General features: G+C 44.8%; 3 protein-coding genes and 1 long non-coding RNA gene across 4 annotated transcripts; 2 read left to right on the top strand and 2 right to left on the bottom strand.

The window, feature by feature from the left end:
- Positions 1–10973: 10973 nt before the first annotated feature.
- LOC144738383 (uncharacterized) lies at positions 10974–106033 on the bottom strand. Its single transcript, XM_078621422.1, is given in 6 exon segments — positions 10974–11001; positions 11561–12054; positions 89015–89602; positions 94224–94595; positions 94598–94814; positions 105804–106033. Coding segments are annotated over 6 exon segments (1929 nt in total).
- Positions 106034–109286: 3253 nt separating this feature from the next.
- Positions 109287–130982, top strand: LOC144738382 (uncharacterized). The gene is made up of 3 exons (XM_078621421.1): positions 109287–109325; positions 118006–118581; positions 130926–130982. Exons 1-3 carry the CDS (start codon positions 109287–109289, stop codon positions 130980–130982), a joined length of 672 nt encoding a protein of 223 aa, XP_078477547.1.
- Positions 130983–143394: 12412 nt separating this feature from the next.
- Positions 143395–190584, bottom strand: LOC144738381 (uncharacterized). The gene is made up of 4 exons (XM_078621419.1): positions 190166–190584; positions 173798–173936; positions 164846–165097; positions 143395–144204 (listed from the first exon to the last, which is right to left on the bottom strand). Exons 1-4 carry the CDS (start codon positions 190582–190584, stop codon positions 143395–143397), a joined length of 1620 nt encoding a protein of 539 aa, XP_078477545.1.
- A 39178-nt stretch (positions 190585–229762) lies between these two features.
- LOC144738370 (uncharacterized) lies at positions 229763–237107 on the top strand. The gene is made up of 3 exons (XR_013589241.1): positions 229763–230226; positions 232793–232957; positions 233683–237107. It is a non-coding gene; the product is annotated as an uncharacterized LOC144738370 (long non-coding RNA).
- The last annotated feature ends 6686 nt before the right edge of the window (positions 237108–243793 follow it).

The following is a 243793-nucleotide window of genomic DNA, read 5'->3' as shown; positions in this document are numbered from 1 at the left end:
AGCAGTAGAAATAGGTACGCCACAATCGAGCAGCAAGGTGTGTGTGGTAGGTTAAAGTTTGGGTACTCCTTCCTCTTCTAAAACATCTGCCCAATGTGGAAGAGTAGACCAAAATATCGTCTAAAGGGACTTTCTAGAACTCGGTCTTGTAGACATTACTCCTGCCACCAGAGGTATTAAAAAGCAATTGCAGAATTGTGCCACCACTCAAAAATCTAAATTTTTTGACAGAATATTCAAAAAATGCTGCTGCTCACGATACAGGCTGCCGCTGGATAACCAGGGTTTGAAACCTGGCACCCGCCAGTGATCAAAGCGGGTTCTCTAGTCTAGCAAGTTAAGGATCTCAGCCCAGTTGGCATTGACTCTGTAGTGGCAAAGCATTTGCTGCTGGCAGAAAAGAAGATCTGTGGTGTACGGCAGTCCTGTCGTCAGCAAGCCAGGATGTGCACGAGGAGGATCTCGAGGAAATGTCACAGAGGGGCCCACCAGAACCCGCTAGTAGGTTCCAGAAAGGGGCGTGGCTGGGGTGGAGCGAGTCCACGTGACAGTGTAAGAGGGGCCCCTGTGGGGCACCTTGGGGCTGTGTTTGGAATGTGAACCCCGTTGTGCTGCTGTAGTCCATCGTCGCCATTCTTCTCATCGTCATCTCCGTCTCCACCATCTCGGGGCGCCGCTAGTCAGGCAGCCTACCGTCTGTCCTGGCTGAGTAGCGTCGCCGATAATAGATGGACGAAGTATTAAGTGTTAATCCCGATGGTGCTCGTTAATAAATAAATACCTCCAAGTCTTATCGTCTCCGAGTTAGTCACTACATCTGCACAAAATAACCCATCACATGCTGTAATGTGGTACTACACTTAATTTGGATAATTTCCATCTATAAGAAGAACATTGTTTCGACCAACGTTACTCCTACTTAAAGAACAGGTGGGAAAGTCCTGCTTTGTACTATGCGGACCAGAGGGCACTTGCAGTGTACTCAGAATTAGCTCTGTGATATCAGCTTCAGTGGGCCATTTTCCAACACTAGGCTTGCAATGGTCTGCTAGAGACACTAATGGATAATTGGTTCCATGGCAGGATGGCGACATCCCAACCCGGGTTAAAATTTGGGAAAAATTCGAACATGCGGGTTTATGAATCACATACGTTGCAGTTGTATTATCACTCCAGTGGTTTTTCGGCATGTAGGTAGGGTAGATGTGAAGTATAATAACATTGTGTACCCCGTCCTTTTTAACGACAAAGTAAATATTCAGAGTGGATGTACATCCACTATCGTTACTATACACATACAAATATGTATGTGGATAGTAAGCTTGTGTACAGTACCACGTCGTTGTCCACTCATTGACATGCTAATTTTTTTCTCTGCCCCCTCCCTCTCTCCGCCCCCACCCCCCTCTCTCTATTTAAGGCCTCGTCACAGAGACGTTCTCTCTCTGTGTGCCGATGTGTGTTCTCTCTCTATGTATCTTTGCGATATCTGTCTGCTTATATGTCTGTCTATAGTTTTCTGGTTAGATTTTTGTTGCTATTTCTTTTATACCTGATGATGATTGCTTGTGTTGCAATCGAAACGTCGTAGTATGCTATTATTTAATTTATTATTTTATCTTTATATGTGACTTTACCGAAAGAACCGAAGAATAATTCCTGCAGTCACGAAAGCTCCAAAATTAAGATTAAATATAAAACACACCCATTGCATGGAATTGTTCAAGTGTCCAACAATGTCATTACGAACAACGTGAGATCGTCAAATCTGGGGGGAGCATTAAGGATCGCAGCGTTGATAGATCAGTGTCTCTCACACAGACACTCAACCAGAAGCATGTCGACACACACACAAAGACCAAAAAAACCCATATAGCCTTCGTGAGACTTTTGGAACAAGTGCTGTTAGCAAGCACAAAACCTTTGTTCACGACTTGGCCTATCAAGGATTTTGCGTTCAATTGTAATATTTTTTTACATTTACAATCCACATATCAATCAACATAGTTTATCTAATCTGCCCATTGTAATTAAATCTTAATATGTATGTACATCCCACTGCATAATTGTAAGCTTCCGTTTGAATAAAGATCTACATCTCCATGCATAAGTCCGTGCTACCTGTGAATTTGCTAATATTCACCCGACAATGTCCTCTAAACTGCTGCAAGTTTGGAGGATTAAACAACGACTTACAGTCTGAAGAATCAAAATGATGTTGTCCAGTTTAATTTGGACTAAGAGGTGCAAATTTATACTCTACTGACTTTGTTTTATAAATACATTTAAGGACACTCGTGATGAGCGGGGTGCTTCTAGAAAACGAGGTTGTTTTGTTATATTTTTTGTCAAAAACTTTGAACAATCATCCGAATGGTTTAGCGTGGATTATAATAAAGTTACGCAAAAAAAAAAACAATTGTCACCTTTTGGTCTGTAACATACGACCATCGGTGTGTATATACACCAGTGTGTTTGTGTTCAATATTTTGCACGTGTTTAATATTTTGGACGTGTTTTTACGGTAATTCCATTGACTATTGAGGGGTTACCAGCCCCTCGCACCCGTCCAGAGACCTCGTGGGCCACTGTGGTGGCTACGAGCCTTCCCTCCGGGACATTGCTCACATCCACCACAGTGTTACCGTCCGGCACCGTAAATGAAGGAAGGGGGTTGTTTTTGCAAAACTTTACTCGTGGCAGGGGAATGGCAAAAAATAGGGAGTGCCTCCTTCTAATCAACAAAAAACGAATTAAGGGGGCGTGGGAGCGTGGCGTAAGGTGTGGAAAGCTGTAAGTCACAGGTATCATTCGAATTGGGTCAATGACACCAGCACACAAATGGTGGGGTCGTTTGGAATGATGTTGCATTAATGAAATATGAATTTCTCGACGTTTTATTTCATGATCTTTATATTAAATTTTTGTTTTTAGAATTTACAATCTGCATATCTAGCAACAGAGCTTCGCTAATCTTGCCATTGAGCTTAAGCCTGAATACATATATAGTCATCTCACCCATAATTCACATTCATTTGCTAATATTCACCCTGCAATATGCTGCAAAATGCTGCCAGTTTAAATGCGTTACGAGGGAAATGCAGACTGAAGAATTAAAATTGTGATTTGGACTTTGAGGTGCAAGTTTATACCGTGCTGACTTTGTTTTATAAATATATTGAAGTTCTTGTGTTGATATGAGCGCGTCAGAACAATCAAGGTGATTTGTTTAATTTAATCCACGCAAATTATTACGATTGCTGTCATACACTTTTAATGATAATCGACATGGTATTGCCTGTAAGCGTGTGTGTGTTTACACTGCTGTGTAAGTACACTTGACTTTGACTCGTGTGTGTACGTGTTTGTTGTAAGCATTGTACAGTTAACGGACGCTCAGATAACTTTCAAAAATCAGATTTTTATTAATCTGCAAAAAATATTGACGTTAATATTGCTGTGCATGCACACTCGCGCGTGTGTAGAGGTAGTTTAGTGGTTAGCGCACAGCTCAATTCTCGCTCACGTTAAATTCATGCTCACGGCCAACACCAGCGACGATTATCTGAACAGTATGTAATTTAATGTTGGGTTTGTCGATGGCAGCATATAGAACGGGGTAGACCCGTGTGATGTAAGGGGAAAAAGTTTAGCTGGAAGCATATTATATTATTTGCGACAGAGAATTGTAATGTATTACTTACTGTTAGTAGCTCAGCTTATTGGAGAGTATATTTAGTATACTGATGATACTATGTAGTTTATACTTTAGTTTTTTACGTGGTTGTTTAGTTACTGCAGCTACATACTATTAACATTCCTTCCCTTTATTAATGCTACCCCTATCCCCTCCCTTTGATGCTGCTAATCCTGCATAATTGCACGGGCATAATATGACTTTGAAACCCCCCGCCCACCTCCTACGCATTTCACAAGTAGTACTAATCACATATCTGCATATGCTAAATTCCTCTTGATTTGCAAATTTATTTGTAAAGGCGCTCTTCCCCTTACAACCCAGCTTAAATATACGCTCCAAGCGTGGTGGTGTTTCATTCAGACGCTGTCTCCCCGGCAGACCTGGTCTTCACCTGAGGACGGCTGTGTGCGTTGTGGCCGAAACGTCGTGAGAATTAATTTATTATGTTTTATTTTTATTATTTCCCTTATACGTAACTTTACCGAAAGAACCAAGAAGATGATTAATCGATATTTACGTGTTTGATTTGAGAATATTTTATAACTGTTGCATTCCTGAAAGTGATATAAATTTCCTAGTTTGTTAACCGTTTGACCAAGCGAATTGATAAAAACATTTAATGCGAGTTTTACTGTTAATATTCTTGCAAATCAATACAGACCTGATTTGTTTTTAAACGTTATTGCTACCATATCCTTCATTTAAAAAACACGGACGAGTAGAGATGCACACGCGAGTGTGCATCCAAACACTGCTGCATTTAAAAAGCGGAGTGCATACACACACGAGTGTACATATACAGGGTGTACATACAGACATACAACGCAGTGTACATACACAGCAGTGTATGCACACAAGGATTGCGTTCCACTGCGAACACGCACGATTGTACATACATATGCACACACATACGTGTACGTACACACTCGAGTGCTCATCTGGTTGTGGTGTTTCCTATGTTGTGGTTTATGGTATACTTAAACGCAGAAGTACAAAATGTGCAGTTCACACCTATGCACCCTTAGCTCATTGATCGTGATGATGATGAATAACAAATTACTAGATCTAACAACTGAAACAATAAATATGCTCATCGAGTTTTGATTTGGATTGTGTGGTTAAATACTGTAAATAGCTATTCAAATTCATTGAGATTGCACATTCAGCAAATTCTAATGCTGCCACATTGCGATTCTAATAATTATAGTGCAATTCTAATCCCTCACCCCCAGTTCGCATTTCCGTCCCTAGGTTCGCATATATATACATATGACATCCATACATACGAGTATCATGGGATTATTATGTAGGAGGTCATAGAATGAATCTAACTCATTTGCCTTGCTTTTATTCCTCGACAGATATTCATCTTCGGTGGATGCATGAGCAACCACCACTCCCCACGGTAGCCTGGGGCTGAGAGCTTTCCACACCTTACGCCCCTCTCCCACGCCCCCTTGATTCGTTTTTTTCTCAGAAGAAGATCCCCCTGTTGTTTGGCATTCCCCAGCCACGAGTAAAGTTCTGTAAAAACAACCCCCTACCTCATCAGCGGTAAAGATCGGTAACGCTGTGGTCAATGTGAGCAATGTCCGAGAGGGAAGGCTCATAGACATTACAGAGGCCCACGAGGTCTCCGGACTGTTGCGAGGGGCTGGTAACCCCTCCACATTCAATGCACTTACCGTGAGAACACGTGGTAAATAAAAACACACACATCACTGTACATACACATCAGTGTAAATACACACTGCTATAGACTGATAATGGTTATAATAATAAACAACACTTACAAACTATACCATCCAGATGGGTATCCAGAGCAATTGTAACCATTTTAATTGATCGAATAAAACAAATAACCTTCGTTGTTTAGACACACCATCAACAAGAGTCCTTTAAAATATCCATAAAATCAAGTCAACGCGCTATAAAGCATGCACCTCTTAGAATATCTCCATCAGGATTGCAACATGTTTTATTTATTTTCACAGATAAAGTCGATAAATTGATCACAGTTTACAGGCCATTGTAAATGTGCAAACTAACAACATGCACATACTTATTCAAGGAGATGCCCATCCCTATTCAAACTGAAGCGAACGATGATTCAGCATATTCCTACTTAGGCTTAAGCACAATGGCCACATGAGCTTAGGTATGTTGCTAGATATGAGGAGCTTTAGTACCGTGAATAGCAATTGAATGCAAATAAGTTAATGAAGAAAATGCAAATGATTCTAGCGAGATTTCATAAATGGGAAGAATAATCCGAACCAGTGTGCCGTAGCAATGGCAAGCAAATGGAAGTATGAACGTGAAAAAGACTTCATGCAAATAAACGAAGCCCATGACTTCAAAATGTACACTCGTGTGTGTATGCGCACTTGTATGCATGTGCACCCGTGTGTGTATGTGTAATGTAGTAACTCGGCGGGAGACGACTTCACGGGTAACACACTCTTTATTTTATCAAACTCGTTCACAGGTGACTAACACCTACTTTGTATCTCGGGTGACAAACACCCACTTAGTATCTCGGGTGACAAACACCCACTTAGTATCTCGGGTGACAAACACCCACTTAGCTACTTGGCGACTAACGCCCACTGAGCTACTCGGATGACCAACATCCACTTAGTATCTCGGGTGACAAACACCCACTTAGCTACTCGGCGACTAACGCCACTGAGCTACTCGGATGACCAACATCCACTTAGCTACTCGGCGACTAACGCCACTGAGCTACTCGGGACACTCCCTGCCCGGGGTATCCGTCTCGACTGTGGGTCCCCAGCCCGACCCACGGGGGCGTCGGACCCCGGGTCCCACGGCCTCGCCTCCGAGCCACACAGGGCCCCGGTCCCCACAAGGACGGCGGGACTAGGGGTCTCGGGGCACTAGGTCTTCAGCTCCGTCTTCGGGTCTTCAACTGGGTAACTCTCCCCGAGTGCTCTCGCGCGTCCCCCTTTATACCCCACCTGCGGACGTCGCTGCGAGCACCCACTTATTCGACCAATCGCTGGGCGCTGGCTACGATCCTGTTTTCCCACATCTCATCGTGCCTCACCACCCACGCCGCGCCGCCCCGTCATCTGTCACTCCCGGCGCGCGCGTCCACACCACGCCCACAACGCGTGCCCAACCCCGCACCCCGCGCCGCCCCGTGATCCATCACTGTCACAGTCGGCGCACGTCAACACCACCACTACATCACCCCCTACCACATAGCTCGCAGCCGACCCGGCTGCTATAAAAATATACAAACCGCCCTGTGTGCCCCGTAACACAACACAACAACAAGAACAACAACTAACGTAACAACACAACACGACGCGAACACTACCATCCGCAACCATCAACCAATGCCACCGCGACAATAGAACAATATATACAAACCGGCGAGTGACAATAGCAATGTGTATGCAGAAAGGAAAATAAATGGAATTTTTTTTTTTTTTTTCTTTCGACTCGTGCAGTGTCCCCTTCTTTCCGAGCGTCCCTACAACGGGACATTACCCCGGCAGAGGGGAACACCGGGCGAGCTCGGTGTAGAGAAAAAACGTCTTCATGAAAATTGTTGAGCCCTAGCCCGAGTCCGCCTTGCCGGTCCGTCGTACGGCACCAGACGCGGTTGAACGTCCGGTGGTGCCGGCGGTTCAGGAAGACATCGGCCAGGCATCGAGGACCCGTGCGTGCCCCGGGGTTCAGGTTTCCGACGGTCAGCAGCCGTCAAGCCCGAGGCACCGGGTTTTGTTGGGATGACTTGTGGCCCTGGTCGTCGTCCCGACGTGGTCCTGTGGCGCGCTGACGCGGGGCCCGGCACCCGGCTGCGACGTGACCCCGAAGGCCGCAGTTGTAGCAGACGACGGACGTCGTAGGTTTCGGTTGCTCCAGCTTGCGGGGTGAACGTGTGGGCGAACGACCTCCCGTTCTCCACTCCCCCGGACGCGATGCAGCGAAGGCCTGCTCCTGATCCGCAGCTGGCTGAGGTTCGGCGATCGTGGCGGCCAGTGCCGCGTTCCCCGCCCATTTGCAGACGACCCCCGGCTTGCGTTTGAGGACCTCGTACGCGTGAATGCTCGTGGCGATCGCCAGGGAGCAGATATCCATCTCGTCCGCCACATTGATGGGGACCCCCAACTCGTGGGCCAACGCCAGCAGCTGCTCCGTCACCATGGCGTCCTTCCCCTCCTTATCCATGCGGGGAAAAGCTGCGTCCGCCAAGGCGAGTAGTGCCGTGCGATAGGCGAGCGTCGTTTCTCCAGCCACCTTCCGCCGATCGTAGAACTGGTGGCGACACGTGGAGGGCGGCCCGAACACCTTCGCCATCAGGTGTAGTGCGGCCTGGAGCGTAGAGCGGGACGACCTTGCAGCAGATGTGAAGGCTGCAAGCGCGTCGTCGTCAAGCATTGCTGGCAACGCACGCAGGGCAGTGGTGTCGGACCACCCCGACATCTCCTGATGAGCGAGGAACCTTCGTTGGAAGGCTCCCCAGTCGCCCCCATCCGCCTTGAACGCCGACAGCGCGGGCAATCTTTGCTGGAGGACCCGATCGTCGTCGACGTCGGAGAGATTTTCCCGCGCTCCGCTGTAGTTGTGTAAAATTTCGGCTCGGTTGTCAGGCGCAAAATGGAGAGCTCCGGCCCGCGCTGATGACGTGGGCTGCGCTGAGCGGAGGTGTCCGGCCACGTGGCGTCCGTCTTTCCCGCCAATCGGTGGCGGCCCCCCAAAAACGGCGGCAACTTCCAGACTTTTGGCGCGAAGCGCCTTTTGGCGGGATTCCTCCAACGTCGCTTCCTCCACCAACCCCGCAGCCGTTTTTCCGCTCGCCGGAACGGAGATGTCGGCCAAGACAGCGGCGGCGGCGAGTAGCAACTCCGCCAACCGGGAGTGCGCGTCTTGGAGGCTGGTGTCGGAGGCAAGCGGAGCGTCGGCCATCACCGCGAAGTGCTGCATCGGCGGCAACTCCTCGTCCTCTCCTCCCGAGGTTGGTGTCCCCGGTACGCCGTCGTCGTCCCGACCTCGCTCGTGGGTACGGGTAGTCTTCCTCGTGTCCATACTTCTTGAAGACAGGTTTACTTCTGACGCCAGTTGTAATGTAGTAACTCGGCGGGAGACGACTTCACGGGTAACACACTCTTTATTTTATCAAACTCGTTCACAGGTGACTAACACCTACTTTGTATCTCGGGTGACAAACACCCACTTAGTATCTCGGGTGACAAACACCCACTTAGTATCTCGGGTGACAAACACCCACTTAGCTACTTGGCGACTAACGCCCACTGAGCTACTCGGATGACCAACATCCACTTAGTATCTCGGGTGACAAACACCCACTTAGCTACTCGGCGACTAACGCCACTGAGCTACTCGGATGACCAACATCCACTTAGCTACTCGGCGACTAACGCCACTGAGCTACTCGGGACACTCCCTGCCCGGGGTATCCGTCTCGACTGTGGGTCCCCAGCCCGACCCACGGGGGCATCGGACCCCGGGTCCCACAGCCTCGCCTCCGAGCCACACAGGGCCCCGGTCCCCACAAGGACGGCGGGACTAGGGGTCTCGGGGCACTAGGTCTTCAGCTCCGTCTTCGGGTCTTCAACTGGGTAACTCTCCCCGAGTGCTCTCGCGCGTCCCCCTTTATACCCCACCTGCGGACGTCGCTGCGAGCACCCACTTATTCGACCAATCGCTGGGCGCTGGCTACGATCCTGTTTTCCCACATCTCATCGTGCCTCACCACCCACGCCGCGCCGCCCCGTCATCTGTCACTCCCGGCGCGCGCGTCCACACCACGCCCACAACGCGTGCCCAACCCCGCACCCCGCGCCGCCCCGTGATCCATCACTGTCACAGTCGGCGCACGTCAACACCACCACTACATATGTATGAAGCAGTGTGTATGCACATTCGTGAATGTTTCGACAGCGCTGTGTATGTCCACTCGTGTGTGGGTGTGTGGACATGGGGTGTATATGTGTACTCGTGTGTGATTATGTATTGGAACAAACAAATTATTTTTATATTTTGTCGTACAACGAATTTAGGGGCAATGTGGTAGGAATGCGCCAACACAACAGGGAACTACAGGGATGAGACTCCCCGCTCGTGGTGCTAAATGAATGAAAACAACGTCACTGAGCAGACAGAGCCCCGCCCCTACAGCTCGAGTGTGACGTAGTGAGTGTGACCAGCGGACTGCCACGATGCTGCCAGGTAAGGGTAAACTTGTGTGATAGAGATGCTTCACCTGAAACTCGCCTCCACACGTGTTCGCTATGAACATTGTAGCAATAAGGGACGATCAGTCATCTTTAACATAGCAGGTCTTTATTGTTCTGCAAGTATATTAACGTTAAAACTCGTAGATACACTTGCACACTCGTGTGTGAATGCACACCGCTGTATATACAGTCGTGTTTGGATGCACACTCGTGTTCGTATGTCTTCTCGTCAGTCGTTTTTTAAGGAAAGATATGGTTTAACACGTAGGCTTTCGCGACCAATGTTATTCATAATCAACGTTTTTGGGTTTAGATCGCGTTATTTATAAATGTGTCGTAACCCTCCACCACCCGACACGGCCAATCAGTAAAAATGTGTCACGTTGACAAAAGTCGTACTCAAATTGTAAATGTTGTGGCTTCAACACACCGGTGGGCTAAAGCAGTGAACTATTTGTCTTTTGTCAACGTGACACATTTTTACTGATTGGCCGTGTCGGGTGGTGGATGGTTACGACACGTTTATAAATAACGCGATCTAAACCCAAAAACGTTGATTATGAAAGATATGGTAGCAATAACGTACGATCAGCCATCTTTAAAAACAAATCAGGTCTTTATTAATCTGCAAGAAAACTCACGTTGATACTCGTATCGAAATCTTTATTAATACGCATGCTCAAACAGTTAAAATATATTCTTAAAATCAAACACGTAAACGTCGATTTCCCCTTTGACGTCCTTTTCGCTTGAAGCCATTCGTCCAAAGTATAAAATTGTTGTGAGAAGATGACAACACACCTTCTACAATAAACAGCACACATTTAACAGCCCCGATGATCCAACGACGAGAAGAGGCTATGTATCTATCGAAGTATAAAATAGTTGTCATTCTGAAATCAGTGAACTCTTCTGGAACTTCAAAGGAAGACATTCATCTGAACACATTATAGAGCATTCACAACATCACTCTCCCTTGAAGTCCTAGAAATCACTGACATATATATAAGAGACACGAATATGACTCTCCAGCCACTCCACTACATCAAGCCATCTCTCAGGATGCAACTGCATGGGGTCGAAAGAGGAATTTCGTTTAGGACTCATGACAACATTTTTACTCTTTGCTTGATGATGCCTTTGAAGTGTTGCTGACCGTGAAAATGCTTCCAACACACAGAACAATCAAACGGTTTTGTTGAAATAATTACACTAGCTTGGAGTAGTGCTGGAAATCACTGATATAATCAATTGCACCTAATACATTGATCTAACAGAGACACAAACGTGCACATTCCAGGACTCATTACTTTGATTATCCAGCCACTCCAGCAGCCATTTCTCATTATCAACCTGCATGGGATCAAAAAAGGAATTGGCGTCAGGGCTCAGTACATCCAGCCATCTCGCAGGATCCAACTGCATGGGGTCGAAAGAGGAATTGTCGTCAGGACTCATTACATCCACTACATCCACGCATCTCTCAGGATCCACCTGCATAGGTTCTAAAGATGCATTTTTTTCAGGACTCATTGCAGCACTTTGTATTTCACCTTTTGATTTCACTTCCCTATCATTGCGGATCTTCTCATGCTTGTTTCGGGGTGATGACCGTGTCCTTTCCAACGTAGAACACTTGAATGGCTTCTCGCCCGTGTGTGTTTTCTGGTGACTGTGAAGATTTGATTTCCATGCAAATGCCTTACCACACACAGAGCAATTGAACGGCTTCTCGCCCGTGTGTGTTTTATGGTGACTGTGAAGATGTGATTTCTGTGCAAATGTCTTCTTACACACAGCACAATTGAATGGCTTCTCACCCGAGTGTGTTTTCTGGTGACTGTGAAGATTTGATTTCTGTGAAAATGACTTCTCACAAACAGAGCAATTGAACGGCTTCTCGCCCGTGTGTGTTTTCTGGTGACTGTTAAGAGTTGATTTCCGTGAAAATGACTTCCCACACACAGAGCAATTGAACGGCTTCTCGCCCGTGTGTGTTTTCTGGTGACGGTTAAGAGTTGATTTCAGTGAAAATGACTTCCCACACACAGAGCACTTGAACGGCTTCTCGCCCGTGTGTGTTTTCTGGTGACTGTGAAGATATGCTTTACGTGCAAACGCCTTCACACACGCAGAGAAATTGAAATGCTTCTTAACCGTGTGTGCGTGGCGCTGTGGAGAGTTTATCTGCTCCATGTGACTGATTCTTCAGAGCAGAGGAACAGTCGCGGGTGTTGTTGAGAGTTAAAGGTACCCTTTAAGCTGCGTGGATGTCTGGCTCAAATCGCCAAAAAGCAAACTCTCACTACCGTCTAACCGAGACAGTAACGTCTCGTAAGTCTTACGACACACGATTACCAGTGTATCCACTAACAAAGTCACTTACTTGTTGATGCACGGCGTATCGATGTCCCTGTAACCCGTCTGAAGAGATCGCCACAAACTCTCCCAGTCGCCACGCAATCGTGCTCGCCAAGGCTGGGTCTAGCAGAAGGGTAATCTGCAGAGCGAGGAGTCGAGCGTCTTTCCTCAGTGAAATTCCTCTCCAAATGGTCTTGAGGTCTGATTTGAAGCTCCTTATAACTCCCCTCTAGCATCCAAATCCTTTGTTCTCGTCTTGGCCTATCATGGACCTTGCATTAAATTTATTTTTTTACATTAACAAACTGCATATCAAACAACATAGCTTAGCTAATCTGGCCATTGTTATTAAACCTTAATATGTATGTGCATCTCACTGCATAATTGTATGCATAATTCAGTGCTTCCTGTGAATTTGCTAATATTCACCCGGCTATGTCCTGTAAACTGCTGCAGGTTTAGAATATTTAACAGCGACATACAGTTCGAAATATAGAAATGAAGATGTCGAGTTTGATTTGGACTAAGAGGTGCAAGTTTATACTGTGATGAACCTGTTTAATAAACATATTTAAGGACACTCGTGTTGAACATGGTGCTTCTAGCAAACAAGTGTGTTATATTATAATTTACGTCATAAACTTTAAATAATCATCTGAATGGTTTAGCTTGTAAGCGTGGTCTTTAATAAAGTAATGCAACAAGAACAATCAACCACCTTTTAGTCTGTAACATACGACCTTCGGTGTGTATATACACCAGTGTGTTTGTGTTCAATATTTTGCACGTGTTTAATATTTTGGACGTGTTTTTACGGTAATTCCATTGAATATTGAGGGGTTACCAGCCTCTCGCACCCGTCCAAATACCTCGTAGGCAGCTGTAGTGGCTACGAGCCTTCACTCCGGGACATTGCTCACATCCACCACAGCGTTACCGTCTGACACGGTCAATGAAGGAAGGGGGTTGTTTTTGCAAAACTTTACTCGTGGCAGGGGAATGGCAAAAAACAGGGAGTGCCTCCTTCTGATAAACAAAAAACGAATGAAGGGGGCGTGGGAGCGTGGCGTAAGGTGTGGAAAGCTGTAAGTCACAGGTATTATTCGAATTGGGTCAATGACACCAGCACACAAATGGTGGGGTCGTTTGGAATGATGTTGCATTGATGAAATATGAATTTCTCGACGTTGTATTTCATGATCTTTAAATTAAATTTTTGTTTTTAGAATTTACAATCTGCATATCTAGCAACAGAGCTTCGCTAATCTTGCCATTGAGCTTAAGCCTGAATACGTAAATTCATCTCACCGCATAATTTGCATTCATTTGCTACTATATTCACCCTGCAATATGCTGCAAAATGCTGCCAGTTCAAATGCGTTACCAGGGAAATGCAGACTGAAGTATTAAAATTGTGATTTTGGACATTGAGGTGCAAGTTTATACCGTGCTGACGTTGTTTTATAAATATATTGAAGTTCTTGTGTTGATATGAGCACGTCAGAACAATCAATGTGATTTGTTTAATTTAATCCACTCAAATTATTACGATTGCTGTCATACACTTTTAATGATAATCGACATGGTATTGCCTGTAAGCGTGTGTGTATTTACACTGCTGTGTAAGTACACTTGACTTTGACTCGTGTGTACGTGTTTGTTGTAAGCATTGTACAGTTAACGGACGCTCAGATAACTTAAAAAAATCAGATTTTTATCAATCTGCAAAAAAATATTGACGTTAATATTGCTGTGCATGCACACTCGCGTGTGTGCAGAGGTAGTGTAGTGGTTAGCGCACAGCTCAATTTTCGCTCACGTTAAATTCATGCTCACGGCCAACACCAGCGACGATTATCTGAACAGTATGTAATTTAATGTTGGGTTTGTCGATGGCAGCATATATAACGGGGTAGACCCGTGTGATGTAAGGGAAAAAAGTTTAGCTGGAATGTATTACTTACTGTTAGTAGCTCAGCTTATTGGAGAGTATATTTAGTATACTGATGATACTATGTAGTTTATACTTTAGTTTTTTACGTGGTTGTTTAGTTACTGCAGCTACATACTATTAACATTCCTTCCCTTTATTAATGCTAACCCTATCCCCTCCCTTTGATGCTGCTTATCCTGCATAATTGCACGGGCATAATATGACTTTGAAACCCCCCGCCCACCTCCTACGCATTTCACAAGTAGTACTAATCACATATCTGCATATGCTAAATTCCTCTTGATTTGCAAATTAATTTGTAAAGGCGCTCTTCCCCTTACAACCCAGCTTAAATATACGCTCCAAGCGTGGTGGTGTTGCTAGATATGCGGATAGTTAATGTAAAAATTAACAATTGAATGCAAAGTCCATAATAGGCCAAGTCGAGAACAAAGGATTTTGATGCTAGAGCGAAGTTATAAGGGGCTTAAAATCAGACCTCAAAGTCATTTCGAGAGGGATTTTGCTGAGGATAGACGCTCGACTCACCGCTCTGCAGATAACCCTTCTTCCACGAGACCAGCCTGAAACAAGCATGAGAAGATCCGCAATGATAGGGAAGTGAAATCAAAAGGTGAAAAACGAAAGTCCTGAAAAAAATCCATCTTTCGAACCTATGCATGGTGGATCCTGAGAGATGCGTGGATGTAGTGGATGTAATGAGTCCTGACGACAATTCCTCTTTAGACCCCATGCGGGTTGATAATGAGAAATGGCTGCTGGAGTTGCTGGATAATCAAAGTATTGAGTACTTCTGTTAAAGTCCTGGAATGTGCACGTTTGTGTCTCTGTTAGATCAATGTATTAGGTGCAATTGAAATTCATTTTTTGACCCCGTGCAGTTCTATCCTGAGAGATGGCTTTACGTAGTGGAATGGCTGGAGAGTCATATTCGTGATTTCTAGGACTTCAAGCTAGAGTGATGTTGTGAATGCCCTATAATGTGTTCAGATGAATGTCTTCCTGATAAGTTCCAAAGTGTTCACTCATTTCAGAATGACAACAATTTTATACTTTGGACGAATGGCTTCAGTCGAAAAGGACGTCAAAGGGGAAATCGACGTTGACGTGTTTGATTTTAAGAATATATTTTAACTGCTGAATTCCTATTGGGAAATAATTTGCCTAGTTCCTTTCCTGTTTGAGCATGATTATTAATAAAGATTTCGATACGAGTATTAACGTCAACTTTCTTGCAGATTAATAAAGACCTGATTTGTTTTTAAAGATGACTGATCGTACGTTATTGCTACCATATCCTTCCTTAAAAAAAACACGGACGAGTAGACATACACACACGAGTGTGCATCCAAACACGACTGTATATACAGCGGTGTGCATTCACACACGAGTGTGCATGTGTTTCTACGAGTTTTAACGTTACTTTACTTGCAGAACAATAAAGACCTGCTATGTTAAAGATGACTGATCGTCCCTTATTGCTACAATGTTCATAGCGAACACGTGTGGAGGCGAGTTTCAGGTGAAGCATCTCCATCACACAAGTTTACCCTTTCCTGGCAGCATCGTGGCAGTCCGCTGGTCACACTCACTACGTCACACTCACGAGCTGTAGGGGCGGGGCTCTGTCTGCTCAGTGGCGCTGTTTTCATTCATTTAGCACCACGAGCGGGGAGTCTCAACCCTGTAGTTCCCTGTTGTGGTGGCGCATTCCTACCACGTTGTCCCTATATTATTTGTACGACACAATATAAAAATAATTTGTTTGTTTCAATACATAATCATACACGAGTACACATATACACCCCATGTACACACACCCACACACGAGTGGACATACACAGCTCTGTAGAAACTTACACGAATGTGCATACACACTGCTTCATTCATACACACACAGGTGCACATGCATACAAGTGCGCATACACACACGAGTGTACATACACAGCAGTGTACCTGCAAAGGGATTGCGTTCTACTACACGAACAAATGTGCGCACAAATTATTGTACATACCTATACACACACATTCACGCATGTGCATACCCACATCAACGAGTGTAAATAAACACACGAGTGGACATACACAGAAGTACAGATCCATGTACATACAAACAGTAGTATTTTTTTTCACGAGCCCCCTGTTGTTTGGAATTACCCAGCCACGAGTAAAGTTCTGTAAATCCAATCCGCTACCTCATCGGCGGTGCCGGACGTTAACGCTGCGGTGGATGTGAGCAATGTCCTGGAGGGAAGGCTCGTAGCCACCACAGAGGCCCACGAGGTCTCTGGACGGGTGCGAGGCGCTGGTAACCTCTCCATATTCAATGCAATTATCATTTTAAAAAACATCCAAAATATTAAACACATACACACGAGTTTAACATGTAGGATTTCGGGACCAATAGCATCCATAACATATGTTGTTAGGTTAGATCGCTGACGTATATAAATGTGTCTTTAAAATAAAACATTAAATAAATGCATGGCGACAAAGGAAAGCGTACTTCAGTAGAAATTACCGTTGGTAGGGCTATTTTAATAAATACGATAGACAGGAAAGACACGTTCAAAGGGCTCGCATAATGCACACACTTAATGGACATTGCCTCAGTAATCCCACGCCCCCCCCCAACATTGTTCAAGAACGCAGCTGCGTCGTCAACACATCTATAAGAAACTAAACAGTGAGACTTCCCAAATCTGGCTGTCGACTGATGAAGCTAGTTTTAATTACAGGAGAAACGTCGTACTCAGATTGTAAATGTTGTGGCTTGGCTCTCCAACACACCGGTGTGCTGTACTAGTGACAAATTTGCATGTTCTGTTTACGTGACAACCCTAACTAGTTGACTTTGTCGGGTGGTGGCGGGTTTCAACGACACATTTATATATTTAAGCTATCTAACCCAAAAAAACCTTTAATATGGACATTATAATAAACCACGCTTACAAGCTAAACCATTCAGATCATTATTTAAAGTTCATGGCAGAAATTATAATATATAACACTCGTTTTCTAGAAGCACCCCGCTCAACACGATTGTCATTAAATATATTTATAAAACAAAGTCAGTACAGTATAAACTTGCACATTTTATTCCAAATCAAGCGCGAAATCACCAATTTTGATATTTCAGACTGTATGTCGCTTTATAATCCTCTAAACTTGCAGCAGTTTAGAGGACATTGGGGGGTGAATATTAGCAAATTAACACGAAGCACGGAATTATGCATGGAGATGCACATCCTTATTCAAACGGAAGTGTACAATTTTGCAGTGAGATGTACATACGTATTATGTTGCTAGATATGCGGATTGTTAATGTAAAATTAGCAATTGAATGCAAGGTCCATAATAGGCCAAGTCGAGAACAAAGGATTTGAATGCGAGAGCGAAGTTATAAGGGGCTTAAAATCAGACCTCAAGATCATTTCGAGAGGGATTTTGCTGAGGATAGACGCTAGACTCCCCGCTCTGCAGATAACCCTTCTTCCACGAGACCCAGCCTGGCGAGCACGATTGCTTGGCGACTGGTTGGCGACTTCGCTTCGGGAGAGTTCGTGGCGATCTCTTCAGACGGGTTACAGGGACATCGATACGCCGTGCATCAACAAGTAAGTGTCTTTGTTAGTGGATAAACTGGTAATCGCGTGTGTAGTCCGACTTCCGAGACGTTACTGTGTCTCCGTTAGACGTTGGTAAAAAGTTAGCTTCTTGACGATTTGAGCCAGACATGCACGCAGCTTAGAGGGTGCATTTTACTCTAAAAAACACCCACTACTGTCACTGAAGAATCAGTCACATGGAGCAGATAACCTTTCCACAGCGCCACACACACACGAGTGAGAAGCCATTCAATTGCTCTGTGTGTGGGAAGGCATTTTCACTGAAACAAAATCTTCAAAGTCACCAAAAAACACACACGAGCGAGAAGCCGTTCAATTGCTCTGTGTGCGGGAAGGCATTTGCACTGAAATCAGATCCTCCCAGGCACCAGAAAACACACTCGGATGAAAAGTCATTAAATTGCTTTACGGGGGAGAAGACATTTTCACGGTCATCACCCCGAAACAAGCATCACAATATCCGCAATGATAGAGAAGTGAAATTCAAAGTGCTGAAAAAAATGCATCTTTCAAACGTAGGCAGGTGGATCCTGAGAGATGGTTGAATGTAGCGGATGTAATGAGTCCTGACGACAATTCCTCTTTCGACCCCATGCAGTTGGATCCTGAGAGATGGCTAGATGTAGTGGATATAATCAGCGCTGACGATAATTCCACTTTCGACCCCATGAAGTTGGATCCGGAGAGATGGCTGGATGTAGTGGAGTGGCTGAAGACTCAAACGTATTGAGTACATCTGTTAACTGTTGCCCTGTGTATATTCGTGTCTCTTAGATATATTTTTTCAGTGATTTCCAGTACTCCGAGCTAGAGTGATGTGAATGCTCTATAATGTGTTCAGATGAAAGTCTTCCTTTTAAGTTCCAGAAGTGCTCACTTATTTCAGGATGGCAACAATTTTATACTTCGATAGATACATTGCTTCGTCTGGTAGTTGGATCATCGGGGCTGTTAAATGGCTGGTGCTTATGCTGGGAGGTGGTTTGTGTTGCAATCTTCTCACAGCAAATTATGTGAGCTTGCTGTCTTATTTATTCCAGATTTTGTCACGTTAAGGTGGTGCTTCGTAGTCCTATCGGATTACTTGTTGATGTGGTGTGATGCGCACTGGTTGTGAGGTGGTTCAATTCCTGTTTTTACTCTCGTTGTGAAGTGGTCTTGTTGAGCTAAAGTTGGAGAAAGACTGTGATCATAACTTTGCTCATTATGAGAAAAAGCATTTTCCTCATTGTTTAATAAAAACTACAGCAGATTATCGGTTTCAGGATGTACGTGGATTTCAGGTTCGTTGTTCCTGTGTTTGATGGCTTTGACTTAAGGATGAATAGCTTCAATCGATAAGGATGTCATGGGGGAATGATAAATCCACGTTTGCGTGTTTGATTTTGAGAAGATTTTAAACTATTACATTACTGAAAATAAAATAATTTGTCTCGTTCTTTAACTGTTTGACCAAACGAATATTAATAAAGATTTCGATACAAGTTTCAGCATCAATATTCTTGCAGATTAATAAAAACCTGATTTGTTTTTTAAAAAATGACTGATCGTACGTTATTGCTACAATATCCTTCCTTAAAAAAACACTGACGAGTAGACATGCACACACGAGTGTGCATCCAAGCACCACTATATATATACAGCTGTGTGCATACACACATGAGTGTGCATATACAGGGGTGTACATACAGACATACAATGCAGTGTACACATACACGCGAGTGTGCATGCACAGCATTATTAACGTTCATAATTTTTTTGCAGATGAATAAAAATCTGATTTTTTAAAAGTTATTTTGATACTTCAGACTAGACTTGAAGCTTTCGTGACTGCAAGGATTCATATTCTTAGGTTTTTTCGGTAAAGTCACGTAGGTAAAACATTAAAATTAATAAAAGTAAAATAAAATAAACATCACGACGTTTCGGAGGCAACACAAGCTTCCGTCTTCAGGTGGAACCGTCACAGCCACGACAGCTGTATCAAGTAAATGAGAGATTACAAGAGCTACCACTCCGTTTATATATAATGGTTGGAGAGGGGGGGGGGAAGCGGCAAGTACATCACACTTTTTATTCCGCTTCCCCCCCCCCCCTCTCCAACCATTATATATACGGAGTGGTAGCTCCTGCAATCTCTCATTTACTTGATACCGCTGTCGTGGCTGTGACGGTTCCACCTGAAGACGGAAGCTTGTGTTGCATCCGAAACGTCGTGATTTTTATTTTATTTTTATTTTACTTTTATTAATTTCAATGTTTTACCTACGTGACTTTACCGAAAAAACCTAAGAATAAGAGGCAGGGGGGTTTAAGAAACTGAACTATTTGTTTCAACTACTGTGGCAGAAGGTGAAGAGAGGGGCAGTGGTGCAGTGGAGTAGAAGGGCAGTGGAGCATTGGACCTGAGGAGAAGTGGGACAGTGGAGCAGAGGGGGCAGTGCGGCAAAGGGGCAGAGGGAAAGAGGTCAATGGGGCAGTGGGGAAGTGGAGTAGAGTGGCAGTGTTGTGCAGGAGGCGATTCACCTGAATATATTTTCCCACCACTATTTGTATTTTCTCTGAAGAAGGACCATTTCCCAAAACGTCTCTCATATGTTTGTCCTTGTGTAATGACAGGGTTACACCTGTTGACATGACAAAGTGACACCTGCTGTCCTGGGAAGACCACGCCGAGTGATCGGCTCTGCGTGCAGCCACTAGAGGTGTTATTGCCGAGAGTTATATTCAGTGAGAGGAAGAACCAGTGTTGGCCTGTATTGTGCCCACTGTGAGAAATAAAGAAGAAGTACCCTCTATGTGACGTGTCGTGGAAGTCGCTCATTACACTTGTACTGCCACACACACAGCTGGGACACCTCACATCCGAGCCAAGGCACATTTACCCAACACAGACAGCACTTGCAAGCAATTCAACGTTATGTTGTGTCATCATGGGTTTATTTCACAAAGTTTTTATAGTACCAGCAACAACAATGGTATTGAATCTTATTCTTTACAAGAGTGGCCCTGGGGCTTGCCACGTGGCAGGTTTCGTCAATTGTCTGTACAAGACCCCTCTAGCTCTCTCATCCTGGGTCAGCTTCCCCTTCCATGTCCTGGAAACCATGGCAAGGTCACCCCATGAGGACTGCCTGGATGAAAACCAGCATGGAAGGGGCCCAGGATGGGGACGGCTATGTTTTTTGGCTAGTCCCGTGTGTGTTTGTTGTGTGAGGTGTCTTGATAGCAGTCGTTCCCCACTGTAGTCCTGGCATCTGCTGCTCAGATTCCTTCCACAGCTGTGGTCCCAGTGGCCCCGTCTCTCCGGGGAACCATGTGGTGTGTGTGTGTGACGTGTATCACAGGGTGTGTGGGTGGGTGGCATGTATCACGGGGTGGGTGGGTAGTCTGGTGATAGTGGTTATGGTTGGCAGCGATCCACGACCACAACAACCACCCCTACTGTGTGGTGGACATGCCACCACACAGCAGCACGCGGCGGAAGAGTGAGGTGATCGCTCTCGCCACGCGAGCAAGGCCCCCTCGCTTCCTCTTCTTTCCCTGCATCACCACCTCCACCTCCTGCACCTCCTCCACCTCCTGCTTTGTCTCGTCCTCCATCTCCTCCTCTGTCTCGTCCTCCACCACCATCTTCTCTCCATTCTCTGTCTTCTCTATTCTTTCCTCTTGTTCCTCCTCAACCTCCTCGTCCTCCACCACCTCCACCTTCTCCTCTTCCTGTTCCACCTCTGTCTTCTTCTCTATCTTCTCTGCTTGGAAGCACTCTTCTCCAAAGCTTGGAGCAATCAGGCCCTGCACAGGAATATCAGAGGTGGATGCGGGGGCGGTGGTGATGGCAGCGGTGGTGGTGGCGGTAGCGGTCGTGGCGGCGCCAGCGGTGGTGGTGGTGGTTACTGCGGTGGTTGTGGTGGCAGAAGTGGTGGCGGTGGCAGTGGCGGTGGCAGTGGTGGTGGCGGTGGCGGTAGTGGCGGTGGTGGTGGCAGTGATGGCAGTGGATGCGGTGGCGGCAGCAGCGGTTGCGGTGGTGGTTACTGCGGTGGTGGTGGTGGCGGTGGTGGCGGCGGCAGCGGTGGCGGTGGTCGTGGTGGAGGCGGTGGTGGTGGCGGCGGTGGCGTTGGCGATGGTGGCGTTGGCAGGGGAGGTTGTAGCGGTGGTGGCAGTGGTGGTGGCAGTGGTGACGGCGGTGGTGGCGGTGGTGGTGGCAGTGGTGGCGGTGATGGCGGTGGTGGCGGTGGTAGTAATGCTGACGAGGCGCTGCTCCTGCTCAAGGCGCTTATCCTCCTCGACGCGTTTCACGTTGGCGAGACACTCCTCCTCCTCCAGATTCTTCTCCTCAGGACACTTCATCTCGAGATGATGCTTCTCATCAATGAAGTACTTCACTTGAATGATGCGCTTCTTGAGGAGATAGTCTCGGAAGTACTTTTCCTCTGTGCGACACTTCGCCCTGGCAATGCGCTGCACCTCAAAGAGGCGCTCCTCTTCCATGGTGCATCTTTCTTTGCCAAGGTTCTTTTCCTGGAGATGCTTCACCCCGCTGACGTCTTTCAACTCCCCAATTATCCTCTGATCAAGCAAAGATAAGCAAAGGAACATTCAGACATGCCCATGCAAGCAAACATTCATACCCACAGGCACGCAAACGTGGACGTGCACATGAACCCAAACAAAAAAACATACTCACACATGTAGGTACAGATGCAGCCACCCACATTCAGTCATTCAAACTTGCTTAGTACACACAGACATAATTCATGTGACTGCCTGATATCATTCTGTCTTCATTGGTAATAAATGGCCACTTCAAGTGCCTGCATGAGTGGGACGGTGAAGAGATGCGGTGATGGTGTCGGGACATGATGTTGTGATATGGAGAGGAGAAGTAGTGGAATGTTCTCGAGAGATGGTGTATTGTGAAGGTATAGAGGCATGATGAGGCTCTAATATGGTGTATTGAATTGGTGGTCGTGTAGTATGATGAGAAAGGTGATGGGGAGAATTGGTGTCGTAATATTTTGGTGTGATGGTGTGGTGACATGGTGTGCTAGTTTTCGAGACAATGTCGTGTGTTTTAACTCTACAGACCCCATACACATCGTGCTCTCTTTAAGCCCCGCCCCCTCTCCCAATACTTTACATTCATTGGCTACCACATTCTGATAAGCTCCTCCCCCCTTAACTTGTATTTAAGAACTTGCATCTTGGAATCCCTGCCTCACTTGATACAGCAAATTCAGCTGTGACGGTCCCACCTGGGATGGAGAGTTGTGTTGCCTCCGAAACGTCGTGATTTTTTATTATTTTATTTTAATTAATTTTTATTTAATTTTATACCTACGTGACTTTACCGAAATAACTAAGAGTATGAATCCTTGCAGTGACGAAAGCTTCAAATCTAGAACCCATACACACCTTTGGGGAGCGATTCTTGTAACTTTGGCCTGGGAAAGGGTCCACCTTATCCATAACGTCCCCACGTGGTCGACTGGCTCGCCGACTCCCGGGCTATGAAGAACAGAAAATGCATTCCAAGGACGAGTAATGAATTAGAGAACGAAGGACATGGAGTTTCACAGAACTAATTTTGAGATCCCAGTAATTACCTCTTACCACACAACAGGACCTGCTATTGAGAAATAGTCATCACACGGAATTTCAACTTTACAAGTCATGTTTTTGTCGGCATTTTGAGACCGTAAATTACGTAAGCTTGAGACCCGAGTTTGAACAAAGATGGCAGAAACTCAAATCTAAACCCATCCTCTTTGCCACACTCGATCATTACGTCTTCCCATTACCACCAAGCCATGTCTACGAAAAGTAATTAATCAAGGAGACTCCTCCTCCGCATATAATCCATGTGATGCAGGTATCTGGGACTTACCCTCATAGTCATCCAAGATCTCAGCCCACGTGATTTGTCCGTCCATGTTGTTGGGAAGGAGTAGATTTTGTTTGAAGTTGGATGGCCTGCGGAGGTTGGAACAATGTTCAGATTTAGCAACCTTTTGAATCACTCATCCTCCTAATTAATACATATTTGACCACTCATTGTACCAATCCAATCACTATCATGACTATACTCTTAGGTTTATTTTCGGTAAAGACACGTAGGTAAAAATAGATAATAAATAATAAGAATAATAGCAATAATAATAGAAATAAAATAATAACTCACGACATTTCGGAGGCAACACAAGCTTCCTTCATCAGGTGTAAAAAGGCACCGCAAAATAACTGTCGTTAGGTGTAAAAAGGCAAAATAACTACAGTTATTTTACAGTTATTCTACAGTTATTTTGCTGTGCCTTTTTACACCTGATGAAGGAAGCTTGTGTTGCCTCCGAAACGTCGTGAGTTCTTTTTTATTTATATCATTATAAATATTGTAAAAGTTAATTATTTAGTTATATTATTATAAATATTGTAAACGCTTTTTATTTATTTATTTCCCCCTACGTGACTTTTCCCGAAAAAAACCTAAGAGTATGAATCCTTGCAGTCATGAAAGCTTCAAATCTAAAACACTATCGTGACTTTTTTGTTGTTGCTGCTAATCCTACATAATGCACGGGCATAATATGACTTTGAGACCCCCCCCCCCCACCTCCTACGAATTTCACAAGTAGTGACTAATCCCATATCTGCATTTTCAATAAATATGTTAAATTCATCTGTTTATATGCAAATTCCTTTGTCAATGCGCCCTTCCCCCTCTAACCCAGCTTAAATATATGCTGCCAAGCTTGGTGGTGTTCTTTTCGACAGCCCTGTTCTTCACCTGAGGACGGCTGCTTGCGTTGTGGCCGAAACGTCGTGAGAATTGTATTTTATTATGTTTTATTTTATCATTTTATTATTTCCCTTCTACGTGACTTTACCGAAAGAACCAAGAAGACTATCGTGACTGTTGCTTTAAAAGCCTACTCACTCGCTTGTTTGCCCACTCATGTGTGCGCCCGATCACTCACTCATCCACCCACACGAACATGTTTACTTCAACTGCCTATTCCATTAAACATAATCACCAGACTTAACAATGATATTTCACCTCTAATCTCGACATGCATGTTCATGTACAGCCCATTTGTATTAATCGACTGCTTGATAAAAGACCCATATGCCTTGTGGGTCATTAGGGTCATATGACCATACTTAAATAATTTGTTATTACTGCCACATGTTATTCATATTCTATGAGATTTAAACGGGTTAGTTATGCTCGTTTTAAATTCTGACTCGCCTGGGGTCTAAACAACGACAGTAACAGCAACATTTCAGGGCATGTCAAGTAACCGATCTAACCTCGTTGAGGATTCGCTCTCAAAAAGCTTCTTCTGCTCCTCCCTCGTGTGCATTCCTCTCGACTGTGGGCGGAGGCGTGGCTGTGACGTAACAGAGGTGACGTCACTAGCGCGAAGCTGATCCTGGCTGGCGCATCACGTGGTGCAGTGCTGGATAGCGGGGTTTTGTGATTATTTTCACAAGTTAAGCTGACGATATTAATCTTAGATGCCCCACAACACTGAAGTACGTTATGCTAATGACAGAAAAGCGTTCGATTCTAATTCCTTTGTTTCCACTCCAAACGCTTGGAATTATTAACAATATTCGGAATATTAGTCTCATATTTTACAAGTGTATTGAAGTCATAGGGTTAGGTTATTTGCATGAAGTATTTTTCAAGTTCATACTTCCATTTGCTTGCCATTGCTACGGCACACTGGTTCGGATTATTCTTCCCATTTATGAAATCTCGCTAGAATCATTTGCATTTTCTTCATGAACTTTAATCCACCACACACACCTTGCTGCTCGATTGTGGCATACCCATTTCTACTGCTAGATGGACAGAGGCAGGGGGGTTTAAGAAACTCAACTATTTGTTTCAACTGCTGTGGCAGAAGGGGAGCAGAGGTGCAGTGGAGCAGAAGGGCAGTGGAGCATTGGACCTGAGGAAACGTGGGACAGTGGAGCAGAGGGGGCAGTGCGGAAAAGGGGCAGAGGGAAAGAGGTAATTGGGGCAGTGGTGTAGAGTGGCAGTGTTGTGCAGGAGGCGATTCACCTGAATATATTTTCCCACCACTATTTTTATTTGCTCTGAAGAAGGGCCATTTTCCAAAACGTCTCTCAAATGTGTGTCCTTGTGTAATGACAGGATTACACCTGTTGACATTACAAAGTGACACGTGCTGTCTATCCTGAGAGATGGCTTTACGTAGTGGAATGGCTGGAGAGTCATATTCGTGATTTCTAGGACTTCAAGCTAGAGTGATGTTGTGAATGCCCTATAATGTGTTCAGATGAATGTCTTCCTGATAAGTTCCAAAGTGTTCACTCATTTCAGAATGACAACAATTTTATACTTTGGACGAATGGCTTCAGTCGAAAAGGACGTCAAAGGGGAAATCGACGTTGACGTGTTTGATTTTAAGAATATATTTTAACTGCTGAATTCCTATTGGGAAATAATTTGCCTAGTTCCTTTCCTGTTTGAGCATGATTATTAATAAAGATTTCGATACGAGTATTAACGTCAACTTTCTTGCAGATTAATAAAGACCTGATTTGTTTTTAAAGATGACTGATCGTACGTTATTGCTACCATATCCTTCCTTAAAAAAAACACGGACGAGTAGACATACACACACGAGTGTGCATCCAAACACGACTGTATATACAGCGGTGTGCATTCACACACGAGTGTGCATGTGTTTCTACGAGTTTTAACGTTACTTTACTTGCAGAACAATAAAGACCTGCTATGTTAAAGATGACTGATCGTCCCTTATTGCTACAATGTTCATAGCGAACACGTGTGGAGGCGAGTTTCAGGTGAAGCATCTCCATCACACAAGTTTACCCTTTCCTGGCAGCATCGTGGCAGTCCGCTGGTCACACTCACTACGTCACACTCACGAGCTGTAGGGGCGGGGCTCTGTCTGCTCAGTGGCGCTGTTTTCATTCATTTAGCACCACGAGCGGGGAGTCTCAACCCTGTAGTTCCCTGTTGTGGTGGCGCATTCCTACCACGTTGTCCCTATATTATTTGTACGACACAATATAAAAATAATTTGTTTGTTTCAATACATAATCATACACGAGTACACATATACACCCCATGTACACACACCCACACACGAGTGGACATACACAGCTCTGTAGAAACTTACACGAATGTGCATACACACTGCTTCATTCATACACACACAGGTGCACATGCATACAAGTGCGCATACACACACGAGTGTACATACACAGCAGTGTACCTGCAAAGGGATTGCGTTCTACTACACGAACAAATGTGCGCACAAATTATTGTACATACCTATACACACACATTCACGCATGTGCATACCCACATCAACGAGTGTAAATAAACACACGAGTGGACATACACAGAAGTACAGATCCATGTACATACAAACAGTAGTATTTTTTTTCACGAGCCCCCTGTTGTTTGGAATTACCCAGCCACGAGTAAAGTTCTGTAAATCCAATCCGCTACCTCATCGGCGGTGCCGGACGTTAACGCTGCGGTGGATGTGAGCAATGTCCTGGAGGGAAGGCTCGTAGCCACCACAGAGGCCCACGAGGTCTCTGGACGGGTGCGAGGCGCTGGTAACCTCTCCATATTCAATGCAATTATCATTTTAAAAAACATCCAAAATATTAAACACATACACACGAGTTTAACATGTAGGATTTCGGGACCAATAGCATCCATAACATATGTTGTTAGGTTAGATCGCTGACGTATATAAATGTGTCTTTAAAATAAAACATTAAATAAATGCATGGCGACAAAGGAAAGCGTACTTCAGTAGAAATTACCGTTGGTAGGGCTATTTTAATAAATACGATAGACAGGAAAGACACGTTCAAAGGGCTCGCATAATGCACACACTTAATGGACATTGCCTCAGTAATCCCACGCCCCCCCCCAACATTGTTCAAGAACGCAGCTGCGTCGTCAACACATCTATAAGAAACTAAACAGTGAGACTTCCCAAATCTGGCTGTCGACTGATGAAGCTAGTTTTAATTACAGGAGAAACGTCGTACTCAGATTGTAAATGTTGTGGCTTGGCTCTCCAACACACCGGTGTGCTGTACTAGTGACAAATTTGCATGTTCTGTTTACGTGACAACCCTAACTAGTTGACTTTGTCGGGTGGTGGCGGGTTTCAACGACACATTTATATATTTAAGCTATCTAACCCAAAAAAACCTTTAATATGGACATTATAATAAACCACGCTTACAAGCTAAACCATTCAGATCATTATTTAAAGTTCATGGCAGAAATTATAATATATAACACTCGTTTTCTAGAAGCACCCCGCTCAACACGATTGTCATTAAATATATTTATAAAACAAAGTCAGTACAGTATAAACTTGCACATTTTATTCCAAATCAAGCGCGAAATCACCAATTTTGATATTTCAGACTGTATGTCGCTTTATAATCCTCTAAACTTGCAGCAGTTTAGAGGACATTGGGGGGTGAATATTAGCAAATTAACACGAAGCACGGAATTATGCATGGAGATGCACATCCTTATTCAAACGGAAGTGTACAATTTTGCAGTGAGATGTACATACGTATTATGTTGCTAGATATGCGGATTGTTAATGTAAAATTAGCAATTGAATGCAAGGTCCATAATAGGCCAAGTCGAGAAAAAAGGATTTGAATGCGAGAGCGAAGTTATAAGGGGCTTAAAATCAGACCTCAAGATCATTTCGAGAGGGATTTTGCTGAGGATAGACGCTAGACTCCCCGCTCTGCAGATAACCCTTCTTCCACGAGACCCAGCCTGGCGAGCACGATTGCTTGGCGACTGGTTGGCGACTTCGCTTCGGGAGAGTTCGTGGCGATCTCTTCAGACGGGTTACAGGGACATCGATACGCCGTGCATCAACAAGTAAGTGTCTTTGTTAGTGGATAAACTGGTAATCGCGTGTGTAGTCCGACTTCCGAGACGTTACTGTGTCTCCGTTAGACGTTGGTAAAAAGTTAGCTTCTTGACGATTTGAGCCAGACATGCACGCAGCTTAGAGGGTGCATTTTACTCTAAAAAACACCCACTACTGTCACTGAAGAATCAGTCACATGGAGCAGATAACCTTTCCACAGCGCCACACACACACGAGTGAGAAGCCATTCAATTGCTCTGTGTGTGGGAAGGCATTTTCACTGAAACAAAATCTTCAAAGTCACCAAAAAACACACACGAGCGAGAAGCCGTTCAATTGCTCTGTGTGCGGGAAGGCATTTGCACTGAAATCAGATCCTCCCAGGCACCAGAAAACACACTCGGATGAAAAGTCATTAAATTGCTTTACGGGGGAGAAGACATTTTCACGGTCATCACCCCGAAACAAGCATCACAATATCCGCAATGATAGAGAAGTGAAATTCAAAGTGCTGAAAAAAATGCATCTTTCAAACGTAGGCAGGTGGATCCTGAGAGATGGTTGAATGTAGCGGATGTAATGAGTCCTGACGACAATTCCTCTTTCGACCCCATGCAGTTGGATCCTGAGAGATGGCTAGATGTAGTGGATATAATCAGCGCTGACGATAATTCCACTTTCGACCCCATGAAGTTGGATCCGGAGAGATGGCTGGATGTAGTGGAGTGGCTGAAGACTCAAACGTATTGAGTACATCTGTTAACTGTTGCCCTGTGTATATTCGTGTCTCTTAGATATATTTTTTCAGTGATTTCCAGTACTCCGAGCTAGAGTGATGTGAATGCTCTATAATGTGTTCAGATGAAAGTCTTCCTTTTAAGTTCCAGAAGTGCTCACTTATTTCAGGATGGCAACAATTTTATACTTCGATAGATACATTGCTTCGTCTGGTAGTTGGATCATCGGGGCTGTTAAATGGCTGGTGCTTATGCTGGGAGGTGGTTTGTGTTGCAATCTTCTCACAGCAAATTATGTGAGCTTGCTGTCTTATTTATTCCAGATTTTGTCACGTTAAGGTGGTGCTTCGTAGTCCTATCGGATTACTTGTTGATGTGGTGTGATGCGCACTGGTTGTGAGGTGGTTCAATTCCTGTTTTTACTCTCGTTGTGAAGTGGTCTTGTTGAGCTAAAGTTGGAGAAAGACTGTGATCATAACTTTGCTCATTATGAGAAAAAGCATTTTCCTCATTGTTTAATAAAAACTACAGCAGATTATCGGTTTCAGGATGTACGTGGATTTCAGGTTCGTTGTTCCTGTGTTTGATGGCTTTGACTTAAGGATGAATAGCTTCAATCGATAAGGATGTCATGGGGGAATGATAAATCCACGTTTGCGTGTTTGATTTTGAGAAGATTTTAAACTATTACATTACTGAAAATAAAATAATTTGTCTCGTTCTTTAACTGTTTGACCAAACGAATATTAATAAAGATTTCGATACAAGTTTCAGCATCAATATTCTTGCAGATTAATAAAAACCTGATTTGTTTTTTAAAAAATGACTGATCGTACGTTATTGCTACAATATCCTTCCTTAAAAAAACACTGACGAGTAGACATGCACACACGAGTGTGCATCCAAGCACCACTATATATATACAGCTGTGTGCATACACACATGAGTGTGCATATACAGGGGTGTACATACAGACATACAATGCAGTGTACACATACACGCGAGTGTGCATGCACAGCATTATTAACGTTCATAATTTTTTTGCAGATGAATAAAAATCTGATTTTTTAAAAGTTATTTTGATACTTCAGACTAGACTTGAAGCTTTCGTGACTGCAAGGATTCATATTCTTAGGTTTTTTCGGTAAAGTCACGTAGGTAAAACATTAAAATTAATAAAAGTAAAATAAAATAAACATCACGACGTTTCGGAGGCAACACAAGCTTCCGTCTTCAGGTGGAACCGTCACAGCCACGACAGCTGTATCAAGTAAATGAGAGATTACAAGAGCTACCACTCCGTTTATATATAATGGTTGGAGAGGGGGGGGGGAAGCGGCAAGTACATCACACTTTTTATTCCGCTTCCCCCCCCCCTCTCCAACCATTATATATACGGAGTGGTAGCTCCTGCAATCTCTCATTTACTTGATACCGCTGTCGTGGCTGTGACGGTTCCACCTGAAGACGGAAGCTTGTGTTGCATCCGAAACGTCGTGATTTTTATTTTATTTTTATTTTACTTTTATTAATTTCAATGTTTTACCTACGTGACTTTACCGAAAAAACCTAAGAATAAGAGGCAGGGGGGTTTAAGAAACTGAACTATTTGTTTCAACTACTGTGGCAGAAGGTGAAGAGAGGGGCAGTGGTGCAGTGGAGTAGAAGGGCAGTGGAGCATTGGACCTGAGGAGAAGTGGGACAGTGGAGCAGAGGGGGCAGTGCGGCAAAGGGGCAGAGGGAAAGAGGTCAATGGGGCAGTGGGGAAGTGGAGTAGAGTGGCAGTGTTGTGCAGGAGGCGATTCACCTGAATATATTTTCCCACCACTATTTGTATTTTCTCTGAAGAAGGACCATTTCCCAAAACGTCTCTCATATGTTTGTCCTTGTGTAATGACAGGGTTACACCTGTTGACATGACAAAGTGACACCTGCTGTCCTGGGAAGACCACGCCGAGTGATCGGCTCTGCGTGCAGCCACTAGAGGTGTTATTGCCGAGAGTTATATTCAGTGAGAGGAAGAACCAGTGTTGGCCTGTATTGTGCCCACTGTGAGAAATAAAGAAGAAGTACCCTCTATGTGACGTGTCGTGGAAGTCGCTCATTACACTTGTACTGCCACACACACAGCTGGGACACCTCACATCCGAGCCAAGGCACATTTACCCAACACAGACAGCACTTGCAAGCAATTCAACGTTATGTTGTGTCATCATGGGTTTATTTCACAAAGTTTTTATAGTACCAGCAACAACAATGGTATTGAATCTTATTCTTTACAAGAGTGGCCCTGGGGCTTGCCACGTGGCAGGTTTCGTCAATTGTCTGTACAAGACCCCTCTAGCTCTCTCATCCTGGGTCAGCTTCCCCTTCCATGTCCTGGAAACCATGGCAAGGTCACCCCATGAGGACTGCCTGGATGAAAACCAGCATGGAAGGGGCCCAGGATGGGGACGGCTATGTTTTTTGGCTAGTCCCGTGTGTGTTTGTTGTGTGAGGTGTCTTGATAGCAGTCGTTCCCCACTGTAGTCCTGGCATCTGCTGCTCAGATTCCTTCCACAGCTGTGGTCCCAGTGGCCCCGTCTCTCCGGGGAACCATGTGGTGTGTGTGTGTGACGTGTATCACAGGGTGTGTGGGTGGGTGGCATGTATCACGGGGTGGGTGGGTAGTCTGGTGATAGTGGTTATGGTTGGCAGCGATCCACGACCACAACAACCACCCCTACTGTGTGGTGGACATGCCACCACACAGCAGCACGCGGCGGAAGAGTGAGGTGATCGCTCTCGCCACGCGAGCAAGGCCCCCTCGCTTCCTCTTCTTTCCCTGCATCACCACCTCCACCACCTGCACCTCCTCCACCTCCTGCTTTGTCTCGTCCTCCATCTCCTCCTCTGTCTCGTCCTCCACCACCATCTTCTCTCCATTCTCTGTCTTCTCTATTCTTTCCTCTTGTTCCTCCTCAACCTCCTCGTCCTCCACCACCTCCACCTTCTCCTCTTCCTGTTCCACCTCTGTCTTCTTCTCTATCTTCTCTGCTTGGAAGCACTCTTCTCCAAAGCTTGGAGCAATCAGGCCCTGCACAGGAATATCAGAGGTGGATGCGGGGGCGGTGGTGATGGCAGCGGTGGTGGTGGCGGTAGCGGTCGTGGCGGCGCCAGCGGTGGTGGTGGTGGTTACTGCGGTGGTTGTGGTGGCAGAAGTGGTGGCGGTGGCAGTGGCGGTGGCAGTGGTGGTGGCGGTGGCGGTAGTGGCGGTGGTGGTGGCAGTGATGGCAGTGGATGCGGTGGCGGCAGCAGCGGTTGCGGTGGTGGTTACTGCGGTGGTGGTGGTGGCGGTGGTGGCGGCGGCAGCGGTGGCGGTGGTGGTGGTGGAGGCGGTGGTGGTGGCGGCGGTGGCGTTGGCGATGGTGGCGTTGGCAGGGGAGGTTGTAGCGGTGGTGGCAGTGGTGGTGGCAGTGGTGACGGCGGTGGTGGCGGTGGTGGTGGCAGTGGTGGCGGTGATGGCGGTGGTGGCGGTGGTAGTAATGCTGACGAGGCGCTGCTCCTGCTCAAGGCGCTTATCCTCCTCGACGCGTTTCACGTTGGCGAGACACTCCTCCTCCTCCAGATTCTTCTCCTCAGGACACTTCATCTCGAGATGATGCTTCTCATCAATGAAGTACTTCACTTGAATGATGCGCTTCTTGAGGAGATAGTCTCGGAAGTACTTTTCCTCTGTGCGACACTTCGCCCTGGCAATGCGCTGCACCTCAAAGAGGCGCTCCTCTTCCATGGTGCATCTTTCTTTGCCAAGGTTCTTTTCCTGGAGATGCTTCACCCCGCTGACGTCTTTCAACTCCCCAATTATCCTCTGATCAAGCAAAGATAAGCAAAGGAACATTCAGACATGCCCATGCAAGCAAACATTCATACCCACAGGCACGCAAACGTGGACGTGCACATGAACCCAAACAAAAAAACATACTCACACATGTAGGTACAGATGCAGCCACCCACATTCAGTCATTCAAACTTGCTTAGTACACACAGACATAATTCATGTGACTGCCTGATATCATTCTGTCTTCATTGGTAATAAATGGCCACTTCAAGTGCCTGCATGAGTGGGACGGTGAAGAGATGCGGTGATGGTGTCGGGACATGATGTTGTGATATGGAGAGGAGAAGTAGTGGAATGTTCTCGAGAGATGGTGTATTGTGAAGGTATAGAGGCATGATGAGGCTCTAATATGGTGTATTGAATTGGTGGTCGTGTAGTATGATGAGAAAGGTGATGGGGAGAATTGGTGTCGTAATATTTTGGTGTGATGGTGTGGTGACATGGTGTGCTAGTTTTCGAGACAATGTCGTGTGTTTTAACTCTACAGACCCCATACACATCGTGCTCTCTTTAAGCCCCGCCCCCTCTCCCAATACTTTACATTCATTGGCTACCACATTCTGATAAGCTCCTCCCCCCTTAACTTGTATTTAAGAACTTGCATCTTGGAATCCCTGCCTCACTTGATACAGCAAATTCAGCTGTGACGGTCCCACCTGGGATGGAGAGTTGTGTTGCCTCCGAAACGTCGTGATTTTTTATTATTTTATTTTTATTAATTTTTATTTAATTTTATACCTACGTGACTTTACCGAAATAACTAAGAGTATGAATCCTTGCAGTGACGAAAGCTTCAAATCTAGAACCCATACACACCTTTGGGGAGCGATTCTTGTAACTTTGGCCTGGGAAAGGGTCCACCTTATCCATAACGTCCCCACGTGGTCGACTGGCTCGCCGACTCCCGGGCTATGAAGAACAGAAAATGCATTCCAAGGACGAGTAATGAATTAGAGAACGAAGGACATGGAGTTTCACAGAACTAATTTTGAGATCCCAGTAATTACCTCTTACCACACAACAGGACCTGCTATTGAGAAATAGTCATCACACGGCATTTCAACTTTACAAGTCATGTTTTTGTCGGCATTTTGAGACCGTAAATTACGTAAGCTTGAGACCCGAGTTTGAACAAAGATGGCAGAAACTCAAATCTAAACCCATCCTCTTTGCCACACTCGATCATTACGTCTTCCCATTACCACCAAGCCATGTCTACGAAAAGTAATTAATCAAGGAGACTCCTCCTCCGCATATAATCCATGTGATGCAGGTATCTGGGACTTACCCTCATAGTCATCCAAGATCTCAGCCCACGTGATTTGTCCGTCCATGTTGTTGGGAAGGAGTAGATTTTGTTTGAAGTTGGATGGCCTGCGGAGGTTGGAACAATGTTCAGATTTAGCAACCTTTTGAATCACTCATCCTCCTAATTAATACATATTTGACCACTCATTGTACCAATCCAATCACTATCATGACTATACTCTTAGGTTTATTTTCGGTAAAGACACGTAGGTAAAAATAGATAATAAATAATAAGAATAATAGCAATAATAATAGAAATAAAATAATAACTCACGACATTTCGGAGGCAACACAAGCTTCCTTCATCAGGTGTAAAAAGGCACCGCAAAATAACTGTAGTTAGGTGTAAAAAGGCAAAATAACTACAGTTATTTTACAGTTATTCTACAGTTATTTTGCTGTGCCTTTTTACACCTGATGAAGGAAGCTTGTGTTGCCTCCGAAACGTCGTGAGTTCTTTTTTATTTATATCATTATAAATATTGTAAAAGTTAATTATTTAGTTATATTATTATAAATATTGTAAACGCTTTTTATTTATTTATTTCCCCCTACGTGACTTTTCCCGAAAAAAACCTAAGAGTATGAATCCTTGCAGTCATGAAAGCTTCAAATCTAAAACACTATCGTGACTTTTTTGTTGTTGCTGCTAATCCTACATAATGCACGGGCATAATATGACTTTGAGACCCCCCCCCCCACCTCCTACGAATTTCACAAGTAGTGACTAATCCCATATCTGCATTTTCAATAAATATGTTAAATTCATCTGTTTATATGCAAATTCCTTTGTCAATGCGCCCTTCCCCCTCTAACCCAGCTTAAATATATGCTGCCAAGCTTGGTGGTGTTCTTTTCGACAGCCCTGTTCTTCACCTGAGGACGGCTGCTTGCGTTGTGGCCGAAACGTCGTGAGAATTGTATTTTATTATGTTTTATTTTATCATTTTATTATTTCCCTTCTACGTGACTTTACCGAAAGAACCAAGAAGACTATCGTGACTGTTGCTTTAAAAGCCTACTCACTCGCTTGTTTGCCCACTCATGTGTGCGCCCGATCACTCACTCATCCACCCACACGAACATGTTTACTTCAACTGCCTATTCCATTAAACATAATCACCAGACTTAACAATGATATTTCACCTCTAATCTCGACATGCATGTTCATGTACAGCCCATTTGTATTAATCGACTGCTTGATAAAAGACCCATATGCCTTGTGGGTCATTAGGGTCATATGACCATACTTAAATAATTTGTTATTACTGCCACATGTTATTCATATTCTATGAGATTTAAACGGGTTAGTTATGCTCGTTTTAAATTCTGACTCGCCTGGGGTCTAAACAACGACAGTAACAGCAACATTTCAGGGCATGTCAAGTAACCCATCTAACCTCGTTGAGGATTCGCTCTCAAAAAGCTTCTTCTGCTCCTCCCTCGTGTGCATTCCTCTCGACTGTGGGCGGAGGCGTGGCTGTGACGTAACAGAGGTGACGTCACTAGCGCGAAGCTGATCCTGGCTGGCGCATCACGTGGTGCAGTGCTGGATAGCGGGGTTTTGTGATTATTTTCACAAGTTAAGCTGACGATATTAATCTTAGATGCCCCACAACACTGAAGTACGTTATGCTAATGACAGAAAAGCGTTCGATTCTAATTCCTTTGTTTCCACTCCAAACGCTTGGAATTATTAACAATATTCGGAATATTAGTCTCATATTTTACAAGTGTATTGAAGTCATAGGGTTAGGTTATTTGCATGAAGTATTTTTCAAGTTCATACTTCCATTTGCTTGCCATTGCTACGGCACACTGGTTCGGATTATTCTTCCCATTTATGAAATCTCGCTAGAATCATTTGCATTTTCTTCATGAACTTTAATCCACCACACACACCTTGCTGCTCGATTGTGGCATACCCATTTCTACTGCTAGATGGACAGAGGCAGGGGGGTTTAAGAAACTCAACTATTTGTTTCAACTGCTGTGGCAGAAGGGGAGCAGAGGTGCAGTGGAGCAGAAGGGCAGTGGAGCATTGGACCTGAGGAAACGTGGGACAGTGGAGCAGAGGGGGCAGTGCGGAAAAGGGGCAGAGGGAAAGAGGTAATTGGGGCAGTGGTGTAGAGTGGCAGTGTTGTGCAGGAGGCGATTCACCTGAATATATTTTCCCACCACTATTTTTATTTGCTCTGAAGAAGGGCCATTTTCCAAAACGTCTCTCAAATGTGTGTCCTTGTGTAATGACAGGATTACACCTGTTGACATTACAAAGTGACACGTGCTGTCTATCCTGAGAGATGGCTTTACGTAGTGGAATGGCTGGAGAGTCATATTCGTGATTTCTAGGACTTCAAGCTAGAGTGATGTTGTGAATGCCCTATAATGTGTTCAGATGAATGTCTTCCTGATAAGTTCCAAAGTGTTCACTCATTTCAGAATGACAACAATTTTATACTTTGGACGAATGGCTTCAGTCGAAAAGGACGTCAAAGGGGAAATCGACGTTGACGTGTTTGATTTTAAGAATATATTTTAACTGCTGAATTCCTATTGGGAAATAATTTGCCTAGTTCCTTTCCTGTTTGAGCATGATTATTAATAAAGATTTCGATACGAGTATTAACGTCAACTTTCTTGCAGATTAATAAAGACCTGATTTGTTTTTAAAGATGACTGATCGTACGTTATTGCTACCATATCCTTCCTTAAAAAAAACACGGACGAGTAGACATACACACACGAGTGTGCATCCAAACACGACTGTATATACAGCGGTGTGCATTCACACACGAGTGTGCATGTGTTTCTACGAGTTTTAACGTTACTTTACTTGCAGAACAATAAAGACCTGCTATGTTAAAGATGACTGATCGTCCCTTATTGCTACAATGTTCATAGCGAACACGTGTGGAGGCGAGTTTCAGGTGAAGCATCTCCATCACACAAGTTTACCCTTTCCTGGCAGCATCGTGGCAGTCCGCTGGTCACACTCACTACGTCACACTCACGAGCTGTAGGGGCGGGGCTCTGTCTGCTCAGTGGCGCTGTTTTCATTCATTTAGCACCACGAGCGGGGAGTCTCAACCCTGTAGTTCCCTGTTGTGGTGGCGCATTCCTACCACGTTGTCCCTATATTATTTGTACGACACAATATAAAAATAATTTGTTTGTTTCAATACATAATCATACACGAGTACACATATACACCCCATGTACACACACCCACACACGAGTGGACATACACAGCTCTGTAGAAACTTACACGAATGTGCATACACACTGCTTCATTCATACACACACAGGTGCACATGCATACAAGTGCGCATACACACACGAGTGTACATACACAGCAGTGTACCTGCAAAGGGATTGCGTTCTACTACACGAACAAATGTGCGCACAAATTATTGTACATACCTATACACACACATTCACGCATGTGCATACCCACATCAACGAGTGTAAATAAACACACGAGTGGACATACACAGAAGTACAGATCCATGTACATACAAACAGTAGTATTTTTTTTCACGAGCCCCCTGTTGTTTGGAATTACCCAGCCACGAGTAAAGTTCTGTAAATCCAATCCGCTACCTCATCGGCGGTGCCGGACGTTAACGCTGCGGTGGATGTGAGCAATGTCCTGGAGGGAAGGCTCGTAGCCACCACAGAGGCCCACGAGGTCTCTGGACGGGTGCGAGGCGCTGGTAACCTCTCCATATTCAATGCAATTATCATTTTAAAAAACATCCAAAATATTAAACACATACACACGAGTTTAACATGTAGGATTTCGGGACCAATAGCATCCATAACATATGTTGTTAGGTTAGATCGCTGACGTATATAAATGTGTCTTTAAAATAAAACATTAAATAAATGCATGGCGACAAAGGAAAGCGTACTTCAGTAGAAATTACCGTTGGTAGGGCTATTTTAATAAATACGATAGACAGGAAAGACACGTTCAAAGGGCTCGCATAATGCACACACTTAATGGACATTGCCTCAGTAATCCCACGCCCCCCCCCAACATTGTTCAAGAACGCAGCTGCGTCGTCAACACATCTATAAGAAACTAAACAGTGAGACTTCCCAAATCTGGCTGTCGACTGATGAAGCTAGTTTTAATTACAGGAGAAACGTCGTACTCAGATTGTAAATGTTGTGGCTTGGCTCTCCAACACACCGGTGTGCTGTACTAGTGACAAATTTGCATGTTCTGTTTACGTGACAACCCTAACTAGTTGACTTTGTCGGGTGGTGGCGGGTTTCAACGACACATTTATATATTTAAGCTATCTAACCCAAAAAAACCTTTAATATGGACATTATAATAAACCACGCTTACAAGCTAAACCATTCAGATCATTATTTAAAGTTCATGGCAGAAATTATAATATATAACACTCGTTTTCTAGAAGCACCCCGCTCAACACGATTGTCATTAAATATATTTATAAAACAAAGTCAGTACAGTATAAACTTGCACATTTTATTCCAAATCAAGCGCGAAATCACCAATTTTGATATTTCAGACTGTATGTCGCTTTATAATCCTCTAAACTTGCAGCAGTTTAGAGGACATTGGGGGTGAATATTAGCAAATTAACACGAAGCACGGAATTATGCATGGAGATGCACATCCTTATTCAAACGGAAGTGTACAATTTTGCAGTGAGATGTACATACGTATTATGTTGCTAGATATGCGGATTGTTAATGTAAAATTAGCAATTGAATGCAAGGTCCATAATAGGCCAAGTCGAGAAAAAAGGATTTGAATGCGAGAGCGAAGTTATAAGGGGCTTAAAATCAGACCTCAAGATCATTTCGAGAGGGATTTTGCTGAGGATAGACGCTAGACTCCCCGCTCTGCAGATAACCCTTCTTCCACGAGACCCAGCCTGGCGAGCACGATTGCTTGGCGACTGGTTGGCGACTTCGCTTCGGGAGAGTTCGTGGCGATCTCTTCAGACGGGTTACAGGGACATCGATACGCCGTGCATCAACAAGTAAGTGTCTTTGTTAGTGGATAAACTGGTAATCGCGTGTGTAGTCCGACTTCCGAGACGTTACTGTGTCTCCGTTAGACGTTGGTAAAAAGTTAGCTTCTTGACGATTTGAGCCAGACATGCACGCAGCTTAGAGGGTGCATTTTACTCTAAAAAACACCCACTACTGTCACTGAAGAATCAGTCACATGGAGCAGATAACCTTTCCACAGCGCCACACACACACGAGTGAGAAGCCATTCAATTGCTCTGTGTGTGGGAAGGCATTTTCACTGAAACAAAATCTTCAAAGTCACCAAAAAACACACACGAGCGAGAAGCCGTTCAATTGCTCTGTGTGCGGGAAGGCATTTGCACTGAAATCAGATCCTCCCAGGCACCAGAAAACACACTCGGATGAAAAGTCATTAAATTGCTTTACGGGGGAGAAGACATTTTCACGGTCATCACCCCGAAACAAGCATCACAATATCCGCAATGATAGAGAAGTGAAATTCAAAGTGCTGAAAAAAATGCATCTTTCAAACGTAGGCAGGTGGATCCTGAGAGATGGTTGAATGTAGCGGATGTAATGAGTCCTGACGACAATTCCTCTTTCGACCCCATGCAGTTGGATCCTGAGAGATGGCTAGATGTAGTGGATATAATCAGCGCTGACGATAATTCCACTTTCGACCCCATGAAGTTGGATCCGGAGAGATGGCTGGATGTAGTGGAGTGGCTGAAGACTCAAACGTATTGAGTACATCTGTTAACTGTTGCCCTGTGTATATTCGTGTCTCTTAGATATATTTTTTCAGTGATTTCCAGTACTCCGAGCTAGAGTGATGTGAATGCTCTATAATGTGTTCAGATGAAAGTCTTCCTTTTAAGTTCCAGAAGTGCTCACTTATTTCAGGATGGCAACAATTTTATACTTCGATAGATACATTGCTTCGTCTGGTAGTTGGATCATCGGGGCTGTTAAATGGCTGGTGCTTATGCTGGGAGGTGGTTTGTGTTGCAATCTTCTCACAGCAAATTATGTGAGCTTGCTGTCTTATTTATTCCAGATTTTGTCACGTTAAGGTGGTGCTTCGTAGTCCTATCGGATTACTTGTTGATGTGGTGTGATGCGCACTGGTTGTGAGGTGGTTCAATTCCTGTTTTTACTCTCGTTGTGAAGTGGTCTTGTTGAGCTAAAGTTGGAGAAAGACTGTGATCATAACTTTGCTCATTATGAGAAAAAGCATTTTCCTCATTGTTTAATAAAAACTACAGCAGATTATCGGTTTCAGGATGTACGTGGATTTCAGGTTCGTTGTTCCTGTGTTTGATGGCTTTGACTTAAGGATGAATAGCTTCAATCGATAAGGATGTCATGGGGGAATGATAAATCCACGTTTGCGTGTTTGATTTTGAGAAGATTTTAAACTATTACATTACTGAAAATAAAATAATTTGTCTCGTTCTTTAACTGTTTGACCAAACGAATATTAATAAAGATTTCGATACAAGTTTCAGCATCAATATTCTTGCAGATTAATAAAAACCTGATTTGTTTTTTAAAAAATGACTGATCGTACGTTATTGCTACAATATCCTTCCTTAAAAAAACACTGACGAGTAGACATGCACACACGAGTGTGCATCCAAGCACCACTATATATATACAGCTGTGTGCATACACACATGAGTGTGCATATACAGGGGTGTACATACAGACATACAATGCAGTGTACACATACACGCGAGTGTGCATGCACAGCATTATTAACGTTCATAATTTTTTTGCAGATGAATAAAAATCTGATTTTTTAAAAGTTATTTTGATACTTCAGACTAGACTTGAAGCTTTCGTGACTGCAAGGATTCATATTCTTAGGTTTTTTCGGTAAAGTCACGTAGGTAAAACATTAAAATTAATAAAAGTAAAATAAAATAAACATCACGACGTTTCGGAGGCAACACAAGCTTCCGTCTTCAGGTGGAACCGTCACAGCCACGACAGCTGTATCAAGTAAATGAGAGATTACAAGAGCTACCACTCCGTTTATATATAATGGTTGGAGAGGGGGGGGGGAAGCGGCAAGTACATCACACTTTTTATTCCGCTTCCCCCCCCCCCCTCTCCAACCATTATATATACGGAGTGGTAGCTCCTGCAATCTCTCATTTACTTGATACCGCTGTCGTGGCTGTGACGGTTCCACCTGAAGACGGAAGCTTGTGTTGCATCCGAAACGTCGTGATTTTTATTTTATTTTTATTTTACTTTTATTAATTTCAATGTTTTACCTACGTGACTTTACCGAAAAAACCTAAGAATAAGAGGCAGGGGGGTTTAAGAAACTGAACTATTTGTTTCAACTACTGTGGCAGAAGGTGAAGAGAGGGGCAGTGGTGCAGTGGAGTAGAAGGGCAGTGGAGCATTGGACCTGAGGAGAAGTGGGACAGTGGAGCAGAGGGGGCAGTGCGGCAAAGGGGCAGAGGGAAAGAGGTCAATGGGGCAGTGGGGAAGTGGAGTAGAGTGGCAGTGTTGTGCAGGAGGCGATTCACCTGAATATATTTTCCCACCACTATTTGTATTTTCTCTGAAGAAGGACCATTTCCCAAAACGTCTCTCATATGTTTGTCCTTGTGTAATGACAGGGTTACACCTGTTGACATGACAAAGTGACACCTGCTGTCCTGGGAAGACCACGCCGAGTGATCGGCTCTGCGTGCAGCCACTAGAGGTGTTATTGCCGAGAGTTATATTCAGTGAGAGGAAGAACCAGTGTTGGCCTGTATTGTGCCCACTGTGAGAAATAAAGAAGAAGTACCCTCTATGTGACGTGTCGTGGAAGTCGCTCATTACACTTGTACTGCCACACACACAGCTGGGACACCTCACATCCGAGCCAAGGCACATTTACCCAACACAGACAGCACTTGCAAGCAATTCAACGTTATGTTGTGTCATCATGGGTTTATTTCACAAAGTTTTTATAGTACCAGCAACAACAATGGTATTGAATCTTATTCTTTACAAGAGTGGCCCTGGGGCTTGCCACGTGGCAGGTTTCGTCAATTGTCTGTACAAGACCCCTCTAGCTCTCTCATCCTGGGTCAGCTTCCCCTTCCATGTCCTGGAAACCATGGCAAGGTCACCCCATGAGGACTGCCTGGATGAAAACCAGCATGGAAGGGGCCCAGGATGGGGACGGCTATGTTTTTTGGCTAGTCCCGTGTGTGTTTGTTGTGTGAGGTGTCTTGATAGCAGTCGTTCCCCACTGTAGTCCTGGCATCTGCTGCTCAGATTCCTTCCACAGCTGTGGTCCCAGTGGCCCCGTCTCTCCGGGGAACCATGTGGTGTGTGTGTGTGACGTGTATCACAGGGTGTGTGGGTGGGTGGCATGTATCACGGGGTGGGTGGGTAGTCTGGTGATAGTGGTTATGGTTGGCAGCGATCCACGACCACAACAACCACCCCTACTGTGTGGTGGACATGCCACCACACAGCAGCACGCGGCGGAAGAGTGAGGTGATCGCTCTCGCCACGCGAGCAAGGCCCCCTCGCTTCCTCTTCTTTCCCTGCATCACCACCTCCACCACCTGCACCTCCTCCACCTCCTGCTTTGTCTCGTCCTCCATCTCCTCCTCTGTCTCGTCCTCCACCACCATCTTCTCTCCATTCTCTGTCTTCTCTATTCTTTCCTCTTGTTCCTCCTCAACCTCCTCGTCCTCCACCACCTCCACCTTCTCCTCTTCCTGTTCCACCTCTGTCTTCTTCTCTATCTTCTCTGCTTGGAAGCACTCTTCTCCAAAGCTTGGAGCAATCAGGCCCTGCACAGGAATATCAGAGGTGGATGCGGGGGCGGTGGTGATGGCAGCGGTGGTGGTGGCGGTAGCGGTCGTGGCGGCGCCAGCGGTGGTGGTGGTGGTTACTGCGGTGGTTGTGGTGGCAGAAGTGGTGGCGGTGGCAGTGGCGGTGGCAGTGGCGGTGGCGGTAGTGGCGGTGGTGGTGGCAGTGATGGCAGTGGATGCGGTGGCGGCAGCAGCGGTTGCGGTGGTGGTTACTGCGGTGGTGGTGGTGGCGGTGGTGGCGGCGGCAGCGGTGGCGGTGGTGGTGGTGGAGGCGGTGGTGGTGGCGGCGGTGGCGTTGGCGATGGTGGCGTTGGCAGGGGAGGTTGTAGCGGTGGTGGCAGTGGTGGTGGCAGTGGTGACGGCGGTGGTGGCGGTGGTGGTGGCAGTGGTGGCGGTGATGGCGGTGGTGGCGGTGGTAGTAATGCTGACGAGGCGCTGCTCCTGCTCAAGGCGCTTATCCTCCTCGACGCGTTTCACGTTGGCGAGACACTCCTCCTCCTCCAGATTCTTCTCCTCAGGACACTTCATCTCGAGATGATGCTTCTCATCAATGAAGTACTTCACTTGAATGATGCGCTTCTTGAGGAGATAGTCTCGGAAGTACTTTTCCTCTGTGCGACACTTCGCCCTGGCAATGCGCTGCACCTCAAAGAGGCGCTCCTCTTCCATGGTGCATCTTTCTTTGCCAAGGTTCTTTTCCTGGAGATGCTTCACCCCGCTGACGTCTTTCAACTCCCCAATTATCCTCTGATCAAGCAAAGATAAGCAAAGGAACATTCAGACATGCCCATGCAAGCAAACATTCATACCCACAGGCACGCAAACGTGGACGTGCACATGAACCCAAACAAAAAAACATACTCACACATGTAGGTACAGATGCAGCCACCCACATTCAGTCATTCAAACTTGCTTAGTACACACAGACATAATTCATGTGACTGCCTGATATCATTCTGTCTTCATTGGTAATAAATGGCCACTTCAAGTGCCTGCATGAGTGGGACGGTGAAGAGATGCGGTGATGGTGTCGGGACATGATGTTGTGATATGGAGAGGAGAAGTAGTGGAATGTTCTCGAGAGATGGTGTATTGTGAAGGTATAGAGGCATGATGAGGCTCTAATATGGTGTATTGAATTGGTGGTCGTGTAGTATGATGAGAAAGGTGATGGGGAGAATTGGTGTCGTAATATTTTGGTGTGATGGTGTGGTGACATGGTGTGCTAGTTTTCGAGACAATGTCGTGTGTTTTAACTCTACAGACCCCATACACATCGTGCTCTCTTTAAGCCCCGCCCCCTCTCCCAATACTTTACATTCATTGGCTACCACATTCTGATAAGCTCCTCCCCCCTTAACTTGTATTTAAGAACTTGCATCTTGGAATCCCTGCCTCACTTGATACAGCAAATTCAGCTGTGACGGTCCCACCTGGGATGGAGAGTTGTGTTGCCTCCGAAACGTCGTGATTTTTTATTATTTTATTTTTATTAATTTTTATTTAATTTTATACCTACGTGACTTTACCGAAATAACTAAGAGTATGAATCCTTGCAGTGACGAAAGCTTCAAATCTAGAACCCATACACACCTTTGGGGAGCGATTCTTGTAACTTTGGCCTGGGAAAGGGTCCACCTTATCCATAACGTCCCCACGTGGTCGACTGGCTCGCCGACTCCCGGGCTATGAAGAACAGAAAATGCATTCCAAGGACGAGTAATGAATTAGAGAACGAAGGACATGGAGTTTCACAGAACTAATTTTGAGATCCCAGTAATTACCTCTTACCACACAACAGGACCTGCTATTGAGAAATAGTCATCACACGGCATTTCAACTTTACAAGTCATGTTTTTGTCGGCATTTTGAGACCGTAAATTACGTAAGCTTGAGACCCGAGTTTGAACAAAGATGGCAGAAACTCAAATCTAAACCCATCCTCTTTGCCACACTCGATCATTACGTCTTCCCATTACCACCAAGCCATGTCTACGAAAAGTAATTAATCAAGGAGACTCCTCCTCCGCATATAATCCATGTGATGCAGGTATCTGGGACTTACCCTCATAGTCATCCAAGATCTCAGCCCACGTGATTTGTCCGTCCATGTTGTTGGGAAGGAGTAGATTTTGTTTGAAGTTGGATGGCCTGCGGAGGTTGGAACAATGTTCAGATTTAGCAACCTTTTGAATCACTCATCCTCCTAATTAATACATATTTGACCACTCATTGTACCAATCCAATCACTATCATGACTATACTCTTAGGTTTATTTTCGGTAAAGACACGTAGGTAAAAATAGATAATAAATAATAAGAATAATAGCAATAATAATAGAAATAAAATAATAACTCACGACATTTCGGAGGCAACACAAGCTTCCTTCATCAGGTGTAAAAAGGCACCGCAAAATAACTGTCGTTAGGTGTAAAAAGGCAAAATAACTACAGTTATTTTACAGTTATTCTACAGTTATTTTGCTGTGCCTTTTTACACCTGATGAAGGAAGCTTGTGTTGCCTCCGAAACGTCGTGAGTTCTTTTTTATTTATATCATTATAAATATTGTAAAAGTTAATTATTTAGTTATATTATTATAAATATTGTAAACGCTTTTTATTTATTTATTTCCCCCTACGTGACTTTTCCCGAAAAAAACCTAAGAGTATGAATCCTTGCAGTCATGAAAGCTTCAAATCTAAAACACTATCGTGACTTTTTTGTTGTTGCTGCTAATCCTACATAATGCACGGGCATAATATGACTTTGAGACCCCCCCCCCCCCACCTCCTACGAATTTCACAAGTAGTGACTAATCCCATATCTGCATTTTCAATAAATATGTTAAATTCATCTGTTTATATGCAAATTCCTTTGTCAATGCGCCCTTCCCCCTCTAACCCAGCTTAAATATATGCTGCCAAGCTTGGTGGTGTTCTTTTCGACAGCCCTGTTCTTCACCTGAGGACGGCTGCTTGCGTTGTGGCCGAAACGTCGTGAGAATTGTATTTTATTATGTTTTATTTTATCATTTTATTATTTCCCTTCTACGTGACTTTACCGAAAGAACCAAGAAGACTATCGTGACTGTTGCTTTAAAAGCCTACTCACTCGCTTGTTTGCCCACTCATGTGTGCGCCCGATCACTCACTCATCCACCCACACGAACATGTTTACTTCAACTGCCTATTCCATTAAACATAATCACCAGACTTAACAATGATATTTCACCTCTAATCTCGACATGCATGTTCATGTACAGCCCATTTGTATTAATCGACTGCTTGATAAAAGACCCATATGCCTTGTGGGTCATTAGGGTCATATGACCATACTTAAATAATTTGTTATTACTGCCACATGTTATTCATATTCTATGAGATTTAAACGGGTTAGTTATGCTCGTTTTAAATTCTGACTCGCCTGGGGTCTAAACAACGACAGTAACAGCAACATTTCAGGGCATGTCAAGTAACCCATCTAACCTCGTTGAGGATTCGCTCTCAAAAAGCTTCTTCTGCTCCTCCCTCGTGTGCATTCCTCTCGACTGTGGGCGGAGGCGTGGCTGTGACGTAACAGAGGTGACGTCACTAGCGCGAAGCTGATCCTGGCTGGCGCATCACGTGGTGCAGTGCTGGATAGCGGGGTTTTGTGATTATTTTCACAAGTTAAGCTGACGATATTAATCTTAGATGCCCCACAACACTGAAGTACGTTATGCTAATGACAGAAAAGCGTTCGATTCTAATTCCTTTGTTTCCACTCCAAACGCTTGGAATTATTAACAATATTCGGAATATTAGTCTCATATTTTACAAGTGTATTGAAGGTATAGGGTTAGGTTATTTGCATGAAGTATTTTTCAAGTTCATACTTCCATTTGCTTGCCATTGCTACGGCACACTGGTTCGGATTATTCTTCCCATTTATGAAATCTCGCTAGAATCATTTGCATTTTCTTCATGAACTTTAATCCACCACACACACCTTGCTGCTCGATTGTGGCATACCCATTTCTACTGCTAGATGGACAGAGGCAGGGGGGTTTAAGAAACTCAACTATTTGTTTCAACTGCTGTGGCAGAAGGGGAGCAGAGGTGCAGTGGAGCAGAAGGGCAGTGGAGCATTGGACCTGAGGAAACGTGGGACAGTGGAGCAGAGGGGGCAGTGCGGAAAAGGGGCAGAGGGAAAGAGGTAATTGGGGCAGTGGTGTAGAGTGGCAGTGTTGTGCAGGAGGCGATTCACCTGAATATATTTTCCCACCACTATTTTTATTTGCTCTGAAGAAGGGCCATTTTCCAAAACGTCTCTCAAATGTGTGTCCTTGTGTAATGACAGGATTACACCTGTTGACATTACAAAGTGACACGTGCTGTCTATCCTGAGAGATGGCTTTACGTAGTGGAATGGCTGGAGAGTCATATTCGTGATTTCTAGGACTTCAAGCTAGAGTGATGTTGTGAATGCCCTATAATGTGTTCAGATGAATGTCTTCCTGATAAGTTCCAAAGTGTTCACTCATTTCAGAATGACAACAATTTTATACTTTGGACGAATGGCTTCAGTCGAAAAGGACGTCAAAGGGGAAATCGACGTTGACGTGTTTGATTTTAAGAATATATTTTAACTGCTGAATTCCAATTGGGAAATAATTTGCCTAGTTCCTTTCCTGTTTGAGCATGATTATTAATAAAGATTTCGATACGAGTATTAACGTCAACTTTCTTGCAGATTAATAAAGACCTGATTTGTTTTTAAAGATGACTGATCGTACGTTATTGCTACCATATCCTTCCTTAAAAAAAACACGGACGAGTAGACATACACACACGAGTGTGCATCCAAACACGACTGTATATACAGCGGTGTGCATTCACACACGAGTGTGCATGTGTTTCTACGAGTTTTAACGTTACTTTACTTGCAGAACAATAAAGACCTGCTATGTTAAAGATGACTGATCGTCCCTTATTGCTACAATGTTCATAGCGAACACGTGTGGAGGCGAGTTTCAGGTGAAGCATCTCCATCACACAAGTTTACCCTTTCCTGGCAGCATCGTGGCAGTCCGCTGGTCACACTCACTACGTCACACTCACGAGCTGTAGGGGCGGGGCTCTGTCTGCTCAGTGGCGCTGTTTTCATTCATTTAGCACCACGAGCGGGGAGTCTCAACCCTGTAGTTCCCTGTTGTGGTGGCGCATTCCTACCACGTTGTCCCTATATTATTTGTACGACACAATATAAAAATAATTTGTTTGTTTCAATACATAATCATACACGAGTACACATATACACCCCATGTACACACACCCACACACGAGTGGACATACACAGCTCTGTAGAAACTTACACGAATGTGCATACACACTGCTTCATTCATACACACACAGGTGCACATGCATACAAGTGCGCATACACACACGAGTGTACATACACAGCAGTGTACCTGCAAAGGGATTGCGTTCTACTACACGAACAAATGTGCGCACAAATTATTGTACATACCTATACACACACATTCACGCATGTGCATACCCACATCAACGAGTGTAAATAAACACACGAGTGGACATACACAGAAGTACAGATCCATGTACATACAAACAGTAGTATTTTTTTTCACGAGCCCCCTGTTGTTTGGAATTACCCAGCCACGAGTAAAGTTCTGTAAATCCAATCCGCTACCTCATCGGCGGTGCCGGACGTTAACGCTGCGGTGGATGTGAGCAATGTCCTGGAGGGAAGGCTCGTAGCCACCACAGAGGCCCACGAGGTCTCTGGACGGGTGCGAGGCGCTGGTAACCTCTCCATATTCAATGCAATTATCATTTTAAAAAACATCCAAAATATTAAACACATACACACGAGTTTAACATGTAGGATTTCGGGACCAATAGCATCCATAACATATGTTGTTAGGTTAGATCGCTGACGTATATAAATGTGTCTTTAAAATAAAACATTAAATAAATGCATGGCGACAAAGGAAAGCGTACTTCAGTAGAAATTACCGTTGGTAGGGCTATTTTAATAAATACGATAGACAGGAAAGACACGTTCAAAGGGCTCGCATAATGCACACACTTAATGGACATTGCCTCAGTAATCCCACGCCCCCCCCCAACATTGTTCAAGAACGCAGCTGCGTCGTCAACACATCTATAAGAAACTAAACAGTGAGACTTCCCAAATCTGGCTGTCGACTGATGAAGCTAGTTTTAATTACAGGAGAAACGTCGTACTCAGATTGTAAATGTTGTGGCTTGGCTCTCCAACACACCGGTGTGCTGTACTAGTGACAAATTTGCATGTTCTGTTTACGTGACAACCCTAACTAGTTGACTTTGTCGGGTGGTGGCGGGTTTCAACGACACATTTATATATTTAAGCTATCTAACCCAAAAAAACCTTTAATATGGACATTATAATAAACCACGCTTACAAGCTAAACCATTCAGATCATTATTTAAAGTTCATGGCAGAAATTATAATATATAACACTCGTTTTCTAGAAGCACCCCGCTCAACACGATTGTCATTAAATATATTTATAAAACAAAGTCAGTACAGTATAAACTTGCACATTTTATTCCAAATCAAGCGCGAAATCACCAATTTTGATATTTCAGACTGTATGTCGCTTTATAATCCTCTAAACTTGCAGCAGTTTAGAGGACATTGGGGGTGAATATTAGCAAATTAACACGAAGCACGGAATTATGCATGGAGATGCACATCCTTATTCAAACGGAAGTGTACAATTTTGCAGTGAGATGTACATACGTATTATGTTGCTAGATATGCGGATTGTTAATGTAAAATTAGCAATTGAATGCAAGGTCCATAATAGGCCAAGTCGAGAAAAAAGGATTTGAATGCGAGAGCGAAGTTATAAGGGGCTTAAAATCAGACCTCAAGATCATTTCGAGAGGGATTTTGCTGAGGATAGACGCTAGACTCCCCGCTCTGCAGATAACCCTTCTTCCACGAGACCCAGCCTGGCGAGCACGATTGCTTGGCGACTGGTTGGCGACTTCGCTTCGGGAGAGTTCGTGGCGATCTCTTCAGACGGGTTACAGGGACATCGATACGCCGTGCATCAACAAGTAAGTGTCTTTGTTAGTGGATAAACTGGTAATCGCGTGTGTAGTCCGACTTCCGAGACGTTACTGTGTCTCCGTTAGACGTTGGTAAAAAGTTAGCTTCTTGACGATTTGAGCCAGACATGCACGCAGCTTAGAGGGTGCATTTTACTCTAAAAAACACCCACTACTGTCACTGAAGAATCAGTCACATGGAGCAGATAACCTTTCCACAGCGCCACACACACACGAGTGAGAAGCCATTCAATTGCTCTGTGTGTGGGAAGGCATTTTCACTGAAACAAAATCTTCAAAGTCACCAAAAAACACACACGAGCGAGAAGCCGTTCAATTGCTCTGTGTGCGGGAAGGCATTTGCACTGAAATCAGATCCTCCCAGGCACCAGAAAACACACTCGGATGAAAAGTCATTAAATTGCTTTACGGGGGAGAAGACATTTTCACGGTCATCACCCCGAAACAAGCATCACAATATCCGCAATGATAGAGAAGTGAAATTCAAAGTGCTGAAAAAAATGCATCTTTCAAACGTAGGCAGGTGGATCCTGAGAGATGGTTGAATGTAGCGGATGTAATGAGTCCTGACGACAATTCCTCTTTCGACCCCATGCAGTTGGATCCTGAGAGATGGCTAGATGTAGTGGATATAATCAGCGCTGACGATAATTCCACTTTCGACCCCATGAAGTTGGATCCGGAGAGATGGCTGGATGTAGTGGAGTGGCTGAAGACTCAAACGTATTGAGTACATCTGTTAACTGTTGCCCTGTGTATATTCGTGTCTCTTAGATATATTTTTTCAGTGATTTCCAGTACTCCGAGCTAGAGTGATGTGAATGCTCTATAATGTGTTCAGATGAAAGTCTTCCTTTTAAGTTCCAGAAGTGCTCACTTATTTCAGGATGGCAACAATTTTATACTTCGATAGATACATTGCTTCGTCTGGTAGTTGGATCATCGGGGCTGTTAAATGGCTGGTGCTTATGCTGGGAGGTGGTTTGTGTTGCAATCTTCTCACAGCAAATTATGTGAGCTTGCTGTCTTATTTATTCCAGATTTTGTCACGTTAAGGTGGTGCTTCGTAGTCCTATCGGATTACTTGTTGATGTGGTGTGATGCGCACTGGTTGTGAGGTGGTTCAATTCCTGTTTTTACTCTCGTTGTGAAGTGGTCTTGTTGAGCTAAAGTTGGAGAAAGACTGTGATCATAACTTTGCTCATTATGAGAAAAAGCATTTTCCTCATTGTTTAATAAAAACTACAGCAGATTATCGGTTTCAGGATGTACGTGGATTTCAGGTTCGTTGTTCCTGTGTTTGATGGCTTTGACTTAAGGATGAATAGCTTCAATCGATAAGGATGTCATGGGGGAATGATAAATCCACGTTTGCGTGTTTGATTTTGAGAAGATTTTAAACTATTACATTACTGAAAATAAAATAATTTGTCTCGTTCTTTAACTGTTTGACCAAACGAATATTAATAAAGATTTCGATACAAGTTTCAGCATCAATATTCTTGCAGATTAATAAAAACCTGATTTGTTTTTTAAAAAATGACTGATCGTACGTTATTGCTACAATATCCTTCCTTAAAAAAACACTGACGAGTAGACATGCACACACGAGTGTGCATCCAAGCACCACTATATATATACAGCTGTGTGCATACACACATGAGTGTGCATATACAGGGGTGTACATACAGACATACAATGCAGTGTACACATACACGCGAGTGTGCATGCACAGCATTATTAACGTTCATAATTTTTTTGCAGATGAATAAAAATCTGATTTTTTAAAAGTTATTTTGATACTTCAGACTAGACTTGAAGCTTTCGTGACTGCAAGGATTCATATTCTTAGGTTTTTTCGGTAAAGTCACGTAGGTAAAACATTAAAATTAATAAAAGTAAAATAAAATAAACATCACGACGTTTCGGAGGCAACACAAGCTTCCGTCTTCAGGTGGAACCGTCACAGCCACGACAGCTGTATCAAGTAAATGAGAGATTACAAGAGCTACCACTCCGTTTATATATAATGGTTGGAGAGGGGGGGGGGAAGCGGCAAGTACATCACACTTTTTATTCCGCTTCCCCCCCCCCCTCTCCAACCATTATATATACGGAGTGGTAGCTCCTGCAATCTCTCATTTACTTGATACCGCTGTCGTGGCTGTGACGGTTCCACCTGAAGACGGAAGCTTGTGTTGCATCCGAAACGTCGTGATTTTTATTTTATTTTTATTTTACTTTTATTAATTTCAATGTTTTACCTACGTGACTTTACCGAAAAAACCTAAGAATAAGAGGCAGGGGGGTTTAAGAAACTGAACTATTTGTTTCAACTACTGTGGCAGAAGGTGAAGAGAGGGGCAGTGGTGCAGTGGAGTAGAAGGGCAGTGGAGCATTGGACCTGAGGAGAAGTGGGACAGTGGAGCAGAGGGGGCAGTGCGGCAAAGGGGCAGAGGGAAAGAGGTCAATGGGGCAGTGGGGAAGTGGAGTAGAGTGGCAGTGTTGTGCAGGAGGCGATTCACCTGAATATATTTTCCCACCACTATTTGTATTTTCTCTGAAGAAGGACCATTTCCCAAAACGTCTCTCATATGTGTGTCCTTGTGTAATGACAGGGTTACACCTGTTGACATGACAAAGTGACACCTGCTGTCCTGGGAAGACCACGCCGAGTGATCGGCTCTGCGTGCAGCCACTAGAGGTGTTATTGCCGAGAGTTATATTCAGTGAGAGGAAGAACCAGTGTTGGCCTGTATTGTGCCCACTGTGAGAAATAAAGAAGAAGTACCCTCTATGTGACGTGTCGTGGAAGTCGCTCATTACACTTGTACTGCCACACACACAGCTGGGACACCTCACATCCGAGCCAAGGCACATTTACCCAACACAGACAGCACTTGCAAGCAATTCAACGTTATGTTGTGTCATCATGGGTTTATTTCACAAAGTTTTTATAGTACCAGCAACAACAATGGTATTGAATCTTATTCTTTACAAGAGTGGCCCTGGGGCTTGCCACGTGGCAGGTTTCGTCAATTGTCTGTACAAGACCCCTCTAGCTCTCTCATCCTGGGTCAGCTTCCCCTTCCATGTCCTGGAAACCATGGCAAGGTCACCCCATGAGGACTGCCTGGATGAAAACCAGCATGGAAGGGGCCCAGGATGGGGACGGCTATGTTTTTTGGCTAGTCCCGTGTGTGTTTGTTGTGTGAGGTGTCTTGATAGCAGTCGTTCCCCACTGTAGTCCTGGCATCTGCTGCTCAGATTCCTTCCACAGCTGTGGTCCCAGTGGCCCCGTCTCTCCGGGGAACCATGTGGTGTGTGTGTGTGACGTGTATCACAGGGTGTGTGGGTGGGTGGCATGTATCACGGGGTGGGTGGGTAGTCTGGTGATAGTGGTTATGGTTGGCAGCGATCCACGACCACAACAACCACCCCTACTGTGTGGTGGACATGCCACCACACAGCAGCACGCGGCGGAAGAGTGAGGTGATCGCTCTCGCCACGCGAGCAAGGCCCCCTCGCTTCCTCTTCTTTCCCTGCATCACCACCTCCACCACCTGCACCTCCTCCACCTCCTGCTTTGTCTCGTCCTCCATCTCCTCCTCTGTCTCGTCCTCCACCACCATCTTCTCTCCATTCTCTGTCTTCTCTATTCTTTCCTCTTGTTCCTCCTCAACCTCCTCGTCCTCCACCACCTCCACCTTCTCCTCTTCCTGTTCCACCTCTGTCTTCTTCTCTATCTTCTCTGCTTGGAAGCACTCTTCTCCAAAGCTTGGAGCAATCAGGCCCTGCACAGGAATATCAGAGGTGGATGCGGGGGCGGTGGTGATGGCAGCGGTGGTGGTGGCGGTAGCGGTCGTGGCGGCGCCAGCGGTGGTGGTGGTGGTTACTGCGGTGGTTGTGGTGGCAGAAGTGGTGGCGGTGGCAGTGGCGGTGGCAGTGGCGGTGGCGGTAGTGGCGGTGGTGGTGGCAGTGATGGCAGTGGATGCGGTGGCGGCAGCAGCGGTTGCGGTGGTGGTTACTGCGGTGGTGGTGGTGGCGGTGGTGGCGGCGGCAGCGGTGGCGGTGGTGGTGGTGGAGGCGGTGGTGGTGGCGGCGGTGGCGTTGGCGATGGTGGCGTTGGCAGGGGAGGTTGTAGCGGTGGTGGCAGTGGTGGTGGCAGTGGTGACGGCGGTGGTGGCGGTGGTGGTGGCAGTGGTGGCGGTGATGGCGGTGGTGGCGGTGGTAGTAATGCTGACGAGGCGCTGCTCCTGCTCAAGGCGCTTATCCTCCTCGACGCGTTTCACGTTGGCGAGACACTCCTCCTCCTCCAGATTCTTCTCCTCAGGACACTTCATCTCGAGATGATGCTTCTCATCAATGAAGTACTTCACTTGAATGATGCGCTTCTTGAGGAGATAGTCTCGGAAGTACTTTTCCTCTGTGCGACACTTCGCCCTGGCAATGCGCTGCACCTCAAAGAGGCGCTCCTCTTCCATGGTGCATCTTTCTTTGCCAAGGTTCTTTTCCTGGAGATGCTTCACCCCGCTGACGTCTTTCAACTCCCCAATTATCCTCTGATCAAGCAAAGATAAGCAAAGGAACATTCAGACATGCCCATGCAAGCAAACATTCATACCCACAGGCACGCAAACGTGGACGTGCACATGAACCCAAACAAAAAAACATACTCACACATGTAGGTACAGATGCAGCCACCCACATTCAGTCATTCAAACTTGCTTAGTACACACAGACATAATTCATGTGACTGCCTGATATCATTCTGTCTTCATTGGTAATAAATGGCCACTTCAAGTGCCTGCATGAGTGGGACGGTGAAGAGATGCGGTGATGGTGTCGGGACATGATGTTGTGATATGGAGAGGAGAAGTAGTGGAATGTTCTCGAGAGATGGTGTATTGTGAAGGTATAGAGGCATGATGAGGCTCTAATATGGTGTATTGAATTGGTGGTCGTGTAGTATGATGAGAAAGGTGATGGGGAGAATTGGTGTCGTAATATTTTGGTGTGATGGTGTGGTGACATGGTGTGCTAGTTTTCGAGACAATGTCGTGTGTTTTAACTCTACAGACCCCATACACATCGTGCTCTCTTTAAGCCCCGCCCCCTCTCCCAATACTTTACATTCATTGGCTACCACATTCTGATAAGCTCCTCCCCCCTTAACTTGTATTTAAGAACTTGCATCTTGGAATCCCTGCCTCACTTGATACAGCAAATTCAGCTGTGACGGTCCCACCTGGGATGGAGAGTTGTGTTGCCTCCGAAACGTCGTGATTTTTTATTATTTTATTTTTATTAATTTTTATTTAATTTTATACCTACGTGACTTTACCGAAATAACTAAGAGTATGAATCCTTGCAGTGACGAAAGCTTCAAATCTAGAACCCATACACACCTTTGGGGAGCGATTCTTGTAACTTTGGCCTGGGAAAGGGTCCACCTTATCCATAACGTCCCCACGTGGTCGACTGGCTCGCCGACTCCCGGGCTATGAAGAACAGAAAATGCATTCCAAGGACGAGTAATGAATTAGAGAACGAAGGACATGGAGTTTCACAGAACTAATTTTGAGATCCCAGTAATTACCTCTTACCACACAACAGGACCTGCTATTGAGAAATAGTCATCACACGGCATTTCAACTTTACAAGTCATGTTTTTGTCGGCATTTTGAGACCGTAAATTACGTAAGCTTGAGACCCGAGTTTGAACAAAGATGGCAGAAACTCAAATCTAAACCCATCCTCTTTGCCACACTCGATCATTACGTCTTCCCATTACCACCAAGCCATGTCTACGAAAAGTAATTAATCAAGGAGACTCCTCCTCCGCATATAATCCATGTGATGCAGGTATCTGGGACTTACCCTCATAGTCATCCAAGATCTCAGCCCACGTGATTTGTCCGTCCATGTTGTTGGGAAGGAGTAGATTTTGTTTGAAGTTGGATGGCCTGCGGAGGTTGGAACAATGTTCAGATTTAGCAACCTTTTGAATCACTCATCCTCCTAATTAATACATATTTGACCACTCATTGTACCAATCCAATCACTATCATGACTATACTCTTAGGTTTATTTTCGGTAAAGACACGTAGGTAAAAATAGATAATAAATAATAAGAATAATAGCAATAATAATAGAAATAAAATAATAACTCACGACATTTCGGAGGCAACACAAGCTTCCTTCATCAGGTGTAAAAAGGCACCGCAAAATAACTGTCGTTAGGTGTAAAAAGGCAAAATAACTACAGTTATTTTACAGTTATTCTACAGTTATTTTGCTGTGCCTTTTTACACCTGATGAAGGAAGCTTGTGTTGCCTCCGAAACGTCGTGAGTTCTTTTTTATTTATATCATTATAAATATTGTAAAAGTTAATTATTTAGTTATATTATTATAAATATTGTAAACGCTTTTTATTTATTTATTTCCCCCTACGTGACTTTTCCCGAAAAAAACCTAAGAGTATGAATCCTTGCAGTCATGAAAGCTTCAAATCTAAAACACTATCGTGACTTTTTTGTTGTTGCTGCTAATCCTACATAATGCACGGGCATAATATGACTTTGAGACCCCCCCCCCCCACCTCCTACGAATTTCACAAGTAGTGACTAATCCCATATCTGCATTTTCAATAAATATGTTAAATTCATCTGTTTATATGCAAATTCCTTTGTCAATGCGCCCTTCCCCCTCTAACCCAGCTTAAATATATGCTGCCAAGCTTGGTGGTGTTCTTTTCGACAGCCCTGTTCTTCACCTGAGGACGGCTGCTTGCGTTGTGGCCGAAACGTCGTGAGAATTGTATTTTATTATGTTTTATTTTATCATTTTATTATTTCCCTTCTACGTGACTTTACCGAAAGAACCAAGAAGACTATCGTGACTGTTGCTTTAAAAGCCTACTCACTCGCTTGTTTGCCCACTCATGTGTGCGCCCGATCACTCACTCATCCACCCACACGAACATGTTTACTTCAACTGCCTATTCCATTAAACATAATCACCAGACTTAACAATGATATTTCACCTCTAATCTCGACATGCATGTTCATGTACAGCCCATTTGTATTAATCGACTGCTTGATAAAAGACCCATATGCCTTGTGGGTCATTAGGGTCATATGACCATACTTAAATAATTTGTTATTACTGCCACATGTTATTCATATTCTATGAGATTTAAACGGGTTAGTTATGCTCGTTTTAAATTCTGACTCGCCTGGGGTCTAAACAACGACAGTAACAGCAACATTTCAGGGCATGTCAAGTAACCCATCTAACCTCGTTGAGGATTCGCTCTCAAAAAGCTTCTTCTGCTCCTCCCTCGTGTGCATTCCTCTCGACTGTGGGCGGAGGCGTGGCTGTGACGTAACAGAGGTGACGTCACTAGCGCGAAGCTGATCCTGGCTGGCGCATCACGTGGTGCAGTGCTGGATAGCGGGGTTTTGTGATTATTTTCACAAGTTAAGCTGACGATATTAATCTTAGATGCCCCACAACACTGAAGTACGTTATGCTAATGACAGAAAAGCGTTCGATTCTAATTCCTTTGTTTCCACTCCAAACGCTTGGAATTATTAACAATATTCGGAATATTAGTCTCATATTTTACAAGTGTATTGAAGTCATAGGGTTAGGTTATTTGCATGAAGTATTTTTCAAGTTCATACTTCCATTTGCTTGCCATTGCTACGGCACACTGGTTCGGATTATTCTTCCCATTTATGAAATCTCGCTAGAATCATTTGCATTTTCTTCATGAACTTTAATCCACCACACACACCTTGCTGCTCGATTGTGGCATACCCATTTCTACTGCTAGATGGACAGAGGCAGGGGGGTTTAAGAAACTCAACTATTTGTTTCAACTGCTGTGGCAGAAGGGGAGCAGAGGTGCAGTGGAGCAGAAGGGCAGTGGAGCATTGGACCTGAGGAAACGTGGGACAGTGGAGCAGAGGGGGCAGTGCGGAAAAGGGGCAGAGGGAAAGAGGTAATTGGGGCAGTGGTGTAGAGTGGCAGTGTTGTGCAGGAGGCGATTCACCTGAATATATTTTCCCACCACTATTTTTATTTGCTCTGAAGAAGGGCCATTTTCCAAAACGTCTCTCAAATGTGTGTCCTTGTGTAATGACAGGATTACACCTGTTGACATTACAAAGTGACACGTGCTGTCTATCCTGAGAGATGGCTTTACGTAGTGGAATGGCTGGAGAGTCATATTCGTGATTTCTAGGACTTCAAGCTAGAGTGATGTTGTGAATGCCCTATAATGTGTTCAGATGAATGTCTTCCTGATAAGTTCCAAAGTGTTCACTCATTTCAGAATGACAACAATTTTATACTTTGGACGAATGGCTTCAGTCGAAAAGGACGTCAAAGGGGAAATCGACGTTGACGTGTTTGATTTTAAGAATATATTTTAACTGCTGAATTCCTATTGGGAAATAATTTGCCTAGTTCCTTTCCTGTTTGAGCATGATTATTAATAAAGATTTCGATACGAGTATTAACGTCAACTTTCTTGCAGATTAATAAAGACCTGATTTGTTTTTAAAGATGACTGATCGTACGTTATTGCTACCATATCCTTCCTTAAAAAAAACACGGACGAGTAGACATACACACACGAGTGTGCATCCAAACACGACTGTATATACAGCGGTGTGCATTCACACACGAGTGTGCATGTGTTTCTACGAGTTTTAACGTTACTTTACTTGCAGAACAATAAAGACCTGCTATGTTAAAGATGACTGATCGTCCCTTATTGCTACAATGTTCATAGCGAACACGTGTGGAGGCGAGTTTCAGGTGAAGCATCTCCATCACACAAGTTTACCCTTTCCTGGCAGCATCGTGGCAGTCCGCTGGTCACACTCACTACGTCACACTCACGAGCTGTAGGGGCGGGGCTCTGTCTGCTCAGTGGCGCTGTTTTCATTCATTTAGCACCACGAGCGGGGAGTCTCAACCCTGTAGTTCCCTGTTGTGGTGGCGCATTCCTACCACGTTGTCCCTATATTATTTGTACGACACAATATAAAAATAATTTGTTTGTTTCAATACATAATCATACACGAGTACACATATACACCCCATGTACACACACCCACACACGAGTGGACATACACAGCTCTGTAGAAACTTACACGAATGTGCATACACACTGCTTCATTCATACACACACAGGTGCACATGCATACAAGTGCGCATACACACACGAGTGTACATACACAGCAGTGTACCTGCAAAGGGATTGCGTTCTACTACACGAACAAATGTGCGCACAAATTATTGTACATACCTATACACACACATTCACGCATGTGCATACCCACATCAACGAGTGTAAATAAACACACGAGTGGACATACACAGAAGTACAGATCCATGTACATACAAACAGTAGTATTTTTTTTCACGAGCCCCCTGTTGTTTGGAATTACCCAGCCACGAGTAAAGTTCTGTAAATCCAATCCGCTACCTCATCGGCGGTGCCGGACGTTAACGCTGCGGTGGATGTGAGCAATGTCCTGGAGGGAAGGCTCGTAGCCACCACAGAGGCCCACGAGGTCTCTGGACGGGTGCGAGGCGCTGGTAACCTCTCCATATTCAATGCAATTATCATTTTAAAAAACATCCAAAATATTAAACACATACACACGAGTTTAACATGTAGGATTTCGGGACCAATAGCATCCATAACATATGTTGTTAGGTTAGATCGCTGACGTATATAAATGTGTCTTTAAAATAAAACATTAAATAAATGCATGGCGACAAAGGAAAGCGTACTTCAGTAGAAATTACCGTTGGTAGGGCTATTTTAATAAATACGATAGACAGGAAAGACACGTTCAAAGGGCTCGCATAATGCACACACTTAATGGACATTGCCTCAGTAATCCCACGCCCCCCCCCAACATTGTTCAAGAACGCAGCTGCGTCGTCAACACATCTATAAGAAACTAAACAGTGAGACTTCCCAAATCTGGCTGTCGACTGATGAAGCTAGTTTTAATTACAGGAGAAACGTCGTACTCAGATTGTAAATGTTGTGGCTTGGCTCTCCAACACACCGGTGTGCTGTACTAGTGACAAATTTGCATGTTCTGTTTACGTGACAACCCTAACTAGTTGACTTTGTCGGGTGGTGGCGGGTTTCAACGACACATTTATATATTTAAGCTATCTAACCCAAAAAAACCTTTAATATGGACATTATAATAAACCACGCTTACAAGCTAAACCATTCAGATCATTATTTAAAGTTCATGGCAGAAATTATAATATATAACACTCGTTTTCTAGAAGCACCCCGCTCAACACGATTGTCATTAAATATATTTATAAAACAAAGTCAGTACAGTATAAACTTGCACATTTTATTCCAAATCAAGCGCGAAATCACCAATTTTGATATTTCAGACTGTATGTCGCTTTATAATCCTCTAAACTTGCAGCAGTTTAGAGGACATTGGGGGTGAATATTAGCAAATTAACACGAAGCACGGAATTATGCATGGAGATGCACATCCTTATTCAAACGGAAGTGTACAATTTTGCAGTGAGATGTACATACGTATTATGTTGCTAGATATGCGGATTGTTAATGTAAAATTAGCAATTGAATGCAAGGTCCATAATAGGCCAAGTCGAGAAAAAAGGATTTGAATGCGAGAGCGAAGTTATAAGGGGCTTAAAATCAGACCTCAAGATCATTTCGAGAGGGATTTTGCTGAGGATAGACGCTAGACTCCCCGCTCTGCAGATAACCCTTCTTCCACGAGACCCAGCCTGGCGAGCACGATTGCTTGGCGACTGGTTGGCGACTTCGCTTCGGGAGAGTTCGTGGCGATCTCTTCAGACGGGTTACAGGGACATCGATACGCCGTGCATCAACAAGTAAGTGTCTTTGTTAGTGGATAAACTGGTAATCGCGTGTGTAGTCCGACTTCCGAGACGTTACTGTGTCTCCGTTAGACGTTGGTAAAAAGTTAGCTTCTTGACGATTTGAGCCAGACATGCACGCAGCTTAGAGGGTGCATTTTACTCTAAAAAACACCCACTACTGTCACTGAAGAATCAGTCACATGGAGCAGATAACCTTTCCACAGCGCCACACACACACGAGTGAGAAGCCATTCAATTGCTCTGTGTGTGGGAAGGCATTTTCACTGAAACAAAATCTTCAAAGTCACCAAAAAACACACACGAGCGAGAAGCCGTTCAATTGCTCTGTGTGCGGGAAGGCATTTGCACTGAAATCAGATCCTCCCAGGCACCAGAAAACACACTCGGATGAAAAGTCATTAAATTGCTTTACGGGGGAGAAGACATTTTCACGGTCATCACCCCGAAACAAGCATCACAATATCCGCAATGATAGAGAAGTGAAATTCAAAGTGCTGAAAAAAATGCATCTTTCAAACGTAGGCAGGTGGATCCTGAGAGATGGTTGAATGTAGCGGATGTAATGAGTCCTGACGACAATTCCTCTTTCGACCCCATGCAGTTGGATCCTGAGAGATGGCTAGATGTAGTGGATATAATCAGCGCTGACGATAATTCCACTTTCGACCCCATGAAGTTGGATCCGGAGAGATGGCTGGATGTAGTGGAGTGGCTGAAGACTCAAACGTATTGAGTACATCTGTTAACTGTTGCCCTGTGTATATTCGTGTCTCTTAGATATATTTTTTCAGTGATTTCCAGTACTCCGAGCTAGAGTGATGTGAATGCTCTATAATGTGTTCAGATGAAAGTCTTCCTTTTAAGTTCCAGAAGTGCTCACTTATTTCAGGATGGCAACAATTTTATACTTCGATAGATACATTGCTTCGTCTGGTAGTTGGATCATCGGGGCTGTTAAATGGCTGGTGCTTATGCTGGGAGGTGGTTTGTGTTGCAATCTTCTCACAGCAAATTATGTGAGCTTGCTGTCTTATTTATTCCAGATTTTGTCACGTTAAGGTGGTGCTTCGTAGTCCTATCGGATTACTTGTTGATGTGGTGTGATGCGCACTGGTTGTGAGGTGGTTCAATTCCTGTTTTTACTCTCGTTGTGAAGTGGTCTTGTTGAGCTAAAGTTGGAGAAAGACTGTGATCATAACTTTGCTCATTATGAGAAAAAGCATTTTCCTCATTGTTTAATAAAAACTACAGCAGATTATCGGTTTCAGGATGTACGTGGATTTCAGGTTCGTTGTTCCTGTGTTTGATGGCTTTGACTTAAGGATGAATAGCTTCAATCGATAAGGATGTCATGGGGGAATGATAAATCCACGTTTGCGTGTTTGATTTTGAGAAGATTTTAAACTATTACATTACTGAAAATAAAATAATTTGTCTCGTTCTTTAACTGTTTGACCAAACGAATATTAATAAAGATTTCGATACAAGTTTCAGCATCAATATTCTTGCAGATTAATAAAAACCTGATTTGTTTTTTAAAAAATGACTGATCGTACGTTATTGCTACAATATCCTTCCTTAAAAAAACACTGACGAGTAGACATGCACACACGAGTGTGCATCCAAGCACCACTATATATATATACAGCTGTGTGCATACACACATGAGTGTGCATATACAGGGGTGTACATACAGACATACAATGCAGTGTACACATACACGCGAGTGTGCATGCACAGCATTATTAACGTTCATAATTTTTTTGCAGATGAATAAAAATCTGATTTTTTAAAAGTTATTTTGATACTTCAGACTAGACTTGAAGCTTTCGTGACTGCAAGGATTCATATTCTTAGGTTTTTTCGGTAAAGTCACGTAGGTAAAACATTAAAATTAATAAAAGTAAAATAAAATAAACATCACGACGTTTCGGAGGCAACACAAGCTTCCGTCTTCAGGTGGAACCGTCACAGCCACGACAGCTGTATCAAGTAAATGAGAGATTACAAGAGCTACCACTCCGTTTATATATAATGGTTGGAGAGGGGGGGGGGAAGCGGCAAGTACATCACACTTTTTATTCCGCTTCCCCCCCCCCCTCTCCAACCATTATATATACGGAGTGGTAGCTCCTGCAATCTCTCATTTACTTGATACCGCTGTCGTGGCTGTGACGGTTCCACCTGAAGACGGAAGCTTGTGTTGCATCCGAAACGTCGTGATTTTTATTTTATTTTTATTTTACTTTTATTAATTTCAATGTTTTACCTACGTGACTTTACCGAAAAAACCTAAGAATAAGAGGCAGGGGGGTTTAAGAAACTGAACTATTTGTTTCAACTACTGTGGCAGAAGGTGAAGAGAGGGGCAGTGGTGCAGTGGAGTAGAAGGGCAGTGGAGCATTGGACCTGAGGAGAAGTGGGACAGTGGAGCAGAGGGGGCAGTGCGGCAAAGGGGCAGAGGGAAAGAGGTCAATGGGGCAGTGGGGAAGTGGAGTAGAGTGGCAGTGTTGTGCAGGAGGCGATTCACCTGAATATATTTTCCCACCACTATTTGTATTTTCTCTGAAGAAGGACCATTTCCCAAAACGTCTCTCATATGTTTGTCCTTGTGTAATGACAGGGTTACACCTGTTGACATGACAAAGTGACACCTGCTGTCCTGGGAAGACCACGCCGAGTGATCGGCTCTGCGTGCAGCCACTAGAGGTGTTATTGCCGAGAGTTATATTCAGTGAGAGGAAGAACCAGTGTTGGCCTGTATTGTGCCCACTGTGAGAAATAAAGAAGAAGTACCCTCTATGTGACGTGTCGTGGAAGTCGCTCATTACACTTGTACTGCCACACACACAGCTGGGACACCTCACATCCGAGCCAAGGCACATTTACCCAACACAGACAGCACTTGCAAGCAATTCAACGTTATGTTGTGTCATCATGGGTTTATTTCACAAAGTTTTTATAGTACCAGCAACAACAATGGTATTGAATCTTATTCTTTACAAGAGTGGCCCTGGGGCTTGCCACGTGGCAGGTTTCGTCAATTGTCTGTACAAGACCCCTCTAGCTCTCTCATCCTGGGTCAGCTTCCCCTTCCATGTCCTGGAAACCATGGCAAGGTCACCCCATGAGGACTGCCTGGATGAAAACCAGCATGGAAGGGGCCCAGGATGGGGACGGCTATGTTTTTTGGCTAGTCCCGTGTGTGTTTGTTGTGTGAGGTGTCTTGATAGCAGTCGTTCCCCACTGTAGTCCTGGCATCTGCTGCTCAGATTCCTTCCACAGCTGTGGTCCCAGTGGCCCCGTCTCTCCGGGGAACCATGTGGTGTGTGTGTGTGACGTGTATCACAGGGTGTGTGGGTGGGTGGCATGTATCACGGGGTGGGTGGGTAGTCTGGTGATAGTGGTTATGGTTGGCAGCGATCCACGACCACAACAACCACCCCTACTGTGTGGTGGACATGCCACCACACAGCAGCACGCGGCGGAAGAGTGAGGTGATCGCTCTCGCCACGCGAGCAAGGCCCCCTCGCTTCCTCTTCTTTCCCTGCATCACCACCTCCACCACCTGCACCTCCTCCACCTCCTGCTTTGTCTCGTCCTCCATCTCCTCCTCTGTCTCGTCCTCCACCACCATCTTCTCTCCATTCTCTGTCTTCTCTATTCTTTCCTCTTGTTCCTCCTCAACCTCCTCGTCCTCCACCACCTCCACCTTCTCCTCTTCCTGTTCCACCTCTGTCTTCTTCTCTATCTTCTCTGCTTGGAAGCACTCTTCTCCAAAGCTTGGAGCAATCAGGCCCTGCACAGGAATATCAGAGGTGGATGCGGGGGCGGTGGTGATGGCAGCGGTGGTGGTGGCGGTAGCGGTCGTGGCGGCGCCAGCGGTGGTGGTGGTGGTTACTGCGGTGGTTGTGGTGGCAGAAGTGGTGGCGGTGGCAGTGGCGGTGGCAGTGGCGGTGGCGGTAGTGGCGGTGGTGGTGGCAGTGATGGCAGTGGATGCGGTGGCGGCAGCAGCGGTTGCGGTGGTGGTTACTGCGGTGGTGGTGGTGGCGGTGGTGGCGGCGGCAGCGGTGGCGGTGGTGGTGGTGGAGGCGGTGGTGGTGGCGGCGGTGGCGTTGGCGATGGTGGCGTTGGCAGGGGAGGTTGTAGCGGTGGTGGCAGTGGTGGTGGCAGTGGTGACGGCGGTGGTGGCGGTGGTGGTGGCAGTGGTGGCGGTGATGGCGGTGGTGGCGGTGGTAGTAATGCTGACGAGGCGCTGCTCCTGCTCAAGGCGCTTATCCTCCTCGACGCGTTTCACGTTGGCGAGACACTCCTCCTCCTCCAGATTCTTCTCCTCAGGACACTTCATCTCGAGATGATGCTTCTCATCAATGAAGTACTTCACTTGAATGATGCGCTTCTTGAGGAGATAGTCTCGGAAGTACTTTTCCTCTGTGCGACACTTCGCCCTGGCAATGCGCTGCACCTCAAAGAGGCGCTCCTCTTCCATGGTGCATCTTTCTTTGCCAAGGTTCTTTTCCTGGAGATGCTTCACCCCGCTGACGTCTTTCAACTCCCCAATTATCCTCTGATCAAGCAAAGATAAGCAAAGGAACATTCAGACATGCCCATGCAAGCAAACATTCATACCCACAGGCACGCAAACGTGGACGTGCACATGAACCCAAACAAAAAAACATACTCACACATGTAGGTACAGATGCAGCCACCCACATTCAGTCATTCAAACTTGCTTAGTACACACAGACATAATTCATGTGACTGCCTGATATCATTCTGTCTTCATTGGTAATAAATGGCCACTTCAAGTGCCTGCATGAGTGGGACGGTGAAGAGATGCGGTGATGGTGTCGGGACATGATGTTGTGATATGGAGAGGAGAAGTAGTGGAATGTTCTCGAGAGATGGTGTATTGTGAAGGTATAGAGGCATGATGAGGCTCTAATATGGTGTATTGAATTGGTGGTCGTGTAGTATGATGAGAAAGGTGATGGGGAGAATTGGTGTCGTAATATTTTGGTGTGATGGTGTGGTGACATGGTGTGCTAGTTTTCGAGACAATGTCGTGTGTTTTAACTCTACAGACCCCATACACATCGTGCTCTCTTTAAGCCCCGCCCCCTCTCCCAATACTTTACATTCATTGGCTACCACATTCTGATAAGCTCCTCCCCCCTTAACTTGTATTTAAGAACTTGCATCTTGGAATCCCTGCCTCACTTGATACAGCAAATTCAGCTGTGACGGTCCCACCTGGGATGGAGACTTGTGTTGCCTCCGAAACGTCGTGATTCCGAAATAACTAAGAGTATGAATCCTTGCAGTCACGAAAGCTTCAAATCTAGAACCCATACACACCTTTGGGGAGCGATTCTTGTAACTTTGGCCTGGGAAAGGGTCCACCTTATCCATAACGTCCCCCCACGTGGTCGACTGGCACGCCGACTCCCGGGCTATGAAGAACAGAAAATTCATTCCAAGGACGAGTAATGAATTAGAGAACGAAGGACATGGAGTTTCACAGAACTAATTTTGAGATCCCAGCAATTACCTCTTACCACCAACAGGACCTGCTATTGAGAAATATTCATCACATGGCAGTAAAACTTTACAAGTCATGTTTTTGTCGGCATTTTGAGACCGTAAATTACATAAGCTTGAGACCCCAGTTTGAACAAAGATGGCAGAAACTCAAATCTAAACCCATCCTCTTTGCCACACTCGATCATTACGTCTTCCCATTACCACCAAGCCATGTCTACGAAAAATCATTTATCAAGGAGCCTCCTCCTCCGCATATAATTTATGTGATGCAGGTATCTGGGACTTACCCTCATAGTTATCCAAGATCTCAGCCCACGTGATTTGTCCGTCCATGTTGTTGGGAAGGAGTAGATTTTGTTTGAAGTTGGATGGCCTGTGGAGGTTGGAACAACGCTCAGATTTAGCAACCTTTTGAATCACTCATCCTCTTAATTAATACATATTTGAACACTCATTGTACCAATCTAATCACTATCGTGACTATACTCTTGGGTTTTTTTTTTGTAAAGTCACGTAGGTAAAAATAGATAAATAATAAAAATAAATAACAAACATTTATCGAAATAATAATAGAAATAAAATATCACGACGTTTCGGAGGCAACACAAGCTTCCTTCATCAGGTGTAAAAAGGCACAGCTAAGTAGCTGACTTAACAATGATATTTCACCTCTAATCCAGACATGCATGTTCATGTACAGCCCATTTGTATTAATCGACTGCTTGATAAATGACCCATATGCATTGTAGGTCATTAGGGTCATATGACCATACTTAAATGATTTGTTATAATACGAGCATGACGTCGTAGGTCACTTGATGTCAGAGGTACCACCCATGTGGCTGTGACACCACAGATTGGAGGCAACTATGGCAGCGTCTAGGGTCTGAACTTAAAGGCAGATTCCTCCCCAATTGTTGAATAACATTCAGTACATATAATGTAGGGCACAATTGTACCAGCAATCAGAACACAATAATTGTAGACATGTTATTAATATTCTATGAGATTTAAACGGATTAGTTATACTCGTTTTAAATGCTGACTCGCTTGGGGTCTAAACAACGACAGTAACAGCAACATTTCAGGGAATGCCAAGTATCCTAACAGTTCTACATTGAATTTTTATTTAAAGCATTCGTGACTGCAGGGATTCATATTATTGGTTCTTTCGGTGAAGTCACATAGAAGGGAAACAATAAAATAATATGAATATAAAACAATACAATTATCACGACGTTTCGACTGCAACACAAGCAATCATCGTTAGGTGTGAAATCCACAGCAAAATTGCTGAAAATTGAATTATGAACATATAAAAATAATGAAGCTTTAGTTTGTAGTCGAAATGTAAAATAAAAAGAAACCACATTCATCGTCAACAGGGTCGCTCACCTCGTTGAGGATTCGCTCTCAAAAGGTTTCTTCTGCTGCTCCCTCGTGTGCATTCCTCTCGACTGTGGGTGGAGGCGTGGCTGTGACGTAACAGAGGTGACGTCACTAGCGCGAGGCTCCGCCCCCCACGATCCCGGCTGGCGCATCACGTGGTGCAGTGCTGGTTGTGCGCGGGACCGGAAACAGTTTTTTATGTAGTTTATACTTTAGTTTTCTACGTGGTTGTTTAGTAACTGCAGCTACATATCATTAACATTCCTTTCCTTTGTTAATGCTACTTCCTGCACCCCCCTTGGTGCTGCTGATCCTGCATAATGCATGGGCATAATATGACTTTGAAACCCCCCTGCCCACCTCCTACGCATTTCCCATGAATATGCTAAATTCCTCTTCATATGCACATTCCTTTGTTAAGGCTCTCTTCTTCTTCCACCTCCAACTCAGCTTATATATAAGCCCCTAGCTTGGCATTGTCTCATTCTTCACCTGAAGACGGCTGCTTGCGTTGTAGCCGAAACGTCGTGAGAATTATTTTATTTTATTATGTTTTATTTTTATTATTTTTTTACTTCCCTTCTACGTTACTTTACCGAAAGAACCAAGAAGATGAATCCCTGCAGTCACGAAAGCTTTAAATCGAAATTTAACCCTCACCCCCAGTTCGCATTTCCGTCCCTAGGTTCGCATATATATATACATATGACATCCATACATACGAGTATCATGGGATTATTATGTAGGAGGTCATAGAATGAATCTAACTCATTTGCCTTGCTTTCATCCCTCGACTGATATTCATCTTCGGTGGATGCATGAGCAACGACCACTCCTCGTCTCCCGTTGATTGGGAGGTGTGCCCACGGTAGCCTGGGGCTTAGAGCTTTCCACACCTTACGCCACGCTCCCACGCCCCCTTGATTCGTTTTTTTTCTCAGAAGAAGAGCCCCCTGTTGTTTGGAATTCCCCAGCCACAAGTAAAGTTCTGTAAAAACAATCTGCTACCTCATCGGCGGTGCCGGACGTTAACGCTGCAGTGGATGTGAGCAATGTCCTGGAGGGAATATTCTTAGGTTTTTTCGGTAAAGTCACGTAGGTAAAACATTAAAATTAATGAAAGTAAAATAAAAATAAAAATCACGACGTTTCGGAGGCAACACAAGTCTCCGTCATCAGGTGGGACCGTCACAGCCAGATTTGCTGCATCAAGTGAGGCAATGATTCAAGATGTAATCCCTTAAGAGCAAGTTGAGGGGGGAGGAGAGGGGGGGCGGAGCTCATCAGAATGTGGTAGCCAATGAATGGAACGTATCGGGAGGGAGGGGGGCGGGGCTCAAAAGAATGCACAACGTGGTACAGGTCGGCGGCTTGGACGTTGTGCATTCTGTAAACTAATATTAATATATCGGCCATAACTGTGAAATACCATCTAAAATATCACAATGTTGATCGTGGTATACTTAAGTTAAGAGGTGCATGTGTTGACGTGGTTTAATGAAAATATTTAAGGACCACTGTGTGTCTAGACAACGAAAGTGAATTGTTATATTTGATCAATTTAAATGGTTAGAATTGCTATGGATACCCATCTGGATGGTGTAGTTTGTAAGTGTTGTTTATCATTATAACCATTATTAGTCTATAGCAGAAAGTCTCGTGTGTTTTTACACTGCTGTGTATGTACAGTGCTTTGTGTACGTATGTGTTTTAATTTTCCACGTGTTTTCACGGTAATTGCATTGAATGTGGAGCAGTTACCTATCGGATTACTTGTTGATGTGGTGTGATGTGCAGTGGTTGTGAGGTGGTTCAATTCCTGATTTTACTCTCGTAGTTAAGTGGTCTTGTGGAGCCAAAGTTTGAGAAAGACTGTGATCATATCTTTGCTCAATATTAAAAAATATATATTTCATTTTCCTCATTGTTTAATAATTACTGCAGATGATCGGTTCCAGGATGTATACGTGGATTTCATGTTCGTTGTTCCTGTGTTTGATGGCTTTCACTTCTGGATGGATAGCTTCTATCGATAAGGACGTCAATGGGGAATGACAAATAGACGTTTACGTGTTTGATTTTGAGAAGATTTTTTAACTATTGAATTCCTGAAAGTAAAATAATTGTCTCGTTCCTTAACTGTTTGACCAAAAAAAGATTGATTAATATTTTGATACGAGTGTTAACATCAATATTCTTGCAGATTAATAAAGACCTGATTTGTTTTTAAAGATAACTGATCGTTCGTTATATCCTTCCTTAAAAAGAACATGGACGAGTAGACATGCACACACGAGTGTGCTTCCAAACACGACTGTATACATATATATATACAGCAGCGTGCATTCACACACTAGTTGTAATATACAGGGGTGTACATACAGACAAAGCAGTAGACGTACACACACGAATGCTTCTCTTGTTGTAGTGTTTCTACTGTTATGGTTTATCGTATACGTAAAGTTATCTAATAGTTTGTTAACTGTACAATGCTTATATCACACACATGTCCACACACACACGAGCCAAAGACAAGTGAACATACACAGCAATGCAAATGCACACAGCCTTACAAGCTATACCATTTAGATGAGTATTAAAAGTTGATGACAGTAATTGTGATCTTGATTTGAAGCTGTCGTGACTGCAGGAATCCATACCCTTGGTTCTTTCGGCAAAGTCACGTAGATAGAAAAATTATCAAATAAAACAAAAAATAATGAATCGCGGAAAATATAATCCAGCTGGATAATTTTAATAATATATCACAACGAAACCTCGTGATATATATGTTTTTGTTAAATTTTTTATGTTTCTACCTACGTGACTTTACCTAAAGAACCAAAGAGTATGGATCCCTCCAGTCATGAAAACTTCAAATCTAGATTGAGTGTAGTAAAGTAATCAGTTTTGTTTATTTGCTTCCATTTGTTTACTTCTGATACGGCACACTGGTTCGGATTATTCTTCCCATTTATGATATATCTCTAGAATCATTTGCATTATCTTCATTAACTTCCTTGCATTCAATTGTTTTTCTCGGAAGTAACGCTCCTCATATCTAGCAACATACCTAAACGGCCAAACCATACACAGCAAGGCATCGGTGTCTGTTTGTGGAGCCGGCCACGCCGGAGCGGTTATATGCGGGGTGTGAACACATGATTATACATACCTATACACGCACATGCACGCATGTACATATCCACATCAAAGAGTGTAAATAAACACACGAGTGGACATACACAGCAGTACATATCCATGGACATACACACAGTAGCAGACTCGGATAGCTGGGTTTTGTTATTATTTTCACAAGTTAAACTGACGATATGAATCTTAGATGCCCCACAACACTGAACGTTATGCGAATGACACAAACGCATGCGATTCTAATTCCACTCCAAACGCTTGGCCTCATGTTTAATGCGTGTTGTGAAGTTATTATTTTAGTTTATTTGCATGAAGTATGTTTAAAGATCATACTTCCATTTGTTTGTCTTTGCTACGGCACACTGGTTTGGATTATTCATCCCATTAATGAAATCTCTCTAGAATCATTTGCATTTTCTTCATAAACTTCCTTGCATTCAATTGTTATTCTTGAAAGTAATGCTCTCCATATCTAGCAACACACCTAAGCTCATGTAGACATTGTGCTTAAACCTAAATATTAATGTGCATTTCACTGCATTATTGCTGGCTTCTGTTTGAATACAGATGGGCATAATTATGTGCATGTTGTTTGTTTGCATATTTATAATGGTCTGTAAACTGCTATCAATTTATCGGACTTACCTCTGAAATACATCCATAATAGAGGTGTTTGGGTTAGATTGCATAAATATATAAATGTGTCGTTCAAACCCGCCACCACCCGACACATCCAACTAGTAAGGGTTGTCACCTAAACAAAACATGCCAATTCGTCACTAGTACAGCACACCGGTGTGTTGGAGAGCCAAGCCACAACCTTTACAATCTGAGTACGACGATTCGGCAGTAATTACAACTAGCTTGATCAGGCGACAGCCAGATTTGTGAAGTCTTACTGTTTCGTTCCTTATATTGAAGCGAAAATGTGTTGACCACGCAGCTGCGCTCTTGCACAATGTGGGGGGGGGGGGGGTTACTGTAGCAATGTACATTAAGCGTGTGCATTATGTGAACCCTTTGGACTTGTTCTTCCTGTCTATTGTGTTTATTACTTCAGGACGAATGGCTTCAATCGATAAGGACGTCAATTGGGAATGATTTATCGATGTTTACGTGTTTTATTTGAGAAGATTTTATAACTGTTGAATTCCTGAAAGTGAAATGATTTTCCAAGTTTCTAAACCGTTTGACCAAGCGAATTGATGAAAAAATGTAATGCGAGTTTTAATGTCAATATTCTTGCAAATCAATAAAGACCTGATTGGTTTTTTAAAAAACACAGACGAGTAGACATGCACACGCGAGTGTGCATCCAAACACTGCTGCATTTATAAATCGGAGTGCATGCCGACAAAGGGCAGCGGACTTCAATAGAGCGCAGCTGCGTGGTCAACATATCAATGCTTCTATATAAGGAACGAAACAGTGAGACTTCCCAAATCTGACTGTCGACTGATGAAGCTAGTTTTAATTACAGGAGAAACGTCGTACTCAGATTGTAAATGTTGTGGCTTGGCTCTCCAACACACCGGTGTGCTGTACTAGTGACAAATATGCATGTTCTGTTTACGTGACAACCCTTACTATTTAGCTTTGTCAGGTGGTGGCGGGTTTCAACGACACATTTGTATATTTAAGCGATCTAACCCAAAAAACCTTTAATATGGACATTATAATAAACCACTTACAAGCTAAACCATTCAGATGATTATTCAAAGTTCATGGCAGAGTTTTTAATATAAAACACTCGTTTTCTAGAAGCACCCCGCTCAACACGATTGTCATTAAATATATTTATAAAACAAAGTCAGTACAGTATAAACTTGCACATTTTATTCCAAATCAAGCTTGAGATCACCAATTTTTATATTTCAGACCGTATGTCGCTTTATAATCCTCTAAACTTGCAGCAGTTTAGAAGACATTGGGGAGTGAATATTTTCAAATTAACACGAAGCACGGAATTATGCATGGAGATGCACTTCCTTATTCAAACGGAAGTGTACAATTATGCAGTGAGATGTACATACGTATTATGTTGCTAGATATGCGAATTGTTAATGTAAAAATTAACAATTGAATGCAAAGTCCATGATAGGCCAAGTCGAGAACAAAGGATTTGGATGCTAGAGCGAAGTTATAAGGGGCTTAAAATCAGACCTCAAGGTCATTTCGAGAGGGATTTTGCTGAGGATAGACGCTCGACTCCTAGCTCTGCAGATCACCCTTCTTCCACGAGACCCAGCCTGGCGAGAACGATTGCTTGGCGACTGGTTGGCGACTTCGCTTCGGGAGAGTTCGTGGCGATCTCTTCAGACGGGTTACAGGGACATCGATACGCGGTGCATCAACAAGTAAGTGTCTTTGTTAGTGGATAAACTGGTAATCGCGTGTGTAGTCCGACTTACGAGACGTTACTGTGTCTCGGTTAGACGTTGGTAAGAGTTTGCTTCTTGGCGATTTGAGCCAGACATCCACGCAGCTTAAAGGGTGCATTTTACTCTAAAAAACACCCGCAACTGTCACTGAAGAATCAGTCACATGGAGCAGATAACCTTTACACAGCGCCACACACACACGGGTGAGAAGCCATTCAATTGCTCTGTTTGTGTGAAGGCATTTTCACTGAAACAAAATCTTCACACTCATCAGAACACACACACGGGCGTGAAGCCATTCAATTGCTCTGTGTGTTTGAAGTCATTTGCACAGAAATCAACTCTTAACACTCACCAGAATACACACACGGGCATGAAGCCATTCAAGTGCTCTGTGTGTGGGAAGGCATTTGCACGGAAATCACATCTTCATCGTCACCAGAATACACACATGGGCGTGAAGCCGTTCAATTGCGCTGTGTGCGGGAAGGCATTTGCAAGGAAGTCAGATCTTCACACGGTCATCACCCCGAAACAAGCATGAGAAGATCCGCAATGATAGGGAAGTGAAATCAAAAGGTGAAAAACAAAATGCTGCATTGAGTCCTGAAAAAAATCCCTCTTTCGAACCATAGCATGGTGGAACCTGAGAGATGCGTGGATGTAGTGGATGTAATGAGTCCTGACGACAATTCCTCTTTAGACCCCATGCGGGTTGATAATGAGAAATGGCTGCTGGAGTTGCTGGATAATCAAAGTATTGAGTACTTCTGTTAAAGTCCTAGAATGTGCACGTTTGCGTCTCTGTTAGATCAATTTATTAGGTGCAATTGATTATATCAATGATTTCCAGCACTACTCCAATCTAGTGTAATTATTTTAACAAAACCGTTTGATTGCTCTGTGTGTTGGAAGCATTTTCACGATCAGCAACACTTCACAGGCATCATCAGTTCAGATGAATGTCTTCCTTTTAAGTTCCAGAAGTGTTCACTGATTTCAGAATGACAACAATTTTATACTTTGAACGAATGGCTTCAGTCGAAAAGGACGTCAAAGGGGAAATCGACGTTTACGTGTTTGATTTTAAGAATATCCTTTAACTGTTGAATTCCTATTGGGAAATAATTTGCCTAGTTCCTTTCCTGTTTGAGCATGCGTATTAATAAAGATTTCGATACGAGTATTAACGTCAACTTTCTTGCAGATTAATAAAGACCTGATTTGTTTTTAAAGATGACTGATCGTACGTTATTGCTACCATATCCTTCCTTTAAAAAAACACGGACGAGTAGACATACACACACGAGTGTGCATCCAAACACGACTGTATATACAGCGGTGTGCATTCACACACGCGTGTGCATGTGTTTGTACGAGTTTTAACGTTAATATACTTGCAGAACAATAAAGACCTGCTATGTTAAAGATGACTGATCGTCCCTTATTGCTACAATGTTCATAGCGAACACGTGTGGAGGCGAGTTTCAGGTGAAGCATCTCCATCACACAAGTTTACCCTTACCTGGCAGCATCGTGGCAGTCCGCTGGTCACACTCACTACGTCACACTCACGAACTGTAGGGGCGGGGCTCCAGAGGTGTGGACTCGAGTCATGTGACTTGGACTCGAGTCAGACTCGAGTCATGAATTTGATGACTTGCGACTCGACTTGGACTTGCATAACAATGACTTTGTCCCACCTCTGCGGGGCTCTGTCTGCTCAGTGGCGCTGTTTTCATTCATTTAGCACCACGAGCGGGGAGTCTCATCCCTGTAGTTCCCTGTTGAGGTGGCGCATTCCTACCACGTTGTCCCTATATTAGTTGTACGACACAAAATAAAAATAATTTGTTTGTTCCAATACATAATCATACACGAGTACACATATACACCCCATGTACACACACCCACACACGAGTGGACATACACAGCGCTGTAGAAACATACACGAATGTGCATACACACTGCTTCATACATACACACACGGGTGCACATGCATACAAGTGCGCATACACACACGAGTGTACATAGACAGCAGTTCACGTACAAAGGGATTGCGTTCTACTACACGAACAAATGTGCGAACAAATGATTGTACATACCTATACACACACATTCACGCATGTACATATCCACATCAACGAGTGTAAATAAACACACGAGTGGACATACACAGAAGTACAGATCCATGTACACGACCCCCTGTTGTTTGGAATTACCCAGCCACGAGCAAAGTTCTGAAAAAAAGAATCCGCTACCTAATCCGCGGTGCCGGACGGTAACGCTGCAGTGGATGTGAGCAATGTCCTGGAGGGAAGGCTCGTAGCCACCACAGAGGCCCACGAGGTCTCTGGACGGGTGCGAGGCGCTGGTAACCTCTCCATATTCAATAAAATGACCATAAAAAACACGACCAAAATATAAACACATACACACGAGTTTAACATGTAGGATTTCGGGCCCAATATCATCCATAATAGAGGTTATTAGGTTAGATCGCGGAAGTATATAAATGCGTCTTTAAAATAAAACATTAAATAAATGCATGGCGACAAAGGGCAGCGTACTTCAGTAGAGATTACCGTTGGTAGGGCTATTTTAATAAACACAATAGACAGGAAGGACACGTTCAAAGGGCTCGCATAATGCACACGCTTAATGTACATTGGCTCAGTAATCCCACGCTCCCCCCCCCCCCCCCCACATTGTGCAAGAGCGCAGCTGCGTGGTCAACACATCTATGCTTCTATGTAAGGAACGAAACAGTGAGACTTCCCAAATCTGGCTGTCGACTGATGAAGCTAGTTTTAATAACAGGCGAAACGTCGTACTCAGATTGTAAATATTGTGGATTGGCTCTCCAACACACCGGTGTGCTGTACTAGTGAAACATTTGCATGTTCTGTTTACGTGACAATCCTTAATAGTTGGCTTTGTCGGGTGGTGGCGGGTTTCTAACCCAAAAAACCTTTAATATGGACATGATAATAAACCACTCTTACAAGCTAAACCATTCAGATGATCATTCAAAGTTGATGGCAGAAATTATAATATAAAACACTCGTTTCTAGAAGCACCCCGCTCAACACGATTGTCTTTAAATATATTTATTAAACAAAGTCAGTACAGTATAAACTTGCACATCTTATTCCAAATCAAGCTCGAGATCACCAATTTTGATACTTCAGACTGTATGTTGCTTTATAATCCTCTAAACTTGCAGCAGTTTAGAGGACATTGGGGGGTGAATATTAGCAAATTACACGAAGCACGGAATTATGCATGGAGATGCATATACTTATTCAAACGGAGGTGTACAATTATGCAGTGAGATGTACATACATATTATGTTGCTGGATATGCGGATTGTTAACGTAAAACTTAACAATTGAAGTCCATGATAGGCTAAGTCGAAAACAAAGGATTTGGATGCGAGAGCGAAGATATAAGGGGCTTAAAATCAGACCTCAAGGTCATTTCGAGAGGGATTTTGCTGAGGATAGACGCTCGACTCCTCGCTCTGCAGATCACCCTTCTTCCACGAGACCCAGCCTGGCGAGCACGATTGCTTGGCGACTTGTTGGCGACTTCGCTTCGGGAGAGTTCGTGGCGATCTATTCAGACAGGTTACATGGACATCGATACGCTGTGCATCCACAAGTAAGTGTCTTTGTTAGTAGATAAACTGGTAATCGCGTGTGTAGTCCGACTTACTGTGTATCGGTTAGACGTTGGTAAGAGTTTGCTTCTTGGCGATTTAAGCCAGACATCCACGCACCTTAGAGGGTGCTTTAACTCTCAACAACACCCGCGACAGTTTCTCTGCTCTGAAGAATCAGTCACATGGAGCAGAAAAACTCTCCACAGCGCCACACAAACACTGGCAAGAAGCGGTTCAATTGCTCTCTTTGTGGGAAGGCATTTTCACTGAAACAAAATCTTCACACTCACCAGAACACACACACGGGCGAAAAGCCGTTCAATTGCTCTGTGTGTGGAAAGGCATTTGCAGATTCATCAACTCTTCGCAATCACAAGAAAACACACTCGGGTGAGAAGCCATTCAATTGCGCTGTGTGCTGGAAAGCATTTGCACAGAAATCAACTCTTCACACTCACCAGAACACACACACGGGCGAGAAGCCGTTCAATTGCTCTGTGTGTGGGAAGGCATTTGCAGATTCATCAACTCTTCGCAATCACCAGAAAACACACACGGGCGAGAAGCCGTTCAATTGCTCTGTGTGCGGGAAGGTATTTGCACAGAAATCAACTCTTCACACTCACCAGAAAACACACACAGGTGAGAAGCCATTCAAGTGCTCTCTTTGTGGGAAGGCATTCTCAATTAAACAAAATCTTCACACTCACCATAACACACACACGGGCGAAAAGCCATTCAATTGCTCTGTGTGTGGGAAGGCATTTGCAGATTCATCAAATCTTCGCAATCACCAGAAAACACACTCGGGTAAGAAGCCATTCAATTGCTCTGTGTGTGGGAAGGCATTTTCACGGAAATCAGATCTTCACAGTCACCAGAAAGCACACGCGGGCGTAAAACCGTTCAAGTGCTCTGTGTGTGGGAAGGCATTTTCACGGAAATAAAATCTTCATAGTCACCAGGAAATACTGTTATTAATTATGTCGTGGTGTTTTGTGATTTCCGTGTCTTGAGTGTTGAGGTTTGTTCTAGACTTCGTCACGTTAAGGTGGTGCTTTGTAGTCCTATCGGATTACTTGTTGATATGGTGTGATGTGCAGTGGTTGTGAGGTGGTTCAATTCCTGATTTTACTCTAGTGGTTAAGTGGTCTTGTTGAGCTGAAGTTGGAGAAAGTCTGTGACCACAACTTTGTTCAATATTTTGAAAATGTTCTTTAATTTTCATGATTGTGTAATAAATTAATTAACTTCAAATAATAAGTTTCAGAGTGTGTGTGGATTGCACGTTCGTTGTTCCTGTGTTTGATGGCTTGGACTTCTGGACGAATGGCTTCAGTGGAAAAGGACTTCAAAGGGGAAATCGACGTTTCCTTGTTTGATTTTAAGAATATCTTTTAACTGTTGAATTCCTATTGGGAAATAATTGGCCTAGTTCCTTTCCTGTTTGAGCCTGCGTATTTATAAAGATTTCGATACGAGTATTAACGTGAGTTTTCTTGCAGATTAATAAAGACCTGATTCGTTTTTTAAAGATGACTGATCGTACGTTATTGCTACCATATCCTTCCCTAAAAACACGGACGAGTAGACATACACACACGAGAGTGCATCCAAACACGACTGTATATACAGCGGTGTGCATTCACACACGAGTGTGCATGTGTTTGTACGAGTTTTAACGTTAATATACTTGCAGAACAATAAAGACCTGCTATGTTAAAGATGACTGATCGTCCCTTATTGCTACAATGTTCATAGCGAACACGTGTGGAGGCGAGTTTCAGGTGAAGCATCTCCGTCACACAAGTTTACCCTTACCTGGCAGCATCGTGGCAGTCCGCTGGTCACACTCACTACGTCACACTCGAGCTGTAGGGGCGGGGCTCTGTCTGCTCAGTGGCGCTGTTTTCATTCATTTAGCACCACGAGCGGGGAGTCTCATTCCTATCACATTGCCCCTAAATTCTTTGTACGACACAATATTTAAAAAAATGGTTTGTTCCAATACATAATCATACACGAGTACACATATACACCCCATGTCCACACACCCACACACGAGTGGACATACACAGCGCTGTCGAAACATTCACGAATGTGCATACACACTGCTTCATACATATGTAATGTAGTAACTCGGCGGGAGACGACTTCACGGGTAACACACTCTTTATTTTACCAAACTCGTTCACAGGTGACTAACACCTACTTTGTATCTCGGGTGACAAACACCCACTTAGTATCTCGGGTGACAAACACCCACTTAGCTACCCTGGCGACTAACGCCCACTGAGCTACTCGGGTGACCAACACCCACTTAGCTACTCGGCGACTAACGCCCACTGAGCTACTCGGGTGACCAACACCCACTTAGCTACTCGGCGACTAACGCCCACTGAGCTACTCGGGTGACCAACACCCACTTAGCTACTCGGCGACTAACGCCCCTGAGCTACTCGGGTGACCAACACCCACTTAGCTACCCTGGCGACTAACGCCACTGAGCTACTCGGGACACTCCCTGCCCGGGGTGTCCGTCTTGACTGTGGGTCCCCAGCCCGACCCACGTGGGCGTCGGACCCTGGGTCCCAGTCTCGCCTCCGAGCCACACAGGGCCCCGGTCCCCACAAGGACGGCGGGACTAGGGGTCTCGGGGCACTAGGTCTTCAGCTCCGTCTTCTGGTCTTCAACTGGGTAACTTCTCCCCGAGTGCTCTCGCGCGTCCCCCTTTATACCCCACCTGCGGACGTCGCTGCGAGCACCCATCCTATTCGACCAATCACTGGGCGCTGGCTACGATCCTGTTTTCCCACATCTCAGCGTGCCTCAGCACCCACGCCGCGCCGCCCCGTCATCTGTCACTCCCGGCGCGCGCGTCCACACCACGCCCACAACGCGTGCCCAACCCCGCACCTCGCGCCGCCCCGTGATCCATCACTGTCACAGTCGGCACACGTCAACACCACCACTACACATACACACACGGGTGCACATGCACACAAGTGCGCATACACACACGAGTGTACACATTGAAGTCATGGGCTTAGTTTATTTGCATGAAGTCTTGTTCAAGTTCATACTTCCATTTGCTTGCCATTGCTACGGCACACTGGTTCGGATTATTCTTCCCATTTATGAAATCTCGCTAGACTCATTTGCATTTTCTTCATTAACTTATTTGCATTCAATTGCTATTCACGGTACTAAAGCTCCTCATATCTAGCAACATACCTAAGCTCATGTGGCCATTGTGCTTAAGCCCAAGTAGGAATATGCTGAATCATCGTTCGCTTCAGTTTGAATAGTGATGGGCATCTCCTTGAATAAGTATGTGCATGTTTACACTATGAGATCTCTTTTACCAGTGGCAAAATATAATGGTAGGTTTTTACCCTTTTAACTGGTACAAAACTGACACCTTTATTAAAGGCATCATGTTTGCAATGACAAACATGATGCCTTGAATAAAGGTGTCAGTTTTGTACCAGTTAAAAGGGTAAAAACCTACCATTATATGTGCATGTTGTTAGTTTGCACGTTTACAATTGCCTGTAAACTGTGATCAATTTATCGGCTTTATCTGTGAAAATAAATATAAAATGTTGCAATGCTGATGGAGATATTCTAAGAGGTGCATGCTTTATAGCGCGGTGACTTGATTTTATGGATATTTTTAAGGACTCTTGTTGATGGTGCGTCTAAACAACGATGGTTATTTGTTATATTCGATCAATTAAAATGGTTACAATTGCTCTGGATACCCATCTGGATGGTATAGTTTGTAAGTGTTGTTTATTGTTATAACCATTATCAGTCTATAGCAGTGTGTATTTACACTGATGTGTATGTACAGTGATGTGTGTGTTTTTATTTACCACGTGTTCTCACGGTAAGTGCATTGAATGTGGAGGGGTTACCAGCCCCTCGCAACAGTCCAGAGACCTCGTGGGCCTCTGTGATGTCTATGAGCCTTCCCTCTCGGACATTGCTCACATTGACCACAGCGTTACCGATCTTTACCGCTGATGAGGTAGGGGGTTGTTTTTTACATAACTTTACTCGTGGGCAGCGGAATGCCAAACAACAGGAAGCGTGGCTCTTCTTCTGAACAAAATAATGAAGGAGCATGGGATCGTGGCGGTGAGCTGTAGGAAGCTGTATGCCCCACGCGTGGAATGGTGATTGTTCCTGCCTGCACTGAAGGTGAACATCAGTGTAGGAATGCAGGCAAGGCTGATTAGTCATATGCCTTTCATAATATCCCATATTAGAACCATACTGCTCGAATGAATACGAACTGCGGGCTGCGGGATTTGAATTGCATTATAATCACTCGTATCACATTGCGGTCGTTATTAGATTCACACAATCCACTGCTGGATCTGCCTCCTCAATGGATTCGAGAGTAGGATGGCGACAGCGCCGCAGCTGGCTGCAGTCCCGGATCGCTCTCACAATTTATCAACCGTAACTACACCTCGTACCTTACCCACTTCTTTACTCACCACGGCTCTTCTTACTTTCATCTTCCATCATCTAATTTATTTTATTATTTTCATTATTACTTTGGCGTCGCCCGAGTTTTGGGTGGCGGCAGATCCCTGCACCCAACCCCGCCAGCCTCCGTGTTCACTGCACACGCCCCGCGGCGCTACAACAGCTGACAAATGCCGGCTGCTGCAGTGTCACACAACCCGCTTAAACTGCCGAATCGCACAGAAGATTGTATGATAATAAATAGTATAAACGTGTAATGTTTAATATAATGTATAAGGTAATATATAGTATCGTAATTGTATAGTGAATATACAGCAGTGTGGTATACAGTATAGGGTGGTTAGAATAATACATACTGTAATATTATAATGTATAGTCTAAGGTGGTGTATAGTAATACAGTATATATTTTAATGTTGGGTTTGTCTATGGCAGTATATAGTACGGGGTAGATTCGTGTGATGTAAGAGAAAAAAGTGTAGCTGGAGGCATATTCTATATTTTAGTTTTTTACGTGGTGGTTTAGTTACTGCCGCTCCATACTATTAACATTCCTTCCCTTTGATGCTGCTAATCCTGCATAATGCACGGGCATAATATGACTTTGAAACCCCCCGTCCACCTCCTACGCATTCCCATAAATATGCTAAATTCCTCTTGATATGAAAATTCATTTGTCAAGGCGCTCTACCCCCTCCAACCCAGCTTAAATATACGCTGCCAAACCTGGTGGTGTTCATTCAGACGCTGTCTTTCCGACAGACCTGTTCTTCACCTGAGGCTGGCTGCTTGCGTTGTGGCCAAAACGTCGTGAGAATAATTTTATTTTGTTTGATTTTTATTATTTTATTATTTCCCTTCTACGTGACTTTACCGAAAGAACCAAGAAGATAATTCAGCGTTCTTCTGTTTAACCAGTGAAAATGATCACAAAACCTATTACACAGCTGTGCGTATGAACATGCGCAGTGTAGTTGTAGTGTACTGGTAGTGTAGTGGTAGTGTAGTGGTAGTGAAGTATTGGAAAATGACGGCAGGAAACTCCTTGACGGGAACACACTTCTTTTATTAAATCTTGACTTGTAACGATACAACGCGTGGCCTCTCTTCTTCACAATGCGGTCACCATACAACGGTACAACTCGTGACCTCTTCTCTCCGCCCTACGCTTCTCTTGACTCTCTTAGATTCTGTGCTGCTGGCTCTCTGTGCCTCGTGTAGACTCCGCGCCTCGGCTACACTCTTCTCTCGTCTCGTGTAGACTCTGCGCCTCTGCTACACTCTCCACTCGCCTCGTGTAGACTTTGCATCTCTCTCTGGCTACACCGTATGCATACTCAGCTCGTGTAGACCGTTCTCTCTCTCTGGCTACACCGTATGCATACTCGGCTCGTGTAGACCTTTCTCTCTCTCTGGCTACACACTATACATCACTCAGCTCGTGTAGACCGTTCTCTCTCTCTGGCTACACACTATACATTACTCAGCTCGTGTAGACCGTTCTCTCTCTCTGGCTACACACTATACATTACTCAGCTCGTGTAGACCGTTCTCTCTCTCTGGCTACACACTATACATTACTCAGCTCGTGTAGACCGTTCTCTCTCTCTGGCTACACACTTATACCTTACTCTCCTCTACTCTCCATTACTCTCCTCTCCGGGCTCTATCTCTGCACCTTCGTCTTCATTCTTAGATGGTTCCACTTCTGCCCCCCTACTCCTCTGTGCATCACCTTATATATCTCTTCTTCCCGGGAGACGGAGCGGATGCGGACCTCAACGTCGGCACCGCTCCTCAGTTACCCAATCACCACGCGCTATCTCTACGATCCGTTTCCGCCCAGCGCGTGTTTCCACTCCCCGACCAATCACACCGCGCTGCCACCCGATCACTCCCTCTCAGCGCGTCACCGGCACACAGCCAATCAGCAGCACTACCCCCACCCGCGCACTGACGCCTGCTCCTCCCCGTCAGCGCGCGTCACCACACACACACCCGTACATACGCGCTGGCACACGACGTATACACCCAGCGCGTATCACCACTACAGTAGCATAGTTGTAGCGTAGTGGTAGCGTAGTGGTAGTGTAGTGGTTAGCACGCAGCTCAATTCTCGCTCACGTTAAATTCTTGCTCAACATCAGCGACGATTATCTGAACCGGTCGTGGGCCTCAATGAGGCTGCCTCTGACACCTCCCTACGGTGGAAAGGAGCCAGGAGGCGCCGTCTCGCTTCCTCTCCCCTGACGACGACGGTGTCAGGCCGGCGGTGGCCCACGACGCTCGGCGTCGAGCTTCACCTTGAAGTCGGCTTTCTAGGGAATGTGGCCCAACAGTGGGTGGCAGACGCCACGCAAGGCTACAAGTGCCTTCTGGGTGTGCGAGTGTTCGGGAACACGTAGGCTCAGGTGTGAATGTCGGGATGAAGGGGTCATCCTGCGGTGTATCGCGTGCGAATCGGGTGGTCCCAGAGAGACGCAGGGTGGGTGATCTAAAATATTCTAAACAAACCAACCCCTCTTGAAATGACTCAGTTTTGGCCGATTAAAAAATATATTTGTGGCGGCGATAAATTGAGCCTGCAAAAGTTGGCATATCCCCGCTCTAACCCCACAGTCCTGCCGAGCTGCTACTTACAGCTGGAAGATTTCAGGAATTCAACATTTAAAGAATCAATACGTCAAAATAATCATAGTCTGTATATATGTATATACGAATCCATTGCGAGGGCAGATCCAGCAGTGGATAGTGTCATTCTAATACGAATACAATGTGATACTAATGATTATAATGCAATTTAAATCCCGCAGCTCGCATATCTGGTACCATTATAGATACATACAAAATGTATGTATTCGAGCCTAGTGTAATTCAAATACAGGATATTATGAAAGGCATATGACTAATCAGCGTTGCCTGCATTTCTACACTTATGTTCACCTTCAGTGCAGGCAGGAACAACCTCCACTCCACGCCTGGGGCATACAGCTTCCCACAGCTCCCCGTCACGGTCCCATGCTCCTTCATTATTTTGTTCAGAAGAAGAGCCACTCTCCCTGTTGTTTGGCATTCCCCTGTCACGAGTAAACTTCTGTAAAGATAATCCCCTACATCATCGTCGGTGCCGGACAGTAACGCCGTGGTGGATGTGAGCAATGTCCTGGAGGGATGGCTCGTAGCCACCACAGAGGCCCACGACGTCTCTGGACAGGTGCGAGGGGCTGGTAACCTCTCCACATTCAATGCATTTACCATGAAAACACGCGCAAAATATATACATGCATACATACACACAGCACTGTATATGCACAGCAGTGTAAATACACAAGAGACCTTATGCTATCGACTGAAATGTAATAATGGTTGCGTTACAATATAATAAACAACGCGTACAAACTATACCATCCAGATGGGTAAAAAACAGCAATGGTGACACTTGTTAACTGATCGAATATAACAAATAACCTTCGTTGTCTAGACACATCAACAAGAGTCCTTAAAAATATCCATTAAACCAAGTCACCCCGCTATAAAGCATGCACCTCTTAGTATAAGTATATCTCCATCAGCATTGCAACATTTTATACTTATTTTCACAGATAAAGCCGATAAATTGATCACAGTTTACAGGCCATTGTAAATATGCAAACCAACAACATGCACATGATTATTCAAGGAGATGTCCATCCCTATTCAAACGGAAGCGAACAATGATTCAGCATATTCCTATTTAGGCTTAAGCACAATGGCCACATGAGCTTAGGTATGTTGCTAGATATGAGGAGCTTTAGTACCGTGAATAGCAATTGAATGCAAATAAGTTCATGAAGAAAATTATTCTAGCGAGATTTCATAAATGGGAAGAATAATCCGATCCAGTGTGCCGTAGCAATGGCAAGCAAATGGAAGTATGAAGTTGAAAAAGACTTCATGCAAATAAACTAAACCTATAACTTCAATACACTCATTAAATATGAGGCCGATATTCGTAATATTGTTAATAATTCCAAAGCGTTTGGAGTGGAAACAGAGAAGGAATTAGAATCGCACTCTTTTATGTAATTAGCATAACGTACTTCAGTGTTGTGGGGCATCTAAGATTTATATCGTTAGCTTAACTTGTGAAAATAATCACAAAACCCCGCTATCCAAGTATACTACTGTTTGTATGTACATGGATCTGTACTTCTGTGTATGTCCACTCGTGTGTTTATTTACACTCGTTGATGTGGATATGTACATGCGTGAATGTGTGTGTACAGGTATGTATACAAGCATTTGTTCGTGTAGTAGAACGCAATCCCTTTGTACGTAAACTGCTGTGTATGCACACTCGTGTGTGTATGCGCACTTGTATGCATGTGCACCCGTGTGTGTATGTATTATGGGGAGCGGTAGTGTAGCGGTAAGCGCGCTGCGCTATGAATCTGGCGACCTGGGACTTTGCATTCAATTGTTAATTTTTACATTAACAATCCGCATATCTAGCAACATAATACGTATGTACATCTCACTGCATAATTGTACACTTCCGTTTGAATAAGGATGTGCATCTCCCTGCATAATTCCGTGCTTCGTGTTAATTTGCTAATATTCACTCCCCAATGTCCTCTAAACTGCTGCAAGTTTAGAGGATTATAAAGCGACATACAGTCTGAAATATAAAAATTGGTGATCTCGAGCTTGATTTGGAATAAGATGTGCAAGTTTATACTGTACTGACATTGTTTCAAAAATATATTTAAGGACAATCGTGTTGAGCGGGGTGCTTCTAGAAAACGAGTGTTTTATATTAAAAACGCTGCCATGAACTTTGAATAATCATCTGAATGGTTTAGCTTGTAAGTGGTTTATTATAATGTCCATATTAAAGGTGTTTTGGGTTAGATCGCTTAAATATACAAATGTGTCGTTGAAACCCGCCACCACCCGACAAAGCTAAATAGTAAGGGTTGTCACGTAAACAGAACATGCACATTTGTCACTAGTACAGCACACCGGTGTGTAGGAGAGCCAAGCCACAACATTTACAATCTGAGTACGACGTTTCGCCTGTAATTAAAACTAGCCTCATCAGTCGACAGTCAGCTTTGGGAAGTCTCATGTGTTGACCACGCAGCTGCGCTCTATTGAAGTACGCTGCCCTTTGTCGGCATACTTCAGCGATCTAACCTAATAACACTGCTGTGTATGTACACTCGTGTGTGTATGCGCACTTGTATGCATGTGCGCCCGTGTGTGTATGTATGAAGAAGTGTGTATGCACATTCGTGTATGTTTCTACAGCGCTGTGTATGTCCACTCGTGTGTGGGTCTGTGTACATGGGAGTGTATATGTGTACTCGTGTATGATTTTGCATATTGGAACAAACAAATTATTTTTATATTGGGTCGTACAAAGAATTGAGGGGCAACGTGGTAGGAATGCGCCAACACAACAGGGAACTACAGGGATGAGACTCCCCACTCGTGGTGCTAAATGAATGAAAACAGCGCCACTGAGCAGACAGAGCCCCGCCCCTACAGCTCGTGAGTGTGACGTAGTGAGTGTGACCAGCGGACTGCCACGATGCTGCCAGGTAAGGGTAAACTTGTGTGATGGAGATGCTTCACCTGAAACTCGCCTCCACACGTGTTCGCTATGAACATTGTAGCAATAAGGGACGATCAGTCATTTTTAACATAGCAGGTCTTTATTGTTCTGCAAGTATATTAACGTTAAAACTCGTAGAAATACATGCACACTCGTGTGTGAATGCACACCGCTGTATATACAGTCGTGTTTGGATGCACACTCGTGTGTGTATGTCTACTCGTCCGTGTTTTTTTAAAAAGAAAACTATGGGAGCAATAACGTACGATCAGTCATCTTTAAAAACAGGTCTTTATTAATCTGGAAAAAAACTCACGTTAATACTCGTATCGAAATCTTTATTAATACGAATGCTCAAACAGGAAAGGTACTAGGCAAATTATTTCCCAAAAGGAATTCAACAGTTAAAATATATTCTTAAAATCAAACACGTAAACGTCGATTTCCCCTTTGACGTCCTTTCGACTGAAGCCATTCGTCCAAAGTATAAAATTGTTGTCATTCTGAAATCAGTGAACACTTCTGGAACTTTAAAGGAAGACATTCATCTGAACACATTATAGAGCATTCACAACATCACTCCAGCTTGAAGTCCTAGAAATCACCGAAAAAAATATATAAGAGACACGAATATGACTCTCCAGCCACTCCACTACATCAAGCCATCTCTCAGGATGCAACTGCATGGGGTCGAAAGAGGAATTTCGTTAAGGACTCATGATGCCTGTGAAGTGTTGCTGACCGTGAAAGTGCTTCCAACACACAGAGCAATCAAACGGTTGTGTTAAAATAATAACACTAGCTTGGAGTAGTGCTGGAAATCACTGATATAATTAATTGCACGTAATAAATTGATCTAACAGAGACACAAACGTGCACAATCCAGGACTTTAACAGAAGTACTCATTACTTTGATTATCCAGCAACTCCAACAGCCATTTCTCATTATCAACCCGCATGGGGTCTAAAGAGGAATTGTCGTCAGGACTCATTACATCCACTACATCCACGCATCTCTCAGGATCCACCATGCATAGGTTCGAAAGATGGATTTTTTCAGGACTAATTGCAGCATTTTGTTTTTCACCTTTTGATTTCACTTTCCTATCATTGCGGATCTTCTCATGCTTGTTTCGACTTCCTTGCAAATGCCTTCCCGCACACAGCGCAATTGAATGGCTTTTCACCCGTGTGTGTTTTCTGGTGACTGTGAAGAGTTGATTTCCGTGAAAATGCCTTCCCACACACAGAACAATTGAATGGCTTTTCGCCCGTGTGTGTGTTATGGTGAGTGTGAAGATTTTGTTTAATTGAGAATGCCTTCCCACAAAGAGAGCACTTGAATGGCTTTTCACCTGTGTGTGTTTTCTGGTGAGTGTGAAGAGTTGATTTCTGTGCAAATGCCTTCCCACACACAGAGCAATTGAACGGCTTCTCACCCGTGTGTGTTTTTTGGTGATTGCGAAGAGTTGATGAATCTGCAAATGCCTTTCCACACACAGAGCAATTGAACGGCTTTTCGCCCGTGTGTGTTTTCTGGTGAGTGTGAAGAGTTGATTTCTGTGCAAATGCCTTCCCACACACAGAGCAATTGAACGGCTTCTCGCCCGTGTGTGTGTTCTGGTGAGTGTGAAGAGTTGATTTCTGTGCAAATGCCTTTCCACACACAGAGCAATTGAACGGCTTTTCGCCCGTGTGTGTGTTCTGGTGAGTGTGAAGATTTTGTTTCAGTGCAAATGCCTTCCCACAAAGAGAGCAATTGAACCGCTTCTTGCCAGTGTGTGCGTGCCGCTGTGGAGAGTTATTCTGCTCCATGTGACTGATTCTTTAGAGCAGAGTAACAGTCGCGGGTGTTGTTGAGAGTTAAAGGCAACCTCCAAGCTGCGTGGATGTCTGGCTTAAATCGCCAAGAAGCAAACTCTTACCAACGTCTAACTGAGACACAGTAACGTCTCCTAAGTCGGACTACACAAGCGATTACCAGTTTATCCACTAACAAAGACACCTACTTGTGGATGCACGGCGTATCGATGTCCCTGTAACCCGTCTGAAGAGATCGCCACGAACTCTCCCGAAGCGAAGTCGCCAAGCAATCGTGCTCGCCAGGCTGGTCTCGTGGAAGAAGGGTTATCTGCAGAGCGAGGAGTCGAGCGTCTATCCTCAGCAAAATCCCTCTCGAAATGACCTTGAGGTCTGATTTTAAGCCCCTTATAACTTCGCTCTCGCATTCAAATCCTTTGTTTTCGACTTAGCCTATCATGGACTTTGCATTCAATTGTTAATTTTTACATTAACAATCCGCATATCTAGCAACATAGCTTAGCTAATCTTTCCATTATAATTTAACCTTAATACATATGCATATCTCCCTGCATAATTGTACACTTCCGTTTGAATAAGGATGTGCATCTCCATGCATAATTCCGTGCTTCGTGTTAATTTGCTAATATTCACCCCCCAATGTCCTCGAAACTGCTGCAAGTTTAGAGGATTATAAAGCGACATACAGTCTGAAGTATCAAAATTGGTGATCTCGAGCTTGATTTGGAATGAGATGTGCAAGTTTATACTTTACTGACTTTGTTTTATAAATATATTTAAGGACAATCGTGTTGAGCGGGGTTCTTCTAGAAACGAGTGTTTTATATTAAACATTCTGCCATGAACTTTGAATAATCAACTGAATGGTTTAGCTTGTAAGCGTGGTTTATTATAATGTCCATATTAAAGGTTTTTTGGGTTAGATCGCTTAAATATATAAATGTGTCGTTGAAACCCGCCACCACCCGACACAGCCAACTATTAAGGATTGTCACGTAAACAGAACATGCAAATGTTTCACTAGTACAGCACACCGGTGTGTTGGAGAGCCAAGCCACAGCATTTACATTCTGAGTACGACGTTTCGCCTGTAATTAAAACTAGCTTCATCAGTCGACAATCAGATTTGGGAAGTCTCACTGTTTCCTTCCTTATATAGAAGCATAGATATGTTGACCATGCAGCTGCGCTCTTGAACAATGTGGGGGGGGGGGGGAGCGTGTGATTACTGAGGCAATGTATATTAAGCGTGTGCATTATGCGAGCCCTTTGAACGTGTCTCTCCTGTCTATCGTATTTATTAAAATAGCCCTACCAACGGTAATTTCTACTGAAGTACGCTTTCCTTTGTCGCCATGCATTTATTTAATGTTTTATTTTAAAGACGCATTTATATACTTCCGCGATCTAACCTAATAACCTATATTATGGATGATATTGGTCCCGAAATCCTACGTGTTAAACTCGTGTGTATGTGTTTAATATTTCGGATGTTTTTTTAATGATAATTGCATTGAATATGGAGAGGTTACCAGCGCCTCGCACCCGTCCAGAGACCTCGTGGGCCTCTGTGGTGGCTACGAGCCTTCCCTCCAGGACATTGCTCACATCCACCGCAGCGTTAACGTCCGGCACCGCCGATGAGGTAGCGGATTGTTTTTACAGAACTTTACTCGTGGCTGGGGAATGCCAAACAACAGGGGGCTCTTCTTCTGAGAAAAAAACGAATCAAGGGGGCGTGGGAGCGTGGCATAAGGTGTGGAAAGCTCTCAGCCCCAGGCTACCGTGGGCACACCTCCCAATCAACGGGAGGCGAGGAGTGGTGGTTGCTCATGCATCCACCGAAGATGAATATCAGTCGAGGGATGAAAGCAAGGCAAATGAGTTCGATTCATTCTATGACGTCCTACATAATAATCCTATGATACTCGTATGTATGGATGTCATATGTATATATGCGAACCTAGGGACGGATATGCGAACTGGGGGTGAGGGATTAGAATTTCACTATAATTATTAGAATCACATTGTTGCCGCATTAGAATTTGCTGAATGTGCAATCTCAATTAATTTGAATAGCTATTTATAGTATTTATTAACTATTAATCAAAACTCGTTGAGCATATTTGTGGTTCCATTTGTACCGTGTACATTCGTTTCTCTGTGAGATCAAATAACATGTTATTCATCATCATGATCAATGGGCAAAGGGCTCGTAGGTGTGAACTGCACATTTTGTACTTCTGCGTTCATGTATACCACATACCATAACGTAGGAAATACCACAACAACACGAGCACTCGCGTGTGTACTAACACGTATGTGTGTGTATAAGTATGCCGGTACAATCGTGCATGTTCGCAGTGGAACGCAATCCTAGTGTACGTATACTGCTGTGTATGCACACTCGTGTGTGCATGTCTACTCGTCCGTGTTTTTTTATAAGGAAGGATATGGTAGCAATAACGTTCGATCAGTCATGTTTAAAAATAAATCAGGTCTTTATTAATTTGCAAGAATATTAACATTAAAACTCGCATTACATTTTTATCAATTCGCTTGGTCAAACAGTTAAGAAACTAGGACAATTATTTCACTTTCAGGAATTCAACAGTTATAAAATATTCTCAAATCAAACACGTAAACATCGATAAATAATTCCCAATTGACGTCCTTATCGATGGAAGCCATTCGTCCTTAAGTCCAAGCCACCAAATGAAGTAACAACGAATATGTACATGGATCTGTACTTCTGTGTATGTCCACTCGTGTATTTATTTACACTCGTTGATGTGGATATGTACATGCGTGAATGTGTGTATTGGTATGTACAATCATGTGTTCACACATTTGTTCGTGTTGTAGAACGCAATCGCTTTGTACGTGCACTGCTGTATTTGTGCACTCGTGTGTGTATGCTCACTTGTATGCATGTGCACCCGTGTGTGTATGTATGAAGCAGTGTGTATGCACATTCGTGAATGTTTCGACAGCGCTGTGTATGTCCACTCGTCTGTGGGTGTGTGGACATGGGGTGTATATGTGTACTCGTGTGTGATTATGTATTGGAACAAACAAATTATTTTTATATTTTGTCGTACAAAGAATTGAGGGGCAACGTGGTAGGAATGCGCCACCACAACAGGGAACTACAGGGATGAGACTCCCCGCTCGTGGTGCTAAATGAATGAAAACAGCGCCACTGAGCAGACAGAGCCCCGCCCCTACAGCTCGTGAGTGTGACGTAGTGAGTGTGACCAGCGGACTGCCACGATGCTGCCAGGTAAGGGTAAACTTGTGTGATGGAGATGCTTCACCTGAAACTCGCCTCCACACGTGTTCGCTATGAACATTGTAGCAATAAGGGACGATCAGTCATCTTTAACATAGCAGGTTTTTATTGTTCTGCAAGTATATGAACGTTAAAACTCGTAGAAACACATGCACACTCGTGTGTGAATGCACACTCGTGTGTGTATGTCTACTCGTCCGTGTTATTTTAAAGGAAAGATATGGTCGCAATAACGTACGATCAGTCATCTTTAAAAACAAATCAGGTCCTTATTAATCTGCAAGAAAACTCACGTTAATACTCGTATCGAAATCTTTATTAATACGCATGCTCAAACAGTTAAAATATATTCTTAAAATCAAACACGTAAACGTCGATTTCCCCTTTGACGTCCTTTTCGCTTGAAGCCATTCGTCCATAGTTTAAAATTGTTGTGAGAAGATGACAACACATGCCACCTTCTACAATAAACAGCACACATTTAACAGCCCCGATGATCCAACGACGAGACGAAGCAATGTATCTATCGAAGTATAAAATTGTTGTCATTCTGAAATCAGTGAACACTTCTGGAACTTAAAAGGAAGACATTCATCTGAACACATTATAGAGCATGCACAACATCACTCTAGCTTGAAGTCCTAGAAATCACCGAAAAAATATATAAGAGACACGAATATGACTCTCCAGCCACTCCACTACATCAAGCCATCTCTCAGGATGCAACTGCATGGGGTCGAAAGAGGAATTTCGTTTAGGACTCATGACAACATTTTTACTCTTTGCTTGATGATGCCTGTGAAGTGTTGCTGACCGTGAAAATGCTTCCAACACACAGAACAATCAAACGGTTTTGTTGAAATAATTACACTAGCTTGGAGTAGTGCTGGAAATCACTGATATAATCAATTGCACCTAATAAATTGATCCAACAGAGACACAAACGTGCACATTCCAGGACTTTAACAGAAGTACTCATTACTTTGATTATCCAGCCACTCCAGCAGCCATTTCTCATTATCAACCCGCATGGGGTCGAAATAGGAATTGTCGTCAGGACTCATTACATCCACTACATCAACGCATCTCTCAGGATCCACCTGCATAGGTTCGAAAGATTCATTTTTTTCAGGACTAATTGCAGCACTTTGTATTTCACCTTTTGATTTCACTTCCCTTTCATTGCTGATCTTCTCATGCTTGTTTCGGGGTGATGACCGTGTGAAGATCTGACTTCCTTGCAAATGCCTTCCCGCACACAGCGCAATTGAATGGCTTCTCGCCCGTGTGTGTTTCTTGGTGACTGTTAAGAGTTGATTTCTGTGAAAATGACTTCCCACACTCAGAGCACTTGAATGGCTTCTCGCCCGTGTGTGTTTTCTGGTGACGGTTAAGAGTTGATTTCCGTGAAAATGACTTCCCACACACAGAGCACTTGAATGGCTTCTCGCCCGTGTGTGTTTTCTGGTGACTGTTAAGAGTTGATTTCCCTGAAAATGACTTCCCACACACAGAGCAATTGAACGGCTTCTCGCCCGTGTGTGTTTTCTGGTGATTGCGACGAGTTGATAAATCTGCAAATGCCTTCCCACACACAGAGCACTTGAACGGCTTCTCGCCCCCGTGTGTGTTTTATGGTGACTGTTAAGAGTTGATTTTCGTGAAAATGACTTCCCACACACAGAGCAATTGAACGGCTTCTCGCCCGTGTGTGTTTTCTGGTGACGGTTAAGAGTTGATTTCAGTGAAAATGACTTCCCACACGCAGAGAAATTGAATGGCTTCTTAACCGTGTGTGCGTGGCGCTGTGGAGAGTTTATCTGCTCCATGTGACTGATTCTTCAGAGCAGAGGAACAGTCGCGGGTGTTGTTGAGAGTTAAAGGTACCCTTTAAGCTGCGTGGATGTCTGGCTCAAATCGCCAAAAAGCAAACTCTCACTACCGTCTAACCGAGACACAGTAACGTCTCGTAAGTCGGACGACACACGATTACCAGTGTATCCACTAACAAAGTCACTTACTTGTTGATGCACGGCGTATCGATGTCCCTGTAACCCGTCTGAAGAGATCGCCACAAACTCTCCCAGTCGCCACGCAATCGTGCTCGCCAAGGCTGGGTCTAGCAGAAGGGTAATCTGCAGAGCGAGGGTCTTTCCTCAGTGAAATTCCTCTCCAAATGGTCTTGAGGTCTGATTTTAAGCTCCTTATAACTCGGCTCTAGCATCCAAATCCTTTGTTCTCGTCTTGGCCTATCATGGACCTTGCATTAATTTTTTTTTTTACATTAACAAACTGCATATCAAACAACATAGCTAATCTGGCCATTGTTATTAAACCTTAATATGTATGTGCATCTCACTGCATAATTGTATGCATAATTCAGTGCTTCCTGTGAATTTGCTAATATTCACCCGGCTATGTCCTGTAAACTGCTGCAGGTTTAGAAGATTTAACAACGACATACAGTTCGAAATATAGAAATGAAGATGTCGAGTTTGATTTGGACTAAGAGGTGCAAGTTTATACTGTGATGAACCTGTTTAATAAACATATTTAAGGACACTCGTGTTGAACATGGTGCTTCTAGCAAATAAGTGTGTTATATTATAATTTACGTCATAAACTTTAAATAATCATCTGAATGGTTTAGCTTGTAAGCGTGGTCTTTAATAAAGTAATGCAACAAGAACAATCAACCACCTTTTAGTCTGTAACATACGACCTTCGGTGTGTATATACACCAGTGTGTTTGTGTTCAATATTGTGCACGTGTTTAATATTTTGGACGTGTTTTTACGGTAATTCCATTGAATATTGAGGGGTTACCAGCCTCTCGCACCCGTCCAAATACCTCGTGGGCAGCTGTGGTGGCTACGAGCCTTCCCTCCGGGACATTGCTCACATCCACCACAGCGTTACCGTCTGACACGGTCAATGAAGGAAGGGGGTTGTTTTTGCAAAACTTTACTCGTGGCAGGGGAATGGCAAAAAACAGGGAGTGCCTCCTTCTGATAAACAAAAAACGAATGAAGGGGGCGTGGGAGCGTGGCGTAAGGTGTGGAAAGCTGTAAGTCACAGGTATCATTCGAATTGGGTCAATGACACCAGCACACAAATGGTGGGGTCGTTTGGAATTATGTTGCATTGATGAAATATGAATTTCTCGACGTTGTATTTCATGATCTTTAAATTAAATTTTTGTTTTTAGAATTTACAATCTGCATATCTAGCAACAGAGCTTCGCTAATCTTGCCATTGAGCTTAAGCCTGAATACGTATATTCATCTCACCGCATAATTTGCATTCATTTGCTACTATATTCACCCTGCAATATGCTGCAAAATGCTGCCAGTTCAAATGCGTTACCAGGGAAATGCAGACTGAAGAATTAAAATTGTGATTTGGACTTTGAGGTGCAAGTTTATACCGTGCTGACTTTGTTTTATAAATATATTGAAGTACTTGTGTTGATATGAGCGCTACAGAACAATCAAGGTAATTTGTTTAATTTAATCCACGCAAATTATTACGATTGCTGTCATACACTTTTAATGATAATCGACATGGTATTGCCTGTAAGCGTGTGTGTATTTACACTGCTGTGTAAGTACACTTGACTTTGACTCGTGTGTGTACGTGTTTGTTGTAAGCATTGTAGAGTTAGCGGATGCTCAGATAGTTCAAAAAAATCAGATTTTTATAAACCTGCAAAAAATATTGACGTTAATATTGCTGTGCATGCACACTCGCGCGTGTGTAGAGGTAGTGTAGTGGTTAGCGCACAGCTCAATTCTCGCTCACGTTAAATTCATGCTCACGGCCAACACCAGCGACGATTATCTGAACAGTATGTAATTTAATGTTGGGTTTGTCGATGGCAGCATATAGAACGGGGTAGACCCATGTGATGTAAGGGAAAAAAGTTTAGCTGGAATGTATTACTTACTGTTAGTAGCTCAGCTTATTGGAGAGTATATTTAGTATACTGATGATACTATGTAGTTTATACTTTAGTTTTTTACGTGGTTGTTTAGTTACTGCAGCTACATACTATTAACATTCCTTCCCTTTATTAATGCTAACCCTATCCCCTCCCTTTGATGCTGCTTATCCTGCATAATTGCACGGGCATAATATGACTTTGAAACCCCCCGCCCACCTCCTACGCATTTCACAAGTAGTACTAATCACATATCTGCATATGCTAAATTCCTCTTGATTTGCAAATTAATTTGTAAAGGCGCTCTTCCCCTTACAACCCAGCTTAAATATACGCTCCAAGCGTGGTGGTGTTGCTAGATATGCGGATAGTTAATGTAAAAATTAACAATTGAATGCAAAGTCCATAATAGGCCAAGTCGAGAACAAAGGATTTTGATGCTAGAGCGAAGTTATAAGGGGCTTAAAATCAGACCTCAAAGTCATTTCGAGAGGGATTTTGCTGAGGATAGACGCTCGACTCACCGCTCTGCAGATAACCCTTCTTCCACGAGACCAGCCTGGCGAGCACGATTGCTTGGCGACTGGTTGGCGACTTCACTTCGGGAGAGTTCGTGGCAATCTCTTCAGACGGGTTACAGGGACATCGATACGCCGTGCATCAACAAGTAAGTATCTTTGTTAGTGGATAAACTGGTAATCGCGTGTGTAGTCCGACTTACTGTGTCGCGGTTAGACGTTAGTGAGAGTTGCTTTTTGGCGATTTGAGCCAGACATCCACGCAGCTTAGAGGGTGCATTTAACTCTCAACAACGCCCGCGACTGTTACTCTGCTCTGAAGAATCAGTCACATGGAGCAGAAAAACTCTCCACAGCGGCACACAAACACTGGCAAGAAGCGGTTCAATTGCTCTCTTTGTGGGAAGGCATTTTCACTGAAACAAAATCTTCACACTCACCAGAACACACACACGGGTGAAAAGCCGTTCAATTGTTCTGTGTGTGGGAAGGCATTTGCAGATTCATCAACTCTTCGCAATCACCAGAAAACACACACGGGCATGAAGCCGTTCAATTGTTCTGTGTGTAGGAAGGCATTTGCAGATTCATCAACTCTTCGCAATCACCAGAAAACACACACGGGCATGAAGCCGTTCAATTGTTCTGTGTGTAGGAAGGCATTTTCACTGAAACAACATCTTCATCGTCACCAGAAAACACACACGGGCATGAAGCCGTTCAATTGTTCTGTGTGTAGGAAGGCATTTTCACTGAAACAACATCTTCATCGTCACCAGAAAACACACACGGGCATGAAGCCGTTCAATTGTTCTGTGTGTAGGAAGGCATTTTCACTGAAACAACATCGTCATCGTCACCAGAAAACACACACAGGCGTGAAGCCGTTCAATTGTTCTGTGTGTAGGAAGTCATTTTCACAGAAATCACATATTCATCGTCACCAGAAAACACACACGGGCGAGAAGCCATTCAATTGCGCTGTGTGCGGGAAGGCATTTGCAAGGAAGTCAGATCTTCACACGGTCATCACCCCGAAACAAGCATGAGAAGATCCGCAATGATAGGGAAGTGAAATCAAAAGGTGAAAAACGAAAGTCCTGAAAAAAATCCATCTTTCGAACCTATGCATGGTGGATCCTGAGAGATGCGTGGATGTAGTGGATGTAATGAGTCCTGACGACAATTCCTCTTTAGACCCCATGCGGGTTGATAATGAGAAATGGCTGCTGGAGTTGCTGGATAATCAAAGTATTGAGTACTTCTGTTAAAGTCCTGGAATGTGCACGTTTGTGTCTCTGTTAGATCAATGTATTAGGTGCAATTGAAATTCATTTTTTGACCCCGTGCAGTTCTATCCTGAGAGATGGCTTTACGTAGTGGAATGGCTGGAGAGTCATATTCGTGATTTCTAGGACTTCAAGCTAGAGTGATGTTGTGAATGCCCTATAATGTGTTCAGATGAATGTCTTCCTGATAAGTTCCAAAGTGTTCACTCATTTCAGAATGACAACAATTTTATACTTTGGACGAATGGCTTCAGTCGAAAAGGACGTCAAAGGGGAAATCGACGTTGACGTGTTTGATTTTAAGAATATATTTTAACTGCTGAATTCCTATTGGGAAATAATTTGCCTAGTTCCTTTCCTGTTTGAGCATGATTATTAATAAAGATTTCGATACGAGTATTAACGTCAACTTTCTTGCAGATTAATAAAGACCTGATTTGTTTTTAAAGATGACTGATCGTACGTTATTGCTACCATATCCTTCCTTAAAAAAAACACGGACGAGTAGACATACACACACGAGTGTGCATCCAAACACGACTGTATATACAGCGGTGTGCATTCACACACGAGTGTGCATGTGTTTCTACGAGTTTTAACGTTACTTTACTTGCAGAACAATAAAGACCTGCTATGTTAAAGATGACTGATCGTCCCTTATTGCTACAATGTTCATAGCGAACACGTGTGGAGGCGAGTTGCAGGTGAAGCATCTCCATCACACAAGTTTACCCTTACCTGGCAGCATCGTGGCAGTCCGCTGGTCACACTCACTACGTCACACTCACGAGCTGTAGGGGCGGGGCTCTGTCTGCTCAGTGGCGCTGTTTTAATTCAATTAGCACCACGAGCGGGGAGTCTCATCCCTGTAGTTCCCTGTTGAGGTGGCGCATTCCTACCACGTTGCCCCTATATTATTTGTACGACACAAAATAAAAATAATTTGTTTGTTCCAATACATAATCATACACGAGTACACATATACACCCCATGTACACACACCCACACACGAGTGGACATACACAGCGCTGTAGAAACTTACACGAATGTGCATATACACTGCTTCATACATACACACACAGGTGCACATGCATACAAGTGCGCATACACACACGAGTGTACATACACAGCAGTGTACCTGCAAAGGGATTGCGTTCTACTACACGAACAAATGTGCGCACAAATTATTGTACATACCTATACACACACATTCACGCATGTGCATACCCACATCAACGAGTGTAAATAAACACACGAGTGGACATACACAGAAGTACAGATCCATGTACATACAAACAGTAGTATTTTTTTTCACGAGCCACCTGTTGTTTGGAATTACCCAGCCACGAGTAAAGTTCTGTAAATCCAATCCGCTACCTCATCGGCGGTGCCGGACGTTAACGCTGCGGTGGATGTGAGCAATGTCCTGGAGGGAAGGCTCGTAGCCACCACAGAGGCCCACGAGGTCTCTGGACGGGTGCGAGGCGCTGGTAACCTCTCCATATTCAATGCAATTATCATTTTAAAAAACATCCAAAATATTAAACACATACACACGAGTTTAACATGTAGGATTTCGGGACCAATAGCATCCATAACATATGTTGTTAGGTTAGATCGCTGACGTATATAAATGTGTCTTTAAAATAAAACATTAAATAAATGCATGGCGACAAAGGAAAGCGTACTTCAGTATAAATTACCGTTGGTAGGGCTATTTTAATAAATACGATAGACAGGAAAGACACGTTCAAAGGGCTCGCAATAATGCACACACTTAATGGACATTGCCTCAGTAATCCCACGCCCCCCCCAACATTGTTCAAGAACGCAGCTGCGTCGTCAACACATCTATGCTTATATATAAGAAACTAAACAGTGAGACTTCCCAAATCTGGCTGTCGACTGATGAAGCTAGTTTTAATTACAGGAGAAACGTCGTACTCAGATTGTAAATGTTGTGGCTTGGCTCTCCAACACACCGGTGTGCTGTACTAGTGACAAATTTGCATGTTCTGTTTACGTGACAACCCTAACTAGTTGACTTTGTCGGGTGGTGGCGGGTTTCAACGACACATTTATATATTTAAGCTATCTAACCCAAAAAAACCTTTAATATGGACATTATAATAAACCACGCTTACAAGCTAAACCATTCAGATCATTATTTAAAATTCATGGCAGAAATTATAATATATAACACTCGTTTTCTAGAAGCACCCCGCTCAACACGATTGTCATTAAATATATTTATAAAACAAAGTCAGTACAGTATAAACTTGCACATTTTATTCCAAATCAAGCGCGAAATCACCAATTTTGATATTTCAGACTGTATGTCGCTTTATAATCCTCTAAACTTGCAGCAGTTTCGAGGACATTGGGGGGTGAATATTAGCAAATTAACACGAAGCACGGAATTATGCATGGAGATGCACATCCTTATTCAAACGGAAGTGTACAATTTTGCAGTGAGATGTACATACGTATTATGTTGCTAGATATGCGGATTGTTAATGTAAAATTAGCAATTGAATGCAAAGTCCATAATAGGCCAAGTCGAGAACAAAGGATTTGAATGCGAGAGCGAAGTTATAAGGGGCTTAAAATCAGACCTCAAGATCATTTCGAGAGGGATTTTGCTGAGGATAGACGCTAGACTCCCCGCTCTGCAGATAACCCTTCTTCCACGAGACCCAGCCTGGCGAGCACGATTGCTTGGCGACTGGTTGGCGACTTCGCTTCGGGAGAGTTCGTGGCGATCTCTTCAGACGGGTTACAGGGACATCGATACGCCGTGCATCAACAAGTAAGTGTCTTTGTTAGTGGATAGACTGGTAATCGCGTGTGTAGTCCGACTTCCGAGACGTTACTGTGTCTCGGTTAGACGTTGGTAAAAAGTTAGCTTCTTGACGATTTGAGCCAGACATGCACGCAGCTTAGAGGGTGCATTTTACTCTAAAAAACACCCACTACTGTCACTGAAGAATCAGTCACATGGAGCAGATAACCTTTCCACAGCGCCACACACACACGAGTGAGAAGCCATTCAATTGCTCTGTGTGTGGGAAGGCATTTTCACTGAAACAAAATCTTCAAAGTCACCAAAAAACACACACGAGCGAGAAGCCGTTCAATTGCTCTGTGTGCGGGAAGGCATTTGCACTGAAATCAGATCCTCCCAGGCACCAGAAAACACACTCGGATGAAAAGTCATTAAATTGCTTTACGGGGGAGAAGACATTTTCACGGTCATCACCCCGAAACAAGCATCACAATATCCGCAATGATAGAGAAGTGAAATTCAAAGTGCTGAAAAAAATGCATCTTTCAAACGTAGGCAGGTGGATCCTGAGAGATGGTTGAATGTAGCGGATGTAATGAGTCCTGACGACAATTCCTCTTTCGACCCCATGCAGTTGGATCCTGAGAGATGGCTAGATGTAGTGGATATAATCAGCGCTGACGATAATTCCACTTTCGACCCCATGAAGTTGGATCCGGAGAGATGGCTGGATGTAGTGGAGTGGCTGAAGACTCAAACGTATTGAGTACATCTGTTAACTGTTGCCCTGTGTATATTCGTGTCTCTTAGATATATTTTTTCAGTGATTTCCAGTACTCCGAGCTAGAGTGATGTGAATGCTCTATAATGTGTTCAGATGAAAGTCTTCCTTTTAAGTTCCAGAAGTGCTCACTTATTTCAGGATGGCAACAATTTTATAATTCGATAGATACATTGCTTCGTCTGGTAGTTGGATCATCGGGGCTGTTAAATGGCTGGTGCTTATGCTGGGAGGTGGTTTGTGTTGCAATCTTCTCACAGCAAATTATGTGAGCTTGCTGTCTTATTTATTCCAGACTTTGTCACATTAAGGTGGTGCTTCGTAGTCCTATCGGATTACTTGTTGATGTGGTGTGATGCGCACTGGTTGTGAGGTGGTTCAATTCCTGATTTTACTCTCGTTGTGAAGTGGTCTTGTTGAGCTAAAGTTGGAGAAAGACTGTGATCATAACTTTGCTCATTATGAGAAAAAGCATTTTCCTCATTGTTTAATAAAAACTACAGCAGATTATCGGTTTCAGGATGTACGTGGATTTCAGGTTCGTTGTTCCTGTGTTTGATGGCTTTGACTTAAGGATGAATAGCTTCAATCGATAAGGATGTCAATGGGGAATGATAAATCCACGTTTGCGTGTTTGATTTTGAGAAGATTTTAAACTATTACATTACTGAAAATAAAATAATTTGTCTCGTTCTTTAACTGTTTGACCAAACGAATATTAATAAAGATTTCGATACAAGTTTTAGCATCAATATTCTTGCAGATTAATAAAAACCTGATTTGTTTTTAAAAAAATGACTGATCGTACGTTATTGCTACAATATCCTTCCTTAAAAAAACACTGACGAGTAGACATGCACACACGAGTGTGCATCCAAGCACCACTATATATATACAGCGGTGTGCATACACACATGAGTGTGCATATACAGGGGTGTACATACAGACATACAATGCAGTGTACACATACACGCGAGTGTGCATGCACAGCATTATTAACGTTCATAATTTTTTTGCAGATGAATAAAAATCTGATTTTTTAAAAGTTATTTTGATACTTCAGACTAGACTTGAAGCTTTCGTGACTGCAAGGATTCATATTCTTAGGTTTTTTCGGTAAAGTCACGTAGGTAAAACATTAAAATTAATAAAAGTAAAATAAAATAAACATCACGACGTTTCGGAGGCAACACAAGCTTCCGTCTTCAGGTGGAACCGTCACAGCCACGACAGCTTTATCAAGTAAATGAGAGATTGCAGGAGCTACCACTCCGTTTATATATAATGGTTGGAGAGGGGGGGGGGGGGGAAGCGGCAAGTACATCACACTTTTTATTCCGCTTCCCCCCCCCCTCTCCAACCATTATATAAACGGAGTGGTAGCTCCTGCAATCTCTCATTTACTTGATACCGCTGTCGTGGCTGTGACGGTTCCACCTGAAGACGGAAGCTTGTGTTGCCTCCGAAACGTCGTGATTTTTATTTTATTTTTATTTTACTTTTATTAATTTTAATGTTTTACCTACGTGACTTTACCGAAAAAACCTAAGAATAAGAGGCAGGGGGGTTTAAGAAACTCAATTATTTGTTTCAACTACTGTGGCAGAAGGTGAAGAGAGGGGCAGTGGTGCAGTGGAGTAGAAGGGCAGTGGAGCATTGGACCTGAGGAGAAGTGGGACAGTGGAGCAGAGGGGGCAGTGCGGCAAAGGGGCAGAGGGAAAGAGGTCATTGGGTCAGTGGAGTAGAGTGGCAGTGTTGTGCAGGAGGCGATTCATCTGAATATATTTTCCCACCACTATTTGTATTTTCTCTGAAGAAGGACCATTTCCCAAAACGTCTCTCATATGTTTGTCCTTGTGTAATGACAGGGTTACACCTGTTGACATGACAAAGTGACACCTGCTGTCCTGGGAAGACCACGCCGAGTGATCGGCTCTGCGTGCAGCCACTAGAGATGTTATTGCCGAGAGTTATATTCAGTGAGAGGAAGAACCAGTGTTGGCCTGTATTGTGCCCACTGTGAGAAATAAAGAAGAAGTACCCTCTATGTGACGTGTCGTGGAAGTCGCTCATTACACTTGTACTGCCACACACACAGCTGGGACACCTCACATCCGAGCCAAGGCACATTTACCCAACACAGACAGCATTTGCAAGCAATTCAACGTTATGTTGTGTCATCATGGGTTTATTTCACAAAGTTTTTATAGTACCAGCAACAACAATGGTATTGAATCTTATTCTTTACAAGAGTGGCCCTGGGGCTTGCCACGTGGCAGGTTTCGTCAATTGTCTGTACAAGACTCCTCTAGCTCTCTCATCCTGGGTCAGCTTCCCCTTCCATGTCCTGGAAACCATGGCAAGGTCACCCCATGAGGACTGCCTGGATGAAAACCAGCATGGAAGGGGCCCAGGATGGGGACGGCTATGTTTTTTGGCTAGTCCCGTGTGTGTTTGTTGTGTGAGGTGTCTTGATAGCAGTCGTTCCCCACTGTAGTCCTGGCATCTGCTGCTCAGATTCCTTCCACAGCTGTGGTCCCAGTGGCACCGTCTCTCCGGGGAACCATGTGGTGTGTGTGTGACGTGTATCACAGGGTGTGTGGGTGGGTGGGTGGCATGTATCACGGGGTGGGTGGGTAGTCTGGTGATAGTGGTTATGGTTGGCAGCGATCCACGACCACAACAACCACCCCTACTGTGTGGTGGACATGCCACCACACAGCAGCACGCGGCGGAAGAGTGAGGTGATCGCTCTCGCCACGCGAGCAAGGCCCCCTCGCTTCCTCTTCTTTCCCTGCATCACCACCTCCACCACCTGCACCTCCTCCACCTCCTGCTTTGTCTCGTCCTCCATCTCCTCCTCTTCATCCTCCACCACCATCTTTTCTCCATTCTCTGTCTTCTCCATTCTCTCCTCCTGTTCCTCCTCAAGCTCCTCCACCACCTTCTCCTCTTCCTGTTCCACCTCTGTCTTGTTCTCCATCTTCTCTGCTTTGAAGCACTCTTCTCCAAAGCTTGGAGCAATCGGGCCCTGCACAGGAGTGGCAGAAGTGGATGCGGTGGCGGTAGCCGTGGTGGCGGTGATGGCGGTGAATGCAGTGGCGGCGGCAGCGGTGGCAGTGGTGGTGGTGGCGGTGATGGCGGTGGATGCGGTGGCGGCGGTGGTGGTGGTGGTGGCGGTGGCAGTGGTGGTGGCGGCGGTCGTGACGATGGTGGTGATGGCGGCGGCAGTGGTGGCGGTGGTGGCCGTGGTGGTGGTGATGGAGGTGGTGGAGGTGGTGGCGGTGGTGGCAGTGGTGGTGGCGGTGGTGGCCGTGGTGGAGGTGATGGCGGTGGTGGTGGCGGCGGTGGTGGTGGTGGTGGCGACGGTGGTGGCAGTGGCGGCGGTGTTGGCGGTCGTGACGGTGGTGGCGGTGGCAATGGCAGTGGTGGCGGCGGGTTTTGTGGCAGTGGCGACAACGGCGTCGGTGTCAGTGGTGGCGGTGGTGGCGGTGGTGGCGAGGCGCTGCTCCTGCTCAAGGCGCTTCTCCTCCTCGACGCGTTTCACGTTGGCGAGACACTTCTCCTCCTCCTCCTCCAGATTGTTCTCCTCAGGACACTTCATCTCGAGATGATGCTTGTCATCAATGAAGTACTTCACTTGAATGAGGCGCTTCTTGAGGAGATAGTCTCGGAAGTACTTCTCCTCTGTGCGACACTTCGCCCTGGCAATGCGCTGCACCTCAAAGTGGCGCTCCTCTTCCATGGTGCATCTTTCTTTGCCAAGGTTCTTTTCCTGGAGATGCTTCACCCCGCTGACGTCCTTCAACTCCACAATTATCCTCTGATCAAGCAAAGATAAGCAAAGGAACATTCAGACATGCACATGCAAGCAGACATTCATACCCACAGGCATGCAAACGTGGACGTGCACATGAACCCAAACAAAAAAACAAACTCACACATGTAGGTACAGATGCAGCCATCCACATTCAGTCATTCAAACTTGCTTAGTGCACACAGACATAATTCATGTGACTGCCTGATATCATTCTGTCTTCATTGGTAACAAATGGCCACTTCAAGTGCCTGCATGAGTGGGACGGTGAAGAGATGCGGTGATGGTGTCGGGACATGATGTTGTGATATGGAGAGGAGAAGTAGTGGAATGTTCTCGAGAGATGGTGTATTGTGAAGGTATAGAGGCATGATGAGGCTCTAATATGGTGTATTGAATTGGTGGTCGTGTAGTGTGATGAGAAATGTGATGGTGAGAGTTGGTGTCGTGATATTTTGGTGTGGATGGTGTGGTGACATGGTGTGCTAGTTTTCGAGACAATGTCGTGTGTTTTAACCCTACAGACCCCATACACATCGTGCTCTCTTTTAGCCCCGCCCCCCCTCCCAATACGTTCCATTCATTGGCTACCACATTCTGATAAGCTCCTCCCCCCTCCTTAACTTGTATTTAAGACGGTCCCACCTGGGATGGAGACTTGTGTTGCCTCCGAAACGTCGTGATTTTAATTTTTTTATTTTTATTAATTTTTATTTTATTTTATACCTACGTGACTTTACCGAAATAACTAAGAGTATGAATCTTTGCAGTCACGAAAGCTTCAAATCTAGAACCCATACACACCTTTGGGGAGCGATTCTTGTAACTTTGGCCTGGGAAAGGGTCCACCTTATCCATAACGTCCCCCCACGTGGTCGACTGGCACGCCGACTCCCGGGCTATGAAGAACAGAAAATTCATTCCAAGGACGAGTAATGAATTAGAGAACGAAGGACATGGAGTTTCACAGAACTAATTTTGAGATCCCAGCAATTACCTCTTACCACCAACAGGACCTGCTATTGAGAAATATTCATCACATGGCAGTAAAACTTTACAAGTCATGTTTTTGTCGGCATTTTGAGACCGTAAATTACATAAGCTTGAGACCCCAGTTTGAACAAAGATGGTAGAAACTCAAATCTAAACCCATCCTCTTTGCCACACTCGATCATTACGTCTTCCCATTACCACCAAGCCATGTCTACGAAAAATCATTTATCAAGGAGCCTCCTCCTCCGCATATAATTTATGTGATGCAGGTATCTGGGACTTACCCTCATAGTCATCCAAGATCTCAGCCCACGTGATTTGTCCGTCCATGTTGTTGGGAAGGAGTAGATTTTGTTTGAAGTTGGATGGCCTGTGGAGGTTGGAACAACGCTCAGATTTTGCAACCTTTTGAATCACTCATCCTCTTAATTAATACATATTTGAACACTCATTGTACCAATCTAATCACTATCGTGACTATACTCTTGGGTTTTGTAGGTAAAAATAGATAAATAATAAAAATAAATAACAAACATTTATCGAAATAATAATAGAAATAAAATATCACGACGTTTCGGAGGCAACACAAGCTTCCTTCATCAGGTGTAAAAAGGCACAGCTAAATAGCTGACTTAACAATGATATTTCACCTCTAATCCAGACATGCATGTTCATGTACAGCCCATTTGTATTAATCGACTGCTTGATAAATGACCCATATGCATTGTAGGTCATTAGGGTCATATGACCATACTTAAATGATTTGTTATAATACGAGCATGACGTCGTAGGTCACTTGATGTCAGAGGTACCACCCATGTGGGTGTGACATCACAGATTGGAGGCAACTATGGCAGCGTCTAGGGTCTGAACTTAAAGGCAGATTCCTCCCCAATTGTTGAATAACATTCAGTACATATAATGTAGGGCACAATTGTACCAGCAATCAGAACACAATAATTGTAGACATGTATTTAATATTCTATGAGATTTAAACGGATTAGTTATACTCGTTTTAAATGCTGACTCGCTTGGGGTCTAAACAACGACAGTAACAGCAACATTTCAGGGAATGCCAAGTATCCTAACAGTTCTACATTGAATTTTTATTTAAAGCATTCGTGACTGCAGGGATTCATATTCTTGGTTCTTTCGGTGAAGTCACATAGAAGGGAAACAATAAAATAATATGAATATAAAACAATACAATTATCACGACGTTTCGACTGCAACACAAGCAATCATCGTTAGGTGTGAAATCCACAGCAAGATTGCTGAAAATTGAATTGTGAACATATAAAAATAATGAAGCTTTAGTTTGTAGTCGAAATGTAAAATAAAAAGAAACCACATTCATCGTCAACAGGGTCGCTCACCTCGTTGAGGATTCGCTCTCAAAAGGCTTCTTCTGCTGCTCCCTCGTGTGCATTCCTCTCGACTGTGGGTGGAGGCGTGGCTGTGACGTAACAGAGGTGACGTCACTAGCGCGAGGCTCCGCCCCCCACGATCCCGGCTGGCGCATCACGTGGTGCAGTGCTGGTTGTGCGCGGGACCGGAAACAGTTTTTTATGTAGTTTATACTTTAGTTTTCTACGTGGTTGTTTAGTAACTGCAGCTACATATCATTAACATTCCTTTCCTTTGTTAATGCTACTTCCTGCACCCCCCTTGGTGCTGCTGATCCTGCATAATGCATGGGCATAATATGACTTTGAAACCCCCCTGCCCACCTCCTACGCATTTCCCATGAATATGCTAAATTCCTCTTCATATGCACATTCCTTTGTTAAGGCTCTCTTCTTCTTCCACCTCCAACTCAGCTTATATATAAGCCCCTAGCTTGGCATTGTCTCATTCTTCACCTGAAGACGGCTGCTTGCGTTGTAGCCGAAACGTCGTGAGAATTATTTTATTTTATTATGTTTTATTTTTATTATTTTTTTACTTCCCTTCTACGTTACTTTACCGAAAGAACCAAGAAGATGAATCCCTGCAGTCACGAAAGCTTTAAATCGAAATTTAACCCTCACCCCCAGTTCGCATTTCCGTCCCTAGGTTCGCATATATATATACATATGACATCCATACATACGAGTATCATGGGATTATTATGTAGGAGGTCATAGAATGAATCTAACTCATTTGCCTTGCTTTCATCCCTCGACTGATATTCATCTTCGGTGGATGCATGAGCAACGACCACTCCTCGTCTCCCGTTGATTGGGAGGTGTGCCCACGGTAGCCTGGGGCTTAGAGCTTTCCACACCTTACGCCACGCTCCCACGCCCCCTTGATTCGTTTTTTTTCTCAGAAGAAGAGCCCCCTGTTGTTTGGAATTCCCCAGCCACAAGTAAAGTTCTGTAAAAACAATCTGCTACCTCATCGGCGGTGCCGGACGTTAACGCTGCAGTGGATGTGAGCAATGTCCTGGAGGGAATATTCTTAGGTTTTTTCGGTAAAGTCACGTAGGTAAAACATTAAAATTAATGAAAGTAAAATAAAAATAAAAATCACGACGTTTCGGAGGCAACACAAGTCTCCGTCATCAGGTGGGACCGTCACAGCCAGATTTGCTGCATCAAGTGAGGCAATGATTCAAGATGTAATCCCTTAAGAGCAAGTTGAGGGGGGAGGAGAGGGGGGGCGGAGCTCATCAGAATGTGGTAGCCAATGAATGGAACGTATCGGGAGGGAGGGGGGCGGGGCTCAAAAGAATGCACAACGTGGTACAGGTCGGCGGCTTGGACGTTGTGCATTCTGTAAACTAATATTAATATATCGGCCATAACTGTGAAATACCATCTAAAATATCACAATGTTGATCGTGGTATACTTAAGTTAAGAGGTGCATGTGTTGACGTGGTTTAATGAAAATATTTAAGGACCACTGTGTGTCTAGACAACGAAAGTGAATTGTTATATTTGATCAATTTAAATGGTTAGAATTGCTATGGATACCCATCTGGATGGTGTAGTTTGTAAGTGTTGTTTATCATTATAACCATTATTAGTCTATAGCAGAAAGTCTCGTGTGTTTTTACACTGCTGTGTATGTACAGTGCTTTGTGTACGTATGTGTTTTAATTTTCCACGTGTTTTCACGGTAATTGCATTGAATGTGGAGCAGTTACCTATCGGATTACTTGTTGATGTGGTGTGATGTGCAGTGGTTGTGAGGTGGTTCAATTCCTGATTTTACTCTCGTAGTTAAGTGGTCTTGTGGAGCCAAAGTTTGAGAAAGACTGTGATCATATCTTTGCTCAATATTAAAAAATATATATTTCATTTTCCTCATTGTTTAATAATTACTGCAGATGATCGGTTCCAGGATGTATACGTGGATTTCATGTTCGTTGTTCCTGTGTTTGATGGCTTTCACTTCTGGATGGATAGCTTCTATCGATAAGGACGTCAATGGGGAATGACAAATAGACGTTTACGTGTTTGATTTTGAGAAGATTTTTTAACTATTGAATTCCTGAAAGTAAAATAATTGTCTCGTTCCTTAACTGTTTGACCAAAAAAAGATTGATTAATATTTTGATACGAGTGTTAACATCAATATTCTTGCAGATTAATAAAGACCTGATTTGTTTTTAAAGATAACTGATCGTTCGTTATATCCTTCCTTAAAAAGAACATGGACGAGTAGACATGCACACACGAGTGTGCTTCCAAACACGACTGTATACATATATATATACAGCAGCGTGCATTCACACACTAGTTGTAATATACAGGGGTGTACATACAGACAAAGCAGTAGACGTACACACACGAATGCTTCTCTTGTTGTAGTGTTTCTACTGTTATGGTTTATCGTATACGTAAAGTTATCTAATAGTTTGTTAACTGTACAATGCTTATATCACACACATGTCCACACACACACGAGCCAAAGACAAGTGAACATACACAGCAATGCAAATGCACACAGCCTTACAAGCTATACCATTTAGATGAGTATTAAAAGTTGATGACAGTAATTGTGATCTTGATTTGAAGCTGTCGTGACTGCAGGAATCCATACCCTTGGTTCTTTCGGCAAAGTCACGTAGATAGAAAAATTATCAAATAAAACAAAAAATAATGAATCGCGGAAAATATAATCCAGCTGGATAATTTTAATAATATATCACAACGAAACCTCGTGATATATATGTTTTTGTTAAATTTTTTATGTTTCTACCTACGTGACTTTACCTAAAGAACCAAAGAGTATGGATCCCTCCAGTCATGAAAACTTCAAATCTAGATTGAGTGTAGTAAAGTAATCAGTTTTGTTTATTTGCTTCCATTTGTTTACTTCTGATACGGCACACTGGTTCGGATTATTCTTCCCATTTATGATATATCTCTAGAATCATTTGCATTATCTTCATTAACTTCCTTGCATTCAATTGTTTTTCTCGGAAGTAACGCTCCTCATATCTAGCAACATACCTAAACGGCCAAACCATACACAGCAAGGCATCGGTGTCTGTTTGTGGAGCCGGCCACGCCGGAGCGGTTATATGCGGGGTGTGAACACATGATTATACATACCTATACACGCACATGCACGCATGTACATATCCACATCAAAGAGTGTAAATAAACACACGAGTGGACATACACAGCAGTACATATCCATGGACATACACACAGTAGCAGACTCGGATAGCTGGGTTTTGTTATTATTTTCACAAGTTAAACTGACGATATGAATCTTAGATGCCCCACAACACTGAACGTTATGCGAATGACACAAACGCATGCGATTCTAATTCCACTCCAAACGCTTGGCCTCATGTTTAATGCGTGTTGTGAAGTTATTATTTTAGTTTATTTGCATGAAGTATGTTTAAAGATCATACTTCCATTTGTTTGTCTTTGCTACGGCACACTGGTTTGGATTATTCATCCCATTAATGAAATCTCTCTAGAATCATTTGCATTTTCTTCATAAACTTCCTTGCATTCAATTGTTATTCTTGAAAGTAATGCTCTCCATATCTAGCAACACACCTAAGCTCATGTAGACATTGTGCTTAAACCTAAATATTAATGTGCATTTCACTGCATTATTGCTGGCTTCTGTTTGAATACAGATGGGCATAATTATGTGCATGTTGTTTGTTTGCATATTTATAATGGTCTGTAAACTGCTATCAATTTATCGGACTTACCTCTGAAATACATCCATAATAGAGGTGTTTGGGTTAGATTGCATAAATATATAAATGTGTCGTTCAAACCCGCCACCACCCGACACATCCAACTAGTAAGGGTTGTCACCTAAACAAAACATGCCAATTCGTCACTAGTACAGCACACCGGTGTGTTGGAGAGCCAAGCCACAACCTTTACAATCTGAGTACGACGATTCGGCAGTAATTACAACTAGCTTGATCAGGCGACAGCCAGATTTGTGAAGTCTTACTGTTTCGTTCCTTATATTGAAGCGAAAATGTGTTGACCACGCAGCTGCGCTCTTGCACAATGTGGGGGGGGGGGGGTTACTGTAGCAATGTACATTAAGCGTGTGCATTATGTGAACCCTTTGGACTTGTTCTTCCTGTCTATTGTGTTTATTACTTCAGGACGAATGGCTTCAATCGATAAGGACGTCAATTGGGAATGATTTATCGATGTTTACGTGTTTTATTTGAGAAGATTTTATAACTGTTGAATTCCTGAAAGTGAAATGATTTTCCAAGTTTCTAAACCGTTTGACCAAGCGAATTGATGAAAAAATGTAATGCGAGTTTTAATGTCAATATTCTTGCAAATCAATAAAGACCTGATTGGTTTTTTAAAAAACACAGACGAGTAGACATGCACACGCGAGTGTGCATCCAAACACTGCTGCATTTATAAATCGGAGTGCATGCCGACAAAGGGCAGCGGACTTCAATAGAGCGCAGCTGCGTGGTCAACATATCAATGCTTCTATATAAGGAACGAAACAGTGAGACTTCCCAAATCTGACTGTCGACTGATGAAGCTAGTTTTAATTACAGGAGAAACGTCGTACTCAGATTGTAAATGTTGTGGCTTGGCTCTCCAACACACCGGTGTGCTGTACTAGTGACAAATATGCATGTTCTGTTTACGTGACAACCCTTACTATTTAGCTTTGTCAGGTGGTGGCGGGTTTCAACGACACATTTGTATATTTAAGCGATCTAACCCAAAAAACCTTTAATATGGACATTATAATAAACCACTTACAAGCTAAACCATTCAGATGATTATTCAAAGTTCATGGCAGAGTTTTTAATATAAAACACTCGTTTTCTAGAAGCACCCCGCTCAACACGATTGTCATTAAATATATTTATAAAACAAAGTCAGTACAGTATAAACTTGCACATTTTATTCCAAATCAAGCTTGAGATCACCAATTTTTATATTTCAGACCGTATGTCGCTTTATAATCCTCTAAACTTGCAGCAGTTTAGAAGACATTGGGGAGTGAATATTTTCAAATTAACACGAAGCACGGAATTATGCATGGAGATGCACTTCCTTATTCAAACGGAAGTGTACAATTATGCAGTGAGATGTACATACGTATTATGTTGCTAGATATGCGAATTGTTAATGTAAAAATTAACAATTGAATGCAAAGTCCATGATAGGCCAAGTCGAGAACAAAGGATTTGGATGCTAGAGCGAAGTTATAAGGGGCTTAAAATCAGACCTCAAGGTCATTTCGAGAGGGATTTTGCTGAGGATAGACGCTCGACTCCTAGCTCTGCAGATCACCCTTCTTCCACGAGACCCAGCCTGGCGAGAACGATTGCTTGGCGACTGGTTGGCGACTTCGCTTCGGGAGAGTTCGTGGCGATCTCTTCAGACGGGTTACAGGGACATCGATACGCGGTGCATCAACAAGTAAGTGTCTTTGTTAGTGGATAAACTGGTAATCGCGTGTGTAGTCCGACTTACGAGACGTTACTGTGTCTCGGTTAGACGTTGGTAAGAGTTTGCTTCTTGGCGATTTGAGCCAGACATCCACGCAGCTTAAAGGGTGCATTTTACTCTAAAAAACACCCGCAACTGTCACTGAAGAATCAGTCACATGGAGCAGATAACCTTTACACAGCGCCACACACACACGGGTGAGAAGCCATTCAATTGCTCTGTTTGTGTGAAGGCATTTTCACTGAAACAAAATCTTCACACTCATCAGAACACACACACGGGCGTGAAGCCATTCAATTGCTCTGTGTGTTTGAAGTCATTTGCACAGAAATCAACTCTTAACACTCACCAGAATACACACACGGGCATGAAGCCATTCAAGTGCTCTGTGTGTGGGAAGGCATTTGCACGGAAATCACATCTTCATCGTCACCAGAATACACACATGGGCGTGAAGCCGTTCAATTGCGCTGTGTGCGGGAAGGCATTTGCAAGGAAGTCAGATCTTCACACGGTCATCACCCCGAAACAAGCATGAGAAGATCCGCAATGATAGGGAAGTGAAATCAAAAGGTGAAAAACAAAATGCTGCATTGAGTCCTGAAAAAAATCCCTCTTTCGAACCATAGCATGGTGGAACCTGAGAGATGCGTGGATGTAGTGGATGTAATGAGTCCTGACGACAATTCCTCTTTAGACCCCATGCGGGTTGATAATGAGAAATGGCTGCTGGAGTTGCTGGATAATCAAAGTATTGAGTACTTCTGTTAAAGTCCTAGAATGTGCACGTTTGCGTCTCTGTTAGATCAATTTATTAGGTGCAATTGATTATATCAATGATTTCCAGCACTACTCCAATCTAGTGTAATTATTTTAACAAAACCGTTTGATTGCTCTGTGTGTTGGAAGCATTTTCACGATCAGCAACACTTCACAGGCATCATCAGTTCAGATGAATGTCTTCCTTTTAAGTTCCAGAAGTGTTCACTGATTTCAGAATGACAACAATTTTATACTTTGAACGAATGGCTTCAGTCGAAAAGGACGTCAAAGGGGAAATCGACGTTTACGTGTTTGATTTTAAGAATATCCTTTAACTGTTGAATTCCTATTGGGAAATAATTTGCCTAGTTCCTTTCCTGTTTGAGCATGCGTATTAATAAAGATTTCGATACGAGTATTAACGTCAACTTTCTTGCAGATTAATAAAGACCTGATTTGTTTTTAAAGATGACTGATCGTACGTTATTGCTACCATATCCTTCCTTTAAAAAAACACGGACGAGTAGACATACACACACGAGTGTGCATCCAAACACGACTGTATATACAGCGGTGTGCATTCACACACGCGTGTGCATGTGTTTGTACGAGTTTTAACGTTAATATACTTGCAGAACAATAAAGACCTGCTATGTTAAAGATGACTGATCGTCCCTTATTGCTACAATGTTCATAGCGAACACGTGTGGAGGCGAGTTTCAGGTGAAGCATCTCCATCACACAAGTTTACCCTTACCTGGCAGCATCGTGGCAGTCCGCTGGTCACACTCACTACGTCACACTCACGAACTGTAGGGGCGGGGCTCCAGAGGTGTGGACTCGAGTCATGTGACTTGGACTCGAGTCAGACTCGAGTCATGAATTTGATGACTTGCGACTCGACTTGGACTTGCATAACAATGACTTTGTCCCACCTCTGCGGGGCTCTGTCTGCTCAGTGGCGCTGTTTTCATTCATTTAGCACCACGAGCGGGGAGTCTCATCCCTGTAGTTCCCTGTTGAGGTGGCGCATTCCTACCACGTTGTCCCTATATTAGTTGTACGACACAAAATAAAAATAATTTGTTTGTTCCAATACATAATCATACACGAGTACACATATACACCCCATGTACACACACCCACACACGAGTGGACATACACAGCGCTGTAGAAACATACACGAATGTGCATACACACTGCTTCATACATACACACACGGGTGCACATGCATACAAGTGCGCATACACACACGAGTGTACATAGACAGCAGTTCACGTACAAAGGGATTGCGTTCTACTACACGAACAAATGTGCGAACAAATGATTGTACATACCTATACACACACATTCACGCATGTACATATCCACATCAACGAGTGTAAATAAACACACGAGTGGACATACACAGAAGTACAGATCCATGTACACGACCCCCTGTTGTTTGGAATTACCCAGCCACGAGCAAAGTTCTGAAAAAAAGAATCCGCTACCTAATCCGCGGTGCCGGACGGTAACGCTGCAGTGGATGTGAGCAATGTCCTGGAGGGAAGGCTCGTAGCCACCACAGAGGCCCACGAGGTCTCTGGACGGGTGCGAGGCGCTGGTAACCTCTCCATATTCAATAAAATGACCATAAAAAACACGACCAAAATATAAACACATACACACGAGTTTAACATGTAGGATTTCGGGCCCAATATCATCCATAATAGAGGTTATTAGGTTAGATCGCGGAAGTATATAAATGCGTCTTTAAAATAAAACATTAAATAAATGCATGGCGACAAAGGGCAGCGTACTTCAGTAGAGATTACCGTTGGTAGGGCTATTTTAATAAACACAATAGACAGGAAGGACACGTTCAAAGGGCTCGCATAATGCACACGCTTAATGTACATTGGCTCAGTAATCCCACGCTCCCCCCCCCCCCCCCACATTGTGCAAGAGCGCAGCTGCGTGGTCAACACATCTATGCTTCTATGTAAGGAACGAAACAGTGAGACTTCCCAAATCTGGCTGTCGACTGATGAAGCTAGTTTTAATAACAGGCGAAACGTCGTACTCAGATTGTAAATATTGTGGATTGGCTCTCCAACACACCGGTGTGCTGTACTAGTGAAACATTTGCATGTTCTGTTTACGTGACAATCCTTAATAGTTGGCTTTGTCGGGTGGTGGCGGGTTTCTAACCCAAAAAACCTTTAATATGGACATGATAATAAACCACTCTTACAAGCTAAACCATTCAGATGATCATTCAAAGTTGATGGCAGAAATTATAATATAAAACACTCGTTTCTAGAAGCACCCCGCTCAACACGATTGTCTTTAAATATATTTATTAAACAAAGTCAGTACAGTATAAACTTGCACATCTTATTCCAAATCAAGCTCGAGATCACCAATTTTGATACTTCAGACTGTATGTTGCTTTATAATCCTCTAAACTTGCAGCAGTTTAGAGGACATTGGGGGGTGAATATTAGCAAATTACACGAAGCACGGAATTATGCATGGAGATGCATATACTTATTCAAACGGAGGTGTACAATTATGCAGTGAGATGTACATACATATTATGTTGCTGGATATGCGGATTGTTAACGTAAAACTTAACAATTGAAGTCCATGATAGGCTAAGTCGAAAACAAAGGATTTGGATGCGAGAGCGAAGATATAAGGGGCTTAAAATCAGACCTCAAGGTCATTTCGAGAGGGATTTTGCTGAGGATAGACGCTCGACTCCTCGCTCTGCAGATCACCCTTCTTCCACGAGACCCAGCCTGGCGAGCACGATTGCTTGGCGACTTGTTGGCGACTTCGCTTCGGGAGAGTTCGTGGCGATCTATTCAGACAGGTTACATGGACATCGATACGCTGTGCATCCACAAGTAAGTGTCTTTGTTAGTAGATAAACTGGTAATCGCGTGTGTAGTCCGACTTACTGTGTATCGGTTAGACGTTGGTAAGAGTTTGCTTCTTGGCGATTTAAGCCAGACATCCACGCACCTTAGAGGGTGCTTTAACTCTCAACAACACCCGCGACAGTTTCTCTGCTCTGAAGAATCAGTCACATGGAGCAGAAAAACTCTCCACAGCGCCACACAAACACTGGCAAGAAGCGGTTCAATTGCTCTCTTTGTGGGAAGGCATTTTCACTGAAACAAAATCTTCACACTCACCAGAACACACACACGGGCGAAAAGCCGTTCAATTGCTCTGTGTGTGGAAAGGCATTTGCAGATTCATCAACTCTTCGCAATCACAAGAAAACACACTCGGGTGAGAAGCCATTCAATTGCGCTGTGTGCTGGAAAGCATTTGCACAGAAATCAACTCTTCACACTCACCAGAACACACACACGGGCGAGAAGCCGTTCAATTGCTCTGTGTGTGGGAAGGCATTTGCAGATTCATCAACTCTTCGCAATCACCAGAAAACACACACGGGCGAGAAGCCGTTCAATTGCTCTGTGTGCGGGAAGGTATTTGCACAGAAATCAACTCTTCACACTCACCAGAAAACACACACAGGTGAGAAGCCATTCAAGTGCTCTCTTTGTGGGAAGGCATTCTCAATTAAACAAAATCTTCACACTCACCATAACACACACACGGGCGAAAAGCCATTCAATTGCTCTGTGTGTGGGAAGGCATTTGCAGATTCATCAAATCTTCGCAATCACCAGAAAACACACTCGGGTAAGAAGCCATTCAATTGCTCTGTGTGTGGGAAGGCATTTTCACGGAAATCAGATCTTCACAGTCACCAGAAAGCACACGCGGGCGTAAAACCGTTCAAGTGCTCTGTGTGTGGGAAGGCATTTTCACGGAAATAAAATCTTCATAGTCACCAGGAAATACTGTTATTAATTATGTCGTGGTGTTTTGTGATTTCCGTGTCTTGAGTGTTGAGGTTTGTTCTAGACTTCGTCACGTTAAGGTGGTGCTTTGTAGTCCTATCGGATTACTTGTTGATATGGTGTGATGTGCAGTGGTTGTGAGGTGGTTCAATTCCTGATTTTACTCTAGTGGTTAAGTGGTCTTGTTGAGCTGAAGTTGGAGAAAGTCTGTGACCACAACTTTGTTCAATATTTTGAAAATGTTCTTTAATTTTCATGATTGTGTAATAAATTAATTAACTTCAAATAATAAGTTTCAGAGTGTGTGTGGATTGCACGTTCGTTGTTCCTGTGTTTGATGGCTTGGACTTCTGGACGAATGGCTTCAGTGGAAAAGGACTTCAAAGGGGAAATCGACGTTTCCTTGTTTGATTTTAAGAATATCTTTTAACTGTTGAATTCCTATTGGGAAATAATTGGCCTAGTTCCTTTCCTGTTTGAGCCTGCGTATTTATAAAGATTTCGATACGAGTATTAACGTGAGTTTTTTTGCAGATTAATAAAGACCTGATTCGTTTTTTAAAGATGACTGATCGTACGTTATTGCTACCATATCCTTCCCTAAAAACACGGACGAGTAGACATACACACACGAGAGTGCATCCAAACACGACTGTATATACAGCGGTGTGCATTCACACACGAGTGTGCATGTGTTTGTACGAGTTTTAACGTTAATATACTTGCAGAACAATAAAGACCTGCTATGTTAAAGATGACTGATCGTCCCTTATTGCTACAATGTTCATAGCGAACACGTGTGGAGGCGAGTTTCAGGTGAAGCATCTCCGTCACACAAGTTTACCCTTACCTGGCAGCATCGTGGCAGTCCGCTGGTCACACTCACTACGTCACACTCGAGCTGTAGGGGCGGGGCTCTGTCTGCTCAGTGGCGCTGTTTTCATTCATTTAGCACCACGAGCGGGGAGTCTCATTCCTATCACATTGCCCCTAAATTCTTTGTACGACACAATATTTAAAAAAATGGTTTGTTCCAATACATAATCATACACGAGTACACATATACACCCCATGTCCACACACCCACACACGAGTGGACATACACAGCGCTGTCGAAACATTCACGAATGTGCATACACACTGCTTCATACATATGTAATGTAGTAACTCGGCGGGAGACGACTTCACGGGTAACACACTCTTTATTTTACCAAACTCGTTCACAGGTGACTAACACCTACTTTGTATCTCGGGTGACAAACACCCACTTAGTATCTCGGGTGACAAACACCCACTTAGCTACCCTGGCGACTAACGCCCACTGAGCTACTCGGGTGACCAACACCCACTTAGCTACTCGGCGACTAACGCCCACTGAGCTACTCGGGTGACCAACACCCACTTAGCTACTCGGCGACTAACGCCCACTGAGCTACTCGGGTGACCAACACCCACTTAGCTACTCGGCGACTAACGCCCCTGAGCTACTCGGGTGACCAACACCCACTTAGCTACCCTGGCGACTAACGCCACTGAGCTACTCGGGACACTCCCTGCCCGGGGTGTCCGTCTTGACTGTGGGTCCCCAGCCCGACCCACGTGGGCGTCGGACCCTGGGTCCCAGTCTCGCCTCCGAGCCACACAGGGCCCCGGTCCCCACAAGGACGGCGGGACTAGGGGTCTCGGGGCACTAGGTCTTCAGCTCCGTCTTCTGGTCTTCAACTGGGTAACTTCTCCCCGAGTGCTCTCGCGCGTCCCCCTTTATACCCCACCTGCGGACGTCGCTGCGAGCACCCATCCTATTCGACCAATCACTGGGCGCTGGCTACGATCCTGTTTTCCCACATCTCAGCGTGCCTCAGCACCCACGCCGCGCCGCCCCGTCATCTGTCACTCCCGGCGCGCGCGTCCACACCACGCCCACAACGCGTGCCCAACCCCGCACCTCGCGCCGCCCCGTGATCCATCACTGTCACAGTCGGCACACGTCAACACCACCACTACACATACACACACGGGTGCACATGCACACAAGTGCGCATACACACACGAGTGTACACATTGAAGTCATGGGCTTAGTTTATTTGCATGAAGTCTTGTTCAAGTTCATACTTCCATTTGCTTGCCATTGCTACGGCACACTGGTTCGGATTATTCTTCCCATTTATGAAATCTCGCTAGACTCATTTGCATTTTCTTCATTAACTTATTTGCATTCAATTGCTATTCACGGTACTAAAGCTCCTCATATCTAGCAACATACCTAAGCTCATGTGGCCATTGTGCTTAAGCCCAAGTAGGAATATGCTGAATCATCGTTCGCTTCAGTTTGAATAGTGATGGGCATCTCCTTGAATAAGTATGTGCATGTTTACACTATGAGATCTCTTTTACCAGTGGCAAAATATAATGGTAGGTTTTTACCCTTTTAACTGGTACAAAACTGACACCTTTATTAAAGGCATCATGTTTGCAATGACAAACATGATGCCTTGAATAAAGGTGTCAGTTTTGTACCAGTTAAAAGGGTAAAAACCTACCATTATATGTGCATGTTGTTAGTTTGCACGTTTACAATTGCCTGTAAACTGTGATCAATTTATCGGCTTTATCTGTGAAAATAAATATAAAATGTTGCAATGCTGATGGAGATATTCTAAGAGGTGCATGCTTTATAGCGCGGTGACTTGATTTTATGGATATTTTTAAGGACTCTTGTTGATGGTGCGTCTAAACAACGAAGGTTATTTGTTATATTCGATCAATTAAAATGGTTACAATTGCTCTGGATACCCATCTGGATGGTATAGTTTGTAAGTGTTGTTTATTATTATAACCATTATCAGTCTATAGCAGTGTGTATTTACACTGATGTGTATGTACAGTGATGTGTGTGTTTTTATTTACCACGTGTTCTCACGGTAAGTGCATTGAATGTGGAGGGGTTACCAGCCCCTCGCAACAGTCCAGAGACCTCGTGGGCCTCTGTGATGTCTATGAGCCTTCCCTCTCGGACATTGCTCACATTGACCACAGCGTTACCGATCTTTACCGCTGATGAGGTAGGGGGTTGTTTTTTACATAACTTTACTCGTGGGCAGCGGAATGCCAAACAACAGGAAGAGTGGCTCTTCTTCTGAACAAAATAATGAAGGAGCATGGGATCGTGGCGGTGAGCTGTAGGAAGCTGTATGCCCCACGCGTGGAATGGTGATTGTTCCTGCCTGCACTGAAGGTGAACATCAGTGTAGGAATGCAGGCAAGGCTGATTAGTCATATGCCTTTCATAATATCCCATATTAGAACCATACTGCTCGAATGAATACGAACTGCGGGCTGCGGGATTTGAATTGCATTATAATCACTCGTATCACATTGTGGTCGTTATTAGATTCACACAATCCACTGCTGGATCTGCCTCCTCAATGGATTCGAGAGTAGGATGGTGACAGCGCCGCAGCTGGCTGCAGTCCCGGATCGCTCTCACAATTTATCAACCGTAACTACACCTCGTACCTTACCCACTTCTTTACTCACCACCGCTCTTCTTACTTTCATCTTCCATCATATAATTTATTTTATTATTTTCATTATTACTTTGGCGTCGCCCGAGTTTTGGGTGGCGGCAGATCCCTGCACCCAACCCCGCCAGCCTCCGTGTTCACTGCACACGCCCCGCGGCGCTACAACAGCTGACAAATGCCGGCTGCTGCAGTGTCACACAACCCGCTTAAACTGCCGAATCGCACAGAAGATTGTATGATAATAAATAGTATAAACGTGTAATGTTTAATATAATGTATGAGGTAATATATAGTATCGTAATTGTATAGTGAATATACAGCAGTGTGGTATACAGTAGGGTGGGTAGAATAATACATAGTGTAATATTATAATGTATAGTCTAAGGTGGTGTATAGTAATACAGTATATATTTTAATGTTGGGTTTGTCTATGGCAGTATATAGTACGGGGTAGATTCGTGTGATGTAAGAGAAAAAAAGTGTAGCTGGAGGCATATTCTATTTTTTGCGACGTAAAATTGTAACGTATGAATTACTGTTAGTAGCTCAGCTTATTGGAGAGTAAATTTAGTATACTGATGATACTGATGTAGTTTATATTTTAGTTTTTTACGTGGTGGTTTAGTTACTGCAGCTTCATACTATTAACATTCCTTCCCTTTATTAATGCTAACCCTACTCCCTCCCTTTGATGCTGCTAATCCTGCATAATGCACGGGCATAATATGACTTTGAAACCCCTCGCCCACCTCCTACGCATTCCACAAGTAGTGACTAATCCCATATTTGCATTTCAACATAATACGTATGTACATCTCACTGCATAATTGTACACTTCCGTTTGAATAAGGATGTGCATCTCCATGCATAATTCCGTGCTTCGTGTTAATTTGCTATTATTGACCCCCCAATGTCCTCTAAACTGCTGCAAGTTTAGAGGATTATAAAGCGACATGCAGCCTGAAATATCAAAATTGGTGATCTCGAGCTTGATTTGGAATAAGATGTGTAAGTTTATACTGTACTGACTTTGTTTCATAAATATATTTAAGGACAATCGTGATGAACGGGGTGCTTCTAGAAACGAGTGTTTCATATTATAATTTCTGCCATGAACTTTGAATGATCCTCTGAATGGTTTATCTTGTAAGCGTGGTTTATTATCATGTCCATATTAAAGTTTTTTTGGGTTAGATCGCTTAAATATATAAATGTGTCGTTGAAACCCGCCACCACCCGACACAGCCAACTATTAAGGATTGTCACGTAAACAGAACATGCAAATGTTTCACTAGTACAGCACACCGGTGTGTTGGAGAGCCAAGCCACAACATTTACATTCTGAGTACGACTTTTCGCCTGTAATTAAAACTAGCTTCATCAGTCGACAATCAGATTTGGGAAGTCTCACTGTTTCCTTCCTTATATAGAAGCATAGATATGTTGACCACGCAGCTGCGCTCTTGAACAATGTGGGGGGGGGGGGGGGGTGGGGGAGCGTGTGATTACTGAGGCAATGTACATTAAGCGTGTGCATTATGCGAGCCCTTTGAACGTGTCTTTCCTGTCTATCGTATTTATTAAAATAGCCCTACCAACGGTAATTTCTACTGAAATACGCTTTCCTTTGTCGCCATGCATTTATTTAATGTTTTATTTTAAAGACGCATTTATATACTTCCGCGATCTAACCTAATAACCTCTATTATGGATAATATTGGTCCCGAAATCCTACGTGTTAAACTCGTGTGTATGTGTTTATATTTTGGTCGTGTTTTTTTAAGGTCATTTCATTGAATATGGAGAGGTTACCAGCGCCTCGCACCCGTCCAGAGACCTCGTGGGCCTCTGTGGTGGCTACGAGCCTTCCCTCCAGGACATTGCTCACATCCACCGCAGCGTTAACGTCCGGCACCGCCGATGAGGTAGCGGATTGTTTTTACAGAACTTTACTCGTGGCTGGGGAATGCCAAACAACAGGGGGATCTTCTTCTGAGAAAAAAACGAATCAAGGGGGCGTGGGAGAGGGGCGTAAGGTGTGGAAAGCTCTCAGCCCCAGGCTACCGTGGGGAGTGGTGGTTGCTCATGCATCCACCGAAGATGAATATCTGTCGAGGAATAAAAGCAAGGCAAATGAGTTAGATTCATTCTATGACCTCCTACATAATAATCCCATGATACTCATATGTATGGATGTCATATGTATATATATGCGAACCTAGGGACGGAAATGCGAACTGGGGGTGAGGGATTAGAATTGCACTATAATTATTAGAATCGCAATGTGGCAGCATTAGAATTTGCTGAATGTGCAATCTCAATGAATTTGAATAGCTATTTACAGTATTTAACCACACAATCCAAATCAAAACTCGATGAGCATATTTATTGTTTCAGTTGTTAGATCTAGTAATTTGTTATTCATCATCATCACGATCAATGGGCTAAGGGTGCATAGGTGTGAACTGCACATTTTGTACTACTGCGTTTAAGTATACCATAAACCACAACATAGGAAACACCACAACCAGATGAGCACTCGAGTGTGTACGTACACGTATGTGTGTGCATATGTATGTACAATCGTGCGTGTTCGCAGTGGAACGCAATCCTTGTGTGCATACACTGCTGTGTATGTACACTGCGTTGTATGTCTATGTACACCCTGTATATGCACACTCGTGTGTGTATGCACTCCGCTTTTTAAATGCAGCAGTGTTTGGATGCACACTCGCGTGTGTGATGCACACTCGCGTGTGCATCTCTACTCGTCCGTGTTTTTTAATGAAGGATATGGTAGCAATAACGTTTAAAAACAAATCAGGTCTGTATTGATTTGCAAGAATATTAACAGTCAAACTCGCATTAAATGTTTTTTATCAATTCGCTTGGTCAAACGGTTAACAAACTAGGAAATTTATATCACTTTCAGGAATGCAACAGTTATAAAATATTCTCAAATCAAACACGTAAATATCGATTAATCATCTTCTTGGTTCTTTCGGTAAAGTTACGTATAAGGGAAATAATACAAATAAAACATAATAAATTAATTCTCACGACGTTTCGGCCACAACGCACACAGCCGTCCTCAGGTGAAGACCAGGTCTGTCGGGGAGACAGCGTCTGAATGAAACACCACCACGCTTGGAGCGTATATTTAAGCTGGGTTGTAAGGGGAAGAGCGCCTTTACAAATTAATTTGCAAATCAAGAGGAATTTAGCATATGCAGATATGTGATTAGTACTACTTGTGAAATGCGTAGGAGGTGGGCGGGGGGTTTCAAAGTCATATTATGCCCGTGCATTTATGCAGGAATAGCAGCATCAAAGGGAGGGAATAGGGGTAGCATTAATAAAGGGAAGGAATGTTAATAGTATGTAGCTGCAGTAACTAAACAACCACGTAAAAAACTAAAGTATAAACTACATAGTATCATCAGTATACTAAATATACTCTCCAATAAGCTGAGCTACTAACAGTAAGTAATACATTACAATTCTCTGTCGCAAAAAATATAATATGCTTCCAGCTAAACTTTGTTCCCTTACATCACACGGGTCTACCCCGTTCTATATGCTGCCATCGACAAACCCAACATTAAATTACATACTGTTCAGATAATCGTCGCTGGTGTTGGCCGTGAGCATGAATTTAACGTGAGCGAGAATTGAGCTGTGCGCTAACCACTACACTACCTCTACACACGCGCGAGTGTGCATGCACAGCAATATTAACGTCAATATTTTTTTGCAGATTAATAAAAATCTGATTTTTTAAAGTTATCTGAGCGTCCGTTAACTGTACAATGCTTACAACAAACACGTACACACACGAGTCAAAGTCAAGTGTACTTACACAGCAGTGTAAATACACACACGCTTACAGGCAATACCATGTCGATTATCATTAAAAGTGTATGACAGCAATCGTAATAATTTGCGTGGATTAAATTAAACAAATCACCTTGATTGTTCTGTAGCGCTCATATCAACACAAGTACTTCAATATATTTATAAAACAAAGTCAGCACGGTATAAACTTGCACCTCAAAGTTCAAAATCACAATTTTAATACTTCAGTCTGCATTTCCCTGGTAACGCATTTGAACTGGCAGCATTTTGCAGCATATTGCAGGGTGAATATAGTAGCAAATGAATGCAAATTATGCGGTGAGATGAATATACGTATTCAGGCTTAAGCTCAATGGCAAGATTAGCGAAGCTCTGTTGCTAGATATGCAGATTGTAAATTCTAAAAACAAAAATTTAATTTAAAGATCATGAAATACAACGTCGAGAAATTCATATTTCATCAATGCAACATAATTCCAAACGACCCCACCATTTGTGTGCTGGTGTCATTGACCCAATTCGAATGATACCTGTGACTTACAGCTTTCCACACCTTACGCCACGCTCCCACGCCCCCTTCATTCGTTTTTTGTTTATCAGAAGGAGACACTCCCTGTTTTTTGCCATTCCCCTGCCACGAGTAAAGTTTTGCAAAAAAACCCCCTTCCTTCATTGACCGTGTCAGACGGTAACGCTGTGGTGGATATGAGCAATGTCCCGAAGGGAAGGCTCGTAGCCACCACAGCTGCCCACGAGGTATTTGGACGGGTGCGAGAGGCTGGTAACCCCTCAATATTCAATGGAATTACCGTAAAAACACGTCCAAAATATTAAACACGTGCAAAATATTGAACACAAACACACTGGTGTATATACACACCGAAGGTCGTATGTTACAGACTAAAAGGTGATGATTGTTCTTGTTGCATTACTTTATTAAAGACCACGCTTACAAGCTAAACCATTCAGATGATTATTTAAAGTTTATGACGTAAATTATAATATAACACACTTGTTTGCTAGAAGCACCATGTTCAACACGAGTGTCCTTAAATATGTTTATTAAACAGGTTCATCACAGTATAAACTTGCACCTCTTAGTCCAAATCAAACTCGACATCTTCATTTCTATATTTCGAACTGTATGTGGCTGTTAAATATTCTAAACCTGCAGCAGTTTACAGGACATAGCCGGGTGAATATTAGCAAATTCACAGGAAGCACTGAATTATGCATACAATTATGCAGTGAGATGCACATACATATTAAGGTTTAATAACAATGGCCAGATTAGCTAAGCTATGTTGTTTGATATGCAGTTTGTTAATGTACAAAAATAAATTTAATGCAGAAAACACACACGGACGAGAAGCCATTCAAGTGCTCTGTGTGTGGGAAGTCATTTTCACTGAAATCAACTCTTAACCGTCACCAGAAAACACACACGGGCGAGAAGCCGTTCAATTGCTCTGTGTGTGGGAAGTCATTTTCACGGAAATCAACTCTTAACAGTCACCAAAAAACACACACGGGCGAGAAGCCGTTCCATTGTTCTGTGTGTAGGAAGGCATTTTCACTGAAACAAAATCTTCATCGTCACCAGAAAACACACACGGGCGAGAAGCCATTCAATTGCGCTGTGTGCGGGAAGGCATTTGCAAGGAAGTCAGATCTTCACACGGTCATCACCCCGAAACAAGCATGAGAAGATCAGCAATGATAGGGAAGTGAAATCAAAAGGTGAAATACAGTGCTGCAATTAGTCCTGAAAAAAATGAATCTTTCGAACCTATGCAGGTGGATCCTGAGAGATGCGTTGATGTAGCGGATGTAATGAGTCCTGACGACAATTCTTATTTAGACCCCATGCGGGTTGATAATGAGAAATGGCTGCTGGAATGGCTGGATAATCAAAGTATTGAGTACTTCTGTTAAAGTCCTGGAATGTGCACGTTTGTGTCTCTGTTAGATCAATTTATAAGGTGAAATTGATTATATCAGTGATTTCCAGCACAACTCCAAGCTAATGTAATCAATTTAATAAAACCATTCGATTGCTCTGTGTGTTGGAAGCATTTTCACAGTCAGCAACACTTCACAGGAATCATCAAGCAAAGAGTAAAAATGTTGTCATGAGTCCTAAACGAAATTCCTCTTTCGAGCCCATGCAGTTGCAACCTGAGATATGGATTTATGTATTGGAGTGGCTGGAGAGTCATATTTCTGTCTCTTATATATTTTTTTCAGTGATTTCTAGGATTTCAAGCGAGAGTGATGTTGTTAATGCTCTACATTGTGTTCAGATAAAAGTGTTCCTGATAAGTTCCAGAAGTGTTCACTCATTTCAGGATGACAACAATTTTATACTTCGATAGATACATTGCTTCGTCTCGTAGTTGGATCATCGGCTCTGTTAAATGTGTGGTGTTTATGGTAGAAGTTGCCATGTGTTGTCATCTTCTCACAGCTACTGATCTGGGTGTGCCGTCTTCTTTAAAAATTTGCCCATTCCTGTTATTCATTTTGTCGTAGTGTTTGTGTTGAATTCCGTGTCTTGAGTGTTGAGGTTTATTCTAGACTTCGTCACGTTAAGGTGGTGCTTTGTCGTCCGATCGGATTACTTGTTGATGTGGTGTGATGCGCAGTGGTTGTGAGGTGGTTCAATTCCTGATTTTACTCTCGTGGTTAAGTGGTCTTGTTGAGCTAAAGTTGGAGAGAGTCAGTGATCACAACTTTGCTCAATATTTTAAACATGTTCATAAATTTTCATCATTGTGTAATAAATTAATTCACTTCAAATAATAGGTTTAAGAGTGTGCGTGAATTGCTCGTTCGTTGTTCCTGTGTTTGATGGCTTGGACTTCTGGACGAATAGCTTCAGTGGATGTCAAAGGGGAAATCGACGTTTACGTTCTTAATTTTAAGAATCTGTTTTAACTGTTTAATTCCAAATTGAGAAATAATTAGCCTAGTTCCTTTCCTGTTTGAGCATGCGTGTTAATAAAGATTTCTATACGAGTATTAACGTGAGTTTTCTTGCAGATTAATAAAGACCTGTTTTTAAAGATGACTGATTGTACGTTATTGCTACCATATCCTTCCTTAAAAGACGGACGAGTAGACATACACACACGAGTGTGCATCCAAACGCGACTGTATATACAGCGGTGTGCATTCACACACGAGTGTGCATGTGTTTCTACGAGTCTTAACGTTAATATACTTGCAGAACAATAAAGACCTGCTATGTTAAAAATGACTGATCGTCCCTTATTGCTACAATGTTCATAGCGAACACGTGTGGAGGCGAGTTTCAGGTGAAGCATCTCTATCACACAAGTTTACCCTTACCTGGCAGCATCGTGGCAGTCCGCTGGTCACACTCACTACGTCACACTCACGAGCTGTAGGGGCGGGGTTCTGTCTGCTCAGTGGCGCTGTTTTCATTCATTTAGCACCACGAGCGGGGAGTCTCATCCCTGTAGTTCCCTGTTGTGTTGGCGCATTCCTACCACATTGCCCCTAAATTCTTTATACGACAAAATATAAAAATAATTTGTTTGTTCCAATACATAATCATTCACGAGTACACATATACACCCTCATGTACACACGAGTATAGTATGTATTGGAACAGCGGTAGTGTAGCTAAACGCTAAACGCTACACTACCGCGCTTCATAATAAATACACACACGAGTGTACATATACAGCAGTGTACGTACAAAGGGATTGCGTTCGACTACACGAACAAATGTGCGAACAAATGATTGTACATACCTATATACACACGTTCACGCATGTACATATCCACATCAACGAGTGTAAATTAACACACGAGTGGACATACACAGAAGTACAGATCCATGTACATACAAACAGTAGTATACTTGGGTAGCGGGGTTTTGTGATTATTTTCACATGTTAAGCTGACGACAGGAATATTAGATGCCCCACAACACTGAAGTACGTCATGCTAATGACAGAAAAGCATGCGATTCTAATTCCTTCTCTGTTTCCACTCCAAACGCTTGGAATTATTAACAATATTAGGAATATTGGCCTCATATTTAATGAGTGTATTGAAGTCATGGGTTTAGTTTATTTGCATGAAGTCGTTTTCAATTTCATACTTCCATTTGCTTGCCATTGCTATGGCACAATGGTTCGGATTATTCTTCCCATTAATGAAATCTCGCTAGAATCATTTGCATTTTTTTCATGAACTTATTTGCATTCAATTGCTATTCACGGTACTAAAGCTCCTCATATCTAGCAACATACCTAAGCTCACCTAGTGTAGAAATGCAGGCAACGCTGATTAGTCATATGCCTTTCATAATATCCTGTATTTGAATTACACTAGGCTCGAATACATACATTTTGTATGTATCTATAATGGTACCAGATATGCGAGCTGCGGGATTTAAATTGCATTATAATCATTAGTATCACATTGTATTCGTATTAGAATGACACTATCCACTGCTGGATCTGCCCTCGCAATGGATTCGTATATACATATATACAGACTATGATTATTTTGACGTATTGATTCTTTAAATGTTGAATTCCTGAAATCTTCCAGCTGTAAGTAGCAGCTCGGCAGGACTGTGGGGTTAGAGCGGGGATATGCCAACTTTTGCAGGCTCAATTTATCGCCGCCACAAATATATTTTTTAATCGGCCAAAACTGAGTCATTTCAAGAGGGGTTGGTTTGTTTAGAATATTTTAGATCACCCACCCTGCGTCTCTCTGGGACCACCCGATTCGCACGCGATACACCGCAGGATGACCCCTTCATCCCGACATTCACACCTGAGCCTACGTGTTCCCGAACACTCGCACACCCTGAAGGCACTTGTAGCCTTGCGTGGCGTCTGCCACCCACTGTTGGGCCACATTCCCTAGAAAGCCGACTTCAAGGTGAAGCTCGACGCCGAGCGTCGTGGGCCACCGCCGGCCTGACACCGTCGTCGTCGTCAGGGGAGAGGAAGCGAGACGGCGCCTCCTGGCTCCTTTCCACCGTAGGGAGGTGTCAGAGGCAGCCTCATTGAGGCCCACGACCGGTTCACATAATCGTCGCTGATGTTGAGCAAGAATTTAACGTGAGCGAGAATTGAGCTGCGTGCTAACCACTACGCTACCACTACGCTACCACTACGCTACAACTATGCTACCACTACACTACCAGTACACTACAACTACACTGCGCATGTTCATACGCACAGCTGTGTAATAGGTTTTGTGATCATTTTCACTGGTTAAACAGAAGAACGCTGAATTATCTTCTTGGTTCTTTCGGTAAAGTCACGTAGAAGGGAAATAATAAAATAATAAAAATAAAACAAAATAAAATTATTCTCACGACGTTTTGGCCACAACGCAAGCAGCCAGCCTCAGGTGAAGAACAGGTCTGTCGGAAAGACAGCGTCTGAATGAACACCACCAGGTTTGGCAGCGTATATTTAAGCTGGGTTGGAGGGGGTAGAGCGCCTTGACAAATGAATTTTCATATCAAGAGGAATTTAGCATATTTATGGGAATGCGTAGGAGGTGGACGGGGGGTTTCAAAGTCATATTATGCCCGTGCATTATGCAGGATTAGCAGCATCAAAGGGAAGGAATGTTAATAGTATGGAGCGGCAGTAACTAAACCACCACGTAAAAAACTAAAATATAGAATATGCCTCCAGCTACACTTTTTTCTCTTACATCACACGAATCTACCCCGTACTATATACTGCCATAGACAAACCCAACATTAAAATATATACTGTATTACTATACACCACCTTAGACTATACATTATAATATTACAGTATGTATTATTCTACCCACCCTATACTGTATACCACACTGCTGTATATTCACTATACAATTACGATACTATATATTACCTTATACATTATATTAAACATTACACTTTTATACTATTTATTATCATACAATCTTCTGTGCGATTCGGCAGTTTAAGCGGGTTGTGTGACACTGCAGCAGCCGGCATTTGTCAGCTGTTGTAGCGCCGCGGGGCGCGTGCAGTGAACACGGAGGCTGGCGGGGTTGGGTGCAGGGATCTGCCGCCACCCAAAACTCGGGCGACGCCAAAGTAATAATGAAAATAATAAAATAAATTATATGATGGAAGATGAAAGTAAGAAGAGCGGTGGTGAGTAAAGAAGTGGGTAAGGTACGAGGTGTAGTTACGGTTGATAAATTGTGAGAGCGATCCGGGACTGCAGCCAGCTGCGGCGCTGTCGCCATCCTACTCTCGAATCCATTGAGGAGGCAGATCCAGCAGTGGATTGTGTGAATCTAATAACGACCACAATGTGATACGAGTGATTATAATGCAATTCAAATCCCGCAGCCCGCAGTTCGTATTCATTCGAGCAGTATGGTTCTAATATGGGATATTATGAAAGGCATATGACTAATCAGCCTTGCCTGCATTCCTACACTGATGTTCACCTTCAGTGCAGGCAGGAACAATCACCATTCCACGCGTGGGGCATACAGCTTCCTACAGCTCACCGCCACGATCCCATGCTCCTTCATTATTTTGTTCAGAAGAAGAGCCACTCTTCCTGTTGTTTGGCATTCCGCTGCCCACGAGTAAAGTTATGTAAAAACAACCCCCTACCTCATCAGCGGTAAAGATCGGTAACGCTGTGGTCAATGTGAGCAATGTCCGAGAGGGAAGGCTCATAGACATCACAGAGGCCCACGAGGTCTCCGGACTGTTGCGAGGGGCTGGTAACCCCTCGACATGCAATGCACTTACCGTGAGAACACGTGGTAAATAAAAACACACACATCACTGTCCATACACATCAGTGTAAATACACACTGCTATAGACTGATAATGGTTATAATAATAAACAACACTTACAAACTATACCCTCCAGATGGGTATCCAGAGCAATTGTAACCATTTTAATTGATCGAATATAACAAATAACCCTCGTTGTTTAGACACACCATCAACAAGAGTCCTTAAAAATATCCATAAAATCAAGTCACCGCGCTATAAAGCATGCACCTCTTAGAATATCTCCATCAGCATTGCAACATTTTATATTTATTTTCACAGATAAAGCCGATAAATTGATCACAGTTTACAGGCCATTGTAAATGTGCAAACTAACAACATGCACATACTTATTCAAGGAGATGCCCATCCCTATTCAAACTGAAGCGAACGATGATTCAGCATATTCCTACTTAGGCTTAAGCACAATGGCCACATGAGCTTAGGTATGTTGCTAGATATGAGGAGCTTTAGTACCGTGAATAGCAATTGAATGCAAATAAGTTCATGACGAAAATGCAAATGATTCTAGCGAGATTTCATAAATGGGAAGAATAATCCGAACCAGTGTGCCGTAGCAATGGCAAGCAAATGGAAGTATGAACGTGAAAAAGACTTCATGCAAATAAACGAAGCCCATGACTTCAATGTGTACACTCGTGTGTGTATGCGCACTTGTATGCATGTGCACCCGTGTGTGTATGTATGAAGCAGTGCGTATGCACATTCGTGAATGTTTCGACAGCGCTGTGTATGTCCACTCGTGTGTGGGTGTGTGGACATGGGGTGTATATGTGTACTCGTGTGTGATTATGTATTGGAACAAACAAATTATTTTTATATTTTGTCGTACAAAGAATTTAGGGGAACGTGGTAGGAATGCGCCACCACAACAGAAAACTACAGGGATGAGACTCCCCGCTCGTGGTGCTAAATGAATGAAAACAGCGCCACTGAGCGGACAGAGCCCCGCCCCTACAGCTCGTGAGTGTGACGTAGTGAGTGTGACCAGCGGACTGCCACGATGCTGCCAGGTAAGGGTAAACTTGTGTGATGGAGATGCTTCACCTGAAACTCGCCTCCACACGTGTTCGCTATGAACATTGTAGCAATAAGGGACGATCAGTCATCTTTAACATAGCAGGTCTTTATTGTTCTGCAAGTATATTAACGTTAAAACTCGTAGAAACACATGCACACTCGTGTGTGAATGCACACCGCTGTATATACAGTCGCGTTTGGATGCACACTCGTGTGTGTATGTCTACTCGTCCGTCTTTTAAGGAAGGATATGGTAGCAATAACGTACAATCAGTCATCTTTAAAAACAGGTCTTTATTAATCTGCAAGAAAACTCACGTTAATACTCGTATAGAAATATTTATTAACACGCATGCTCAAACAGGAAAGGAACTAGGCAAATTATTTCTCAATTTGGAATTAAACAGTTAAAACAGATTCTTAAAATCAAAAACGTAAACGTCGATTTCCCCTTTGACATTCTTTTCCACTGAAGCTATTCGTCCAGAAGTCCAAGCCATCAAACACAGGAACAACGAACGTGCAATCCACGCACACTCTTAAACATATTATTTGAAGTGAATTAATTTTTTACACATTGATGAAAATTAATGAACATGTTTAAAATATTGAGCAAAGTTGTGATCACTGACTTTCTCCAACTTTAGCTCAACAAGACCACTTAACCACGAGAGTAAAATCAGGATTTGAACCACCTCACAACTTTATCATCCTCTAAACTTGCAGCAGTTTAGAGGACATTAGGGGGTGAATATTAGAAAATTAACACGAAACACGGAATTATGCATGGAGATGCACATCCTTATTCAAACGGAGGTGTACAATTATGCAGTGATATGTATTATGTTGCTAGATAGGCGGATTGTTAATGTTAAAATTAACAATTGAATGCAAAGTCCATGATAGGCCAAGTCGAGAACAAAGGATTTGAATGCGAGAGCGAAGATATAAGGGGCTTAAAATCAGACCTCAAGGTTATTTCGAGAGGGATTTTGCTGAGGATAGACGCTCGACTCCTCGCTCTCCAGATAACCCTTCTTCCACGAGACCCAGCCTGGCAAGCACGATTGCTTGGCGACTGGTTGGCGACTTTGCTTCGGGAGAGTTCGTGGCGATCTCTTCAGACGGGTTCCAAGGACATCGATACGTCGTGCATCAACAAGTAAGTGTCTTTGTTAGTGGATAAACTGGTAATCGCGTGTGTAGTCCGACTTACGAGACGTTACTGTGTCTCGGTTAGACGTTGGTAAGAGTTTGCTTCTTGGGGATTTGAGCCAGACATCCACGCACCTTAGAGGGTGCCTTTAACTCTCAACAACATCCGCGACAGTTTATCTGCTCTGAAGAATCAGTCACATGGAGCAGAACAACTCTCCACAGCGCCACGCACACACGGGTAAGAAGCCATTCAATTGCTCTGTGTGTGGTAAGGAATTTGCATGGAAATCACATTTTCACAGTCACCAGAAAACACACTCGGGCGAAAAGCCGTTCAATTGCTCTGTGTGTGAGAAGTCATTTTCACAGAAATCAAATCTTCACACTCACCAGAAAACACACTCGGGTGAGAAGCCATTCAATTGCGCTGTGTGTGGGAAGGCATTTTCACTGAAACAAAATCTTCACAGTCACCAGAAAACACACTCGGGTGAGAAGCCATTCAATTGCGCTGTGTGCGGGAAGGCATTTGCACAGACATCAGATCTTCACAAGCACCAAAAAACGCACTCGGGTGAGAAGCCATTCAATTGCGCTGTGTGCTGGAAGGCATTTGCACGGAAATCACATCTTCACAGGCACCAGAAAACACACAAGAGCGAGAATCCATTCAATTGTTCTCCGTTGGAGAGGACACGGTCATCACCCCGAAACAAACATGAGAAGATTCGCAATGAAAGAGAAGTGAAATCAAAAGGTGAAACACAAAGTGCTGCAATGAGTCCTGAAAAAAATGCATCTTTCGAACCTATGCAGGTGGATCCTGAGAGATGCGTGGATGTAGTGGATGTAATAAGTCCTGACGACAATTCCTCTTTCGACCCCATGCAGTTGGATCCTGCGAGATGGCTGGATGTACTGAGCCCTGACGCCAATTCTTTTTTTGACCCCATGCAGGTTGATAATGAGAAATGGCTGCTGGAGTGGCTGGATAGTCAAAGTATGGAGTACTTCTGTTAATTGTTGAAGTCTTGAAATGTGCATGTTTGTGTATCAATTTATTAGGTGCAATTGTATATCAGTGATTTCCAGCACTACTCCAAGCTAGTGTCATTATTTTAACAAAACCGTTCGATTGCTCTGTGTTGGGAGCATTTTCACGTTTAGCAACACTTCACAGGCATCAGGAAACAAAAGGTGAAATCGACAGTGCTGTAATGAGGGCCTAAAGTAAATTCCTCTTTCGACCCCATACAGTTAGAGATGGCTGGATGTAGTGGAGTGGCTTTAGAGTACATCTGTTAACTGTTACATTGTGTATATTCATATCTCTGTTCCATCCTAGATAGAGTGATGTTGTTAATGCTCTACAATGTGTTTAGATAAAAGTGTTCCTGATAAGTTCCAGAAGTGTTCACAGGATGACAACAATTTTATACTTCGATAGATACCTTGCTTCGTCTCGTCGTTAGATCATCGGGGCTGTTAAATATGTGGTGTTTATGGTAGAAGTTGCCATGTGTTGTCATCTTCTCACAGCTATTGGTCTTGGTGTGCCGTCTTGTTTTATGATTTGCCCATTCCTGTTATTCATTTTGTCGTGGTGTTTGTGTTGAATTCCGCGTCTTGAGTGTTGAGGTTTATTCACGTTAAGATGGTGCTTTGTCGTCCGATCGGATTATTGTTGATGTGGTATGATGCGCAGTGGTTGTGAGGTGGTTCAATTCCTGATTTTACTCTCGTGGTTAAGTGGTCTTGTTGAGCTAAAGTTGGAGAAAGTCAGTGATCACAACTTTGCTCAATATTTTAAACATGTTCATAAATTTTCATCATTGTGTAATAAATTAATTCACTTCAAATAATAGGTTTAAGAGTGTGCGTAGATGGCACGTTCGTTGTTCCTGTGTTTGATGGCTTGGACTTCTGGACGAATAGCTTCAGTGGAAAAGAATGTCAAAGGGGAAATCGACGTTTACGTTTTTGATTTTAAGAATCTGTTTTAACTGTTTAATTCCAAATTGAGAAATAATTTGCCTAGTTCCTTTCCTGTTTGAGCATGCGTGTTAATAAAGATTTCTATACGAGTATTAACGTGAGTTTTCTTGCAGATTAATAAAGACCTGTTTTTAAAGATGACTGATTGTACGTTATTGCTACCATATCCTTCCTTAAAAGACGGACGAGTAGACATACACACACGAGTGTGCATCCAAACGCGACTGTATATACAGCGGTGTGCATTCACACACGAGTGTGCATGTGTTTCTACGAGTTTTAACGTTAATATACTTGCAGAACAATAAAGACCTGCTTTGTTAAAAATGACTGATCGTCCCTTATTGCTACAATGTTCATAGCGAACACGTGTGGAGGCGAGTTTCAGGTGAAGCATCTCCATCACACAAGTTTACCCTTACCTGGCAGCATCGTGGCAGTCCGCTGGTCACACTCACTACGTCACACTCACGAGCTGTAGGGGCGGGGCTCTGTCTGCTCAGTGGCGCTGTTTTCATTCATTTAGCACCACGAGCGGGGAGTCTCATCCCTGTAGTTCCCTGTTGTGTTGGCGCATTCCTACCACATTGCCCCTAAATTCTTTATACGACAAAATATAAAAATAATTTGTTTGTTCCAATACATAATCATTCACGAGTACACATATACACCCTCATGTACACACGAGTATAGTATGTATTGGAACAGCGGTAGTGTAGCTAAACGCTAAACGCTACACTACCGCGCTTCATAATAAATACACACACGAGTGTACATATACAGCAGTGTACGTACAAAGGGATTGCGTTCGACTACACGAACAAATGTGCGAACAAATGATTGTACATACCTATATACACACGTTCACGCATGTACATATCCACATCAACGAGTGTAAATTAACACACGAGTGGACATACACAGAAGTACAGATCCATGTACATACAAACAGTAGTATACTTGGGTAGCGGGGTTTTGTGATTATTTTCACATGTTAAGCTGACGACAGGAATATTAGATGCCCCACAACACTGAAGTACGTCATGCTAATGACAGAAAAGCATGCGATTCTAATTCCTTCTCTGTTTCCACTCCAAACGCTTGGAATTATTAACAATATTAGGAATATTGGCCTCATATTTAATGAGTGTATTGAAGTCATGGGTTTAGTTTATTTGCATGAAGTCGTTTTCAATTTCATACTTCCATTTGCTTGCCATTGCTATGGCACAATGGTTCGGATTATTCTTCCCATTAATGAAATCTCGCTAGAATCATTTGCATTTTTTTCATGAACTTATTTGCATTCAATTGCTATTCACGGTACTAAAGCTCCTCATATCTAGCAACATACCTAAGCTCACCTAGTGTAGAAATGCAGGCAACGCTGATTAGTCATATGCCTTTCATAATATCCTGTATTTGAATTACACTAGGCTCGAATACATACATTTTGTATGTATCTATAATGGTACCAGATATGCGAGCTGCGGGATTTAAATTGCATTATAATCATTAGTATCACATTGTATTCGTATTAGAATGACACTATCCACTGCTGGATCTGCCCTCGCAATGGATTCGTATATACATATATACAGACTATGATTATTTTGACGTATTGATTCTTTAAATGTTGAATTCCTGAAATCTTCCAGCTGTAAGTAGCAGCTCGGCAGGACTGTGGGGTTAGAGCGGGGATATGCCAACTTTTGCAGGCTCAATTTATCGCCGCCACAAATATATTTTTTAATCGGCCAAAACTGAGTCATTTCAAGAGGGGTTGGTTTGTTTAGAATATTTTAGATCACCCACCCTGCGTCTCTCTGGGACCACCCGATTCGCACGCGATACACCGCAGGATGACCCCTTCATCCCGACATTCACACCTGAGCCTACGTGTTCCCGAACACTCGCACACCCTGAAGGCACTTGTAGCCTTGCGTGGCGTCTGCCACCCACTGTTGGGCCACATTCCCTAGAAAGCCGACTTCAAGGTGAAGCTCGACGCCGAGCGTCGTGGGCCACCGCCGGCCTGACACCGTCGTCGTCAGGGGAGAGGAAGCGAGACGGCGCCTCCTGGCTCCTTTCCACCGTAGGGAGGTGTCAGAGGCAGCCTCATTGAGGCCCACGACCGGTTCACATAATCGTCGCTGATGTTGAGCAAGAATTTAACGTGAGCGAGAATTGAGCTGCGTGCTAACCACTACGCTACCACTACGCTACCACTACGCTACAACTATGCTACCACTACACTACCAGTACACTACAACTACACTGCGCATGTTCATACGCACAGCTGTGTAATAGGTTTTGTGATCATTTTCACTGGTTAAACAGAAGAACGCTGAATTATCTTCTTGGTTATTTCGGTAAAGTCACGTAGAAGGGAAATAATAAAATAATAAAAATAAAACAAAATAAAATTATTCTCACGACGTTTTGGCCACAACGCAAGCAGCCAGCCTCAGGTGAAGAACAGGTCTGTCGGAAAGACAGCGTCTGAATGAACACCACCAGGTTTGGCAGCGTATATTTAAGCTGGGTTGGAGGGGGTAGAGCGCCTTGACAAATGAATTTTCATATCAAGAGGAATTTAGCATATTTATGGGAATGCGTAGGAGGTGGACGGGGGGTTTCAAAGTCATATTATGCCCGTGCATTATGCAGGATTAGCAGCATCAAAGGGAAGGAATGTTAATAGTATGGAGCGGCAGTAACTAAACCACCACGTAAAAAACTAAAATATAGAATATGCCTCCAGCTACACTTTTTTCTCTTACATCACACGAATCTACCCCGTACTATATACTGCCATAGACAAACCCAACATTAAAATATATACTGTATTACTATACACCACCTTAGACTATACATTATAATATTACACTATGTATTATTCTACCCACCCTACTGTATACCACACTGCTGTATATTCACTATACAATTACGATACTATATATTACCTTATACATTATATTAAACATTACACGTTTATACTATTTATTATCATACAATCTTCTGTGCGATTCGGCAGTTTAAGCGGGTTGTGTGACACTGCAGCAGCCGGCATTTGTCAGCTGTTGTAGCGCCGCGGGGCGTGTGCAGTGAACACGGAGGCTGGCGGGGTTGGGTGCAGGGATCTGCCGCCACCCAAAACTCGGGCGACGCCAAAGTAATAATGAAAATAATAAAATAAATTAGATGATGGAAGATGAAAGTAAGAAGAGCCGTGGTGAGTAAAGAAGTGGGTAAGGTACGAGGTGTAGTTACGGTTGATAAATTGTGAGAGCGATCCGGGACTGCAGCCAGCTGCGGCGCTGTCGCCATCCTACTCTCGAATCCATTGAGGAGGCAAATCCAGCAGTGGATTGTGTGAATCTAATAACGACCACAATGTGATACGAGTGATTATAATGCAATTCAAATCCCGCAGCCCGCAGTTCGTATTCATTCGAGCAGTATGGTTCTAATATGGGATATTATGAAAGGCATATGACTAATCAGCCTTGCCTGCATTCCTACACTGATGTTCACCTTCAGTGCAGTCAGGAACAATCACCATTCCACGCGTGGGGCATACAGCTTCCTACAGCTCACCGCCACGATCCCATGCTCCTTCATTATTTTGTTCAGAAGAAGAGCCACTCTTCCTGTTGTTTGGCATTCCGCTGCCCACGAGTAAAGTTATGTAAAAACAACCCCCTACCTCATCAGCGGTAAAGATCGGTAACGCTGTGGTCAATGTGAGCAATGTCCGAGAGGGAAGGCTCATAGACATCACAGAGGCCCACGAGGTCTCCGGACTGTTGCGAGGGGCTGGTAACCCCTCCACATGCAATGCACTTACCGTGAGAACACGTGGTAAATAAAAACACACACATCACTGTACATACACATCAGTGTAAATACACACTGCTATAGACTGATAATGGTTATAATAATAAACAACACTTACAAACTATACCATCCAGATGGGTATCCAGAGCAATTGTAACCATTTTAATTGATCGAATATAACAAATAACCTTCGTTGTTTAGACACACCATCAACAAGAGTTCTTAAAAATATCCATAAAATCAAGTCACCGCGCTATAAAACATGCACCTCTTAGAATATCTCCATCAGCATTGCAACATTTTATATTTATTTTCACAGATAAAGCCGATAAATTGATCACAGCTTACAGGCCATTGTAAATGTGCAAACTAACAACATGCACATAATTATTCAAGGAGATGCCCATCCCTATTCAAACTGAAGCGAACGATGATTCAGCACATTCCTACTTAGGCTTAAGCACAATGGCCACATGAGCTTAGGTATGTTGCTAGATATGAGGAGCTTTAGTACCGTGAATAGCAATTGAATGCAAATAAGTTAATGAAGAAAATGCAAATGATTCTAGCGAGATTTCATAAATGGGAAGAATAATCCGAACCAGTGTGCCGTAGCAATGGCAAGCAAATGGAAGTATGAACGTGAAAAAGACTTCATGCAAATAAACGAAGCCCATGACTTCAAAATGTACACTCGTGTGTGTATGCGCACTTGTATGCATGTGCACCCGTGTGTGTATGTATGAAGCAGTGTGTATGCACATTCGTGAATGTTTCGACAGCGCTGTGTATGTCCACTCGTGTGTGGGTGTGTGGACATGGGGTGTATATGTGTACTCGTGTATGATTATGTATTGGAACAAACAAATTATTTTTATATTGTGTCGTACAAAGAATTTAGGGGCAACGTGGTAGGAATGCGCCAACACAACAGGGAACTACAGGGATGAGACTCCCCGCTCGTGGTGCTAAATGAATGAAAACAGCGCCACTGAGCAGACAGAGCCCCGCCCCTACAGCTCGTGAGTGTGACGTAGTGAGTGTGACCAGCGGACTGCCACGATGCTGCCAGGTAAGGGTAAACTTGTGTGATGGAGATGCTTCACCTGAAACTCGCCTCGACACGTGTTCGCTATGAACATTGTAGCAATAAGGTACAATCAGTCATCTTTAAAAACAGGTCTTTATTCATCTGCAAGAAAACTCACGTTAATACTCGTATAGAAATCTTTATTAACACGCATGCTCAAACAGGAAAGGAACTAGGCAAATTATTTCTCAATTTGGAATTAAACAGTTAAAACAGATTCTTAAAATCAAAAACGTAAACGTCGATTTCCCCTTTGACATTCTTTTCCACTGAAGCTATTCGTCCAGAAGTCCAAGCCATCAAACACAGGAACAACGAACGTGCATTCCACGCACACTCTAAAACCTATTATTTGAAGTGAATTAATTTATTACACAATGATGAAAATTAATGAACATGTTTAAAATATTGAGCAAAGTTGTGATCACTGACTTTCTCCAACTTTAGCTCAACAAGACCACTTAACCACGAGAGTAAAATCAGGAATTGAACCACCTCACAACCACTGCGCATCACACCACATCAACAAGTAATCCGATCGGACGACAAAGCACCACCTTAACGTGACGAAGTCTAGAATAAACCTCAACACTCAAGACACGGAATTCAACACAAACACTACGACAAAATGAATAACAGGAATGGGCAAATCTTAAAAGAAGACGGCACACCCAGATCAGTAGCTGTGAGAAGATGACAACACATGGCAACTTCTACCATAAACACCACACATTTAACAGAGCCGATGATCCAACTACGAGACGAAGCAATGTATCTATCGAAGTATAAAATTGTTGTCATCCTGAAATGAGTGAACACTTCTGGAACTTATTAGGAACACTTTTATCTGAACACAATGTAGAGCATTAACAACATCACTCTCGCTTGAAATCCTAGAAATCACTGACAAAAAATATATAAGAGACAGAAATATGACTCTCCAGCCACTCCAATACATAAATCCATCTCTCAGGTTGCAACTGCATGGGCTCGAAAGAGGAATTTCGTTTGGGACTCATGACAACATTTTTACTCTTTGCTTGATGATTCCTGTGAAGTGTTGCTGACTGTGAAAATGCTTCCAACACACAGAGCAATCGAATGGTTTTATTAAATTGATTACATTAGCTTGGAGTTGTGCTGGAAATCACTGATATAATCAATTTCACCTTATAATTGATCTAACAGAGCCACACGTGCACATTCCAGGACTTTAACAGAAGTACTCAATACTTTGATTATCCAGCCATTCCAGCAGCCATTTCTCATTATCAACCCGCATGGGGTCGAAATAGGAATTGTCGTCAGGACTCATTACATCCGCTACATCAACGCATCTCTCAGGATCCACCTGCACAGGTTCGAAAGATTCATTTTTTTCAGGACTAATTGCAGCACTTTGTATTGCACCTTTTGATTTCACTTCCCTATCATTGCTGATCTTCTCATGCTTGTTTCGGGGTGATGACCGTGTGAAGATCTGACTTCCTTGCAAATGCCTTCCCGCACACAGCGCAATTGAATGGCTTCTCGCCCGTGTGTGTTTCTTGGTGACTGTTAAGAGTTGATTTCTGTGAAAATGACTTCCCACACTCAGAGCACTTGAATGGCTTCTCGCCCGTGTGTGTTTTCTGGTGACGGTTAAGAGTTGATTTCAGTGAAAATGACTTCCCACACACAGAGCACTTGAATGGCTTCTCGCCCGTGTGTGTTTTCTGGTGACTGTTAAGAGTTGATTTCCGTGAAAATAACTTCCCACACACAGAGCAATTGAACGGCTTCTCGCCCGTGTGTGTTTTCTGGTGATTGCGACGAGTTGATAAATCTGCAAATGCCTTCCCACACACAGAGCACTTGAACGGCTTCTCGCCCGTGTGTGTTTTATGGTGACCGTTAAGAGTTGATTTCCGTGAAAATGACTTCCCACACACAGAGCAATTGAATGGCTTCTCGCCCGTGTGTGTTTTCTGGTGACGGTTAAGAGTTGATTTCAGTGAAAATGACTTCCCACACACAGACCAATTGAACGGCTTCTCGCCCGTGTGTGTTTTCTGGTGATTGCGACGAGTTGATAAATCTGCAAATGCCTTCCCACACACAGAGCACTTGAACGGCTTCTCGCCCGTGTGTGTTTTATGGTGACTGTTAAGAGTTGATTTCCGTGAAAATGACTTCCCACACACAGAGCAATTGAACGGCTTCTCACTCGTGTGTGTTTTCTGGTGACGGTTAAGAATTGATTTCAGTGAAAATGACTTCACACACGCAGAGAAATTGAATGGCTTCTTAACCGTTGATTATGAAAGATATGGTAGCAATAACGTACGATCAGCCATCTTTAAAAACAAATCAGGTCTTTATTAATCTGCAAGAAAACTCACGTTGATACTCGTATCGAAATCTTTATTAATATGCATGCTCAAACAGTTAAAATATATTCTTAAAATCAAACACGTAAACGTCGATTTTCCCTTTGACGTCCTTTTCGCTTGAAGCCATTCGTCCAAATGATAAAATTGTTGTGAGAAGATGACAACACACCTTCTACAATAAACAGCACACATTTAACAGCCCCGATGATCCAACGACGAGACGAGGCTATGAATCTATCGAAGTATAAAATAGTTGTCATTCTGAAATCAGTGAACTCTTCTGGAACTTCAAAGGAAGACATTCATCTGAACACATTATAGAGCATTCACAACATCACTCTCCCTTGAAGTCCTAGAAATCACCGAAATATATATATATATATAAGAGACACGAATATGACTCTCCAGCCACTCCACTACATCAAGCCATCTCTCAGGATGCAACTGCATGGGGTCGAAAGAGGAATTTCGTTTAGGACTCATGACAACATTTTTACTCTTTGCTTGATGATGCCTTTGAAGTGTTGCTGACCGTGAAAATGCTTCCAACGCACAGAACAATCAAACGGTTTTGTTAAAATAATTACACTAGCTTGGAGTAGTGCTGGAAATCACTGATATAATCAATTGCACCTAATACATTGATCTAACAGAGACACAAACGTGCACATTCCAGGACTCATTACTTTGATTATCCAGCCACTCCAGCAGCCATTTCTCATTATCAACCTGCATGGGATCAAAAAAGGAATTGGCGTCAGGGCTCAGTACATGCAGCCATCTCGCAGGATCCAACTGCATGGGGTCGAAAGAGGAATTGTCGTCAGGACTCATTACATCCACTACATCCACGCATCTCTCAGGATCCACCTGCATAGGTTCGAAAGATGCATTTTTTTCAGGACTCATTGCAGCACTTTGTATTTCACCTTTTGATTTCACTTCCCTATCATTGCGGATCTTCTCATGCTTGTTTCGGGTTGATGACCGTGTCATTTCCAACGGAGAACACTTGAATGGCTTCTGATTTACGGGCAAATGCCTTCACACAAACAGAGCAATTGAATGGCTTCTTACCCGTGTGTGCGTGGCGCTGTGGAGAGTTTTTCTGCTCCATTCTTCAGAGCAGAGAAACTGTCGCGGATGTTGTTGAGAGCAAAAGGCGCCCTCTAAGCTGCGTGGATGTCTGGCTCAAATCGCCAGGAAGCAAACTCTTACCAACGTCTAACCGAGACACAGTTACGTCTCGTAAGTCGGACTACACACGCGATTACCAGTTTATCCACTAACAAAGACACTTACTTGTGGATGCACGGCGGATCGATGTCCCTGTAACCCGTCTGAAGAGATTGCCACGAACTGTCCCGAAGCGAAGTCGCCAACCAGTCGCCAAGCAATCGTGCTCGCCAGGCTGGGTCTCGTGGAAAAAGGGTTATCTGCAGAGCGAGGAGTCGAGCGTCTATCCTCAGCAAAATTCCTCTCGAAATGACCTTGAGGTCTGATTTTAAGCCCCTTATAACTTCGCTCTAGCATCCAAATCCTTTGTTCTCGACTTGGTCTATCATGGACTTTGCATTCAATTGTAATTTTTTTCATTAACAATCCGCATATCTAGCAACATAATACATATGTACATCTCACTGCATAATTGTACACTTCCGTTTGAATAAGGATGTGCATCTCCATGCATAATTCCATGATTCGTGTTAATTTGCTAATATTCACCCCCCAATGTCCTCTAAACTGCTGCAAGTTTAGAGGATGATAAAGTGACATACAGTCTGAAGTATCAAACTTGGTGATCTCGAGATTGATTTGGAATAAGATGTGCAAGTTTATACTGTACTGACTTTGTTTTATAAATATATTTAAGGACAATCGTGTTGAGCGGGGTGTTTCTAGAAAACGAGTGTTTTATATTAAAAATTCTGCCATGAACTTTGAATAATCATCCGAATGGTTTAGCTTGTAAGCGTGGTTTATTATAATGTTCATGTTAAAGGTTTTTTGGGTTAGATCGCTTAAATATACAAATGTGTATTTGAAACCCGCCACCACCCGACAAAGCCAACTAGTACGGGTTGTCATGTAGCAATAAGGGACGATCATCTTTAACATAGCAGGTCTTTATTGTTCTTCAAGTATATTAACGTTAAAACTCATAGAAACACATGCACACTCGTGTGTGAAACAGTCGTGTTTGGATGCACACTCGTGTGTGTATGTCTTCTCATCCGTTTTTTTAGGGAAGGATATGGTAGCAATAACGTACGATCAGTCATCTTTAAAAACAAATCAGGTCTTTATTAATCTGCAAGAAAACTCACGTTAATACTCGTATCGAAATCTGTATTAATACGCATGCTCAAACAGGAAAGGAACTAGGCAAATTATTTCCCAATAGGAATTCAACAGTTAAAATATATTCTTAAAATCAAACACTTAAACGTCGATTTCCCCTTTGACGTCCTTTTACACTGAAGCCATTCGTCCAGAAGTCCAAGCCATCAAACACAGGAACAACGAACGTGCAATCCACGCACACTCTGAAACCTACTATTTGAAGATAATTAATTTATTACACAATCATAAAAATTAAAGAACATGTTTAAAATATTGAGCAAAGTTGTGGTCACAGACTTTCTCCAACTTCAGCTCAACAAGACCACTTAACCACGAGAGTCAAATCAGGAATTGAACCACCTCACAACCACTGCGCATCACACCACATCAACAAGTAATCCGATCGGATGATAAAGCACCATCTTAACGTGACGAAGTCTAGAATAAACCTCAACACTCAAGACGCGGAATTCAACATAAACACCACGACAAAATGAATAACAGGAATGGGCAAATCCTAAAACAAGACGGCACACCCAGATCAGTAGCAGTGAGAAGATGACAACACATGGCAACTTCTACCATAAACACCACATATTTAACAGCCCCGATGATCTAACGACGAGACGAAGGAATGTATCTATCGACGTATAAAATTGTTGTCATTATGACATCAGTGAACACTTCTGGAACTTAAAAGGAAGACATTCATCTGAACACATTATAGAGCATTCACATCACTCTAGCTTGAAGTCCTAGAAATCACCGAAAGAAATATATAAGAGACACGAATATGACTCTCCAGCCAATCCACTACATCAAGCCATCTCTCAGGATGCAACTGCATGGGGTCGAAAGAGGAATTTCGTTTAGGACTCATGACAACATTTTTACTCTTTGCTTGATGATGCCTGCGAAGTGTTGCTGACCGTGAAAATGCTTCCACCACACAGAGCAATCAAACGGTTTTGTTAAAATAATTACACTAGCTTGGAGTAGTGCTGGAAATCACTGATATAATCAATTACACCTAATACATTGATACAAAAACATGCATATTCCAAGACTTCAACAGTTAACAGAAGTACTCCATACTTTGATTATCCAGCCACTCCAGCAGCCATTTCTCATTATCAACCTGCATGGGGTCGAAATAGGAATTGTCGTAAGGGCTCAGTACATCCAGCCATCTCGCAGGATCAAACTGCATGGGGTCGAAAGAGGAATTGTCGTCAGGACTCATTACATCCACTACATCCACGCATCTCTCAGGATCCACCTGCATAGGTTCGAAAGATGCATTTTTTTCAGGACTCATTGCAGCACTTTGTATTTCACCTTTTGATTTCACTTCCCTATCATTGCGGATCTTCTCATGCTTGTTTCGGGTTGATGACCGTGTCATTTCCAACGGAGAACACTTGAATGGCTTCTGATTTACGGGCAAATGCCTTCACACAAACAGAGCAATTGAATGGCTTCTTACCCGTGTGTGCGTGGCGCTGTGGAGAGTTTTTCTGCTCCATTCTTCAGAGCAGAGAAACTGTCGCGGATGTTGTTGAGAGCAAAAGGCGCCCTCTAAGCTGCGTGGATGTCTGGCTCAAATATAACGTTCAGTGTTGTGGGGCATCTAAGATTCATATCGTCAGTTTAACTTGTGAAAATAATAACAAAACCCAGCTATCCGAGTCTGCTACTGTGTGTATGTCCATGGATATGTACTGCTGTGTATGTCCACTCGTGTGTTTATTTACACTCGTTGATGTGGATATGTACATGCGTGCATGTGTGTGTATAGGTATGTATAATCATGTGTTCACACCCCGCATATAACCGCTCCGGCGTGGCCGGCTCCACAAACAGACACCGATGCCTTGCTGTGTATGGTTTGGCCGTTTAGGTATGTTGCTAGATATGAGGAGCGTTACTTCCGAGAAAAACAATTGAATGCAAGGAAGTTAATGAAGATAATGCAAATGATTCTAGAGATATATCATAAATGGGAAGAATAATCCGAACCAGTGTGCCGTATCAGAAGTAAACAAATGGAAGCAAATAAACTAAACTGATTACTTTACTACACTCAATCTAGATTTGAAGTTTTCATGACTGGAGGGATCCATACTCTTTGGTTCTTTAGGTAAAGTCACGTAGGTAGAAACATAAAAAATTTAACAAAAACATATATATCACGAGGTTTCGTTGTGATATATTATTAAAATTATCCAGCTGGATTATATTTTCCGCGATTCATTATTTTTTGTTTTATTTGATAATTTTTCTATCTACGTGACTTTGCCGAAAGAACCAAGGGTATGGATTCCTGCAGTCACGACAGCTTCAAATCAAGATCACAATTACTGTCATCAACTTTTAATACTCATCTAAATGGTATAGCTTGTAAGGCTGTGTGCATTTGCATTGCTGTGTATGTTCACTTGTCTTTGGTTCGTGTGTGTGTGGACATGTGTGTGATATAAGCATTGTACAGTTAACAAACTATTAGATAACTTTATGTATACGATAAACCATAACAGTAGAAACACTACAACAAGAGAAGCATTCGTGTGTGTACGTCTACTGCTTTGTCTGTATGTACACCCCTGTATATTACAACTAGTGTGTGAATGCACGCTGCTGTATATATATATACAGTCGTGTTTGGAAGCACACTCGTGTGTGCATGTCTACTCGTCCATGTTCTTTTTAAGGAAGGATATAACGATCGATCAGTTATCTTTAAAAACAAATCAGGTCTTTATTAATCTGCAAGAATATTGATGTTAACACTCGTATCGAAATATTAATCAATCTTTTTTTGGTCAAACAGTTAAGGAACGAGACAATTATTTTTCTTTCAGGAATTCAATAGTTAAAAAATCTTCTCAAAATCAAACACGTAAACGTCTATTTGTCATTCCCCATTGACGTCCTTATTGATAGAAGCTATCCATCCAGAAGTGAAAGCCATCAAACACAGGAACAACGAACGTGAAATCCACGTATACATCCTGGAACCGATCATCTGCAGTAATTATTAAACAATGAGGAAAATGAAATATATATTTTTTAATATTGAGCAAAGATATGATCACAGTCTTTCTCAAACTTTGGCTCCACAAGACCACTTAACTACGAGAGTAAAATCAGGAATTGAACCACCTCACAACCACTGCACATCACACCACATCAACAAGTAATCCGATAGGTAACTGCTCCACATTCAATGCAATTACCGTGAAAACACGTGGAAAATTAAAACACATACGTACACAAAGCACTGTACATACACAGCAGTGTAAAAACACACGAGACTTTCTGCTATAGACTAATAATGGTTATAATGATAAACAACACTTACAAACTACACCATCCAGATGGGTATCCATAGCAATTCTAACCATTTAAATTGATCGAATATAACAATTCACCTTCGTTGTCTAGACACACAGTGGTCCTTAAATATTTTCATTAAACCACGTCAACACATGCACCTCTTAACTTAAGTATACCTCGATCAACATTGTGATATTTTAGATGGTATTTCACAGTTATGGCCGATACATTAATATTAGTTTACAGAATGCACAACGTCCAAGCCGCTGACCTGTACCACGTTGTGCATTCTTTTGGCCCCGCCCCCCCCTCCCGAGACGTTCTACGTGACACGTCGTGCCGTCTTTGAGCCCCGCCCCCCTCCCTCCCGATACGTTCCATTCATTGGCTCTCCTCCCCCCTCAACTTGCTCTTAAGGGATTACATCTTGAATCATTGCCTCACTTGATGCAGCAAATCTGGCTGTGACGGTCCCACCTGATGACGGAGACTTGTGTTGCCTCCGAAACGTCGTGATTTTTATTTTTATTTTACTTTCATTAATTTTAATGTTTTACCTACGTGACTTTACCGAAAAAACCTAAGAATATTCCCTCCAGGACATTGCTCACATCCACCGCAGCGTTAACGTCCGGCACCGCCGATGAGGTAGCAGATTTTTTTACAGAACTTTACTTGTGGCTGGGGAATTCCAAACAACAGGGGGCTCTTCTTCTGAGAAAAAAAACGTATCAAGGAGGCGTGGGAGCGTGGCGTAAGGTGTGGAAAGCTCTCAGCCCCAGGCTACCGTGGGCACACCTCCCAATCAACGGGAGGCGAGGAGTGGTGGTTGCTCATGCATCCACCGAAGATGAATATCAGTCGAGGGATGAAAGCAAGGCAAATGAGTTAGATTCATTCTATTACCTCCTACATAATAATCCCATGATACTCGTATGTATGGATGTCATATGTATATATATATGAGGGTTAAATTTCGATTTAAAGCTTTCGTGACTGCAGGGATTCATCTTCTTGGTTCTTTCGGTAAAGTAACGTAGAAGGGAAGTAATAAAATAATAAAAATAAAACATAATAAAATAAAATAATTCTCACGACGTTTCGGCTACAACGCAAGCAGCCGTCTTCAGGTGAAGAATGAGACAATGCCAAGCTAGGGGCATCTAAGATTCATATCGTCAGTTTAACTTGTGAAAATAATAACAAAACCCAGCTATCCGAGTCTGCTACTGTGTGTATGTCCATGGATATGTACTGCTGTGTATGTCCACTCGTGTGTTTATTTACACTCGTTGATGTGGATATGTACATGCGTGCATGTGTGTGTATAGGTATGTATAATCATGTGTTCACACCCCGCATATAACCGCTCCGGCGTGGCCGGCTCCACAAACAGACACCGATGCCTTGCTGTGTATGGTTTGGCCGTTTAGGTATGTTGCTAGATATGAGGAGCGTTACTTCCGAGAAAAACAATTGAATGCAAGGAAGTTAATGAAGATAATGCAAATGATTCTAGAGATATATCATAAATGGGAAGAATAATCCGAACCAGTGTGCCGTATCAGAAGTAAACAAATGGAAGCAAATAAACTAAACTGATTACTTTACTACACTCAATCTAGATTTGAAGTTTTCATGACTGGAGGGATCCATACTCTTTGGTTCTTTAGGTAAAGTCACGTAGGTAGAAACATAAAAAATTTAACAAAAACATATATATCACGAGGTTTCGTTGTGATATATTATTAAAATTATCCAGCTGGATTATATTTTCCGCGATTCATTATTTTTTGTTTTATTTGATAATTTTTCTATCTACGTGACTTTGCCGAAAGAACCAAGGGTATGGATTCCTGCAGTCACGACAGCTTCAAATCAAGATCACAATTACTGTCATCAACTTTTAATACTCATCTAAATGGTATAGCTTGTAAGGCTGTGTGCATTTGCATTGCTGTGTATGTTCACTTGTCTTTGGTTCGTGTGTGTGTGGACATGTGTGTGATATAAGCATTGTACAGTTAACAAACTATTAGATAACTTTATGTATACGATAAACCATAACAGTAGAAACACTACAACAAGAGAAGCATTCGTGTGTGTACGTCTACTGCTTTGTCTGTATGTACACCCCTGTATATTACAACTAGTGTGTGAATGCACGCTGCTGTATATATATATACAGTCGTGTTTGGAAGCACACTCGTGTGTGCATGTCTACTCGTCCATGTTCTTTTTAAGGAAGGATATAACGATCGATCAGTTATCTTTAAAAACAAATCAGGTCTTTATTAATCTGCAAGAATATTGATGTTAACACTCGTATCGAAATATTAATCAATCTTTTTTTGGTCAAACAGTTAAGGAACGAGACAATTATTTTTCTTTCAGGAATTCAATAGTTAAAAAATCTTCTCAAAATCAAACACGTAAACGTCTATTTGTCATTCCCCATTGACGTCCTTATCGATAGAAGCTATCCATCCAGAAGTGAAAGCCATCAAACACAGGAACAACGAACGTGAAATCCACGTATACATCCTGGAACCGATCATCTGCAGTAATTATTAAACAATGAGGAAAATGAAATATATATTTTTTAATATTGAGCAAAGATATGATCACAGTCTTTCTCAAACTTTGGCTCCACAAGACCACTTAACTACGAGAGTAAAATCAGGAATTGAACCACCTCACAACCACTGCACATCACACCACATCAACAAGTAATCCGATAGGTAACTGCTCCACATTCAATGCAATTACCGTGAAAACACGTGGAAAATTAAAACACATACGTACACAAAGCACTGTACATACACAGCAGTGTAAAAACACACGAGACTTTCTGCTATAGACTAATAATGGTTATAATGATAAACAACACTTACAAACTACACCATCCAGATGGGTATCCATAGCAATTCTAACCATTTAAATTGATCGAATATAACAATTCACCTTCGTTGTCTAGACACACAGTGGTCCTTAAATATTTTCATTAAACCACGTCAACACATGCACCTCTTAACTTAAGTATACCTCGATCAACATTGTGATATTTTAGATGGTATTTCACAGTTATGGCCGATACATTAATATTAGTTTACAGAATGCACAACGTCCAAGCCGCTGACCTGTACCACGTTGTGCATTCTTTTGGCCCCGCCCCCCCCTCCCGAGACGTTCTACGTGACACGTCGTGCCGTCTTTGAGCCCCGCCCCCCTCCCTCCCGATACGTTCCATTCATTGGCTCTCCTCCCCCCTCAACTTGCTCTTAAGGGATTACATCTTGAATCATTGCCTCACTTGATGCAGCAAATCTGGCTGTGACGGTCCCACCTGATGACGGAGACTTGTGTTGCCTCCGAAACGTCGTGATTTTTATTTTTATTTTACTTTCATTAATTTTAATGTTTTACCTACGTGACTTTACCGAAAAAACCTAAGAATATTCCCTCCAGGACATTGCTCACATCCACCGCAGCGTTAACGTCCGGCACCGCCGATGAGGTAGCAGATTTTTTTACAGAACTTTACTTGTGGCTGGGGAATTCCAAACAACAGGGGGCTCTTCTTCTGAGAAAAAAAACGTATCAAGGAGGCGTGGGAGCGTGGCGTAAGGTGTGGAAAGCTCTCAGCCCCAGGCTACCGTGGGCACACCTCCCAATCAACGGGAGGCGAGGAGTGGTGGTTGCTCATGCATCCACCGAAGATGAATATCAGTCGAGGGATGAAAGCAAGGCAAATGAGTTAGATTCATTCTATTACCTCCTACATAATAATCCCATGATACTCGTATGTATGGATGTCATATGTATATATATATGAGGGTTAAATTTCGATTTAAAGCTTTCGTGACTGCAGGGATTCATCTTCTTGGTTCTTTCGGTAAAGTAACGTAGAAGGGAAGTAATAAAATAATAAAAATAAAACATAATAAAATAAAATAATTCTCACGACGTTTCGGCTACAACGCAAGCAGCCGTCTTCAGGTGAAGAATGAGACAATGCCAAGCTAGGGGCTTATATATAAGCTGAGTTGGAGGTGGAAGAAGAAGAGAGCCTTAACAAAGGAATGTGCATATGAAGAGGAATTTAGCATATTCATGGGAAGTGCGTAGGAGGTGGGCGGGGGGGTTTCAAAGTCATATTATGCCCATGCATTATGCAGGATCAGCAGCACCAAGGGGGGTGCAGGAAGTAGCATTAACAAAGGAAAGGAATGTTAATGATATGTAGCTGCAGTTACTAAACAACCACGTAGAAAACTAAAGTATAAACTACATAAAAAACTGTTTCCGGTCCCGCGCACAACCAGCACTGCACCACGTGATGCGCCAGCCGGGATCGTGGGGGGCGGAGCCTCGCGCTAGTGACGTCACCTCTGTTACGTCACAGCCACGCCTCCACCCACAGTCGAGAGGAATGCACACGAGGGAGCAGCAGAAGAAGCCTTTTGAGAGCGAATCCTCAACGAGGTGAGCGACCCTGTTGACGATGAATGTGGTTTCTTTTTATTTTACATTTCGACTACAAACTAAAGCTTCATTATTTTTATATGTTCATAATTCAATTTTCAGCAATCTTGCTGTGGATTTCACACCTAACGATGATTGCTTGTGTTGCAGTCGAAACGTCGTGATAATTGTATTGTTTTATATTAATATTATTTTATTGTTTCCCTTCTATGTGACTTCACCGAAAGAACCAAGAATATGAATCCCTGCAGTCACGAATGCTTTAAATAAAAATTCAATGTAGAACTGTTAGGATACTTGGCATTCCCTGAAATGTTGCTGTTACTGTCGTTGTTTAGACCGCAAGCGAGTCAGCATTTAAAACGAGTATAACTAATCCGTTTAAATCTCATAGAATATTAATAACATGTCTACAATTATTGTGTTCTGATTGCTGGTACAATTGTGCCCTACATTATATGTACTGAATGTTATTCAACAATTTGGAAGGAATCTGCCTTTATGTTCAGACCCTAGACGCTGCCATAGTTGCCTCCAATCTGTGATGTCACAGCCACATGGGTGGTACCTCTGACATCAAGTGACCTACAACGTCATGCTCGTATTATAACAAATCATTTAAGTATGGTCATATGACCCTAATGACCTACAATGCATATGGGTCATTTATCAAGCAGTCGATTAATACAAATGGGCTGTACATGAACATGCATGTCTGGATTAGAGGTGAAATATCATTGTTAAGTCAGCTATTTAGCTGTGCCTTTTTACACCTGATGAAGGAAGCTTGTGTTGCCTCCGAAACGTCGTGATATTTTATTTCTATTGTTATTTCGATAAATGTTTGTTATTTATTTTTATTATTTATCTATTTTTACCTACAAAACCCAAGAGTATAGTCACGATAGTGATTAGATTGGTACAATGAGTGTTCAAATATGTATTAATTAAGAGGATGAGTGATTCAAAAGGTTGCAAAATCTGAGCGTTGTTCCAACCTCCACAGGCCATCCAACTTCAAACAAAATCTACTCCTTCCCAACAACATGGACGGACAAATCACGTGGGCTGAGATCTTGGATGACTATGAGGGTAAGTCCCAGATACCTGCATCACATAAATTATATGCGGAGGAGGAGGCTCCTTGATAAATGATTTTTCGTAGACATGGCTTGGTGGTAATGGGAAGACTTAATGATCAAGTGTGGCAAAGAGGATGGGTTTAGATTTGAGTTTCTGCCATCTTTGTTCAAACTGGGGTCTCAAGCTTATGTAATTTACGGTCTCAAAATGCCGACAAAAACATGACTTGTAAAGTTTTACTGCCATGTGATGAATATTTCTCAATAGCAGGTCCTGTTGGTGGTAAGAGGTAATTACTGGGATCTCAAAATGAGTTCTGTGAAACTCCATGTCCTTCGTTCTCTAATTAATTACTCGTCCTTGGAATGAATTTTCTGTTCTTCATAGCCCGGGAGTCGGCGTGCCAGTCGACCACGTGGGGGGACGTTATGGATAAGGTGGACCCTTTCCCAGGCCAAAGTTACAAGAATCGCTCCCCAAAGGTGTGTATGGGTTCTAGATTTGAAGCTTTCGTGACTGCAAAGATTCATACTCTTAGTTATTTCGGTAAAGTCACGTAGGTATAAAATTAAATAAAAATTAATAAAAATAAAATAATAAAAATCACGACGTTTCGGAGGCAACACAAGTCTCCATCCCAGGTGGGACCGTCACAGCTGAATTTGCTGTATCAAGTGAGGCAGGGATTCCAAGATGCAAGTTCTTAAATACAAGTTAAGGAGGGGGGAGGAGCTTATCAGAATGTGGTAGCCAATGAATGGAACGTATTTGGAGGGGGGGCGGGGCTAAACGAGAGCACGATGTGTATGGGGTCTGTAGGGTTAAAACACACGACATTGTCTCGAAAACTAGCACACCATGTCACCACACCATCCACACCAAAATATCACGACACCAACTCTCACCATCACATTTCTCATCACACTACACGACCACCAATTCAATACACCATATTAGAGCCTCATCATGCCTCTATACCTTCACAATACACCATCTCTCGAGAACATTCCACTACTCTCCTCTCCATATCACAACATCATGTCCCGACACCATCACCGCATCTCTTCACCGTCCCACTCATGCAGGCACTTAAAGTGGTCATTTATTACCAATGAAGACCGAATGATATCAGGCAGTCACATGAATTATGTTTGTGTGTACTAAGCAAGTTTGAATGACTGAATGTGGATGGCTGCATCTGTACCTACATGTGTGAGTATGTTTTTTTGTTTGGGTTCATGTGCACGTCCACGTTTGCATGCCTGTGGGTATGAATGTCTGCTTGCATGTGCATGTCTGAATGTTCCTTTGCTTATCTTTGCTTGATCAGAGGATAATTGGGGAGTTGAAGGACGTCAGCGGGGTGAAGCATCTCCAGGAAAAGAACCTTGGCAAAGAAAGATGCACCATGGAAGAGGAGCGCCACTTTGAGGTGCAGCGCATTGCCAGGGCGAAGTGTCGCACAGAGGAGAAGTACTTCCGAGACTATCTCCTCAAGAAGCGCCTCATGTGTGTAGTCCGACTTAGGAGACGTTACTGTGTCTCAGTTAGACGTTGGTAAGAGTTTGCTTCTAGGCGATTTAAGCCAGACATCCACGCAGCTTGGAGGTTGCCTTTAACTCTCAACAACACCCGCGACTGTTACTCTGCTCTGAAGAATCAGTCACATGGAGCAGAATAACTCTCCACAGCGGCACGCACACACTGGCAAGAAGCGGTTCAATTGCCCTCATTCAAGTGAAGCTTTATAATCCTCTATACTTGCAGCAGTTTTGAGGACATTGGGGGGTGAATATTAGCAAATGAACACGAAGCACGGAATTATGCATGGAGATGCACATCCTTATTCAAACGGAAGTGTACAATTATGCAGTAAGTTGTACATACGTATTATGTTGATAGATGTGCGGATTGTTAATGTAAAAATTAACAATTGAATGCAAAGTCCATGATAGGCTAAGTCGAAAACAAAGGATTTGAATGCGAGAGCGAAGTTATAAGGGGCTTAAAATCAGACCTCAAGGTCATTTCGAGAGGGCTTTTGCTGAGGATAGACGCTCGACTCCTCGCTCTGCAGATAACCCTTCTTCCACGAGACCAGCCTGGCGAGCACGATTGCTTGGCGACTGGTTGGCGACTTCGCTTCGGGAGAGTTCGTGGCGATCTCTTCAGACGGGTTACAGGGACATCGATACGCAGTGCATCCACAAGTAGGTGTCTTTGTTAGTGGATAAACTGGTAATCGCGTGTGTAGTCCGACTTAGGAGACGTTACTGTGTCTCAGTTAGACGTTGGTAAGAGTTTGCTTCTTGGCGATTTAAGCCAGACATCCACGCAGCTTGGAGGTTGCCTTTAACTCTCAACAACACCCGCGACTGTTACATGGAGCAGAATAACTCTCCACAGCGGCACGCACACACTGGCAAGAAGCGGTTCAATTGCTCTCTTTGTGGGAAGGCATTTGCACTGAAACAAAATCTTCACACTCACCAGAACACACACACGGGCGAAAAGCCGTTCAATTGCTCTGTGTGTGGGAAGGCATTTGCACAGAAATCAACTCTTCACACTCACCAGAAAACACACACAGGTGAAAAGCCATTCAAGTGCTCTCTTTGTGGGAAGGCATTCTCAATTAAACAAAATCTTCACACTCACCATAACACACACACGGGCGAAAAGCCATTCAATTGCTCTGTGTGTGGGAAGGCATTTTCACGGAAATCAGATCTTCAGTCACCAGAAAGCACACGCGGGCGTAAAACCGTTCAAGTGCTCTGTGTGTGGGAAGGCATTTGCAGATTCATCAACTCTTCGCAATCACCAGAAAACACACACAGGCATGAAGCCGTTCAATTGTTCTTTGTGTGGAAAGGCATTTGTACAGAAATCACATCTTCATCGTCACCAGAAAACACACACGGGCGTGAAGCCGTTCAATTGTTCTGTGTGTGGGAAGGCATTTGCAAGGAAGTCAGATCTTCACACGGTCATCACCACCAAACAAGCATGAGATGATCCGCAATGATAGGGAAGTGAAATCAAAAGGTGAAAAACAAAATGCTGCAATGAGTCCTGAAAAAAATCCATCTTTCGAACCTATGCATGGTGGATCCTGAGAGATGCGTGGGTGTAGTGGATGTAATGAGTCCTGACGACAATTCCTCTTTAGACCCCATGCGGGTTGATAATGAGAAATGGCTGCTGGAGTTGCTGGATAATCAAAGTATTGAGTACTTCTGTTAAAGTCCTGGAATGTGCACGTTTGTGTCTCTGTTAGATCAATTTATTAGGTGCAATTGATTATATCAGTGATTTCCAGCACTACTCCAAGCTAGTGTTATTATTTTAACACAACCGTTTGATTGCTCTGTGTGTTGGAAGCATTTTCACGGTCAGCAACACTTCACAGGCATCATCAGTTCGGATGAATGTCTTCCTTTTGAGTTCCGGAAGTGTTCACTGATTTCAGAATGACAACAATTTTATACTTTGAACGAATGGCTTCAGTGGAAAAGAATGTCAAAGGGGAAATCGACGTTTACGTGTTTGATTTGCAGAATATCCTTTAACTGTTGAATTCCTATTGGGAAATAATTTGCCTAGTTCCTTTCCTGTTTGAGCATGCGTATTAATAAAGATTTCGATACGAGTATTAACGTCAACTTTCTTGCAGATTAATAAAGACCTGTTTTTAAAGATGACTGATCGTACGTTATTGCTACCATATCCTTCCTTTTAAAAAACACGGACGAGTAGACATACACACACGAGTGTGCATCCAAACTCGACTGTAAATACAGCGGTGTGCATTCACACACGAGTGTGCATGTGTTTCTACGAGTTTTAACGTTAATATACTTGCAGAACAATAAAGACCTGCTATGTTAAAAATGACTGATCGTTCCTTATTGCTACAATGTTCATAGCGAACACGTGTGGAGGCGAGTTTCAGGTGAAGCATCTCCATCACACAAGTTTACCCTTACCTGGCAGCATCGTGGCAGTCCGCTGGTCACACTCGCTACGTCACACTCACGTGCTGTAGGGCGGGGCTCTGTCTGCTCAGTGACGCTGTTTTCATTCATTTAGCACCACGAGCGGGGAGTCTCATCCCTGTAGTTCCCTGTTGTGGTGGCGCATTCCTACCACGTTTCCCTTAAATGACGACACAATATAAAAACAATTTGTTTGTTCCAATACATAATCATACACGAGTACACATATACACCCCATGTCCACACACCCACACACGAGTGGACATACACAGCGCTGTCGAAACATTCACGAATGTGCATACACACTGCTTCATACATACACACACGGGTGCACATGCATACAAGTGCGCATACACACACGAGTGTACATATTGAAGTCATGGGCTTAGTTTATTTGCATGAAGTCTTTTTCACATTCATACTTCCATTTGCTTGCCATTGCTACGGCACACTGGTTCGGATTATTCTTCCCATTTATGAAATCTCGCTAGAATCATTTGCATTTTCTTCATTAACTTATTTGCATTCAATTGCTATTCACGGTACTAAAGCTCCTCATATCTAGCAACATACCTAAGCTCATGTGCTTAAGTCTAAGTAGGAATATGCTGAATCATCGTTCGCTTCAGTTTGAATAGGGATGGGCATCTCCTTGAACAAGTATGTGCATGTTGTTAGTTTGCACATTTACAATGGCCTGTAAGCTGTGATCAATTTATCGGCTTTATCTGTGAAAATAAATATAAAATGTTGCAATGCTGATGGAGATATTCTAAGAGGTGCATGCTTTATAGCGCGGTGACTTGATTTTATGGATATTTTTAAGGACTCTTGTTGATGGTGTGTCTAAACAACGAAGGTTATTTGTTATATTCGATCAATTAAAATGGTTACAATTGCTCTGGATACCCATCTGGATGGTATAGTTTGTAAGTGTTGTTTATTATTATAACCATTATCAGTCTATAGCAGTGTGTATTTACACTGATGTGTATGTACAGTGATGTGTGTGTTTTTATTTACCACGTGTTCTCACGGTAAGTGCATTGAATGTGGAGGGGTTACCAGCCCCTCGCAACAGTCCGGAGATCTCGTGGGCCTCTGTGATGTCTATGAGCCTTCCCTCTCGGACATTGACCACAGCGTTACCGATCTTTACCGCTGATGAGGTAGGGGGTTGTTTTTACATAACTTTACTCGTGGGCAGCGGAATGCCAAACAACAGGAAGAGTGGCTCTTCTTCTGAACAAAATAATGAAGGAGCATGGGATCGTGGCGGTGAGCTGTAGGAAGCTGTATGCCCCACGCGTGGAATGGTGATTGTTCCTGCCTGCAATGAAGGTGAACATCAGTGTAGGAATGCAGGCAAGGCTGATTAGTCATATGCCTTTCATAATATCCCATATTAGAACCATACTGCTCGAATGAATGCGAACTGCGGGCTGCGGGATTTGAATTGCATTATAATCACTCGTATCACATTGTGGTCGTTATTAGATTCACACAATCCACTGCTGGATCTGCCTCCTCAATGGATTCGAGAGTAGGATGGCGACAGCGCCGCAGCAGGCTGCAGTCCCGGATCGCTCTCACAATTTATCAACCGTAACTACACCTCGTACCTTACCCACTTCTTTACTCACCACCGCTCTTCTTACTTTCATCTTCCATCATATAATTTATTTTATTATTTTCATTATTACTTTGGCGGCAGATCCCTGCACCCAACCCCGCCAGCCTCCGTGTTCACTGCACGCGCCCCGCGGCGCTACAACAGCTGACAAATGCCGGCTGCTGCAGTGTCACACAACCCGCTTAAACTGCCGAATCGCACAGAAGATTGTATGATAATAAATAGTATAAAAGTGTAATGTTTAATATAATGTATAAGGTAATATATAGTATCGTAATTGAATAGTGAATATACAGCAGTGTGGTATACAGTAGGGTGGGTAGAATAATACATACTGTAATATTATAATGTATAGTCTAAGGTGGTGTATAGCAGAGGTGTGGACTCGAGTCATGTGACTTGGACTCGAGTCAGACTCGAGTCATGAATTTGATGACTTGCGACTCGACTTGGACTTGCATAACAATGACTTTGTCCCACCTATGAGATGTGGACTCGAGTCATGTGACTTGGACTCGAGTCAGACTCGAGTCATGAATTTGATGACTTGCGACTCGACTTGGACTTGCATAACAATGACTTTGTCCCACCTCTGGTGTATAGTAATACAGTATATATTTTAATGTTGGGTTTGTCTATGGCAGTATATAGTACGGGGTAGATTCGTGTGATGTAAGAGAAAAAAGTGTAGCTGGAGGCATATTCTATTTTTTGCGACGTAAAATTGTAACGTATGAATTACTGTTAGTAGCTCAGCTTATTGGAGAGTATATTTAGTATACTGATGATACTGATGTAGTTTATATTTTAGTTTTTTAAGTGGTGGTTTAGTTACTGCAGCTTCATACTATTAACATTCCTTCCCTTTATTAATGCTAACCCTACTCCCTCCCTTTGATGCTGCTAATCCTGCATAATGCACGGGCATAATATGACTTTGAAACCCCCCGTCCACCTCCTACGCATTCCACAAGTAGTGACTAATCCCATATTTGCATTTCAACATAATACGTATGTACATCTCACTGCATAATTGTACACTTCCGTTTGAATAAGGATGTGCATCTCCATGCATAATTCCGTGCTTCGTGTTAATTTGCTATTATTGACCCCCCAATGTCCTCTAAACTGCTGCAAGTTTAGAGGATTATAAAGCGACATGCAGCCTGAAATATCAAAATTGGTGATCTCGAGCTTGATTTGGAATAAAATGTGCAAGTTTATACTGTACTGACATTGTTTTATAAATATATTTAATGACAATCGTGTTGAGCGGGGTGCTTCTAGAAAGCGAGTGTTTTATATTATAATTTCTGCCATGAACTTTAAACAATGATCTGAATGGTTTAGCTTGTAAGCGTGGTTTATTATAATGTCCATATTAAAGGTTTTTGGGTTAGATCGCTTAAATATATAAATGTGTCGTTGAAACCCGCCACCACCCGACAAAGCCAACTTGTTAGGGTTGTCACGTAAACAGAACATGCAAATGTGTCACTAGTACAGCACACCGGTGTGTTGGAGAGCCAAGCCACAACATTTACAATGTGAGTACGACGTTTCTCCTGTAATTAAAACTAGCTTCATCAGTCGACAGCCAGATTTGGGAAGTCTCACTGTTTTGTTTCTTATATAGAAGCATAGATGTTGTGACCACTCAGCGGGGCATCTAAGATTCATATCGTCAGCCTAACCTGTGAAAATAATGACAAAACCCCGCTATACAAGTATACTACTGTTTGTATGTACATGGATCTGTACTTCTGTGTATGTCCACTCGTGTGTGGGTGTGTGTACATGGGAGTGTATATGTGTACTCGTGTATGATTATGTATTGGAACAAACAAATTGTTTTTATATTGTGTCGTACAAATCATTTAAGGGAAACGTGGTAGGAATGCGCCACCACAACAGGGAACTACAGGGATGAGACTCCCCGCTCGTGGTGCTAAATGAATGAAAACAGCGCCACTGAGCAGACAGAGCCCCGCCCCTACAGCTCGTGAGTGTGACGTAGTGAGTGTGACCAGCGGACTGCCACGATGCTGCCAGGTAAGGGTAAACTTGTGTGATGGAGATGCTTCACCTGATACTCGCCTCCACACGTGTTCGCTATGAACATTGTAGCAATAAGGGACGATCAGTCATCTTTAACATAGCAGGTCTTTATTGTTCTGCAAGTATATTAACGTTAAAACTCGTACAAACACATGCACACTCGTGTGTGAATGCACACCGCTGTATATACAGTCGCGTTTGGATGCACACTCGTGTGTGTATGTCTACTCGTCCGTCTTTTAAGGAAGGATATGGTAGCAATAACGTACAATCAGTCATCTTTAAAAACAGTCTTTATTAATCTGCAAGAAAACTCACGTTAATACTCGTATAGAAATCTTTATTAACACGCAAGCTCAAACAGGAAAGGAACTAGGCAAATTATTTCTCAATTTGGAATCAAACAGTTAAAACAGATTCTTAAAATCAAAAACGTAAACGTCGATTTCCCCTTTGACATTCTTTTCCACTGAAGCTATTCGTCCAGAAGTCCAAGCCATCAAACACAGGAACAACGAACGTGCAATCCACGCACACTCTTAAACCTATTATTTTAAGTGAATTAATTTATTACACAATGATGAAAATTAATGAAAATGTTTAAAATATTGAGCAAAGTTGTGATCACTGACTTTCTCCAACTTTAGCTCAACAAGACCACTTAACCACGAGAGTAAAATCAGGAATTGAACCACCTCACAACCACTGCGCATCACACCACATCAACAAGTAATCCGATCGGACGACAAAGCACCACCTTAACGTGACGAAGTCTAGAATAAACCTCAACACTCAAGACACGGAATTCAACACAAACACTACGACAAAATGAATAACAGGAATGGGCAAATCTTAAAAGAAGACGGCACACCCAGATCAGTAGCTGTGAGAAGATGACAACACATGGCAACTTCTACCATAAACACCACACATTTAACAGAGCCGATGATCCAACTACGAGACGAAGCAATGTATCTATCGAAGTATAAAATTGTTGTCATCCTGAAATGAGTGAACACTTCTGGAACTTATCAGGAACACTTTTATCTGAACACAATGTAGAGCATTAACAACATCACTCTCGCTTGAAATCCTAGAAATCACTGAAAAAAATATATAAGAGACAGAAATATGACTCTCCAGCCACTCCAATACATAAATCCATCTCTCAGGTTGCAACTGCATGGGCTCGAAAGAGGAATTTCGTTTAGGACTCATGACAACATTTGTACTCTTTGCTTGATGATTCCTGTGAAGTGTTGCTGACTGTGAAAATGCTTCCAACACACAGAGCAATCGAATGGATTTATTACATTGATTACATTAGCTTGGAGTTGTGCTGGAAATCACTGATATAATCAATTTCACCTTATAAATTGATCTAACAGAGACACAAACGTGCACATTCCAGGACTTTAACAGAAGTACTCAATACTTTGATTATCCAGGTTCGAAAGATTCATTTTTTTCAGGACTAATTGCAGCACTTTGTATTGCACCTTTTGATTTCACTTCCCTATCATTGCTGATCTTCTCATGCTTGTTTCGGGGTGATGACCGTGTGAAGATCTGACTTCCTTGCAAATGCCTTCCCGCACACAGCGCAATTGAATGGCTTCTCGCCCGTGTGTGTTTCTTGGTGACTGTTAAGAGTTGATTTCTGTGAAAATGACTTCCCACACTCAGAGCACTTGAATGGCTTCTCGCCCGTGTGTGTTTTCTGGTGACTGTTAAGAGTTGATTTCCGTGAAAATGACTTCCCACACACAGAGCAATTGAACGGCTTTTCGCCCGTGTGTGTTTTCTGGTGACGGTTAAGAGTTGATTTCAGTGAAAATGACTTCACACACGCAGAGAAATTGAATGGCTTCTTAACCGTGTGTGCGTGGCGCTGTGGAGAGTTTATCTGCTCCATGTGACTGATTCTTCAGAGCAGAGGAACAGTCGCGGGTGTTGTTGAGAGTTAAAGGTACCCTTTAAGCTGCGTGGATGTCTGGCTCAAATCGCCAAAAAGCAAACTCTCACTACCGTCTAACTGAGACACAGTAACGTCTCGTAAGTCGGACGACACACGATTACCAGTGTATCCACTAGCAAAGTCACTTACTTGTTGATGCACGGCGTATCGATGTCCCTGTAACCCGTCTGAAGAGATCGCCACAAACTCTCCCAGTCGCCACGCAATCGTGCTCGCCAAGGCTGGGTCTAGCAGAAGGGTAATCTGCAGAGCGAGGAGTCGAGCCTCTTTCCTCAGTGAAATTCCTCTCCAAATGGTCTTGAGGTCTGATTTTAAGCTCCTTATAACTCCCCTCTAGCATCCAAATCCTTTGTTCTCGTCTTGGCCTATCATGGACCTTGCATTAAATTTATTTTTTTACATTAACAAACTGCATATCAAACAACATAGCTTAGCTAATCTGGCCATTGTTATTAAACCTTAATATGTATGTGCATCTCACTGCATAATTGTATGCATAATTCAGTGTTTCCTGTGAATTTGCTAATATTCGCCCGGCTATGTCCTGTAAACTGCTGCAGGTTTAGAAGATCTAACAGCCACATACAGTTCGAAATATAGAAATGAAGATGTCGAGTTTGATTTGGACTAAGAGGTGCAAGTTTATACTGTGATGAACCTGTTTAATAAACATATTTAAGGACACTCGTGTTGAACGTGGTGCTTCTAGCAAACAAGTGTGTTATATTATAATTTACGTCATAAACTTTAAATAATCATCTGAATGGTTTAGCTTGTAAGCGTGGTCTTTAATAAAGTAATGCAACAAGAACAATCAACCACCTTTTAGTCTGTAACATACGACCTTCGGTGTGTATATACACCAGTGTGTTTGTGTTCAATATTTTGCACGTGTTTAATATTTTGGACGTGTTTTTACGGTAATTGCATTGAATATTGAGGGGTTACCAGCCTCTCGCACCCGTCCAAATACCTCGTGGGCAGCTGTGGTGGCTACGAGCCTTCCCTCCGGGACATTGCTCACATCCACCACAGCGTTACCGTCTGACACGGTCAATGAAGGAAGGGGGTTGTTTTTGCAAAACTTTACTCGTGGCAGGGGAATGGCAAAGAACAGGGAGTGCCTCTTTCTGATTAACAAAAAACGAATGAAGGGGGCGTGGGAGCGTGGCGTAAGGTGTGGAAAGCTGTAAGTCACAGGTATCATTCGAATTGGGTCAATGACACCAGCACACAAATGGTGGGGTCGTTTGGAATGATGTTGCATTGATGAAATATGAATTTCTCGACGTTGTATTTCATGATCTTTAAATTAAATTTTTGCTTTTAGAATTTACAATCTGCATATCTAGCAACAGAGCTTCGCTAATCTTGCCATTGAGCTTAAGCCTGAATACGTATATTCATCTCACCGCATAATTTGCATTCATTTGCTACTATATTCACCCTGCAATATGCTGCAAAATGCTGCCAGTTCAAATGCGTTACCAGGGAAATGCAGACTGAAGTATTAAAATTGTGATTTTGGAATTTGAGGTGCAAGTTTATACCGTGCTGACTTTGTTTTATAAATATATTGAAGTACTTGTGTTGATATGAGCGCTACAGAACAATCAAGGTGATTTGTTTAATTTAATCCACGCAAATTATTACGATTGCTGTCATACACTTTTAACGATAATCGACATGGTATTGCCTGTAAGCGTGTGTGTATTTACACTGCTGTGTAAGTACACTTGACTTTGACTCGTGTGTGTACGTGTTTGTTGTAAGCATTGTACAGTTAACGGACGCTCAGATAACTTTAAAAAATCAGATTTTTATTAATCTGCAAAAAAATATTGACGTTAATATTGCTGTGCATGCATACTCGCGCGTGTGTAGAGGTAGTGTAGTGGTTAGCGCACAGCTCACTTCTCGCTCACGTTAAATTCATGCTCACGGCCAACACCAGCGACGATTATCTGAACAGTATGTAATTTAATGTTGGGTTTGTCGATGGCAGCATATAGAACGGGGTAGACCCGTGTGATGTAAGGGAAAAAAGTTTAGCTGGAATGTATTACTTACTGTTAGTAGCTCAGCTTATTGGAGAGTATATTTAGTATACTGATGATACTATGTAGTTTATACTTTAGTTTTTTACGTGGTTGTTTAGTCACTGCAGCTACATACTATTAACATTCCTTCCCTTTATTAATGCTACCCCTATCCCCTCCCTTTGATGCTGCTATTCCTGCATAAATGCACGGGCATAATATGACTTTGAAACCCCCCGCCCACCTCCTACGCATTTCACAAGTAGTACTAATCACATATCTGCATATGCTAAATTCCTCTTGATTTGCAAATTAATTTGTAAAGGCGCTCTTCCCCTTACAACCCAGCTTAAATATACGCTCCAAGCGTGGTGGTGTTTCATTCAGACGCTGTCTCCCCGACAGACCTGTTCTTCACCTGAGGACGGCTGTGTGCGTTGTGGCCGAAACGTCGTGAGAATTATTTTATTATGTTTTATTTTTATTATTTCCCTTATACGTAACTTTACCGAAAGAACCAAGAAGATTATTAATCGATATTTACGTGTTTGATTTGAGAATATTTTATAACTGTTGCATTCCTGAAAGTGATATAAATTTCCTAGTTTGTTAACCGTTTGACCAAGCGAATTGATAAAAACATTTAATGCGAGTTTTACTGTTAATATTCTTGCAAATCAATACAGACCTGATTTGTTTTTAAACATGACTGATCGTACGTTATTGCTACCATATCCTTCATTAAAAAAACACGGACGAGTAGACATGCACACACGAGTGTGCATCCAAACACTGCTGCATTTAAAAAGCGGAGTGCATACACACACCAGTGTGCATATACAGGGTGTACATACAGACATACAACGCAGTGTACATACACAGCAGTGTATGCACACAAGGATTGCGTTCCACTGCGAACACGCACGATTGTACATACATGTGCAGTTCACACCTATGCACCCTTAGCCCATTGATCGTGATGATTATGAATAACATATTACTAGATCTAACAACTGAAACAATAAATATGCTCATCGAGTTTTGATTTGGATTGTGTGGTTAAATACTGTAAATAGCTATTCAAATTCATTGAGATTGCACATTCAGCAAATTCTAATGCGGCCACATTGCGATTCTAATAATTATAGTGCAATTCTAATCCCTCACCCCCAGTTCGCATTTCCGTCCCTAGGTTCGCATATATAAACATATGACATCCATACATATGAGTATCATGGGATTATTAGGTAGGAGGTCATAGAATGAATCTAACTCATTTGCCTTGCTTTCATCCCTCGACTGATATTCATCTTCGGTGGATGCATGAGCAACCACCACTCCCCACGGTAGCCTGGGGCTGAGAGCTTTCCACACCTTACGCCACTCTCCCACGCCCCCTTGATCCGTTTTTTTTCTCAGAAGAAGAGCCCCCTGTTGTTTGGCATTACCCAGCCTCGAGTAAAGATCGGAAAAAAGAATCCGCTACCGCATCCGCGGTGCCGGACGGTAACGCTTGGATGTGAGCAATGTCCTGGAGGGAAGGCGCGGAGCCACCACAGAGGCCCACGAGGTCTCTGGACGGGTTCGAGGCGCTGGTAACATCTCCATTTTTAATGCAATTATCATTAAAAAAAACATCCAAAATATTAAACACATACACACGAGTTTAACATGTAGGATTTCGGGACCAATAGCATCCATAATAGAGGTTGTTAGGTCAGATCGCTGAAGTATAGAAATGTGTCTTTAAAATAAAACATTACATAAATGCATGCCGACAAAGGGCAGCGTACTTCAATAGAGCTCAGCTGCGTGGTCAACACATGAGACTTCCCAAAGCTGACTGTCGACTGATGAGGCTAGTTTTAATTACAGGCGAAACGTCGTACTCAGATTGTAAATGTTGTGGCTTGGCTCTTCAACAAACCGGTGTGCTGTACTAGTGACAAATTTGCATGTTCTGTTTACGTGACAACCCTTACTAGTTGGCTTTGTCGGGTGGTGGCGGGTTTCAACGACACATGTATATATTTAAGCGATCTAACCCAAAACACCTCTAATATGGACATCATAATAAACCACGCTTACATTCAGATGATTATTCAAAGTTCATGGCAGAAATTATAATATAAAACACTCCTTTCTAGAAGCACCCCGCTCAACACGATTGTCCTTAAATATATTTATTAAACAAAGTCAGTACAGTATAAACTTGCACATCTTATTCCAAATCAAGCTCGAGATCACCAATTTTGATATTTCAGGCTGCATGTCGCTTTATAATCCTCTAAACTTGCAGCAGTTTAGAGGACATTGGGGGGTCAATATTAGCAAATTAACATGAAGCACGGAATTATGCATGGAGATGCACATCCTTATTCAAACGGAAGTGTACAATTATGCAGTGAGATGTACATACGTATTATGTGGAATGCGTAGGAGGTGGGCGGGGGGTTTCAAAGTCATATTATGCCCATGCATTATGCAGGATTAGCAGCATCAAAGGGAGGGAGTAGGGTTAGCATTAATAAAGGGAAGGAATGTTAATAGTATGAAGCTGCAGTAACTAAACCACCACGTAAAAAACTAAAATATAAACTACATCAGTATCATCAGTATACTAAATATACTCTCCAATAAGCTGAGCTACTAACAGTAATTCATACGTTACAATTTAAGTCGCAAAAAATAGAATATGCCTCCAGCTACACTTTTTTCTCTTACATCACACGAATCTACCCCGTACTATATACTGCCATAGACAAACCCAACATTAAAATACATACTGTATTACTATACACCACCTTAGACTATACATTATAATATTACACTATGTATTATTCTAACCACCCTACTGTATACCACACTGCTGTATATTCACTATACAATTACGATACTATATATTACCTTATACATTATATTAAACCTTACACTTTTATTCTATTTATTATCATACAATCTTCTGTGCGATTCGGCAGTTTAAGCGGGTTGTGTGACACTGCAGCAGCCGGCATTTGTCAGCTGTTGTAGCGCCGCGGGGCGTGTGCAGTGAACACGGAGGCTGGCGGGGTTGGGTGCAGGGATCTGCCGCCAAAGTAATAATGAAAATAATAAAATAAATTATATGATGGAAGATGAAAGTAAGAAGAGCGGTGGTGAGTAAAGAAGTGGGTAAGGTACGAGGTGTAGTTACGGTTGATAAATTGTGAGAGCGATCCGGGACTGCAGCCAGCTGCGGCGCTGTCGCCATCCTACTCTCGAATCCATTGAGGAGGCAGATCCAGCAGTGGATTGTGTGAATCTAATAACGACCACAATGTGATACGAGTGATTATAATGCAATTCAAATCCCGCAGCCCGCAGTTCGCATTCATTCGAGCAGTATGGTTCTAATATGGGATATTATGAAAGGCATATGACTAATCAGCCTTGCCTGCATTCCTACACTGATGTTCACCTTCAGTGCAGGCAGGAACAATCACCATTCCACGCGTGGGGCATACAGCTTCCTACAGCTCACCGCCACGATCCCATGCTGCTTCATTATTTTGTTCAGAAGAAGAGCCACTCTTCCTGTTGTTTGGCATTCCGCTGCCCACGAGTAAAGTTACGTAAAAACAACACCCTACCTCATCAGCGGTAAAGATCGGTAACGCTGTGGTCAATGTGAGCAATGTCCGAGAGGGAAGGCTCATAGACATCACAGAGGCCCACGAGGTCTCTGGACTGTTGCGAGGGGCTGGTAACCCCTCCACATTCAATGCACTTACCGTGAGAACACGTGGTAAATAAAAACACACACATCACTGTACATACACATGAGTGTAAATACACACTGCTATAGACTGATAATGGTTATAATAATAAACAACACTTACAAACTATACCATCCAGATGGGTATCCAGAGCAATTGTAACCATTTTAATTGATCAAATATAACAAATAACCTTCGTTGTTTAGACACACCATCAACAAGAGTCCTTAAAAATATCCATAAAATCAAGTCACCGCGCTATAAAGCATGCACCTCTTAGAATATCTCCATCAGCATTGCAACATTTTATATTTATTTTCACAGATAAAGCCGATAAATTGATCACAGTTTACAGGCCATTGTAAATGTGCAAACTAACAACATGCACATACTTATTCAAGGAGATGCCCATCCCTATTCAAACTGAAGCGAACGATGATTCAGCATATTCCTACTTAGGCTTAAGCACAATGGCCACATGAGCTTAGGTATGTTGCTAGATATGAGGAGCTTTAGTACCGTGAATAGCAATTGAATGCAAATAAGTTAATGAAGAAAATGCAAAGGATTCTAGCGAGATTTCATAAATGGGAAGAATAATCTGAACCAGTGTGCCGTAGCAATGGCAAGCAAATGGAAGTATGAACTTGAAAACGACTTCATGCAAATAAACTAAGCCCATGACTTCAATGTGTACACTCGTGTGTGTATGCGCACTTGTATGCATGTGCACCCGTGTGTGTATGTATGAAGCAGTGTGTATGCACATTCGTGAATGTTTCGACAGCGCTGTGTATGTCCACTCGTGTGTGGGTGTGTGGACATGGGAGTGTATATGTGTACTCGTGTATGATTATGTATTGGAACAAACAAATTGTTTTTATATTGTGTCGTACAAATCATTTAAGGGAAACGTGGTAGGAATGCGCCACCACAACAGGGAACTACAGGGATGAGACTCCCCACTCGTGGTGCTAAATGAATGAAAACAGCGCCAGTGAGCAGACAGAGCCCCGCCCCTACAGCTCGTGAGTGTGACGTAGTGAGTGTGACCAGCGGACTGCCACGATGCTGCCAGGTAAGGGTAAACTTGTGTGATGGAGATGCTTCACCTGAAACTCGCCTCCACACGTGTTCGCTATGAACATTGTAGCAATAAGGGACGATCAGTCATTTTTAACATTGCAGGTCTTTATTGTTCTGCAAGTATATTAACGTTAAAACTCGTAAAAACACATGCACACTCGTGTGTGAATGCACACCGCTGTATATACAGTCGTGTTTGGATGCACACTCGTGTGTGTATGTCTACTCGTCCGTCTTTTAAGGAAGGATATGGTAGCAATAACGTACAATCAGTCATCTTTAAAAACAGGTCTTTATTAATCTGCAAGAAAACTCACGTTAATACTCGTATAGAAATCTTTATTAACACGCATGCTCAAACAGGAAAGGAACTAGGCAAATCAAACAGTTAAAACAGATTCTTAAAATCAAAAACGTAAACGTCAATTTCCCCTTTGACATTCTTTTCCACTGAAGCTATTCGTCCAGAAGTCCAAGCCATCAAACACAGGAACAACGAACGTGCAATCTACGCACACTCTTAAACCTATTATTTGAAGTGAATTAATTTATTACACAATGATGAAAATTTATGAACATGTTTAAAATATTGAGCAAAGTTGTGATCACTGACTTTCTCCAACTTTAGCTCAACAAGACCACTTAACCACGAGAGTAAAATCAGGAATTGAACCACCTCACAACCACTGCGCATCACACCACATCAACAAGTAATCCGATCGGACGACAAAGCACCACCTTAACGTGACGAAGTCTAGAATAAACCTCAACACTCAAGACACGGAATTCAACACAAACACTACGACAAAATGAATAACAGGAATGGGCAAATCTTAAAAGAAGACGGCACACCCAGATCAGTAGCTGTGAGAAGATGACAACACATGGCAACTTCTACCATAAACACCACACATTTAACAGAGCCGATGATCCAACTACGAGACGAAGCAATGTATCTATCGAAGTATAAAATTGTTGTCATCCTGAAATGAGTGAACACTTCTGGAACTTATCAGGAACACTTTTATCTGAACACAATGTAGAGCATTAACAACATCACTCTCGCTTGAAATCCTAGAAATCACTGAAAAAAATATATAAGAGACAGAAATATGACTCTCCAGCCACTCCAATACATAGATCCATCTCTCAGGTTGCAACTGCATGGGCTCGAAAGAGGAATTTCGTTTAGGACTCATGACAACATTTGTACTCTTTGCTTGATGATTCCTGTGAAGTGTTGCTGACTGTGAAAATGCTTCCAACACACAGAGCAATCGAATGGATTTATTAAATTGATTACATTAGCTTGGAGTTGTGCTGGAAATCACTGATATAATCAATTTCACCTTATAAATTGATCTAACAGAGACACAAACGTGCACATTCCAGGACTTTAACAGAAGTACTCAATACTTTGATTATCCAGCCATTCCAGCAGCCATTTCTCATTATCAACCCGCACGGGGTCGAAATAGGAATTGTCGTCAGGACTCATTACATCCGCTACATCAACGCATCTCTCAGGATCCACCTGCATAGGTTCGAAAGATTCATTTTTTTCAGGACTAATTGCAGCACTTTGTATTTCACCTTTTGATTTCACTTCCCTATCATTGCTGATCTTCTCATGCTTGTTTCGGGGTGATGACCGTGTGAAGATCTGACTTCCTTGCAAATGCCTTCCCGCACACAGCGCAATTGAATGGCTTCTCGCCCGTGTGTGTTTTTTGGTGACTGTTAAGAGTTGATTTCTGTGAAAACGACTTCCCACACACAGAGCACTTGAATGGCTTCTCGCCCGTGTGTGTTTTCTGGTGACTGTTAAGAGTTTATTTCCGTGAAAATAACTTCCCACACACAGAGCAATTGAACGGCTTCTCGCCCGTGTGTTTTCTGGTGATTGCGACGAGTTGATGAATCTGCAAATGCCTTCCCACACACAGAGCAATTGAACGGCTTCTCGCCCGTGTGTGTTTTCTGGTGACGGTTAAGAGTTGATTTCAGTGAAAATGACTTCCCACACACAGAGCAATTGCACGGCTTCTCGCCCGTGTGTGTTTTCTGGTGACTGTGAAGATATGCTTTACGTGCAAACGCCTTCCCACACGCAGAGAAATTGAATGGCTTCTTAACCGTGTGTGTGTGGCGCTGTGTAAAGGTTATCTGCTCCATGTGACTGATTCTTCAGTGACAGTCGCGGGTGTTTTTTAGAGTAAAATGCACCCTTTAAGCTGCGTGGATGTCTGGCTCAAATCGCCAAGAAGCTAACTTTTTACCAACGTCTAACTGAGACACATTAACGTCTCGGAAGTCGGACTACACACGCGATTACCAGTTTATCCACTAACAAAGACACTTGTTGATGCACGGCGTATCGATGTCCCTGGAACTCGTCTGAAGAGGTCGCCAACCAGTCGCCAAGCAATCGTGCTCGCCAGGCTGGGTCTCGTGGAAGAAGGGTTATCTGCAGAGCAGGGAGTCGAGCGTCTATCCTCAGCAAAATCCGTCTCGAAATGACCTTGAGGTCTGATTTTAAGCCCCTTATAACTTCGCACTCGCATTCAAATCCTTTGTTCTCGACTTGGCCTATCATGGACTTTGCATTCAATTGTTAATTTTTACATTAACAATCCGCATATCGAGCAACATAATACGTATGTACATCTCACTGCATAATTGTACACTTCCGTTTGAATAAGGATGTGCATCTCCATGATTCGTGTTAATTTGCTAATATTCACCCCCCAATGTCCTCTAAACTGCTGCAATTTCAGAGGATTATAAATCGACATACAGCCTGAAATATCAAAATTGGTGATTTCGAGCTTGATTTGGAATAAAATGTGCAAGTTTATACTGTACTGACTGATTGTACGTTATTGCTACCATATCCTTCCTTAAAAGACGGACGAGTAGCCATACACACACGAGTGTGCATCCAAATTCGACTGTATATACAGCGGTGTGCATTCACACACGAGTGTGCATGTGTTTCTACGAGTTTTAACGTTAATATACTTGCAGAACAATAAAGACCTGCTATGTTAAAGATGACTGATCGTCCCTTATTGCTACAATGTTCATAGCGAACACGTGTGGAGGCGAGTTTCAGGTGAAGCATCTCCATCACACAAGTTTACCCTTACCTGGCAGCTTCGTGGCAGTCCGCTGGTCACACTCACTACGTCACACTCACGTGCTGTAGGGGCGGGGCTCTGTCTGCTCAGTGGCGCTGTTTTCATTCATTTAGCACCACGAGCGGAGAGTCTCATCCCTGTAGTTCCCTGTTGTGTTGGCGCATTCCTACCACATTGCCCCTAAATTCTTTGTACGACAAAATATAAAAAATAATTTGTTTGTTCCAATACATAATCACACACGAGTACACATATACACCCCATGTCCACATACGCACACACGAGTGGACATACACAGCGCTGTCGAAACATTCACGAATGTGCATACACACTGCTTCATACATACACACACGGGTGCACATGCATACAAGTGCGCATACACACACGAGTGTACATATTGAAGTCATGGGCTTAGTTTATTTGCATGAAGTCTTTTTCACGTTCATACTTCCATTTGCTTGCCATTGCTACAGCAATGGTTCGGATATTATGCCCGTGCAATTATGCAGGATTAGCAGCATCAAAGGGAGGGGATAGTTGTAGCATTAATAAAGGGAAGGAATGTTAATAGTATGTAGCTGCAGTAACTAAACAACCACGTAAAAAACTAAAGTATAAACTACATAGTATCATCAGTATACTAAATATACTCTCCAATAAGCTGAGCTACTAACAGTAAGTAATACATTACAATTCTCTGTCGCAAAAAATATAATATGCTTCCAGCTAAACTTTTTTCCCTTACATCACACGGGTCTACCCCGTTCTATATGCTGCCATCGACAAACCCAACATTAAATTATATACTGTTCAGATAATCGTCGCTGGTGTTGGCCGTGAGCATGAATTTAACGTGAGCGAGAATTGAGATGTGCGCTAACCACTACACTACCTCTACACACACGCGAGTGTGCATGTACAGCAATATTAACGTCAATATTTTTTTACAGATTAATAAAAATCTGATTTTTTTAACTATCTGAGCATCCGTTAACTCTACAATGCTTACAACAAACACGTACACACACGAGTCAAAGTCAAGTGTACTTACACAGCAGTGTAAATACACACACGCTTACAGGCAATACCATGTCGATTATCATTAAAAGTGTATGACAGCAATCGTAATAATTTGCGTGGATTAAATTAAACAAATCACCTTGATTGTTCTGACGCGCTCATATCAACACAAGAACTTCAATATATTTATAAAACAAAGTCAGCACGGTATAAACTTGCACCTCAAAGTCCAAATCACAATTTTAATTCTTCAGTCTGCATTTCCCTCGTAACGCATTTAAACTGGCAGCATTTAGCAGCATATTGCAGGGTGAATATTAGCAAATGAATGTGAATTATGGGTGAGATGACTATATATGTATTCAGGCTTAAGCTCAATGGCAAGATTAGCGAAGCTCTGTTGCTAGATATGCAGATTGTAAATTCTAAAAACAAAAAATTAATTTAAAGATCATGAAATAAAACGTCGAGAAATTCATATTTCATTAATGCAACATCATTCCAAACGACCCCACCATTTGTGTGCTGGTGTCATTGACCCAATTCGAATGATACCTGTGACTTACAGCTTTCCACACCTTACGCCACGCTCCCACGCCCCCTTAATTCGTTTTTTGTTGATTAGAAGGAGGCACTCCCTATTTTTTGCCATTCCCCTGCCACGAGTAAAGTTTTGCAAAAACAACCCCCTTCCTTCATTTACGGTGCCGGACGGTAACGCTGTGGTGGATGTGAGCAATGTCCCGGAGGGAAGGCTCGTAGCCACCACAGTGGCCCACGAGGTCTTTGGACGGGTGCGAGGGGCTGGTAACCCCTCAATAGTCAATGGAATTACCATAAAAACACGTCCAAAATATTAAACACGTGCAAAATATTGAACACAAACACACTGGTGTATATACACACCGAAGGTCGTATGTTACAGACCAAAAGGTGACAATTGTTTTTTTTTTGCGTAACTTTATTATAATCCACGCTAAACCATTCGGATGATTGTTCAAAGTTTTTGACAAAAATTATAACAAAACAATCTCGTTTTCTAGAAGCACCCCGCTCATCACGAGTGTCCTTAAATGTATTTATAAAACAAAGTCAGTAGAGTATAAATTTGCACCTCTTAGTCCAAATTAAACTGGACAACATCATTTTGATTCTTCAGACTGTAAGTCGTTGTTTAATCCTCCAAACTTGCAGCAGTTTAGAGGACATTGTCGGGTGAATATTAGCAAATTCACAGGTAGCACGGACTTATGCATGGAGATGTAGATCTTTATTCAAACGGAAGCTTACAAGAGACGAGTGAGGGCGAGGAGACCATGCCGAGTGATCGGCTCTGCGTGCAGACACTAGAGGTGTTATTGCCGAGAGTTCTAGTCAGTGAGAGGAAGAACCAGTGTTGGCCTGTATTGTGCCCACTGTGAGAAATAAAGAAGTACCCTCTATGTGACGTGTCGTGGAAGTCGCTCATTACACTTGTACTGCCACACACACAGCTGGGACACCTCGCATCCGAGCCAAGGCACATTTACCCAACACAGACAGCACTTGCAAGCAATTCAACGTTATGTTGTGTCATCATGGGTTTATTTCACAAAGTTTTTATAGTACCAGCAACAACAAGGGTATTGAATCTTATTCTTTACATGAGTGGCCCTGGGGCTTGCCACGTGGCAGGTTTCGTTTATTGTCTGTACCAGACCCCTCTAGATCTCTCATCCTGGGTCAGCTGCCCCTTCCATGTCCTGGAAACCATGGCAAGGTCACCCCATGAGGACTGCCTGGATGAAAACCAGCATGGAAGGGGCCCAGGATGGGGACGGCTATGTTTTTTGGCTAGTCCCGTGTGTGTTTGTTGTGTGAGGTGTCTTGATAGCAGTCGTTCTCCACTGTAGTCCTGGCATTTGATGCTCATATTCTTTCCACAGCTGTGGTCCCAGTGGCCCCGTCTCTCCGGGGAACCATGTGGTGTGTGTGTGACGAGTATCACGGGGTGTGTGGGTGGGTGGCATGTATCACGGGGTGGGTGGGTAGTCTGGTGATAGTGGTCATGGTTGGCAGCGATCCACGACCACAACAACCACCCCTACTGTGTGGTGGACATGCCACCACAAAGCAGCACGCGGCGGAGGAGGGAGGTGATCGCTCTCACCACGCGAGCAAGGCCCCCTCGCTTCCTCTTCTTTCCCTGCATCACCACCTCCACCACCTGCACCTCCTCCACCTCCTCCTTTGTCTCGTCCTCCATCTCCTCCTCTTCATCCTCCACCACCACCATCTTCTCTCCCTTGTCTGTGTTTTCCATTCTCTCCTCCTGTTCCTCCTCAACCTCCTCCACCACCTCCACCTTCTCCTCTTCCTGTTCCACCTCTGTCTTCTTCTCTATCTTCTCTGCTTGGAAGCCCTCTTCTCCAAAGCTTGAAGCAATCGGGCCCTGCACAGGAGTCTCATAAGTGGATGTGCTGGTGGCGGTGATGGCGGTGATGGAGGTGGATGTGGTGGCGGTGGCAGCGGTGGTGGTTACTGCGGTGGTGGTGGTGACGGCGGTGGTGGTGACGGCGGTCGTGGCGGTGGTGGTGGCAGTGGTGGCGGCGGTGGTGGCAGTGATGGTGGTGGATGCGGTGGTGGTGGCGGCGGTGGCGGTGGTGGTGGTGGCGGCGGCGGTGGTGGTTGCTCTCAACAACATCCGCGACAGTTTCTCTGCTCTGAAGAATGGAGCAGAAAAACTCTCCACAGCGCCACGCACACACGGGTAAAAAGCCATTCAATTGCTCTGTTTGTGTGAAGGCATTTGCCCGTAAAGCAGATCTTCACAGGCACCAGAAAACACACACGGGCGAAAAGCCTTTCAATTGCTCTGTTTGTGAGAAGTCATTTTCACGGAAATCAAATCTTCACAGTCACCAGAAAACACACTCGGGTGAGAAGCCATTCAAGTGCTCTGTGTGTGAGAAGGCATTTGCCCGTAAAGCAGAACTTAACATTCACCAAAAAAACACACACGGGCGAGAAGCCGTTCAATTGTTCTGTGTGTGGGAAGGCATTTGCAGATTCATCAAATCTTCACCGTCACCAAAAAACACACTCGGGCGAGAAGCCGTTCAATTGCGCTGTGTGTGAGAAGGCATTTGTACAGAAATCACATCTTCACAGTCACCAGAAAACACACACGGGCGAGAAGCCATTCAATTGCTCTGTGTGTGAGAAGACATTTGCACATAAATCACATCTTCACAGTCACCAGAAAACACACACGGGCGAGAAGCCGTTCAATTGCTCTGTGTGTGGTAAGGCATTTGCATGGAAATCAAATCTTCACAGTCACCAGAAAACACACACGGGCGAGAAGCCATTCAAGTGTTCTCCGTTGGAAATGACACGGTCATCAACCCGAAACAAGCATGAGAAGATCCGCAATGATAGGGAAGTGAAATCAAAAGGTGAAATACAAAGTGCTGCAATGAGTCCAGAAAAAAATGCATCTTTCGAACCTATGCAGGTGGATCCTGAGAGATGCGTGGATGTAGTGGATGTAATGAGTCCTGACGACAATTCGTCTTTCGACCCCATGCAGTTTGATTCTGCGAGATGGCTGGATGTACTGAGCCCTTACGACAATTCCTATTTCGACCCCATGCAGGTTGATAATGAGAAATGGCTGCTGGAGTGGCTGGATAATCAAAGTATGGAGTACTTTTGTTAACTGTTGAAGTCTTGGAATATGCATGTTTTTGTATCAATGTATTAGGTGTAATTGATTATATCAGTGATTTCCAGCACTACTCCAAGCTAGTGTAATTATTTTAACAAAACCGTTTGATTGCTCTGTGTGGTGGAAGCATTTTCACGGTCAGCAACACTTCGCAGGCATCATCAAGAAAGAGTAAAAATGTTGTCATGAGTCCTAAACGAAATTCCTCTTTCGACCCTATGCAGTTGCATCCTGAGAGATGGCTTGATGTAGTGGAGTGGCTGGAGAGTCATATTCGTGTCTCTTATATATATGTCGGTGATTTCTAGGACTTCAAGGGAGAGTGATGTTGTGAATGCTCTATAATGTGTTCAGATGAATGTCTTCCTTTGAAGTTCCAGAAGAGTTCACTAATTTCAGAATGACAACTATTTTATACTTCGATAGATACATAGCCTCGTCTCGTCGTTGGATCATCGGGGCTGTTAAATGTGTGCTGTTTATTGTAGGTGTGTTGTCAATTTTATACTTTGGACGAATGGCTTCAAGCGAAAAGGACGTCAAAGGGGAAATCGACGTTTACGTGTTTGATTTTAAGAATATATTTTAACTGTTTGAGCATGCGTATTAATAAAGATTTCGATACGAGTATCAACGTGAGTTTTCTTGCAGATTAATAAAGACCTGATTTGTTTTTAAAGATGGCTGATCGTACGTTATTGCTACCATATCTTTCATAATCAACGTTTTTGGGTTTAGATCGCGTTATTTATAAATGTGTCGTAACCCTCCACCACCCGACACGGCCAATCAGTAAAAATGTGTCACGTTGACAAAAGACAAATAGTTCACTGCTTTAGCCCACCGGTGTGCTGAAGCCACAACATTTACAATTTGAGTACGACTTTTGTCAACGTGACACATTTTTACTGATTGGCCGTGTCGGGTGGTGGAGGGTTACGACACATTTATAAATAACGCGATCTAAACCCAAAAACGTTGATTATGAATAACATTGGTCGCGAAAGCCTACGTGTTATACCATATCTTTCCTTAAAAAACGACTGATGAGAAGACATACGAACACGAGTGTGCATCCAAACAAGACTGTATATACAGCGGTGTGCATTCATACACGAGTGTGCATGTGTATCTACGAGTTTTAACGTTAATATACTTGCAGAACAATAAAGACCTGCTATGTTAAAGATGACTGATCGTCCCTTATTGCTACAATGTTCATAGCGAACACGTGTGGAGGCGAGTTTCAGGTGAAGCATCTCCATCACACAAGTTTACACTTACCTGGCAGCATCGTGGCAGTCCGCTGGTCACACTCACTACGTCACACTCACGAGCTGTAGGGGCGGGGCTCTGTCTGCTCAGTGGCGCTGTTTTCATTCATTTAGCACCACGAGCGGGGAGTCTCATCCCTGTAGTTCCCTGTTGTGGTGGCGAATTCCTACCACGTTGCCCCTCATTTCTTTGTATGACACAATATAAAAATAATTTCTTTGTTCCAATACATAATCACACACGAGTACACATACACTCCCATGTACACACACCCACACACGAGTGGACATACACAGCACTGTTGAAACATACACGAATGTGCATACACACTACTTCATACATACACACATGCATACAAGTGCGCATACACACACGAGTGTACATACACAGCAGTGTACGTACAAAGGGATTGCGTTCTACTACACGAACAAATGTGCGAACAAATGATTGTACATACCTATACACACACATTCACGCATGTACATATCCACATCAACGAGTGTAAATAAACACACGAGTGGACATACACAGAAGTACAGATCCATGTACATACAAACAGTAGTATACTTGGAAAGTGGGGTTTTGTGATTATTTTCACAGGTTAAGCTGACGATATGAATCTTAGATGCCCCACAACATTGAAGTACGTTATGCTATTGACAGAAAAGCATGCGATTCTAATTAATTTTCTGTTTCCACTGCAAACGCTTGGAATTATTAACAATTTCGATGTATTGAATGCTTCCCCTATCCCCTCATTTTGATGCTGCTAATCCTGCATAATGCACGGACATAAGTAGTACTAATCACATACCTGCATTTCCCATATCCCCTCCCTTTGATGCTGCTAATCCTGCATAATGCACGGGCATAAGTATTACTAATCACATACCTGCATCTCCCATACCCCCTCTCTTTGATGCTGCTAATCCTGCATAATGCACGGGCATAAGTATTACTAATCACATACCTGCATCTCCCATATCCCCTCTCTTTGATGCTGCTAATCCTGCATAATTCACGGCCTTGCTTTCATCCCTCAACTGATATTCATCTTTTTTGGATGCATGAGCAACCCGTTGATTGGGAGGTGCGCCCACGGTAGCCTGGGGCTTAGAGCTTTTCACACCTTACGCCACGCTCCCACGCCCCCTTGATTAGTTTTTTTTCTCAGAAGATGAGCCCCCTGTTGTTTGGCATTGCCCAGCCACGAGTAAAGTTCGGAAAAAAGAATCCGCTACCGCATCCGCGGTGCCGGACGGTAAAGCTGGATGTGAGCAATGTCCTGGAGGGAAGGCTCGTAGCCACCACAGAGGCCCACGAGGTCTCTGGACGGGTGCGAGGCGCTGGTAACCTTTCCATTTTTAATGCAATTATCATTTAAAAAAACATCCAAAATATTAAACACATACACACGAGTTTAACATTTAGGATTTCGGGACCAATAACATCCATAATAGAGGTTGTTAGGTTAGATCGCTGAAGTATATAAATGTGTCTTTAAAATAAAACATTAAATAAATGCATGCCGACAAAGGGCTGCGTACTTCATAAGAGCGCAGCTGCATGGTCAACACATCTATGCTTATATATAAGGAACGAAACAGTGAGACTTCCCAAATCTGGCTGTCGACTGATGAAGCTAGTTTTAATTACAGGCGAAACGTCGTACTCAGATTGTAAATATTGTGGCTTGGCTCTCAAACACACCGGTGTGCTGTACTAGTGACAAATATGCATGTCCTGTTTACGTGACAACCCTAACTAGTTGGCTTTGTCGGGTGGTGGCGGGTTTCAACGACACATTTATATATTTAAGCGATCTAACCCAAAACACTTTTAATATGGACATTATAATAAACCACTCTCACAAGCTAAACCATTCAGATGATTATTCAAAGTTCATGGCAGAATGTTTAATATAAAACACTCGTTTCTAGAAGCACCCCGCTCAACACGATTGTCCTTAAATATATTTATTAAACAAAGTCAGTACAGTATAAACTTGCACATCTTATTCCAAATCAAGCTCGAGATCACCAATTTTGATACTTCAGACTGTATGTCACTTTATCATCCTCTAAACTTGCAGCAGTTTAGAGGACATTAGGGGGTGAATATTAGAAAATTAACACGAAACACGGAATTATGCATGGAGATGCACATCCTTATTCAAACGGAGGTGTACAATTATGCAGTGATATGTATTATGTTGCTAGATAGGCGGATTGTTAATGTTAAAATTAACAATTGAATGCAAAGTCCATGATAGGCCAAGTCGAGAACAAAGGATTTGAATGCGAGAGACCTCAAGGTTATTTCGAGAGGGATTTTGCTGAGGATAGACGCTCGACTCCTCGCTCTGCAGATAACCCTTCTTCCACGAGACCCAGCCTGGCGAGCACGATTGCTTGGCGACTGGTTGGCGACTTTGCTTCGGGAGAGTTCGTGGCGATCTCTTCAGACGGGTTCCAGGGACATCGATACGTCGTGCATCAACAAGTAAGTGTCTTTGTTAGTGGATAAACTGGTAATCGCGTGTGTAGTCCGACTTACGAGACGTTACTGTGACTCGGTTAGACGTTGGTAAGAGTTTGCTTCTTGGGGATTTGAGCCAGACATCCACGCACCTTAGAGGGTGCCTTTAACTCTGAACAACATCCGCGACAGTTTATCTGCTCTGAAGAATCAGTCACATGGAGCAGAACAACTCTCCACAGCGCCACGCACACACGGGTAACAAGCCATTCAATTGCTCTGTGTGTGGTAAGGAATTTGCATGGAAATCACATTTTCACAGTCACCAGAAAACACACTCGGGCGAAAAGCCGTTCAATTGCGCTGTGTGTGGGAAGACATTTTCACTGAAACAAAATCGTCACACTCACCAGAAAACACACTCGGGTGAGAAGCTATTCAATTTCTCTGTGTGCGGGAAGGCATTTGCACAGAAATCAACTCTTAACAGTCACCAGAAAACACACACGGGCGAGAAGCCATTCAAGTGCTCTGTGTGTGGGAAGGCATTTTCAATGAAACAAAGTCTTCAACGTCACCAGAACACACACACGGGCGAGAAGCCATTCAAGTGCTCTGAGTGTGGGAAGGCATTTTCAATGAAACAAAGTCTTAAACGTCACCAGAATACACACACGGGCGAGACGCCATTCAAGTGCTCTGTGTGTGGGAAGGCATTTTCAATGAAACAAAGTCTTCAAAGTCACCAGAATACACACACGGGCGTGAAGCCATTCAATTGCGCTGTGTGTGGGAAGGCATTTGCAAGGAAGTCAGATCTTCACACGGTCATCACCCCGAAACAAGCATGAGAAGATCCGCAATGATAGGGAAGTGAAATCAAAAGGAGAAATACAGAGTGCTGCAATGAGTCCTGAAAAAAATGCATCTTTCGAACCTATGCAGGTGGATCCTGAGAGATGCGTGGATGTAGTGGATGTAATGAGTCCTGACGACAATTCCTCTTTCGACCCCATGCAGTTGGATCCTGCGAGATGGCTGGATGAACTTTGCCCTGACGCCAATTCTTTTTTTGACCCCATGCAGGTTGATAATGAGAAATGGCTGCTGGAATGGCTGGATAATCAAAGTATTGAGTACTTCTGTTAAAGTCCTGGAATGTGCACGTTTGTGTCTCTGTAAGATCAATTTATTAGGTGCAATTGATTATATCAGTGATTTCCAGCACTTCTCCAAGCTAGTGTAATTATTTTGACAAAACCGATTGATTGCTCTGTGTGTTGGAAGCATTTTCACGGTCAGCAACACTTCACAGGCATCATCAGTTCAGATGAATGTCTTCCTTTTAAGTTCCAGAAGTGTTTACTGATTTCAGAATGACAACAATTTTATACTTTGGACGAATGGCTTCAATCGAAAAGGACGTCAAAGGGGAAATCGACGTTCACGTGTTTGAAATAATTTGCCTTGTTCTTTTCCTGTTTGAGCATGCGTATTAATAAAGATTTCGATACGAGTATTAACGTGAGTTTTCTTGCAGATTAATAAAGACCTTTTTTTAAAGATGACTGATCGTACGTTGCTTGCCCCGAGCTCTCATACTCTGATGGTGCATTGTCCTTGAGTTGTGTGCCTTTTGGCGTCATCTGGTCCAACCCATATGAGACTAGGCTCTAAGGAAAGCTGTCTCGGGTGTGGACCAATCAACTTCAAGGACAGTGCACATTATCAGAGTTATGTTCTTTTGTTTGTATTATGACTGCAGGTATTGCGGTCTATGCAAACATGACTCCTTGTAAAAAGGTGTCAGTTTTGTTGCCAGATAGAAGGGTAAAGAACCAATTATCATATTTTTACTGGCAAATGAGGTTCCCATAGTGTAGATGCTTGCCGCGAGCTCTCATACTCTGATGGTGCATTGTCCTTGAGTTGTGTGCCTTTTGGCGTCATCTGGTCCAACCCATATGAGACTAGGCTCTAAGGAAAGCTGTCTCGGGTGTGGACCAATCAACTTCAAGGACAGTGCACATTATCAGAGTTATGTTCTTTTGTTTGTATTATGACTGCAGGTATTGCGGTCTATGCAAACATGACTCCTTGTAAAAAGGTGTCAGTTTTGTTGCCAGATAGAAGGGTAAAGAACCAATTATCATATTTTTACTGGCAAATGAGGTTCCCATAGTGTAGATGCTTGCCCCGAGCTCTCATACTCTGATGGTGCATTATCCTTGAGTTGTGCGCCATTTGGCGTCATCTGGTCCAACCCATATGAGACTAGGCTCTAAGGAAAGCTGTCTCGGGTGTGGACCAATCAACTTCAAGGACAGTGCACATTATCAGAGTTATGTTCTTTTGTTTGTATTATGACTGCAGGTATTGCGGTCTATGCAAACATGACTCCTTGTAAAAAGGTGTCAGTTTTGTTGCCAGATAGAAGGGTAAAGAACCAATTATCATATTTTTACTGGCAAATGAGGTTCCCATAGTGTAGATGCTTGCCCCGAGCTCTCATACTCTGATGGTGCATTGTCCTTGAGTTGTGCGCCTTTTGGCGTCATCTGGTCCAACCCATATGAGACTAGGCTCTAAGGAAAGCTGTCTCGGGTGTGGACCAATCAACTTCAAGGACAGTGCACATTATCAGAGTTATGTTCTTTTGTTTGTATTATGACTGCAGGTATTGCGGTCTATGCAAACATGACTCCTTGTAAAAAGGTGTCAGTTTTGTTGCCAGATAGAAGGGTAAAGAACCAATTATCATATTTTTACTGGCAAATGAGGTTCCCATAGTGTAGATGCTTGCCCCGAGCTCTCATACTCTGATGGTGCATTATCCTTGAGTTGTGCGCCATTTGGCGTCATCTGGTCCAACCCATATGAGACTAGGCTCTAAGGAAAGCTGTCTCGGGTGTGGACCAATCAACTTCAAGGACAGTGCACATTATCAGAGTTATGTTCTTTTGTTTGTATTATGACTGCAGGTATTGCGGTCTATGCAAACATGACTCCTTGTAAAAAGGTGTCAGTTTTGTTGCCAGATAGAAGGGTAAAGAACCAATTATCATATTTTTACTGGCAAATGAGGTTCCCATAGTGTAGATGCTTGCCCCGAGCTCTCATACTCTGATGGTGCATTGTCCTTGAGTTGTGCGCCTTTTGGCGTCATCTGGTCCAACCCATATGAGACTAGGCTCTAAGGAAAGCTGTCTCGGGTGTGGACCAATCAACTTCAAGGACAGTGCACATTATCAGAGTTATGTTCTTTTGTTTGTATTATGACTGCAGGTATTGCGGTCTATGCAAACATGACTCCTTGTAAAAAGGTGTCAGTTTTGTTGCCAGATAGAAGGGTAAAGAACCAATTATCATATTTTTACTGGCAAATGAGGTTCCCATAGTGTAGATGCTTGCCCCGAGCTCTCATACTCTGATGGTGCATTGTCCTTGAGTTGTGCGCCATTTGGCGTCATCTGGTCCAACCCATATGAGACTAGGCTCTAAGGAAAGCTGTCTCGGGTGTGGACCAATCAACTTCAAGGACAGTGCACATTATCAGAGTTATGTTCTTTTGTTTGTATTATGACTGCAGGTATTGCGGTCTATGCAAACATGACTCCTTGTAAAAAGGTGTCAGTTTTGTTGCCAGATAGAAGGGTAAAGAACCAATTATCATATTTTTACTGGCAAATGAGGTTCCCATAGTGTAGATGCTTGCCCCGAGCTCTCATACTCTGATGGTGCATTGTCCTTGAGTTGTGTGCCTTTTGGCGTCATCTGGTCCAACCCATATGAGACTAGGCTCTAAGGAAAGCTGTCTCGGGTGTGGACCAATCAACTTCAAGGACAGTGCACATTATCAGAGTTATGTTCTTTTGTTTGTATTATGACTGCAGGTATTGCGGTCTATGCAAACATGACTCCTTGTAAAAAGGTGTCAGTTTTGTTGCCAGATAGAAGGGTAAAGAACTAATTATAATATTAGGAATATTGGTCTCATATTTAACAAGTGTATTGAAGTCATAAGTTTAGTTTATTTGCATGAAGTCTTTTTCAAGTTCATACTTCCATTTGCTTGCCATTGCTACGGCACACTGGTTCGGATTTGCATGATGTTGATGTGAGGGATTAGCATGATGTTGATGTGAGAGATTAGCATGATGTTGATGTGAGGGATTAGCATGATGTTGATGTGAGAGATTAGCATGATGTTGATGTGAGAGATTAGCATGATGTTGATGTGATAGATTAGCACGATGTTGATGTGAGAGATTAGCATGATGTTGATGTGAGAGATTAGCATGATGTTGATGTGAGAGATTAGCATGATGTTGATGTGAGAGATTAGCATGATGTTGATGTGAGAGATTAGCATGATGTTGATGTGATAGATTAGCATGATGTTGATGTGAGAGATTAGCACGATGTTGATGTGAGAGATTAGCATGATGTTGATGTGAGAGATTAGCATGATGTTGATGTGAGGGATTAGCATGATGTTGATGTGAGGGATTAGCATGATGTTGATGTGAGAGATTAGCATGATGTTGATGTGAGGGATTAGCATGATGTTGATGTGAGGGATTAGCATGATGTTGATGTGAGGGATTAGCATGATGTTGATGTGAGGGATTAGCATGATGTTGATGTGAGGGATTAGCATGATGTTGATGTGAGAGATTAGCATGTTGATGTGAGGGATTAGCATAATGTTGATGTGAGAGATTAGCATGATGTTGATGTGATAGATTAGCATGATGTTGATGTGAGGGATTAGCATGATGTTGATGTGATAGATTAGCATGATGTTGATGTGAGGGATTAGCATGATGTTGATGTGATAGATTAGCATGATGTTGATGTGAGGGATTAGCATGATGTTGATGTGAGGGATTAGCATGATGTTGATGTGATAGATTAGCATGATGTTGATGTGAGGGATTAGCATGATGTTGATGTGAGAGATTAGCATGATGTTGATGTGATGGATTAGCATGATGTTGATGTGAGGGATTAGCATGATGTTGATGTGAGAGATTAGCATGATATTGATGTGATGGATTAGCATGATGTTGATGTGAGAGATTAACATGATGTTGATGTGATAGATTAGCATGATGTTGATGTGAGAGATTAGCATGATGTTGATGTGAGGGATTAGCATGATGTTGATGTGAGGGATTAGCATGATGTTGATGTGAGGGATTAGCATGATGCTGATGTGAGGGATTAACATGATGCTGATGTGAGGGATTAGCATGATGTTGATGTGAGAGATTAGCATGATGTTGATGTGAGAGATTAGCATGATGTTGATGTGAGGGATTAGCATGATGTTGATGTGAGGGATTAGCATGATGCTGATGTGAGAGATTAGCATGATGTTGATGTGAGGGATTAGCATGATGTTGATGTGAGGGATTAGCATGATGTTGATGTGAGGGATTAGCATGATGTTGATGTGAGGGATTAGCATGATGCTGATGTGAGGGATTAACATGATGCTGATGTGAGGGATTAGCATGATGGTGATGTGATAGATTAGCATGATGTTGATGTGAGGGATTAGCATGATGTTGATGTGAGGGGTTAGCACGTGAGCATGAGAGATCTAAGAGAGAGGCATAGAGAGACGCAGAGAGTCGAAATAACAGCTGACATAGGCAGGTTGGATGGAAACATCACAGTCAGTTAAGACTTTTCCTGGTTAATAACGTCTTTCCAACGATTGCTCAGTTTGTACCCATCCTCTCGGTTAATACCGCGTTTTTTTAAATCTTTGGTTCTTTCGGTAAAGTCACGTATAAAGAGGAAATAATGAATTAAATACTAGCATACGACGTTTCGATTGCAACACGAGCAATCATCGTCGGGTATAAATGAAAGAGAAAACAAACCTGGTATACTTAGAAATATAATGCAATACAACACAGAGAGTCGGCTAACACAACAGTCAACACCCTACCTGGTTGATGACGCTCTTCCAGAGAATGCTAAATCTGAAGTGAAGTGTGAAATGTGAAAGTCACAGACGCGCGGAGTGAACCGCGACGGGCTGACAGCTACGGGATGGCTGAGACATCCTCGACGTTTGTATTCGCTGTGTGGCGTTGTATGACGTCACGTGCCGCGCTCGTCTTGTTTCAAATTACAAATGACGTCACGGGTACATGACGTCATCGGCGAACGAGTGACGTCACGCGACGCGGGCGTTCGTGGGGGGGGAGGGACAAAAAGGGCGGGAAATTCGCAGCCGCAATGGCGGCGCACGGAGGGGAGAGGGAGGAGGAGAAGGCGGTGAGGAGGAGCCCTGAGGAGACGGCGGTGAGAGCGACTCCCTCGCCTCTGTCAGCGCGATCAGTCCACCGCCTCACGACTCCTCTCTGTCTGCCTCTCTCTCTCTCTGCGTGCGAGTCTGTGTAAGGGTTCACGATCTGTATCCATCCTGGAGGAATCCGATGAGCCGTGAAGCTCTTTGTCGCACCTCCAGTGATCCGTTCTTCCACTGCGGTGGTGGCCGCCTACCCAGCACCCCGCTCCAACCCGCAGTGGCCGAGTCTTTGCTCGCCGCAGGCAGGGATATCAACTTCGCTAGCAGCTGGGGTTGGCTTCGTCCTCCTCCTCCTGAGGGGAAATAAGTTGACGACTGCCGCCCCCGCTGCTGCTGCTGCGATGGCTGCTGTGGGAACGCGGCGCTCCAAACCTCCTCCCCAGAGACGCGGACGGCTGCTGAGGAGGAGACGAACTCTGCCCTCCGTGGCCCCGCGGTCGCAGTCAACTTTCGCCTTGAACGCAATCGGTGGGAGTGTGTGGGCAGAGCCGTCAACCCCTTAGCAGTGCCCCACCTCATCGCGGGCCCGTTGGGACCCACAAAGTCCCAGCAGATGGGAGAAACACAAACAAATATTATAACTAGTACAACTACTACTGTTACTACCACATTGTAGTGTTATAACTAGTACAACTACTACTGTTACTACCACACTAGTAGTAGTATAACTACTGCTGTTACTACCACACTAGTGTTATTATAACTAGTACAACTACTACTGTTACTACCACATTGTAGTGTTATAACTAGTACAACTACTACTGTTACTACCACATTGTAGTGTTATAACTAGTACAACTACTACTGTTACTACCACACTAGTAGTAGTATAACTACTGCTGTTACTACCACACTAGTGTTATTATAACTAGTACAACTACTACTGTTACTACCACACTAGTAGTAGTATAACTACTGCTGTTACTACCACACTAGTGTTATTATAACTAGTACAACTACTACTGTTACTACCACATTGTAGTGTTATAACTAGTACAACTACTACTGTTATTACCACACTAGTGTTATTATAACTAGTACAACTACTACTGTTACTACCACATTGTAGTGTTATAACTAGTACAACTGCTACTGTTACTACCACACCATAGTGTTATTATAACTAGTACAACTACTACTGTCACTACCACACTAGTATTATAACTAGTACAACTACTACTGTTACTACCACATTGTAGTGTTATAACTAGTATAACTACTACTGTTACTACCACACTAGTGTTATTATAACTAGTACAACTACTACTGTTACTACCACATTGTAGTGTTATAACTAGTACAACTACTACTGTTACTACCACACTAGTAGTATAACTACTGCTGTTACTACCACACTAGTGTTATTATAACTAGTACAACTACTGTTACTACCACATTGTAGTGTTATAACTAGTACAACTACTACTGTTATTACCACACTAGTGTTATTATAACTAGTACAACTACTACTGTCACTACCACACTAGTGTTATAACTAGTATAACTACTACTGTTACTACCACATTGTAGTGTTATAACTAGTACAAATACTACTGTTACTACCACACTAGTGTTATTATAACTAGTACAACTACTACTGTTACTACCACATTGTAGTGTTATAACTAGTACAACTACTACTGTTACTACCACACCATAGTGTTATTATAACTAGTATAACTACTACTGTCACTACCACACTAGTGTTATAACTAGTATAACTACTGTTACTACCACACTAGTGTTATTATAACTAGTATAACTACTATTACCACACCGTAGTGTTATAACTAGTATAACTACTACTGTTACTACCACACGAGTAGTATTATTATAACTAGTATGACTACCACTATTACTACCACACTAGTGTTATTATAACTAGTATAACTACTACTGTTACTACCACACTATAGTGTTATTATAACTAGTATAACTACTACTGTTACTACCACACCGTAGTGTTATTACAACTAGTATAACTACTGCTGTTACTACCACATTGTAGTGTTATAACTAGTATAACTACTACTGTTACTACCACACTAGTAGTATTATAACTAGTATAACTACTACTGTTACTACCACACCGTAGTGTTATTACAACTAGTATAGCTACTGTTACTACCACACTGTAGTGTTATAACTAGTATAACTACTACTGTTACTACCACATCGTAGTGTTATAACTAGTATAACTACTACTGTTACTACCACATCGTAGTGTTATAACTAGTATAACGACTAATGTTACCACCACACCGTAGTGTTGTTATAACTAGTATAGCTACTGTTACTACCACACTGTAGTGTTATTATAACTAGTATAACTACTACTGTTACTACCACACTAGTGTTATTATAACTAGTATAACTACTACTGTTACTACCACACTAGTATTATAACTAGTATAACTACTGTTACTACCACACTAGTGTTATAACTAGTACAACTACTGTTACTACCACATTGTAGTGTTATAACTAGTACAACTACTACTGTTACTACCACACTAGTGTTATAACTAGTACAACTACTACTGTTACTACCACATTGTAGTGTTATAACTAGTATAACTACTACTGTTACTACCACATCGTAGTATTATAACTAGTATAACTACTGTTACTACCACTGTAGTATTATTATAACTAATATAACTACTGTTACTACCACACTAGTGTTATTATAACTAGTATAACTACTGCTGTTACTACCACATCGTAGTGTTATTATAACTAGTATAACTACTGTTACTACCACTGTAGTATTATTATAACTAGTATAACTACTGTTACTACCACTGTAGTATTATTATAACTAGTATAACTACTGTTACTACCACTGTAGTATTATTATAACTAGTATAACTACTGCTGTTACTAACACCGCAGTGCTATTATTACTACTGTTAGTACAGCACTACCGCTTAGCCGCATCACACGTGTACACTCACGTATATACTCGTACACACGTGTACGCTCAACAACAACAGCCGCCATACCCCACTAAGTGGCGGTGACGTCACCAAGGTGCCAGGCTAGGTGCACTTGAGGCCACGTGAAGTGTCGAAGGTTCACTGACACGAGGTCACGGGACATACCCAGATGCCATGGGTTGACTGAGATGCCTGGTGGATGTGAAGTATAGTAAACTATGGCGGGAAACCACTTGACGGGTAGCACACTTTTTTCACACTTGGGTTGTCACAATAACACGTGTTGTCACTACAGCTCACGCTACACGTTCCACCTGACACGGGTGGTAACTACCGCTCACACTACACGTTCCACCTGACACGGGTGGTGACTACTGCTCACACTACACGTTCCACCCGGCTACACACACACGGGCATTCCAGCCCCGTAGCCTCCGGGGAACCCTCAAGACCCACCCCAGCTTGGGTACGGATCACGACCACTGGGTCCCGTGGCCCCGTCCTCACACGGACGTCCGGCCCCCGGGTCCCAAGGTCCCGCCTCTGAGCCACACAGGGCCCCGGTCCCTACAAGGACAGCGGGACTAGGTGTCTCAGGGCCCTATCTCTTCCTCCTCCGTCTTTCGTCTTCACTGGTCACCAACTTCTCCCCGAGCGCCCGTGCGCACCGCCTTATATAACCCTCCGCTCCAAGGAGACGGAGCCTATGCGGACCGCGATGCGAGCACCCACCCTAACCGACCAATCATCACGCGCTGCCACACGATCCCTTCTTGTGCCAGCGCACATAACCAATCCCCACGCGCTGCCACACGATCCATCACTGTCAGCGCGCGTCACCAACACACAGCCAATCACCATCACATAACCCATGACCCCGCGCTGACCTACGATCCCTCACCGTCAGCGCGCGTCACCAACACACAGCCAATCACCACGCGCTACCCCACGATCCTTACTACCAGCGCGTATCACCACTACAGATGCACCAGCTGTGTCCTTTACTGCGCCAACTTGCTGCATTTTAGCCACCCAGCACTCCGTTCATTGTTGTGAGCGCCGCTCCTCTGCCCTGAGTTGTTTTTGGAGTGCGACTGCCTCCAACTGCCCAGTAGCGTCTTTGACAAGCCTCCTCCATAGAGGTCGATCTTGACACCGCTGGTACCGATCTTCAGCAAGTCCACTCAGCTCCACATCCTCCCGTACTGCATCAGTCCATATCTACTCCAGCCCGCTTCTTGCACCTTTTAACCTCTCTAACTGGACAAACAGAAACAGCTTGGGCATGAGGTGGTTTGGCATGAGGGCGACATGACCTAGTGAATGCAGCGTTGCCTGCTGGAGGAGCTCATTGATGGGACTGTCGCGGTCTTTCACGGATTTGTGAGCTCCTCACACAATCCATCCTGGTTAAACCAAGGATGGATCGTAAGCAGGCCAGCCTAAATCTCACCAGCGCAGATGTTCCATGAGGGGTCAACATTTCACAAGTATAGATAAGGAAGGGCATGACTGATTGAGACGATCCAAAGCTTCATGTTGAGTGACAGTAGCTTCCACACAGCATTAGACAGCCGATGAATAGATAATGCCGCCTCAGCTGTCAAACCGGAGCTGGTCATGAGCACACTGCCCAGATATAGAAAAACTCTCCACTTTCCACTCTACAAATGCTCCATTGTATAAAACACAACAACCACCATTCGCCACTAAGTGGCGGTGACGTCACCACGACGCTTGTGCCAGGCTATGTGCACCTTGAGGCCACACACACGTGCACACTTGCACTCACGTGCAGTGCACACTCGCACACATGTACACACGTAAAGACAAAGGTCTTATAGCCTACACAGAATATTAGGTCAAGTGCGCACCTATCAAGGAGGGCACTGCACATAAGGGAGGTGGTGTGACCAGCGCCATGGCCGGCCGCCTTCGTCTCCCCTGTGCTGACTTTCACTACACGCCACACCAGGTTCTCGTATTCATCTGAATCTAAGTTGGTAAATTTGTAAATGCGCAACTATTATAAGCCAGGTGGTCACGAGGAGCGCACAGGGAGATGGTAATCGGTTCTGATGTTTGCTATCGCCATTCTTAACCGCGAGTTTGACTCTAACTTGGCTCGCCGGGTCAGTAGCGAGGTGCGCTATCCGCTACGTGATGCCGCGTCAGTTTCTGTCACAGTTGTTGCCGCTACTGCTCGTACCCGTCGCCCTCATCATCGTCCTCCCCGCCGTCGTTGTTACCGTGCAGAGACCCGGCATCCCGTCTGGCGGCCGCCCACAGCGGACGTCCCATTACTTCCAGACCCTCGCCGTGGCCGACTCGCAGCGCCAGCGCCACGAGCCGGCCTCCCTGAGCTCGCGGGAAGATCTCGACCTTATTACAGTTGGCCAACTCGGAATTGGAGCTGGGGCAAACGTCTCCAAGTCAGCAGCCTCTCACCACCGGTGTGACGGTTCAGAACTGGTTTCTACTGCATTGCACACAATACTCGCTTGACCACTCGATGTCCGATCACGGCCACGATGCACCACTCCGCTACTGCTTATGCAATCATCTGGCTCGACCACCTCTATCCAATCAGAGCAGTCTACATCGGCCGCTTGAACTACCACCCATGTGCCCACCTCTTCCTGCCTGTCGATTGCCTCCAATCCTTATGGCTTTGAATACACCACACAATTTCATTGGCTCTGAGAGAGTAAGCAGGCCTGGGCTTTGTGCTTAGATGGGAGACTCCCTGGGAATACCGAGTGTTGTGGGCTTAGGCCACAAGGTGACTAGTCGAAGGCGTGCATCGATGGATTCTTGATTCCATCTATCCTTGTCATTGAGGTGCATCCTCGTCGTATTCATGACGTTCTACTTGGTACCATTTACTCCCACATGCACCACTCAATGCAATTGGCCAAACATTCCAATGTAGCAGGAGCCTCCTGATAATGTATTGAGACTCAGTAAGGCTCTCCTGCTTGGTTTACACCACGCGAACGACTGCGGCTGTTGATCGCGCAGCTCCCACCGCGACGATCCCCTCCACGCTGTCCGTGGCTCCCCCTCTCACCGCAGCCTTGCCCAACCGCAAGGTGAGCTGTGCGACTGCTGCCAGTAGTTGGTCAGCCATCCCATCACCTCGCTCCACCCCTCCATGATTTGTAGCTGCTGTCGGTCACCCCCCCCCCCCCCCCTCGTTGCCACCGCAGCTTTCTCTTCACCTACGGGGTTGTTGACCAGGACCCCGCCTCCCGGGGCTGACTGAAGGCGGGTCTCCCCTCGTCCTCTCCTTCGTCAAAGGTCGTCTCAGGTGGGTTCTTCCCTCGGTTATACCGTGACATGATGGTACCCCACTTCTGACACCAGTTGTACTGACCCCAGGAGACACGTTTCTTGTCATTGATCTTCATTGAAGGCACGAACACTTGACAGGCGAAGACCCCGGCTTCAGCAGCCCCGAGCCTCTCGTTTTCAACACGTTTTATCCTATGCGTGGCCATCCCTTAAACTGTGACCACGCCCCCTCTCTAGAACCTTCTCGATGGCTCTTGGTCCCTGATCCACACCTGCTCCCTTTTGTCACTTGGCCACAGCCTTATTCTCGATCCTTCTCGTAGACCGCAGATCGTTCACCCTGTTCATTAACCTGTCATTACACCCTGTGACCGCTAGTCCCCTGTACTGTCTTTACACATGCATCCATCCACCCAATCACAAAAAAACTAACTTACCAACTCAATCATCCACTCACTGATCTATTCACTCACGCACCGACTCACTCAGAAATTCACTGACCAACCCACTCATTCAATTTCTCACCTACTCACCCACTCATGCACAGATGTACCCACTCACCCACTCCCTCACCTACTCACTCATACTCACGCAGCCACTCGCTCAACCACTCACTCACACTCTCTCATCCACCCATCATCACTCATTCACCCATTTATCTACTCAATAATTAACTCACAGACTCACTCACTCACAAACGCACGCAAAAAAAAACAACGCGAACACGTAAACACACAAACAGATTGTTGGGGGCAAGTGCTGTTCATGAGCACCTACAGTATGAATACCAGCACAAAACACGAGAGGGTGGGTGGCCAGCACCACGCACGGCCGCCTTGGTCTCACTAGTGGCCATGTTTTCACACCATTCTAGATACTCATTTGAGACTACACTACACACTCACTCGCACAAACTTACTCTCACAAACTCACACACACACTCTCACAAACTCTCGCAAACTTTCTCACACTCAATGACTCATTCAAATTTACACAAGCTCACTCTCACAAACTCACACACAAAGACATACATTCCGTGTATGGGATTTACCGTATAGCCTGAAGAAACTGTAGGGGTAAGTGCTGTTAGAAATCACCTAGGGTTCAGTGTTACTCACTGACGCTCCCGTAGAGTCCAGTGTTCCTCACTGTACTCCAATAGGGTTCGGTGTTACTTACTGATGCTCTCATATAGTTCAGTGTGACTAACTGGAGCTCCCATAGGTTTCAGAATTACTCACACAAACATCCATACTCAGAGACCCATAGATTCCAACAGACATCCATAGACTCCAACACACACACACATAGACTCACACAGCAACCTTATTAGGCTCACACAGAGACCCATAGCCTCACACAGAGATACAGAGATCCATACATTCAAAGAGACCCAAAAACTCACACCGAAATCCATAGATTCGTACAGAGGCCAATGAGAATAAAAATAAAAAAGTATTTATTTTGTACTGAAGGAATCTAACGAGCAATAAAGATCTTTTTCACAGATGAGCAGTCAGGCGGGTCAAAATGTAACAACAAAAATAGAATACAAAACACGACAGGAGAGGTAAACAAATTATTTACAAATATACAAATGAAACTAAACAATTTTTTTATCTTACCACGGCTAAACCTCGAAACACCTAACCCTCTAAACCTATAACCCTCTAAACCCATAACCTTCTAAACCATAAAACTCTACCCTTAACCCTCTCATCCTTAAAACCGTAACTTTCTAAAACTCTCAATCCCTAACCTAAATCCCAAACCATCAAAACCCCAACCCTCTGAAACACCTAACCTTCTCTAAACCCGTATTACCCTAAAATACTAACCCTCTCAACATCTAACTCTTTAAACCCTCAACTCTCTAATCCCCTTAATAAAGGGTTTTGGGGGTAAGTTCATGTAAATGTCAATGCGTCATTACACCCACCACCACCCGACAGCCAATTAGTACATTTTATCACGTGACCAAAAAATTACAATTTGTTTCTACTTTAGAACACCGCTGTGTTGGAGACTAACAAAAAAAAAACCTTTTATTACAGATAATATTAAGTGTAGGTGTTAAACCCTCTCATCCCTGGCCCTCTAACCCCTTAACCCTTGAAAATCCTCAAATCCATAACCTTCTAAATCCCTAATTCCCTAAACACCCCGAAATATCTAAACTCATAAACCAATAACCTTATAAACGACTAAACTCCTAAACCTCTAACAACCGAAATCCATAAACCCTCGACACCTCTAAATACCTAACTTTCTAAACCCCCTAACCATCTAAACCCCTCACCATCTAAAACACGAACCCTCATAACACCTAACCCTCTAAACCCCTTTACCCTTAAAACTCTAACCCTCTAAACCCCTAACCCTCTAAACCCCGAACCCTCTAAACCCCTAACTATTTCAACCCCTAACCTTCTAAACCTTTAAAAAGCAACCCTCTAAACACCTAACCATCCAAACCCCTAACCTCAAACTCTAACCTTCTAAAATGCTAAATCCCCAACCTTCTAAATCCCATCTAAACTCCAATCCTCTAAACCAGAGGTCCCCAACCTCCGGGCCACGGACCGGTATCAGTCTGTGGCATGTTAGGAACCGGGCAGCACAGCAGGTGAGCGGTGGGCGAGCGAGCGAAGCTTCATCTGTATTTACAGCCACTCAACGCTCGCATTACTGTCTGAGCTCCGCCTCCTGTCAGATCAGCGGCGGCATTAGATTATCATAGGAGCGCGAACCCTACTGTAAACTGCGCATGCGAGGGATCGAGGTTGCACACTCCCTATGAGAAGTCAGAATCCGACACTTGTTTTTGTCCGCGCATGGCCCGCCCACTTCCGTCTGCGCCTCTTTCCCGCACTGCGCAGTTTTGGTAAGATCACAAGCGAACCCTAGCCAAAATGAGTAAAAAACAAACATCGCTGCAGAGCTTCTTTGAAAAGGGAGAAAGACCCAATGGTGACCCCCCCCCTCCAATCCGTGAAAAAATTGTCTTCCACGAAACCGGTCCCTGGTACCAAAAAGGTTGATGACCGCTCCTCTTAACCACTCACCCTCTAAACCCCAAAACCACTAAAACCATAACCCTTTACAACCCTAACCCTCTCATACCATAATAAAGGTTTGTTGGGTTAGATTGTGTAAATATAAATGTGTCGTTAAACCCGCCACCATCCGACAATTAGTGAATCTTTATTTGAAGCTTTCGTGACTGCAGGAATCCATACTCTTTGGTTCTTTCGGTAAAGTCACGTAGTTAGAAATAAAATAAATCACGACGTTTCGATCGCAACACAAGCGGTCGTCATCAGGCAAAGGAGTCAGCCTCTAAAGGCAAACTGTTTATAAGGGTTTGGAATGGGCGTAGCCCAAGTGTATCAACAGCACCGGGAGCATGGGTGGTGCACAAGTGCCAATGCAGCAACAATGTCAATGCAGTGGGTGAGAGAGCTGCCGTGGCAAGAGGTTATATAGGTAAGAAAGGGGGGGAGGAGCAAGGAGGGAGAGAGAGGGGGGGGAGTGGGGTAGGGGGATGAGGGGGGGGCGCTGCGTGAGCGCTAAGGGGAAAGAGGACGTGAAGCTGGGGGGGGGGGGGAAGTGGGCGGGGCTGCAAGTGGGAGGCTGGGAACGCTGGGGATGCAGGGGGAAATTAACTCGAAAAAATAGACGAGTACCCGGCAGATATGATGGAACCATGAACAGTAAAGGTTTTACCTGGTTAATAACATCCTTCCAATGATTGCTCAATTTGTATCCATCTTCTCGGTTGAAGTTATGTCTGTTTATAAATCTGGATGGCTTCATGAACAAACCTTTGATAGTAGCCCGAAGGTTTGCAGAGTACCTTGATTTCGGAAAAAACAATATCATGCGAGCCCACAGCGTTATAACAATGGTCAGCCACGGCAGAGGTATTGGTTCTGCCGTGTTTCAGATCTCCCTTGTGTTCGCGAACACGGTCCGAGACATGTCGTTTCGTTTCCTCACTGTAGCTGCTACCGCAGGTACAAATCAGTTTGTAGATTTCAGATGGGATTAGATCATGGATTAAGAAGGTACTCCACTTCGGCCAATCGTTTCCACTATCAACTCAACTACCTACAAACTGGCCTGTTTTCTGTCTGATACCTTGCTTCCATTCATGGGCAAGACTACCTCAGCAGTACGTAACTCAGCTCACTTGGTCTCTCTAATCAAGGGCATTTCACTGTCCCCAGATGATTTGCTTGTCAGCTTTGATGTTTCTCAGTTGTTCAAGGTTCATGTACCTGACACTTTAGCAATAATTTACGATTTAGTCCAACATGGACTGAATCTTGATGTACCTACTCTGGTTAGGCACTGCCCTACGAACACTTACTTCACCTGGAATGGTACTTTCTACAAACAAAATGAAGGTACCCCCATGGGTTCCCCCTCATCACCAGTGATAGCGAATGTTTTCATGGAGAAATTTGAAACAGATGCCATCCAGACATCCACCCTACGTCCTTCCTTGTGGAAGAGATATGTAGATGACACTTTCTTCATTCGGCCACATGGCCTGCCAGCATTGAATCAATTTCTCAACCACATCAATTCCATACACCCATCCATCAAATTCACCATGGCAGTGGAGAAGGATGGTAAGCTACCATTCCGATATGTTTTGTTTGAGAAGAGACCTGATGGCTCGTTGGGACACTGTCTACAGGAAAGCCACCCACACATATTCCGATCTGAAACTTGATTCCCACCACCATCCGGCACAGAAGAATTCCCTCATTAAAACATTACACCATAAGGCCCACTGCATTTCCGACCAACACCACCTAGCTAGTGAACTGGAACACGTACACCAGGCCCTCAAGATGAAAGGGTACTCGGACCGCATTATTCGCAAAGCTGTTTCTCCAACTATGGAGAAACAACCCCCTGAGAAGCCAATCAAAACCATCACGTTACCATACATAGCAGGTGTTACCAAAAAGATTTCCAAAATCTTAAACACAAGATCCAGGTCCAATTCAATACAGTACACAAAATCCGTGATCTAATCCCATCTGGAGTCTACAAACTGAGTTGTACCTGCGGTAGCAATTACATTAAGGAAACGAAACGACATGTCTCGGACCGTGTTCGCGAACACAAGGCAGATCTGAAACACGGCAGAACCAATACCTCTGCCGTGGCTGAACATTGTTATAACGTTGTGGGCTCGCATGATATTGTTTTTTTCCGAGACCAAGGTACTCTGCAAACCTTCGGGCTACTATCAAAGGATGTTCATGAAGCCATCCAGATATATAAACAGACATAACTTTAACCGAGAAGATGGATACAAATTGAGCAATCATTGGAAGGATGTTATTAACCAGGTAAAACCTTAATTGTTCCTGATTGTTCTATTATATCTGCCGGGTACTAGTCTATTTTTCGAGTTATTTCCCCCCGCATCCCCAGCGTTCCCAGCCTCCCACTTGCAGCCCCACCCACTTCCTCCAAGCTTCACGTCCTCTCTCCCCTTAGCACTCATGCAGCGCCCCCTCATCCCCCTACCCCATACCCCCCCACCCCTCTCTCTCTCCCCCCTTGTTCCTCTCCTCTTTCTTACCTATATAACATATTGCCACAGCAGCTCTCTCACCCACTGCATTGGCATTGTTGCTGCATTGGCATTGTTGCTACATTGGCATTGTTACTGCATGGACATTGTTGCTGCATGAGCATTATTGCTGCATGGGCATTGTTGCTGCATTGGCACTCGTGCACCGCCCATGCTCCTGGTGCTGTTGATACACTTGGGCTACGCCCATCCCCAAACCCTTATAAACTGTTTGCGTTTAGAGGCTGACTCCTTTGCCTGATGACGACCGCTTATGTTGCGATCAAAACGTTGTGATTTATTTTATTTTATTTCTAATTATGTGACTTTACCAAAAAACCAAAGACCAATTAGTAAAGTTTGTCACATGAACAAAGAGTGACAATTCGTTTCTCCTTTAGCACACCGGTGTGTTGGAGACTAACCCAAAAAAACCTTTGTTATGGATAATATTAGTTGTGAAAATCTAGGTGTTAATCCTCTACACTCCTAACCCCTAAACCTCATGACCCTATAAACCTCTAACCCTCAAAACCCCTAAACTTCGAAAACCCAAATCTCCTAAACCCCAAAACTTCTAAACCCCTAAACTTATAACCTTCTAAACTCCAAACCCTCTAAACCAATAAACATCTAACAATCAAAACCCATAACCTCTCTACTTCTAGATTTGAAGCTTTCGTGACTGCAAGGATTCATATTCTTAGGTTTTTTCGGTAAAGACCTAACTCTCTAAACTAATAACCCTAATCCAATGAACCCCTAACCCTCTAAACCCCTCACCCTCTAAGCACCTATACCATAAAACCCTAAACCTCTAAACCCCTAACCGTATAAACCCCTAAAAAAACCCTAAACTCTTAAACCTATAACCTTCTAAACTTCTAACCCTCTAAACCACTAAACCTCTACATATCAAAACCCATACAGCCTCTAAACACCTAACTATCTAAATCTCCTAATCCATAATATTCTAAACCCTAACCTTCTAAAACCCTAACCCTCTGAACCCCTAACCCTTTAAGTCCCTAAACCCCTAAAACAATAACCATCTAAACACCTAACCCTCTAAACCCCTTACCCTTTAAAATCCTCCCTCTAAACCCTTAAACCCATCATCCTCTAAACCTGTCAACCCACGAACTCTTAGTCCAATAAATATCGAACCCTCTAAACTTCCAACCCTCTAAACCCATCACCCTCTAAACCCCTATAGCCCTAAATCCCTAAACCCCTAACCCTCTTAAACCACTAACCCTCTGTGTGGAGTATGTTGGGTAGTGGGTATCACGCTGTGGGTGGGTGCAGGGTGTGTGTGGTGGGTGAGGGTGTGTGTGGTGGGTGAGGGTGTGTGTGGTGGGTGCAGGGTGTGTGTGGTGGGTGCAGGGTGTGTGTGGTGGGTGCAGGGTGTGTGTGGTGAATGCGGGGTATCACGGACTGGGTGGGTGCAGGGTGAGTGTGGTGGGTGCAGGGTGTGTGTGGTGGGTGCAGGGTGAGTGTGGTGGGTGCAGGGTGAGTGTGGTGGGTGCAGGGTGAGTGTGGTGGGTGCAGGGTGAGTGTGGTGGGTGCAGGGTGAGTGTGCTGGGTGCAGGGTGAGTGTGCTGGGTGCAGGGTGAGTGTGGTGGGTGCGGGGTGAGTGTGGTGGGTGCGGGGTGAGTGTGCTGGGTGCAGGGTGAGTGTGGTGGGTGCGGGGTATCACGGACTGGGTGGGTGCAGGGTGTGGGTGGTGGGTATTACAGGGTGGGTGGGTGCAGGGTGAGTATTGTGAGTGTGGTGAGTGTGGTAAAAGTGATCAGGGTTCACACTGATCCACCACCTCCACCACCCCTACTGTGCAGTGGACCGGCCACCACAAAGCAGCACACGTCGGAGGAGTGAGCGGATGGCTCTCCCTATGCGGGCCAGGCTCCCTTGCTTCCTCTTCTCCTGCTGTACCACCAACTCCTCTACCAGAGTCTCCTCCTGTACCACCAACTCCCCCACCAGCGTCTCCTCAAGTACCACAAACTCCTCCACCAGGGTCTCCTGTACCACCAACTCCTCCACCAAGGTCTCCTCCTGTACCACCAACTCCTCCACCAAGGTCTCCTCAAGTACCACCAACTCCTCCACCAAGGTCTCCTCCTGTACCACCAACTCCTCCACCAAGGTCTCCTGTACCACCAACTCCTCCACCAGGGTCTCCTGTACCACCAACTCCTCCACCAAGGTCTCCTCCTGTACCACCAACTCCTCCACCAGGGTCTCCTGTACCACCAACTCCTCCACCAAGGTCTCCTCCTGTACCACCAACTCTTCTACCAGAGTCTTCTGTACCACCAACTCCTCCACCAGGGTCTCCTCCTGTACCACCAACTCCTCCACCAAGGTCTCCTCAAGTACCACCAACTCCTCCACCAAGGTCTCGTCCTGTACCACCAACTCTTCCACCAGCGTCTCCTCAAGTACCACCAACTCCACCAGGGTCTCCTCACGTACCACCAACTCCTCTACCAGGGTCTCCTCGAGTACCACCAGCTCCTCCACGAGAGTCTCCTCCTCTTGCACCACCAGCTCCTCCACCATGGTCTCTTCCTCCACAACCTTCAACTTCTCTTTAGAGGCCTGGGCGAGCAAGGAGGATGGGCGCTGTGCCGGCTCCATTCTGTGAAGAAATGCGCACGACACCGTTCCAACTTCCTGCTTCAGCAGAGATCAGTCCCCCCCCTCCCCCCATTGTCCATGGGTGGACTAAGTGTGTGCCGCAGAAGATTAACCCAGCTAATTAACAGTGCCGCAATAATGCAGCATACCTTTGCCCACCGTGAGTCTGGTTACGAAATGGGCATTAGTCTGGCGGTGTCTCAGTGGATGCAGGGCAACTTGGGAAAGATATTGCCACTTCATTATCTGTCCTCACCCAGAAACCAATTATGGAAAATAAATCCGTATATAACCGAATCTACACATTCTCTTTGGCTGGAACTCACAGCCAGAGAGGACCTGGGATTGAGTCCCATACAGGGGCCACTTTCTCTGTGTGGAATGTGGAGTGTGTTCTACCAACCCCCCTACCCTGCCCCCCCCCCCCCCCTCTGCATGGGTATCCACAATCAGAATCTTTATTTAAACTGGATGAAGAGGAGTCTGAGCTATGAAGCTATTCTTTCACAGATGTCCAGTCAAGTAACAGGGTCAGCAGGTTACAACAAAAAATAAAACAAAGTATAGAAGAGTCACAAAAAAATATAATGAAGCGTATAAATACAAATGGCATAAGTAAATAAAATCCTGTCAGTTTTTCAACACTAAATGCAAGCTTGGGCAAGGCAGCGAAACAGCAACAAAAACAGCCTCACACCACACCAAGACAACACGATCCTTCAATAAAATTGCACATTAAAATGTAACTTCCATTCCTCTGGGTTTGGCAACTGAACCCTCACAAACACGCCGTGCAACCAGTGTTGGATGGACATCTCCACCAGTGTTGTAAGAGCAGTACATTTGTTCTGTACTGCAAAAAACTTGGCAGGACCCTCCTGAAACAAAGTCTTGAGACTGAGTGAGGCTCATGCTGGCTAAATAAGCGTAGAAGTAGTAGCAATGAAGATAAATCGATATTAAACACACACACACACAGGAGCAGAGTCGTCCCCTGGGTACGGTGTACGGGGGGTGACCACCCCGGGCCCCGCGCTTTGAGGGGCCCTGCACTTCGATGTCACGGTGTCAGACGTAATACTTCCGTTTAACACGTAGGCTATCGCTCCGGATTGGCTCACAAGTGATGACACCACATTTATCGCTCTATTTAAGACTGAAAGAGGAGGATTTCTCCACGATTCGAAAGCCCACACCGTGTAACTTGCCCCAGGCCCCGTACCCCCCTATAGACTGCCTTGACCACTGGACAAGCAGATGGTGGCTTACCGTCGCTCAGCAGCTCCAGAGCGCTTCACACTGCCAGGAGCAGCAACGGTGGTGGTGGTGGCTTTGCTGGCCGTGGTGGTGCTGGTGGCCGCGGTCCGGAGCCAGTTATGAGCCAGCGCCTGCGCTGGCGTCATACGACAATTCGGATCCCATCTGTTGAGAGACGCACGGGGGACACACGCGGCCACGTGGTGAGAAAGGCATGGTGAGAGCTTTGATGTTCCTTCCCTTCTCCCACGAGGTCCAGGAACGCACAGCAGCAGTGGAAGCCACAGTAGCAGTCCTCTCAATGCCCAGCAGCGGCTTGGACAGACCTCCCACTCCTCCACAGAGGGCTAACTCCAGAGGGCCAGTGGTACCGCTTATTGGCAGGTCCACTCAGCTCCACATCTTCCTGGTGATCGGTGGAGAGCGGTCGCCGATCAATTGGAAGGGGGAATCCTCGTGGGGAGGGGGTGGGAGTGGTGGGTGGTTCTTACCGCAAACAGGAGCTGATGAATTCGACAAACTCCGGGTCATCGCTTTTGAGCACCCTGTGAAGTGGGAAGCTCCCCGGAACCCTTTTCTTGCCTGGGCAGAACATCTTCCCCCGATGGTCTGCAGGAGCCATGCACAGCGGAAGAGACAAAGTCACCAACCACCACATCGTCCATCTACCCACTTACTGACCGATTCATCAACCCACTCATCCACCTACCCAATCGCTCACTCACCTATCCACCCACCCACTCACCCATTCGCCCAATAACCCACGAACCTACTCGCCTACTCACCCACATACCCATCCACTTGCCCACACACCCATTTACCCACCCACACACCCAAGTAATGTAAAATACAAAGACGCCCCCTCCAAAACAAAATAACAACAGCCTGAGGCCACTCCCTAAAACTGAATCCGGCCTGTCATTCACCCCACGCTTCAACTCACCAAAGAACTGCGTTCTGTCGGGTGCTCCATTCACCATGTACCTTGGAGGCATCCCCAGAATCTGCACATGGTTGACATGAAGACAAAGGTCACCCGTACAGCTTCGGCACACTGTAGGGACAAGTGCTGTTAGATCGAGTAGCAAAATTAGCAGCGTTTGTTGAGGGCCAGCACTGTGGCACACAGAGACAGGAGTGGCGGCTGATTTCAGCCGCATCATCTCTACATAACAAAAAGGCTCAGTCCCTTTTACACGCACCTTTACTTCATCAGCACCTAGTTTACACAACAAAGGCTCATTCCTAACAGCGTGCTTCAGCCACACCGAACCTCACACAAATAATATTCAGGGCCTACCTTGGCTCCTCCCACCCTCAACCAGTATATATACAAGGACTGTTTCTTGGAATTTCTCTCACTTGATATAGCTGTCGTGGCTGTGACGGTTCCACCTGAAGACGGAGGCTTGTGTTGCCTCCGAAACGTCGTGATTTTTATTTTATTTTTATTTTACTTTTATTATTTTTTATTTTTTACCTACGTGACTTTACCGTAAAAACCTAAGAATATGAATCCTTGCAGTCACGAAAGCTTCAAATCTAGAATTGACCCAGGTACTTTACACACTCCACCAGGTACTCAGTTGAGGCTGACTCGAACTAGAGGAGGCCCAGGACCAGTTCAGACAATCGTCACTGGTGTTGCCCATGAGCTGGAATCAAACTCAGTTTCTAGCACAGCATGCTGACCGCTACACTACCGCTCCCCCACACATACAAGACACACACGTGTACACGCAACATACGACGGCCGTTATTCACAGATCACCAAGTGGCCACCCCCCCTCCTGCCACCCCCATAGCCCACGACTCCAAGGAAAGAGAGGGGGATCACGAGCGGACAGACGCCATGTGGGAAATACCTCTATGCAGCGCGGGAGGTGATCTTCGTGGCTGTTGGACCGGAATAATTCCCTGCCCGTCGCCAACTCCGCCACCGTGCAGCCCAGCGCCCACATATCCACTCCACATGTCAAGCTATAGCCCAGCAACAGCTCCGGAGCCAAGTATTCTAGGGTGCCACCAACATTCATAGCTGTACAAAAATCACAAGGACAACAAACATATGTGCGTGTGTACACACTGTGTCTTAAACAGCATCATCATCAAACACATAAACAGTCACATGTACAGACACTCAGATACTCACACACAGACACACTCAGACAGACACTGACATATAGACACTCACACGGACACAGAGAGACCCATGCATAAAGACAGCCATACAGACACCCACACGCAGACACTCACACACCCAGGTGAGGTCACTCACGTTGACTTTCCACGAAAAAGCTCGTGCCAAAGTCCGTGATCCTCACGGTGCCAGTCACGGTGTCTTTGACGAGAACATTTTCCTGGAGGAGGGGTAGAATGATTCAAACTCAGAGGTTGTGCCGATATCATTCAGCCAGCAGTGGATCAATCACATACCACGACACACGCTAAACAGGGGAACTAGATGAGGCATAGCGCTGTCGACATGCGTCAGTCAAGTGCAATATTCGCTGTTTCCTGACAGCTGTCACTGGGTGATGCCCCTTTCAAATATGTCAAAATTGTAGATGTGAGTAGAGGCGTGTCACGTTCAAAGCACTCTCAGGCACCATCAAAGTGAAGGGGGGTGGCTCTATTGACAACCGATTGCCGTTGCTCCAACAGGAGAGCTGCTTGGAGCTCACAGCTGGATGAGTGCCCGTTAACGAGTTAGAGACAAAAAGCCACGCACAAGAGAGTGCACGGATTCCGTGACGCTTTCCACTGCACCTTTGTCTTTGGACGTTTTCAATTTGCAGATTGGAATTCGATAACGAGCAGTTGTCAGGCCAAAATGCACATTTCGCACGTTTAAAAAAAAAATATTTTTTACTCTGTTTCATGTCTCCCAGGGTTTGGGGCAACGCTGATCAACGTTGCCGGTTTTCTCTCTGGTGAGTCCCCAAGAGCGACACGACTCTACACGATAGTTTAATTCATACCAGATCACATTCACCAGAGGAGCATGGCCCTGCCTCCTTTCAGTGAGATGGGCAGAGCTTACATATCGACTCTGTGACCAACATGGCCGGTTTTCTCTGTGGAACGAGTCCCCAATAAAGATACACCTCTGCACCAAAGTTAAAGCTGAACGCTGTGTCCACTCACTGGCTTGATGTCCGCGTGGACGATTTTCCTGGAATTGATGTGGCGCAAGAACTTGAGGATACCCCTGGTGTAGGTTTTCACCATCGCCATGTCCAACCGCCGGAGCCCTGTATTTCTAATCACTTCATGAAGGCTCTCCCTGTGAGAGAGGCAGAAGCAGCAACAAAAACACAGCATCAGTACCATCCCCTACAATGCTGCACTGATTCTGATAACGATAATCATGTTCATATTGTACGTTCACGTGTACGTTTATGACCAATATTAAGAGTTATAGTTCCATGTGGGTTGAGGTCGTCAATTTGCCGATAAACCAAATCAGTTGGCATATCTGCCCACTTGACAACTTGATTTCATTGGCTTTGTTGCCGGGTAGTGGAGGGTTATCCATTGGGAGAAGATAAAAACTCAACACAGAACAGAAGCTCGGGATTTTCGCCGAGAGGCACGAGCATCACCACTGCCATGCAGCCACCCTGCTGATTGAGTGGAGGCGTGGGTTGGTGAAAGTCGCAGGGCTAATGAAGAAAAGAGAAGTGGCCTCCAATGCACCCGTGGCACATGGCAGCTCCACAGGATTACAATGCATGGGTGGTGGCGTGGGCATCTCAACATTAACAGCTTGCCGCGGTGGCGAGATGACATCTCCCACGCCTGGTATGGAGGAGGTCGTAGGTTTGATCCCGACCGTGATGCCTGTACATTTGGAGTTTGCAAGTTCTCCCCGTGGGCACGTGGATTTTTCTGAGTCCACTGGTTTTCCCCTCCACATTTATAATCAAAATGCTACTTTGTTAAGCTTTTATTAGTGGTATGGTCGCTACTAAAAAATAACGAAAGTTTGTTAAGTTAGTTAACCACGTTATTGGCGGAGGGCGGGGGGGGGGGGCGGCATGCAATACATACTTCAACAGCTCCATGACGATGCAGTAGTGTCCTCTGAAATGAAATATGTTCAGGACTTTGATGACGTTGAAATCTTCATCACTGCCCTCGCCCTGAAGTTCCAGAACTATCTGGAGCTCCATCTTCTGGTATATTTCTTGCTTGGAGCTGCACAGAGGAAGTCCACAAATGAAGAGCCTACATTTGCTTAAGGGATATCCAGAGCCAAATTATACTCACAATAAAATAATTAAATATGAATTCACCAGGTCTAACAGCACCAGGAGTTCCAGTAGCACACTCGACTAACATTGGTGAGGAGCTCCCACAGAGGGAGCAGGAGCCGGCGTAGGGCACCCAATAGGATTTGAAAGTGAAGAACCATTCAAATCGGATTGGTCATTTGAGAAATCTAAATGCAAACGCATGTTAACACAACGCATTAATTCTAGATTTGAAGCTTTCGTGACTGCAAGGATTCATATTCTTAGGTTTTTTCGGTAAAGTCACGTAGGTAAAAAATTTAAATTAATAAAAGTAAAATAAAAAATAAAATAAATATCACGACGTTTCGGAGGCAACACAAGCCTCCGTCTTCAGGTGGAACCGTCACAGCCACGACAGCTGTATCAAGTAAATGAGAGATTACAAGAGCTACCACTCCGTATATATAATGGTTGAAGAGGGGAAGGGCCAAGTACGACACACTTTTTATTAATATGGTAAGGTGAGGCTTAATACTAAGAATAGACTGCAGAACAAATGACTGAGCCTTTGTTATGGAGAGGTGCGGTTTGTGACTAACGCCTAGCCTACATAACAAAATGATGCAAATGAGACCGAGCCTCTGCCATGTAGATGGTAATAGGCTACATAACAAAAGACTGAGCCTTTATTATGGAGAGGTTCGGTTTGTGACTAAGCCTGGCCTACATGACAAAAGTGTGAAAAAAGAAAGCTAAACCTGCTAAAACAGAACTGGCTGTCTATCAGGATTTGGAAGTGAAGAGCCATTCAAATCGGATTGGTCATTTGAGAAATCTAAATGCAAACGCATGTTAACACAACGCATTCTCACTGCAATGTGGTTCTTCCATTCGGGCACACTTTTCGCATAACGCGGAATGTGCCCGTAATAACACGAACGCGCCCATTGCAACACGGAACGCTTCTCGTTATAACGTAGAACACGCCTGTTAAAGCACGGAACCCGCCCGTTATAACACGATCTGTGAGTAGTCGACAACAGACTACTTTCTTGAGCTGCAATGATACATTATTCGCAATGATAAAGTTATTGATCTCGTCATCTCAAGGTGTATGAGTGCATTGTATCTCGCCAAACATTATTATTACATTATTTATGGGAAAATTATTTTCGCTCAATACTTTTTTACTGAACGCGGAACTTTTCAGGAATGTATCTACAGCATTAAATGAGAAATTACCGTAATGTGCAGGTAATCTTTCAGCAATGGGATGTTTGCCCCCATATTAGTTTACACTGTGTGTGTGTATTTTAAGCTTTAGGGAGGAAAAATCTGAGAACCCAGAAGGAACTGATGCAGAACAGGAATAGAACATGCAAACTCCATACAGGAGGGCACCCGAATCAGGAGTCGAACCCAGGCCCCCCTTCTCGCTTTGATGCACGAGTGTCATCACTGCATCGCACGGCTGCCCGTGGCAACGGACTTAACAACATCGGCCTCGTGACGGCGCGGCTCTGAATTCTTACCTCGATGGTGACACCAGGATCTTGATGGCCACCAGGATGTTCCTTTTGTGATCAAGGCACTGGATCACCTGGCCTTGACCTCCTTCTCCAATCTTCTTCAGCACCTCATAGCGATAGCGGAGGTGCTCATGCCGGAACTGCACAAAAGGTACAATCGTTTAAAGTGAATATAATTAAAATCACAAAGTTTAAGAAGTGAGAATTTATATTCTTTGGGATATGCAAATTCCTTTGTCAAGGCGATCTTCCCCCTCCAACCCAGCTTAAATATACGCTGCCAAGCGTGGTGGTGTTCATTCAGACGCTGTCTCCCCGACAGACCTGTTCTTCACCTGAGGACGGCTGCTTGCGTTGTGGCCGAAACGTCGTGAGAATTATTTTATTATGTTTTATTTTTATTATTTTATTATTTCCTTTCTACACGTACATAGATTGAAAGAAAATAACAAAAAACAAAAAACAATCAAAGGGTTTCCGGGTGAAAATTATCATGTTAATGACAGATTAGTATTCTTTGCTTCTTTCGGTAAAGTCACGTATAAAGATAAAATAATAAATTAAATAATAGCATACTATGACGTTCCGATTGCAACACAAGCAATCATCATCAGGTATAAAAGAAATAGCAACACAAATCTAACCAGAAAACTATAGACAGACATATAAGCAGACAAACATCACACAGACACACAGAGAGAGAGAACACGTATCGGCACAAAGAGAGAGGGATCGTCTCTGTGACGAGGCCTTAAATATAGAGAGGGGGCGGGGGCGGAGAGAGGGAGGGGGCAGAGAAAAAATTTGCATGTCAATGAGTGGACGACGACGTGGTACGGTATTGCATAGCCGCAACCGAGAGGTCGGCACGCAAAGTGGCTGTGTTAGTGTGAAAGCGCAAGTTTGAAATGGGCATAAAGCACGACTATCATCAGAAGGTGGTAGGATGGGAAGATCATAGCCAGTTATGACTTAAACTGGTTGATAACGTCCTTCCAATGATTACTCAGTTTGTACCCATCTTCTCGGTTTAAATTGTGTCTGTGTCGATAAAAATGGATGGCTTCATGAATGAATCTTTGTTGATAGACAAGTGGGTTTGCAAAGTACCTTCGTCTTAGAGAAATACATTTCGTGTGAGCCCACCGCATTAAAACAATGATCAGCCACGGCTGAGGTATTGGTCCTACAGTGTTTCAGATCCTACCTAGTTTCGGATCTGCCTTATGTTCACGAACATAAGGCAGATCTGAAACTGTCGGGTTGGCTGCCCACCACTTGCATTAATATTGGCTACTGACATTTGGGCTATGCCCATTTCAAACCCTAATAAACAGTTTGCCTTTGGAAGCTAACCCCCCTTTTCCTGAAGACGACCGATTTTGTTGCGATTGAAACGTTGTATTTCGATTTAAAGCTTTCGTGACTGCAGGTATTCATCTTTTTGGTTCTTTCGGTAAAGTTACGTAGAATGGAAACAATAAAAATAATAAAATAAAACAGAAAAAAATTATTCTCACGTTTCGGCTACAACGCAAGACGGCTGATTGCGTTGTAGCCGAAACGTCTTGAGAATTATTTTATTATGTTTTATTTTATTATTTTTATTGTTTACATTCTACGTGACTTTACCGAAAGAACCAAGAAGATGAAACGTTGTAGTTTTAGTTTTTGTTATTTTCTTTGAACCTATCTACTTGACTTTACCGAAAGACCCAAAAAATATTAATTCTTGCAGTCACGAAAGCTTTAAGTCAAGATTTAAGTGAGAATGTAATTTTCTAATATATTTTCTGTAATGATTACGTTTTTTAGATCCTTTATATTAAGTTCACTTGCTTGCTTGCTTGCGCGCTTACGACCATGCAAATCTTTCGGTCGTATTTTAACCCACTTGCCGTGATCCAATCGAGCTGACATGTTGCACACAGACTCGTTGTGCGTGACAATTTATTTTCGTGAATTTTTTTTCCAAAATTTTCCACTTTTTAGGGAATTTTTTTTTTCATATTTAATTTAAAATACCAATGTGATAAAAATGAAACTCTTACTCAAGAAAAACAGAAATGAATAATAAAATAAAACCGATGCCATGCATATCAAGGATTTATAGTGAAAAATCTTTGTTTTTAAATCCTTTATTTAAATCTGTCATTGTGGAATGTTCTGATGTCTGCTGGCTGAGTCACCCCCTCAATGGGATTTACTCGCGATAAAAAAAAAATCCTGATTCTGAAGTGCATTGGTGTGTGTGATAGCCTTGGTTGGTACTTCAGGTGCAATGACAAGAAGCCACAAACCCCGCTACCGATGGGCCTGTGACCGCCCCCACAGCCGGTGTTTTGTTGCGAGCCTCACCAGAATGTAATTTCGTTCTTGGTCGTCGTATCCATCATTGTTGCATCCCTCAGATTTGTTGTAGAGTGCAAAGTACCACACTTCCTGCATGGCTGCGAGTTCTAGCTTCTCACGGTGGGTCAAGTGAGGGCCAAAGAGAGCCATGATTTCTGCAGACATGAGAATAACAACAACATCTGTGTGATCCCAAAGTTGAGCAATTTGTAGGAAAATATTACAGGATTGGGATGTTTTGGCCAATACCAGTCATGTCTGTATGTATGTTGAACTTCTTTTGCACCGTACGTAGGCAATGGTGCCAAATGGATACGCGGGGGAAGGAAAATTATTCTAAACATGAAAAGTTCTAAAGAAAGTAGTTTTCAATCTAGATGATTTAAAAGTGTATAGCTCCAGTGGCTTCCTAATATCGGAAGTGCATCTGAAAGCGTGTGATGTGCTGAGGCCAGAGCACAGATAATCATCCCCATGCAACATGGCCACCATGATGCAGTCCCCCATGCAACATGGCTACCATTAAGTCCCGCATGCAACACTGCCAACATGAAGCCCCTCACGCAACGTGGCCACCAGGATATCACCCATGCATCATGGCCGCTATGAAATCTCCAATGCATCACGGCCACTGTGACATGCACCATGTAACATGGCCATTGTGATGTTCCACCATTCACCATGGCCCTCTGTGACGTCCCTCATTACTGTCCTTACCTTGCGGTGATTTGCTGCAGATGGAGGCGGTGCCCTCTGAGGACAGCGCACTCCACGTGGTGCAAGATTCGCCCTTACTCCTCGCCTCTCCAGCTCGGCTCATCTACACACACACAAAGACAAAGGTCCACCATGTAAACTTTAGCAAGATGTTGGGGAAAGGGCAGGAGGCGAGCACTGAGCCAGGATCTCTGAGATCCTGGGCTCCACAATCAGGAGGGTCCTGCCAAGATGTTGTGTCAGTTCTCAGCGTTGGGATATTTGGCCAATATCTGATGTCACACTTGGATTTACAATGAGACACGTGTGGATTTAGAGGACACACACAGGTTAATGGCATCCTTCAAACTGTTAAGAGAAGAGGGGCTGGGCCAGGACATGCCACGGCCAGGAGGAACAACGATGGCCGATGGTCAAGAAGAATAACGGAGCTGCAGCCAAGTATCGAAGCACGTTTGACGTTTGAGAGGACAGCTTCCAGAAAGATGGTGCGGCAAAATCGGTGCTTGGTGGATTATGCCATCGCAGGATCGTGAGGGGTAGCAGGAACTCAGGGAAAGAGGCCTTCATCCAGTAGTGGATAGATAAAAGTACTGTAGATTCTATGGGAACCTCATTTACCAGTAAGAATATGATCATTGATTTTTTACCCTTCTATCTGGCAACAAAACTGACACCTTTTTACAATGAGTCATGTTTGCATAGACCACAATACCTGCAGTCATAATACAAACAAAAAAACATAACTCTGATAATGTGCACTGTCCTTGAAGTTGATTGGTCCACAATAAACTTCACATTATCAGAGTTATGTCTTTTGTTTGTATTATGACTGCAGGTATTGCGGTCTATGCAAACATGACTCCTTGTAAAAAGGTCAGTTTTGTTGCCAGATAGAAGGGTAAAAAAACAATTATCAGTACTGTAGATTATTCACATGTAGACAGGCAGGTACACAGACAGGATCTCAGGGGAGATACTCTGATAGATGCACACACACTCAGGCAGGCAAGTAGATGCACACTCAGGTATATGGATAGGCAACAGGTAGCCACACGCAGAGTGGAGAGCACACGTCCATCAATACTTCACCACACGAGTCGAAGAGCCACACGTACCTCCATGGCAGCAACTTGCAGAGCAGGGTGCACAGAACTCACAGCGTCTCTCGTACAGTCCGGGTCTCTGCGTGCGGGGCAGGAGACGAAGGCGATGATCACAAAGAGTCGAGGGGGCGTGAGTGCTCCCAGATCTCTACATGAGTCAAGTCACAACGCGGGCTTACATCCTCACCATGAGCCCACATCATCAACACAGACTCACATCATCACCACTCACTCACAACACGAAATACAAAACAACAACAACCGACATTCGCCACTAAGTAAGGGTGATGACACCACGGCGCATGTGCCGGGCCAGGTGCACTTTTAGTCCACGTGAAGTGTCGAAGGCTGACAAGACGTCACGGGATAGACCCAGGTTCCAAAGGTTGGCTGAGATGACTGGTAGATATGTAATGTAGTAACTCGGCGGGAGACGACTTCACGGGTAACACACTCTTTATTTTACCAAACTCGTTCACAGGTGACTAACACCTACTTTGTATCTCGGGTGACAAACACCCACTTAGTATCGCGGGTGACAAACACCCACTTAGTATCTCGGGTGACAAACACCCACTTAGTATCTCGGGTGACAAACACCCACTTAGCTACCCTGGCGACTAACGCCCACTGAGCTACTCGGGTGAACAACACCCACTTAGCTACTCGGCGACTAACGCCCACTGAGCTACTCGGGTGACCAACACCCACTTAGCTACTCGGCGACTAACGCCCCTGAGCTACTCGGGTGACCAACACCCACTTAGCTACCCTGGCGACTAACGCCCACTGAGCTACTCGGGACACTCCCTGCCCGGGATATTCGTCTTGACTGTGGGTCCCCAGCCCGACCCACGTGGGCGTCGGACCCCGGGTCCCACAGTCTCGCCTCCGAGCCACACAGGGCCCCGGTCCCTACAAGGACGGCGGGACTAGGGGTCTCGGGGCACTAGGTCTTCAGCTCCGTCTTCTGGTCTTCAACTGGGTAACTCTCCCCGAGTGCTCTCGCGTGTCCCCCTTTATACCCCACCTGCGGACGTCGCTGCGAGCACCCATCCTATTCGACCAATCACTGGGCGCTGGCTACGATCCTGTTTTCCCACATCTCAGCGTGCCTCAGCACCCACGCCGCGCCGCCCCGTCATCTGTCACTCCCGGCGCGCGCGTCCACACCACGCCCACAACGCGTGCCCAACCCCGCACCTCGCGCCGCCCCGTGATCCATCACTGTCACAGTCGGCGCACGTCAACACCACCACTACATCACCCCCTACCACATAGCTCGTAGCCGACCCGGCTGCTATAAAAATATACAAACCCCCCTGTGTGCCCCGTAACACAACACAACAACAAGAACAACAACTAACGTAACAACCCAACACAACGTGAACACTACCATCCGCAACCATCAACCAATGCCACCGCGACAACAGAACAATATATACAATCCGGCGAGTGACAATAGCAATGTGTATGCAGCAAGAAAAATGAATGGAATTTTTTTTTTTTTTTTCTCTCTCGACTCGTGCAGCGTCCCATTCTTTCCGAGCGTCCCTACAACGGGACATTACCCCGGCAGAGGGGAACACCGGGCGAGCTCGGTGTCGAAAAAAACGTCTTCATGAAAATTGTTGTGCCCTAGCCCGAGTCCGCCTTGCCGGTCCGTCGTACGGCACCAGACGCGGTTGAACGTCCGGTGGTGCCGGCGGTTCAGGAAGACATCGGCCAGGCATCGAGGACCCGTGCGTGCCGCGGGGTTCAGGCTCCCGACGGTCAGCAGCCGTCAAGCCCGAGGCACCTGGGGGTGGGTCAGGTGGAGACACGTGAGGATCAGCCTGCGACACCTCCCTCCCCGAGTCGACGGTCACATCACACGCCCGGTCGTTACGGCACAGAACGGGGTCACACGGTGCCGCATAGGGCTTCAGTCGGGAGGGGTGCACGTACCAACGGCGTTTTTCCCATTTAATCTGTATACTCTGGGGTCGTGCAACCCGCACAATTTCCACCGGTCCCCTCCAAGGTCTCAACAACTTGGGGGACGTAGCCAACGGTGCATGTGGACAATGCAGCCAGGCCTTATCGCCTGGTTTCCAATCATGCGTATGCACCCTCCGCCCATGCAATCTCTCGTTCGCAATTTGCCGAGACCGCGAATTCAACCTCGCCGCCTCCCGCGCTTCAGTCAATTTGGCGATATTAAATTTGATGTGGTCTGCCAATTTTGATTTTGCACGTGGCTGGGAAATCCCCAGTTGGACGTCCATGGCCGGATCGGCCTCCCGCCCATACATAAGAAAAAATGGGGAAAACCCCGTCGCCGCATGAGGGGCCATTCGATAGGCCGCGAGTACCCCCGGCACCTGTAAGTCCCAATCAACCTGATCATCGCAGACCTGTTGGCACAACATAGACGTAATCGTCCTGTTCAGACGCTCAACCATCCCGTCAGTCTGCGGGTGGTAGGGGGAAGTACGCACTTTCTTTGTACCCAACAGGTCGCACACCTCGCGCAACAAAACGCTCGAAAAATTCTTTCCTTGATCCGTCAGCAAGCGTTCGGGGGCGCCCTTGTCCAAAACATAGCCCTGGACGAAGGCGTCCGCCACCGCTGCAGCCGACTGGTTGGCGAGTGGCCATGCCATGGGCCATCGGGTGAAGTATTCTACGCCAACCAGCAGGAACTTATTTCCCCTTGGTGTAGCAGGAAAGGGCCCCAAGATGTCCAACGCAACTAATTCGTTTATGCGCGAAACTTGAATGGATTGCAGCGGTGGATTAGCTGCCAATGGTGGCGGTTTTCTTTTGGCGCACCCTACGCATCCCTTAAGAATATTCGCCACGTCGTTACCCATCCCCGGCCAATAATAGTCTCGCTGGATTAGGGCGAGCGTTTTGTGAAAACCCAGATGCACGAGCCGTTCATGAGCTGCCAGAACGACCCTACCCCGCATAGCAACAGGCACAACGAGCACGTGACGCCGGGACATGTTGTCCCACTTCATCAAAAGGCCCTGTCTGCACACCCAGGAACCGACCCGCGCATCCCCTACCTCGGGAGCGCCAACTTTTCGACGTAGCGTAAGTAGGGAACCGTCGGACATTTGGAGACGGCCCCACTCAATGAGGGGCAACGACAACAGCGAATCCCTCCCCGTGGGGGCGTCGACTCCCGGCGTGTCAGTGGCGGCGAGCGCAACTCCCGGGGTGCCGGCGACCGGGGGTTTGCACCGCGCCGATCCCAACAAACATGTGCAGTCCGTGCACGGTGGCAACCGCGACAAGGCGTCCGCATTTGAGTGTCGCAATCCCTTGCGGTAAATCGTCGTGAATTGGTAGTCCTGAAGGACCTCCAACCATCGGGACAATTGGCCCGATGGCTGTGCCACGCGCATAGCGTATTGTAGAGCCGCATGGTCCGTACAGACCGTAAAATGACGGCCGTAAAGATACGGCCTGAATTGCTGTATAAAAAACACAATCGCTAACAATTCACGACGAGTTACGCAATAGCGTTGTTCGGCGGGGGAAAGAACTCTACTACCGTAGGCGACCACCCGTTCAACCCCCCCGACCACCTGTGAGAGCACCCCCCCGATACCCGTGTTGCTGGCATCTGTGTCAAGCAAAAACGGTTGTGTGAAATCGGGGTAACACAAGGGGGGAGCCTGCACCAAGGCGTCACGAAGGGAGCAGAACGCAGCCTCCTCTTCCGCCCCCCAGTGAAACCGCACACCCTTAGCCGTCAAAGCGTGCAGGGGCCTGGCTATGGTGGCAAACTGCTTGACAAAACGACGGTAATAGGAGGCGAAACCAATGAAACTGCGAACCTCCGTGACCGAGGTTGGCGTTGGCCATGAGCTGACGCAGTGCGTCTTAGCAGGGTCCGTCGAGATCCCTGAACGACTCACGATATGGCCCAAATACCTGACCGATTCCCGAAGCAGAAAGCATTTAGCCGGTTTAAATTTAAGCTTAGCGGAACGCATCCTGAGGAACACCGCTCTCAGTCGCTGGAGGTGCTCCTCAAAAGTTCGACTGAAAACGATGATATCGTCGAGATAAATCAAACAGGTATCCCATTGGAGGCCCGACAAAACCAATTCCATGAGTCTCTGGAACGTGGCGGGAGCGGAATGTAAGCCCATGGGCAACCGGTTGAATTCAAATAGGCCACCAGGTGTCCGGAAAGCGGTTTTAGGTTTAGACTCGTTATCGAGTGGCAATTGCCAAAATCCGGAAAGCAGATCGAGTGTGGAAAAAAACTGTGCTCCCGCCAAGGCATCCAGCGACTCATCCATCCTGGGGAGCGGATACGCATCCGCCATCGAGATTTTGTTTAAGCGGCGGAAATCGACACAAAACCGCAAGGACCCGTCCTGTTTTTTTACTAGGACAATAGGAGCACCCCACGGACTAGAAGAGGGCGAAATGATATCGGCCGCCAACATATCATTAACCGCCGATTGCACATGCTCCTTCTCGGCTGGGCTGAGCCGGAAGGGATTCTGACGAATAGGGGCCGCGTCCCCTGTAGCTATGTGGTGGCGCAACAGGTCAGTGCAGCCGATATCGTACTTATGTTTGCTGAACACGTCAGCAAACTCGAGTAGCAAACCCCTCAATGCTCCCAATTGCACCTTGGACAAGTTAGCCGAAACGGCACACAACGAGTCCAACCACTCAGTCCCCTCATCACCTGGAGGATGCGACTCGACAGTGAAATCTGCTTGAGCCACGAGCCGTTCCTCAACGGGTAGCGGCGCGGCGTGAGCCAGCACCGTTCCCTGCGCAATTACGGCCGGCCGCGAGCCCGTATTCAAGACCATTACGAACAGCTCACTGTCCCCTCTCACCATGGTTTGAGCAACCGCTAAATCGAGGCCCCTTCTGGCCCTGTTAGACGGCCCCAACAGCACCCCCTGTGCCTCCGCACCCACCTCGAGTGGTTTCCTCAACCGAAGGGGTACCAACATTTGCGATCCCGGGGGCACCCGTACAGTGTGAGTTGCCAGCGCCTGCACCGTCGCACAAACCGTGCGTATTTTGGTAGGGCTCGTCAAGAACGCAACCCGCCGACCTGACGGAAGCTCAATGCAGGCCTGATCTATAAGAATTTTGATGGGCATTTTGGACAAAAAGTCCGTACCTAGCAAACAGGGAACGGCCAGCGATGATGATACAAAAATAGGGCCCGCCAATTTGATGTCACCAATGCAAATAGTCGCCCGAATCTGGCCGATGATCCCCAGGGATCCCCCATTCGCCGCATAAAATGGCACGTCTACTGGCAGAAGGGGTCTACTTTGGACGGGAAGAATGTTATAAATAAGGTCCGAGATGATAGTGGCCGACGCACCCGTGTCCACCAATGGGGTCAATAAACCCCATCACCACGGACGACCCGGCCGACGCAGCCACTATCCTGTGGGCCAATTCGGACCACTCGACTGCTTGCGGGCCGTGTACGGACCCCCCTCGCCGAAGTGAACCCCCGGCACCCAGCCGCGAACCCCCCACCGCCAAGCGGCGACCCGAATGTGCCGTGTTTGTGGACCGAACGTGTGAGGTGCCGCGACTTGCCGGGTTTTGTTGGGATGACTTGTGGGCCTGGTCGTCGTCCCGACGTGGTCCTGTGGCGCGCTGACGCGGGGCCCGGCACCCGGCTGCGACGTGGCCCCGAAGGCCGCAGTTGTAGCAGACGACGAGGGACGTCGTAGGTTTCGGTTGCTCCAGCTTGCGGGATGAACGTGTGGGCGAACGACCTCCCGTTCTCCACTCCCCCGGACGCGATGCAGCGAAGGCCTGCTCCTGATCCGCAGCTGGCTGAGGTTCGGCGATCGTGGCGGCCAGTGCCGCGTTCCCCGCCCATTTGCAGACGACCCCCGGCTTGCGTTTGAGGACCTCGTACGCGTGAATGCTCGTGGCGATCGCCAGGGAGCAGATATCCATTTCGTCCGCCACATTGATGGGGACCCCCAACTCGTGGGCCAACGCCAGCAGCTGCTCCGTCACCATGGCGTCGTTCCCCTCCTTATCCATGCGGGGAAAAGCTGCGTCCGCCAAGGCGAGCAGTGCCGTGCGATAGGCGAGCGTCGTTTCTCCAGCCACCTTCCGCCGATCGTAGAACTGGTGGCGACACGTGGAGGGCGGTCCGAACACCTTCGCCATCAGGTGTAGTGCGGCCTGGAGCGTAGAGCGGGACGACCTTGCAGCAGATGTGAAGGCTGCAAGCGCGTCGTCGTCGAGCATCGCTGGCAACGCACGCAGGGCAGTGGTGTCGGACCACCCCGACATCTCCTGATGAGCGAGGAACCTTCGTTGGAAGGCTCCCCAGTCGCCCCCATCCGCCTTGAACGCCGACAGCGCGGGCAATCTTTGCTGGAGGACCCGATCGTCGTCGACGTCGGAGAGATTTTCCCGCGCTCCGCTGTAGTTGTGTAAAATGTCGGCTCGGTTGTCAGGCGCAAAATGGAGAGCTCCGGCGCGCGCTGATGACGTGGGCTGCGCTGAGCGGAGGTCTCCAGCCACGTGGTGTCCGTGTTTCCCGCCAATCGATGGCGGCCCCTCAAAAACGGCGGCAACTTCCAGACTTTTGGCGCGAAGCGCCTTTTGGCGGGATCCCTCCAACGTCGCTTTCTCCACCAACCCCGCAGCCGTTTTTCCGCTCGCCGGAACAGAGATGTCCGCCAAGACAGCGGCGGCGGCGAGTAGCAACTCCGCCAACCGGGAGTGCGCGTCTTGGAGGCTGGTGTCGGAGGCGAGCGGAGCGTCGGCCATCACCGCGAAGTGCTGCATCGGCGGCAACTCCTCGTCCTCTCCTCCCGAGGTTGGTGTCCCCGGTACGCCGTCGTCGTCCCGACCTCGCTCGTGGGTACGGGTAGTCTTCCTCGTGTCCATACTTCTTGAAGACAGGTTTACTTCTGACGCCAGTTGTAATGTAGTAACTCGGCGGGAGACGACTTCACGGGTAACACACTCTTTATTTTACCAAACTCGTTCACAGGTGACTAACACCTACTTTGTATCTCGGGTGACAAACACCCACTTAGTATCTCGGGTGACAAACACCCACTTAGTATCTCGGGTGACAAACACCCACTTAGCTACCCTGGCGACTAACGCCCACTGAGCTACTCGGGTGACCAACACCCACTTAGCTACTCGGCGACTAACGCCCACTGAGCTACTCGGGTGACCAACACCCACTTAGCTACTCGGCGACTAACGCCCCTGAGCTACTCGGGTGACCAACACCCACTTAGCTACCCTGGCGACTAATGCCCACTGAGCTACTCGGGACACTCCCTGCCCGGGGTATCCATCTTGACTGTGGGTCCCCAGCCCGACCCACGTGGGCGTCGGACCCCGGGTCCCACAGTCTCGCCTCCGAGCCACACAGGGCCCCGGTCCCTACAAGGACGGCGGGACTAGGGGTCTCGGGGCACTAGGTCTTCAGCTCCGTCTTCTGGTCTTCAACTGGGTAACTCTCCCCGAGTGCTCTCGCGCGTCCCCCTTTATACCCCACCTGCGGACGTCGCTGCGAGCACCCATCCTATTCGACCAATCACTGGGCGCTGGCTACGATCCTGTTTTCCCACATCTCAGCGTGCCTCAGCACCCACGCCGCGCCGCCCCGTCATCTGTCACTCCCGGCGCGCGCGTCCACACCACGCCCACAACGCGTGCCCAACCCCGCACCTCGCGCCGCCCCGTGATCCATCACTGTCACAGTCGGCGCACGTCAACACCACCACTACAGATACACCAGCTGTATCCCCAACTGTGCCAACTTGTTGAATTTTATCCGCTACTCGTTGTGAGCGTCACTCCTCTGTCCTCAGTTGTTGTTGGAAGGTGACTGCCTCCTACTGCCCGTTAGGATCCTTCACGAGCTTCTTCGTGAAGGATGCTATCCACACCGCTGATACCAGTCTTCTGCAAGTCCACTCAGCTCCACATCCTCCCATACAGCATCAGTCCATATTTTTGACAGCCCATGTCGTGCCCGTTTAGCCCCCTTTATGCAACCAAAAGAAACTGCTTGGGTATGCGGTCTACAAGACCCAGCCAATGCAGCCTTGCCTGCCGGAGGAGCTTACTGGTGGGAATGTCTCCAGATCTTTCAAGCATTTGTGAGCCCCTCACACAATCCAGTCTGGTTAAACCCAGGATGGATCGTACAATCAACAACACCACCATCAACACCACCATCAACACCAATACCACCAGCAACACCACCACAAACAAGACTATCACCACCATCAACACCATAACCAAAAACATCACCAACACCACCCCCATCAACATCACCTCCATCAACACCACTAACACCACCACAACCAACACCACCACCAAGACCACCACCACCAACACGACCACCAACAACACCACAATCAACAACACCACCACCAAGACCACCACCAACACAACAACCACCAACACCACAATCAACAACACCACCATCAACACCACCATCAACACCACCAACACTAACAATAAAATCACCATCAACATCACCAACACCACGCCAAACACCACCACCAAGAACACCACCACCAACAACACCACCATCACAAATACACCAACACGACCACCACAACCACCAACAACACCACCATCACAAACAACACCACCAAGACCACCACCAAGAACACCAACACCACCACCAACACCACCACCATCACAAACACACCAACACCACCACCAACACCACCAACACCACCACCATCACAAACAACACCACCACGACCACCACCATCAACACCACCAACACCACCAATACCATCAACATCATTAGCACCACCACCACTAACAACAAAGATAAAGATCCCCCTTATAGCTGAAATAGACTGTTGGGGCAAGTGCTGTTAGCCAGCAGCACCTATGAAGGGCAGAACGGCACACGAGGGGGTGGGTGGCCAGCACCACGCCCGGCCGTCTTTGTGTTTACACACACACAGACTCACACACACACAGACTCACACACACACAGACTCACACACACACACACATACTTACACAAAGATAAAGATCCCCCGTATAGCCTTAACAGACTGTAGGGGCAAGTGCTGTTAGCGAGCACCTATGAAGGCCGGAACGGTACACGAGGGGGTGGGTGGCCAGCACCACGCCCGACCGTCTTTGTCTCCCCAGTGGCGATGTTTACACACCGCACCAGGTACTCATTTAAGGCTGAGTCGACCTAGGGGAGGCCCAGGACCGGTTCAGATAATCGTCACTGGTGTTAGCCGTGAGCGGGAATCGAACCCGGGTCGCCAGGTTCATAGCGCAGCGCGCTAACCGCTACACTACCGCTCCCCACACACACAGACTCACACACACACAGACTCACACACACACAGACTCACACACACACACACATACTTACACACACACAGACACACAACAACAACAACAACCGCCATTCGCCACTAAGTGGCGGTGACGTCACCACGACGCTTGTGCCAGGCCATGTGCACCTTGAGGCCACGTGAAGTGTCGAACGCCCGCTGGCAGGAGGTCACGGGGCAGACCCAGGTGCCACGGGTCGACTGACCGAGATGACCGAGATGACTGGCTGATGCACCACCTGTGCCCCCTACTGTGCCAACTTGCTGTGCTTTAGCCACCCGGCGCTCCGCTCGTTGTTGTGAGCGTCGCTCCTCCGCCCTCCGTTGTTGTTGGAGGGCGACTGCCTCCAACTGCCCAGTAGCATCCTTCACGAGCCTCCTCCACTGAGGCCGATCTTGACACCGCTGGTACCAGTCATCGGCAAGTCCACTCAGCTCCACGTCCTCCTGTACCACATCACTCCATCTCTTCTCTAGCCCGTGCCGCGCCCGTTTAGCCCCCTCGATCCGGCCGAACAAAAGCTGTTTAGGCATGCGGTGGCTGGGCATGCGGGCTACATGACCCAGCCAACGCAGCCTTGCCTGCCGGAGGAGCTCACTGATGGGACTTTGCCCAGATCTTTCAAGGACTTGTGAGCTCCTCACACAATCCAGCCTGGTTAAACCCAGGATGGATCGTAGGCAGGCCAGCCTAAATGTTTCCAACCGGCGAAGATGCTCCACTAGGGGGGTCCACGTTTCGCAAGCATAGAGAAGGGAGGGAATGACCGTGGCCGAGAAGACCTGAAGCTTCGTGCGGAGCGACAGACCAGGTAGCTTCCACACAGCGTTACGCAACCGATGAAAAGATATTGCCGCTCGACTGATTCGGAGTGAGACCTCTGCTGATAAACTGGAGCCGGTCATGAGCACACTGCCCAGGTATGGGAAACTCTCTACTCTCTCCACAACTGCCCCATCACCGATTGGGAGTTGTGGGGGCGGAGTGCCCGATGGTACAAAATACCCAGGCAGGTGCTTAGTTTTGGTGGGGCTGATGGTAAGGCCCCACCTCTTAGTGGCACGCTCCAGTCTCAGCAGCAGCGTCTCCAACTCCTCTTCTGAATGAGCAGCTATTACCAAATCATCGGCATACATAACGTGGTTGACCAATAGGGAGCCATCCCTTGATCGCACCCGGGCGTCGATCAGCCTCCCATTGTATCTGTACCAAATGGTAATTCCCCCGGTACAGCTATTGAAGGCTTCACGAACTACGCAGTCGAAATAGATGTTAAATAATGTGGGAGCCAGAGGACATCCCTGTCGCACCCCAAGGTGTACAGGGAAAGGCTCCGACTCCCGGCCACGTAGTTTTACCCGGGCCCGCTCACCATCATGAAGGTCCTTAATGATCGTGAGCAGAGGGTCAGGGACTCCGAAAGCACGAAGAACAACCCAGAGCCCAGTCCTACTGATGGTATCATAGGCCTTGACCAGGTCAATAAAGCAGAGATGTAGGTCTTTTTGGAATTCCCTACACCTCTGCTGTAGCAGACGGACAGAAAATATGGCATCTGTGCAGGACCGCCCTTTCCTGAAACCACATTGGGGCTCCGCAAGCCTCTCCTCAGCATGCCTAGCAAGGCGATGTTGAATAATCCTTGCCAGGACCTTACCCGGCACACTGAGGAGTGAGATGCCCCTGTAGTTGTTACAGTCGGTACGGTCCCCCTTCTTAAAGAGGGGGACCACCAGGGCATCCTTCCAGTCCTGCGGAACCCGTCCAGTGGTCCAGACTGTTGTTATGATGTCATATAGGGCAGTCTGTGCACAAACGCCACCCTCCCTCAGCATTTCGCCTGGGAGATCATCTCTGCCCGGTGCCTTCCCTGGTCTCAGACTCCGGATCGCCCTCAGTACTTCCTCAACAGCCGGTACCTCAGCCAGCCACTCACAGGGGGTGACCTCTTCCAATATTTGAGGCACCGCAGCCTCAGCAGGGTTATCCCCACTTTGTGCCATGATGTTACACACACACACAGACACACAGACTCACACACACACACACATACTTACACACGCACAGACACACACACACGCACAGACACACACACACATACACACACACACAGACTCACACACACACAGACACACACACACAGACTCACACACACACAGACTCACACCATTTCTCACCTTCGCCAGATGCTCCCCCCGACTCTCTAACGGACAAACTGCCTGAGGGAGACACGAGGGGGCGGTACCAAGTGACCACGCCCACCGTGACGTCGCAGACCTGAGCCCCTCCCCCCCACCGGAGCTCCTCCCCCGCACCGGAGCCCCTCCCCCCCACCGGAGCCCCTCCCCCCCACCGGAGCTCCTCCCCTCCACCGGAGCCCCTCCCCCCCACCGGAGCCCCTCCCCCCCACCGGAGCTCCTCCCCTCCACCGGAGCCCCTCCCCCCCATGCCCAACCCCTCGCCCCGCCCCTTCACCCCCCTCGCCCCGCCCCTCCCCCCGCTGCTACTTCCGCTGAGGCCGGGGCGAGTGGAGGCGGCGCTGTGCATTGTGGGTGGCGAGCGGACGATTTGGATTCCCGCTCGCGGCCACCGTCGGTGGCTCGCGAGCTTCTGAAGCGGTGGCTCGCTGGCTGGGCCTCCTCTACGTCGACTCAGCCCGAACAAGGCGAGCACCTTGCACGCTGTGGACGCAGCAGCAGCAGTGGCGGTGGTGAGGGGGGCAGAGGACGCGCCTGTTGAGGTCACGGCCCTGCTGCTGCTGCTGATGATGATGATGAGAGGCACTGACAGATTGTGGCTGATGGGATGAGTTACATTTAGTTGTTTGTGTCTCTGGAGGGGCGGATTTGTTGTCGTGGCAGAAATGGCCTCGACTAGAGGCCGCGATGTGGAGTATTTGGTCTACTCTCCCACGCTGGGCGTGCCCGCACTTTACCCCGATACACACGCGGGGCGTGAGCTCACTGGGCTTGCAATACAGAGGTGCAGGTTCGCGTCCATTTTTCACTCACCCACTCAGCCACTCACCCACTCAGCCACTCAGCCACTCACTCACCCACTCAGCCACTCACCCACACACCCACTCAGTCACTCACCCACCCACTCAGCCACCCACTCAGCCACTCACCCACAGAGGGATAAAGACCCTTTATGCAGTGGTATTGTAGTATCTGCGTCAATTTTTTGTTGTTTGGTTATGGTGGTGGTTGTGGTGGTGGTTGTGGTGGTGGTTGTGGTGGTGGTTGTGATGATGGTTGTGGTTGTGATGATGGTGGTGGTTGTGGTTATGATCATGGCTTTAGTTTTGGTTTTATAGGTGGTTGTGGTGGAGGTTACAGGTGGTTATGTTGGTTGTTATGGTAGTTGTGACTCTGGTTGTGGTGGTTTAGGTTGTGGTTATAATTGTGGTTGTGTAAGTTGTGGTTATATGTGTGTTTGTGGTTATATTTGTTATAATTGTGTAGGTTGTGGTTGTAGTGGACATAGTTGTGGTGTAGGTGGTTATGATGGTTGTTATGGTAGTTGTATGTATTTTGAACTTCAATTGCACCCTACCCAGCCAACCATACTAATTGGAGGTATGATTATCGTTGTGGTTATTTTATGGTTGTTTTGGTTTTAGTTGTGGTGGTGATTGTGGTTGGTGCAGGTGCTGGGTTGAAAGATGCGTTCCATGTCCTCTGCCCATGCGGCTCCAACAACGATTGCTCCAGCCAGCACTGCCGCCCCTATGGTCACATGACCTTGCCTCCCAGCATACCTTGCAGTCGTCATTGATTCTGGGCCATCTTTACCTCCTGCATCTCTATAGGAGCTCTCGCTTCCTCCACACACTCTCCTCCTACCTCTGCTCTCTCTCCCCGTGTCTCCATCCCCCCTCTTATTTCTGGGTGGTCCAGGTTAAAGGGTTAGGAGTTGACTGGCTGCACTCCGACCTTTGACCTTGGCTGTCATCTGAGTGGGATTGTCGCACATCAGTCAACCCATAGTATCAGGATCTGTCCCATGACCTCATCCTATACCTAGCCTGGAACAGCAGTTAACCTGTGGCACCTACATCTGTCCCGTGACCTCCTGCTGCACCTAGCCTGGCACAGCAGTAAACCCATGGCACCTGGGTCTGTCCCATGACCTCCTCATCCTGCAACTAGCATGGCACATCAGCAAACCCATGGCACCTGGGTCTGTCCCGTGTCCTACTGCTCCTGCACCTAGTCTGGCACAGCAGTCAACCCATGGCACCTGGTTTGTTGTGATGACATTACCGCCACGTAGTGGCGAATGACGGCCATTGTCGTTGTGAGTTTGTGGGCTTGTGTGTGAGTAATGGTGATTGAGTGTGTGACTATCATGTCGTGTCTGTGTGAGTTGGATGGTAGGGGTGTGTTTATGAGGGTGAGTGTGTGTGAGTGTGTGAGTATCATGGTGAGTATGTGAGTGATGGTATGTGACAGTGTGAGTTTGATGGTGATTGTATCATGTTGAGTGCAAGCAATACTGTGAGCTTGACTTATTTCCCCCCCCCTCCCTTTACCCACTCTTCCTCCCTCTCCCTGCCCTCCCCTCACTCTCCCCCAACCCTCTACTTCCCTCTCCTTCCCTGCCTCTATCCCTCTCGGCGTGGCCGAGTGGTTACTTCTAAAGAATTATGGAACTATCCCTCTCCTTTCTCCCATAACTACCTCGCCTGTTATACAGGAGGTCGTGGGTTCGATCCCTACCCTCACACCTGCTATATATTTCGAGTTTGCGTGTCTCCCTCTCTCCCCGTGGTCACGTTCAGAGTGTTTGGTTTCTATAAATGTCGACGTGATGATAGGCCACTTCGTTGACTTATCATTTGTGGCATTTTCCCTTCTGAAGAAGAGCTGTGTAGCTCGGTGGGCATTACCTGGAAAAATTGAAATAGTTTAGTTTCCTCTTTTCCTCCTCCCTTCCTCCCTCTCGACACCCCTCCCCCCCAGCACAACAACAAGAAGCAGGAGGAGGATGGTTTGTCTCCCAAGCCGAGCGCTTCCAGGTCCACCTTCAAGATCCTCCCTCTGCCCCGGGGGGAAGATCCCCTCGCACAGGGTTACCGTACCCCACCCACATACACACGAGGTTACGGTGCCCCCGCCACACATACGCACAGGGGTACGGTACCCCCCACTCACATGCCAGGCTATGTGCACCACACAGAGACCCAAAGACTCGCACATAGATCCATAGACTCGCATAGACCCATTGACTCACACAGAAACCAATTAACTCAAACAAAGACCCGTCGAAACACGGACAATATACTTACACAAAGACCCATAGACTCATACAGACTCATCCACTCGTGCACCCACCCACTCAACGACTCACAGGCTTACTCGCTCACCCAATCCCTCACCTACTCACTCAGCCGCTCACTCAGAAACTCACTCAAGAACTCGCTCACCCATTTACCCACCCACTTGCTCACCCACTCGTGCATCCACTAACAGAATCGCTCATAAACTCACCCACTCACACGCTCAGAAACTGACTCACAAAATAATTCACCCACTCAATCGTACACTCACTCGCCCACTTACCCATGCGCGCACAGATTCACCCACTTACTTACTCGCTCACAGACTCCCTCTCTGATAGACTCGCTCATAGACTCACTCGCTCACAGACTCAATCACTCACAGACTCACTTAGAAGCTCTCACCCACTAACTTATTCAGAAACTCACTCAACTACCGACCCACTTACTTAAAAACTACCTCACTTATCCGCACCCACTCGCTGACCTACTTATTCATCCACTCGCTCAGCCACTCACTGACCAACTCACTCACTCACAGACTCAGTCGCTCACTCATCCACTCCGAAATTCATTCATCCACCCACCACTCAATAATTTCATCCATTCACTCATCCACTCACTCAACCACTCACTCATTCAACAACCCACTCACTCACCCACTCACTTGGAGACTCTCACCCACTCACTCACCCAGTCTATTAGACACTCATTCAGAAACTCACTCACCTACTCACTCACCCACACAATCGATCAATCACTCATATACTAAATCACGCACCCACCCACACACTCACTCACCCACTTTTCCACTCACTTAAGAACCCACTCCCTCAACCACCAACTCAGAATATCACTCCTCCACTCACTCACCCATTTACTCACCCACTCGCTCACCCACTCATTCAACAACTTTCTCACTCGTGGACTCACTTGCTTATCCACTCACTCATCCACTCACTCATCCATTCACTCATCCACTCGCTCATCCAATCTCTCACCCACTCGCTCACCCACTCACTCATAGACTGACTCAGAAACTCACTCACCCATTCACTCACCCATTCACTCTCAGACTCTCAGACTCACTCGCTCACAGACTCACTCACTCACAGACGCACGAAGAAGCTCACTAACCCACTAACCGATTCAGAAACTCGGTCAATCACCAAACCACCCACTCAAAAACTCCTTTACTCATCCACACTCACTCACTAACCTATCTACTCATTTACTCAATCAGCCACGCTTACTCACTAACTCGCTCACTCATGCACTCAGAAAATCACTCATCCACTCACTTAAAAACTCCTACAACCACCGACCCACTCGCTCAAAAACTCACGCATCTACTCTCTCGCTCACTTTCTTATTTACTCACCCACTCCCTCACCAATTCACTCGTTTCCCCACTCATTCCTTCAGTCACTCACTCATTCAGCAACTCGGTCAATCATTATCTAATTCAATCACTCGCCCATTCACTCGAAGACTCACTCGCTCACTCAACCTCCACTCACTCACCCACTAACCGACTCATAAACTCACTCAGCTACTCACCACTCATTCACCCACTCATCCACTCATTGAATAAATCACCTACTCGCCCACTTTCTCAGCCACTCAATCAGAAACTCATTCACCTACTCACCCACACAATCACTCACCCACTTACACTCGGGAGTGGGTGGTTTTAGAGTTCAATGTTAATCATTGGGACTCCCATAGGGTTCAGTGTTGCTCACTGGGTCTCCCATAGGGTTGAGTGTTATTCAATGGGTCTCCCATAGAGTTCAGTGTGACTCACTTGGGCTCCCATCGGGTTCAGTGTTAATCACTGGGTCTCCCATAGGGTTGAGTGTTAATCACTGGGTCTCCTATAGGGTTCGTGTTAATCACAGACCCATAGATTCCTAAAGCCCTAACCCTATAAACACCTAAGCCTCTATACCCCTAACCCTCTAACCCTCCAAACCCCTATACTCCGAAAACTATAACCCTCTAATCCCCTTCACCCTTAACACCCTAACTTTTTAATCCCCTTAACCCTTAAACCCCTCACCCTCTAAACCCCTCACCCTCTAAACCCCTATGCCTCTAAATCCAACCCCCTAACCCTTTGAACCCCTAACTTTCTCCAATCCCATAATAAAGGTTTTTTTTTAGCGGTAAGATCGTGTGAATATAAATGTGTCTTAAAACCTGTCACCACCCAACACAGCCAATTAATAAAGTTTGTCACGTGAACAAAAAGTGCCACTTAGTTTATACTTTAGCACATCAGTGTGTTGGAGACTAACCCAAATTAACCTTTATTATGAATAACCCCTCAACCCCATAACTCCCCCTGCGTCACCCCCCATGTCCCCCCTCACCCCCCTTCACCCCCCTCACCCCCCTGACCCCCCTCGCCTCCCCCAGCTGCTACTTCCGCTGAGGCCGGGGCGAGTGGAGGCGGCGCTGTGCATTGTGGGTGGCGAGAGGCTGATTTGGATTCCCTCTCACGGCCACCGTCGGTGGCTCGCGAGCTTCTGAAGTGGCGGCTCGCTGGCTGGGCCTCCTCTACGTCGACTCAGCCAGGAGAAGGTGAGCACCAAGCGCGGTGTCGACACATCAGAAGTGGCGGTGGTGGGGGGGGGAGACAAAGGAGGCACCTGGCCCACAGGTGCCTGCTTTGTCTCACTCTCTCTCCCCGTGTCTCCATCCTCTCTCTCCCCGTGTTTCCATCCTCTCCCCGTGTCTCCCTCCTCTCTCTCCCCGTGTCTCCCTCCTCTCTCTCCCCGTGTCTCCCTCCTCTCTCTCCCCGTGTCTCCCTCCTCTCTCTCCCGTGTCTCCCTCCTCTCTCTCCCCGTGTCTCCATCCTCTCTCTCCCCGTGTCTCCCTCCTCTCTCTCTCCCCATGTCTCCCTCCTCTCTCTCTCCCCGTGTCTCCCTCCTCTCTCTCCCCCCGTGTCTTCCTCCTCTCTCTCCCCGTGTCTCCCTTCTCTCCCCGTGTCTCCATCCTCTCTCTCCCCGTGTCTCCATCCTCTCTCTCCCCGTGTCTCCATCCTCTCTCTCCCCGTGTCTCCCTCCTCTCTCCCCCCGTGTCTCCCTCCTCTCTCTCCCCGTGTCTCCCTTCTCTCCCCGTGTCTCCATCCTCTCTCTCCCCGTGTCTCCCTCCTCTCTCTCCCCGTGTCTCCATCCTCTCTCTCCCCGTGTCTCCCTCCTCTCTCTCCCCGTGTCTCCATCCTCTCTCTCCCCGTGTCTCCCTCCTCTCTCTCCCCATGTCTCCATCCTCTCTCTCCCCATGTCTCCATGTCCCCTTCTCTCTAGGTGGTGCAGGTTCAGGAGTTTACTGGCTGCACTCCGACCTTTGGCCTTGGCTGTCGCCCAAGTGGGATTGTCGCACAGCAGTCAACCCACAGCATCAGTATCTGTCCCATGACCTCCTCCTGCACCTAGCCTGGCACAGCAGTCAACCCATGACACCTGGCTCTGTCCCGTGACCTCCTCCTGCACCTAGCCTGGCACAGCAGTCAACCCATGGCACCTGGGTTGTTGTGATATCACCATCATGTAGTTGCAAATTACGGCTGTTGTCGTTGTGAGTTTGTAGGTTTGTGTGTGAGTAATGGTGCGTGTGTGACTTTCATGATGTGTGTGAGAGTAGGATGGTAGGGGTGTGTATCATGGTGCGAGTGTGGGTGTGTATCATGGTGAGTGTGTGGGTGTGTGAGTATTATGGTGAGTGTGGGTGTGTGAGTATTATGGTGAGTGTGGGGTTTGTGAGATGGCTGGCAATGTTGATGGGTGGTGATGATGATGCCTTGTGCTTGAGAATGGCACACTGAACTCTGAGTACCCTTTAAGTGCTGTCTGGTCCACATTGTAAAGGGCAGGACTTTCCCACCTGTTCTTTATTTAAGAGCAACGTTGGTCACAACAATGTTGTTACTTCTTACAGCTGGAATTTATCCTAAGTACATGGAGAACCACATTGCAGCCATGTGATAGTTGATGTTGTGCAGTAAATGATGACCGGGCTGAGACCATTGACTCGCTAGACTTGAGAATCTGCTTTGATCACAGGTGACTGCCTGGATTCAATCCCAGGTACTCCGTGGTGCCAATTCAGTGCTATGACCACAAGGTCCATCGGCCACCTCTAAACACCTCCCACGTTAAAGACATAAGCAGCAACCTGTTTAGTGAGCAGCAGCATTCTTTGAATATTGTTCCAAAGCAATTGGGATTGTGGAGCAGTGGCACAGTCCTGCATTTCCTTTCTCTTTAATCCACAGTGAAGCAGAGCGCAGTGGAGACGTGGGGCAATAGAGCAGAGGAGCAATGGAGTAATGAGGCAGTGCAGCAAAGGAGCAGTGGGGCAGATGAGGGGTGGATTTGTCGTGAAGGCGAATCACCTGAATATGTGCTCTGAAGAACCATTTCCCAAAACGTCTCTTTTTATCTATATCCTTGTCCCACCGCACACACAGCCGGGACACCGCACACACGAGCCAAGGCACATTTAACCAACCCAGGCAGCACTCGCAAGCAATGCAACGTTACGTTGTGTCCTCATGAGTTGATTTCACAGTTTATAGTAACAACAGCAACAAAATATTGATCCTAATTCTTAACCGGGTGGCCTTAAGACTTGTCACGTGCAGGTTTTGTTCATTGTCTGCACCAGACCCCTGCAGCTGTCTCATTCTGGGTCAGCTGCCCCTTACATGTCCTGGAAACCATGGCAAGGTCATCGCATGAGGACCGCCTGGATGAAAACCAGCATGGAATGGGGCCCAGTGTGGGGCCGGCTATGCTAATGGAATAGTCCCATGTGTGTGTGTGTGACGTGAGGTGTCCTGGAAGCAGTCATTCTCCGCTGCAGTGCTGGCATCTGCTGCTCAGTTTCATTCCCCAGCTGTGGTCCCAGTGGCACCGTGGGTCGTGTGGTGATAGCGGTCACGGTTGGCGCCGATCCACGACCACCACCCCTACTGGGCGGTGGACCTGCCTCCACAAAGTAGCAAGTGGCGGAGGAGTGAGGTGAACGCTCTCGCCATGCGAGCGAAGCCCCCTCGCTTCCTCTTCTTTTCGTGCATCTCCACCTGCACCTCCTCCATCTTTTCTGTCTCATCCTCCTCCATCCCCTCTTCTTCATCCTCCTCCTCTTCCTGTGCCACCTCTGTCTTCTGTCTTCTCCATATTCTCTTCCTCCATTAGCACCATCTCTTCCTCCTCCATCTTCTCCTCCTCACCCTCCTGCACCACCATCTCCTCCACCCTCTTCTCTTCCTCCTCCACCACTGCCATTGTTTCCGCTTTGTCCGTAGTCTCCATCTCCTCCACCACGACCATCTGTTCATCCTTTGTTGTCTCCTTGTCCTCCATCTCCGTATTGTCTTTATCCTCTCCCTCCATGCTCTCCTCCATTGTCACCATTACAATCTTGTCCTCCTTTGCCTTCTCTTCTTCTGTCTCTACCTCATCCTCCATCTCTTTCACCTCTTCCTTCGTCTCCTTCTCCACAACCTCTGACTTCGCTTCAAAGGCCTGGAGGAGTGAGGAGTGCTGCGCTTGCTCAGATCTGTGAAGAGACAAACACGACACCGTTCCACATTCTTACTACGGCAGACATCGCCATCTCTCCATCGTCCGTGGGTGGAATGTGTGGCGGATTCATTCAAGCTTAATATAAACAGCAGTAACAACATGGCCAGTGAGTGTGCTTAGTATTGGCACTGTCATTCTAATGGGGCAATGCTATCCTTGAGATAGGTTCAGCTGTGTCTCACACAGACTGTTGTGGTTTCACAGTAGTGGGTGGCCTTGCTGTGTCAATTTAGCTGAATCATTTGTAGTGACATTTTTCTTTTTATGTGTATTCTAATTGATCCCTTGGACATAATTGCCTACGCATTTAAAATGACATCGGTGGAGATCCTGAACGTCCACTGTGATGGAATGGGTGTGTATCTTTGTGGTTAATGCAGCGGCAGTAATAGCCAGGGCAGGAAGCAAGATCTGAACTGTAAGTGGTGAGGGATGAGTGCGTGACCCTTTGGTTGCTTCAACCGATCCACGATTTCAATAAAATATCCGACAGTGATTTGTGGTCGACAGAGCCGCCTCCCTTGACATTGAAGGCATCTCAGAGTGCATTGAGCGCGATGAGCCACTCACATCTCACATCTCTCATCTCAACGCATTTGAAATTGGACACCCCTCCCAGTGGTCGCTGTCTATGTGCATTACAAGGCAACTTGTCAGCTGGCCTGGAAACAGGCATGAGAGTGCGAAATTATCACGGTGGATGGAGGGTTAAATGGTGAAATATGGCCGCATCGTTATCTGGTCTCACCCAGAAACCAATTATGGAAAGTAAATCTGTCCACAGTATAGCGCAATGTATACGTGGAGTTTGCAGTGTCTGTATATTATGTGAGTGCAGCAGAGCTGGAGCACCTGTGCCTCAGCAAAAGGGACCTGGGTTTGATTTCCACGTTATCTGTGTGGAATGTGCTGCCCGCTGTTCTGGGAGGATTCTGCAGCTTTCTCCCTGTAACTGAACCCACGCAATGCAAATCGCTCAATTTGGATCACAAACAGCAGCAACTTTGTTACCAACTGTGAGCAAACTTGACAGGACCCTCCTGAAAAAAAGTCTTGAGACTTAGTGAGGCTCATCCTGTGTAAACAAGCATGATAATAAATGAAAATAAACACACTGGACACACGCAGAGTGGTTTACCGTTGCTCAGCGGCTCCAGAGTTTGCTTTCTCTTCTTGGAAGCCCTCTTCTCCAAAGCTCGGAGCAATCGGGCCCTGCACAGGAGTGGCGGCGACGGTGGCGCTGGCGGTGTTGGCAGAGGCGGTGTCAGTGGTGGTGGTGGTGGTGTTGCTGGTGGTAGCGGTCTGGAGCCAGTGTTGCTCGATCTTGGCGAGGCGCTGCTCCTTCTCTAGGCGCTTTTCCTCCATGAGGCACTTTTACTCCACTAGACGCTTCTCCATCAAGTGCTCCTGAAGTTTTACCTCAATGAGGTGCTTCTCCTGCATGAGACGTTTCTCCTCGACAAGCTTCACCTTGCAAAGGCGACTCTCAAGATGCTTCTTCTTCTCGAGATGCTTCAGCTCTACGAGACGCTTCACCTCAAAGAGGCGATTGTGTTCCTCCACCCGCCTCTCCTCTGAGGCACTTCTCCTGTGAGGCACTTCTCTTCCTCCACCCGCTTCTCCTCTATGAGGCGTTTCTCCTCCATGAGGCGCTTGTCTTCCTTGACCCGCTTAGCTTCTATGAGGCGCTTCTCCTCATCGACACACTTCACAATGGCGAGACGCTTCTCCACCTCCAGATGCTTCTCCTCGAGACGCTTCACGTCGCGAAGGTGCTTTTCCTCCATGAAGCGCGTTTCCTCAAGGAGGCGCTTTTCCATGACGCGTTTCACGTCATTGAGGATCTTGTTTCTAAGGCACTTCTGCTCCGCGAGGTGCTTCAGCTTGGCGAGGCGCTTCACTTCAATGGGGCGCTTCTCTTCCATGATGCGCTCCTCCGCAAAGCGCTTCTCCTTGAGGTGCTTCTCCTGGAGACGCTTTACTTCTGCGAGGTACTTCACTCTGGAGAGACGCTTCTCCATATGCTTCTCCTCGAGACACTTCAACTCACGGAGCCGCTTCTCCTCCATGAAGCGCTTCTTCTCCATGGAGCGCTTCTCCATGGAGCGCTTCTCCTCAATGACGCGCTTCTCCATGAGGCGGTTCTTGAGGAGATTGTCTCGAAGGCATTTCTACTCTGGGATGCGCGTCACCCTGGCAAGGCGCTTCATCTCAATGAGGCGGTCCTCTTCCATGGTGCGTTTCTCCTTCGCAAGATGCTTGTTCTCCTGGAGACGCTTCACCCCGCTGAAGTTCTTCACCTCCCCAATGCTACTCTGTTCACGCGAAGAAAAGCACAGGACCGTTCAGACATGCACACGCAGGACAAAATTCGTACTCCCAGTCACGCAAACATGGACGGGCACGTACACGAACAAAAATGCATACTCGCACATCTATGTACGAATGCAAACATGAACATTTACTCGTGCAAACATGCTAGAACACGTGAATATACACCACCTAATGTTATAAAAAAAATACATGTTACATAATATATTCTCACAAGTTCCATAAACGTACTGAAGGCTGTGTTAGTCTGCGACGAGTTCATGGCCATTGTTGGCAACAATCATTACGGGCAAAACATTTCCACAATATTCGATTGTAAAGATCTGGATGCCCATAATCTGGACAAATTTTACTGCAGCATCCATAGTAGGCAACTGGAATGGCAACTTCCAATCAGCTCACAGACGGAATTCATGAGATTGCATGATATTCTGTCTTTATTGGCAAAATAAATGGCAACGTGAAGTGCTTGCACGAGTGGAATATGGCAGGACGTGATGGTGGAGAGATGGAGTGATGGTGTCTGGAGATGGTGTTGTGATATGGAGGTGAAATTGTGGAATGTTCTGGAGAAATGGTGTCTTGTGATGGTACAGTGAGGGAAAAAAGTATTTGATCCCCTGCTGATTGTGTACGTTTGCCCACTGACAAAGAAATGATCAGTCTATAATTTTAATGGTAGCTTTATTTGAACATGGAGAGACAGAATAACAAAAAAATCCAGAAAAACGCATGTCAAAAATGTTATAAATTGATTTGCATTTTAATGAGGGAAATGAGTATTTGACCCCTCTTCAAAACATGACTTAGTACTTGGTGGCAAAACCCTTGTTGGCAATCACAGAGGTCAGACGTTTCTTGTAGTTGGCCACCAGGTTTGCACACATCTCAGGAGGGATTTTGTCCCACTCCTCTTTGCAGATCTTCTCCAAGTCATTAAGGTTTCGAGGCTGACGTTTGGCAACTCGAACCTTCAGCTCCCTCCACATATTTTCTATGGGATTAAGGTCTGGAGACTGGCTAGGCCACTCCACGACCTTAATGTGCTTCATCTTGAGCCACTCCTTTGTTGCCTTGGCCGTGTGTTTTGGGTCATTGTCATGCTGGAATACCCATCCACGACCCATTTTCAATGCCCTGGCTGAGCAAAGGAGGTTCTCACCCAAGATTTGACAGTACATGGCCCCGTCCATCGTCCCTTTGATGCGGTGAAGTTGTCATGTCCCCTTAGCAGAAAAACACCCCCAAAGCATAATGTTTCCACCTCCATGTTTGACGGTGGGGATGGTGTTCTTGGGGTCATAGGCAGCATTCCTCTTCCTCCAAACACGGCGAGTTGAGTTGATGCCAAAGAGCTCCATTTTGGTCTCATCTGACCACAACACTTTCACCCAGTTGTCTTCTGAATCATTCAGATGTTCATTGGCAAACTTCAGACGGGCATGTATATGTGCTTGTTTGAGCAGGGGGACTTTACGGGCGCTGCAGGATTTCAGTCCTTCACGGCGTAGTGTGTTACCAACAGTTTTTTTGGTGACTATGGTCCCAGCTGCCTTGAAATCATTGACAAGATCCTCCCGTGTAGTTCTGGGCTGATTCCTCACCGTTCTCATGATCATTGCAACTCCACGAGGTGAGATCTTGCATGAAGCCCCAGGCCGAGGGAGATTGACAGTTCGTTTGTGTTTCTTCCATTTGCGAATAATCGCACCAACTTTTGTCACCTTCTCACAAGCTGCTTGGCGATGGTCTTTTAGCCCATTCCAGCCTTGTTGAGGTCTACAATCTTGTCCCTGACATCCTTGGAGAGCTCTTTGGTCTTGGCCATGGTGGAGAGTTTGGAATCTGATTGATTGCTTCTGTGAACAGGTGTCTTTTATACAGGTATTAAGCTGAGATTAGGAGCACTCCCTTTAAGAGTGTGCTCCTAATCTCAGCTCGTTACCTGTATAAAATACACCTGGGAGCCAGAAATCTTTCTGATTGAGAGGGGGTCAAATACTTAATTTCCTCATTAAAATGCAAATCAATTTATAACATTTTTGACATGCGTTTTTCTGGATTTTTTTGTTGCTGTTCTGTCTCTCACGGTTCAAATAAACCTACCATGAAAATTATAGACTGATTATTTCTTTGTCAGTGGGCAAATGTACAAAATCAGCAGGGGATCAAATACTTTTTTCCTCACTGTACATAAGCAACAGCCTATATCGTGAGCAGCAGCATACTTTGAATACTCTGTAAAAAAAATAGATTTTTGAGTGGTGCCACAATTCTTCAATTGCTTTATCATACCTCTGGTAGCAGGAATAATTTCTACAAGACCGAGTTCTAGAGAGCCCCTTTAGACGATATTTTGGTCTACTCTTCCACATTGGGCAGTTGTTTTAGAAGAGGAAGGAGTACCCAAACCTAAACCCTCCACACGCACCTTGCTGTTCGATTGTGGCGTACCCATTTCTACTGCTAGGTGGACAGAGGCAGGGGGGTTTAAGAAACTCAACTATTTGTTTCAACTACTGTGGCAGAAGGGGAACAGAGGGGCAGAGGTGCAGTGGAGAAGAAGGGCAGTGGAGCATTGGACCTGAGGAGAAGTTGGACAGTGGAGCAGAGGGACAGTGGAGCAGAGGGGGCAGTGCGGCAAAGGGGCAGAGGGGAAAGAGGTCAATGGGGCAGTGGGGTAGTGGAGTAGAGTGGCATTCAGACACTGTCTTTCCGACAGACCTGTTCTTCACCTGAGGACGGCTGCTTGCGTTGTGGCCGAAACGTCGCGAGAATTGTATTTTATTATGTTTTATTTTTATTATTCTATTATTTCACTTCTAAGTGACTTTACCGAAAGAACCAAGAAGATAGAGTGGCAGTTGTGCAGGAGGCGATTCACCTAAATATATTTTCCCACCACTATTTGTATTTGCTCTGAAGAAGGACCATTTCCCAAAACGTCTCTCATATGTTTGTCCTTGTGTAATGACAGAGTTACACCTGTTGACATGACAAAGTGACACGTGCTGTCCTGGGAAGGCATTTACGGGTACAGGCACAGAAGTAACAGCCAATCAGGGAAGGAGGCGTATCTGGGGCAAAGGAAACAGGTGGGGTTAGCCAAAATGCTCCGGGAACCTGCTTGAAGGTTCCACAAGAGGGCGTGGCTGGAGGCGGGGCTTAGCCACACCTGGGGGAATATAATGGGGAGCGGACCCGGAGTTCAGGGCTCGTGTGGGGTCCTGGCTGTGTCGCTGTTCACCGAAAACTCTCTCCGTCGTCTGGCCACGTGGAAGATCTCCTGAATGGTTCCATCGCCGTCATCATCATGCCGCCAGCCAGCGGCGAGATGAGTGAGGGCGAGGGGACCACGCTGAGTGATTGGCTCTGCGTGCAGCCAGTAGAGTTGTTATTGCCTAGAGTTATATTCAGTGAGAGGAAGAACCAGTGTTGGCCTGAATTGTGCCCACTGTGAGAAATAAAGAAGTACCCTCTACGTGACGTGTCGAAGAAATCGCTCATTACACTTGTACTGCCACACACACAGCTGGGACACCTCACATCCGAGCCAAGACACATTTACCCAACACAGACAGCACTTGCAAGCAATTCAACGTTATGTTGTGTCATCATGGGTTTATTTCACAAAGTTTATATAGTACCAGCAACATCAATGGTATTAAATCTTATTCTTTACATGAGTGGCCCTGGGGCTTGCCACGTGGCAGGTTTCGTCAATTGTCTGTACCAGACCCCTCTAGCTCTCTAATCCTGGGTCAGCTGCCCCTTCCATGTCCTGGAAACCATGGCAAGGTCACCCCATGAGGACTGCCTGGATGAAAACCAGCATGGAAGGGGCCCAGGATAGGGACGGCTATGTTTTTTGGCTAGTCCCGTGTGTGTTTGTTGTGTGAGGTGTTTGTTGTGTGATGCCAGGACTGTAGTCCTGGCATCTGCTGCTCAGATTCCTTCCACAGCTGTGGTCCCAGTGGCACCGTCTCTCCGGCGAACCATGTGGTGTGTGTGTGACGAGTATCACAGGGTGTGTGGGTGGGTGGGTGGCATGTATCACTGGGTGGGTGGGTAGTCTGGTGATAGTCATGGTTGGCAGCGATCCACGACCACAACAACCACCCCTACTGTGTGGTGGACATGCCACCACAAAGCAGCACGCGGCGGAGGAGGGAGGTGATCGCTCTCGCCACGCGAGCAAGGCCCCCTCGCTTCCTCTTCTTTCCCTGCATCACCACCTCCACCACCTGCACCTCCTCCACCTCCTGCTTTGTCTCGTCCTCCATCTCCTCCTCTGTCTCGTCCTCCACCACCATCTTCTCTCCATTCTCTGTCTTCTCTATTCTTTCCTCTTGTTCCTCCTCAACCTCCTCGTCCTCCACCACCTCCACCTTCTCCTCTTCTTGTTCCACCTCTGTCTTCTCTATCTTCTCTGCTTGGAAGCACTCTTCTCCAAAGCTTGGAGCAATCAGGCCCTGCACAGGAATGTCAGAGGTGGATGCGGGGGCGGTGGTGATGGCAGCGGTGGTGGTGGCGGTAGCGGTCGTGGCGGTCGTGGCGGCGGCAGCGGTGGTGGTGGTTACTGCGGTGGTTGTGGTGGCAGAAGTGGTGGCGGTGGTGGTGGCGGCGGCGGTGGCGGCGGTGGTGGTGGTGGCGGCGGCGGTGGTGGTGGTGGCGGTGGCGGTGGCAGTGGCGGTGGCAGTGGTGGTGGCGGTAGTGGCGGTGGTGGTGGCAGTGATGGCGGTGGATGCGGTGGCGGCAGCAGCGGTTGCGGTGGTGGTTACTGCGGTGGTGGTGGTGGCGGTGGTGGCGGCGGCAGCGGTGGCGGTGGTGGTGGTGGCGGCGGTGGTGGTGGCGGTGGTGGCGTTGGCGATGGTGGCGTTGGCAGGGGAGGTTGTAGCGGTGGTGGCAGTGGTGGTGGCAGTGGTGACGGCGGTGGTGGCGGCGGTGGTGGCGACGGTGGTGGTGGCAGTGGTGGCGGTGATGGCGGTGGTGGCGGTGGTAGTAATGCTGGCGAGGCGCTGCTCCTGCTCAAGGCGCTTATCCTCCTCGACGCGTTTCACGTTGGCGAGACACTCCTCCTCCAGATTCTTCTCCTCAGGACACTTCATCTCGAGATGATGCTTCTCATCAATGAAGTACTTCACTTTAATGAGGCGCTTCTTGAGGAGATAGTCTCGGAAGTACTTCTCCTCTGTGCGGCACTTCGCCCTGGCAATGCGCTGCACCTCAAAGAGGCGCTCCTCTTCCATGGTGCATCTTTCTTTGCCAAGGTTCTTTTCCTGGAGATGCTTCAACCCGCTGACGTCCTTCAATTCCCCAATTATCCTCTGATCCAGCAAAAATAAAAAAGGAACATTCAGACATACACATGCAAGCAAACAATAAAACATACTCACACATGTATGTACAGATGCAGCCATCCACATTCAGTCATTCAAACTTGCTTAGTACACACAGACATAATTCATGTGACTGCCTGATATCATTATGTCTTCAT

The sequence above is a fragment of the Lampetra planeri genome, chromosome 82 (genome assembly GCF_965212315.1).
Source record: "Lampetra planeri chromosome 82, kcLamPlan1.2.h2, whole genome shotgun sequence".
NCBI lineage: Eukaryota > Metazoa > Chordata > Hyperoartia > Petromyzontiformes > Petromyzontidae > Lampetra > Lampetra planeri.
The sequence above is the reverse complement of the archived record's forward strand: the minus strand, read 5'-3'. Positions and strand labels throughout refer to the sequence as shown.

Coding starts and splice junctions, on each gene's coding strand:
- LOC144738382 (XM_078621421.1), top strand. CDS start 109,287: ATGAGCAACGACCACTCCTCGTCTCCCGTTGATTGGGAG. Junction 109,326..118,005: donor CGTCTCCCGTTGATTGGGAG/GTGTGCCCACGG, acceptor GTGTGTGGAAAG/GCATTTGCAGATTCATCAAC. Junction 118,582..130,925: donor TAAAACCGTTCAAGTGCTCT/GTGTGTGGGAAG, acceptor CACATTCCCTAG/AAAGCCGACTTCAAGGTGAA.
- LOC144738381 (XM_078621419.1), bottom strand. CDS start 190,584: ATGAGGTGGGGCACTGCTAAGGGGTTGACGGCTCTGCCCACACACTCC. Junction 173,937..190,165: donor CTCCAGGATGGATACAGATC/GTGAACCCTTAC, acceptor AACTCTTAACAG/TCACCAGAAAACACACACGG. Junction 144,205..164,845: donor ATTGCGCTGTGTGCGGGAAG/GCATTTGCAAGG, acceptor GCGTGTGTGAAG/TCATTTTCACTGAAATCAAT.